Consider the following 252,098-nt stretch of genomic DNA (forward strand, 5'->3'; position numbering starts at 1 on the left):
CCTCTCGCGTCTAGACTATGCCAATGTGCTCCTTCTTGGTGCCAACAAATGTGAGTTAGCACGACTCCAACGCGTGCAGAACTCTGCGGCTAGAACTTTGGTCGGCCTTCCCCGCAGATGCTCAGCCAGAGCGACCATCAGAAAACTGCACTGGCTCCCTGTTGACTCCAGAATCAAGTTCAAGACCCTCATTATGACCTTCAAAATCCTCAAACTCAATACCCCCCCTCTGCTTCAACCCCTTCTCACTCCCTACGCGCCGTCACAGAACCTAAGATCTTCCAACCAAAACCTTCTATGCGTCCCACGCATAAAACTCTGCCGCATGGGCGGCCGCTCCTTTAGGTTCCTGGGAGCCAAGATGTGGAATGAACTACCACATCATATTCGCTCGATAGACAACTTATCAGCTTTCCGGAAAGCAGTGAAAACTTTTCTATTCCCTTGCCTGTAACCCTTCCTCTGTCCATGGACTCTCCACGCTTAGGATCTGATCTGGGTTCCAGCGCCGGGACGCCTCATTGCCGGGGCAGCTGTAGCGCTTTACCAAAACAATAAGATAAGATAAGATATATGTATTGGAATGTACTTGCCAACTCAAATACGGTGGCAGCACAAAACTTCAGGTTTTTAATAGAATTCTCCAACACCTGCGTGCGGTGGTAAACTCTGACCCCAATTATTCAGTGGCTCGTCACTTTAAGCATGTCCATGACAATAACCTTAATGATTTGAGTTACTTTGTAATTGGGTCTGTACCTAAGTCAGTTTGTGGGGGTAATAGAGAGAAACTACTGCGCCAGCTCGAATCTCATTTTATTTTGTTATTGGACACCAAGATGCCTAATGGTCCTAACACAGGGGAGGACCTGCCCAATTATTTATGAAGATTTTTTATGAATTATTCATGAATGTTTTATGTACTGTATATCTGGCGTCCCTTTAAATGTGATTTTGAATGTGATTCTTGCTCTGACGTTAATCCTATTACTTGAGATTTATCATTCCCCTCTTGAACTGTTTATCTGGAGAGATATGTTGAATTTATTTGAATTTTGCTTTGCCCCTGATTTGTACCTCCATCATTGTTGATAACTGATATTGAACTAGTTTACACTGCCAAATTTGCACTAGTCATAGGTTTACTGTGCACTTGCACTTTATTTGTATTTGACTAGGGCGTAATGCTGAGTTTACGGCCAATGTTATTATTTACATGATAATAGTTTTGCACATTCCAGCGATTTTTCACTTTTATGCACTTGCACTTTAGGTTTAGGCACTTATTGGAGAGCATGTAACAATAGTTAATTTAATACTTGTATACATCAAGGGACCCTCTAATATGCTCAACGACAATTTTATTCGGGATGGGTCATGTATACTATTTTTGTTTGATTCTGCAGAAACTTTTCAGTATTTATTACATGCTTTTAACCTGTCTTTTACAGTTTCTTTATTATACAGTTATCAGTCGTGGAATTACGTGTATCTTTTTAAGCACAGAATTTTTGAATTTACATCTGCATTATTGAGGATTGCCCATGTTAATATCAAGTCTTTTTACTATGGTCATTGCTCAGGGGCGTGATTAATCATGGATGTGTTCACAATAATTACGACAAAATTGGTCCAGCGCATCATGGAAAAGCGGTCGAAACGCATCAGGCTGGACACTTGTATTTGAACTATGGGATGCTGATTTGAATTTACTGCAATAAAGCACTGTTATTCACTGCAACGAACACGCTGTGGTCCATACCTGTCTTTCTCGCCGCACATGAGGTGAATCAGGAGTGTGGTTTCTTCATATATATATATATATATATATATATATATATATATATATATATATATATATATATATATATATATATGAGATTGACAAAGGCTTCATAGAAGCCGAAACGCGTCTCTTGTGTCTCGGGGTCGAGGGTGACCTGTTCTATTAAAAAGAAGTCGTATACTGACAACCTGATGTCCGTACCTTCTTCTGATGGAGTAGGTGGTAGGTTCATATATTTATATTACCTACTGGTGGTCGCCAGTAGGTAGATATAGTTAGGACCTATTTTCCATAGGAAATCCGCAACATTCTATTTGGAATACCTTTGGCGCCGATTGATGAATCTTCGCGAAATTTTCAAAACTTTTGTCCAGCTCCGGTCCGCTCCTATCCTGAAAGTTTCACGGTGATTCGTCAAGCGGGGGCCGAGAAAAAAGGGGGTCCCAATACGTGTTTTCCCCATGGAATTTCCCATAGGACCTTTAGCCGCAGCTACAGCTCGAACTGCTGAACGGAATTACACCAAATTTGGCAAAGAGGTAGTCCTTAGTTCAGAATCATGCCTTTTGCTTAAATGGTGTAAATCCGTTCAGTAGTTCCAGAGAAAATTACAGTTAAAAGTTCATATATATCTATGGCTTCGAAGGATCCGCGCACCCTCCCGATCACGAGCTGAATTGTAATTGGCTGCCAACACTCTGAATCAGGAAGTGTTGGCAGCCATCTTGTGCCTCGGTAGAACCGAGGCACAAGAAACCCCCAAAAAACTGTGCAAAACGCGAAAAGGGGGCTGGGTAGAAACACCCTGACCCCCTAGGCCTGCTCAGGGGGTCTCACAAGGACCCCCAAGGCCCAATTTTTTTTTTTTTTTAAACGGGAGGATGCGCGCTGGATGCGCACATCCTGCCGACAGGAAAAAAAATTCTATGCGGGGTCCTGCGCTAAATATGCTAATTTGCCCCCAGGGGGTGCCAAATCCCCCCCACACTGTCCCGGGGACCGCCACCCCCTGGGGCTCTAACATAATATAGGCGGGGGCTCACGGCCCACCTGCAGACCCGGGGACCGCCACCCCCTGGGGCTTCTTTAAAATGGGTGGGGGGCTCTCAGGCCCCTCAGCCCCGGGGACTGCCACCCCCCGGGGCTTGAAAAGATTTGGTGTGGGGGGCTCTCGGGTCCCCGCAGCCACAGGGACCGTCACCCCTGGGGCAACTTCAAAATGCGGGAGGGGGCCGCGCGGCCAACCTCCTGGAGCCTTGTATAGGCCCTGGGGACCGCCACCCCCAAGGGCCGGCTCCTGCAGTGTCACGGGGTGCCCACCCTCGGGACACTGTAGTTTGCAATGACAGGGCGGGAGCCTTGCGGCTCCCACCCTGTCATTTCAAACTGCTTTGCTTCATTAAAGCAAGAGCAGGGAAACCTGCTCTCGCTTCAATGAAGCAAAGCAGATTGCTTTTCCACATGGGGAGCAGCATGTTAGCTGCTCCGCATGTGGAAAAGCAATGCCGGCTCCCGCAGGAGGCAGGGAGCCGGCTGGGACCATGGGGGATTGGGGACCCCCCACGGTCCCCAATGAGAGCCAGGCCCCGGGGGATGGGGTCCCCGGGGCCATAAGTGGTCCGGGAGGGGGGCCACGCGGCCACCCTCCCCATTAAGGATAAAAAAAAGAAAGAAATTGATGGCCGGCCCGGGGGGGGATGGGGTCCCCGGGGCCTCAAGTGGCCAGAGGACGGGGGCTATGCAGCCCCCCTTCATAAAATGTTTTAAAAGTTGGCCATGCCCCGGAGGATGGGGTCCCCGGGGCCCGGAATTGGCCCCTTCCCGTAAACATTTTAAAAAAAATTTAATTTGGGGGTGAGGCCCTGGAGAATGTGGTTCCCAGGGCCACAAAAACATAAAAGGAAGGGGGGCCACACAGCCCCCCTTTGAAAAAAAAAAGACGCAATCGTCCCTAGGCCCCGCCCCCTCACAAGCACACTCTGTGGCGCGTTTTACATTGGGGAATTAATTCCCCTACAATACTGGGGGTCCCTGGGGGCCAACTAGCTGGACCCCAGGGACCCTCAGGATTCAAAGGGACTTAATCCCCCAACTTAAAACGCGCCACGGGGTGCGTTTGCACAATGGTGAAGGTAGGGGGCAGGGCCTGAGGTGATATGTGTGCAAACACGCCCTGTGGCGCGTTTTAAGTTCCGGAATTAATTCTTCTTCAATCCTGAGGTCCCCTTTGGGCCAACTAGCCCACCAGGTACCTCCAGTAAGAGCAACGGAGCTGCGTTGCAGAGTGTTTAAAAAGGGACGTGGCCTCTTAACACCTCTCTGCAACCCAGCTCCCTGGCGCATACTGGAGGTACATGGCGGACTAGTTGGCCCCCAGGGGACCTCAGGATTGAAGTGGAATTAATTCCCCAACTTCAAACGCACCACATGGCGTGTTTGCACACATGCCACCTCAGGCACCGCCCCCTGCCTTCACCATTGTGCAAATATTACTCTAAAATCAGCCGAACTACGAATTCCGATTTACTCACCTGTTATCAGGAGAGAACCCAGTGCTGCATCTTTTAGCCCAGCACTGACCCTGAAATGTAACTCTAAGCGTACTTACCAGTAACTTGTATTTCCTGCCATAGGAATCCATTGTGTGGTTTACACCAGAAAAGTTTCTAATTGTCGATTTTTGAAACGTACAAATATTCCTCTAAAATCAGCCGAACTACGAATTCCGATTTACTCACCTGTTATCAGAAGAGCACCCAGTGCTGCATCTTTTAGCCCAGCACTGACCCTGAAAAGTAATTCTAAGCGTACTTACCAGTAACTTGTATTTCCTTCCATAGGAGTCCATTGTGTGGTTTTCAGCAGAAAAGTTTCAAAGTGTCTATTTTCACAAACTAAAAATATTCCTAAAAAATCGTCTGTATGACTTAAACACATTCTTTCAACTGTTTACAGGAGATTCACCAGTGCTGGATCCAGGATCCACCACTGAGTAAGAAAAAGTAAGGATAACATTACTTACCTGCTAAGTGAATTTTCTGCCATAAGATTACATTGGTGATTCTATGTGAAAAATTTCTGTGTCAACTTTTAAAATACAATAATATTCCTTTAAAATCACTACTGTAACCAAAATGCTTTTACTCAACTGTTTACAGGAGATGTCCAAGGACTGAATCTAGGATCCAGTCCTGTGGTTAGAAAAGTAATCCATAAAGTAACTAATTGCAGTTGACTAGAAATTCACATTGAGCTCAATGTTGCATTGTGTTTGAAATTGTGTTGCCCATTGCAACAACTGTAACTATTGTACTTAAAAGTCTATTGCCTATTTGCAAAGTATTTAAACTAAAGTAATTCATTCTGAGAAAGTATATTTTGTATTCTAATGTATAATGTAATTATAATGTAATTAAAAAAATAAAATATCTAAAAATAAATAGTTTAAAAAATGTAGTAAATCAGTATCAAAAAAATCAGTATAACAATTAATACATTAAAAATTGTCATTTACAAAACCTTTGAAATTCACTGAAAAAACCATAGGTTTCAGGCCTGATATAGTTAGGAATTAGCATTTAAAAAACCTTTGAAATTCACTGAAAAAACCATAGGTTTCAGGCCTGATATAGTTAGGAATTAGCATTTAAAAAAACTTTGAAATTCACTGAAAAAACCATAGGTTTCAGGCCTGATATAGTTAGGAATTAGCATTTAAAAAACCTTAGAAATTCACTGAAAAAAACATATGTTTTAGGGGTGTTATAGTTAGCTGGACATTTCACTCGAACAAAACCATTGAAATTCCTCCGATATAGTTAGTTGTACTAACTACATCTTGCACGCCCACAATCCACTGCTGATGATGTCACATATTACATCATTCATGACATGGTCAGTGACATCAAGTGGGGGCTGAGAAAAAGGGACGGTCCAAAAACGCTTTTTCTCAATGTCAATTTCTATAGGAAACTTTAGAGACGGCTACAGCCCGAACTGCTGAAAGGAATTACACCAAATTTGGTGCAGAAAGCACTCTTTTTGTTACATGGTGTAACTCCGTTCAGTAGTTCCTGAGAAATTTAAAGATTTCTCAGATTTACAACTGTGGCCGCGGTGGATCCGCGAACCCTCCCAATTTCGTGCTTAAGATCTGATTGGCTGCCAACACTTCAAAACAGGAAACGTTGGCAGCCATCTTGTGACTCAGTTGAACCCAGTCACAAGAAAAAAGTTTAAAAAACAAGAAACGGGGGCAGGGTAGAAACTCCCTAACTCCCTAGGCATGTACAGGGGTCCCACTGGGACCCCCAGTGCCAAATAAAAGCATTTTTAAAAAACATTTTTGGCAGGGTTCGCTGTGGATAGTGGATACATGAATCCGGCAGAAAAGTAACAACAAAAATGAAGTGGGGGCTCCCGCGTTTCATTTCCTTTAGGTCCCCGGGTGGGCCTGGTCCTGGGAGCAATACCTAATTAAAATGTGGGGGCCCGCATGGGCCCATACAGCCCCGGGGACCTCAACCTCCCCAGAGCTAATACTTTGAAGTGCGAGGGCCACGCCGCCTCCCACAGCCCCGTGGAAAATCCACCTCCCCGGGGTTATTTTGAATTAAAATGCATGGGGGCCTCAAACCCCCATGCAGCCTCAGAGACCGCCACCTACCCGGGGCTAATTCACTAAAATGCAGGGGGCCATTTGTTCAAAGTGTGGCACTTTGCTTTTTATCTCTAGCTGCATCTTAGCAGGTCTCCAGGGGTAAAAAGCCATATTGGCTCCCGCAGGAGATGGCCATGCCCCAGAGGATGGGGTCCCCGGGGCCGAAAATGGCCCGGGAGGTGAGCCACTGTGCCCCCCTTCTATTTATTTAAGGAATGGCAGGGCCCAGGGGGATGGTGTTCCCGGGGCCAAAATTAGGCTGAGGAGGGGGCAACACGGCCCCCCTCCCTTGAACCAATTTTTTTAAAAGTAAAAGACACAGCCTGGCCCTGGGGAATGGGGTCTCCAGGGCCAAAAATGGCCCAGGAGGGGTGCAAGCAATGTGACAGGTTACATATATAATTCACCAGATGGTTCTAAAACTGTACATATTCCTCACTAAAACATATACATACGTGTGTTTCTGGATGAGAACAACAATACTCCCTGGATGATTGGATGAGTGCATAGATAGCGCCTAGGTATTCCCTCAGAATATAGGTAGTGCCTGCATGATTCCCTGAGTATGTAGAAACTACGTCAGTGGTTCCATATTTGCATAATTAGTGCCTGTGCATAAACATGATTATATTGCTACTATCTGGGTGATTGGATAAATGCATAGGTGTTTCCTATGTAGTTCAATGAGTACATAATTAGAGCCTTCATGATTGGAAGAGTGCATGTGTAGTGCCTGGGTGATGGAATACTGCGTACATTGTACGTGAGTGATTAGATAAGTGCCTGTGTAAAGCTGGGGTGACTGTAAAGTATCTCCAGTGCTCTTAGATTCATGACAGTTGTGACTATATCTGTAACTCATTGGTTAACTCCTTCTGTCAGTATCAAACTGTCTGTTTTAGTGTATCTATCTTTTCTAAAGACCCATGTGTCTCAAACGTCTAGATATCACACTTCATATAAAATTGGATACATGCCTCACAAACAAGCATACATTGCTCTATTACTCAGCATGCACATGCATCAGTAAGTTTCTAAATCTGAAAACTTAACAAATCTCATCTTTTCAAAGGCACAAAACCTTTCCTTAATGGCATACTTACATCATTTCTCAAATTTATTTTGTGTTTTTAAAACATATATTAAGCATTTCTCAAAGAAAAGTTATATGACAAATGAAGGTAGCACAAAAACTCTCAACAGACATTCCGCACTATAAACTGTTCTCAATTTTAAACAGTTTATGTTTAAAGAAATGCACCAGCCTCAACAACCAGCCTCAACACCTACATAAAATGTTCATTAGCCTTAAAGAACATAGATTACCATGTAAACATATATGTGATTCCATAATACAAAAAACATGTCTCACCATCCAAGCATATGCAAACTGGTCATATAAGTAAAAACCACATTGACAAACCCTTCCTAATGTATTACTACTTTATAATACATATACAGACACAGAACATCTTATCTTATATTTGTGACTACACCAATCTTGTTTAATAATGCGACTAAAAGTACTACTAAAAGTACTACAACCGCCAGAATGCAAATAACATTGATGTATCTATTCTGCTCATTCTTAGCTTTAAATGTATTTCTCATTGTAACTTTCAACAATACTATCTGCTATTTTTCTATACAATGCACAGTGATATAATAATGAGCCACTAATTCATTTTCCTCTTACTTCCCAAAACAGTTTGTACTAAAATCTTTAAAACATACCCCGTGATAGATACTGTTCTCTCATATATTTTTTCATATCACTTTTTGAAAAATAAAACTCCCATTTACATCTTCTTTTCTAATGTACATGTTTTGAATAATTGAAAAGTTATATACATACCAGTGAATTGAGTTTGTAGATTATATTGTTGTTTTAGCCCTTTTGGGATAGTTTTGACTAACCCTGGGCATAGAGGGCGTAGTGGGGCTACGTGGAGCATCGCGTAGTGTGGCCAAATCTACGCACACTCGCACGCTCCGCGTAGCCCCACTACTCGCCGCCCGCCTCCCGCCCGCCCTCATTTTGAAATAAGTCAAACTATGTTAAAAATAAGATAAAATGCCTTACCTGCAGTGCGGCGTCCCGGGGCTCCCTCTTCCTCGTTGACGGCAACTTCTTTTTACAAATGCGCATGCGGGGATGCCCGCGCATGCGCATTTCTCGCGAGAAAGGCGCATGCGCGGGCATCCGTGCGCCCACGTTACGCAGTTCGCTGAATTTTTCCATTTCTACCGTACGCGCACGCTACGCGTACTCCGCGATTTTTCGCAAAAAAATTAACGGAGATTTTGGCCCTTGGGGGTCCTTCTGGGACCCCCTGACAAAGGCTAGGGGGTCAGGAACTGTCCACCCTGCCCCCTTTTCACGTTCTCCACCTTTGTTTTTCACCCCCTCAGACTGCGAGAGACTAAATGGCAGCCGACACTTCCTGATTTCGACTGATTCGAATGTTTACAGTCATGTAACCACCAATCAGAATTAAGCTCGTGCACGGCAGCGTGCGCGTACGGTAAGCTTACCGTACGCGCACGGAGCGCGCTTATAGATATATATATTGATTTAAATGCTATTTTCTCAGGAAATACTGAACAGATTTACACCAGACCTGCAAAAGGTACATCCCTGACCTGAGGACTACCTCTCTGCCAAATTTCAAGTAATTCTGTTCAGCCGTTCGGGCTGTAGCTTGGACTAAAGGTCCTATGGAAAAATGCATGGGGAAAACGCGTTTTGGGACCCCCCCTTTTTCTCAGCCCCTGCTTGACGAATCCCCCCGAGACTTTCAGAGAAGGAGCGGAGCGGAGCGGAGCGCCCCACCTATTTTGAAAATTTCGCGAGGATTTGTCAATCGGCGCCAAAGTTATTCCAAATAGAATGTTGCGGATTTCCTATGGAAACACGATCCTAACTATAACTATCTACTGGCGACCGCCAGTCGATAATATATATATATATATATATATAGATAAATATCACATTAAATTATATTCTGATGTTGATGTTTGTGTTTAGTGAGCTGATCAGAAAACCTTTTGAATCGATTTAGTAAAGAGTCAATTGGGCTGACCTGTTGTTCCATAAAACCTAAAAACAGAACTCATTTGTATACCATATTGCGGTCAAACATATTTGGTGATGAAATATATTTTTGGGCAGCTATGAAATTAACCCAGCATATTCCAGAACCTTCTCTCACACAAAGCCCCATTATCAATGCTTGAAATGGAAAAATAGAAGTGCAGGCACCCTACATCAGAGTACATACTTGCTTCTTAGAAGTGCCGGTACTCTCCGATTAAAAGTATTGCTCTTCTGTTAAAAAGTGCAGGTACTCTGCTTCTCAAAATAAAGAAGCACAGTTACTCAGCACCTGACAGTACCAGCTCACTTAAAGAACTTCCAATTATTAATCACCCGAATACACATCACCAAAGCATCTCTTGCTGAACTCATGACATAACACAGGCAATAACAAAGTATCTATTTTAACTTTACTAAGCATAACCAGTAGTATATTGTAGTGTAGTTCCTATTTCCCTAATAGGCTCTGTGCATTGGAATAATATAACCTATAGATTTGGCATAGGACTGAGGTCAGTATGCCCCTATTGAGTATATTAAACTTAATTAATTTATACCAGCTAACTCAAAGGCCACTAGAAACTCCTTGTAAACAAGAAGGGAGTAGTTTCTGGCAACCGCATAAACATGACAACTTTGTTTCCCTTTAGAATCGGAACACTCTCACAATCCTGGAAACAACAGATAACAGTTTCACTCAGCTAATCCTGCATGCTTAGTTTCTTCAGAGTGTACACAGAAAGAATAGACGGGAGTTTCAATAAAAGGATTTATTGAACAGTCTTGTTTCTCGTGTAAGAGATATGAGCGGTTATAATCACAAGACAGTATGCAAGATATATTATGTACAGCGTAAGCAGTAGAAAGAAATAATACTGCGCTAGCATTATCTTTTAGCTATGACACATATATTCATATACATAAATAACATAGGCTAAAAATGCGAGAACTCATAAGATGCTTCTCTAACTAGTGCTACCCCAGTGTACCTAACCTAAGTGTAGTACTATGTAAGAAATAGGTGCTGTATTCTATACGATATTATTCTATAGTTTAGTATAGTATGCCAAGAGTCCCTCTAGGTTCAAGTCAGCTCCATACCTTGAGAATGAGAGAGGTGGGAATCTCTTTCCGGGTCTCGAACTCTAACACCCCGTGAAGGGAGTTAGAACACTGAAAGCTTGATTCTCTGTGAGCAGGGATTACAGCGTCTCTTGTCAGTGCGTCAGGCTCCTCTAAAGTCGAGGTCTCCTCTTACTTGCTTGGGCAAGGGAAGGTATATTTATACCTGGTAGGTGCCTGGGAATGTTAGCATTGACGTAAAGTCGGGCAGAGGAAGACGTCAGGTATGAACCCATTGGCCGCAGCGCCCCATTATGTTACTTTTTTCAGCAGGTGTGGGATGTAAGCCCTGCCTATGGATTACTTAACTTTTTCTCCCTGAAAATGACTGGGATGAAGCCAATGAAGGTAATATAATCATATGGCTTCCCTCTTGCCTGCAGGCCCAACAGTGCCGGCAGTGTGCGCATTCACGGATGTTGGTGCTTCTAGGCTAGGAGATCACCACTGCGAGGGTGATTAAAATACTCTGGGAGAGGTGTCAGAATCAAAGTACACCTTTTAGTAGATGCTAATGGAGACCGCTTTGATTTCAAATACAAAGGAGAGATTCACCATCGAACATTATACACAAATTGCAGACTTCTATCACTGGCTGAGGGGGGGAGAGGCCAGGGACTCAGGCCAGAAGACAGATCTGTAAGTCTGAGATACCAACCCCAGGAGCAGGATGCAGGACTTGTTGTTTCTCACTACTCGTGATAGCATGGAGTCTGGAGAAGCACCACAGACAGGTGGCAGTGGATCAAGAGTGAAGTCTCACCACCACAGTTATGGGGAAATAGTCGTAATGGTTTAAGAAGAGGTATGAGTGTGTGAGGATAGTAATAAGGAGTGTGGGGGGAAGCAGAACTCTGGGGACTCCACACTGCAGACTAGTGCATGATGATATGAATGAATGAAGGACAGATAAATGCCAACTAAGCAATCATCACAAAATACTGCCAGTTTGTTCTCAGTTAGCCCTGTAGTGCCAGTTGGTGACCTAGCACGGGGGGTGAGATGCAGTCAAAGTGGTCAACCAATGCAGAGAACCATGGGAAGAATACTGTCCTGGTCGTTCTACAGATGCAGATCACAAAAAATACATATGATGCAGAAATAGAGCTCTTGTTGAGCCTGAAGCCAATCGGAGGATCATCCATTTATTTGACAGATTGCACAAATGATTGCAATTGTGATGTCACCACCTCCTGTAAAAGTTTTGTCATATAACGACCATTTGAAATTGGCCTAAATTGTCAATATATCTTTGAGGTCAAACAAGGTGGGTGCACTTTGTATAGATTCACATCACAATAAAGTTGCACACAGCAATTCACAGAAGCTTCTAACAGGGTGCGGAAGTGTTAGGCGCTTCATGCTCCCTCTTGGATGTGAAAGTGCCCCCTCTCTCCTCTCATATCCCTTTTAATTCCCCAATACTTGTTTTTAGTCCAGACAAGAGGTAAAAGTAAAGTAACAAGCATGCAAATAAAAGCTGATCTCCTGTAACCCCTGATTTTTTCACAAGCCTCATAACGGCATGACATGCGCTGAGAGCGATGTAACAAAAAGAGGAGTCTCTTGATTTCAGAGCCCAGCATGTCGCCTTATTCCTTCCTTGCTCTGCTTTGGTGTCCCTCCATAGCCCCGGTCACACGGATGGTAAAAAGAAAGGAACGCACCTGTGGAATCTGTGTGTCAAATAACATATTTTGCAAAGTAGTGACATCATTAGAACGGAATTATTTTGATCAATTGTTAAGTTAAAAATAGGGACAGCTGAGAATTGACTCAAAGTAACATTATCAATGCAAAGTGAAACCTCCGAGCATACATTTGAATAAAGAGCAAACACACACAGAAAATCGATAATGGCAGTCTTTCTGTTATTTGAAACGATTTAGGGCACAGGTAAATGTCAGACTATATTAATTGTCACAGTGTTCGCCCCACTTTGCCCAAGTCTTTTTCTTAAGGCTATCCATGTAGATCATTTAAATTTTAATTTGGCTGGTGGGCTGGGGCCACATTCACTGTTAGGTCATTGTCTCGGGGTACAATTAAGTTTAATTTATTTTCACTTCATCGTCAGGAGATGAAAGTGCGGTCACCAGCACCCCTGTGTGGTTGTTGGGAGACTGGGCTGCTATGGTAAAAACATGATTGAAATGTAATGCAATTATAGAATTTTTGCGCAACTTTTTGCGGCACCCCTGGCTAGTTCTGACAGCGCACCGGGGTGCCGCGGCACACACATTGGGAACCACTGCCTTAAGGAATAGTGGTTCATGCATAGTAAATGAGTTCTTGGAGAAATCAATAATCCTGGGCTAGGGAAAATTTGGATAGCATGGCTAATGCCTAAATAAGGACTGGGATCTTATGCCTATATAAGGGCAATACGAATTGTGCCTATATAAGGACATGCTTCATGAAAACCTATATATGGACACCTAAAGCGTAATACAACACCCACTCCACTTTTTCGTTCTAAGCATATATTGGAAATAAATGCAATAGGAATGAATAGAAATATATACATATGACGAGATGGTTGACAAGTATTCAAAAAATCAAAGCCATTTAATAACATGGTACTAAATGAAATTGTGGTAAATAAGGTGACAATGTGTCCCTGGAAGTATTCAAAGAAGTCCGTTCTATATGAATATTTCTACTGTAAGCAGATTGATTTGCCATGTATTTTCAAATTTAGAAAAAAATCAATTTTAGGAAGAGTTCCAAGTTCTGTTTTGAAAATATGGAGGCCAGATTCATTGCCTTCCTGGTACACTGTGAGCCGAATCAAAGTCAGTGTATGGGTCTGGTGAAAACATGAAATCATCTACTCTTGTAGACAAAAGATCGTCTACCGATGTCGGTGATAGTTGGAACACATCGTTTAGAAGGTTAACTGCACAGAGATGTGAAGCATCGCCTTCAGCATGGGATGCCGCAGCAATCTTCTCGTCCATTACCTGTATGCCTGAGTGTTGATCCATCTCGTACCTCAGCAGCAGCAGGAAGCGTCTGTGAGATCTCAACGAATGCCGTCATCTGGATTGGTAGCCTCTGGGGACAACACAGAGCATGGGCCGTTATCGGGTCCAGCAGAGTATCGATATCCGTTGGCATGACTGATGGGAGTGTTAGACATATGTCTAGCATGCATTCTTCACCGCAAAGCAGGCAGCGTAGAACAGGTAAGATGCAATCTTGCCAGATTGCTCTAAATGACAGAAACCATGTTGTATTAAGTTCCCGTAGATGAGGTATGCCCAAAAGTTGCACTATGCGCTCACGGCACTTCCGTTCTAGGAGAGCTTTCTCCAAGTTGCTGGGAGTGACGCCGGTGGATCGGCTTGCCATAGGGTAGCAGTAGGAATAGAAACAGTATTCCTGCAATGAGTGCTAGAACTAATGGCAGACCACCACCCCCGAATGCACGAAGTTTGGAATGATTCCGAGGGCTGCCTGAAAAGGTGTTAACAGTCCTGAACATATGTTCTTAAATACATGTACAACCCCGCTCGTACCGGACATGTTTAAGATACGTCCCAACATTTCTACGAAATTTGTAGGGCAGTTTGTACGAATTAGAGCCTGTATCTCAGCCGAAGTCCTTGCAATTTGTAGATCATAGGTTTCTTTGGCCGAGGTCAAAGGCACGGTCTGTTGCAAAAGCATGTCTTTCATTCTGCTTTAAGAATCAAAACGTATAAAAGAAACATTCAATGAAGGCCATAGAGGCGACTCCCTGACTGTGTCTATTGGGGGGAACAATACTTGCATACAACTAGTAACCCTGGAGCTAACCGTTACCAGATATGGGATTCCTGGCAACATGCCACAGCAACATTCAACATGAGGTAACTCCCGTTACAAAGTTGGCCAAACGGTGGATTAATCACAGCAGCTGGTGCACCCTGTAGGTGGCAGGACAAGTTTGCCACAGAACCATTACAAGCCCTGTGTAAAGAAATGTCCTGACATATGAGAGATCCGCTCAGTGAATTTTCACAGTGTGTACCGCTTAGAAACACTTCACGATCCCCACTCCAACATCTGTATTCGTAAGGTAAATCCCAGGATGTCTTAATGTATTTTTTACCCAACCTTTCATATTTGCCTGCTTGCATTTGTTTGAGGCAATACTGAAAATGAAAAGTAGTGACAGCCAGAGTTATTTTGCCATGGATAAGCCATTCTGTAGTTGGTTTTTCTGCTACCGTAAATGGTAATTTTTCCAGTTTTTCAATGCTCAGCACTGTATACTTTGCTCCCCTTTGTGCCATTTCAATCTGTTTATCTGTGAGATTGTGTTCAGAAAACAGAGACGACGTGTTGATAAAATGCCAAGGCACATAGGCTGCACGCAAGGATTGCAGCGTCCAGCCTAATAACATAATAGAACGTAACTGAGATTGGCCTTGTTGTAACATGACTAAATCTTGTTCCATTATGTCAATAGCAGAGGATACAATGTTGTCCAGTGAATATATTCTAGATGATAAAGTTGTTAACCCATTGTCGCCACAGTGAGAGATTTCTCTAAGTGAATACAATCAAGCTCACGTATTCTTTCTGCGGCATCTGCCTGTGAAACCTTCTATATATCATTATAAGCAGCATAAATGCAGGCATATATGAAACGTTTTTGACGCGGTTTTCTTGGTCCTAGCAAGAAATCCCTAAGGTCTGCATCTTCTTTAAGTAAAGATAAGTGTTGTTTCACATCTTCGAGTGTAGATCTTTGTAGCCAGTCGAGGCACAATTTTCCTACACTGTATGTTGTTACTACCCCCGGATGCTGTCGTTGAACATAACATGGGTCTGGCCTATGGATAGTAAAACCCTGTATTCTATTCAGGAATCTTTCTTGACAGATGTTTGTGTCTGTGGGCCAGAGCAACCCTTTTTCCCAATCAGGATCTGATCTGTTGGTTTGTAGTATTGTGTCTACTGTGACCGCTCCCTGTGTAGTGTCATAACTTGCAGGTGTTGGTACATAAGGTGGGTTCATGTGTATGATCTTGGCTAATCCAAGGCAAGATGTTTGTTGTACAGTGTCATTCAAAAGCGTTATTTGCTGAGGGATGATACAGGATCTAAACAAAGCTTCTATTCCCTGCACTTGCCAATTGTTAGAACCCCAGACAGATTTTGTGTTGATTGTGTCTTTCCAAAAGTCAAATCCTTGTCTAGACAGTTGGGCAATAAAGGCTGCAGAATAAATCTGTTTGTATTAGTTAACATATTTTTTTGTCCTGTTGTGTTCACATTCTTATAGAAAAATGTTTCTGGATCAGATATATTGTACCCTGAAAAATATGGAAACTTATTTGCAAACCTTTTTGAACTACCCTTTGGTGGTGTAGGACAATGTTCACATTGGTTAACCCCTTGCATGCCCGCCCCTTTCCCCGCCCAGTGCCGCGCTTTTTATTAGCGGGCGGAGTTCATGACGAGCTGGACTCGTCATGGGCACAGCGCCACCGCAGCCCATGACGAGTCCAGCTCGTCATGGGCACTGAAGGGGTTAAACTTAAATACATTTCTAGGTGTTGCAGATCTATGCAAGAAATGATGACCATAGTGGTTGTAACAAAAAAGCTGTTCGTAGTCTGATGAACCCTCTAAGTTCTCATTGTTAGAGAACGCAGCAGACCTTTTTAGATCAGACATCATGTTATTAACAGTCTCAAAGTCCCAATCATCAGAATAGGTACTGGAGGTAATAAAGTCACTTAATGAAATTTTAAATAAATGTGGAATCTTCAGAAGTTCCGTCAGGCCGAGTATGTCAAAATCGTTTTTTTTCCAAACTATACCATCCTGTATAGGAAAGGCGGTGATGTTCACTGCTGACAAATCTATTGCTTCACAAGGGCAAGATTGGTGTGGTTTTAAAACTAAGTTCACATTTTTACTTTCAGTGTCCATACGAATGTATCTGCCATTTATAAGCATGCTAAGAATCATTACCAAAGCTAGCCAAAGCAGAAAGAAAATATTACAGAAATAATCCATAGTTCAATTCATGGTGAAACCAGAAAAGTGTCTGTCAGAAATTGAAAAATTTATTGTACTTGTTGTTTGAAAGTTTTTAGTGCTGGCGTCGTTTCAGGCTCACTTGGATCCTCAGAAAACGTATCAAAGTTAATGAAGCAGCCAGAAGCAGTTCGGTCAATTGTTGGAATTGCATGAGGATTTGTTGAAATCGCTGGAACAAGTTGATCACGTGTTACGTTGGTGTAGACAGGTGTATCTGGACAAACTGTTACTTGAGTTTCAAGAAGGATGAGTTCCATAGCATTGTTGCTTAGTCCTTCGTCTCTTACTGCTGAATTCTCGATGGTTATGAGTCTTTCAGTCTGAACCTCTTGGATAGTAGCGAGAGGAGGGCGTCTGCTACTAAGTCGGAGTCCACGAGGCCTACTATTTAGTATTAGCCACATAGTGTGGTTTGATGAGGTCGTTTGATACAAATCTTTTCTCTTTTTTTCCAGCAAGGGGCGGCAGAAGTACTGTTCTTCTTCCGTGGATGGCTAGGACAGTTACTGGATGTCTGTAAGAAGGTCCAAATTCCTTCTTGTCCGCAATCTTCTCTCTGACCAGATCCCCAACTTTTGGGATCCAGACAGGCCTTGCTGGGATAGCAGGTTTTTTTCCCAGCGGTGGTTGGCTTCAGGAACACATTGCTTTGTTTTGATCTTAGTTAATTTAGATCCTGTAAAACAGCCAAACGATCTTTGATATCAAAGGGTTTATTTTCCACCACTGTGCCTTTACATTCGAGATCAGGAACACACATTCTTGTCCCAAATAGGACCTCATATGGAGGGACCCCCCCTAGAGAACTTCTTGGCAAATTATTTAATGAGTGTTGGACCCCATAAAGATGTTTGACACACCCATCACCCAAACCTAATACTCTAGCTGTTATCGACTGCTTTATGTCCCGGTTTTTCCTTTACACAACAGAGTTTCCCTCAGGATGAAACAGAGAGGAGTACCGCAATGCAAACTGGCCATGGCTTCTTTGTAAGCCCAAGAACTAAACGCAGGGCCCTGGTCAGAATGTAGTGTGCCAATTGTGTATGTGCCGATAAAGACTCGCAAATCTTTTATAACAGTTTGAGCGTCAGCCAAGCGCTGAGGTCACATCCATAGGAACCTTGAGTTAATGTTTCTGGGATGCATTTGTCATAACGGACGCCTGCGCGTAGATAGTCTAATGCTGTCTAACAATGGTGTCTGTACTGGGCAGGCTACTTCGCAGTCTGGTGTCTGATGGCGTTCTGCATTACGCTGTCTATTGCAGTCTCTGCAGTCATTGATGAAGATGTGAATCAGTGTATTCATTCCAGGCCACCAGTACAACTCTTTTAATGTTAATATTGTTTTAGAGATTCCCTGATGTGACAGACGCTCCCCCAGATGTGCTTCATAAATCAAATCTGCTCTACGTTCCATATTTGGAATTACCCAATCCCCCACTCCAGGGATTCGAGCAAAAGGAACGTTGTTCGCATCAATTACATAAGAGTACTTGAGTGGAAATTTATTAGGTAACGCTGCACCACTGTCTTTGCTTGAAACATTGACAGTCAACAATATCTCACTGTCTATTCTCGTTTTTGAACGAGTGATCGCAGCTAAGGAAGTCGTTTGTACAGACCCCTTTGCGGCTTCATCTTCCAATGAATTCCCTGCAACGTGAATGCCTTCACGTTGATGACTCAGCGTGTGTATCACGTGAGCTTTTGTTGGTTCGTTTCTCAACTGAACTACTTGTTCCTAAAGCGTTTTATGCTTTATTGTGCCACCTTTTGCATCTTTGAATCCATTTTGAAGCCAATTTTGTAAAGATTCACTATATGACTGGACACAGTAAAAGGGGTCGCACACTATAAGTGTGGGGAATTCACGATCTGTATTTTCAAGTGCCAGTTTGAATGCTTGTAGTTCAGCTCGCTGAGCTGTACAATCTCCTAGAGATTGAGTTTTTGTGACCATTGGTCTGAAGATACCATCGCGCATGCGACCTTTAACGATTGCGCACGCTGCACTGTAAGCTTGCTTACTCCCTGTAGTGGGTTGTGCTGATCCGTCAGTATAAATTAGAAAAATTCGTACTGATCGAGAGGCAGAATTTCAGTGGGCAGAGGACATTCATGTTCATATTGCAGGAACGCTTGTGTTTTAAAATCAGGATCAAAAACATATTTAACATCTGTTGTAGCAAGAGAATTAATCCATTGTATCCATCTAGGATGTAAAGCTTTTGCATTCAGAATGCTCGTTTTTGTGACCGCCTCTAAGGCTGGTACTGAAGTCACGACAATAATGCTTTTCCCCTGAGCTAGTGCTTTTTCTTTTGCTACAGCGGTTTGAACTGCTGTCAGTATCTTTTCTGTTGAAGTGAAGCACATTTCTGCTTGTGTATGCAAATGTGATTTGTATGCTATTGGTATTTTTTCACCCTCATTAAATGTAAAATAGGTGACTCCGCATTGACACGAAATTATTCGGATCACTAAATTGCGTTTATTTAAATGATTTGTTGCTAACATGTTAGCTTGGAGTGAACGCAGGATTTCTGTGTGTTCCTGTGTCCAATGTTTTGTTGAAAAATCATGTTTGATTAATTCGTAGAGAGGTTTAACTCTTTCTGCGTAATTTAGAATGTAAGTTCTTCCAAAATTTAGGAAAGCCAAGATGGATTGTACATTTTTCAGTATTTTTTGGAGGTTGGAGCAGCGCACACTTTTCTAAAAAGTTAGCTGCCAGGCTCTTGCCTTCACCTGAAAGCTCACATCGTAGGAAAAGGACATTGAGATGGGCAATTCTGGATTGTTTAAAGTTGAATTTATACCCCTCAGAGGCGAAGCCCAGTATAATGTTATTCACCCAGTTCAAGTGCCTATCTAGGTCATCATCTGTCAGATAGATGTCATCGACATATGACAATGCCTCGTTATCGTAAATTTGTAGTAACTCTGTTACCCTTGCTGAGAATAACCCCAGGCTGTTTTTGAACCCTTGTGGGAGTCTACAAAATTGACGCTGGGTCCCCATTATTGAGAAATCTGTTAAGTACCTGCTTTCAGGTGCTATGTTTTGACAAAAGAAACCATTTGAAATGTCCAATGTGGTTTCATATTTTTTACGCACAATGTTAATCATTAATGCTGTACTATGTTCATTTTGCACTGCAAATGTTTTGAAACACATGTTCAAGTGTCTGGAATCCAAAACTAGACAATATGTATTGTCTGGTTTGGATACAGGAAACAAAGGATTGTTCATTGAGGAGGTGCATGTTTCAATCGCCCCTTGGTAGTCAAGTTGATCTAAGATCTCCCTGACTTGTTTGCTTTATTGGGTACTGCCTTTGTGCAGTAGGTTGATTTTTTAGCTGTATTTTGTGGTGAGGTGAGTCCTCAGCCCATCCTACATGATTTGTATATTGCTGGGGCCTGGGCTACTGCCCATTTCCTGGCATAAGTATATTTTAGGTGAATTGGAATATGGTTGGAGAAGGCTGGCATAATGATGTCCTCGCCATGTGGGCACTCCCTAACACATTTTGGTGGCCAGTCCTGTTCTGCTAGAAGTATTTCATAACCCCATGGAAGTTTCTCCCAAAAGAGTGCTTTCCCTTTTCTTGGTATGTCTCCTTCCATTCGGAGTGTTATTTCATATAACTTTTGTGGAGTACTAACCCTGGTGTCTACAGTCTCTACTGTGATGTACTCATTCATGTCCACTATCTCCAGAAGTTCCTTTAGGTTCTGGTGAGCTATTGTTACTTCTGCTGTACTGTCCAGCATTGCCTGAGCCCATTCTCTGTTCTTGAGCTGTGTTCTCAGTATTCTCTGCATGTCTGATCTTCAGACCTGCTATCGTCTTTGGACTTCACGCGTTCTTCTTTGTGATCTGACCGTCTTCGTCTTTCTGATGTCTGTGACGATATCTGAAAGGTACGAGAGGAACGTGTATCAGTATCTTGATACCTGTCAGATTTTCTTAAAGTATCCCTATTCCTGAGGTTATACCTCCTTTCAGAGGGCTCCTTTTGAGGAGACCTACCTTAGGATTGAGAACGTTTCTCTTTTGAATTTTGTTTATTATTTCCCCACTTCTTTTTAGAAGATGTAGGATTTTGAATATTAGAGTCCTTCTCAGGACCTTCAGACAGTTTTGGCTTCAAAGGTTTTCCACCCAAACTGTCTCTGCCTAATTCTGCATAAGATTTTTCTATTATTCTGGGTAGTTCATGTTGATGTTCTGTTGCATCAAATTCCCTTAAGTGTTGGCGGATCGCCACTGATGCTGCCTCCCCTTTAACATTAGATAATATTATTGTTGAGACCTGGTCGAAGTTTTTCAGTAATTTCATACCTAAATTCAGATCATGCTCTGCCCTGTATTCGTTTTGAATTTGTTTCAGGACATCTGGTATTACTGCAATTGACAGAACACCACGTGTTTTAGTATAGATGGCAGCACAGACTGTGCCCCAAGTGGTGCAGTCTGCCAGTTGTGATGTGATCCCCATTGGTGAACAGATTGTTAGAATTCTGTGTTTCTCATAAGGGCTAGTATTAGGAAATGCTTCGATTTGAGTAATTTTTTTAGCTATCCAGAATGGAATTTGTTCACGTTTTATGGGCATTTTACCCATGACTGCGTGTAAAGTCTGTGTAGTAATTTTTAGTGTATACCCTTGCTGAGGGGTTTGATTTGGAATGGTTATTGGTGGTTGGACTGTGAATGTCTGCATGACATATTGGGCTAATTGTCTATATATTTGTATTAACTCTTGTAGTTGAGTAAGTAATTCCTCGTCTGACATCTTTTCGATGTCAGAATGAGGTGTGCAGCCGGGTAAAATCGGCCATGTTGCTCCTGGTCTACATAGTGGACCAAGCCTGGTAATGTTTTTGTGATGTTTTAGGGCGCCTTTAAACCAGAGATTATGCTCCTGGTATGTGAGTGGAATTTTAATATCCTCTAAAGGAATATATTCCTCAGGTGGTTCATCTTCTTTAAAGAAGTAAAATACTTTTGTTACTGGATTTGATTCTGGGAATACAATCCATGAATAGAATACCTCTGTCTGAAAAGATTTGTGTGTCTCTATCATGCAAACTGCTCTACCACCTCTTGGTGTTAGGCCGTGTTTTATACGTTTTAGAGTGATGGCTTTCCTTAAGTTTGGAGGGATGTTTAGAACACCCTCATCGGTTTCATTTAAACCTGTAAAATTTTAAAGCTGTTACGACTGGATCAGTCTCAGCATTATCCCCGTTCTGGAACATTGTTTTTGAAAAATGAAGAACAAGTTTCAAGGAAACAAAGATAAGTTGCACAATATATTGGAACACTGTATCCTTCAACGTTGAACAAACCAAACAGCCAATATATAGGATTTTTGTCCTATTCAGCTGTGGTGGATACTTAACCGTACCCACTCCAGACGTCTTATGGAGTGTGTGAGTAGGGGTCTCTGAGAAAAGCCCGACTGAGTAACTCAGTATCTAGCATCAAATTAGTGCCTTACCAAACGTTTTGGCGCCAGGTAGTGTTGTTCCTATTTCCCTAATAGGCTCTGCTCATTGGAATATTATACCCTATAGATATGGCATAGAACTGAGGTCAATATGCCCCTATCGAGTAGATTAAACTTTAATTAATTTGTACCAGCTAACTCAGAGGCCACTAGAAACTCCTGGTAAACAAGAAGGGAGTAGTTTCTGGCAACCGCATAAACATGACAACTTTGTTTCCCTTTAGAATCGGAACACACTCAGAATCGTGGACACAACAGATAAGTTTCACTCAGCTAATCGTGCATGCTTAGTTTCTTCAGAGTTTACACAGAAAGAATAGATGGGCGTTTCAGTAAAAGCAATTATTGAACAGTCTTGTTTCTCGTGTAAGAGATATGAGCTGTTATAATCAAAAGACAGTATGCAAGATATATTATGTACAGCGTAAGCAGTAGAAAGAAATAATACTGCACTAGCATTATCTTTTAGCTATGACACATATATTCATATACATAAATAACATAGGCTAAAAATGCGAGTACTCATAAGATGCTTCTCTAACTAGTTCTAACCCAGTGTACCTATCCTAAGTGTAGTACTATGTAAGAAGTAGGTGTTGTATTCTATAGGATGTTATTCTATAGTTTAGTATAGTATACCAAGAGTCCCTCTAGGTTCTAGTCAGCTCCATACCTTGAGTACGAGAGAGGTGGGAATCTCTTTCAAGGTCTCGAACTCTAACACCCCGCGAAGGGAGTCAGAACACTGGAAGCTGGATTCTCTGTGAGCAGTCATGACAGCGTCTCTTGTCAGTGCGTCAGGCCGGGACACGGGCTCCTCTAAAGTCGAGGTCTCCTCCTCCTTGCTTGGGCAAGGGAAGGTATATTTATACCTGGTAGGTGCCTGGGAATGTTAGCATTGACGTAAAGTCGGGCAAAGGAAGATGTCAGGAATGAACCCTTAAGGAATAGCGGTTCATGCATAATAAATGAGTTCTTGGAGAAATCAATAATCCTGGGCTAGGGAAACTCCCAAGAGCTTAAGGGTCTGGTTTCTAAGAACTTGTTGTGACGTTGGGGTGGACGGATGTAGGTGACCATGCCTGTATTTGGATAGCCTGGCTAATGCCTAAATAAGGACTGGGATCTTATGCCTATATAAGGGCAATGCGAATGGAGTCTTGTCCGTAATGCCGCCTTATTCTTCCTAGTCTCTTGCTATATCATGGGGCCCACCTTTTTTTCTCAAAGTAGTTTACTATAGTTCTTTCCTGTTTTTAGGTCTGTTTTCACAGCACAGATGTCAAACTGTCCTATTGTTACCAGTAATCTTACCGGAGGCTTTGGGTCTACCTCAATCAACGATTGGCTTTTTTCAACCAGCCTCTTTCGAGCATTGGCTTGTGGTGCTGCCATTCATGACTTGGCTCTGCGAAGTGATGTATTTCTCTCTTACTAAATGCTTCTGTCTTTTTCACTGTGTCTTTCCAACTACAAAGGACCACTTGACCTGAACTGAAAGAGAGCCTGTTTTATCACCACAGCTTTTCAATGCTTGTACCTCATGTGTATGTTCTAAATGTGTCTTACTTTAATTTTCTACTGTTGCATTTCCATGGAATGGAGAAATATCATGTGTATGGCCCTGGGCAGCATACACCCCTGCCTCAAATACACCATAGCAAGCTGTAGCTTTCTCACAGCTGGCTCAGCACACACAATAATCATATACATGTGATGAATGCACTTTTGTGACTCAGATTGAGTCCCAGAGGCAGGCTCTGTTGTCTATCGAGCCACCACTTGTGTGCCCTCTTTGTCAAGTTTGACTACTGCTAGTTTGTCGGGCAATAGATGACTGACAGTGATGACAGCTATACCATTTATAATGGCACTGTAGGTCTTTTATCTCTCCATGCCAATCATAGTCAACTACTGGCCTGACACTTTTTTTAAAAATAGTCTGCAAATCCCCTGTAACTGGGTCCTTTAGCCATCTATGTGGGACATGTAGCAGTTTCAGCTCTCATCCTGTCGCGCCTAGACTACTGTAATAGTTTGTACCTCAATTTGAAAAAGAAACACCTGTACAGACTGCAGATGGTGCAAAACGCAGCAGCGAGACTGTTGACAGGCACGCCTAAGCATGCCTCAGTCAGAGAAGGAATGAGGAAACTTCATTGGCTCCTGATACACAGACGTTCTCAATTCAAGGCCTTGTGTACGGTTTTTAAGGCATTGAAAGGCACTGGCCCAGAGTTTTTGAGGGCTTGTTTCAAGCCATATGTGCCAGGGAAGGCATTGCGCTCCATGGAGGGCAATTTAGTGGTGGTGCCCAGGACAAAAAAGGCCAGCTGGGGAGGAAAGCTGTTCTCCTATGGTGCGGCCACCGCATGGAACTGTCTGCCAGCACACATTAGGAAGGCGGAGGAACTTCTCTCTTTCAGGAGGGGATTGAAGACCTGGTTGTTCAGGGATTAGACACTCGCTCTCCAGGGATGCTCAGTTTGTCAGCGCCAGGACACCCTCGGGTATAAGTGCGCTTTATAAGCTCCTAATAATAATAATATTAATAATGTTGCATGTCACATAAGTGCACCAGTTGGTATGTGTAGAGAATTCTTATATGGAGTATGTATGACATAGCCACAATTACTTTTTTTTGCAAATGTTGTATTCAAGTGGTAACTGAGATGGAGAATTGGACAGAGAGCTCAGACTGCAGATGTGAATCGCTGAGCCGTCCCAAAAGATATTTGTGGTGATGTCAATACTTACACATTCCACATTCCAGAACTGCCCCTCTGGAATGTGGAATGTGGTGTGAGGTTTGAGGTCGAGTTATGTTCTCATTTTGTCAGTTTCTGCTGAACTTCAGACACTGTGGCCAGGTACGTCTCCTGTCTCATCATTGTGACCGTGTCACCATAATTTGTTGACGATTTGGCCACAGTGAAGAAGCCACGCACTTCTGTCGCAGTGCAGCTCATATTCCTGGCAGAACATGATCCTTTTGGAAACGTCATGGAGAAAGAAAACAAAACTTACAGGCCAGTGTTTGTTTGCTCGTTATGCCCTTTTTGTGACTTGCAGTGAAACTTCCCGCGAGTTTGAAATCGAGGATTTAGGTGTGTGTACTCGGCGGCGAGTGGAACGTACCCAAATTTCAATCGGGAGGCGCGACATTTATGCTCATCCGCTTCACGCGCCATAGACTACAACCATTTCAGATAGTGAGTGTCCCCTCTTCCACGTGCCTCCTTATTGCACGAGCGCTCACCCGGTCAGACGAGCCACTCATGCACCTGGCTGCTCAGGCAGCATTCCATCATGTCATCTTCACTCTGTTCCTTTGTCGGTTGTCGTCATGAAGGGAGAGGAGAGCAGGCGCATGGAGAACTCCAGCGTCAGAGAACTCCAGCGTCATCACGTTCTCCCTCTACTAACGTCAGCGGCCATATTGGATCGGGTTCGGCAGTATCTTCACATTTTCCTCTTCAGCAGCAGTACTGGTTTGGGTTCACCAATGTCTTCATGTCCTCACTCGTCTTACGAAAGGTTGGCAGTCATTCTGGATTGTTTCGGGATTGGCAGTCTCTCCCTGGCATACATGCTGACTCACCGATGAGTTCCTCTTCCAAACCCAGCTCGCCAGTGGTCAAAGCTTCTGTGAAACGCACACATTGAGGTGCGTAACACCTTGAGGGTTTTACGGGTCTGTGATGCGCACACATTTGCTGCGTTTCACTGTGTGCATGAAGGGCATCCGTGACATGCACACGCAAACAAATCAACTTTGGAAGCTGAGAATTGCGATTCCGTGATGAACACGTGAATTCCAGTTTTTTCTTGTTCAAGGTACTTGCGAATTTGTGCATCATCTGTGATTCACCGACAAATGGAGTATGATTTGTCCAGACTAGTAATTTTGGTTTATTGCGGTTCTTGTGTAACTCTACTTAAGTGCAAACTCATTATTCCATTTTGGTTTTTCTGGTGTTCTATCCCTCATGGCCTCCTTGCAGAATGTCAATGCTCCTCCCCCTGTTCTCCAATCCCCTGGTGATCCACCCATCCATTGGAGGAATTGGTACAGGGATTTCACAAAGTACCTGGGAGCCATTGGGGGCAATAGGTACCTCCCAGAACGTAAAAGATTCTTATTGGAACACAATCTGGGGTTTGAGGGTCAGTCCACTTATGAGCATTTGCCACCATTCCAATTACAGCAGGATGATGATGAGTTGGATGACTATGAGTTGGCTGTAAAAAAAAATAGAAAAACTATTCGATGTTCAACCTAGTTTGATAAACAGGCACAAATTCTTCACTAGGGAGCAATTGCAGGATGAGTCCATTGACAAATATGTAGCAGTTTTACGTATGTTAGCTGCAGAGTGTGAGTTTGAGAACTTTACGTCTCAACTTATCCTTGATCAGATAGTGGTACGTTGCTGGTATAAAAAGGTTCAAGAGAAACTACTCACTATGAGAAATCCCACTTTAACAGAAACCATTGACGTAGTGAAAAGCATTGAAGTATCACGCAAGGCTTGCAAGGAAGTAGCGTGTAGGGAATCTAGTGGTGTGTCTGTTGTGAATGATGATAGCAGTACCAAGCAAAATGTCTATTCCAAGGAGACCACTAAGAGGAAAGAATCCAAAGGGGGTTCTTCAGCCAGAAAAACATTTGTTTAAGGTGTGGATATTCTAATCATGGTCCAAATGGTCAACCATGTCCAGCTAAGAATGTTAAATGCAGGATCTGTGGCACAATTGGCCATTTTGCCAAAGTTTGTCAGTCCTCCAAGGATAAGGTCAACGCTACACCGGATGGTGAATTGTATGACAGCTCTGAAGAAGAACAGATCAAGGGGAGAGATTTAGTGCTAGTTGTCCAGGGTGGTGAGTCAAACTGCGTTGATCCTTATGAAGACATCAGGGTTGATGGCAAGGTGTTGAGACTGCCTATTGATTCTGGTGCAAGGATGACAATGGTGACTGATGAATTGTTCCAGGAGGTTTTGGGTACCCGGGAATTACTCCAGCCAGACAGGAATTCTGTGACTTATGATGGCAAGAAGATTGAACTGTCTGGGTATTCTAAGTGTCATTTGAGGTTTAAAACCTGCACACTTTTTGGCAAAGTGTACGTTGCCAAGAAAGGCTTGAACATTCTTGGTTGGTACCATCAGGGTCTTTTCAGGATGGTGCTTAGGCCTGCGAGGAAGGTTCAGGTTTCCTTGGTCACCAATGGTGTCCCCACTGATAGGGACTCTGATGCAACTGATCCTAGCACCAAGTTGACTGGTTTGTTTGGTTAAGTCTTCAGTGACAAGTTTGGTAAGATTGAAGGATTCAAGCAGAGGATCAAGGTCCAAAGTGATGTCACCCCAGTCAAGTACAAATTAAGAAATGTACCATTCAGTGTTCGTGATGAGTTAGCTGACATACTCAAACAAATGTGTGCGGATGGTGTGATTGAACCGATTGAGTCCTCCTTGTGGTTATCTCCTTTGGTCATTGCCAGGAAAAAGAATGGCCAATTGAGAGTCTGCATAGACCTTAGGATGCTTAACAGTGCCATTTGGGTAGATTCCCATTCCCTACCCTGCATTGATGACATCATCAGCACTTATGCAGGGGCCAAGTTTTTTTTCAAAGATTGATCTGGCGTCTGCCTGTCTTCACGTCACTTCACAACTTTCGTGTCGCCAGTGGGCACATATCAATTCAATAGGATGCCTTTCGGTTTGGCATCAGCGGCTTCCGTTCTCCAGAGTGTGCTTGAGAATGTTTTAAAAGGGATTGTGACACTCCAGGAGGATGTACTTGTTGCTGGTGAAGATATTGCCAGTCATGATAGACGCATGCATGCTGTGTTAGAGAGTCTGAAAAAGTTCGGGATTGTCGCCAACCTCAGAAAATTGGAATTCACTAACAAAAACATTGAGTATTTGGGACACATAATCTCTGAGATGGACGTAAAGCCAAGCCCTGGACTGGTTGAAGCAATCACTAACGCATCTACTTCCAAGAGTAAGAAACATGTGGCGTTGTTCCTAGGACTCTGTGAATTCTACTCAAATTTCATTAAAACTTTTCAGCAAACATTGTCCATTTAAGAGAACTGTTAAAGAAGAACAAAACATTTGAACTGGGGGATTCATTCTAGAATGAGTTTCAGGCTTTGAAGAACGACATTGACTCAGCTAGTGTTCTAGCACCATTTGACTCCTCCAAAGAGTGCATTATCACTGTAGATGCCAGCAACAACGGCTTAGGTGCCACTATTCCTTAGCTGAAGGGCTCATCTGAATTGACTGTTGGGTTTGCATCCAGATCTTTGAGAGTAAACAAAAAAGTATTCTCGGTCATTGAAAAAGAGCTTTTGGGCTGTTGTTGGGTGGTAGAACGCTTCAAATGTTTCATTTGAGGGAGAAAGTTTACTCTCAGGACTGACCACAAACCTTTAGTCAGCATTCTTGGAGGCACTGTCATTAAAGATCATACACCCAGGTTAGCTCGGTTAAGCTTGAAACTTTGTAGTATAACTTCAGTGAAGAATACATCACAGGTGGGAAGAACACGAGGGCGGACTATCTGTCTCGTTCTCCTCTTAGCATATCTGATTATCCCGTTAATGTGGATGAAGACAATTAAGAGTGTTTAATTGCTAGTATTGATGTTTGTCATGATACCTCTTTCACAGAACAGGAGTGGGTTGATAAATCTGCAAAAGATGAGGAACTTGAATGCATCAGGAAATGTGTTATGGGGGGTTGGCCCAAGGAGAAAGCTTTGCCCTATTGTTTGCAGGCTTACTTTAAGGTTGCTGACAAACTTTCCATCGAGAAAAAAGGGATGCTGGTACGTGGTGACAAGTTTGTGCCCCCAGTTGGTCTGAGAGATAGAATCATCCTGTGTGGTCACGAGGGACACTTAGGTCAGACCATCACCAAGAGGAAGATCAGAGACAGTTATTGGTGGGCTGGCATGGATGATGCTATCACAGCCAGCGTTTGCGCTTGTGTCATGTGTGCCAACAGCGATAAAGGCCACAAAACTGAAGCCGTCCCTCTCCAACCCGTCAGTGTGTGGTCCAAACTGGCAATTGACTTCATGGTCCTTTCAGTACATTGCCACGCAAATTCAAATTTGTTGTTGTAGTTGTAGACTACTACAGCAAATGGTGGGAGGTGAAGTTTGTGGAGAAACCCAACACCGCTGGTGTTGTTAAATTTCTCAGAAATCTATTTTTAAGAGAAGGGTGTGCGAAAGAGATTGTCTCTGACAATGGAGTCCAGTTGGTATTGAAGAAAATGAAGGATTTTCCGGACAGCAATGCCATAAGACACAAACGCATTGCTTTGTATCACCCCCAGGCCTATGGACTCATAGAAAAAATTAACTGCACGCTGGTGGAATGCATACAGTGGGCTTTGCAAAACAAGGTGGAGTTGTGCCAAGCTGTGGAGGACATGTTGTGGTCACACAGGTCTTGTCCCAATGCTATTTCTGGTCTGTCTCTGTTTGAAATCATGCTGGCATGTGCCTGCCTCTAGAGTATATCCTGAACGGTTGAGGGAGTTTCAAGCTAAAAGTGATCGGATGATGTGTGTAGTTAAGATTGTGAGACCCACAGTTGAGAAGTTTCAAGCCAAAATGAAAAGTCAGTATGATGCAGTGTACAGGGTCCAACTGAATAGGTCAGATTTTCTTATAGACGATGGGGTGTGCTTGAAAGATCCTACTCATGTTGCTAAATGGAGGTCAAAATTCAGAGCACCCGTGGTAGTGGAAGGTGTCACGAGGAATGGTGAAACAAGGGCAGAGTGGTGAAGATGAATTAAGACAATTCTTTGCCAGCACCCACAGAACCTGCTGTTTCCTCTGGTGATAAGGTTGATGTCAGGTTTTCCTGTGGTGTTGCTCATCTTCCCAAACAGAGGCATAGTGGTCGCACTATTACCAAGCCCATCAGGTTTTGTGATTAACCTTTTTCATCCTTAGCTTGCCTGGTGGATTCAACTGCTTGGATTAATCGGATTCTGTATTCTTTCTATGTGCTTATGTTGGTATTAAGTTTCATTTGCTTACCACTTAGTTCTTTTTTTTATTATTATTTTTCATTCTTTATGCTACTGTATTTTTATTGCTTCTTTCTGTACCATGTGCAAGGAAGGGAGTATTGTGGTGATATAATTTCTTACACATTCCACATTCCAGAACTTCCCTTTGGAATGTGGAATGTGGTGTGGGGTTTCAGGTCGAGTTATATTCTACTCTTGTCAGTTGCTGCTGGACTACGGATGCTGTGGCCAATAGACTCAAGACTTGAACACGATACGTCTCCTGTCTCATCATTGTGACCGTGTCACCACAATACACAAGTTGACAGGTAGCTAGGTGCGGAAGATTTGATTGCCTTTGTGCCCTTGTTTTGGGTTTCTTCTGCTTGGAGACTTCCAGCTCCAACCCAACATCCTGCTCACACCTTCTGAAAAGATCTTACCTGAACCAATCAGAGTGCAGTAAGCCAAAGGGCAAAAATGCCCAGAACCATATTCAGCATTGAACTATTGAAATCCCCAACTCCTGTCTGCCACTTAAGTAAAAAGACTGCCAGAAGGAGCTTCATAGACCCTGCTTTAAAGGAGAGAGCTAACCAGCTGCTCAGAAGGGGCACTGAAGGTGTCCTTAAAAAAGGAACATGCTACAAGAAGGAGTACTTGAAGGAGCCAATGTAGGACAAGCCGAAGATGTCCACTGCCGCATAAGGGAAGGATCTGCATGGCTCAGCAACAGTGATCTTACAGACCTCAAAGTGCATCCACAGTTGGAGGTAAAACTAGTGCCCCCCGGATGGAGGGTAAGAAATAACGTGTCCCCTACAAACACAGTTTTTCATTTAAATTAGCAAAATGTGCTTTTTTTGCATACTTTCAAAACAATACAAGATAATGGATTTGTATATTATTGTTCAAATGTTTTGGGATTCACTGTGTATTTAATGATATTTTCATGTATAGTGTGAGGCACTGTAAGCTTGGGAAATTCACTTTTTAACATTGGTAGATGATGAAGTCACTAAATTATTTATATGATGATGTCCTGTGTGCTCAACACTTGATTTACCTAGCATAATGCTTGATGACCTAAATATTCAATTTTGATTGCACCTCCATTAGTATTAGCTATGATGGTAGCAGTTCCGCTGGATGTGTAGCATACACAATTGGATGTATTGCTTTATTGGCCATAATTAGTTGCATTGTTTTGTGCAAGGAAGTATGTGTTAAGAAAAGTGTGCATCAGACAACTAAGAGCCTGATCTAGAGTTTGGGGGATGGTACTCCATCAGTCAGTGTGGCCGAAGACAATATGTCCGTCGCCCTCACAGACTACTGTTTGGCAAATTCAGAGATCAGCGTTGGCCTAGCAGTGATCTCTGTACCATGACAGAAACTGCGGCCATGGCTGTTCCTGTCAAGGTACAAAAAGTTTGGTGGACGTCCATTGTCAGTTTTTACGGCCATCCATCAAACAATGTTTCTGTTTTTAAAAAACAAGGTTCTAAAGTGGGGGTTTGTTGGTGAAAAAGAACAACACTAATAACCCCCCCATATTCAGGGAGGTTTTACCCTGGATGTGGGGATCATTATTTGCTTATTTTTCTGTCACTCACTGCCAGGTTTTTAGTCAGAAATAAGGACATAACACAGTCCAACCTAAACAGAATGGGGCGATGCATTAGCACACTAAACTGTTGCCTTGATGCAACATTAAACACGGTCACCGCCTCACAAGGCTCATTAGACACCACGCCCGTCGAATGAAGTTACCAAAATCCAAGCAAGTAGAAGGCAGGGAACTCAACTGCTGGAAGTCAATAATTGCAGATATAAAACAATACAAACAATTGAAGCATACTCCATCCATAGCCCAGCAAATGCAAAATCAGGTACGGCAGAGCCCTGTAGGGTCAATAAAAGCAGAGGGCGTGCTAACCAGGGTGATACATCAGAGCAGGTCCCTAACTCATACAAATATGACAACACATACAACCTGGACTCAACCCAAAATAAGTCTCATACTCAACTGGCTCACTCTACCAAACTTCCTTCTCAGGAGCAACTTAAATTCTGAGCTGCAAGATATCGTGAAGTCACACATTGTCAAGCCACACATTATGACCATCAAAACCAATGGCTGTGATCAAAGGATCTACATAAATGCTCTGAGCATCCAAGGAGTAAACCAGCTACCTCAAATTTTGGACAATCGCAGATAGCTCAACATGCACAGCAATACCTAAAAAAAGGGCTGACACTACAAAAGCAAATTTGATATAGCTTAATCCCCAAACATCACTGTGCCACCAAACCCACCAATAGTAGAACATTAAACTAGAGTTCTAAAACCCTCTTCCATCCTGAAAAACACCCCCATCAGTGGAGCATGCATAGTAAAATCCAGTTTAGACCAGCATACATCACTTAAGGGCAAAAGGATATCCTCAACAGAAGAATAATAATGACGTTACTAATATAAATCCCCGAGCTGAAAAACATAACATCTGCAGATTTACAATCAGTGGAATTCTTGGCAAATGACAACACCATACAATTAGAACTTACCCTAACAACTAGGGATTCAAAGGGCACAGTGACATCAATCCAAACCCTCACCAAAATCTTTGAAAAATGGGGAATAACACTAAAGAGACACCAGGTGTCAGGATACCCGTTCCCCTTGTCACAGTGAGAGAGAGTTCAGTCCCCCACAGAATCCCCTGTTCAATCGGTCTTGCAACGCACATGAAGTAATTCATTGACGGAATAGCAGGGTTGACATATAAGGATCAGCCTAGTAAGCCAACATGCACACAGTGTAAGTGGATCCCCTCAGTCTTAAGCACCTATAGGAATCCTTGAATTCCCCATTTGAAAGAAACAGGATCGGAGCATACACGCCTGCACCTTTTATTGTGGAACATAGCTGGAGCCAAATATTTGCTCCAAGATGGCTCCCCTCAGAACTGGAAAAAGTTTGATATCATCGATCTACAAGAAACCTGGGCAATGGCAGACTTCCCAGTAGAAGGTTTTACACATTACTAAATCAAGACCATAAAATCACAATGTAATCAAAAACCGAAAGTAGCCCTACCAGTTTACATATCACTCAGATGAGATATTACTACGGATGATTTACATCACATAGACCCAGGCTTCCAAATAATCACACTTAGTAAATGGGCCAAAGACAAAAGACCCCCGTTTCTTTTACTCAATGTCTACTTCATCCAAACTCAGCCAAGACAAAATACTCTTAGAAACAATACCCTCAACAATGGTCAGTTATATGCAAGCTAATCCAATATGGGTTATAATACTGATGGGGGGTTTTAATTCAAATGTAATCTACTCTCCAGACGATGATGACATGCTAAACGTTGAGCACATTTTGTAATGTTCCGACTCCATCAAGTTCAACAGTCAAAGGTCGAGATTTCAATGGGGAAACATTTGTGGCAACTCTGGAATTTCTTGGAAGGAGGGTCCTGAATGGAAGGATCGCAGATGATATTTGTCTGAACTACACCCATCACAGCCCAAATTCTAGATGAATCATTGACTTTACATTTGCTTCTCTGCCGCTAATTGCATTGATTCAGCAGTATTCGATCAGATATGCAATAGACAGTGACTATTCATACCAGACGAATTTGCTGGGATTAGGTCCTCAAACTCACACCCTTGCTCCAGCAATAATAGGTGCGATGAACTCAACTAACCTAAAGCAATTGGAATGGATTAACAAATCAATAGCAGATCTTGCATCCCTGGCTAACAGCCTAATCGCTCACAGCAACAGCAACAGGAAAAATCATATAGAAGCATGGACAAATGTTTGTGCTGATTGGTTGACACAAGTCACTCCAGCGATATCAGGTCCATCAACTTTGCAAAAATCGACAGCATACCCCTGCCAAATGTGCTGCACCAAGAGGAGAATGAAAGAAAATTACCAGACAACTGAAAATAGCCACTAGGCAGTCTCCCCTATGGGAACATCTGAAACTGCTAAAGAAAGAATACAAAAAGCAATTCTGGGACAAAAAGAAAGCCAGTAAGGACGCATTTTGGAAATTACTAATATTTAACGCAAGGCAGTCTAATCCAAGGAAATTCTGGGAGACAATAAACAGCTCAACCGACCAGCAAAGGTGATAAATAAATCAAACATACCAGAGAAATTATGGGCAGCCTACCTCACCAACTTATTTGCTATAAATCAATGTGCCCCTGGTGCCAATTACTGCAAAAACAATCAACATGGCAAGAGGCAAGATACCATCAATCCATTGACAAGCTATGATGTCAAGTCCAATGGCAGGATAGAAGCAGGAAAGGACTCTGACTAAACTCGACGAAGGCAACTTTTATTCACCAGCCCAAGTTAAAAAATAAGTCCGCATTACTGGACGCCGATATGGAGAGCCAGGGCCAAACGGTCTATAACAGCCATGTTTAAATTATACACTCAGTTCTGGTCAATTATGTTAGCTACTTTATATAAAGAGGTTCAAATAACTGATATTGTACCAGAGAGTTGGCATAGCTCCATCATAAAGCTGGTCTTCAAAGAAAGTGGCAGGGCCAACCTAGCCAGCTTTAGGCTTACAGCCGTCCTTGACTATCAAGCTAAACACTTCACTTACCTCATACTAGTTATCCCAATTGACTGGTCAAAGTGAAACAACTTGATTCTGCTAAACCAGACAGGCTTTAGGAAAGGCCTAGGCACATTGACAAACATTCTAGCAACCACCTTTTTAATTGACCAATGTAAGTAATCTAAGAAGAAATTACATATTTTCTTCATAATTATTTAAAGCAGCCTTCAACTGTGTTAACCGGGTGCTAATATGGAACAAGCTAAGGAACTGGGGACTCCCTGATAAGCTGCTACGAGCAATACAACAGCTCTATTTAGAAATCTATATCCAAGTAAAAATTAGAGACGACACACCAGAATATCAAAGAAGATCTCAATGTATCAAGGACTCAAGTAGGGATGTGTTCTAGTTCCCCAAGTTTTAACCTTTTCATGGCAGATCTATGACCAGCCTTGGACCAGGAAAACTCCCATCCCTCCCCAGCTGGGTCCCCTCTGCCTCAAAAACCTGTTGTATGCAGCTGACCTCATGCTTTTTAGCGCAACAAAAGTGGGTTCACAAAGATGAGTTTTTGTCTTGCCATCCTATGTTGGATCTAACTACCTCAGGGTATACACTACAAAAACAAAAACTATGTCGGTCAGTGATCGACCGGGGAAGATAGCTACGATTCTTCTAGATTATATCCTCCTGGAGGTGGTAAGCAACTATAAATACTTGAGGTTGTACCTGGACTCAAGAGGAAACTTCTTCCATCAGGAACAATACATATATATACTGAAGAAAGGGAACACCGTAATTCATGCCTTTAGCATTAGCAAAGAAATGGGATGGTCCTTTGTTTCAGCCACTGCTAGCAGTCATTTCTGCCAAACTACTTCCAACCATCACATATGCAAGTGTGGCAATGAGAGGGCAGGATGTGGCAGTACTGGACACATTGCAGACTAATGCCTTTAGCAAGTGTTCTCCTTGCCTCCGTGTTCATCGCTGGCACAAATCCGGCTTGAGTTTGTTCCCACAAAAAAAAGATCTGGCTAGAAGGTCCACAACAATAAAAAGCTGGTATAAGATATGGCAAACACAAGAGGCCATACTTAATAGCTTGCTAGGGTCAGCTATGCAAAGTGACTCACAATCAGCATACCACAAATGTTTGAATGATTCCATTAGACAGTTGCAACTAACTGAACTATGGGGCATGAGTGTTCCTTTCAAAAGGGCGACGAATAGAGCTGTGAAGTTTCAATCATGCCTAGAAGATAAAACAAAATTCAGCTCTTGATCACATGTCTGGATGGTGATTAAAAACTATAATGCCCTGACACCAGCAGCTTACCCAGCTACTTCCTCACCTTCTCATAAAGCACAGTCTTGTGATCCTGCGTTTTGGAAAAATACGAACATGGAAATACACTGGTCCTGCAGAATATAGACTCTGTAAAGCAAAAGAGGAAGATTTTATCCATCTGTTCTGCATTTGTCCTAACCTGTGCAAGCTTTGTTAATTAATATTAAAGAGAAGCTTTAACAAGAGAGGCATGCGCACCAGTAGGGAAGCAATAATTGTGAGCCTCAACCCAAGGGACCCGCAGATAAACGTAAACTTGTGAGATTTCTGTCAGTGGCTCCAATTGATTAACCCTAATCCAAATTTCACCAAAAGTAAACAGTGTCATCGGGGAAGGGCTGGATATCTGTAAAACGAGCAAGTCCATAGGTTTGCAATTTTGCAAACTGAACATTTGCTAAAATGCAGATTTGTGCCGGTTTTTAGACTTTTAGCTCGGTTTGAAAAGTCACTTTACCAGCAAAGCCATAGTTCAATGTTTACAACGCACACTCAAACTTTGTTCCTTAACCTAACCCCAATTTTATAAAAATTAAATTATGTTGTTATTTCTGCAATATAATTATGTTTTAATTGCGACTTTTTAATGGTTTTAATTAACTGAATTAATAAAGATTAAGACTAATTCTCAAATCTCTATGGGCTAATCTATATTCACTCGAGAAATTACACTGATTATTACATGAACGATTCTTTAAAAGTTTAGCTTTTTATATTTTTATGACAGTTTCAAAAATTCTAATTCCTTACCTACCTGACTAATGAATTAGGTTAAATGTGGATTTCGCTTTTAATCCTTATCCATTCTACATTTCAGAAGGTTTAATTTCTTTTAATCTAATCTTTAATCTCAAATTCGTTTTCAAAAGTTAAAAGCCCAAAATGTATGCCTCTCTATAAAGTCCTAATTCTACTGGGTTAAAACCTCTACGGGACAAAATTATATTAGGGGTATTATCTAATAAAAGTGTTATTGTCAGTACTTCTGTCTCCTGCTTCTCATATACTCTGCTGTCATTGTTTCTTGGGATGCCCCCTGCCCCTTCTTTGATTGTTCCTCCCTCTCTTTCTGTCTGTTTTCTAAAAAACAGCAGGAAGTTATTATTAGAAGAGGATTTGTTTCGAAACCCTCTCTCCTTCGTTCTTCATCGTCTTCTGAATCAGTAGTGGAAAATGAAGTATCCAAAAAGGTTACATATTTTTTATCCTGTTCTGTTTACAATGGCTACGTACGCATTGCCATAATTGCTCATGGTTTTGCCTCTCCCATGGTAATCATTCCTTAAAAAGGATATACATTCTCAGGATTTAATTTACCTGTATCTATTTTAATTTTAGACTCTTTGGGGCCGATTCACAGAACTAATCTGAGATGAAATCCTAAACTTACTACTTTTGGTATTCACAGAAGGCATTTAGTAGTAGTAAAGTTAGGACTCCTAATTTTACTACTACTAAATGCCTTCTGTGAATACCAAAAGTAGTAAGTTTAGGATTGTATCCCAGTTTAGTAGTAGTAAAGTTAGGAGTCCTAACTTTACTACTACTAAATGCCTTCAGTGAATACCAAAAGAAGTAAGTTTAGGATTTTATCTCAGATAAATTCTGTGAATCGGCCCCTATATTTCTCAACTTCTAGATTCTTTTGATCTAGCTTCTTTTTAGCATCAACCAAGGCTCTGCTCTCATTTGATGCCTTTTCTATTTCTTCATTTTCCCTTATTTCAATGATTATCATGTTTTGTGCTGTCTTAATAACTACCTGTATCTATCCCTACTGCACCTATTTGCAATAATGGCCCATGTCTGTTTGATTTTTTGATTTGCCACAAACAAACAGGGTTCAGTTTCCCCCACTTTTCATTATTGTTGGGGATTACTATTTCCTTATTCGTCATTGATGATTGTTTTTTCCCAACTATATTTTAATAGGTATTGGGTAACATAAAATGTGGACCTTTCACATTGAACATGGGATGAGTGTAACTTCCGGCATCGAAAAAAACACAAAGCATTACATCAGAGAATTGACTAGGGCATTCTGTTAGATGAGATTAACAAAGTCTCGCATTTGACACAAACGCATTATCATCCACAACAGGAATAATAAGGAAAAAGAAGCAAAGCAGAGAAAGGAAGAAATGAAAAGATTAAAGTGGTACAGTAGAATCCATCACATCTGCCAAGATTACTCAAGGCCCCACACTGATAGACATCATGGAATGTGTGAGTAATCTCATTACATAGTACACAATAAGTAAAATGCCCACAGTTTACCGAATGGCTTAACATAGGGGATTACAGTGAGGGGATCAGCCCTATATTATAGAATTAGGGGGGGAGATCGCAGAATCTGCAGGGAAGCTTGAATCGCACACTTTAAATATATACAGAAGAATGGGCGTATGGCCCAGGCCCAGTGTAGGTCGGTCCTGGCGACTAATATATATCTGAAACAGAGCCCCAGCTTTTTTAACTTTCGGCATTTTATCTTTCAATATAGTAGTAAGCTTTTCCATGGCATAGATAAACTAAATCCTGATCATCCATGCGCTAGTGGAAGGGGATTGAGGTGATTTCCAAAAGTGATCCAGAGCCAAAGGGGATGCTACCAGTGAGAGGGTTATCAATTTCCCACTCAGAATGATCCATGGGTACTCCGATTCCTCATCCTGTGTCACCCAATATTGGAGGTAGGGGATCCTGTGGCAAATGTAGATCAGTAATAAATTTTACTGTATCAATTAGCTCCGCCCAATAGGTCTGAATAATGTCACATCTCCACCACATATGAATCATACATTTTCCTGTGTTACATATCCAGCAATTTGAGGAGGTGTCAAACATCGCTCCCAAGTGGGCAGGGTTTACATACCAATACATATTAATTTTGTAACCATTCTCTTTGTATTGAGAGAAAATCAATACTTTGGTCACCCTCTCCCAAATAGAGCCAAGAGGTATCATGTACTCTCCGACCCAATACAGTAAATCACTTAATAGCGTAGGGGAGCTTGGCAGTGGTGGATGAGCTCAGCCTACCATGGTATTGTTGAGTGATCCCTTATCTTGTCTCATGTTGAGCCAAAATTCTATCAGCGTCAGATCTCATACTTTGACCTGTCTGTAATCCCCCGATGTTAGCCACGAACCAATTGGGCGTATTGAAAGAGGTTATGTCACAGAGTTGGCGATTTCCTGACCATTGTATCCAATAGAATAACCTTTCCATCTGCAAGCATGTCTTTTAAAGTGGCTCTGGTGAATAGAAACCAGGAGTGAAAGCTCCTGTCCATGATTTCTGGAGGGAAGTCAGAATTAAGATGGACGTCATCGTGGATGTGTATGTAATGATATCCCCTCCATGGACAGCTGTATTCTGATGTATCAGTGTCATCTGGGTGTTAATCAACAATGCTCCATTCTCAAGGAGAGCTATGGAATGATATACAGCGGCTTAGAGGAGAAGGCAGCTTCCATTTCTACCCACAATTTGAGGTTAGATAACATTACCAGGTCCATCAATGGATGCTGTTGAGCTGCTCAGACATATCTCTATTAGGGGAAGGCCCAAACCCCCCCCCCTCAAATTTCCCCTGATACAGGACTTTTTTTAGATATACAAGGGGATTTGCCCTTCCAAGTGAAAGCCAACAACTTTTCCTGAACATAATAATAATAATAATAATAATACACATTTGTAAAGCGCGAACAATCACCCGTAAGGGTCTCTAGGCGCTGGGGGCCGTTGGGAAGTTTAAGCAAGCTACCGCCCAGAGTCACATGGTGCTGGGCTAATCTGCCGCCGGGGATCAAACCGTGATCCCCAAATTCCGGAGTCAGTTGCCCTGGCCGCGGCGCCACACCTCTTCCCTACATGAACAGTCCACAAGGGAACAGTAGTGGTAGTGTCTGCACTGCATATAATAGGTAGTAAGTTCATTTCGGTGAAATGTATCCTTCCAGGCTAAGATATTTCCAGTCCCACCATCGATAGAGATCTTTCAGGAAAACATCAATCACAGGGGGGATATTGGCACTGAGCTGCTTTCAGTGGGAGGCTGTAAGCTTAATGTCTAGATAGTCTATATCTTCCATTGACACCTGAATATTGGATCCCTGAACTGTACTCATCCACTTCTGTAGCTGAGGAATGCTCATCGCCACAGATTTAGTGTAATTAATTTTAAAACTGGACATCCTGGAGAATTGTTCTATTTCATGAATGAGCACTGTAAGTGAGCATTTAGGATTAGTAAGAAAGCACAGAATATCATCCACAAATAAGGTTATTTTGTATGTTGTGTTGTTGACTGTCAGGCCCTCTATTGATGGATTAGCAATACTTTTTTGAAACAGGTTCTAGTCCCACTGCAAATATGCTAGGCAAAAGGGGGCAACCTTGTCATGTACGTCTCCCCAAGCATAAATGTTCATTACTATGATTATTGTGAATCATACGCTTGGTGGAGGGCTGTCAAAGTTTTGCTTTGATAAATCGCTTACTTCGAGGGCCGAAGCCTGTTTTGTCACATTGTGCCAATCCAGTCGATTGAATCCCTTTTGAGCATCAAGAGAGAGAAGCATCTGGTTATTAGACTGTTTGGCTAACTGGCCTAAATTTAAAGACAGATAATTGTTGTTCCATGCCTGTCACTCAATTATAAAACTGGACTGCACCAGGTGGAGTTTAAATGGCCAGATCCCTCACAGTCAAATGAGAATTATTTCAGTATAAAGTTTTGCACCAATGTTTAACCTATAAAAACCACAGAGTTCCTAGTCTTTATTAGGTTTGAGTAATAAAACTGTTTCAGATTCCATCATGGATTGAGTTATCTCACCTATATCTTGAAAATAAACAGTTTGGCTAGTGGTTCAGCTACCAGATCCGGAAATTATTTGTAAAAGGCAATCATGAAGCCATCTGGCCCTGGGACCTTATTACTTGTAAGTGTCTTTATCTCTGCCAACACTTCCTGCGGTGTTATTGGATCCTCCAGAGCCTATAGCATAGGTGACAGAATAGTATTACATGTTATTTCCTACAAATCTGAAGTAGGTTTTGTGGTATAAAACGCAAGGAAATAGTAACGAAACACCATTAGAATGTCTTCTGTGTCTGTATATCTGTATATTGTTGCCTTGGCGAGTTGTTATGACGTGGATGTTATTCCTGTTTTGGTGCAATTTTATTTTATAGGCCAAAAGTCTATCAGCCTAATCCCTGTTCTCATGATATTGTTATTTTATTCGCAACATACCTTTGGCAGATTCCACCAAAATAATATGTTCAAATTCACCCCTTGTTTATTGGAGCTCCCTTTAAGTTTTAGGTGAGCCTGTTTTCTGGGATTTCTATTTTAAGGATACTGCTTCTCCAATACTTCTTTGCACTCTATTCTATTCATTCTGAAAGAGGAAGTTATCTGAAATAGGAGTTAATCTTGCATGACTGTTTGGCGGCATCCCACTTAGTCGAAAGAGACGTAGAAGCCTCATTATTCTCCTGTAAATAGTGGTTAACTGTTTCCGTTATTTCACGCTGGACCACTGGCTCCCTAAACCCCACCTCATGCATATGTAATTGCTTACAGGTAGTCACTCTAGATGTTGCAGTAAAATATTGAATCAATACTGGGCATGATCAGAAAGAACCTGTGTCCCTATGTGGCTCTGGAGGAACCGTCCTATGTGTGTGTTTTGTGTGCAAAACATATCAATATTGGATGAGGACCTATCAGTGAAGAATAATGTAAAGTCCTTGACTTGGGTGGTGCGCCCTCCACACATCTGTAATATCAAGATCCCTAATACCCTCTAATAAGGGAGTTTCTGTACCAGTTCCTCCATATCTTGTAAGAGAGCAATCCATTGTGAAATTGAGGATCTCATTAAAATCTCCTCCTAGAAGTAGGATTCCTTCTGTGGGCCAATATTTCATAGAGGTCTGTATAGAACTGAGATTTCTGTTCTCTTGGACTATATAAAAAAGCCAAGGTGACCTGAATTTGCTCCAGGAATCCCTCAAGTGTCAGAATCTAACCTTCTCTCTCCATATGGGTACATATCATACAGAACTTCAACCCTCTTTGAAAGAAAATTGTCACATTGAGTCTTCTTGAGGCCTGGTTAGTGGTATTGTAAAGCATATGAAGGGAATTAGAGTCTAGGAATATCTTCCTGCCTCAGGTGGGTTTGTTGCAGGAAGACTAATGTTAACTCCTTGAAATGTAGCTATTTCAACAATGTTTTGGGTTTCAACTGTGAATTTAGAATTTGCGCATTAAAAGTTAATATGCCAATAAACGTTAAGCTATATGCGTATGAGGTGCTATGTAAAAATCATGTACAGATGGATTGCATCGCACCTTTCAAGTCACCCTACACTCATTTGTCTCGACCACCCGGCGGCTAAAACGGGGCGTGCCATAGGGCTCAACTCTGAGCATGACCCTCTATAACTTGTATATGCGCCCGTTGGCGGACCTTATGGAAAGCCACGGCGTGCAGACGGGGTCACATGGGGATGACACACAACTGATTCTTACTCTGGCCCAGGACACCGGCCAAGCGGCAGAGGATTTTAAACCATGTCTAGTTGACTTAACTAATTGGATGGAGAGCATCTGTCTGAGATTAAATGCTAGTAAAACCGACATTCTAGGGATAGGGAAGTAACCATCTATTTGGTCCTTGATCAGGTGGCCCAGGGAGCTGGGTCCACCACCTTCCCCCGACCACAAAGCTAAAAATCTTGGCGTTTGGTTTGACTCTACCTTGTCTTTCTCGGACCAAATATCCACTCTCACAGTTACCTGTTCTGGGATCCTGAAAATGATCAGGAATATCCTTGGGTATATTCCGGTTTGCGTGAAAAAAATGGCAGTCCAGTCCTTTGTGGTATCAAGATTGGATTCATCAGGAGGACCCGCCACTTATCACACCAATGGTTCTCAAACCCTGGGATTTCCTGAAAAGATATATAAAACAAAATCAGTTACTAGCCCATGACGCTTTAAATTATGCACCACATATGTATTCTCTCTACAGTTAAAATAAGTGGTAGACTTAACAAAGATGCCGCCCTCGGGAGTAGAGGTGGGTGAGTCTGTCTTCAGTGTTTGGGAACTCACCAGGTGATGTGTATTGGTGATTTTGCTCACGCTCCAATTGAGATCGGACTAGTATAAATGTGGGTCTCTCGCACGGTGTCTCTCAGCGACTTCCTGTGGGAGAGACCATGAGTTTGAGGCACGTAAATTGAGGACGGATACGTCGACAAGAGATGGTGAGTGATGAGATGAGAGTTTGGGGTAAATTGTATTGGTGATAGTTCAAATATAAGTAAATGGAGAATGCTTCTCTGTACTTGTGTAGAAGTGGATACCTTGGTGATCTGCAAATAGTATTCATTGCTTGTCGCTCTGGGGGTTTTGCCCTGGGGGCTGATGTAGAAGACTTTCTCGATATTCGCAAGGAGGGCTTGAATTAATGGTCCTTTTTTCCGACTCTGTACTTAAATATGTTTCAAATTAGTAAGTCATATCCTCTCTCTCGACAGTGATATAACGAATAGTTTGAAGGACGGGATATTAATTCATGGTCGTGATGGGGGCACAAGCAGATCCTGACCTGCCGTGAGGGGAACGGCACCAGGCATAAGGCGCTAAGTAAACCGGGACGACTTTTCGCGCCTGGAGGCGCACGCCAGCCAGTGCCAGCGGACTATCACTCCCAGCAGCCCCGGAGGGGGCGTGGCTCATCATCCCGCGCCCGGAGGCACCATAAGATCACTGAGCGCCGAGCGCTCCTGGGGCACAAACAGATCCTGACCTGCCGTGAGGGGAACGGCACCAGGCATAAGGCGCTAAGTAAACCGGGACGACTTTTCGCGCCCGGAGGCGCACGCCAGCCAGTGCCAGCGGACTATCACTCCCAGCAGCCCCAGAGGGGGCGTGGCTCATCATCCCGCGCCCAGAGGCGCCATAAGATCACTGAGCGCCGAGCGCTCCTGGGGGCACAAGCAGATCCTGACCTGCGGTGAGGGGAACGGCACCAGGCATAAGGCGCTAAGTAAACCGGGACGACTTTTCACGCCCGGAGGCGCACGCCAGCCAGTGCCAGCGGACTATCACTCCCAGCAGCCCCGGAGGGGGCGTGGCTCATCATCCCGCGCCCGGAGGCACCATAAGATCACTGAGCGCCGAGCGCTCCTGGGGGCACAAGCAGATCCTGACCTGCCGTGAGGGGAACGGCACCAGGCATAAGGCGCTAAGTAAACCGGGACGACTTTTCGCGCCCGGAGGCGCACGCCAGCCAGTGCCAGCGGACTATCACTCCCAGCAGCCCCGGAGGGGGCGTGGCTCATCATCCCGCGCCCGGAGGCACCATAAGATCACTGAGCGCCGAGCGCTCCTGGGGGCACAAGCAGATCCTGACCTGCCGTGAGGGGAACGGCACCAGGCATAAGGCGCCAAGTAAACCGGGACGCCTTTTCGCGCCCGGAGGCGCACGCCAGCCAGTGCCAGCGGACTATCACTCCCAGCAGCCCCGGAGGGGGCGTGGCTCATCATCCCGCGCCCGGAGGCGCCATAAGATCACTGAGCGCCGAGCGCTCCTGGGGGCACAAGCAGATCCTGACCTGCCGTGAGGGGAACGGCACCAGGCATAAGGCGCTAAGTAAACCGGGACGACTTTTCACGCCCGGAGGCGCACGCCAGCCAGTGCCAGCGGACTATCACTCCCAGCAGCCCCGGAGGGGGCGTGGCTCATCATCCCGCGCCCGGAGGCGCCATAAGAACACTGAGCGCCGAGCGCTCCTGGGGGCACAAGCAGATCCTGACCTGCCGTGAGGGGAACGGCACCAGGCATAAGGTGCTAAGTAAACCGGGACGACTTTTCGCGCCCGGAGGCGCACGCCAGCCAGTGCCAGCGGACTATCACTCCCAGCAGCCCCGGAGGGGGCGTGGCTCATCATCCCGCGCCCGGAGGCGTCATAAGATCACTGAGAGCCTCCCGCCTCGCGGGACGCGCGCGGGCGGCGCCGGACTAAGGGCGGACAGTCTGTGACAGTCCGGGACTGTCTGAGGCTGGGCTGGGCCATACCCTTTGACATTTCGTATCGGATTACCAGGACTTTGAAGACTTCTCCTCTGGTAAATTGTTCCCCTGTCATATTGCTTCAGTAGTGCTACATACACCCTAGCCATTCTACTGCATTTGAAAAAATAGCGCTTGTTTCTACTATTCATAGCGGGGTCAGGTCCTCTCGATAACTATTTAGTGAAAATGGTAAACAAAATAAATAGCGAACGAAGGGCTTCTCTGGGAAGGGATAGTCCCCTAAAAACTACTCAAGTTCCTCAGATACCTGTAGAGAGTCCGCTGGAACATGGTACCTGCGACCCGGCCTCTATACCCGTTTCCACGGTCACAGCCCAGGTCCACATGGATTTTTTAGCACCAGACATACACATAGCGAGTGAAAATATCGACAAAGCCATCCCTGTCGCTAGACCACTTAGAAACTGTAGGAAGCAGCAAAGTAAAAGGGGGGGAAGAATTCCAAAAAAAGGGTCGACATCACTGAACAAGTACAGGTCAATTTAGATGAGCCCCCAAACATACGAGCTGATGGTGATGCTGTAAACAGCCTACTACATCCTGATCAATTTTCCCAACTACTTTGCTCCCTAGAGGTTATATTAGAAGCCAAATTAGAACAGTTTGTGCAACCTCTAGTTAGGAAACTTGATATTGTGGCCGCCGAGGTTAAGAGGCTAGGAGGATTGCTAACAAAACATTTACAATTGGTCGATAGCAACAAACAGAAGGTTATGGGCTTAGCTGGGCAAGAGAATGTAGTTAGAGCAGAATACCAACAACAAACACCTCAGCCCCCAAATATTAATACTCCAGTTATATCAATCACACCAGCGCCCACTTTTGCACTAAATGCAGCTATCCCAGTAACAACGGGGTCTGTTTCGGCATCTTAAAGCCATGTGGAAAGGAAAAGTAGACCTATAAATTTACCACCAGCTTGTACCCCCTATGTTGTGATTCTAACAAATGTACCGCCCCAGGATAGTCACTCAGATCAAACGCATAAGGAATCGCATGACTCCCTTAAGCATAAAACTGTTTCCTGGTTAAACAGGAAGTGTGGATTCCCGACAACTTTTGCCAGTGATATTTTAAGCACTAGACGAGTGAACTGGATTGGGACTTCTAAAAAATCCTGTATAGGAGAATGTATAATAGTCAACTTTAGATACCCACAACATGTGGCTACCGTCTTGTTGAGGGCAGCTTCTTTGGCACACGACGAAAACAGTATCCAGGCGCGTCCCCTTGGTTTCTTTTATAACCACCCCCCCAGAGAGCTCTCACATAGCACAAAATCGAGACCTTATACCCCAGTGACGGCATTGACGCCGTTTTTCCACCAGGGTTTAGGAGGGGAAAATCACTTTAATTATGGGCCTAATATCCCCACACGCAACAGATTTGAGGTATTTTCTTCTCTGGATATGTGTGACTGACGAGAGGCTAGCGAGGGAACTGGGGATGAGTCTTGCCTCGGTTTGGTACCTCAGGAAGTAGACCAATTGCCTACGAATCCCCTTGGTATTAATTGTAGTCAAGCGACTCATGGTAACTCTAAGGGGGCAACGATTAAGATGTTAACTTGGATTGTGACGGGTCTACGATCCAAGAGAGATAATACCTCTTGGTTAAGTTTCTTGAAACAATATGACATTATGGCATTTCAAGAGACTTGGGAAATAGACTGTGATTTTTGGTTGGATGGTTTTACGTCTTATTTTGTCTCAGCTTTAAAATCAGTGTCTGGGAGGGATATAGGGGGCTTAGTGGTCTTGGTTTCGGTGAAATTAAGAGGGACAGTTACCAGGATAATTTGTTCATCCAATAATTTTCTTATCCTGGAATTTAAACTTTCCAATAATACGAAACTAATTCTGGTGAATTGTTATAACTCCCAGCAAGGGGACTCGCCGAATGTAAATCTGCTGTGGTTGTCGAATTTTTTAAACACTTACACTTTAAAGCAAACCACTTTTTGCCAATACATTCTGTTAGGCGATTTTAATGTGCACTTATGTAGTCATAATTGTTTGTTAATTGATATTGATGGGCCAGACTTTACATCCCCGCAACACTTTGAGCACTCAAGTAAGGGGGAATCATTGGAGAAACTCTTATCTAACAATGAGTTGTATGACCCAGGCTTCTTCGATCAAAGGTCACGTGTTCCCACCTTTACAAGCAGGGATAGTGAAACAATAATTGACTACATATTTCTTTCTTCTGGCCTTTTAAAATACGTAGTTTTTTATAATGCTATACCGTAATTTTTTAGCGACCATAATCCAGTGGCAATTGAATTGGTAGATGGTTTCTCCTTTTTTAAACACATCCACCCATCACATGGTGGATGTTGAAGTGAAGGAAAAAGATCAGGGGAGGAGGCTAAACTGGAGCAAGGTAATTCCAGAGGAGTTTCTTAACACCATTACTTTAAAGGCGGCTTTAGATTTGGAAATATGTGGAGACCAACATTCTACGGGGAAGCAAGTAATATCCTCGTATGAAGCTATTTGCTCCAAAGTGGCAAAAGAACTCACTACTAAAAGCAGACCAGTCACTAATAGTTTAGTAACGGGCTGGTTTGACCATAAATGCACTAAATCTCATAATCTCCTCAAAAAAGCTCTCCAGGCGCGCCCGAGGAATAAAATTCTGGTGACACAGCTTAGACGAGATTATAAAAAAATGGTGCAGGATAGGAAAAAAGAAATCAAATGTAATGCCTGGGTTGAACTTATGGACAAAGCTACATTAAAAGACAGTGCAAAATTTTGGGCAATCATTAACACGCCCCTTTTTTCTAATATTAAAAATAACATGTTGGAAACTAATATCGCAGAGGAGGATTGGCTGAGCCATTTTGAAAATATATATGGCAGCCACCTCGAATTAGAAATTTTCGTGGGACAAGCCATAAAATCCACCACCATGCCAGTGAAGTTTCATATAGGGGAGGTTATTAAAGCAATTGAAGATTCTGCAGGGAGGAAGGCCCCAGGACCAGATGGAGTCCCTACCAATATGTATAAGGCCAATCCATTGTATTGTGCCGACATATTGACAAATGTATTTAACACCTCGGCTTGTGTAGGATTCCCTAAATCGTGGTCCCGGTCGATTATTATCCCGGTGTTTAAGAAAGGCCAAAGGGCAGACCCTAGATGTTATAGGCCCATATCCCTGCTGGATTCCTCTATAAAAATTCTGGGGAAGGTTATCCTAGCAAGGATAACGGGGTGGGCCTCTGACAATAACATACTGTCAGATGCCCAATATGGCTTTAGAGCGGGGCGGAGTACGGAGGACCAATGTCTGAATCTCCACCTAATAATAGCCAAATACACCAAAGCGGCCAGGGGCTCCATTTATTTGGGTTTTATGGATTTGTCCACAGCTTTTGACCTAGTTAATAGGTCAAAGCTGTGGACAATGCTCCTGGAAATGGGACTTGATCGGTCCCTTGTGTATTTCCTGGCCGAGCTCCATAAAGACCTGAATGCCTCCATCAGGATGACGACCGAGGGGAAATGTACGTCCAGCTTTAAGTCTAGTAGAGGGGTACGACAGGGATGTATATTAGCCCCCATGCTGTTTACACTATATATAAACGCCCTGGAGCAAAATCTGTTGGCAGCGACGCCGGACATACCGCGTATGGGAGGTACCCCGATTCCGGTCCTCCTATACGCGGATGACGCTGTCCTTTTGGCCAGGACCCCCCTGGCTTTGCAAAGATTGTTGGATTCGTTTGGGGACTTCATGAAAAGCCTGGACCTGGTAGTTAACAACGGCAAATCACATGTTATGTCGTTGGGCCCTGCAAAAAATAAAGTTAAGACCTTCTTCTGTGGTGATGAAGAAATCTCAAGAGTGAAGGTATTCACCTACTTGGGAGTAGTTTTCGATGATAAAAGTTCTTGGTCCCCCCAGCTCTTACTAAAGGCAAATTCCGCAAGAAATTCTTCAGCGGCAGTACTAGGCTTTGCCAAAAGGCTGGGAGGAAAGCCGGTTGAGGCAATATTAACAATTTATAAAGCATAGACCATTTCTATCGTAAGGTACGGGGCGACAATTTGGGGTTACATTAAACATGATATGATCCAAACGGAAGAAAATAAATTCTTGCGCTCTCTTCTTGGCCTTCCACATTCAACCGCTTCCTATTCAGTACATCTGGAACTTGGGATTGGTTACATAGCAGATATAATTAAACTAGCCCCAATACTGCTATGGATCAAAATATGGTTAAATCCGAATCTCTCCCTTAATCATAAAATCCTAAAGGACTGCATTAGGTTAGACAATAGGAACAAAATTCAGTGGTTGTCTAACATAGAAATGTTAGCCGCATACATGGGGAGACCAGACATTTTTTCTAACCCAGAATCCCTATGTAAGGCTGACGTGGGTAAAATCTAACTTCATTAAATTAAGGGAGGCCGAGCGGGAGGGAGTAGAACTCGGTAAATCTTCTGTCAGGGGGCATGTTTTGGTAACCCTGTCCCCAGGAATGTCATTATATCTGACAATAGTATCCAATCCTTTCCATAGATGGCTGTTGACCAAATTCCGGTTTAACCAAATACATATGGTCCTATGGGATGTGGAGGGTTGGAGTAGACCTGAAGATGTTGCCCCTTGTAAGTGCGACGACTTCTCTCCTCAAGACACCACGCACTTTATGTTTTTTTGTTCACTTTATAAACATGCCAGGAAAAGGTTTATTATCCCATTGTTAAAAAGTATGAACTTTATTCAGTGCAAGCCAGCCCTAATGTTTTTACACTTGGTAGAGTCTCCATTAATTATGTTCTGTGTTGCCAGCTTTCTTGCAGCGTCTGTTAGAGAGAGGAGGGTCAGACAAAAAACTGTACAAGACACTGATCCCCTCAATTAACAGACAATGAATTTGTATTAACTGCTTAAGTTGGCTATGGTCGATTATGAATTTTCATTGTTATTGAATAGTTTTTACCTGTATAATAGCTATTTATAAGATTTTTAATATTTTTGTATATGCATAGCATACTTTTATGATTTTAATTAATCGAATAAAGTGGTTTTTGACTTGGTCGTGATGTGCAAAAAAGGTTGACCATTGACATTTACGAGAGAAGAATCTTACTGTGATTTCAGAAAGGAATATACTATAAAGGTACTTGAGTCCACCCCTTTCCCTTTCTTTGTGACAACTATGATAGGGATTCCCCTAGAACTAACCATAAGTGCTAACTCAAAAAATAAAAGTTCCCCATGCAGGCTTACGGAGTGCATGCGTAGCTGACTAGCGGATGGGCAGTGGTTTACCCCATATATTTGAGGAGCAAAAAGAAGGTTGTCACTCGCTGGTAAGAAAATCTTTTTTGAATATAAGCTAAGTCCAGGGATAATGGAGGAAAGTTTAGTTAATAATAGCTAACAATAACTTATAGCTTCCTATCGCTTTACTTTGTCAGGACACAGGCATATTCCTACGTATGGTACTATTGTGGTTGCTGTCTTACACAATATTAGGATTTATTTTATTCCAGTACTATTCTGTAAATCTTGGTAGGGTGAAACTAGATTACTTATGCTGTATCTTTGAATAGTTTATATATGTAGTATATTCCTACTTGGAAATGATAGCTGAATAGGCTGTTTTGCTACTCACCAGATTATTCTCTCTTATCTTTGTCTTGTTTCTAGTAAGGGTTGGATAATTATGAAAAGAGCACTGTCACATATGCTTTGATCACCAATGCCTATACCCTTGAATGGGATATGGTGACACTTGTGTAGTCAATCACTTTTATATGTCTGTAAATGTTGGTAAACTGGTTCAATCAGTATCTTTTAATCTCAGGTAGTCATGGGCTAGTAACTGATTTTGTTTTATATATTATTTCAGGAAATCCCAGGGTTTGAGAACCATTGGTGTGATAAGTGGCGGGTCCTGATGTAGGTGGCTTCTACGTTTCTTTATGCCACGAAACACGTTGACCAAATTCTCTTTAGATCCTACTATTTTAGTAGTAGCCCTTTTTAGGGTCACAGAGACTGTAACCAACTGAATGTGTTAACTGGGATAGCTATACAGAGTTGTGTATGGGATGTGGATGTAATGTGGATGTATGAATGAGTAGTATGCGTGGTTTTTGTTCTCTACCTGGGGTTGTTTAGGAAAATAATTTTGTAGTAGAGACTTTTTGTAGATAATACAAATATATAATTTTGACAATTTTGCAAATGAACAATGATAAAAAGAACAATATCAAAACAAAATAAAGAAAAGTAAAGAAATAAGTTGGATTTGTACTTGAATTCCTTGTTCAATAGCCCATGCTTTGTAAAAAAGTCGTTTGAAAGTATCAGTAATAATATATAGGTCATGAGGGAGTATTATTCTTTAGATTGTTTATTGTTCTTGCCCCTCTTCTCCCTGACCTTTCGAAAAGTAAATTGTGCAGAGGGGGTCCCAATATTCTTTGCATTGGAAGTTCTCTTAGGTTCCTGGCAGCCAAACAGTGGAACCTACTTCTTCTGCATCTCAGACTTGAGCCCTCTGAAGCAGCCTTCAGAAACCTGGCTGTTTAGGAGAAGTTTAAATCAATAGTAGTGTCAGTCCAGTCACCTTCTCCCCCTTTAGTTCCTTTCGGTATTCAGTGCGGGGACACTCCGAAATGAAGTAACCAGGCACTCTACAAACTGATAACTAACTAACTAACTAAATTGCAATTAGTTTCAGTGGCCCACCGCCACCCACCACCCCACAACGGCACACAACATGTGACAGACCTTGCACAGCATCCTGTGCAACAAATAATTTGGCAGAAAAACAAAAGCTCAACTGCCTAGCTCCAACTACTGTAAAAAAAGGTAATAAACAATATGGGGAAAAATGCTGTGTTCCAAAGTAGTGGGGAAGCACAGAGCATATTTCTGAGGTTGAGACAGCCCATCACTCTCCTGAAAAGAAGAGCAACATTACATAAATTACAACCTCTAGAACAACCCTATTTTAAGTCAGTTTCCTTCCTCGGGTGTACTGTGCTAGAAGAAATAGGTGAGGAAACAATTGTGGTGAGAACTCCAATGTTCAACGCTACTGAAAGGAGTTACTTTGTCCAACCCGAGAGGGTGACAAGTGCATCAGTGTCTATGCTGTCCATGGTTTTGAGGAGGGTCATCATAGATCACTTGAAGTTGATGGACCAATTTGTGGGTTGTCCAACATAGTGGACACAGTTCATAAGGTCAAGATGCCAGTCCTCTCCCCCCAGGTGATGCCATAATCATCGTGCTCAGTCCTCGTTAGATTGGTGTTAGACCTGGCACATTGGTGTGAGTTACCCTTCCATTTTTCGTTGTGCCTCATGAATGTTTTTGCTGGTGTTAGCTGCTCAGGGCACTGTGCCACTGCTGTCGAGTAAGCAAGGAGGTAAATCCCTGGAAAACACACTCATACCAATGTACTATTAATTCTTGTGCACTCCTTACATGACATCATATGTCACTCTCCACTGGCTCAAGCAAACGTCTTCCAAGCAAAAGTGCAATACAAATTGAAATGCAATGCATACACTTATTCTCAGTTAAAATAATTTTTTTTACTGTTCTTAAAATTTCGAGAAAATTTCGAAAAAGTACATTATTAGTAATACATAAAAAAGTTTTCTACATTTAATACATAGCAATGTCCTTCAATCAAATTCCTAAACAAACATAGATGCAAAACCTATTGTGACCCTACTAGCTACAGGCAATCCATATATCCTGTTTTAAACTATGTTAGATCCCAAAGCTTAATAAATTCTATCTAGTACTTTTCAGTGGGGAAAATTTTCCTTATCATCTAAAAAGTCCTTTGCTGTAAGGGATTCAAAAAATGCAGGGGCGTCAACGCGTTTCGGTGGTTTATAAGCTTTAAAAGCTTCACCACCTTCCTCAGGACAGATTATGGTACCAGGTCACAAATCTTCTTGTGGTACAGGTCGTATCGAGAGGGACATCCGTAATGTGTCCATTTTCGAGTGAAGATTAGTCCTATCCTATATCTTCACAAAGTTTTGTTCCTTTTCTTAAAGAATTGTTTATAAATCCAGACTGTATCTCTTTCTTCTTTATCTTATATCGTGCTGACACTGTCCCCGTTCGTTAATTCTGGTAGTGTCTTCGCATCAGCCGTATATTTTAATGGGTCACGTATATAGAGAAATTGCTCAACAAGATATATCTTCTTTAAAATATAATGGGCAAGGGTGATGTAACCCGCACTGCTTTCCTTCCCTTACAGATTTCTGATGTATCTGTCCAGGTTTTACTCGGCAGTCTTATTACTTTAGCGGCATTTTTCTCCCTCCCCTCGCTTTCGGTACCGGAAAATTAACGAACCCCATTACCCTGACTAGAGGAGGAGGTCCCTATTTGTCACAAGTGCATACCTGTGCCAACTAGAGACCCCCAAGTCTAACAATTGGCCACTGGCCTGAGGCCAGACCTTCTGGCTACATTGGCTTCTTGATAATCTCTGCTATTGGATTCACCATGGCTTCTCCCTCTTCGCTGTTCACTGCAAGTCCTCCTAGGAGGCAGTGTCTGTAGGTTTGTGTATAGACAAGATAATTTCAGCTTCTTCTAAAGTATAGAGTGTGTGACTTTTTGGTGGAGGGAGTAAAGTAAATGGAAGGGGGAACCCTAATGGTATGGTATTAGTGTTCTCTGAGGTAGGTCATAAGGCTTTTGAATTATTTCCATTTAAAAAAAAGTACAGTAGGAGATATTCTGAAGAATCAAAATGTTATCTCTGTCAAACTATCTTATCCATTTTGTTGGATGTGAGAAAGATCTTCTCTTTTTGACGGAAGACGTGTACTTGGACTGGGATTTCCAATAATCTGTATCTGTTCTGTAGTTTTTCATTGTGTACAGAAGCATTTTCAGTTAGCTCTTGTCTTTCAAATCTCCTTTCAACATCTAACATTTGTGCCTTCAGGTATTCATAATGTAACTCTATCCCTCTTAGCTTTTGCATGTTACAGATTTGTTTCATGAATTTCTTTTGTTTATTCTGTGTTTTCCTGTACTGTTTTTCAAATCTGATGAAGTGTTTTATAACACCACCGAGACCTAATGGGTGTCCTGGTTTGGACTTTTTCAGGTAGAGAGAAGAGTATTACTTCAATTTTCTTCTTTGAATGTACTTACATGTTTATAGGGCTGTTGGGTTATCTGGTTGTACCCTTCTTCATTTCTATCTTGTACAAATGGCCAGAGCATCTTGAATTTTTGTTAATTCAGTTACATTTGGCACACTGTTGGCAGTCGTGATCACAGAGTTCTGATGTAAAATTAGCAATTTTGCTTTGAAATGCTATCTGAATTTCCTTCAGTTCAACATCCCCTCTTCACTATGAAAGCCATTGTGGTTGCAATCTTTAGGGCTTTCCTGGCTTTACAATTCTCTCTGTAGGCTTGGCATTATCATTGTTACCTTCCTCTCGGGCACCTTTGCACACCCTACCATACTTAATTTCCTATTAGGATCTTTGATACAGTGGCACATTATGCCTTGACATTAGCAGGCTTTATGGGGCTGTTCTGTGCTGCCTCCTACTGGTCACCTTCTGGATTACCTGGTTGTATTTGTTTTGCCTAACCCTCTGCAAGCAACATCCACATCATGGAAGAAAAATGTGTTTTTGAAAGCTTATTTATTTCTGGAAGTCATTTATTTACCTTCTAGAGTCTTACATGTTTCCTTCTCTGTGTTATAGTTCCAGTGGTGGCTGGTGCATTTTAAAAGTGGTGAGGCAGAAAGCTGTGAGCTGAATATAAAGTGTGAGCTAGCTGGAATCAGACATGGGTCAGGGGTGCAGGGGGGGGTTATCTCCTAGTAAGATTGTTTGAATAAAAATAGGTGTAAATGATGCATTTTCAGTACATCCTTCAAGAAAGCTTGCTACCATTTTTAGGTCTCGCCCACGCAGTGCGCATGCGCTGAATTGGCGAAAAGACCTTTAGCAATGGTTTCGGCTGTTCAGCCAAAAACGTGCACGCTTTCCATTGCCTTCAATGGCAACGTGTGCATGTGTGGTGATTCAATTGCGGGAGCGAGCGGCGCCATATGGTAGCAATTATCGCTCCCGCAAGTGAATCGTGCAGGCCCCCCTCCTCCCCCCTGCTGCCGCGCGAGGCCCTGCTGTTCTTTTCATCTCATGCTCACAGATGTGCTTTGGGGGGTTTGAACTCACGTGTGTTCCTTTGTCTTTCAGTCTGACTGCGGTCGGACCTTTTTTCCTGTTCCCTCTCCCTGTCGCTCCAGTCTTCCCTTTCATGTCTCTCTGCCCCCCGTCGTTATTTGCATATATTTACCTTTGTGAATCTATTCCTTAATTTTTCCGTCCCAGGACCACAGTGGCTTTGCGTGAATTTTATTTTACGCCCACGGGGCAGCGAGCGCCTTGAAGAGGGGGAGAGACGCCAAGTGAAGCGCAGGGAAGGCTGCTGGGGGACATTACGGTTTCTTCCCGGTTCTTCTGCGTTATTGTTTTGTGCATTTAGCTGTGTTATTTTACCTAGAAAATCCACAAGAATTTCACCATTGCATTCGTGTTCCCTCACTTCTGACAGACACAGCAAAATTGATCTCTACAGATTTTCCCAGAAAAAGCGCAGGATTACAGGCGCATGCGTCTCGCTGCTCTGAAACTACTTGACGTGTCGCATGCTCCCAGCCAGTGCACTGTGATAATTACAGTTTGTAGGAGTTTCAGTAACTTTCAAGAAAGGAAGCGTCCCACCGGTTGGCTCGGCTGTTTGCATTCCTGGACTTGTGCGTCATGGTGGCAAGAAGTAACAGGTACGAGCACGTCCATTCGAGCGCTCGGAAGAGTCATCACTCCCGGAGGAGCTTTAACGAGGCAAGGAGAATTCCTGCGAAAGTTACCACACCATTCCGGCGAATGCAGTTCAAGATAGTTTCAGTAACTCACAATCAGGGCTTTAAGTGTGCCGGGTCCTGCCGGTGCCCATCACTGGCAATTCTAACAAGCATTTGCAATGCAATAAGTCTCGCAGTTGAGAGTTTGAGCTATTGGCATTGTAAATGGCAGTGCCTTTTATTTACGTGTTGCTTTTTAAAACAGACAAAGGCATTGTCATTTACAATAGCTTAAACTCTCGCAAATGCGAGACCTATTGCATTGCAAATGCTTGTTAAAGATGCAAATGGTCTCACAAACAAAAACTTACCACACTCCCTGCACTCATTCAGACACATTACTCCACCCTACAATCAGACACATCACCCAGTTCACCCTGCAGTTACAGACTCATATTGCTTCACTGGTCCTACACTCAAACATTCAAACTGGTCACCCAGCACCCACATAGGCAAACCCCTCACCCAGCACTCATACAGCATCCCCACTACCAGAGTGGAATCTCATCACTCATACAGGCACATTTCTCACCCTGCACTCATAGGCATGCCGCTCACCCTGACTTATACGGGCTCACCCTGCACAAATACAAGCACACCTCTAACCCTGCACTCATACAGGGACACCGCTAACCCTGCACTCATACAGGCACACCGCTAACCCTGCACTCATACAGGCACACCAATCACCAAGTGTACTCTCATAATTCACCCTGCACTCATACAGGCACACTGATCATCCTGCAGCAATACAGGCACACCCCTCACCCTGCACTCACACAGGCAAACCACTCACCCTGCATTCATACAAGCACACCAGTCACTAAATGGACTCACATAGCTCACCCTGCACTCATACAGGCACAGTGCTCACACTGCACTCATACAGGCACAGTCAGTGCTTAATTTGAGCCAGTGGTTTCTGGTGCTTAGCATCGGCACTTATTTTTTAGGGCCGGGTCTACACGGATATGGTTTTGTGCGTAAAAAATGTAAATTTGGAGGCGCCCCTGCCTGCCTTCAACTGCCCTGGTGAAGTCCCTGCCTCAAGCATAACAAACAGCAATAATAGTAGCGTTAGTGCTCGATCAATGACAATTGAAAAATGGATTATCCCAGCTCCATCTGTTCCTCCTTGGTGCTGAATCGTATTTCCTCTCGAGGAGCCTGACCAATACAGATCAGACGAGTGTCACCGCCATCCCATATTTCGCAGCTGCAGCAGCGCAAATCAGTCGAGACATCTCAATCAGCAAGCAGGGTGTGTCGCGATGACTCGAGCAACAGCAGACCTCTCATCAAAACCGAAAGTCAAAGTAAGTAATCATTTCATTTTAACATGCGCTAGTAGTACTGTAGTGTGAAGCAAGTATGTTGTTTTAATGGCTGCAGTATGTGACTGGAAAAGTGAACATCTCATTTGCTGAGCATTGTCTTTATGTAAATGGCCTGCTGTACAATCCCAATTGCCTGGCTTGCCGAGTAATATACAGATGCCAGTAGCACAGACAAGAGTTTATTATGGTCCTATCACCTCCGCACGGTAGAGCAGCAAACACGGAGAGCGTACGCCTCATTGGATGTACGTAAAAAGCATTCTTTCACCAGAGTGCCAATGTAAGCTTTTAGCGTTATTTCCGCATCCTCAATATACTAAGGTTTTTTTATTTTAGATACTTTAAGTTTCCCCAAAAAGGTCATGATTTTAGTTCCCACATTTGGGCTCATTTTATCAAGAACAGCGTTAAAATTATCGCCGCTTTAGCTGAAAGAGGATTAAGTTCAAAGACACCCAGAAGACACAGACTCAGGATTGGGAAGACTTTGTAGACTGTGCTACAAAGGCTCTGGAAGGTTGGGTACATGACAGCAAGATGCCTGACTATTTAGGATTGTACCATTTGATTATGAGGGAGCAGATCCTTAATAATTGTCAAAAACAGCTTTTACACCAGTACCTGGTGGACTCAGATCTGACTTCTCCCCAAGAATTGGGAAAGAAGGTAGATAAATGGGTCAGAACCAGGGTGAAACCAAAGAATCAGGGTGGTGACCAGAAGAAAGATTCTTCCTAGAACCAAGAGAAAGGTGGGGATAAATCAAAAGATAAATTCACCAGAGGGCCCCAAACGTCCTCTTCTGGGGGTGTGTCCTAAACCCCTTCCTCCCCTGAAAAGAAACCTTTTTGCTTTGTTTGTAAAAAGCAAGGCCACTGGAAGAATGATCCCAATTGTCTAAAGGTCAGCAATAAGGAAAATATTCCTCCAAGCACTAATACCACTCCTCCTGGTACCACAAGTAGTAATCTCCCAGGTGGTAATAGTGCCCCTAAAGATTTAGGTGGGTTTTCTTGGGGAACTGAGGTGGGCCCTAGCTTAGCAAGGTCCCCCTCACAGGACTCATTAGTCTGTGATGGTGACATGGGATTTGCCACTTTTACTGTCAGTCTCAATTCTTTGGGCAAGTACAGACAGGAGCCTCTGACCACTGGTCAGAAAGCTGTGGCCTATAGGGACACAGAAGCTAGTGTCACCATGGTGACAGGGAACTTAGTACCCCCCTGCAGCTTTCACCTGAGTTTAAGTACCAGGTGATCAACATTGATGGGATCAAGGCAAATCATCCCATGGCCATAGTAAATCTCAGCTGGGGAGGGGTCACTGGCCCAAAGAGAGTGGCAGTGTCTCCAAACTTGCCCGTAGATTGCCTCTTGGGCAATGATTTAGAAACTTCAGCCTGGGCTGAAGTTGAACACCAGGCCCATTTAAGAATGTTAGGCCTCCATGAGAAAGCTGGTGGGATCCTTAGAGCCTCAGTCCAACCCCAGGGTAATTGTGGAGTAGTGGAGCCTGAAAGAATGGCCCCCTGTACTCCACCAGAGAGCAGAAGGATTGAAGAAAAGTCTTTGTCTCCCCAGAGGTGAGCAGTCTAAATATCGAGTTTTAAATTTCGAACTACAAGTATATCGAGTTGTAAATATCGTAGGTAAAGAATATCGAAGTCAAGAATATCGATGGACAGAATATCGACCCCAAGGTAAGTATTATCGAAGTTAATAATATCGAAGTAATTAATATAGATGTAAGTAATATCGTAATCAAAAATTTCGATGTCAAGAATATCGATATTTTATTAGTGTAATGTATTTTAATATGTATTTTGTTTGTATGTTAAAGACTATTGTAATGTATTTTAATACATTTAAAAATAAATGTTTAGAGATTAATAATTATGTAAAATATAATTTAGCGTTTTAGTATCAGAGCGGGTTGTGGGTTTATAGGGGAATAGGGTGGGAAGTAATTTAATTATAATTAATTAATTATTATGTATTGTTTAATTGGTATTTATGATTAATTAATTGTTAGTTAATTACTAATTGTTAATTAAATATATTAATTGATTAATTAATTGTTAATTAATTATTAATTGTAAATTAATTTTATGAATTGGTTAATTATATAAGTTATAATTAGTTTAATATTAATATTTTTTTATTGGTATTGTTAATTAATTAATTGTTAATTACTAATTAATTGGTGATTTAATTTTATTAAGTGATTAATTGATTATTAAATTAATTATGTGAATTTTTATGTGTAGTGGGTTGTGGGTTTATAGGGGAATAGGGTGGGATGTAATTAAATTCAAATAATTACTGATAATTTTTATGTATTTGTAATTAATAATAATTAATTGTTAATTAATTATTAATTGGTATTTAATTGTTATTAGTACGTTAAATATAGTAAATATAAATAATTTATTATTCCATGTTATTTGTTGTTATTGCTAATTAATGTATTGTTAATTAATAATTAATTTGTGAATAATTGTAATTTGGTAGTTAATATGTATAAATTTGTAAATAATAAGTATATTAATTATAAAGAATGTATTATGAATTGTAAATAATAGATAAACTGATATTTAAATGTATTGTGTATTTTGTATGTGTAGTGTGTTGTGTGTTAAAGAGGGAATAGTGTGGGATGTAATTTAAAGTTATGTATATAAATATTTATTTTAAATAATTGGTATTTAATAATACATATTTTGTAAATTAATTATTAATATGCTATTTTTTTTATAACTAATTATTTAATTGGTTATTATGTTTATAGAATCCCTATGCTATCCAGTGCTTTCCCAACTGTTTTACTATCTGGAGTTGGAATAGTAATTTTTAACCCTACGCTATCCAGCGCTTTCCCTACTGTTTCACTTACTGGAGTGGGAATAGTAATTTGTACCCCTACGCTATTCAGCGTTTTCACTACTGTTGCACTCTCTGGAGTGGGAATAGTAATTTTTACTCCTATGCTATCCAACGCTTTCCCTTCTGTTGGACTCACTGGAGTGGGAATAGTAATTTTTACCCTTACGCTATCCAACGCTTTCCCTACTATTGCACTCTCTGGAGTTGGAATAGTAATTTTTACCCCTACGCTATCCAACGCTTTCCCTACTGTTGCACTCTTTGGAGTTGGAATAGTAATTTTTACCCCTACGCTATCCAGCGCTTTCCCTACTGTCTCACTTACTGGAGTGGGAATAGTAATTTGTACCCCTACGCTATCCAACGCTTTCCCTACTGTTGCACTCTCTGGAGTTGGAATAGTAATTTTTACCCCTACGCTATCCAGCGCTTTTCCTACTGTTGCACTCTCTGGAGTTGGAATAGTAATTTTTACCCTTACGCTATCCAGCGCTTTCCCTACTGTTTCACTTACTGGAGTGGGAATAGTAATTTTTACCCCTACGCTATCCAGCGCTTTTCCTACTGTTTCACTTACTGGAGTGGGAATAGTAATGTGTACCCCTACGCTATCCAGCGTTTTCACTACTGTTGCACTCTCTGGAGTGGGAATAGTAATTTTTACCCCTACGCTATCCAACGCTTTCCCTACTGTTGGACTCACTGGAGTGGGAATAGTAATTTTTACTCCTACGCTATCCAACGTTTTCCCTACTATTGCACTCTCTGGAGTTGAAATAGTAATTCTTTTCCCTACGCTATCCAACACTTTCCCTACTGTTGCACTCTCTGGAGTGGGAATAGTAATTTTTACCCTTACGCTATCCAACGCTTTCCCTACTATTGCACTCTCTGGAGTTGGAATAGTAATTTTTACCCCTACGCTATCCAACGCTTTCCCTACTGTTGCACTCTTTGGAGTTGGAATAGTAATTTTTACCCCTACGCTATCCAGCGCTTTCCCTACTGTTTCACTTACTGGAGTGGGAATAGTAATTTGTACCCCTACGCTATCCAACGCTTTCCCTACTGTTGCACTCTCTGGAGTTGGAATAGTAATTTTTACCCCTACGCTATCCAACGCTTTCCCTACTGTTGCACTCTTTGGAGTTGGAATAGTAATTTTTACCCCTACGCTATCCAACGCTTTCCCTACTGTTGCACTCTTTGGAGTTGGAATAGTAATTTTTACCCCTACGCTATCCAGCGCTTTACCTACTGTTTCACTTACTGGAGTGGGAATAGTAATTTGTACCCCTACGCTATCCAACGCTTTCCCTACTGTTGCACTCTCTGGAGTTGGAATAGTAATTTTTACCCCTACGCTATCCAGCGCTTTTCCTACTGTTGCACTCTCTGGAGTTGGAATAGTAATTATTTTCCCTACGCTATCCAACACTTTCCCTACTGTTGCACTCTCTGGAGTGGGAATAGTAATTTTTACCCTTACGCTATCCAACGCTTTCCCTACTATTGCACTCTCTGGAGTTGGAATAGTAATTTTTACCCCTACGCTATCCAACGCTTTCCCTACTGTTTCACTTACTGGAGTGGGAATAGTAATTTTTACCCCTACGCTATCCAGCGCTTTACCTACTGTTTCACTTACTGGAGTGGGAATAGTAATTTGTACCCCTACGCTATCCAACGCTTTCCCTACTGTTGCACTCTCTGGAGTTGGAATAGTAATTTTTACCTTTACGCTATCCAACACTTTCCCTACTATTGCACTCTCTGGAGTTGGAATAGTAATTTTAACCCTACGCTATCCAACGCTTTTCCTACTGTTGCACTCTCTGGAGTTGGAATAGTAATTTTTACCTTTACGCTATCCAACGCTTTCCCTACTATTACACTCTCTGGAGTTGGAATAGTAATTTTAACCCTACGCTATCCAACGCTTTCCCTACTGTTGCACTCTTTGGAGTTGGAATAGTAATTTTTACCCCTACGGTATCCAACATTTTACTTTCTGTTGTTTTTGTTGGAGTTGGACTAGTCGTTTTATTGTGTCTGATATTTCATATGTTTTGTATTATTTTTGCTATTGTAATATATCATTAATAATACAAATTATTCACATTAAAAATATTGATTATTATTTGCTCTATATAATTATTAAATATTTATTAATGTTATTATTTTATGTGTATAGATGTATTGGTAATTTTTAAAAACATTTAATAATTTATACGTTACAGAAATTATTAGTAAAATTAATTATTAAGTAAGTATATATATTATATATTATATGTATATGTTTAATTAAAGTTTTATTAAATTATATATATTAATTATACATTTTAAATATTATACAATATATTTAATTATGTTTATTTAATTTCTAAGTATAATTTGGTTTATTTTACATATATTTTTGAAGTAAAAAAAAAACGATATTTTTAATAACGATATTTTTGACATCGATATTTAATTTTCGATATTTTTGTACTTACCATGTTGTAGATAGGATGTCGATATTCTTGACATCGATATTTTTGTTGCGATATATTTGTAGGTCGATTTTCTGTCTGTCGAAATTATGTCATACAACCCTCCCCAGACTATAGGTAAGGTTCAGCTTCCTCAGGGAACTGATCTACCCCTTGTGGAAGAACTGCCCCAGAGGTGGCCCGGCCTGTCCTGCCAACCAACTGATGGCAGGGGACCCTTCCAAGGTGTTACCCAGTCTGGAGCAGGTATCCTGCCCCTCTCTATCCTGCCTCAGTCAGCCTACGGCTGCAGTGGTCAGAGGTGTCAGTGGACCCCTAAGGGCCCACTGTCCAGAGGAACCCCCCATCACAAGATTAGGGACACCTAGTCTAGTAGTACCAGCCAGGTGAGTAATCCTTAGCACCCTGAGGATCCCTTTTACCCTTGGGTAGTGACGTCCCCCAGATGGACTCTGGTGGGCAAAGGAAAACCTAGAACCACCTGGTTCCAAACCTTCCTTGGTCCTCCAGTATTCCAACCAAAGGGACCCGACCCCCAGCTGTAGACAGCCAGTGGTTGACCCTTAGAGCCAGATACAACTCAGTCATGGAAAGAAAGGCCTCCATGGTGACCAGTGCTCTTAGGAAGCTGAGACCAACTTTATTAGGGCCTCACTTCTCTACTCAGATGCCCCTCCCGCATTTTACTTTGCCAAATCACACTACAGGTAGTAACCCCAAATCTTGGAGAAAACCCAATACCCTTAATGGTAGGGACTACTTAGTGGACCATAAGTTAGGGGGTATCCATGCCAGTGCAGGATCTTCCTCATATGGCCACTTAGTCAATAAAGTCTCAGCTGGGCAAGGTTAGCCTTATCTCCTTTCATTGGCGGGGGGGGATGTAGGAAGGTAGGATCTGACTGCATGGTTACCCCCACTTTTTTCCTAGTGTTTTGCTGGTTTTGACTAGTCTGGCTGGGATTTTTCCAGGACCCCAGTCTATCTCTCTAGATTGGATACTGGGGTACCCTTATCAGTCCCTAGCATATGATACACCATGTACCCAGGGCATAGGTACCCGAGAGGCCTCCCCTGGGCTGAAGCATGTATTATAACACCCATGAGAGGCCATTCAAAATGACACAACAGGTAAGCCTGTGTAAGCTACTGCTTGCACAACTTACTTAGATATAGGTTCCCTATATCTATCTATGGCAGGCCTTATCAATCCTGAAGGCAGGGTGCTGGGTTTTACGTGGGAGGGTTCCCCTGCATGAGCAGAGCCCCTCTGCAGCCTTCGAAAAACACAAAAGACCTGGTCATTAATAGGCTCCTCATCTGGAGGTTAAACGTATAGACTGTAGAAGGGGTTCCGTCACACTTTTCCCTTTACCACTCCTCACTTTCAATCGAGGTAGTGTCCTCACACTTTACTGCCTAAATTATCTGTAATGACTAAAAAAAAATTCTTACTTGACAGTCACCGTGTCTTCATCCCAAATATATAGGGATGTATACCACGTCAAAACCAGGTTCCAACAATCTATATGTGAACCTAGAACCGTAATTACTGTGAAAAAAAGACAAGATGGCACCTCACGTGCGCACCACCAATAGAGCTTGCTGATTGGTACTCACCAGCTATGCCCACTCATATCATCATTGGTAACCATCTTGCCGAAATAAATGTGTGTCCCCAAAAAAGTGCAAAAATTATACCAAATGTGGTGTTTGAAAGAACAAGACCCTGTGACTTTAAAATTGAAGTAAGTGTGACAATCACCAACTTTATTAATTATATGTGCACTTATTCAAATTAAAAAATGTCTGCCTAATAGCAAACCTTTGTGCCGACATGTTTCATTGCCAATCTCAATTATAGGCAATTTCGTCAGGGTTGAAGGGTCTTTAAATCACCAATCAAGGACACTGGTATCTTTACACATGTGACTGTCAAGTATAAATAAAAACAGCATCAAGTCACTTCACCAACCTCATCATTCTCAAGAAGTAAAATGCTGATACACTTCACTACACATTCTGAAACTGGTCATTACAATGTGGGGGCTAAATCAATCGCACCAGTCCTCCACTTCGTCACCCTGAGGACAACTCCAAACGTGAGCCCCTCGTCTCGGTGGGTACGCTACTGTCATACAGACAGGACAGTTACATTTCTCCTTCATGTTTGTGCCTCATTAGATATACTGACATCCGCCGATAAATGTCTATGACCGTTACCTGAACCACATTACTGGTAACTTCAAACATTACACCTTTTAACGCCACAAGGTCTTATTTCCAAAATTGAGCACTCGTCATTCAATCCACTCACTCAAAATCCCCACTTACTGACTTTGGAAATGAAGCGCTTAGCGTCTTACCGCCTCCTTTACACCATAGCGCGTTCAATCATCCCTCGCTCACGGCGTACTGATTTCCTGGTCTAAAAATATTGCCGATGTCGTCATTCCATCACGTGACCCTCCTTTCTTTATGGCGGCCATATTGGAATTGTCCCGTATTCTTAGATCTCATTGAAAAAAAGCCAATTTGTGTGAACAACTCTTCTTTAACCACACCCTTTCATTGAGGGGCTTTTTCCATATTTAAAATTGAGGCGCTTAGCATCTTTCCGCCTCCTTTACACTGTAGCGTGTTCAATCATACCTCGCTAACGGCGTACTGATTTTCTACTCTAAAAGTATTGCCCATGTCGTCCTCCCATCATGTGACCCTCTTCTCTCTATGGCGGCCATCATGGATTGGTATACTATTCTTAATTCTCCTTAAAAATAGCCAGTATTATGAGTAACTCTTCTTTACCCACGCTATTTCCTTGAGGGGCTTTTTCTAAATTACCAACGAATACCTCAAAACAACACGAGCCTTATTATTTCATACCGGCCATTATGTTTAAAAACTGCCATATTTTACAGACGAACATATTTTACACGAGCCCGGAGGGTTCACAACCAACTCATAAGGTCTCCTTTACTCATAATCTTGACCCACTATACTCAATGCCTCAGATTGCATAGGCTCGTGTTGTTTTGAGGTATTCGTTGGAATTATAGAAAAAGCCCCTCAAGGAAATAGCGTGGGTAAAGAAGAGTTACCCATAATACTGGCTATTTTGAAGGCAGCACAATAGGCATCCTGTCACAGGGAGGTGTGACCACCTCCCAGACAGGATTTAGTGTATTGTGGCTGGGTGGGTATACTTCTAAAGTGCCTGAAAGTGTGCACAAGGGGCACACTTGGCATCCCTGTGCATAGTCCAGTTCAAACCAGTCCTGGGAGCCATTGGCTCCTGTTCGGGGGCAAAACTGGACAAATGACAGGGAAGTATCCTCCCCACTGTCCTGACTTTCCCCTGGGAGGGTCCTCTGAATCTGTCCAACCTTCTCCCGTAGGTACTTAAGGGCTTACCTGGGTGTAGGACCCTAGATTCGACGTGGACAAGATTCTGAACAAGAAACCAGTGATCTTCGACCGTCTGGACACTCTGGTCTTCGCTGGGCTTCAACTGGGCTCAACTTCGTCTCCCTCTCCATCCAAAGCATCGTCTGTGCCCATGCACCATACAGGTTCCGTGCATGACCTGTGGAGCATCAAGGACAACTGAAATTATCTCCCTTGGGGAGAAGGAGTCACTCCCCTGCATTCTCAGGCACCATAATGCAACTGACCAGTCTGCTGATCCTGAGCTCCTGTGGACTACAAAGGGTCCAGCAACACAGGAGGTGGGTTTCTACATTCCTTGAGGTCAAGCTGCCCTCTCACCAAGTCTGAGGCCAATATCCTCCGCGGGGACCGCATATCCCGAACCCCTGTGCACCGCATACTTTTGCAAGTGCATATGCTTGTTGGTGTTGGGCTACAAACATTTTGTACAAAGGACTTTGGCCTCCTCGCACTCTGTGCCCTGCAAGCTGTTAGTTTGTGAAACTGCTAGAGGTCCCCTTGCGACACCTGTGCTTCAGGCCTGTGGGTCCAATTGAGAGACAACACTGCTTTTCTTGGGCCCCAGGCCTGCCCTAACTCCCCTTGCTGTGGCAAGTCCCCTGGTCCATATGGCGAAATGGTACGAGCTCGGAGGAACTGTAGTGAAGAGGAACAATTTGCACGGACCATAAATGACATTAAAAAAAACTTTAAAGATTGAGGCTATGATGATATCTGTCTTGAAAAGGCAGAGAAAAGGGCGAGAGCATTAGATAGAAAACAGACTTTGATTGCGAACCCTGGTAAATCCAAGAAAAATAAGAAAGGTTTGGAGCCTAACAATAATCTGTTATTTATCACACAGTACAACCAACATAGCAATCACTGGACAGATTTACAAGCCCCTTGCGCCACTTTTGCGTCACTTTTCCCATGTTAAAAGTGACGTAAAAGTGGCGCAGGGGGCTTGTAAATCTGCCCTCACATCTTTAACGTGTTGAGGAAGAACCGGTCAATACTAAGTACAGACACAACCTTGTCAGATATCATCCCATGCAAACCGAAGGTGGTGTATTGTAAGGGCAACACTGTCAAGCAAATGCTGTGTCCAAGTTATGTAAGAAAAAAGGATACAGATTGGATAGACAGAACATGGCTACCAATAAAACCAAATGGTTTCTATGTCTGTGGCAACTGCTCAGTATGTTGCTTGGGCAAGAACAAAACCGTAGATTTTATGTACAACACCAATAAAACCTACCGGATTATGTCATTCATTAATTGCAATACTACACATAATATTTATGCTATTGGCTGTGCCTGTGGAAAAATCTACATAGGAAGTAGCATATGGGGTCTCAAAGTTAAGATACAGGAGCATGTACGTGCAATAAAAAATCTTGATGAAAGGTATCCAGTTGCAATTCGCATAAAACATGAGCACCCAGACAAAAGAGATATTTGGATTCATGCCATAGAACATCTTGTTACTAGTGAGAGAGGTGGTAACAGGGAAGTCCTTTTACGTCAGAAAGAGGCAAGATGGATATGTAAATTGCGATCAACACAACAGGATTGAATAGTAATTCGGAAATGCACTTCTTTTTGTAAAGTGGCTTTTACATTATGTATATCTTAGAAATATGGATGATGGATAATTATAAAATGCTGTATACAATGCTGAGTTCATGGAATGTTATCGATTTCTATTGATTGCACCATCTTTCAGCAATTTGAAAATGCATTCCCTTTGTTAAGTGGCTTTTACATCATATATTTTGAACATTTACATCATGTATATGTTACAGTCAAAGTGTGAAATCCCGCATTCTATAGAATGCCTAGGTAATGTATAAAATGCCTGAAAATGCCTGAAAATCGATCGTCAAAGTATGAAATGATTGATATTTTATACATTGCCTAGGCATTGTATACTTTGCCGGATTGTCTGCCGGCAAAGTATATAATACGCCTAATCCCGCCATTTTATTCCCGCCCGGCAATGTGTGAAATCCGGCATTCTATAGAATGGCTAGATTATGTATAGAATGCCTGAAAATCGAATGTCAAAGTATGATTTATACATTGCCTAGGCATTGTATACATTGCCGGATCGTCTGCCGGCAAAGTATATAATAGACCTAATCCCAGAGACAGCACAAGTTATCAGCAAGCGAGGGGCAGAGACAGCATAAGTTATCAGCAAGGGAGGGGCAGAGACAGCACAAGTTCCCAGCAAGCGAGGGGCAGAGACAGCACAAGTTGCCAGCAAGCGAGGGGCAGAGACAGCACAAGTAACCCGGCAAAGAGCAGGTGGCAGCCGTGCGGTGGTGTGGGGAGCGACCTGCCTGCAAGCAGGGTCAGAGGTTGTGTATAGCATCCGGCTGAGGTTCCACAGACGCTCTGCCATCATCCTTTCCCGTGGTTCTTGTATCACCATGTCGGAAGGGAGTGTAGTGCCAAGACAGGAATCACGCAATGCTGACATGCAACGACGGTTCTGCAATGAATTATCTCAAGTAAGAGCCAATGCTGCTAAAAACTGTGTTTTCCTAACCGAAACCAGTTACCAAAAGTTAGTGGACGATGTGAAAAAGGCTAAGACGACCATTAAAAAGGAACCACGGGACTATTGGCTGGTGAAACACTATGACGTAATGATGGTCGAGAATACGACTAAGTTGATCTATCCTGTTAAAGAAGGTACGAATGCTATTCAGTTTTACGTCGCAGACTCCGAGTTATTTGACGTACTCCATAAGGCCCATTTGGCTATTGGTCATGGAGGACGGGACAGGATGTTGAAAGAACTTTCACCCAAGTATAAGAACATTACCCGTCATGATATTGAGCTGAACATTCACCTTTGTGAGCCTTACCAGAAGAAGCAAAAAGGTGTTAAAAAAGGTGTTGTGGTCAAGCCAATGTTTTTTTCTGAATTCAACTGCCGTTGTCAGGTCGATCTCATCGATTTTCAGTCCCTTCCTGACAGAGAGTACAAGTTTATAATGGTGTACCAAGATCATCTCACTAAGTTTGTAGTTCTCAGGGCTCTGAAATCAAAGAGAGCGGAAGAAGTAGCCTACAAGCTCGTCGACATATTTACGTTGCTTGGTGCTCCAACGATTGTACAGTCCGATAACGGCAGGGAATTTGCAAACAATGTGATAAGCAGCCTAAAGGAGTATTGGCCCACCTTGTAGATCGTCCATGGTAAGCCACGCCACTCACAAAGTCAGGGGAGCGTCGAAAGAGCTAATCAGGACATTGAAAATATGCTGTGTGCTTGGATGCAAGATGAAAAAACTAGCTGCGGGAGTGAGGGATTGCGGTTCGTCCAACTTATGAAGACTAGAGCTTTTCATTCTGGGATTAAGAGGTCGCCATACGAAACTCTGTTCGGCTGCAAAGCTAGAGTGGGTCTCTCGACGTCGTCCCTGCCTGACGACGTTTTACAAGACGTAGAGACTGAGGAAGAGCTCGACAAAATAATAGAAAGCGTACAAACAACACAACAGCAGGAAGAAAGACGAGAAAAATGAATGAATCAATCAATCAATAAATGCTTTATTCGACTTTAGAAATGATTAAATCATAAAAGCACAGAATACAATAAGAACAGATCATTTAAAAGTTACATTAAAAATATCTTAATAAATACAGCTAGTCCAATTATACATAATTTTGCAGCATAAGGGTTAGCTCCAATACAGTACACATTATCCAATAATTTAAAAAAAAGAAATGCCGGGCGACATTGCTGCCAACCTCCCTGCTTTAAAATAGGCTTAATCCATCTAGCTCTTTCTTTAACATAAAATGTACAGAAGAGAACAACGTACATTGTAGTTTGTGAAGCAACGTTGTCACAAGGACAAAGGCCGAGTTTCCTGGACCAGTCATTTACAGCAGGAAAAGAAACCAAGCGGTGGAAACAATCAAATCTGAGCCTTGTCAATATATATCTATCAAATTCCTGTAGACAGCATACTAAATAGAGCTGAATATAATTACTAGACAGACTCAATTGATGCTGGATCACAGAATTTTTACTTATCTCTACCGTTCATCTAAGGGACTCAAAATGATTTAAGCATAAGGATTTAAGCTCCTTTCTCGATAAAGTGCTCATAGTGTCTGGGTTAGAGTAAAAATCAGGTCTACATAAGTCATGCGATAAATTACTTATATAGTTTAACCAAGGGATTTTTTTGGCCTGATCTAATCCCATGGAATCTTTTATGATCTCACAATTTAGGCCTAAACTAGGAGAGGTCCAGACTCTGTGCCAAAGTAAAATTGGTTGGATTTTAATCAGGTCGGAGATATGGGAAATTCCCAGTTCATTATGACAATTAAAAATGGAAGAACTCCGAGGAACGGCTAAAATGAACCTTAAAAAAGCGTTTTCAACCACTTGGATAGATGAAGCGTCATGAAAACCCCAAATCCCCGCCCCATATGTGGCAATGCTAATGCATTTTGCTTGGTAAATTTTCAATAATATTCCCGGAGGCCTTTTCCCCATTTTTCTTGAAAAAAGCATCAATGCCGTGGTAGACCTTTTAAACAAAAGCGTCTTTTTCTTAACCGCTGGTCCCCAAGAACCCAAATCCTCCAGTAAAATTCCGAGATAACAAAACGTTTTAGTTGATTCAATTCTGCCGTCCTCCGTGGCTAAGCTTCTACACTTATTCTTCCCCTTCTCACAAGACATCACAAAAGTCTTTGTAACATTTATTTTTAGGCCCCTGTTATTCATAAAGTCAATATAAGTTAACAGGGCCCTCTGTAGGCCGAGCTGGGTTCTGGCCATTAGCACAGCATCATCCGCATAGAGAAGGGAGACAATCTGCTGGTTCTTTATTTTCGGTGAATCATTCACCCTGGCCACCAATTCCTCCTCCAATGCGTTGGCATATAATGAGAAGAGGAACGGGGCCAATACGCAACCTTGCCTTTCACCCTTCTCCACGGGGAATGTTTTAGTGCACTCTCCCTTTAATCCATACCTTACTTTGGCTGAAGCCCCCTGGTATAGTTGTCTCAGGAATTGCACTAAGGGGGGGGTCGACTTTTAGATCCTCTAAAATACTCCATAACCTACTATGATCTACACAATCAAAAGCGACAGTAAGATCTACAAATACCACAAATATATTCCCTGCCTTGGCTTGGGTATATTTCCCCTGTATCAGGGAAAAATTTAAAACCTGTTCAATAGTGCCCATCCCCTCCCTGAACCCATATTGGACCCGGCTCAAGATATTATTGTCCTCAGCCCACTGCTGAAGTCTATTTAAGATAACCCTTCCTGCGATTTTCATGAAAGAATCTAAGAGAGAGATAGGACGATAACACGCTGGGTTTTCCCGGTCCCCCTTTTTGAAAACTGGTATTATCACAGACTCCGACCAGGATTTAATAAACCCCATAGCACAACAGGCATTTAAAACTTGGGTTAACAATGGAGATCAAAGCTCTGTTGTACTTTTATATAAATCAATCGGGATCCCGTCGGGGCCTGGAGCCTTGCCTCTTTTGCTCTCATTTATTGCCATCAACACTTCATCATGTGAAAATTGAATCTCAATAGGCATGAAATCGATAAAATTACCAGGTAAAAAAGGTTCCCGAGATAAAATTATTTCCTCATTACTCTTATTTCCGTACACTTTAGAAAATAAATTTACCCATGAATGCTCATCGATCGCTATCTCAACTCGTGCTTCCTCTTTTTATGGCAAAAAATGGTGCCTTAACTGCCTGCCAAAAATAAAAACAATCTCTACGTAAGGAAGCCTCATATAAGTTATTCCAGGCTAGATTTGTAATTTCTTTCTTACGATTACTCCTAGCCAAGTTATAGGCCTTCCTACAGGCTCTAATTTCCTCCTGATCCCTCTCTGATTTATGAAGGGCAGCCTTTAACAAGGAATATGTCTTAGGGCACTTGTTATCAAACCACCCCGGATCTTTGTTGGGTGCGGCCCCTATCGGGCGATTAAGCAAATTCTGTATCACCGCGGTAACTTCAGAAAATGCATACAGGATGTCCCTATGAGATGTCCCTTCTTGCAGGCAATCAGTAATGGGAATTAGAGCCTTTGTTATAATCTTTATATTCAATGCTTCTGGGTCCTTCCTGCCCCAACTCAGGGAGAAACCATTTTGGCGGGCCAGTACAACGTCTTGAGTCCAAGCCAAACTTTCCTTAACCGAAGATGTACTCTTAATTGGAAGTAGGATGTTTATACTTAACGGCAAATGGTCACTCAGTCCATTTGGATGAGTACAAAATTGATCAAACCAGTTAACATAACGATTTGGAATAACAATAAAATCTATCAGGGAATTAAATCCACGACCAATGAACGTGGGACTAAACTCCACTGGGGGTGAGCACAATGTGTTAGCAAAACCTAAATCAAAGGTTGCCATCATTTCATTAAAACTTTCTCCTCTATCTGAGTGGACAAAGTGGGCTACATGGGCATTATAACCTGTATCAATATGCCCAAACCCACATTCAGGTTGTCGGCAAATGCTAGTATTAAAGTCCCCACCCCAAATCATAATCACATCCTTTCCTCTAGGAACAACCAAATTAGTAAAAAAATCCAGGAGGCTTTTTTGTATACCTACAAAGTTACCCTTGTCAATATTGTTATAAAAATTAATAATCACTACCTCAATTTGCGTGGAGAGGTAGATATTGACGATTTGATAATAAGGGGTCGACTTTAATGTTCTTATCTTCTGGACCTTCATCATATTTGAAATATAAATACAAATCCCCCCTTTATGCCTACCATGTACTGAACGCAGAGCAGGAATATGATATGTTTTAAAACCATCAATATGCAGTGCGTCCAATAACCAAGCCTCCTGTACACAAAGAATGTCAAAATTGTTGATAAAATCTAGCCATAATTGATTATCCACCTTAGATTATAAACCGGATATATTCCAGAAAACCACTCTAACATTTCCTTTATCAGAATCAGTTAGAGGGACAGATTCCTGCTCGTCATTTCCCTGTCTTTGGTGTCTCTCCAACTGCGGGTCAATAACGAGACTGTTTGCTAGTTCTATAGAAGGTATTACTTCAGCAGTATCACTGTCCTTAATAGAATCATTTAAACCATTTTTTAAACGGCCTGCTAAGGGCGAAACAATTAAGTCTTGCTGACCCATTATGCTATTAGAGCTTATAGAATCATAGGACTTAGAGGTCAGGGAAATTTCTATAACACCCCTGCTCAAAATATCGTTTATACCTTTAGGCAGTTCCACGGAAATTGCTGGGGAACTTAGCCTAGTTTGAACATTAGGTGCCCAGTCCAGTCGTGGGTAATAATTGTTAATAGGAACCGTAAGTCAATCCACCTCCTCCAAGGTATCTAAAGGACCAAACCTATTAGAAACCTCTAGATTATACAAAAAGGTTCCTATTGGATAAGGATGATCCAAGTGTGGTGGGATGATTTTCAAACATTCTTGGGCGATAAAAGTAGCCTAAAGGGAGAACGTAAATGCCCTCGGCCATGAGATTATTTGTCGCGGTTCTGGTTAGAATTTCGTGAACTAAGGAAGGGGATCCCAAAGAAAGAACGACGCAATCCCCTTTAAACTTTTTACTGCTGTCACCCATCCACGGAACTCGTCTCACCATTTTAAATGCGGAGAACATCTCCTGTGTCAGTCCTATTTTAGCACCCAAACAATGAATAACTTTATTCCTCAGGGAGATCCAGGATTCTTGCTCACCCTCGGGTAACAGTGGAACGTTTGCCAAAATCACAGTGTAAGGGACCGCGGCTGGTGGGAGATTTAAACTATGAGCGATTATATGAGGCTCTTGATTAGATCGCATGCAAGTGTCTTGAAAGGAGCTAATGTCAGATTGAATCAAATCATCCCTCCTTTCTTTTCTGTCAGTGACACTCCCTCCCCCACTCGCTTTTGCTACCCTATGCAAATGACCACTAGGAACTGGCTTCCCGATAGTTCTAATACTAGGGGGTCTATTGGTATCCCCCATCACTTTGCTTTGATTACTACAATCAATAGGACTGACTGGTAAAGCTTTCCTTATGCTTTTTTCTACACCTTTTCCCTCACTATTCTCTGATGGTATAATAATCCTTTCGTTTAGTTGCCCTGTGATGGATACCAAACCTATCTCAATTTTCTCCAGTCTCCGTGCTAGAGTATCAATAGATTCCTTAATCAATATAGTTAAATCAGTTAGTATATTCATAATTCCTGAGACATTATTGCCAGATTGGCCTTTACTTTTACTTTTATTACTAGGACAGATGTTTCGATCTCTTGCTTTGATTATAGTAGGGGTATCCAGTCCCTGGGTCAGCCCAAATTTAGTTATTAAAGTATTAGTAGCGGTAGGTGATGCCGCCTTATGAATGAAGGGGAAAGTACTGTTCGACATAACTTTTTTCTTTGAGATACAAGCCCTTTTTGGTGGCGGCAATGAGGTTATATCTGTATCAGTTAACGAGATCTCATTACTACCAGTCTGGACGCATCCATTCTGTAAGTCCAAAGTTGGAGCATAAGGATTTATTTCCCCCCCAGGCGATGTATGTTTAAGGGGGACTGGTAAATCTTTATGCAAAGTCTCTTCTACGTTACATATTTGTTTTTCTAGAGCGCCTACAGCCCCCGTCAGATATTTCATTAATGACATACTGGGCTCTTTTGCCTTAGGACGTTTTTCAGTCACAAGTATATTCTGGAGTTTTCGTTTGCCCATGACGGAAGCAACAAGACATTCCCAACAGTGCTAGCCCCACACGCAGTGTATCATACATAGTATATCGCTACAGGGTTAATCAGCCTCCACAATGATGCCAAGTTTGCAATACCCACAATGTCAAATGCAGCTCCAATAGTCCATTCAAACAAGGGACATAGCCCAGCCCAGCCTCTTGCGGCCACTGAAGGCCAAGGACGGGCCTGCCCTTGGCCCGGGCTTTGCCCGGGCGAGCCCACGCGCGTCCCGTGCCGCGGGATGCCCTTCGATGATTTATGAGCCGGATGCCGCGCTGAAGGTGCGCGGTTCCTCGCGCATCCACAAGGGCCCCCTGGGAAGTGTAGTTCTTTTAGCGGCAAGGTCCGATCCCTCGTAGGTGCAGCCACTCCCGGCTACAGGGCTGGGCAGAACAGTGTTTCAGGAGGTAAAAAAGACAAATAGAATGACCGGGCGTCCCGCGCCACGGCATGCCCTTCGATGACTTATGCGCCGGATGGCGCGCTGAAGGTGCGCGGTTCCTCGCGCATCCACAAGGGCCCCCTGGGAAGTGTAGCTCTTTTAGCGGCAAGGTCCGATCCCTCGTAGGTGCAGTCACTCCCGGCTACAGGGACTAGCACTCTCCCTCGACAAACACAGCCCCCCTCTCTCAGCAAGCAGATCACCGACGAGATGAATCAGTGCAAGAGGCAGAGCTCCCTGCAGAAGACATAGCTGAGAATGTAATCCATGATGGAGGAAACCAAAACAGTGATGAAGCCATGGTTATCGAAGAGCCTTCCATTTCCGTGGTTACCGAAAATACTTCTTCTTCTGCTATCTGTTGCGTCTGCTTAAAAGAAACCAGCGGTGCTCATACATGTCGAAAGTGTGGCCGAAACATTCATGCCATATGTGGACATTCTCCTAAAGACGATGACGGCGACGAAGTAGAAGGTTATGGGGTTAGCATTCTGTGCAATGTTTGCTTCAATATTGAGAAAGCTATCCAAAGTAAAATGGAATCGAAATCGAACCTTGAGATTCAGGCCAAAAAAATGAAAAGGGATTCTGGCAAAAAAATTCCTCCTGTGCCTTTGGGTGCCACTGTGCGAGTTCCGATTCCCGACGTCGACAAAGGGCGGGGTGACTCACGCAATCTCTTGGCAGTTGTTATGAACGTGACAGAAGATGGCTTTTACCGACTTGGAACTGCACAAGGAATCTTGAAGCAACTCTACGCCAGATCACAATTCACCGTATGTGCAAAGAACTTAATGAGAATTAAAGACGTTCCTGACCACGAAATACCTCTCCGATCTGCAGCTACTTCTCAGTCCACAGGAAGCGGCCAAAGATTCGTCAGGTGTATGTGCAAGACGAAATGCCAAAATATGAGGGGCCTTTGTGTGAAAAAGAAAATTAAGTGCAATTCAAAATGTCACTCTAGCCTTCCCTGCTGCAACAAGTAGGTCATGCCAGTTCTGCTTTGTGTTTCACCGGAAACAATATTCTGTTCGCATTCTTCTTTAAATCGTGAAATGTATGTACAAGATCAAAGTGCCAAAATAGAAGGTGTTTTTGTGCTGCAACAAGTAGGTTATGCCAGTTCTGCTTTGTGTTTTACCGGTAATAATATTCTGTTCGCATTCTTCTTTAAATCGTGAAATTTATGTACAAGATCAAAGTGCCAAAATATAAGTTGTTTTTGTGTGAAGAATAAAAGTGAGTACAATTCCACGTGTTAGTCCGGCCTTTCTTAGTGTGACAAGTACTTCAATCTCAGTTCTGCTTTCATTGTTTTCCGGTAAGAATATCCTGTGCTTTATTTTGTAGTTTTGTACTTTCAGCTTCAAATGCGTATTAATTATTAATATCATGTTGTGCCCTTTTAACACTTTGCGTAAATGGAACTGGTCATTCTGTATAATGCCTAGGAATCTCATCTTGTGCCCTTTCAACACTTTGCGTAAATGGTACTGGTCATTCTGTATAATGCCTAGGAATTGTATAGAATGCCTAGGAAAAGTATGTAACATTTTCACCAAAAACGTATATTTCCTAGTTTGCCTCTAAACCATCAGGCATTCTATACATTACCTAGGCATTCTATACAATACCGGAATTTCACACTTTGCCGAATGCCTAGGAATCTCATCTTGTGGCCTTTTAACACTTCGCATAAATGATACTGTTCATTCTGTATAATGCCTAGGAATTGTATAGAATGCCTAGGAAAAGAATGTAACATTTTCACAAAAAACGTATATTTGATAGTTTGCCGAAAACCATCTGGCCTTCTATACATTACCTAGGCATTCTATACAATACCGGGATTTCACACTTTGACTGTAACATATATACTAGAAATATGGATGATGGATATTTGTGAAATGCTATATACAATGTTGAGTTTATGGAATAATATTGATTTCTATTGATTGCATCATCTTTCAAGGGATAATAATTATTATTGTAACTAAATTTGTCCATCTGTCATCTAATTAAAATAGGATTGTATTATTTTGAAACTTACATTGTATCTATTATAAGATCCCTTTATAAGGGACGCCCCGTTGTGAAAAACGATGCATGTATTTTATTGCGCATGCGCAATTATAATGGAGAAGCCAACACAGACATTGTATTTTCCTTGCCTTTGCCCAAATGTTCGAATGTCAGATTAAACTATGAATGACGTGCGAATGTGTTGCATACGACTAAAAAATAATAGTAAGATTGAGTTAAGTATTACAATGGTTTACTAAGATTTTATCACTGCAATATGGCCGCCATTTTCGAACTTTTGCAAGTTACGACCCGATGTGAAAATAGAGACATGAACTCTATTGCGCAGGCGCAATTACAATGGAGAAGCCAATACTGATATTAAATTATTTTTGGACTTGCTCAAACGGCCGAATGTTAGATTAAATTAAGAAGGACATGCGAAATGAGATTCGCTGTATGAGACTAATATATAATAGTATGATCAAGTTAAGTATTACAATACCCTATATAGATTTTACCTTTATAAGATGGCCGCCATCACGAACTATTATAGAAACAAGTGCGCATGCTTGAAAAGGGAGAGAAGATTTAAAAACCGAGTCTCGGATGGGACTCGGCTTGACAGTCGAAAGAAGTGGAAGGAGTTCTGTATGCCAGCAATACGCTGCGGAAGGTGCGCATAGCCAACACAGAAATGGGACCTCGCAATAAGTAATTTTGTCTAACGTATCATGGCCTGTACGTGCACATTGTCCTTAATGTTTTGAATCTCAAACAAATGGGATATATGCATCAAGAGCATAACATTACCCTTGGGCATCTATAGTGGTGGGAAGCTGAAATATGAGTTTAGATCCCCCATGCTAGAAATTGTGGCATATATAAACGTTTTTAAACGCAGTTTCGACAATAATCGACTAATAATTGCGTTTTGTTTGGAGGAAAGGTGGACTTTGTCTGTGATGAGGGATTATATCTTTCTTATACATACTACAGCATTGGGACGCCAATGCATGTTTAAGACGCTCTTTCTTTAAGATGCTTTTTTACGGTGCTCCGACAATAATGCACTAATTATCGCGCATTGTATATAGGAAGGGAGTGGATTGTGTCTGAGTTGAGGGATTAGATCCTTCCTATATATACTGTAGCATTGGGATGCAAATGCATGTTTACAACGCTCTTCCTGCTTAGATTTTATACACCTTAACATATGATGAAATAATATGTTGATACGTAACTGCTAACTATGGTGGCCAGAAAAAAGAAAAAGTGCTTTTTGTCTTAGTGCAAAATAGCTTTATATGTCATGAAATCAAATATGGACATATAATGTAAGATCCTGCACAATTAAAGGAGTCTCAATGCGTGAAATATCGCGTATTACTTACAGAATGGGTGGACGGTGTGCGCTCTGAGAAGCCTGAATATTACCATATATCTGGAAGTATTGGGATGCCCAATCATGTTATATAACATATATAGGTGTTGGCTGGTTCCGGGTTGGTGGTGGTTCCTGAACGCGAACGTGTTAGAGCTTCAAGAATGAGAATACCTGTAGCAGGGAGTTGCACTACGTGTGCATGAACCCTACCTAAGACTCGTGACATAGCAGACAATCAGCGGTGGACCACTGGTGCAATCAACTACTCCTATATGCGGTGTTCCTACCTGGCTGGAGACGAGGGGAGATTCTGCCGGAGTGTTTTCCGGACTGCTGCTGTCTGTTTCCCTCCTGCTCCCGCCATTTCCAACGCGGACGCTGCACGGAGGGGGACTACCATCCCCAGGATCCCTAGCGGCGCCACGGGAAGCGGAACCCGAACACGCCCACTGCTCTTTCGCGCCGGGAGGCGCTTGAAAAACACTGCGACCCACTGACAGAGCGGGCGGTGTTCCTACCTGGCTGGAGACGAGGGGAGATTCTGCCGGAGTGTTTTCCGGACTGCTGCTGTCTGTTTCCCTCCTGCTCCCGCCATTTCCAATGCGGACGCTGCACGGAGGGGGACTACCATCCCCAGGATCCCTAGCGGCGCCACGGGAAGCGGAACCCGAACACGCCCACTGCTCTTTCGCGCCGGGAGGCGCTTGAAAAACACTGCGACCCACTGACAGAGCGGGCGGTGTTCCTACCTGGCTGGAGACGAGGGGAGATTCTGCCGGAGTGTTTTCCGGACTGCTGCTGTCTGTTTCCCTCCTGCTCCCGCCATTTCCAACGCGGACGCTGCACGGAGGGGGACTACCATCCCCAGGATCCCTAGCGGCGCTACGGGAAGCGGAACCCGAACACGCCCACTGCTCTTTCGCGCCGGGAGGCGCTTGAAAAACACTGCGACCCACCGCCTCGCGGGCGGCGCCGGGACAAGGGCGGGACCGTCTGTGGCCGTCCGGGGCCGCAGGAGGCCGGGCTGGGCCGCCCCTCTAAGCTTTCCTCCTCGGATCAGTAGTGTTTGATTTCTTTTGGTTATTTCATTTTATTCTTTATAGTCAGTCATTCTTTTTGGATTAGAGTGTCTTCCTTTTACTGTTGGTTTTTACTGATTTGTCCCATAAGTTTTCATTGCTTGTGTTGTGGACACTCTAGATTCATGGGGAAGCACTCCAAACCTACAGCTAGTCGTCCGATGACCAGACAGCTAGCGAACTCTGCTTCTCAGATCCCTAGTCTTACAGCAATAGACAAGATGCTGCAAAAGACAATCGGGGTGGTGGCTTCAGCCATTGAAAATACAGAAAAACGGCTGTCGATTACACCGGCATTCAATATGGCCCCCCCTCTTGATGGACTGTCTGATTTTTCTTCATACCAGGTGGATCCTGATGCTATGTCTTCTATGCTGCCCTCATTTACACAACTACCGTGCGCTCAGGCCCAAATAGATGAGCCAGCTCTAGTGGAAGAAGGGTTATCAACATCTTCCTTTGTGTCTATTGTGGCCCCTACAAAACAGGTTAAGACAAGGAAAAAACAAAAAAAACAAAAACTGAGAAAAAGGAGACTCTTATCAGCCCCTGTTCCAGATAGCTCTCCCTTTTCGGCCCCGATCCACCATCACCCCCCTACTTCTATCCCTCCGACCTGGGCGACCACCCTATTAATTGAGCTCCAGTCACACATAGACCAATCTCTAAACCTTCTGGCTAAATCCCTGTCATCTAAAATGGACAGGTTGGTTTCCTTAGTTAACTCCAAAGGATTTGGGAAGATGCAGCCTACCCAGGACCCTAAGGTCAATTCGGGCAGTTCGGAGGGTGCTAGTTCCAAAGTAAATCTAACTAATTCTATCCCCCAAACTGAGTCACCTTTATCCCTGATGCAGGTGCACACGGATCTGGGCCAGCCCTCTATGGTACATACAACTGCCCCTTCTCACAACGCTGGTCCTCATTTGCCCCTGACTGTGCCCCGAGTCCCTATCGTCGTTTCAACACATGAGCAGCCTACTCACTGCAGGGACTTAGTTTCTCGGATTACAGACGGGGTCGGTTCCCGCCTACCTGAGGGGGGGGACCGACCCCTCCGGAGCTTGGAGGATCCTCATCTTCTGGTCCAGCTTCCCCCGGAGGCAGCCCCTTATGTGATCGTCCTTACAGGAGTTCCTTCGGTTATGAATGGAAGGGGGGAATCCTATCTTGAACTAAAAAATAAAGTCATCCACTGGCTGTCTAAAAATAGACCACTAAAGGGAGTAGGGAGAGGGGAGATCCTGCATGTTCGGAGGGTTAACTGGCTAGGGACCCGCTCAAAAGACATAGGGGGGGACTGCGTCCTGATTAATTTTAGGGACCCCAGAGTAGTAGATCACATTTTGATGCAGGGAGGGCACTATAGAAGGGGTGCTATTGAGGCTTTTCATTTGGGGTACTTCTATTCCATTTCCAACACTTTGGTCTCAGCTGATTTACCTTATTTCCACCAGGCCCCACACAATTTGCACTTTAACATCCCGGTTGAAAACCGTTATGGTGCACTAAATGCGGTGGATTGACCACTACATTCGAGTCCTTGTAAGGGAGAGCTTATGCCCGTGGGGGGGAGCCAGGATGAGGATGTTTATGATACATGGACGTTGGTGCCCCTGGTTGCCCCGGGAGTGGTGAGTGGCCCTGGGCCCCCCTCTCCATCGTCTCTGTCCCCCAGCGCTCTGGTGGGTTCTCTAGAGCCGAACCCCCCTGTGCATTCAGCTTCCCACAGCCCCCCCTTTCCCATCCCTCCGGTTGACAGCTCACTCTGTATACCTCACCGGAAACCATTAGTTGGGTCCTGGAACGTGGCCGGTTTAGAGTCCAAACTCTCTGATCCCGAGTGGGGAGAGTTAATGGACAAATATGACATCTGTATATTTCAAGAAACCTGGCTGCGGTCTATACCACGGAGGGTGGGATATGCATCTTTTGCAGCCCCAGCAGTTCAGGGGTTCCGAGGGAGACCCTCAGGGGGGTTAGTTGTTTGGGTTGCATCTCACCTGGGGTGCTCAGTAAAGTCATTGGATTCAAAGTCCCCTGATATTCTATGTCTCCTACTATCCTTTCCCGCTAGCTACTCACTAGCAGTTATAAATGTGTACTTGCGCCCACAGCCGGTCCAGTTAGGTTTGTCGATTCTGGGCGCCCTGGAAAATGTTCTACACTCTCTACCACAGGCGTCCCATAAACTAATTGGAGCCGATTTTAATTGCCACTTCGAACCCCTTCCAGGGATCCCTTCCCCCTCCTGTGAGGTGGACGAAATCTATCTAATCCCTGATCTTATTTCCCACCCGGCTAAACGTCTCTCCCCCCTTGCCCTTGAGATTAATAGGCTTACCATTGCACACTCCTTGCGGGCCTGCAATGGCAGACTCTGCCCGGACGTCCCGGGGTCCTTCACCTTTAACAGAGCTGGGAGCTGTTCGTCAATCGATTATGTTTTGGTGAACGTAGAATTCTGGGGCCATTTGGCCTCTTTTTCTATCATCCCACGGGCCGACAGCGATCACAACCTACTGTCTCTGGAATTGATTAACAATCTAGGTGGTAGTGAATCTTCTAGGCCCCAATCTCCATTTCAAAGTGAGAATTTGGTCCTAGTGGCAGGTGGCAGACGGATTAGGTGGGAAAGGGTGGCGTCTGATGATCTAAAGCTGGCTGATGTATATAGTGCCGTGACCTGCTCCCTGGAAGCAGTTTTCCATCTTCTGAGTCCCGCTGGGCTTATTCCGCAGTCTTGTTTTTCCGAACTCCAGACTATCCATACGGATTTTCTAGGTAGTTTGGCCAGTTTTTTCTATAATCCCACGGCCTCAAAATCAAGGCCTCTTAGGCCCGAGCGCTGGTTCAATGGTACCTGCAGGCGGGCTAAGTCTGCCCTGCTAGTAGAATTAAAAGAGGGTACCTTGTCCAGTATTCGGGCAGCCAGGGCCACCTACAAAGACCTGATCAGGGAAGCTAAAGCCGAGTGGGAGGATCTAAGGTGGCAAAATTTACTCCAAGCTCTAGCAGACCGTGACTCGAGGGCGTTTTGGAATATTGTTCGTTCGGGCTCGGTAGCCAGTACCCCAGCACTACTTCCTAATCTTAGTGAGGAGGTCTGGCTCGCCCATTTCCAACCCCTCTTCTCGGCCTGTAACCCTCTGGTTAGTAACGATGTAGGCCTCACCCAGATTGATACTGCAATGGACTTGCTGAGCCAGGCAGAAATTGAGTCTAGCCTCTTTTCCATCCCAGAGATTGAATTGGCCCTCAATTCCCTTTCGGCAGGGAAAGCTCCGGGGCTCGACAAGATCCCCGGTGATCTCTACCGAAGTGATGTAAAAATTTGGGCACCTTATATATGTGTATATTTTAATGCTATTTTGCAGGGCCTTAGAATCCCGGACACTTGGTTGGGTGCAGAAATTATTCCCATCCACAAAAAATCTTCCCCACTGGACCCAGCCAACTACCGCCCCATAAGCCTGATTGATGTAATTCAGAAGCTGTTTGCTCGAGTCCTATTATCCAGACTGCAGTTCTGGATGGAGGATCAACATGTTCTAACCTCCCTACAGGCGGGGTTCCGAGCTAAGGTTTCTACCATTGATCAACTATTTAGATTACTTTTGATCTATTGGAAAACAGTCAGCATGGGCGCCGGTAATTTGTATCTGATCTTTGTGGACCTTCGGTCCGCTTTTGATATGGTGCAAAGGGAAAAACTCTGGGCCATTTTGCTAGAGATGGGTGCCCCCCCCTATCTTTGCCACCTATTCAAACGACTCCACCTAGGCACCTATGCAAGGGTGAGATATGGGAGAGATGGGGAACTTTCAAGGCCATTTCCGGTAGAGAAGGGTGTGAGGCAGGGCTGTGTCCTGGCCCCCACCCTTTTCTCCCTCTTTATCAATGGGCTGATAGAGTTTCTTTTGCGCTCCGCTAACCTGGACTCCCCTGTTTTGGCGGGTCGTAAGGTCCCGGCCCTGATGTTCGCTGATGATACGCTTTTGCTATCTCAATCTTACATGGGCATTCAGCGTACATTAGAGGCCTTCTGCTCTTTTTGCAAAATCAGGGATCTGGAATTGAACCTCTCTAAGACCAAATTTATGGTGTTTGGTTCTAATTCGCGTAATTGCCCCCACCCCAAACTGGGTGAGGTTGAGCTGGATAGGGTTGCCACGTTTGACTATTTGGGGGTGACCCTCAACGACAAAATGAATTGGGGTTCCCATTTGGCAAAGGCAAAATTGAGACTAGCCCAATCAGTGGGGGGTATCCTGAAGGTGTTTAACAACTCTTCGTGTAAACCTCTGGGCCCCCCGCTGGAAATTTATAAATCACAAGCCAGAGGAGGAGCACTTTATGGTGCTGAATTATGGGGATACTCCACCCCCGCCTCCCTCTCATCTATTGAGAATTCCTTTATCAGGAGTTTGCTGAAATTACCTGTCAGCACCCCATTAATCCCTCTGAGATGGGATTTAGGTTTGATTCCCATAGAAGAGATTGCCCTGAATCGTCCTCTTCAGTTCTGGAGGCGTCTTTGGTCAACGCCCGAGCTGGAAAGCTATAGGCTCGATCTCGGTGACATTTTGGCAAGGGGTAATTCGGATAAGATCCCCTGGCTTGCCCACATAAAGAACCTTTGCAACCTAATTGGGATGGGGAATCTATGGTCTGCCCCGGAAGTGTCCTGCTGTACACTTTCGAAGAACTCATTGAGGGAGGTTCTGAAATCTTTTAGGAAGGGTATTTTACTCCAGTCCTCCCTGGGTAGGCTCACTGACACTTTTTTGGATATTAAGTGTAGTCCCCAATTTGAAGTCTTCTTAGACGTGATCCAACCTCCCCTGGCTAAGAAACTCTACATACAGCTTAGACACGGTTCCCTTCCACTGAGAGATTTTACCTATAGATGGTCTAACGTTGTAAACCCCGTTAGTTCTTGCCCCCTATGCTCTGATACCCGCGAATCAGAGTTGCATGTTGTTCTCTTTTGCCCCTTATATACTATTGCACGGAAAAAATGGATTATCCAGCTATGCAAGTCTAGGGGCCTTAGGGACTACAAGGAGGTGCTTAGAATTTTGAAATATGACACCACCCCTTTGGTAGTGTTTGCAATGGCCAAATTCCTCCTCTCAATGTGGTTTGTTAGGTCTAAATTTTTGTCTCTTGCTACCCAGCCCCCTGATTCAGCACTACATATATCATCATCTTAGTTCTTTGAGGTATATGTGTATATCATTGGCCCTGGATCAATCTTAACTTTTCTCCCGTTTCGCGGAATAGTTCTTGTTTTTATTGTGCTTGTCCTATTGAACTGTTTTAATGTTTTAATCGATCTCACTCTATTCACTGTGATTTAATCATGTTTTTTAAAGTATTTATGTATTTATGTCTTTTTATGGTATTTTACCGAAATAAAAGTTTTGACTGACTATGTTATATAAATATAATTTAGCACTTTATTATATATGGTGCTTATTATAAAATAAAATAATAAAATAATATAAAATAATAAATAGTAGGAAGAAAAATTTAGATATCAAAAACTATTTTTGCCCATGATAACGTATATTATACTGGTTACTGAAGGTTATATCATGGGAATTGGTGGTTTGGGTACTGTGTTTATGAATACTATAAGTAACATGTACCATTATTGATATAATCTTATGTTTTATCCTGTTGCCACTTAGGTCAACATTGACAAATATACAGTTTTAAAGGAACATGCCATACAATACCAGCTTTATCCAGGATCTACCATAAATAACATACAGGTATGTCCTTTGACACAAGGTTGCGTGTATGCGCTTAAGCATACCTTATGTATAGCCAGAGAGATTTGTTTAGATATCACATGTTCTGAAGTGATATTCTATTATTCTAATATTTTTTTAGAAAGAGCACCTTAAGTCTACCCACCCTGAGAAGAGAGAATAATCTTATAGCGTAACGGAATACTGAAGAGGTAAATATGAAGTGTCAACAATATCAGATTAGACTCTTATGCTGATCCCTTGAATGATGTTGTAACAAATGTTAGTTTAGGACTACATAAAGTGTTTATTTATGCATGTTGATCTCCCAATGAAGTTGCATGAAATGTTATGTTTTGGACCTTTTTGAATCTCACCCTTTAGGCTTTCCTCTATAGCAAAAATACCTGTTTATAAAGGAATGTTACAATATAGCTTTTAATCTCAATAACTAGACAGTATCAAAACACAGTTACTGTCCAAACTATTATATTCAAGGATGATGGACCTATTGCTAATGTCCATATCATAAAAGATAGGTTATAGAATAATGTCTATACATGGCTCATGACCTTGCATTAATGTCTGATTAGGTACATTGTATAATACAAAACAAGCTGATGCTTTTTAACCCCTTCCATGCCCATGACGGAACGGTTCCGTCATGAGCATCGGTTGCGCTGTGCTCATGACGGAACCGTTCCGTCATGGCCCCGCCCGCGCTCGAACCCTTCAGCACCGCGGGGGAATTCCCGCAGCGCTGAAGGGGTTAAAATGTATTAGTGTAAATATGTAAATAGACTTTTGAATATGTGTGCAAAGAATATGGTTTTGAATATTGTGTATTCTGTCCATTTTTGTAGCCCTGAAGAAGTCCTTTAATAGGAAGAAACGTGTTGGCTACTTGTGAAGAAAAAGCATAAAGAATAAAGAAACGTGTGAATAACGGATCAAACCAATCTTGTAAAGTTTTGATGTGAAGTTCATTTTCACATATTGAAAAACTATGGGGTCTTGTTTCTCTTGATCTTCACACCATATGTAAATAATCTCCCGAGACAATAATAAGTGTGGTTATATATCCAAGACCTCATTTGTAAATCATTTGCTCCTTCAGACTCCAAAGGGTCCAGCAACACAGGAGGTGAGTTTCTACGTTCCTTGAGGTCGAGCTGCCCTCTCACCAAGTCTGAGGCCAATATCCTTCATGGGGACCGCATAACCTGAACCCCTGTGCACCGCATACTTTTGCAAGTGCATATGCTTGTTGGTGTTTCCCTAACAAGTACATTGGGCTACAAACATTTTGTACAAAGGACTTTGGCCTCCTCACACTCTGTGCTCTACAAGCTGTTACTTTGTGAAACTGCTAGAGCTTCCCTTGTGACACCTGTGCCTCAGGCCTGTGGGTCCAATTGAGAGACTACACTGCTTTCCTTGGGCTCCTCTTGTTGCTCCAGGCCTGCCCTGACTCCCCGTGCTGTGGCAAGTCCCCTAGTCCTTTCTGGGCCAGACCGTAACCTTCTTTGATCTTCTTTGTGCGTTGCCGCTGCCAAGGCTTGTTGGCGCTCCCGCCGGACACCGCCAACTCATCACTCGACATCCTTTGTGGGAAAGCTCATATCCAGCTCCTGGTTGTCCTTGATGTCACCTGGTCCCTGCAGCTGTAGAGTCAAGGTCTCCATCAACACACCTGAAGCACTCGACAACGGTGTACATTTGACTACCGAGCCCTTGGTCACTCCTAAGTGACCCAGACTCTGTCCCCTCTGCTTTCAGGTTCCTTCCATCAAGAATCCACCTGTGGGTTCCACCGGACACTTTCTTCTTTACAGCAGTGGCATTTCTTTGAAGACTCCCATTGAGATCGACTTTGGTTTCTGACGCCACTTCTGCCCAATGCACCCTGCTCCCCTGGGATAGGTAACTCTGGTACTTCGGTATCCACGGGTGGAGTGGCTCTACAACTTTCTAGGTTCCAAAGGGTTTCTTCATAATCCACTTAGAAGGGTCCTTAAACTTTAAAACTGCAACCGCGACTCTCCCATTGAATTGTATGTAGCACGCGGTCGTGTTCTCACACTGCACCCGTCCTCCGTGCGGTCCCTACTTACTCACCTTGGGTGGCACCTTGGGTGATTCTACATCCTCTAGACACTGTCCTGACTCGAGTTGTGGTACTTATACCACTATTTTAGTATATGGTTTGGTCTACCCCTGGAGCCCACTGTGTATTAGTGCTACTTACGATTGTTACTGTGCTACAGTATTGTGGGCTTTGTGTTTATCTGCATGTAGCAGATACTGTGAGGTACGAAGAGTGTGTTATAATAATAAATACATATTTTTATAACTACTGTTTGGTTCTCCTTTCATTTAACCAATACAATAAGGTTGCATTCTGGTCAAACCAGCTGCTTAACATTCCTTCAAGACTAAGCCTGAAGGCTGCTCTCAGCAGCTACCACTTGGATAGGTTTCTAAGGTTACCTTTCACCTCCTAAATGACCATAGGGTTGTTTGGACTGGTGTAAGGTGCCCACTTTAATTAGTGGACATCATATACCAGGCCAACTTCTCGCACGTTAGTACTGTAGTGAGAAGCACGTATGTTGTTTAATGGTTGAGGTACATGCTCGGAAAAGTACACTTCTCATTTGTTGCCCACGTTTATTTTTATGTAAATGACCTGCCATACAATTCCAATTACTGGGATACCCAAGTAATATTAATGTGTCTGCGACAAATTGATTAAGCGGGTGGGGCCAGTGGAAGAAGTGGGTGGAGCCGGGGGAAGTGGGTGTGGCCTCCTACAAAAATCTGAGCACCTGGACTTAATATTTTACAAATTGTACTCACCCTTTACTCATACAGGTACACAGCACACCCTGCGCTCATATAGGCACACCACTCACCCTGCACTCATACACGCCCACTCACCCTGCACTCATACAGTCACACCCCTCACCCTGCACTCATATGGGCACACCACTCACCCTGCACTCATACAGCCACACCACTCACCCTGCACTCATACATAAAGGTAACAGAAAGGCTTAAAGCACACACAGGAACCATAAAAACGTAGATATACATAGTCACACATTAAGTCTATTAGAACATTGGAATGTTGGTAGTTCCATTGAAAACAATGGAGTGCTCCGGGCTTATAATGGCTGGTATAAGCTCGGAGCTCCAACATTCCAATGTTTCTTTGTTCACAGCTCTGGCTGTGAACAAATGCTTCAGGGAGTCCTCGCGCTCCCTGAAGGCTTTGTTTTATTTGTTGGAACATTCTGCCCTCTAGTGGCAGAATGTTCTAATAGCCTTATAGTCCTTCGTAGCAGGGCTATACTGGCAATTAAAGTCCTGCTGCTTTGTTAAAGTCCCTCGCCTTCGGCTCGGGCCTTTAACACTGCAGCGGGCCTTTAATAGCCGGTATAGCCCGCTACGATGAGCTATTAGGCTATATTAAAAACCTTTAGAGAAATAACTTATTTCTGAAGACCAGAACTTTTAATGTTTAATCAATTAATGCACTGAGAGGCAAACAAGGAACCCTCTCTGTTCCTCTTCCAGCAGCTGTAATTAATCTGCCTGGCCTGTCTTCATTGCAGTGTGCGATAAAGACAGGAAGCAGGTTTGGACACTTCTTGGGGCTGTTGCTGCCTTTAAAGTGTCTGTACTGAGTAATTATGCAGTTGAAATATACACACTTGACACAAGAGAGTAGGCATTTTTGTTAACTGCAAAAGGGTGACTTGTGTGACTTCCTTCATTGAAATGTAAGTGAAACGCCTGAGGTGAAATTGCATATCCCATATTATAATGCAAACTTCTCTTTCAATGTCCAGGGACGCCAAGTGCCTTGTTAGACCAACTTCTGATGACATCGCCACATCAAAGTTACAAACAGCAACGCACCATTTACAGCATTAATACATTGCAAAATTCCACACCCACCATCCTAACAAAATAATACTGCCTTGTGCCACCAGGGCGAGTAAACTCTCACCCATCATAACACATGCAAAGCATCCTCCACTTTCACAGTGCTTAAAAAACTGGCTTCGGGTTACATGCAGCATGAAACTAAGCACCAACTTAGGCTTTCATTAAACCAACTCTGTGGGGTTTATTTTTGTTTACTCTTAGTGGGGCAACTTCCACTTCACCCCTTAACCCCTTCCATGCTGCGCAAATTCCGCCGCTGTGCTGACGGAATCTTGCGCGGGCGTGGTCATGACGGAACGGTTCCGTCATGAGCACAGCTCAACCGTGGCTCATGACGGAACCGTTCCGTCATGAGCACCGAAGGGGTTAAAAGCAGCCGCCCCTCTATAGTTCCCTAGAAAGAGGCGGAGCCAGACTATATCATCATCCCCAATCCAAAATGGTGAGGGTAGAGGATTGATTGGCTCCTTCCCAATCCTGCATGTTTCCTGTACTTCCTGTGTTTTCACTTCATGTTTTCTGGGATCTTCCACGTACCATAGTTCTCCAAGAAGAGGCGGAGCTCTACTATATCATTATTTATAACTCAAGATGTGGTTGGATCAGTGGATTCTTATGACTGTTTTCCAACCCAAGATTGCTCCTGTGTTTTTTGTGATGTCACTTTCTGCCTGTTTAGTATCAGACGCTTCTGAATTCAGGGTTAAACAATAATGGGGTAACCCTGTGTCCCTCAGATCCTGGGTATATGTAAATGAACAAGAAACGGTTCTGTCTGGTAGAAGGTAGGTTACTTAGTGGTGCACTGAATGCCCTAATTGAAATTGGATAGCAACCTTCTCGCAAACGCCTGGAAAGTAGAACACTTATTTACTTACTCACCCTAGAGGGGCCGGACAGTGTCCTGGCTGAGGCGGGGGACCACTGGAGGTAGGCTCCATGTTGACCCCAGCGATGATTGCTCTAAAGGAAAGGAGCAGGATTAAAACCTATATTGTTCAGAAGTTGGACCAATATTGGTCCAACTTCTGAACAATATAGGTTTTAATCCTGCAATCATCGCTTGGGTCTACATTGAGCCTACCTCCAGTGGTCCCCCGCCTCAGCCAGGACACTGTCCGGCCCCTCTAGGGTGAGTAAGACCGCCCTTTAACTCACTCTGCATCTCTTTAGCCTGGTAGCAACCTCAATAGTTTAAACGTGCCTGTTTTGTTAATTTTTTAGGCTGTCACCGTCCCCCCCGATTTCCCCTCTGTCCTGATGAAGACCCTGTGTGACTTCTGAATGGGGAAAGCAAAACACACAAGATGATGGACGGAATGTTGCACATTGGCAAAACATTCACCCCCAGTCACAGATCTGGGTTTAATCCATCGTTATTTTGCTCACCACGCCACCCCAGTTCAGACATGGCCATATGCAAATCAGTCTTGACCCTGTGCCTCATGGGAACAGTCCAGCCCGAACTGCCAAGCCATGTCTTCCCTGGACCGGAATCAAGCATCCTATGACCGGTTTCGGGGTTTCACCCCTCTTCAGCCAGGATAGCTTGACTCCAGTGGCGTAGTGAGCACGGGATCCACGTCTGGGCATACCCTTCCCACATAGGGCGAACAGCAAAACACACAACATGATGGACGGAATATTGCACATTGGCAACACATTCACCCCCAGTCACAGGTCTGGGTTTAATCCATCGTTATTTTGCTCACCACGCAACCCCAGTTCAGACATGGCCATATGCAAATCGGTCTTGACCCTGTGCCTCATGAGAACAGTCCAGCGCGAACTGCCAAGCCATGTCTTCCCTGGACCGGAATCAAGCATCCTAGGACCGGTTTCGGGGTTTCACCCCTCTTCAGCCAGGATAGCTTGACTCCAGTAGTGTAGTGAGCACAAGACCCACGTCTGGGCATACCCTTCCCACATAGGGCAAACAGCAAAACACAAAAGATAATGGACGGAATGTTGCACATTGGCAAAACATTCACCCCCAGTCACAGATCTGGGTTTAATCCATCGTAGATCTGTGACTGGGGGTGAATGTTTGACAATGTTCAACATTCCGTCCATCATATTTTTGTGTTGCACTTCCGAATGGGGCACACTACGGGTTGAAACGTCGACGATAACTCAAGGCCCAGACTGACCAAGACTCTACACATAGCAAAAGAATATTATCAGTGAAAAGAGTCATTGGTATTACATAATTATCTGGCCTATCCCTCACATGTATATAAAACCTTAACCAATTTGTATATATTGTACACTCCTTGAGCACTGAGCACCTATGTCACATGATCACCTTTTTATGTAAATATTTACTTTATGTTGACAGCCTCCTACCACTGTAACTGTGATTATCTATGAATGAATCATTTCTGATAAACAGAAACAGTACAAAGTATCCAGATTTCTGTTTCAAATTCTTTATTAAATAAGTGTTCTACTTTTCAGGCGTTTGAGATAAGGTTGCTATCCAATTTAAATTAGGGCATTCAGTGCACCACTAAGTAACCGACCTTCTACCCGACAGAACCGTTTCTGCTTCTGAATTCAGGGCAAGTTTTACAGCAATGAAGCTGAACATATTTTTGTAGCTTTCTTCCCCTCTTGATTTGTTTCCCCGAAGATTTTCTTTGGATTCAAGAATCTTCTGCAAGACTCTACTGCAAGTCTCAGTCTTAGGGTAGATGTGCCCTGATACTCATCTCCAAATTTATTTTTCATCTGCCTCTGGAGATGTTATCCCTTCAAGGTTTTCCTCCCTTCTGACCTTTCTTCAGGACAGCTGCATGGCATGCGTTATTTGCGCTGCATAGGTGGTACCATGACTACAGGAAGGAGTTGGCTAAAGTCAGACAAGACATGTTATGGTAGTGGCTCCTCTTTGGGATTCATTTTAAGGTCATCTGCGCTTGTGTTTAAAGATATTAAAATGTTTCCTTCCCATGTAATAATGCCAAGGTCAAAGTCTACTTCAGGGGTGTTGTTTACCACATAGTGCCTGGTGGTATTTTATGATCACTGAAGCTTTTCTTCATGTAGCGCAAGGTCTGTGGGTGTTACAGGGAGGACACCTCTCCCCTGGAGCCATCATCATCATGGATCTTCCCCGTCATCAGACTTTTGTGCACACAGGTCAAAAAATGATCTTGTTTACTTGAATTGGTGGTGTTTACAACCAAGAAAACGTTTTCTTCGTGCGACAGTGCAGCCACTGGTGGATCGCACTATGTGCCAGTGTGCAGGTTTGATGCTATGGTTGGATGGAGTGAAGTACTATGGTGGTGTTGGGACAGATAACTTACAAAGTGGAGCTCAGATTGGGGTCATGGTCATCTTGATTAAGCCATTGTTGTTGTGACACAAGAGTCCATTGGTAAAACGTCGGACACCAGCAGGCCTGGGTGCCTGCACATGCCTGGGCCACATAGTGCAGTGTGGGTGATATTCAAAATCAGCATTTTTCATTACCTTTCAAAATGCATGTTTCCAACGCTGAAGACCCATTACTGACATTGAAGAAGTAAAACTGTCAAGTCTTTGGAATGGGTTGAGTAACATAGGACGTGTCTTAAATATACACTGATTTAGTTTGTTCTGCATGAAATTCAAAGGGTGTTTATGTGAATAGAGACCTTTGAAAAATTTGGAAACATGGTCAGTTTGATTTAATGTATTCAATATTGAAAATAGCGTATGAATTAGAGTCTGATAATATATATTTTTCAATTGTAAAACAGTTATTTAACCTTATGCTTTACGTTTATATTCACGAATGTTATTCACGAATTATTAGGAGTCTAAAATATCAGATTTTTCTGTTTGGAAATCCAGAAAATGCTCCTTTCACATAGCACTACAATTTTTTTCTCTTTGTGTAATATCTTAGAAAAAACTTAAAAGGCCTAATTTCCCCCGGTTCATTTGAATTTGAAAAGACAGTAAATCTGAGTCATGTGTGTCCCGATTCTGTCTTTTACTATATTTCAAGTAGCTGATGCCATAAACCAAAACAGCATGCTGGGTGATTTTTCGATGCAAGGCATTTTGTAAGACTGCTTTTAGAAAACTACGGGGCATATTAACAAGCCAGGCGATAAAATTATCGCCGCTTTAGCGGCAGAAAACTGCCGCTAAAGCGGCGATAATGGGCTTGATAATATGCTCTATGGAATTCCAATTGAAGCCCATGTTAGACGTCCTTCACATTTAACATGGGTTTCAATTGGAATTCCATAGGGCATATTATCAAGCCCATTATCGCCGCTTTAGCGGCAGTTTTCTGCCGCTAAAGCGGCGATAATTTTATCGCCTGGCTTGTTAATATGCCCCTACAAATCTATCCCGTCTAAATTTGTATCAAGATAAATATGCTAAGAATATTTCTGTGATCAATCCATTTAGTATCTGAATGTATTAAATTGACACCACTGTGTTATTTTTTTTAAAAAACACTATTTATTCAATATTGTAATACCGAACAAACAAATAGCAGCAGGTATAACATTGGAAACGTACACATCTTACAGGGACTTCCCGGACATTAGCATAGCATTGCTCACGAGATAAGTATCTGAAAACATTATTCAGACACAGCGAAACAATACAAACCATGACTATTCCTATAGGGACTATTACTGGTCTACGAATCCGAGTCAGTACCTTCACCACTCAAATGAGGGGTCACAAAGCGCTCACACAGTGCCACCAAAGCGTCCAAATCATCCTGAAGCTTCTCATCTTTTCTAGTATGCCTCATTTGCAGTTCCTCCCCCATTGACCACTCTGCCACATCCCTTTCCCGGAGGTCCACTGAGGAGCCCCTCGGCCCCATACAAGAGATGGTTACCCTCCTCCTGGCTACATCATGGCATGATGCAAGAACTTGTAGGGCGTTTCGTGCAGCCAGAGGAACTGTGGTGTAAGGTCATCCTGCAGAGCGTGGTAAGCACAAGTCTAGCCACCACTACAGTCCAATAAGCCTTCCTCTGCGGACAACCCCAGGCCAAATGCAGAAAGTCCGCTCCAACACCTCCACAATGAGGACACCCATCAGTGCGATCTGGAGATATACGGCTCAAAGCTAGGGGGGTCATGTAGGTGTGGTGAAGAAAATTTTTAAAAAATTATCAACTTAAATCTAGCATTTATCATCAGAATTGATAGGACCTAGGCACTCACTGGAAAGTCACACAAAATCTCAACTAGTCTGGTCTCTCAATCCGGTGCTCTGAAAAGGGAAAGATTCACCCAACACCCCCAACTCGCCCAACTTCAGTCCAAGGATTGACAAGCAAATCATATGACTTTAAGGTACATGCTACACAGTTCACAAAATAGCACAATATAAAATCATAAACATTAATGTCTTTTTTTATGGTTTATTTTCGGCCAGTTGGCCACTTCTTTTCGTTTTCCTATGGTATATACATACGACTTCATTAGGGCTGTCTCGCTAAAAGGTTGTTCAAAATCATTTCTCTACTTCCAGTTGAAACTCCGTCCTTGAATACCCCATTTTTGTATTCACAGTTCCAACCAACAGTGCGTTTACCCTGACAGTATACACTCTTCAGTACGATTCTACATTATACGGAAATCAACGTGGAAATGCCAAAACCGGAGCACGCTTGCTTGGGTGATTTCCAGTGAGGACTCTCCCATTTTTTAAAAAAGATTTTCTAATGTAGGGACGTTAATATAGAAGCGTACTGAAGAGTGTATGCTGTCGGTATTTTAATAAACGTGTGATAATGGTTGGAACGGTGAATAACGATTAACGAAACGGGTTACTCTGGGTCGGAGTTTCAACCGGAAGTAGAGGAACGGCTTTGAACAACTTTTTAGTGAGACAACCCTGATGAAGTCCTAGGGATATACCTTAAGACCACGAAACACGTGTTGGCTAAAAAGTTTGTTCATGCAAAAAAATGTAAGGGGGCCCACTAGAGCTACCTTGCCTCCCTAGCCCTTTTTGGGGGTTCTGAGAGGGACCCCCACTTGGGCTAATGTATATATAAAACAAGCATTGAAAATGCAATAGGTCTCACCCTCGTTTGAGTTAAAAAGTTAAAGCAATTCTGTTTGTAATTAGGTGGCGTTTTAGCTTTGCTTTTATTAGTGTCTTTCAAACTTTCATGTACATCACATGCATATGTATGCATATATGTATATGTATATGTATGCATGCATTTATATTTGTATTTATATAGATATGCAGATGTATATATATGTTTATATATGTATGTATGTATATATATACATACATATAAATGCATATATATATATATATATATATATATATATATATATATATATATATATATATATATATGTGCATATGTGTGCCCGTAGAGAGTTAGAGGTAGAGAGGTAGAGATGTAGAGGTAGAGAGTAGTTGAGAGAGAGGCAGAGAGAGAGGTCAAGCAAGAGGTAGTGCAAGAGGTAGAGGTAGAGAGGTAGATAGTGGAGAGGTAGAGAGTAGAGAGGTAGAGAGTAGAGAGGAAGAGAGTAGAGAGGTAGAGGTAGAGAGGTAGAGAGTAGAGAGGTAGAGGGTAGAGAGGTAGAGAGTAGAGAGGTAGAAAGGTATAGAGGTAGAGAGAGAGGTAGAAGTACAGAGTAGAGAGTAGTAGAGAGAGAGGCAGAGAGAGAGGTAGAGCGAGAGGTAGCCTGAGAGGTAGAGAGAGGTAGATAGTAGAGAGTGAGTAGTAGAGAGTGAGTAGTAGAGAGTAGAGAGTGAGTAGTAGAGAGTAGAGAGTGAGTAGTAGAGAGTAGAGTGAGTAGTAGAGAGTAGTAGAGAGTGAGTAGTAGAGAGTGAGTAGTAGAGAGTAGAGTGAGTAGTAGAGAGTGAGTAGTAGAGAGTGAGTAGTAGAGAGTGAGTAGAGAGTGAGTAGTAGAGTGAGTAGTAGATAGTGAGTAGTAGAGAGTAGTAATAGAGATAATAGTAGAGAGTGAGCTGTAGAGAGTGAGTAGTAGAGAATGAGTAGAGAGTAGAGTAGTAGAGAGTAGTAGAGAGTGAGTAGTAGAGAGTAGTAGAGAGTGAGTAGTAGAGAGTGATTAGTAGAGAGTAGAGAGTAGTAGAGGGTGAGTAGTAGAGAGTGAGTAGTAGAGAGTGAGTAGAGAGTAGTAGAGAGTGAGCAGTAGAGTAGTAGAGAGTGAGTAGTAGAGAGCGATTAGTAGAGTAGAGTAGTAGAGAGTGAGTAGTAGAGAGTGAATAGTGGAGTAGTAGAGAGTAGCATAGAGTAAGTAGTAGAGAGTAGTAGAGAGTGAGTAGTAGAGAGTGAGTAGTAGAGAGTGAGTAGAGAGTAGAGTAGTAGAGAGTAGTAGAGAGTGAGTAGTAGAGAGTAGTAGAGAGTGAGTAGTAGAGAGTGATTAGTAGAGAGTAGTAGAGAGTGAGTAGTAGAGAGTGGGTAGTAGAGAATGCATAGTAGAGAGTGAGTAGAGCGTAAGTAGAGAGTAGTAGAGAGTAGTAGAGAGTGAGTAGTAGAGAGTAGGAGAGAGTGAGTAGTAGAGAGTGAGCAGTAGAGAGTAGTAGAGAAAGAGTAGAGTAGTAGAGAGTGAGTAGTAGAGAGTGAGTAGTAGAGAGTAGTAGAATGGGTAGTAGAGAGTAGTACAGAGTGAGTAGTAGAGAGTGAGTCGAGTGAGTAGAGTAGTAGAGAGTAGTAGAGAGTGAGTTGTAGAGAGTAGTAGAGTGAGTAGAGAGTGAGTAGTAGAGAGTGTGTAGAGAGTAGTAGAGAGTAGTAGAGAGTAGTAGAGAGTGAGTAGTAGAGAGTAGGAGAGAGTGAGTAGTACAGAGTGAGTGGTAGAGAGTAGTAGAGAATGAGTAGAGTAGAATAGTAGAGAGTGAGTAGTAGAGAGTGAGTTGTAGAGAGTAGTAGAGTGAGTAGTAGAGAGTAGTACAGAGTGAGTAGTAGAGAGTGAGTAGAGAGTGAGTAGAGAGTAGTAGAGAGTGAGTCATAGAGAGTAGTAGATTGAGTAGAGAGTAGAGTAGTAGAGAGTAGTAGAGAGTGAATAGTAGAGAGTAGTAGAGAGTGAGTAGTAGAGAGTGTGCACGTGCATACTCCAGTTTTGTTGTATGTCGCTTATGTATGTGTAGTATTATAGCAAATATAAATCGTAACAGCCAGAGATGTTTCTTTTAAGTGACTGAAGAAGGTCTTTGATGTCTGTGCCAAAGCATCTGTTTATCCCGTTGTGTTAACCATGGGGTAAAACATTAATCTTAAAATGACTCATGGTAAATAGGCCCATGTCCGTAGGGGCTATTTTCACGTTTATACTGTTCATAAACAATAGAATTTGAATGTAACGGTTATATATCTAAATCTGTTCTATATCTAAATGCTGATCTGAAACAATCTCCTCAGAAAAAGGTGCACAGGTGTGTGAAAGCGCAGCCCTCTCAGACTTCGAGGCAACTTGGAGGGGAAGGTGAAAATGTTTTCTTATTCAGGTTTTTGAGGGGCTTGCTGGTATAACGTCTCTATACACAGCTTAGATAGCGATTGCTGAACCTTAAACTCCGAATTGGTGTTTAAAGTGCGAAATTCCATTTGTTTTGTATTTTTTTCAAGGCCTTTTCCCCTGTTAAATTCCATCAGATTAGACATGCTGAAATCTGCCAGGGTAAAACATCTGGAGTGGGATCATCATCGCACAGCTATGCACTACAATCCCTGCGCAAACTCCTGATCGCAGAATTAAACCTGAGTTCGTCATCAGGGCATTAATCCTGGCATTTAAATAATGTCTAAGCCCTTCCAATTCAGATCGATGACAGAAATGAGGTCCAGAAAGGTAGAGTTAACGGCAGAGGATCACGCCATGTGGACAAGTGAGGTGAGGGGAGGAATATAGTAAAACCGAGGTCAATCCAGAGCAATCAAGTCACTGGACCATGTCAGATCCCAAGTCGGGACTCTCTGCACTTTTGTCATAAAAGAAGACTTTTTCGAAACGCCAATCTCTCGTGTGTACTGAGGTTTTATTTAACTGTGCTGATTTAACACCTCCTACTCTGGCTCAGCTGTGTCCTATATGGTACATGTAAATCCACTGATTTCTTTCTTAAACTATGCCCAAATGAAGACATGTGCGACATGTTAATCCTGGCATTTAAATAGTGTCTATGCCCTTCCAATTCAGATCTTCCGTGGCACTAACATGGCAGAGAGGGGGCCTGTGGCATCAGGCGGCAACACGCAGCTACAGACAAAGAGACACAGGGGTCGCAGTGTGTGACCATCCCACGCACAGACATCACAACTCAGATATTGACACCAACTCACACACACGCACTGGCATCATCTCACACCAGCACACTAGCACACACATACACACTCAGTGAGAGAACACACTGACACACACAGGCGCCACTTCTCTCACGAACACCACAGACCAGAGACACATACATTGACACCAGCACACATATACACACTCAATGAGAGAACACACTGACACACACACAGGCGCCACTTCTCACACGAACACCAGAGACACATACATTAACGCCAACACAAACATGCTCTCTATCTCACACACGCACTCAAACACACCCTGGCAGAAAAATAGATTGGCCAGGCAGCCGCTGTAAACAAGCAGCTGTGTCTCAGAGAGACAGACGGAAAGGGAAACAAATAGTGCTTCCCCAGTAAATAAAGGCACTAGTGTAACGCCACGGGTAAAAGATCCAATCCCGTAGGGCGTGGATAAAAGGAGACAGGGTGGCAAAAATAAGGGAGTGACATGCCTGCAGTGCAATCATTGCACTGCCTTTGGCATAATTCGTGATGCAAAACATCGCGCACAAATCAAAAGTTAAGGCGGAGCTGGGACGAGGCTTCTGGAATTGTATTGATTCCAAGAAGCCTCGTATGACGAGGCAGCGCATGCGCTGCCTATGTCAGGCCGAGACCTAAAAACTGGCATGAGGAGACAAAGAGAACAGAAATAACAATATGCACAGAAAAGGTACAATCTAAAAATTTCTAATCTGAAAAACATACTCCTGTTGTGCTAAACATAAATATTGACAACACCAGTACAAAAACACACATAACCTGTGATGTTTATGTAAAAAGAGGCCTGGTGCGTACCACGTAATTACTGATTACGGATTAATGTAGGGCATCATAATTAGTATAAAAAAGGGGGCCATTAACTCTGTTGTGCTCCAATGCATGGTCATAGTGTGCATCACAAATTCAACCTTACTGGTGCACAATTTCTATATTCTAAATTACACACAGAAAAACCCCACAAAAAACATAAAAACAACGTAAACACATGGAGAGTACCGGGTGGATACTCTGAATATGGGCAAGCCAATGTGGGACACATCCACCCTATTCCCTGGGGTGAAAGTCTTGACCCAAAAGCAGAAAGAGTGCATACCTTGAATAATATACAGATGGTAGATGGTCCAATGATTGGGTGTCAGGATTAATAAGCAAGTACAAGTCAACTGTAGAATGCACTATTACCCCAGTGCTCCATGTGTGGGAACCAGTATCTATTATATTAAGAACTGCGGATGTACCATGATGGGGCTCCCAAGTAAGGGCCCGGCATCAATACCTGAATAGCAAGAAAAGAAAGGTAATTAGGAATCATGTGTGGAGACACACAGCAACGGAAGAATAGATTAGATGAGACAAGGGGCATAATATAGTATGCCTCAGGTATGGTCTATATACAACGGACATAGGACGCGCAGTCAAAAAGAAGAAGGGTAAGTAATAAGTTTACAGGCGTCTAGGCACAGGCCCATGTTGAAAGAAAAACGACTGCACACATGCATGACAAATAGGGTACATACGGGCCTGGCAGCAGCCAAACTGGTACTAATAATAATCCAATGTTGCAATTCCATGCATACGTCAAGAAAAACAAGATGAAATGCGCCAATGTGGAAAAACGCTGAGTGGATGGTGGCGTAAAGAAAAAGACAGTACACCGGTGTTCTTCCCCCTATATCTTGCCTGAGCTCATGCAACTTTTCAAATAAACAAAGCGAGCAACACAAATCATGAAATATGGAGCGCACTTGGAATAGCATAGAACGTGCATGGGTCACAGAGGGACATGAAACAAGTAATTGTGTGACAGACATAGCGATTATAAAAAAGAGTATAATGCGCCCAAACCAAAGCAGACATCAAAATTGGATATTTAGAAAGAATGGCAGATAAACCAGGTACAGTATGGCCAAACAATTGTGAGCAAGTATGGGCTCACGGTGGAGAAGGGAGGCAAGCGAACGTAAGTGTAATGCGCCCCAAACTGAAGCAAGCATGAGAATGCGGTATGTGGAAAGTGGTAGCGGATGAAATAAGTACAATGCGTCCTGACAGTATATTTGTGGGAGCTATAATGAGAGTATATAGAGAGATGGGAGATGCACAAGGACTACCGTGTGCCTCCATGCCCACAACTTATAACAAGCGAGTTCCTCGCGCTAAAAGGAGGCAGCAGGGGGAGGGGCGAGAGGAGGGGGTGAGTGAAAGCTTTCACTTGCGAGAGCGAGCAGCGCCAGGAGCCAAAATTGCTACCATATGGCGCCGCGCGCTCCCGCAAGTGAATCTCCACACGTGCCCGCGTTACCATTGAAGGCAATGGAACGCGTGCAGGTTTTTGGCTGAAAAGCCAAAGCGATTGCAAAAGGTCTTTTTCCCTATGCAGCTCATGCGCACTGCGTAGGCGAGACCTAAATATGTAATACCACGATCCTGTGGGATTCTGGCTGGGCTCCTGCAGGACTAACGCATTTTAAGAAAAATGCCAAAAGGCCGACCAGCGTTTTCTATTTTATAAATGTGAAACCCAGGGTGGGACAGGCCAGGGGGTCATCATATTAAATTTTGGGGAGAGGGCTTTGAGAGGGGCCCCTTCCATGAGACACTATTGGGCCCTAGGAACCTTATCCTGGGAGCATGATTTGGTAACAAAAAGGAAGGGGGAGGGCTACCCCCCTCCTCAACCCTGTAAAGGCCTCTGGGACACTGTCTCCTTGGGATGGCTCACTAGCTGTTTCTCAGGGAGGCCACCCCTGAGTCACATCTTCTCCCATTTGGCAGGCCTGGTGAGAGCTTTAAAAATGTGTTTCCCAGCCCGCCCTCCCATGGGCAGGGAATCTCAGATTTCTCCCACCCAGAGGAAGCAAGCACAAACAGCTGCTCCAAGAGGCTGGGAGCAACACTATCTCACAATATCTCCTGAATGAGTGCATACTATGCTTTCCCACAGCTCCCACCTGTGTGTGGTGTGGGTGCTGCGGATGGGCAAGGGACACCCATGTAAGGCCCCAGGGACTGGGGTCCATGATGCTGTAAAAGGTGAAGGGAGGGGCTACATGTCCCCTCCACTTAATTTTAAAAGAAAGGTCCTGGTGGAGGACCCCCAGAGCGGGATGTGGCTCTGGAGGGGGAGCCGTGTGCCCCATTCTCCCCTAAAAAGAAAATAGTGCCCTTCGTGACTCAGGAAGGGGGCCACACATCCCCTCCCCTTAATGAAAAAGTACAACCCCTTGGAGTGGTGTCGCTGGGTTCTGCAAATGCATGGGGAGCAGGGCCAAATGCTCTCCTCCCCTTATAAAAATTACATAAGGATGTCCGAGGTGGCATCGGGACAGCCAAAATATATTCCAGAAAAGAAAAATAAATGAGCTGCAGGATCCACTCATTTATTATTCCCTGTTCTTTGTAGAAGTGCCCCATAATGTCCTAGGGCATTGTAATACACCATATCTTTATGCTTTTGGTGCCCTAGAAGAGGCAGGGGCAACACAGAGCATTTTATTAATGTTGTGTGGAGATGCAGGAACTGAAGCAGCCCTCAGCAACATAAAAAAACCTGTAAATCTTGTGGGTCATTACATCCATGACCCCAGGAGAACGTACCATACTTTTTAAAATAGCTTGAACTCTGTGATTTTCAGCTGGAGTGCAAGCCCCTCTTGTGGTTGTTATGGTTGTATTATGTGGGCTGAAAATGATAAAAGAAAGACTCAGAGACATGTTGGTTTTTTTTGTCAAACATATTTTGATTAGATTTGTACAAAGAACAGCAATACGTCAATGCTATCAAGTCACCCCTCGCAGGGGGAACGCTGACTTCAACAAGACTGTGAGAAGCGAAGAACACATAACGTTCCTTATTGACCCAACCCTAATAGCGCTGGCTAGCTGAAAAAGGGTTACAGTTTCTTACATGTACAGAGTGTGTGTGAACTTTTTAACAACAGTCAGTGATAGCTAACATATCATCGTGCGGCCCATCTTTCTTTTGTGATGGAAAGCATACTAAGGCCCTCATTCGGAGGAAGCCACTTGGATAGCTTACACACATGCAAGAATAATCCCCAACAAGGGGGTAACAAAAACAAAAAATAAGGAGAATCTCTCCCCCCTTCCCTCCCCCCTCCCCAACAATGGTGGCGGCGGTGATCAAACAATAATTCTGACTAAGGGCACGTATGTCATTTTATAATTGAAAAAGATGAAGAGCTCTAATGGATGAGGGGCATACAGCAGATGGTAGACCCCGGGAGAGGAAGGTGACTAGGGGGCCACATTTGAATTCAAAGTTCCTAAAATCGACCCGGAAGACGTCTGACATTCTTTCCAGACTGAGTCATTTCCATAATCGGGAGTGCCAAAGGGAAATCACCGGCGCCTTCTTTCTTTTCCAGGCGGCTGCCAGGGTCACCTTCGCCGCTCCTATACACAGCCACGTAATTTTCTTGTCTGCTCGGGTCTGGTGTTCTAGCGCAGGGTCTCGAAGTCCCAGAAGGACCCCTGCCATGGTGGTCGGGACAGGGTATCCTAGCATATCTTTAATGTGCGCAAGTATTTCTTCCCAGAAGGTGTGGATAGTCGGACAGTCCCCCCAAATGTGTTGGAAATCTCCCAGCAATCCGCATCCTCTCCAGCATCTGTCAGAGGTAGCGGGAAATATTTGCTTAAGCCTAGAGGGATGGAGGTACCAGTCCATCATATCATAGTCTTAAAATGGGCCTCCCGTAGTTCAGAGGAATGATTGAGTTGTGTAATATCTGTCCATAGGTGTTCCCATTCAACGGCAGAGATACCCCGTTGTAGGATTTCTTCCCACATCGTCATATAACGTGGTCTCGGGGAAAGTGTAGTGGTGAGAAGAAAGTTGTATATAAATGAAATCGTCCCCCTCATACTTGTGGTCTTAGTGAGGAAGGCTTCAAACTTCGCGTAAGAGCCCAATGCATCAATTGGGTGTAATGGTATCGCTCCGTATCTCCTACGCCATAATCTCACTGGCAGTTAGTGAAGGTGAGGGGGTCCGAGTTGTGAAAAAGGTGAGTCAAAGCTAGGCAACCTCCTTCCCTCCAAGCATCGAAAGGTCCCTCCTGAATACCCGGTGGGAATGCTGGGTTAAAATGGAGTTGCGTGAATGGTGAAGGGAAAGAAGTCCATCTGTCGTCTCCCGCCACCGTGTCCCATACTTTCAGTGTGGTGCATGTGGGTGTCGCAATGTAAGCATTCTTGGATCTATCATTTTTAGAGCGCCAGGCCAGATCCTAGATAGTCCTCCCAGTCACACTGCGGTCCATATGGAGCCAATGTTTGTTGGGTTCCCTTTTTGACCATTCAACCAAAACTCTTAACTGTGCTGCTTTATAGTATAGCTGAATGTCTGGGAGGCCTACTCCACCCTCTGCCGCAGCAGTCAGAAGGAAAAACGGGCACGTCCCCCTTGACAAATGAAATGCAGGATCATAGTTTTAACTCGGCGGAAGAAGTCTCTCTCCAGTTCTATGGGCAGGGCCTGGAATAGATATAGGAGCTTAGGAAGGAGTGTCATTTTCACTGCATGTATCCGTCCGAGCCATGATAAGAAGAGGGGTTTCCACTTTGTGAGTTCCATCTGGATACGAGTGAGAATGGAAGGAAAATTAGCCGCGTAGAGCCTTTCTACCTTCGGTGTCAACTGGACTCCCAGATATTGTATGTATGTATGGAGGAGGAGGCCCATGGGAGGGGGCTAAGATGTTGAAGCCTGCGTATTTCCGCCTGTGGTAATGTGAGGTTGAGAATATAGGATTGACTAAAATTTATTTTAAAGCCTGTGACTGATTTGTAATGTTCAAGCTCCTTCTGCAAAGCTGGGAGAGATGTGGCCGGTTCAGATAGAGACAGGAGAACATCGTCCGGGAATAGGGACATTTTATAGGGTTCCCCAGTGAATGGTATTCGCTGTATAATACGATTAGCTCTAATTGCCATTGCCAGGCGCTCAATGCTAAGCGCAAAGAGCAGGGGCGAGAGGGGACACCTCTGCCTAGTGCCGCTAGAATGGAAGAAGGAGGATGAGCGTACCCCGTTGACCACCACTCTAGAGCGTGGTTGCAGGTAATTAGCTCGAATCATGGTTAGAAATTTAGAGGAGAAGCTGAATGCCTTAAGGGTGTGAAACAGGAACGGCCAATCGACCCCATCAAAGGCTTTCTCCGCGTCCAGGCCCACCAAAAGAGCGGGTATTTGACGTCTGCTGGCCTTCTCAATGAGGTGGATAATTCTACAGGTGTTATCGTGAGTTTGGCGGCCTTTAATGAACCCAGATTGATCAGGGTGTATGAGGTCAGGCATGAGGTTGTTCAGTCGTTTGGCTATATTGGAGAAATACAATTCAGCGTCTAAGTTTAGTAGCGCGATAGGGCGATATGAGGCGCAGTGTTGGGGATCTTTCCCGGGTTTCGGGATCACCGAGATCATGGCCTCGGTCATGGATGCAGTGGACTCGCCATCCTCGGCCATCTTATTGTAGAGCCGCGTGAGATAAGGGCAGATGTCAGGGGCAAAGGTCTTGTAGAAAAGAGCAGAATACCCATCCGGGCATGGGGCTTTGTGGGGTTTAAGGGCTTTAATAGCAAGAATGACGTCTTCCTGAGTAATGGGCATGGAAAGTAACTCATTCCATTCATTGGAGACCTGAGGTAGGGGCGTCCGAATCCAAGTCGTCTCTAGAGCAAAGAGCTTCATAAAATGAGCCAAATATTTCGGCTTTATCTTCATACCTGTGTGTAACCTCCTCGGATGAACCCTGAGTATTCCCTCTCCCGTTTATCTCTTAGTTGCCTAGCTAAGTGTTTACCGATTTTGTTACCCTGGGAGTAAGATAAGTGGCGGAGTTTAAGGAGTGTGAACTGTGCTCTGTTGTTGTAAATAGCACAAAGCTTGCCGCGGAGAGCTGTCAAATTGCGAAGAGTTTGCCGAGTGGGATTCAGTTTGTGGGTGTTTTCGACAGAGGTCAGTTCCTGCTCTAATTGCTCCCTTTCTCTAGCGCGCTGCGCATTCAGTGATGAGTTAAGGGCAACACATTTCCCCCGAAAGACTGCTTTGAATGCGTCCCAGGTGGTAAACTCCGACGTATCTTCTGGCTTGTTGACTTCGAAGAATTCTGTAATGGTTTCTCTGAGTTTAGCACAAGATTCTTAATCTCGCGTCAGGGCAGCCGGAAAGTACCACCTGGGAGTAGTCAGAGCATCCTCCCTCCAGGACAAGCAGACAGAGACCATGCTATGGTCGGACATTGAGAGAGGGAATATCTTGGCTTCCTGAAGGCCACCCAGCAGAGACTGACTGATAAAAATATAATCCAACCTGGAGTAAGTACGATGCACATGCGAATAGAAGGTATTGTCTCGGGTGAGGGGATAGAGAGTACGCCATGTATCTACCAAACCCAGGTCTTGGATTCGCTGTTGGATATCAGTTGAAAAGGAACCCTATTCTGATTGCTGTGAGTGCGTGCTGTCTAGTTCCTTTTGCCATGTCAAGTTAAAATCGCCCCTGAGGATTATCTGTCCCTCCACAAAATCCAGCAATTTCCCCAGTAATGTGTGTAGGAATGGTGTCTGCCCAGAGTTGGGCGCGTATGTCGCTACAAAGGTACAAGTTTTCCCTCTCAAACGTCCTTTCACCATAATCCATCGGCCATCTTTGTCGCCAAGAACATCTAGGGGTTGAAATTGTACAGAAGAGCGAAACAAAAGAGCCACTTCTCTATGCTTTGTGAGAGCCGAAGATCTATAGATTAATGGATATTGTTTGTGTCTAAGGTGTGTATCTTCAGCACTAGCTAGGTGTGTCTCCTGTAACACCACTACATCCAAATGATGATCTATAATATACTTCCATACCTTTTGGCATTTTTGAGGGGAGTTAAGATCTTTGACGTTCCAGGATCCAATGATGAGCGACATACTATCAATGGGAAATATATCTACTCTTTAAAAGCCCCTCTATTCCAAGCATGTGTCTCGTCCCCTCCAATCCCGTGGGAAGCTTGTGTTGCCCATTCATAACTACTGTGGTTGCAAAGATGTCAGAAGATTCATTAGAGCTACAGGTTAAAAAGCCGCCACCATGGCCCACCCCACTCCCCCCCCCCAGTCCCCAACACAGAAAAAACAAACATAAATGGAAATGCGTTTCCAAGAATTGCTAACAGCGTTCCGTTGGGAGTGCAGAACCCCCACGGATACCAAGGGGGACAACGGGTCCGAGGTCCCCGTCCACGCCCACCCCAGCACCAAGCACCTATGAAAAAATACTTGACATCTTCTAAATGCGACTGAAAAACAGTAACTAGTACAGGACCCTCTTGTAAAAAGGTTACATACAGATCGCATAGAAAGCAGACTAAAGCAAGATGCACACCATAAAGAAGCCTCAAGCCCTTATGGTACCAGCGGACATCCTAGAGCAGTAGTAAAAACAAGGTAAAGGCACTGTTCTTACATATGAAGGGAAGGCAGACCATGGGAGCTCCAATCCTCCCCCGGACAACGGGGGCCTCAGAAGTAAAGTCATAGGAAAGTCTTGGTGGTAAAAATTCTTGCATAGTAGCCATGGGTCAACTGTTGGCCTTGCACTCCCGACTGCGACAGGAAGAAAGGATTCGTGGTATTCCGGGACCCCTTTCAAGTGCAGAGGTTAAACAGTCTAACGTCTCAGAAGCGGGCCTCAGAAGCTCAGCGGCGGCCCCTACGTGTACCCATTGACCACCCAAAGGCTGATGGTGGCCCACGAGAATGGTCTCCATTGTTATCTTGTGCAGGATTGGGGTCGTCGATTGGGAGGCCCAAAAGCTCAAGCCCTTCCTTCAGATCAGTGATATGGCGGCGTTTGTTTTTAAAATCGAAACTGAGTCCGAATGGAAATGTTCATCTGTATCTAATGTTATCCTCCCGCAGTTTGGTAGTAAACAGCTGTCTCTGTGCCAGAGTTGCCGGTGCCAGATCTTGGTAAATAGAGCATGGGTGATTCTGGAAGGAGATGGAACTCTTTGTCCTGGCAGCCTACAGTACCGCCTCCTTCACTGCGAAAGAATGGAACTTCGCCAGGATGTCGCGCTGCTTTTTCTTCTCACCAGGCTGTAGGTTACCCACGCGGTGTACCCTGTCCAGCTTAATTTTAAGGGTCTGTGGGACCATGATTTCTGCAAACAGCCCCTCTACAAAGGCCGCCAGGTCAGGCCCCTCCAAACCCTCTTCCAGGTCTCTAATACGTATGTTCTCCCTCTGTGTCCTATTTTCAAGATCCTCCGCCTTGAGCAGAGACTGGTGGAGCTGGTCCCGAAGGAGGAGTACACCTTCCCGCAGATCAGTAGTTATCTTCTCTTGTTCTTGGGAGTTCGGCTCCAGGTCGAGGACTCTGGTGCCCACGGAGTCTATGTCTTGTTGGAGGGAAGTCAGTCATTCCGTTAGATCCGTCTTTAGCTGATCTATAGAGGATTTGATGTGCTGGCTCAGGTCATTGCGAAGTTCAGCCTTAAAGTCCTTGAACATAGCCGTTAAATCTGCCTTCGTGATCGCCATGGCTGTGGTTTCCGGATCTCCCCTCAGCGTCTGGCGTTTGTCAGGAGGGACGAAAAAATCTGACACCTTACCCGTCTGCTTGCTCGTCGTCTTCTTCAGCGGCATATGGCGTGGACCAGGCCGGCCCTGAGAAGCTAGCAGAGATGACGATGCTGATTATGCCCCAGGTTACAGGCGGTCAAGCGGGGCGAGTCAGACAGAGAGGCAGCCGGGCCACCAGACATAGCAACTGCGAGAGGTATGTAATCCCCTGACTAGGAACTTACTGCTGGGGACATGCCTGGTCTGGTTATTATCAGAATCACTATGCACAAGTGCGACAGGCAAGGAACCCCTGCTGCAAGGAAGTAAAATCCAGAACATGCTAAGTCGGATTGCAGTGGGGTGAAAATTCACCCAAGGTGTTTAGTGCAGATCAGGTCTGGACTGTGAAGCTATGGCGTCTTGAAGAGACATGGGGCACAAAAGCTAGAAGCCACCTCCGGAGCTCAGCACCACCTCGAGACCGGTGTCACCACTATCAGGTAGGCCCGGAGGGGATCCGGTGACGTTCTGCGAGGTCCCAGGGCAGCCCAGCGATGTCTTCAGCCCCAGAGCCCCAGCTGGAGGAAGGTGGCAGTGTGGAGAGTCAGGGGCAGCCTGTAGTGCAGGATGGCAGTGAGTGCTGAGCTAAGGCGATCCAAAGAAGGTGCCAATCGTCAGCTGCATGTCGCCGCCGGCCACCATTTTAGAGTCAGGCAGGCGCGGGAGGGGTATCTCGGTGAGGGCTGCCACCAGTACACAACCACCAACGGGGCCCCCGTGGCACGGCAAAGCCAGCGGCAGCCACCACAAATCAGAGGAGTGCAGTCGTCAGACGTACCTCCTGGAGGGGATCTCCATCAGCGGCGCACTCGGTAAGGGTCCGTTCGCCATTTTACACGCCGCTGCCCTCTCCCTCACTTCACAGATTGCCGCCGCTCCCGTGGCCTCAAAAATGATCCGGGCAGCTCCGCAGATGCCCTCCGCTCTCCACTTCAGGAGGGGAGCATAGGTGTCGCAAAGAGAGCTCTACAAACGCTCAGAGCCAGGCACGGGGCAGCGTGTGGACCGGGAGCCGAGGTGGTCTTCGTCCGATCGGCCATCTTGCCCGGCCACGCCCCCCATGTTGGTTTTTTTAAAAAGAAAAAACATGTCTGGAATATTTCTTTTAATCATAAAGAAAGACTCAGAGACGTTGCTTTTTTATTCACACTTTATAAAACATTTTTATAGTGATTACTATTAATAAACAGCATTGTGTGAGTTACTAAAGTATACAGTTCATTAAAAATATAGGTGGCTTTTGGAGGAAGATGATAGATCTGCTATATATGTATTGATATGCTTACCCCTTGATAAAGCCAATACGCCCACTTTTTATATTTTGATGTTGCGGCTTCGACAAAGTCAGTACGTCTGGCTGAGTGGGAGTTTGTAAGGGGCTTGGATGCAGCTCTTGGACACAGGCCAGGCCCTGCACCCAACCTTACAGTGCACACAGCCTCCCTTATTATAAATAATGAAGACACATAAATATAAATATGAATATTATGTTTTACAAAGAAGCCTACCTCACTACCATAAACCAGCACATACTACACTGACAAGCAATACACCAAAATAACATTCACTAGCAAAGATGAGCCTCACTAACACCAAACCTTTACAAAATATGTGTAAAATAGTCACAACTGAAGGAAAGACCAGCAGCAAGAAACCAGAACAACAAGCTCTACGAACTGCCCAAGATAAAAAAGAAAGACAACAAAAATCAAAGATAATATAAAAACATGGCAGAAATAAGAACATTAAAAAAGAGATCTGCATTCCATAGGAAGTAATGTAATTAGAAAATGTTTTTTATTTATTAATGTTTATACTTGCCCAGGGTACACCACAACAAACGTGGAGGAGTATCCTGTCCCCCAAACACGAAATCAGGCCCTTATACTATGGTAATTTCCAGTTTAATGGAAATCAATGGATTACTGGACCTTTAAAAGAGAAACATATTTATATAAAACTAGAAAAATAGCAGTAAATTAGGTATCTTTTCATGATTGTAAAATTTATCTGAACTGGCCTATGTGGCAAATTTCTATTCTTTATTTCAAAGTAATAACAACTGGTAATCTGTAATCTGAGACATCACAAGACTCCTCTGAAGGCACAGAGATCTCCTCAGGGCCAGCAGAGATCTCAAAATATAGCTGTTGTTAGTCCAGCCAGGGTGACAGGCGAAAGACCCCTACCACCTTTATGGGCGCCAGATGCCTGTCAAAGTCTAAATCAGGCCCTAAATCATGACTCTGTTGCGAACTCAAGACATAATCATATTTCCTCTTTCAGAGGCTTCATCCCAAATACAATAGACTACTGGCCAACAGGTGAACAAGTGAGTTAGGACACAGCTCTGTACTTAAATTATCAACACCAAGCATTGTAATACAGATTCAGTTTATACAGTTCGTTTGTGGAGTAATAAGATCTCTGTTGTAGTTTCTGTTTCAGCGTCTTTAGTTTGGTGTCAGGATCCATTTTCCTTTCTGATGAACAATATTGTAGGGACTACCAAAAGTTAATAATGTCGCCAATTTCTATTTTCAAATCCACTCTGCATTTGTCACATAAAAATCATCTTGACTATAGTAATAGAAAGTTGTCTGATGTGGTCAATATTATTGAACAGAGAGAATCCTTCATTTACAATTCCTCCCCTGAGGGCTTTCCTAAGCCATTAGTTCAGTTGAACATATTGTCAGTGTTCTGATCCATCCACCTGACAGGAAAGGATTATCTCTTCCTATTAATGTAGGGTTCCTTCAACCCATACTTGGTAGAGTATGATGATTTTTGCTTTATTCCATTAGTTCCAATTAAGAAATTTACCATACAGTTGAAGACTGTTGTTGTTTTAGGTTAAGGCTTCAGAATGGAGATCCAAATTAAACATCATTGTTCTTACCAAATTATGAATTAAAAGTGTTTTTTCAGATTAACTCTAAGAGTGTGAGGGGGAGATGGGTAGCAGGAGTACTTACTACAGGAAATGCTCCCATAACAAGTGGAGCTATCAGGGCTTCCATGTAGCCTGAGGGGAAAAGGAGTAGTAGAAACAGAGAGCATACTGACAAGTGGAAACATAGGGACAGAAGACATCGTAGGGCATGGGACAGGAAGTGACAATAAAAGAAAATCACTTTGAATTGTTTTTAATTTTAGCACACAGCAGAAGGAAAGAGGACCCGAGTTTAAAGAAACAGCATATAGAGAGAAGGAGACTCCCGAGATTCAAGTCATACGAACATGTAGGTAGAGTTGGTGGTTCAACCAAAACCTAAGAATACGAGAATTTGACACACCCATTAAAATCTGAAGACTCAGTAGGTAAAACGGAGAAGACTCTGGGTGAAGTGAAATTCACCTATATCCATCGATTCTGCTATGGTTCAGAACACTGGCTAACAAGGTAGGTGGTGGAAGAAGGGGAAAAAAACATGGGTGTGGAAGCATTATGAATTGGGCACAGGTGATTGATTATTCCCCCCTAAATATTTCTGGCACACAAGAGGTTGTGAGAATGTCTGTTAAGGGTTCCCAAGGAAAAAGGTACCTAAGACACACTAGGAAAAAGAAAAACAGAATACACACATTAACCATGTTTGTCTGGAGAGGGAAGAAAGGAAAAAGAAGAAGAGACAGAGAATATAGGGCATGAACTATCACCACAAGAGCACTAAACAATTGCGGAATGCATAAATGACAGAAATGGAGTCAAGTTTAATTTATTTTACTCCGCCCCTTTGTTTTCTCTGAAGGACCTGTATATGCAAGGAGCCCAAGTACCTGGCTGAAGACCTGTAAAGCAAGGGAGACATGGAGTCAAGAAGAAAGTAATAAGAAACAGAACTGTGAGAAATTTGATTTGGTAGTCTGCCGAAGCTGTGAAAAAAGCCTATAATCTTGAGTTTAAATAGTACATAGCTAAAACCAGCCCTACCCAAATAATTTTCTCAGAGCTTTCCGACTTTTTCTATGACAAAATATCACTATTTTTATCATTCTTTATTCTGGTCTCTTCTATAGAAGAGACTCATGAAAATGTAGCTCTCTCACTTAAGTATTGGTCCAATTTCATAACTTTAATGGAGGAAGATGTTCAATTACACTTAATTCTGGATCATCACTTCACCCATGTACTCCTAAGTTTTTTAAAGCACTAGTATACATTTTCTCCAGCAATAAACTTGGTTTATAATAATTTATTATTCAAAGGGTCGGTTCCTACTTGTAAAACTGCACTTTTCGACCCGCTCTTAAAGAAAGACAGGCTTGATTCCGATGCTTCTGCTAATTATTGCCCCATCTCACTGTTACTATTTTTACCAAGATCTTAGAAAGATATATAAATACTCACTTATCATGTTTTATCGAAGAAATAATATACTTAATTATTATCAGTCTGCTTTTAGACCCACTCTTAGATCTGAGACTGTGCTTACAGCGATCTCAAAGGATATTCATATTGTTCTGAATGAGGGGGATTCAGCAGCTCTCATCCTTCTTGATTTGTCGGCTGTATTTGACATGGTCGCATATGATAATCTGCCGAAAAAGCTCAGTGCCATTGGCAGTCAGGGCAACATTTTAAAGTGGTTTGAATCCTTTTTGCAGAATCGAACACAGGCAGTGCATCTGGCATCCTATCATTCCAACTACAAAAGTCAATGTTTACTGTGGGGTTCTGCAAGGATCTGCACCTGGCCCCACTATTTTTAATATCTATGTTGCTGCTCTAGCTACTCTGATAGCCTCTTTTGGGTTTCAGTTATATGGGTACGTGGAAGATACCAAAATAATAATTAGAATGAAAGGAAACCCGATCAACCTAAAAAAACAATTGTAAAATGGTCTCGTACAAGCGGCTACCTGGATGAATGACAATTCTCTCCAACTGAATTTGCATCATACAGAAATATTATTGTTTGTTAATACTTATTGTGGGTCCCCGCATTGGTGGCCTCAGTCATTAGGATTGTGACCAGAACAAACAACTGCTGATGGGGGCGTGGCCAGGGTTTGAATGCAGGCGGACGTGTGAGCCTGCTGCTCCGCCGAGGCCCGGCCGAAAATCCTGAAATAGGAGCTGAAAGCGGCACCCCGAAACAGCGTGCGCCGGACCGTAGAGCTGGCCGTGTGAAGAGGAGCACTTTGCTACGAAACAAAGGGTTGCTGAAAGTGGCGGAGCGGGAGACAGCCGAGGGCTGCGACGCGCCACAAACGGAAGACAAGATGGTGGCTGCGAAACTATCCGGAGCCTGATCAGGCGGTCGCTGTTCCGCGCTGCTGCCGGAGAGGTGCACTGAGGCCGGAGAGGAGCACGAGGAGCACCGGAGCAGAGGAGTGCTGCAACGAAATAGAGAGGTGATAACTGAGCGATGGCGGGAGCCGAGAGGAGCCCGGGAGTGGGGCGCGAATCAGAGACGGCGATCGCGAGGCGGGTGGAGGCGGCGGTTCGAGATCCGGAGCTGGACGACGGAGTCGATTGAGGAGGTCAGAGCTATGTGCGGAGAGCTGGCTTAGAGAGATACCAACCCAGCATGGTCTGCAGACGGAGCGGAGGCACCTGACGGCCCACTGCGGAAGGCTTCTCCCTCCCCCCCTGGTCCTGAAAGACGGCGCGAAAGTTTGCAGGGGGAGGCGGGTGCGGTTGTTGGCTGACGAGCGGCAGCAGTGGAGAGGAGACCACGACTAAAGATAACGTGGAGGGGAGCCTCAGCTTGCACTGCATTACACTGAGGAATGGGGAGGATCCTTTACGGCGCCAGGTGCCCGGATCGGCGCCCGGTCCTGAGAGCACGGAACTAGCATTGGCGGAATGCTGAGGTTCTGATGGACCCTGAGACGCTCGACAGGGTGAGATGACAAGCTGATACCCGAGCCTCGACAACCCAGAGGCCCAGAGCAGCAAACTTTTTGTGATCAGAGCAGAGAGAAGGGCTGGGCCGGAACGCTGAGTCGTGAAGAGGGAATGAGCCTGGGCGCGGTCCTGCTACGGCGCTAGGAGGGGAAACGAGCTGCTCGAGCAGCGATTGTACCGGTCAAAAGAAGGGGGTCTTGGGAAGGATTGCTAAGGCGGAGCGCGCGATAGCGCTAGAGACTACAACTAACTCCAGGAGAGAGCGTGAGGGCCCATCACGGGTAGGCCAGAGATCTGTTAACTCGTGCTAGCGGTGGAGACGAGGTACCGCGACGGGGGTCCTAAGAACATGATGGGGAAACTCCGACACAAGCAGGGCGGAGGGCAGGCGACCCGAGACACGGAGGCGAGCTCAGCGGCGGAGCAGGCAAGACAGTCGACGCCAACTGATTGCCTCCCGCAACAGCAAGTAGATCAGATCTTGCAAGCCATAACAACCACGCGAGAAGCGTTGCAGGCGGACATAGCACAGGTAACACAGAGTCTGGGATTATTAAGAGCGGATCACAGCAAGCTGGCGGACAGAGTGAAAACAGCTGAAACAGCACTGGAAGGTATGGAACCGACAACTAAGGCGTTAACAGCCCAGATGAAAGAAGTGCAGAGTCGGCTACAGACGCTGGAACAGAGGGCGGAAGATGCTGAAGGGAGAAATAGGCGAAGCAACATTCACGTGGTGGGTTTGCCGGAAGGAGTTGAGGGAAAGAGTATGCTGGAGTACTTAGAAACCTGGTTGAAAGCTGAAGTAGCACCGGAGGGCCTGACCCCCTTCTACGCGCTGGGAAGGGCGCTTAGAACCGGCGAGACCACTGGCGCCGTGGCGCCCACCCAGACCGGTGATTGCTAAGTTGCTGCATTATAAGGACAGAGACTGGCTACTGGCCCAGGCGCACAAGAAGGAACCGTATAAAGTGGACAATGCTTCTGTAACAATATTCCCGGATTATACATGGGAAGTGCAGCGAAAAAGGGCATCCTATCTGGCGGTCAAAAAGGCGCTGCGAGAAGAGGGACTGCAGTATGCCCTAATGTATCCGGCGAACTTAAAAATCCTGGTTGATAATAAGTCCTACTTCCACAGCAATCCTGCATGGGACTGGCTGGAGCGTTATAGGGCAGGAGCGGATCAGCCAACTCACGAAGGAAGGGTGATCCCAACACGGCCTAAACCCAGACGAATTCCAAAGTATCGGAAACGACAACTGGGATCCCCATGACCGACATCGCGACGAGTGGAAACGGAAAGATCGGCAGCGATAGAGGCGGTAGTGGCGCTATCCAGGATGGAGGTGGACTCGCAGAGCAACAAAGGGGGCTCGGAGTTGGGCACAGACGGATCGGACTAGGAAGCGTCAAGGGCGGACAGTGTGCGGCTGCCACATGTGACAGCGAGGACGGCTGATGAGCTGGTGGACTTAGATTAGTTCACCCTGAACATTTGAGGCGGCCTCCTGCTGAACTGGTCTGTATACTGCTGGATGGGGAAGATGTAGCTAGCTAAAGGTTGGGGCTCGGCGGGTGCGGGGCGAACTGGGCCTCTTTGGACCTTTGTGCCTACCCCCAGTGTCATAGGGTGTTGGAGATTCCTTGGGGGTCTGAACACTCTGGTTACTTCATTAGTTTGGATGGGTGTTCAAGTTGGGGCATCTGTCCTGGGGAGGGGGAGTTGGGGTGTGTTTAGTTTTGTTCATGGGTATCAGAGGGGAACCAGTGTGCTCCAGGTAGAGTGGCGGATTGAAGGGGATAGGAGATAAGATAACGGCCTCCATCCCTGTATTTAGGTGCATAACCTGGAATGTACGGGGGCTCCACACTATGACCAGGTGACATCAGGTGCATGCCTATCTGGTACGCAGGGGAGTGCAGGTTGCTCTCTTACAAGAGACGCATCTTACGATGGACGAGGGAAAGGCGCTTCAGCGCAGATGGCGAGGGCAGGTATATTATACTACCTACTCGGCGTACGCAAGAGGTGCGCTGGTGTGGATTAGGGCGGGGGTGCCATTCCAACTGCTGCACAAGATGATCGATCCTGAGGGGTGCTACGTTCTGCTGGTGGGGCGCCTGAATGGGGTAGATGTCATGATAGGGAGTATATACGCCCCAAATGTTGAACAAGGAAGTTTCTTTGACCACCTGTCTGGGGCCATAGCTGCGCACGCGCCGAGCTCGATGGTTCTAGGGGGTGATTTCAACTCGGTGTTAGATGTGACCATAGATAGGTCTCACCCGCCACTGCCTGAGTCGGCGAGTGTGAGATTAGCGGCTAAGAGGCGAAGATGGCAATCAAATTGGAATCTAGTAGATATATGGCGGGAACAGCACCAGCTAGAGCGAGATTATTCTTATTATTCGGGTCTGCATGATTTGCATGTTAGGTTGGATGCGATGCTGGGCACTTCTGATGTCTGTGTGAAAGTGCAGCACAGTGAATACTTGGCCAAAACATTCTCAGACCATAACCACCTGCTGATCCACTTGGGATGGCACAGAGAGCGGGTGTTGATTCCAACTTGGCGGCCGAGCCCTGAAATGCTGGAAGACCCAGTGTTCAGGGACGAGCTCCAGCAGGGGATCCTCCGTTAATTTAATGAAAATGAAAATACAGCGACAACACTGGCGGCAGAATGGGAGGCATTCAAGACTGTGGTCCGAGGGATGTGTATCTCTAAGAAGGTGGGGGTACGGAAAATCCTGCTTGATGATATCCAGAGAGCGGACGAGCGGTTGCGAGAAGCAGAGAAGCATAGTCACACAGTGGGGAGGGATCAAACGGAGGTGGCAGGAGCGAGGGAGGAGGTAGTGCGGCAAGTTGAAAGCCTCAGGGCGTTTGATTATAAAGCATATAGAGTGCGAATGCATGATGAGGGGGACAAAACGGGGAGGTTATTAGCGCGGCTTGTCGCCCCTGATAATGGAGGAGCGCCAATCCTGGGGATCCGTACTCAGGCAGCAACAATGGAATATACCCAACGGGGAATCAATGACATGTTCGCGAGCTACTATGCCACGTTGTATAGTAGCCAGGGGGCGGCTGATGTCGAAGAAATGGAGAGTTATTTTGCTGGGTTGGTGTGGCCCCAACTAGAAGAGGAACAATCACTAGCATTGGGGCAAGAGATATCGTTAGGGGAAATCAGGTCAGCAATTAAGCACATGGCCCGAAATAAGACTCCGGGAGTGGACAGGCTACCAATTGAGTTCTATGCCACATTTGTGGATGTACTGGCCCCCCGGCTGCAAGCGCTGTATAAACAGGCCTGGATGGCGGGAGCGCTGCCAACCACTACTCAGGAGGCTATTATAATTCCCATTCTAAAGCCGGGCAAAGACCCGGCTGACCTAGCTGCGTATAGGCCACTCTCAATGTTAACAGTGGATTATAAAATATTAAGTAGGATACTTGCGACGCGCCTGCTCCCTTATATGGCCTCCTTAGTGCACAGTGATCAGGGGGGGTTCATCCCCAAACGGAATACGGCCGGCAATATCAGACGTCTCCTGCGGGTTTTAGAGGAACACCGAGACACTACAACGGGAGCGGGGGTATTGGCGATAGATGTCGAAAAGGCATTTGACAGCCTGGAATGGTCTTTTTTACATTATGCGATGGGGAAAATGGGATTAGGAGACGACTATGCGAGATGGACACGGATCCTCTATAATGGGGCCACGGCTAGAGTGCGAACGGGCACAACAATTTCTCGGGCATACAATATAGAAAGAGGGACGAGACAGGGCTGCTCTCTCTCCCCGCTGCTATTTGCAATAGCAATTGAACCGTTAGCTATGCTGGCACGCACGGGAAAGCAGTACCGGGGCCTAGTGCTACAGGGGGATGTGCAATACATTTCGCTGTATGCAGACGACCTCTTAATGTTCTTGGAGGACACTGGAGAGGCTCTAACAAAGGCGAAACACCTGTTGACCGGCTATGGAATAGATCGGGGCTGCGGATCAATTGGTCGAAGACTTGCCTATTCCCAGCGAAACCGAACCTACCGGCTCTGACCCAGGTGCAAGGGATCCGATGGGAGGCACAGTGCCTGCCATACTTGGGAGTCCTCATTTATCATACACAAGACGGGCTCCTGGAAGGTAACATTAGTCGGGCAATCCGTGGAGTTAAAGGGAGTATGGAGTTCTGGACTGCCTTGAAGATGTCGGTGTCAGGAAGGGTGGCTTTGCTAAAAATTGTAGTGTTGCCGAGACTGTTATATCTCTTTAGGACTCTCCCAATATGGATACCTGGGGCGGTGTTCAAGCAGTTGAAAGCAATGGTGGGAGATTTCCTGTGGGGCACTGGTAGGAGACGGGTTGCCCTAGACACAATGATGCGCCCCAGAGCGGCCGGGGGTTGGGCGGTGCCCGACTTTGAAAGGTACTATCTGGCGGCCCAGCTCCAATGGCTCACGCAGGCAGTGGCGGCGACGTTTAGAGGGCCCTACCCAGGCAATAACTGCTGGATACCGAGACATGTGCTCTCCTATATCCTGTTGGGGCAGAGACTGCGTAGAGATACTATCACGAATGAGGAGAGAACATTGCAACGTTGCTGGATCAGGAGTCACAAAAAACTTAGAGTGGAGTGCCCCTACGCACCTGAACTCCCGAAAGGGGCGTGTACAGCGTTACCCCATGGGGGAGACTGGTCTGCATTGGGGGATTGGGAGGATAAAGGAATATTTATGGTGGGCGACCTCTATGACGACGGTGCCTTAGTGCTGTTCTCGAGTTTACGAGATAGATATGATCTGCCGCGGGGACGCTACTTATTGCACGCGGCACTGGTAGCGGCGATCCAGTGCAGGTGGAAGATGGGGCTATCAGAACCAAAGACGTTGTTAATTTGCCAATATGTAGCTATGGCGGCCGGCACGTTCAAGGCTGTCACGTGCCTTAATAGGAGAATGGAACAGGAAGGAAGGCAGACGATGGATAGACTAAAGGAGAAGTGGGAGCAGGACTTGGGGAGGGACATTCCGGACACTACTTGGCCCAAGCTAGTGGAAAGAGCATGGAAAAGCACGAGGAACGCTAGGTTTCAGCTAATACAATTTTATGTGCTACATAGGGCATATATGACCCCGAAGCATATTAAACAGTTCTTTAGAGTAGAAAAGGCTGACTGCCCTAGATGTGGGACGGAGGAGGCGAACTTTCGCCATATGCTATGGTCCTGCCCGAATCTGACACTATATTGGGGAGACGTAATTACGGCACTGGAGTTGGCAACGGAGCGAACACATAACAAGGACATGGGGGTGAGTTTGTTACATCGGTTTCCGCATACCAAACGCAATAAAGTGACCAGCAAATTTATAGACTTGGGACTGATATTAGCTAAAAGGGAGATAACCAGCCATTGGAAGCATAGCCAGGGCCCTAGAGTGCAGAGATGGAAACACAAATTCCTTAAGTGGGCTGCGAGTGAAAGTGTGATTAAGCTACGGCTGGCGCATAGGTACCAGAAAGAGACGATGTTGGAAGTGGCGCGTGCATGGGAGGCGCTAGTTGAAGCACTGCGCAGGGCTGACAGGGACCTAGACGATGAACCTGACCCATCACTGGACCGAGGATCACGGGGAGCACCGGAGGGAACGCGGGGACTAGAAGCGCAGTAGGAAGAGAAAGTGCCAGATAACATAGGAGCACACTGGAGGGGGGGTAGGGGTGGGAAGGGGTAGTAGTTCTGTTGTTGGGGGGGGGTTCAGGAATGCAGCTATTAGCAGGTAATAACTGTTGGGAGACTACGGGACACCGTAAATAGCTGCCTGGATAATAAAGTGTACGCGTATGTTTGAGAAGAGTAACAACTGAGCACATCAGGGGCAGAGAGCAATTAATAACTATGCACTGTATGCAACATATATGGATGTTAAGATGACGATTGTAAAAATGAAACTAATAAAAAAGTTTTACAAAAAAACAACTGCTGATTGCAACCTAGGGGTTGTATTTGACTCCAAATTGTCTTCTAAATCTCAAGTGAAGAAAGACACCATTAACTGCTTTTTAATTATGAAGAAACTAAAAAAAGATTCTTCCTTTATTCTGCAGCAGACTAGGTGGCTTTTGATTCAAGCCCTGGTCCTAAGCAGACTGGACTATTGTAATGCCTTGTATGTTGGTTTTCCAAAGTATTTGATTCAAAAATTGCAGCTGCTAGACAGACTATTAATCGGGGTACATTTGATAAAATTTCTATCCACCTTAGGAAAATTCATTGGCTCCCTGTCCAGGTAAGAAGTGAATTTAAGGCCCTGTGTCTCTTTCCAAAAGCTTTGTGCTAATTACATCTCCAATGTGTTAAACAAATATATACTCCTCTTAGAACTCTATGTTCAGGCTCTCTTAATCTTCTTGTTGGGCCCAAATTTTGGAAGTTTAGATTTGGAGGCAGTGCCTTCTCGGTGGTCACTGCACAGGCGTGGGACAAACTGTCTATCATGCTATGAATGGAGCCAAATCATTTAACATTAAGGAAAGCACTAAAAACACTTTTGTTGAAATAATTTAGACAGACCTTCAGATTTTACCTTCTTTAGCACCAGGACACTTTTAGGTAATCACGTGCTCAATAAATTATCATTAATAATAATAATAATAACACTAAGACAAACATCCTGTTAATTTCAAAGGAATGTAATAAAACGTCTTTTTAGATCAATGAAGGAAGTTGAGACAGTGTCTGTTGGCTAAATAGCTGGTGAGGGATTTCATCACCTATGACAATAAAGAGATACAGCATTTCAATAAAACAAGCATTGGAAAATCCACTAGGTCTCACATTAGCAAGCCTGTCTTTTTTATGTATTTATTTGCCAACACGTGCAATAGGCATTTTTCGGTTTAATAGTGATAAAAGTACAAAAACACAGTCTAAAGATTTCATGCACATGTTTTCACCCCAAAAAACAAATTACACATAGCAAAAATAATAAAAAAGACATGACATGAAAGCAGAGATTGGCTCACCAGCCTTCGCATTTATATAGACAACTTCGTAGATGGATGTACTGATGTGGAAAAACAAAATGCTGTGACTCTAAGTGAAGAAAGCCAATGGCTCCTCTCCTGTTGTGCCCCTCATCGGTCGTGGTGCCCAGCGGCCAGGACATGGACGAAGCTGAACAGGGAGAGATGCCGGCTATGGTAACTGAAGATTGGCAGTGGCCACGTAGATGAGTGGCACCCGAGGTTGCTGGCCTCTGAGGAGGAGAAGTAGAATAGGGTGCGTCAGCAGGAGAGGTTGGTCCCTTTCCACCCCGTGCCCGCATGATCAACAAAGCCCAGGGCAGCCTGGTGACAACACCAGGGGGCACTTCTCCTCCCCCCCAGAACCAGCCTCAGAAGCTGACCAACGTAGAGAAGGCCTAGTTAAGGCCCACAAGCCTTGAGGGACTCGCAGCAAACGTACGGGGGATTCTGCCTCCGAAAGGCAGAAGACAGCACTGGTGACGGGACCGACCACCCTCAATCCCCCTCCATCTCACCATCAAGCCAGAAGGGTGCAGTGACGCTGGTGTAAAAAACAGGGCAGACAAAGGCAGGCCACCAAGGGCTCTGGAGCACTTTCCGCACTCGACCAGCACTGCCCTGAGCTCTCCTCCCACTGTTCTTACCGCTAGTTGAGGGGCCCAGAGATCCTGAGGAAGCAGCTAGGCCACAAGAGACGTAGGCCACATGGGCCGGGCCCCTGGCAGAGACCCACAGGTGAGAGGGAACTCCGATTATGCCAGAGAACCTAGCACATCTAATGGCAATCCAATCCTCCAGGGAGGTTCTGGAAGGGAGAATTGGGGAGGTGTGTTCTGAAGACTTTCTGCTCTGACAAGACCTACAGAACGTATTTGAGAGGGTCAGGACAGCAGAAAACAGAATCTCAGAGGTGCAGGACACATCTCAGGGGATTCGAAAAAGAAGTGACAGAGCTCAGTGCCACAATGAAGGAAATGGTCTGGTGAGTGGCAGATGCGGAAAATCGATCAAGGAGAAAAACATGCGTTTTGTTAGCTTTCCGGAGGGGGTTGAGGGGTCGCACATGGGTGTTTTTCTAGAAAAATGTCTGAGAGCCTCCCTCCCTCCAGAACAATTTTCATCCTGTTTTGTCATAGAGTGGGCCCACAGGGTGCTGAGCACAAAATCTCCTCCAGGGACACGACCACAGCCTGTTATCACACGTTTCTCCACTTTCCATAATAGGGATATGACACTGTGGAAAGTGCGCCATATGGGAGAGGTCTGTCATAAAAATTCAAAAATTGTGGTGTTCCCACACTATACCTGTGAGGTTCAGAACCAGAGATGCACCTTTATCTCAGTCAAAACAAAGTCATGGACCCTCCAACTGCAATATATGTTGTTATTCCCAACAAAGCTTAAGGTCCTCTATTAAGGTAAGGCAGTCTTCTTTCATTCACCTGAGGAGCACTGTACCTGGCTGGGGGAGAGCCCGTCCCAGAGTACGGGTGGATGGGGTGGGTGAGCCCGAGTGCCTCCTTTTATGGAGGGGGCGAACCCATGGCCCAAAGATCAGGGATGAGAAGTCAGAGCCGCGCCTTGGGGTGGAGGTGCACAGGGACCCCACTGCTGGCCCAAAGACAGGGACAGAGGTCTGGAATCTCATCAGAACCCTGGGTGAAATGAATATGGCACCCAAAAAGAACAAGCACGATAGAACGCAGAGGGTTGCCACTTCCGACATTTCAGAGAGGAATTAGTCATCGGACTCTTGAGAACACCACCCATTGGCTGTGGATATTGCCAACTTGGAACAGGACCGTATGGGCAGGAAATACCTTGAGCTAGGTGTGCACTTGGGACAGGATGGCCTAGGCAGTTGTACTGAGCTATCGAGCTTACGACGGCTCTGCGGGAAATGACCTAATTTTCAGCCCCCCTTCGAGACTCTCAGTTTCAACTCAGAGCATGTTTTCCTTTTCTTTCATCTTTAGTTTTGTATTTGGTTCCTGTATCTATTTTGGGTTTTTCGAGTTAAGGCGGGTGGTGGGCTACAAACCTCTCATATTCTCTTCGTGCAAGGTTTGGATAAGGTATTGTGGTTCAGTGCAATGGGAAGTCACAAGGGGCAGGGAGGGAAGCTGTGGTTGTGGGGGGATATATTATGTGTTATCATTGTTTGATTTGTTGATTACGAAACTACACAAATACAAATTCAACTTAACTGGCATATAGACCAACACTCAGACCCTTATTATCACATCTTATAGTATGGCACAGCCCTCTTAGTTAGACGACTTTCCCCTCATGATATTGCCTGAAACATCAATGGCCTTGGTAATAAAATCAAACAGGGCCTAGCTATGCAACATATTAAACAGTTACAGCCTGAGGTGGTTCTCTTTCAAGAGACACATCTACAAGGGATGCACTGCAGATTCTTTGGAAGGGGGGCCTACACCACACTGGCACATGCAGGATTTACCTGTGGGGCCCGAGGGGTGGCTATATTAGTGAGGAAAAATCACCCCTTTCGAGTAACCAAAACCTGAGTAGATCCCAATGGTAGATATGTGGGTGTGCATGGCCATCTGGGACGGACTGAGAGGACCCTGTTAAGCACATATGCCCCACCCCACCCCGACTGCAAGTGTGCACCCTGGCCCAAAAAGCGATCTCCTTCTAGAGTCTACCTCCATACTACATGTTGTAGGCAGGGACTTTAATGAGGTCATGACCACAGACCTCGACCGTCCTGGGACTCAGACAGCTCCCCTCCACGCAATGGCGCTAGCCTAGTTTGCGGACAGAATGGACTTGTTTGACATGTGGTGAAATTTACATTCTTCTGACAGGATCTGCTCTTATTTTTCAGGAGCCTACAGGGTCTACTCGAGGCTGGATTATGTCTTCGAGACGAGGGGAGAAGTCGGGGGAGTGCAGACCGCTCACCCCTACTAGTCCAAATGGGATGATTCAGAGGTCGGAGGGCCAAGAGGTGGAAGTTAAACGTATAGGATCTGAAGGACCGAGAGGTAGCAAAGGGTCTGTGGGTGGACACTGAATTATGCTTCATCAAAAATGACCAGTCAGTGGCTTCTAAAATTTTACTGTGGGAGTTGTCTAAGACCATGCTTCATGATAGAGCTCAGAATCTAATTGCGCAGAACAATACAAGGTAAGTAGCAGAGCTCAGGGAGTTAGAAAACCTAATCTAACAACTCGAGGGGTCACTGGGATTAGCCACTGATCCCCTTGTTCTAAGGCTGATAGCAACATGGCAGGTGGAGTATAGGGATCTGGCAAAGGAAAGGGCCAAACAACAGATGATGGCCCCATTGCACCACCTAGACAAAACAGGAGGAGACAAGGCAGGTAAACTCCTGGCATGGCTGAATTGATAGGAGTCAAAAGATCACTGGGTGAATAATATTATTGGGTCAACTGCTACAAAGATGCTTTAATTGTCAATGAGTTTGCTCACTATTATGAACAGTTCTATAGGGCTAGACGGATTCATGACTCCAACGCCATAGCAAATTATTTGGCTTCGATCCCCACCCCGGTGATGGATACAGAAGTGTGAGAGTTAGTGGAGGATGATTACACTCTGAATGAGAAGCAGGCCACCATAGCCAAACTGAGACCGTGGAAAACTCCAGGGTCCAGATGCATCTCGGCCACGTTCTATAAGCGATATGCAAACCTGCTAGGACCCCAACTGCTAAATCTGTTCTAAAAGGTAAAGGAGGCAGGGGAACTCCCTTAGACCTTCAGAGGGCTACCATTATAGTACTCCCACAGAAGGGAAACCCAGAGATTGGTGCAACTGTTTTCGCACGATCTCCTTACTCAATGTTGAAACAGAACTACTGGCTACTATCCTGGCTACAGTCTCCTGCAGCTTATTAGAACCTTACTACACCACGACCACTTGGGATTCATGCCCGTCAGGTCAACCTGCCTCATCCTACGAAGCACACATAATTGGCTGACGACAGTTCAGGCCCATTGGACACCACATGTGTTCTTCCCCCCTGGACATAGAAAAGGCATTTGACACAGTCCTCTGGCCTTTTCTGCTGAAATTTGGTTTTGGCCTCAATTTAGGAATGGGTGGCAGTGTGGTACTGAAACCCTGTGGCGAAGGTAAAGGTTAATAAAAAGATGTCCACTGAATTCCCAATAGGTAGAGGAAACAGACAGGGATGTCTCCTATCCCCGCTTTTTTTAAACTCATTGTATGATCTTTTGCATGTGAGATGAGATTACACCCCAAAGTGGGAGGGTTCAGAATCTCATCCACTGACGAGACAGATTAGAAAATATACCTGTATGCTGACTATGTACTTCAATAAATAACAGACCCAGCAACTATTCTCCTGGTCCTCTTCCAGATATTAGGGGAATATGGGGCCCACTCAGAATACTGGATTAATTGGGACAAATCAGTGCTCTATACCACACATGGTTCACAAGAGCACTGCTGCTGCTACAGGGTCTCCAAGTGGCCGAAGATGGTTTTAAGTACTCAGGAATTTTTGTGACATCACAAAAGGAACTCTGCTCTAGCTGTAACCTTGTATGGGTGTTGCCAGACTCTCAAGCTGACATCGGCAGATGGAGGGGCTCCTCCTCTCCTTGATGGTGCGAGAAGCACTCTTTAAAATGATTGCGCTTCCTAAGTTATTATATGTGCTCCAAAACACATACTACCCTTTTTCCTAGATAGTGTTCACCAAGATTAAAGGGGAGTTGAGGCCTCGGCTTTAGGATGGAGACCATCTTAGAATCTCACTTTGGACGTTACGGCATTCTCCTTACAATGAAGGGCTAGTGCTCCCTGATATTGAGGTGTTCTACTGGGTGGCCCACTTGATTAATATTAATAATTGGATTTATGACCCATGAGCCCACCCGACATTCAGACTTCAACACGCTATGTTAGAGCAGAGATCGCAATAACACTACCTGTATGGAGAAGGGAACCAAAAGACTGCTGAAGGCAACACAGGTTACCTTGGCAGCTTGGGGTATGGCCACGAAGATATTGAGTTGGGCCAATAAGGTCACCATGGAGATGCCCCTCGGCTGAAAGAGGTAGCAAAACTGCAGGGATTTGAGGCATGGGACACTATGGGTATGTCTACAGTCAGAAATATCCTTGAGGCAGGAAACATTATGCCCTTCTCCTTTGCCCAACAGGAATACCATTTACAACCAACTCAATTTTTAAAATATGCTAGATTCACCTCATCAGAGAGAGATGAAGATGGGATATGGGTGATTTTGAGGGCATTGATAGTGAGACTGCATTGATGAACCCATGTGAGGTTACTATTAAGTCACTCCTATGCCTGATAGAATTAGAAATACCTCACAGCAGCAGCAGTAGCAGCAGCTGACGGCAGCAGATTACATAACATGGGTAGGGCATCCGCACAGAATTGTTTGCCATGTGTTCAGGCAGTAGGTTCCTTCATGCACACACTGTGGTACTACCCTCATATAGAAATTTACTGGAGAGCAATTTTCCAAGAACTCTCAGAAATACTGGAGGTTTCGCTCTGACTCGACCCAAAATATGTCTTGATGGAGATCCCAAATGACATTGATGTTCCACACTTCAAGCTCTTGTTTAGTGCCCTATGCCAGGTGGTGCCCTAGCAGGACATAGAGTGCCAGAGGTGCCCTCCATACATGACTGGATACAGGGGATGGACCTCTATAAGGCAGCTGAAAAAGTGCCCTACCGCCGCAGAGACTGCCCCCATAAGGTTTACAAGATCTGGGGACTGTGAAGGACCTACTACGGGCTTGAGTTTACAGAAACTTGTTCCGGTGCAACACCTGGTCCAATTGCTGGACAGGCCCAATCTGAGTGAGGGGTGAATTTCCATGATTCCTATGTGCTGTTCTATATCCACCTTTAGTCTTTGTGCCTTGATGCGTGGATTGTGCATTTTACAAATGACACTGTGTATCTGCAATGAGTATTGTCTGAAAATTGCAGCTGTTGGGCATGACTGTATTGCCTTCACTGGTTGTTTGTATGAAACAAAAATAAAAACAAATAAAAAAAGACAATTTAAATGATTTTGATTGAGATTCATTGTAGGTAAAGGTGCCTTGAAAGTCTGACAATGATTCAGTCCTCCTGGGCTTACTCTTAACAGCCATGTAAATAAGTATATTGTATGTGTGTATGTTTGTGGGTGCAGAACAGGAATATCGACAAAGAAATATCGTGGGACATAAATATCGCTGCTAAAATATCGTTGGGAAGAAATATCGACAACAAAAATATAGTTGACAGGAATATCGACTGACAGGTAAGTAATATCGATTACAAAAATATCGACGTCTTGAATATAATTTACAAAAATATAGTTGACAAAAATATCGAATTATTAATAATGTTATGTATTTCAGTGTTTTTAATGGGAATTGTTTGTCATTTTATTATATGTTTTAAAATGTTACTATTTACTAATTTATTTTAAGTTTAATTCTGCTTTTTTAGTTCCGTAGCGGGTTGTGGGTTTATAGGGGAATAGGGTGGGAAGTAATTTAATAATATAGATTTAATTAATTATTTATAGTAGTTAATAATTTTTTTTCAATTGAATTTTGCGTTTTTAGTTCTGTAGTGGATTGTGGGTTTATAGGGAATAGGGTGGGAAGTAATTTAATTATATAAAATGTATTGAATAATTAATATGTATAATTGTGAAATTATAGAGTTAAATATGTTAATTGATTAATTAATAATTGTTTGATAATTAGTTGTTAATTAATTTCAATTAATCAATTAATAAATAATGATGTTTATTGTTTAATTAATTTTAGGTGTAAGTTGTGGTGTTTATACTTGTAAATGGTGTGAAAGGTGGTAAGTAATTATTTTTTTATTGATTAATTAATAAATATTTATAAATGAATTTCCATTCATTTATTAGTAATTATTAAATTTAATTGTGTAATGAATTGTAGGTGGGTGTTGTGGATATTATAGTGTTAATTAATGTGTAATTAATGATTTTGTAGTATCTTTGCTAATAATAAGATATTTAAATTTATATATTAACTATGTTAATATTGGAAATTAAATGTAATAAAAATGTTGATTGTTTTGTTTTTTATTGTCGTGGGATCCAGCGCTTTCCCTACTGCTGCACTCACTGGAGTTGGAATAGTAATTTTTACCCCTACGCTATCCAGCGCTTTCCCTACTGTTGCACTCACTGGAGTGGGAATAGTCATTTTTACTCCTCCGCTATCCAGCGTTTTCTCTACTGTTGCACTCACTGGAATGGGAATAGTAATTTTTACCCCTAAGCTATCCAACGCTTTCCCTACTGTTGCACTCACTGGAGTGGGAATAGTAATTTTTACCCCTACGCTATCCAATGCTTTCCCTACTGTTGCACTCACTGGAGTGTGAATAGCAATTTTTACCCCTACGCTATCCAGCACTCTCCCTACTGTTGCACTCACTGGAGTGGGAATAATATTTTTTACCCCTACGCTTTCCCTACTGTTGCACTCACTGGAGTGGGAATAGTAATTGTTACCCCTATGCTATCCTGCGCTTTCCCTACTGTTGCACTCACTGGAGTGGAAATAGTAATTTGTACCCCTCCGCTATCCAATGCTTTCCTTACTGTTGCACTCACTGGAGTGGGAATAGTAATTTTTACCCCTACGCTAGCCAACGCTTTCCCTACTGTTGCACTCACTGGAGTGGGAATAGTAATTGTTACCCCTATGCTATCCAGCGCTTTCCCTACTGTTGCACCCACTGGAGTGGAAATAGTAATTTGCACCCCTCCGCTATCCAATGCTTTCCCTACTGTCGCACTTACTGGAGTGGGATTAGTAATTTTTACCCCTACGCTATCCAGCGCTTTCCCTACTGTTGCACTCACTGGAGTGGAATAGTTATTTTTACCCCTACGCTATCCAGCGCTTTCCCTACTGTTGCACTCACTGGAGTGGGAATAGTCATTTTTACCCCTGCGCTATCCAATGCTTTCCCTAGTGTTGCATTCACTGGAGTGGGAATAGTAATTTTTACCCCTACGCTATCCAACGCTTTCCATACTGTTGAACTCACTGGAGTGGGAATAGTAATTTTTAACCCCTCGCTATCCAACGTTTTCACTACTAATGTGTTTATTTTGTTATTAAATGTATGTTTTTTTTAGTGGTTTAATGTGTTAATTAAATATAGAATATTTTATTTAATTTTAAATTATTTATATATGTGTATATTTTATTTATATATAATTTAAAAAGTTTATAATTTAAAGAAAGATAATAGTTAATAAAATTAATTTAAGTAAATATATGTATATGTACACATTTTATGTGTTTATATTTATTAAATTAAGTTGATTAGTTATAATTAGTTAAAATATATATTAAATTTAATTAATTTTGTTAATAATATTAATATTATTTCATTAATTTTATTTACGTTATGTAATTTTTTTAAGTCGATATTTTTTACTTCTATATTTGTTACATTGATATTGTTGTGTCAATAGTATTGTACTTACCTGTTTATGTATAGGAACTCGAAATATTTGTTATTTATATTTTCACCTCGATATTTTTTTAATCGATATTTTTACTATCGATATTTTAACACGGAACCCCTATGTATCCATGTTTTTATGTTATATGTTTGTCTGTAGTATTTGTATAAGGAGAACCTAGCCAAAAATGCAGCAGGGTATTGTAAGAGGTCAATGAGTGACAGAAGAGGTAGCTGGTTATTGCTTTGTGATGCATTGCTCTTTACAGAGGTATGTCTTCAACTCTTTTCTCAATTGGCGCATCGTTGGGGCAGTCCTTATCGATACAGGGATGCTGTTGTAGATCTTGGGTGCACTGATGGAAAAGACTTGCTGCTTTGTTTTTTTTCGTTTACACTTCTCAATCTCCAGTCTGATGGTGGCTTGACTGTTGTAGTGCTGAGAGTCGCCAGTGATGGCCAGCTTGTCTGCTAGTTAAGCGGGTGTGCTGTTCATGATGGCGCTGAAAGTGATTAAACTGGTTTTGAAGACGGTGCAGGCTAGCAAGGAGAGCCAGTAGAGTTCCAATAGCAGTACTGAAATCGCTTTCTGGAAGAAACTGTTTTACTTTCTTAAGAAAAGTGATTTTGTGTTAAAAATATGTTCCTAGAGGGAATCCAACAGTGGCATTTGGTGAAAGTTGGGGTTCTGAGCCGTCGAGGTTCATGTCATGAAGCCAGGTTTGCAATATTTCATTCTTTTTGTTTTGGTAAATAACAGGAATTCTGTCCTGGTAAGGTGCAGAAATTTAGCAGTTTTTATGTTAGGGGCAAGAGATTGGACTAGGACAGACGGTTCACCTATTGTATATTGCAACATCATACTCCTTTCGTGACAGACATGCACCAGCTTTGACATTCTCACTTTAAAAGCAGTGAACGCCAAACTGAATTTGTTGACTTCCATTGCAGGGGCTTGATGTGTGATTGATGATGGCAACTGCTGCCACATCTCTCTTCTTTCATGCGTTTGCAAACAGCTATAAGCACACAGTGTGCAGGTGACTGCGCCTGCCACAATTCACTTCCAGGAACTTGTTCTTGCTTTTCTCAGCCATACAGGGTCACCAGCAATAACTGGTTGATATGTGAAGCAGATGGCAAAGTTGGCAGTTCATCAGTTTACACATTTATATTTAACCCAAAAGAGTGTGCTCCTGCATTTGTGATCGCACAAAGCCGTCCCCAGACATCTTGATTGCATTTTATAAAATGTGCCAGCTTTCTGGGATTTGGCAACTAATACTCACTTCCAGCCAAATCTTCTTCTACTTCATTATAGTATTCTCCTCTTCCTTTTGAGTACGTTGCCTGAGGGGGTTTTATTAGTGTGTCATTTCTGCAGTTGCAGAGTCACAGTTTTGTGATTCTCTTATCACATCTTCCATCTTTTACAAAACACTAATGCTTGTATTATTAATAAAGTGGTTAGTGTGCAATCACCTGAATTAATTAATTGATCAAAATGTATTTCATGTCTTTTTTTAAATTTGAATATTATTTCTCTTTCCACAATAAGTTAAAACAATAGGGCAAAAACAGTTTACATCATTAGGGGCACAGGCCTAGCGTTTCTGATATATATTCAGACATGTAAATGTCACATGTTATTGAATGATCCTGTCTTTTCAAGTGACATTTGCTGCAGCAACAGTGCATTCAGCTATGTTTTCAGTTTGTTCTGCTTTGGGTGTTTTTTCAGATCTTAACACAATCCAACCATGTCTATGGATTTTCTTTCCCCTAAAGAATGATTGCTCTTTTATCCAGTAGGAACCAGACTTTCTGCTAAACCTGGGCAGAATTTGAATTACGCCCGAGTAATCAGAGCCATTTTGGTAATTTCGTGTTACTCTTTAATGCAGAATTTCTGATAATGACACGATTACTCCTGCTGGGGTAATTAAGAGTAATTTGGGGGGAATCCTATCACCAGAGCACATTTCGTGAGGGGCCACTCATGCTCACTAGTCACATGCTGCTGCATTTAGCACTATATTTTAGTGCAAAATGCATCCTCATGTCCATTTTGGATATAATGGTGCATTTTGTGCAAAGAAAGTCGCACTAGATGCTGGGAGAAGGTTAGCAGAAAATCCTAACCCAATAGCCCATTTATTTTGCTATTCTTGTTCTGTAGCATTTAGTGCTATTTCTTAGACCAAAATCTATCCTCATTTTCATTTGGGACGCAAGGGGGCATTTTTATAGTAAGAAACAGTGCTGAGCACAGAATTACTCTTCTCTCGTTTACCCTACATGTATTTACGCAAGTTGCGCCCACCCCTTCTTTCTGGGTGTGGGGATTATTTAGAACCTGACAGAGTGGTTGAAATGTGACATAATTGTCCTTCTAGATATTGTTAGTGTTTCGCTACTTCACTACATTGGCTACAATAAATTAGTATAGATATAAATCAAGATTGGGGGAGACAGATGTCAAGAAACAGAGGACTAGGCCTCCTGTGCATACTGTTACAAACAAAAACAGTCCGTCTGTGCATGTTCACACTATTTTTCCATTCTTCTTTTCATGTTAGAAAACAAAAGGTTTTCTTGAAATAACCCTCACCCACTACGATTTCCCTTGGTGGCATGCTTCATTATAGGGTTCTTCCCGTCCCGCTGTGGAACGGGGTGTGCTGCAACCAACGGAAACATGGGAACACTTTTTGTCATATACTATGAAGAGTTGAGTGGTATAAGAGTGGGAGGGTCTTATCTAGAGTTAAAAATACCTGGCTAAGTAGCAACAAATGTTTTATTCAGACCTCTTGTTGGTATGGTTAAACAAGCATTTGCAATGCAATAGGTCTCGCCCTTGTGAGGAGTTTGAGCTATTGGCGTTGTAAATGACAATGCCTTTGATTTATGTTTTAAAAACCAAAACATAAATAAAAGGTATTGTTATTTAGAATGTCAATAGCTCAAAGTTGCGTAAATAGTGCTTGTTTTTACTGCAAATGGTGTGTAATTATGTGGATTGTAATGGCATCGTTTGGGGGAAATTTGCGTACCGTGAAATACCAGAAATTATGCAAATGAAGCCAGCCTGGTTCAAATTTCACCCAACCCTAGACAAGGGCTGGTTGAGGGACCATATAGTCTGTGGGCATGTAAGAAGTGCCAGGTAGTGCCGTCGTTTTGCCAACTAAACTTCATTTAACGTGTATAGTGTAAATATCTTTAAACGGTGTTTCCAACAAGCACACATAATGAAGAATAATTTTTTTTTTCAGGTTAAGTTTGAATCGAACTTACCTCATTCAATGCAGCGTTATTCCCAGTAGTGGTCATTTTGATGCAGTGTCAACAAAGTAGCGATGCATGGATGTGGGAGCTTCTCAATAGCAACTGCACAACACCAAAGTGACAAGAAGCGCTGCCGTTTTTACTAAGCTCTGTACAAGAACAGTCAGACTCAATGCAACTAGTTTGCCATCTTCTCTCTGAGACTAGAGCCCCAGAGATGAAATGGCAAAGGGTGTGCAGCTGTCTGGAGTGAACATTAAAAAAAAGAGGGGGGCCAAGGAGCTATTAAAGGTCCAGTGTCCATGCTCCAATTGACTATATTCATTAACACAAGGGGGCACTGTTCCTATATGCGGGGTGCAAAAAGTCACCCACGCATGAGGGTGCAAATAGTCACCCGTGCAATGAAAAAAAGTGAAGAGATAGAAAGAAAGAGAGAAGATATCCTAGGTAAGGGGGCCCATAAGTGAAGTAGAACAACCACTTGTTGTCCTCTTTTGCCCTCACACACCCCAAGAGGTGTCATGCTTCATCATCGGGCTGTTGCTCCTCGTGGGGCCGGCGCTGCAATTCCCCACAGGTCCCCCGAAGGGTCTCTTTATCGGAGATCTTTTTAAGGCCTGCTGGATGGTGCATGTGGGTGTGTGGGGTATGGGTCCAAATGAGGGTGATAAAGGTGCGTGCAAGGTAGTGAAAAAGTTAATAAAGGGTAGGCATGCAGCAATTGTATGGATTGCAAATCCTTGGCAGATGAACTGCTAATTAAAAACTTGCCCCAGAGGCACACTATGTCCGGGTGTCAAGAGGTCATAGGTCGACATGTTTCGCGCCTTCGTCGCCTTAAGGGTCATTGGCGCTTCTTCAGGACCAGAGCAATGATATAAAAAGGTGCACGTGATAAAAATTATTACTAAACCCTCTAAATCAAAAAAGGGCGAGGCAGTAACCTGTATACCTATAGTATGGTAACAGCTGCATGATGAAAAGAGCGCTCCTGATGAAAAACTAGGAAAAAGGACAGATAAAAGCAAATAGGAGCATCAGTAACAACTTGATGCCTCATAACGTGCCACATCTGTATTCGCATCAATAATAAACGCAATAAGCAAAGAACAGGCACAGGAGGCATATAAGTACATTCAATGGGGCAGTGGCCCAGTGCGGGATTGCTGATACACCATGCCATATGATATATAGATATTGGTACCACTCGTAACCCTCCTAGTTGGGAATTATGCCCAACAATGGCAACAGCTGATAAAATCATACGAATGTTGCATCGCCTATTGACGGTACCGTGGGGTAATTAATTAAAAAGTGCTTACCTCATAATGTTATGAGGGTACCTCCACCAGCGAGAGCAAGGAATGCCCGCACATTACTGGGCTGTAAAAACAATGGAAATAGACACAAGGATGCAGGAGCAGAAACAAGGCACAGGATGTGCTGAGCAATCGCTCACCATGTCCGACTCTCTGCCGCAGGAATCTACTTACTATTTCTCCGGGGTGCTGCCTCCTCTACACCTACCCCTTCCAAGTATCTGCCGGGAGTAAAAAAGTGGCAGCAAATCATGGTGAGGGAGAAGAGCAGGTAAGAGAATATCACAGATGGTCAATACTATAAAAGACCAACCAGATGAAAGCAAGGGAAATTCCTTTAATTTGAACTAGTGCTCTCACACACCCAGCAAGCTAGGTGTCATGCTTCATCATAGGAGCACTGCCCCTCGTCAAGTCGGCGCTGCAATCCTTGACGGGCTCCCGAAATCGGGGCTCTTTGTCGGGGATCTTTTGTTCCTGCCGAGGGTGCTTGGGGGTGAGGGGCCTAGTGAGAGAAGATGTAGCAGAAAAAGTGAAATTTAAAACGGGTCAGTTGGTCCTACTACAACTTTATTCCAAAGGTCAACTACCCTATTAAAAATGTGTAGAGTGGCTAAATGCTAGGAATAAGGTATCTAGGCAAGAGCTCTACTCTATGTGATCAACATGTTTCTTGCCGCTGGAGTCAGGAGGATCAGGGCAATTCATCAGGATCAAAATACTACTGTCTACAAAATTATTTGTGGTAAGGTGATTACTACATACCACTTCTTAAGGTTTGTTCCTGTTGGGGAAAAAAGAGACTTTTTATAACAAATAAAATTAGATATTCATACTGTACATAGCTATTGATATAGTGTCAAGAGTGATCACCGTGCTCGGGCGTGCAACACGCAGTATCATTGTCTAGTGGTGATTCGAACGCCATTCGGGAGTGCGGGGTAGGCAGGACGAATTAATATCCAAGGAATGGAAGGAATTTCTATGAAAAGAAAAGAGGGACTCACCTACAATGGTTGCTACTATTGTTAGCAACGGTGCTGGCGGTTAAAAAGGAACCCAGTTGGGTCCTAAAGGAGGGGACAAGAAGTTGCCCGAACACCATTAGTTTCTGTGTGTTGAAAGAAATATAAAACACACCATCTATATTAAAAAGAGAGAGCCACCAATTGAGAGGTGTAAATACGAAAAGGCAGCCAGGCAGAGCCTCAGTTACCAAGCCCCGACCCGATCCATCCGGTGCGGACACAAGGTCGAGTCAGGTGGTGTTGGCCTCGGTACAACGAGTCCGTAAGAATAGACCCGGAGGGCTCCGGTAGACAATGGGCTAATGTGGCTCCTCGAGTATAGCAGGGCAATACAATTAGGACAATAAAATCTGTACTCACCGACGTGAATGCACGTTCAGGAAAGCGACCTACCCAAACCGCCAGGAACCGGGGTGGTAGGTTCCGACGGGGAGTGTGAGAAGATATGCATCAATTCCGGGTACGTCATCGCGTGTGTGGCGCGTCATGACGAGGCGCGTACGGGGAAATGCAATCAAATGATTGGTCCCAGGTCAACGGGAGCGTGATCGTTGCTAAGTAACCCAGTGATGTTCTCTCTGGGCCAATTGAAGTGCCTCGCTATAGAGTTGTGAGGTGTAAAAATATAGTATGCTGCCCGCCTTAGTGTGACGTGTTAATTAAAAGAGCAAGTGTCTACTCACAGGTATAGTGAAGCGTCGTTGTTACTAAGTGACTACATGGCGTCGTCTCTCGGACTGATGATGTCTCTCGATGATGGTGTGGCCATGCGTATAGCAATATGTAACGCTACTGGCTCAAGGTTAAGAGGACGCGAGACCAGAGTAATGTTTACGATGGGAGTACACATAAACGGGAATGGGGCGTTTCAACGGTGATAATCATGCACTATAAAATGCCTCAGGTCAATGCATCACTCCCGAATGGCGTCAGATGTGAAACACAATATGTACTTGTGAGATTCATGACAGTCGTATATCGATCATGACAGTGGTGGCTCATTATAAATGACATAGGGTTAGCACTTAGCTTGAGGGCCAGAGCTCAGAATGGAATAGGTTCAGGCAAGTGGAGTATACAGTTCCCAGTTACGATAATGTGCTCCAGGGTATGTCATCATTGAGGCCGTCGATATGACTAGAAAGTCTATGTACCCATCTTTGTTCGAGTCTAAATAGGGAGGATTTGGATATCTGGGCATGGGATTCTAATATGACCCAATGTAGTGAGTCAGAAGTATGTTGTGTCTCCATGAAATGTCTGTACAGTTTTGTCGTTGTTCGTTGGCAACGTATGTTGCTCCTGTGTTCAGTTATGCGAGTTTTAACTGGACGCATGGTCATCCCTATGTACTGTAACTCACAGGGGCAAGTAATCAGATAAATACACTGTTTAGTGTTACAGTTCGTGTGTTTTAGTATGTTCCACTTGAAATTAGGTCTTAACGCAATTTCTTTAGTGGCTGTTGTAAATTTACACACTGTACACGTACCGCAGGGAAAGTGTCCTTTGACCGGTGGGAGGCCCCACAAAGTGGTTTGTGATGGGGTAGTGTGCTTTCTTGGTCTCGTTTGGATCAAGATGTCTCTCAGGTTACTGGTTCTGGTATAGGCAAACCTGGGTGTAGGTATCTGCAGGTCGCCAGTGTTTAGAATGCCCCAATGTTTCAAGATGATCTTTTTGGTGGACGTGGAATTGGGTGTAAACGAAGTTACACACGTGATGATGTCCTCAGGTTGTTTATGATGTACTTCTAATAGTGCCTCCCTTGGACAATTTAAGGCTCTCTTCATTGAGTCAGTTATCACCTTCTGTGGGTAGCCTCTAGTCTTAAGGTTGTGAGCTAAAGAGGAGGCTTCTAGTTTGTAGTCATTCGTGGAGGTACAATTGCGCCTGATACGTAGGAATTGTCCCACGGGAAGGTTATCTTTTAGCGCTCTGGGGTGATGGCTCTGGTACAGGAGAAGGCTATTACGATCTGTGGATTTTTTATAGAGGCTTGTAGACAGTTGTTCGCCTGATAGTTTAATATTCAGATCGAGGAAGGCAATGTGTGTGTCTGAAATGGTATGAGAGAATTTCAAAAATGGATTTTGTTGATTAATCCACTGAACAAATCTGTTGCAAGTGTCGATGGGGCCATGCCAAAAAATCAAAATATCATCAATAAACCTCTTCCAAAAAATAAGGTGTTGTTGGAACGGGTTGTGTGCAGTGTTGATGACTTCTTTCTCAAATGTTGCCATATAGAGGCAGGCTAGGCTCGGCGCAAAAGTGCTGCCCATCGATGTGCCTTGGCATTGATGGTATAATTGCCCATTATACTCGAAGAAGTTCTCAGTTAGGGCTAGGGACGCACACTCCATGATGAATGTAACTGGTGTAGGTGAATTCCACTCTAATGCGTTCAAAGCTGCTTCAACAACTGTCAGTGTATCTCCTTGAGGAATGTTAGTATATAACGCCTCAACGTCAAGTGTGATGAGGAGGTCGATACAGGATGAATCTTCTATAGAGTCTATGATTCTTAGGACGTCAGTAGTATCCCTGATGAAGGACGGGATATCTCTCACTAAAGGCTGTAGGAAATGGTCTACGAATTTGGAAAGTGGTTCCAGAATCGAGCCGATCCCCGACACTATTGGGCACCCAGGGACCGGTGTCGTGCCTTTGTGTATCTTAGGTAGAGTGTAAAAGTAGGGCGTCCTTGGCTCTGTGGCAATCAGAAAATCTGCCTCTTTTTTGTTAATCCACCCATTGGTTAATGCCTCGTTAACTAACATATAAATAGTGTTAGATAGGCGAGGGGTGGGATCAGTGGCAATGGGGGCATAGTAACGGTTGTTATTCAGTTGTCGTTTACATTCCCCATCATAATCAACAATTGACTGTATGACAGTCGCCCCGCCTTTATCGGCTTGTTTAATGATTATTGAATCATCTCTTGCGAGAGCATTAGCTGTTTCTGTCTCAGATTTTGACAAATTGTAAAACGGTCTAGGGGACGGTAATGATGCCAGATCTTTAAGAACTGCCTTCTCAAAGGTTAGAACCTAGACCGGGGTCATCCCGTTATGAGGAGTGAAGGTGGATGGTTTGCTTAGTCCGGAACCATCCACAGGTGTGGGTGGTTCATTCATAAAGTAAGACCGTAGTCTTATCTTGCGAAAAAGTTTTTGGACCTCGCAGACATCCCTGAATTTATCCACTTTAGGTGTAGGTACAAAACCTAGTCCTTTTTGTAATATTGATATCTCAGGGTCCGTGAGGACACGTGACGATAAATTTACAACTAATTTCTTTTGTTCAATGTTTTGCTCCTCGTGTCCATCCCAGTGGGGGGTTGGTCTTGCCAATGAACCTGTTTCCGTGCGTTCCTTCTGTTTCGACCTCTTCCTCTGCCCCATCCTCTGTCTAAAAAAGTGGGCGGAGGACCGTTGTTAAAGAACTGGGGAGGTCCCTGGGGAAATGGTTGGTATTGCCAATAGGGGGGTGGCTGAGGCGGTCCTTGAAACATGGGAGGACCGTGAAAGGCTGGTACATTGTAGTTATAATTGGCGCGTGGGTTGCGGCGACCACTAAGACTGCCCCAACTCCCCGTGCTGGAATTACTGTCGGCAGAACTTCTTCTGTCGGAATTTTCATCAGAAGAGTAACTGTTCTTAACCGATGTATAGTCAGCCTTTAAATAGGGATATACCTTTTCTTTATCGAATTTATCGATGTCTCTTTGCAATTTTGTGATCTTTTGTTTCATGAGGTATTCTTTGTTATCGGTAATCTCAGCGTTGATCTCAGCGAGTTTGTTCTTGTAAACTGTAATCTGAATGGTGGATTTCAATGCGCCTTCCGCAATCTGTATCCTAATGAGGAGAGCATCTGCTAGGCGTTTCGCTGTGTTAATGATGAGGACCAGCAGGTCTCTGGTGCATTTCCATGCGATGAGCGACCATTCCTTTTTGAAGGTGGCATCGTCCAAGAATAGTCTGGGGAAATTATTAACAATCAGCCCTGCAGGGGCGATATTGGCACGTAAATATTCTGTCATCAGGGCGCCATGGAGTGTAATCTTCAACCACTCCCTTTTTAATAGTGTCAGTGAGGTCCAGTCATCTGACTGGGAACCTGATGCGGCATTACCATCGTGGCCTAGAAGTGAGGGTGTTCTTTCCAGTATGTCAGACACTACTTCGTCCCCGAAGCTGAGTCCTTGATTATCCATAGGGGAAAAAGGGGTTGGGGGAGGGGATAGCAGGAGTCAATAGTTGACCCAGGTGTGGTCCAGACTGGCTAGAAATTGCTAGACCGCTGGTATCCTTTATCGAAGCCCCACGGGAAGACCCGTGCACAATCTTATATCAAAGGTAGGGACTAGGGGTGTTGTTATTTAGAGAGGTCCAGTGTACATACCCCATGTGACTAGTAACAAAGAAGGGTACAAAGTTCCTCATGTACAGTGACGGAGAAGAGCAGGTAAGAGAATATCACAGATGGTCAATACTATAAAAGACCAACCAGATGAAAGAAAGGGAAATTCCTTTAATTTGAACTAGTGCTCTCACACACCCAGCAAGCTAGGTGTCATGCTTCATCATATGAGCACTGCCCCTCGTCAAGTCGGCGCTGCAATCCTTGACGGGCTCCCGAAATCGGGGCTCTTTGTCGGGGATCTTTTGTTCCTGCCGAGGGTGCTTGGGGGTGAGGGGCCTAGTGAGAGAAGATGTAGCAGAAAAAGTGAAATTTAAAACGGGTCAGTTGGTCCTACTACAACTTTATTCCAAAGGTCAACTACCCTATTAAAAATGTGTAGAGTGGCTAAATGCTAGGAATAAGGTATCTAGGCAAGAGCTCTACTCTATGTGATCAACATGTTTCTTGCCGCTGGAGTCAGGAGGATCAGGGCAATTCATCAGGATCAAAATACTACTGTCTACAAAATTATTTGTGGTAAGGTGATTACTACATACCACTTCTTAAGGTTTGTTCCTGTTGGGGAAAAAAGAGACTTTTTATAACAAATAAAATTAGATATTCATACTGTACATAGCTATTGATATAGTGTCAAGAGTGATCACCGTGCTCGGGCGTGCAACACGCAGTATCATTGTCTAGTGGTGATTCGAACGCCATTCGGGAGTGCGGGGCAGGCAGGACGAATTAATATCCAAGGAATGGAAGGAATTTCTATGAAAAGAAAAGAGGGACTCACCTACAATGGTTGCTACTATTTCCCTTGCTTTCATCTGGTTGGTCTTTTATAGTATTGACCATCTGTGATATTCTCTTACCTGCTCTTCTCCGTCACTGTACATGAGGAACTTTGTACCCTTCTTTGTTACTAGTCACATGGGGTATGTACACTGGACCTCTCTAAATAACAACACCCCTAGTCCCTACCTTTGATATAAGCAAATCATGGTGCTAATAAGGTAATGAGGTCAGGTGTGGGCGTTTACAATTTCCGGATTGTCCTCACAAATTAACATGGAGTGTGCATGCGCATAGGCACTCCCGGCAGATACTTGGAAGGGGTAGGTGTAGAGGAGGCAGCACCCCGGAGAAATACCCAGTAATGTGCAGGCATTCCTTGCTCTCGCCGGTGGAGGTACCCTCATAACATTATGAGGTTTTCATCAGGAGCGCTCTTTTCATCATGCAGCTGTTACCATACTATAGGTATACAGGTTACTGCCTCGCCCTTTTTTGAGTTAGAGGGTTTAGTAATAATTTTTATCACGTGCACCTTTTTATATCATTGCTCTGGTCCTGAAGAAGCGCCAATGACCCTTAAGGCGACGAAGGCGCGAAACATGTCGACCTATGACCTCTTGACACCCGGACATAGTGTGCCTCTGGGGCAAGTTTTTAATTAGCAGTTCATCTGCCAAGGGTTTGCAATCCATACAATTGCTGCATGCCTACCCTTTATTAACTTTTTCACTACCTTGCACGCACCTTTATCACCCTCATTTGGACCCATACCCCACACACCCACATGCACCATCCGGCAGGCCTTAAAAAGATCTCCGATAAAGAGACCCTTCGGGGGACCCGTGGGGAATTGCAGCGCCGGCCCCACGAGGAGCAACAGCCCGATGATGAAGCATGACACCTCTTGGGGTGTGTGAGGGCAACAGAGGACAACAAGTGGTTGTTCTACTTCACTTATGGGCCCCCTTACCTAGGATATCTTCTCTCTTTCTTTCTATCTCTTCACTTTTTTTCATTGCACGGGTGACTATTTGCACCCTCATGCGTGGGTGACTTTTTGCACCCCGCATATAGGAACAGTGCCCCCTTGTGTTAACAAATATAGTCAACTGGAGAATGGACAATGGACCTTTAATAGGTCCTTGGCCCCCCTCTTTTTTGTAATGTTCAATTATGCACGGCGGTTCAGCCGAGGGCCAGTAGTATGACTGCTTTCCCTTTTTCCTTTCCACAGGCACACGAGGCATTGCTACCCAATTTTGGGGTCTTGTTTTTATTTTTCAGAATGAAGATTCAACCTATATAACCCCTCCCTCCCCCCTTTTTTTGAATATGATATTGAGAAGATAGTTGTCTTGAGGGTATGCAAGGGTTACTACCCCCAGACACCTCTCAAACCCCCCCTACGGTCTTAATCTTATAAGACTTGGTTGGTTCATTAACCAGGAATAGACACTAGCTACACAGCCCTTCTTCTTGCTCTGTTTAGTACGGGGTTGTCCCGTATCGACAATGTGGGAGCGGCGTCCTTGCGGCAGAATATTTAGCGCGAGTTAGCAGGGCAATGGATTGCCGACACTTTGATTTGTGGGCATTTCTGTGAACTCTATGGCAGTATCAAATTTCACCCACTCTAGTATGCGGTTAGCCATTAAGCCTTTGCGCATGCTCTGGAGAGATCTTCTCCATAACGCACATGCGCCGCTTATCCCTGCCTATGCGCATGCACGCTCCATGTTAATTTGTGAGGACAACCCGGAAATTGTAAACGCCCACACCTGACCTCATTACCTTATTAGCACCATGATTTGCTGCCACTTTTTTACTCCCGGCAGATACTTGGAAGGGGTAGGTGTAGAGGAGGCAGCACCCCGGAGAAATAGTAAGTAGATTCCTGCGGCAGAGGGTCGGACATGGTGAGCGATTGCTCAGCACATCCTGTGCCTTGTTTCTGCTCCTGCATCCTTGTGTCTATTTCCATTGTTTTTACAGCCCAGTAATGTGCGGGCATTCCTTGCTCTCGCCGGTGGAGGTACCCTCATAACATTATGAGGTAAGCACTTTTTAATTAATTACCCCACGGTACCGTCAATAGGCGATGCAACATTCGTATCATTTTATCAGCTGTTGCCACTGTTGGGCATAATTCCCATCTAGGAGGGTTACGAGTGGTACCAATATCTATATATCATATGGCATGGTGTATCAGCAATCCCGCACTGGGCCACTGTTCCATTGAATGTACTTATATGCCTCCTGTGCCTGTTCTTTGCTTATTGCGTTTATTATTGATGCGAATACAGATGTGGCACGTTATGAGGCATCAAGTTGTTACTGATGCTCTTATTTGCTTTTATCTGACCTTTTTCCTAGGTTTTCATCAGGAGCGCTCTTTTCATCATGCAGCTGTTACCATACTATAGGTATACAGGTTACTGCCTCGCCCTTTTTTGATTTAGAGGGTTTAGTAATAATTTTTATCACGTGCACCTTTTTATATCATTGCTCAGGTCCTGAAGAAGCGCCAATGACCCTTAAGGCGACGAAGGCGCGAAACATGTCGACCTATGACCTCTTGACACCCGGACATAGTGTGCCTCTGGGGCAAGTTTTTAATTAGCAGTTCATCTGCCAAGGGTTTGCAATCCATACAATTGCTGCATGCCTACCCTTTATTAACTTTTTCACTACCTTGCACGCACCTTTATCACCCTCATTTGGACCCATACCCCACACATCCACATGCACCATCCGGCAGGCCTTAAAAAGATCTCCGATAAAGAGATCCTTCGGGGGACCCGTGGGGAATTGCAGTGCCGGCCCCACGAGGAGCAACAGCCCGATGGTGAAGCATGACACCTCTTGGGGTGTGTGAGGGCAACAGAGGACAACAAGTGGTTGTTCTACTTCACTTATGGGCCCCCTTACCTAGGATATCTTCTCTCTTTCTTTCTATCTCTTCACTTTTTTTCATTGCACAGGTGACTATTTGCACCCTCATGCGTGGGTGACTTTTTGCACCCTGCATATAGGAACAGTGCCCACTTGTGTTAACGAATACAGCTGTCTGAAGTGACATGTACTGTCGCGATTAAAGCCTGTAGGGAGGGCCTGTCCCCGAATCAGAGAGGGCCAACACCGGGCTGGCTCTCCCGCGCGTAGCCTCTCTCCCACTCTCTTGGCTTCTCGCGCTTTGAGGCGAGCCACAGAGACTGCTATTTGTAAATCATTTTTAATTGTCATATTAAACAGCCAGGGTGCCATAATGGGAGAGCTGGTGCTGTTGTGAGACCTGACACAGCCATCATCCATGGATCAGCACTCGGGATAATGGTAGGCGAGGTGGGCTCACGCAGCCGGCAGTGGCGGGGACATGGAGGGAGGCGAGGAGTGTGGCAGAGGGCAAAAAGACAGGGCGAGGGGGAGAGGAAAAGGCAGAAATGAGGGAGTGTGGGATGTCTGGAAAGGAGGAGAGAGGTGTTTGGGATTTTAAAGCCAGTGTTAGACAGGGTGATGGTGGGGGTGGGATTGGGGGGTGAGAGAGATCTAGGGAGTAGAGAGAACAAGAATTGGCCGCGCGGCCGCGAAAGTGATCGCGGGCTGTAAGGGTGCCCGCGAGCAATTTACTTAATGAGCCATGACGAGTGTGATGTACTACTTTGTCCCCTTAACTGTGGATTTACATAGGTGATTTAGATTTAATTTAGTTTCTTCTATTCATGGAATAGCATGTTTCTAAGATGAAATTACAATTATATTGTTTTTTTTAATATTGTGTAGAATGAAATAACAAACTTGTGAAAAATTCTTTCAATAAAGAAAGAGTTATTTTTACATTACTGGCAAGGTAAATCATTTTGGAATTCATTGTTTACAGACTGGGGCATAGTGAAGCGAATGAGTACGCATGAATGAGGATAAGTTAATTAGATAATTAGATAAGAATCCCAAAGGAAATAGCCTATTGTTATCTGTCTCAACCCAGTTTCCTTTGTTGTTTTTGAAGGGCCTCTCTCTTTTTTGTTTGAATTCTTGTTGGTCCACCCATTCTCAGTAGGGAAGTGTTAGCTCTTTCTTCGTGGGTGAGTCTTGCCTATCCCAATGTGCTTGGACCCCCAGAGCTAACATTGTGTTCCTTGCATAAGAGATCCAGCCTATTTTGCTGCCAGTGTCTAATCGTATCACCACGGTAAGGGCCTTGGCATAGGGATGGAGCTCTGAGGTTCGTCTAATGTGGGCCGCAAAGAGGAGCGGGCGCAGCCGTGCTAAATCGCCGATAGATTGCCTGCCCATGTTGAGCATTAGAGGAGTGAGGGGGGTTGATTGGGGCAACATCACCAGATCTCTGAAATACTTATTCTCAGATCTGCAAAGATCGTGAGCCTTTTCCGGTCCCCATAACTCTAAACCATACAATGCTGCTCTTACTGCTTTGGTGTCATAAACCTGGAGGGCTGGGGCTACCGGTCTACTGTGTGAAGGGTGATGTTCCCTCCCAAGTGCACCCACTACTCGTTTGTGTCCCAACAACATCTTTGGTAGGTGGGGCTTCCAAGACATTTTTTCAGAGTGTCAGACTCCAAGATAATGGAAGATGTCCACCTTTTCTAGGGGTATCCCACCTAGCCTCTGCTCCTGGGGAGGGGTGCTCCTGTAGAACTTGGGAGGGTTGAAAGCCATAAATTCAGTTTTTAGAGTGTTAATAACCAGCCCCCGGTCGTCACAGTAGATATGGAACCTGTTGAGCAATTGCTGCAGCCCTGCTGGTGTCTTAGATACCATCAGGGTATTATCAGAGAATAAAAGAGTCGGTACCTTATCACCCCCCAGGGTTTGCATATCTGCAGGGGCTGCTTGAATGAAGCTTACCACCCTGTTCATATAAAGAGACAATAAAGTGGGGGCCAAGACGAATCTGCCTAAATCTCCTATTGACTTGGATGCCCTGTGTCAGTTGTCCCTGCACCCCCATCTAACCTATGCATAGTTTCCTTCGTGTAATCGAACCAGCAGGTTTAAGATGAATGGGGAAATACCCATGTCCCCAAAAGACTACCACAATTTGTTCCTAGGAACCAGATCAAAGGCAGTCTTAAGATCGATGAACGCCAGGTAAAGACTGCCCTTGCCAATCACTACCACCTTCCAATAGATAAGTGGTAGACGGAGCACCTGGTCAATAGTTCCCGTCTTGGGTCTAAAACAGACCTGGTACTGGGAAAGAATGACATCATCTCCCCATAGCTGGATCCTCTGCAGTAGGACTCTGCCAAAGACCTTCTGCAGAGTATCAATCAAACTAATGGACCTATCATTTGAGGGATCCTCTCTAGCGCCTTTTTTATAGATCGGAACCACCTCTGCATCTTTCCAGGACCCAGGAACAGGAGCCCTGCTGGCTATGGCATTTGCCAAAAGGAGGATGTAACATGCCCAGTTCGGGGTATCTGCAAGAAATAGTTCACCCGGCAGGCCATCTGGTCCTGCTGCTTTGGAGGGCACAACTTTGCCTATTGCAGCCTCTATCTCTGCCTGGTCCAAAAGCTTGTCGTCACTATAGGGTCAAGGGGGAGCCACAAGCTCCAAGGGTGGCATGGTCTCTGGTGTTGAGTAATGGCCTGTGGGAAATAGTACATGTGCTACGCATTTCAGTGCACAAACTGATCTTCTCTGTGTGCATTGACTGAACATGTGTTGTTCGGGTTTCTTGCTGATCAGTTTCACTTACTCACTGGCTGAAAAACTGATGGGAAAACATGCAATAAATCTGGGCTCAATATACGTTTTTTCAATTGATGCATCATGAATTGTGTTTTTGTCTGTTCACCCAATATGTGGCTTTCTTTGCTAAATATCTTTCATTTCAGGGCTGGACAGGCCTTTTATTCCGCTGGACATTTCCTCGGTGGGCAGGAACCCTTGGAGGCCTGTTTGAAAGCCCAGCTCTCCGAGGTTAATTCCAGCAGCCACTGGGAGCCCTCAAGAATGAGAGAAAGTCAGTGAGGGAAAGCGATCGTAGAGAAGGAGAGAGAGAGAGGGAATGGCTGAATGGAAGAGACAGATTGCATGAGGAGTCAAAGGGCTGGTTTGAGCATTTTTTTCCAGGGCTTCTTTTGGTTCCCCAGTCCAGCCCTGTTTTCTTTGTGTCGTGTTCGTTGACATACCTAGATCCAGTCACTCTGATCATAATTTGATGATGACCCTGTTGTTTCCTTTTTCTAGTTTATGTTGTTCTGTGAGGTTAAGTGTAAAACTAACTCATTTCCTACATTCATGCTTTTAAGACACCTAGGTCTTTAATGATCTGCTACTATTAATAATGAAGAGCATTTGTGAATTGACGTACAGTTTCTGGTAATTCCAAGATCCTGCAATTGTGCAGGTCCATCTGATTCAGAAGATATCGGACCTGGAGATAGGAAGATTCAAGGCTCGCCGTCATCACCTATGAACAGTGGACATACAAAAAAAGGAAAACCTCTGGGTAACAACCACTCTGTCTCCTCTATGAAAATAATATTCATCCCATGGTACTCTTCAAGGGGTACTCAAGATATCTTGAATCATGGTAATATTTTGAAACTGTTGAACTCAATCCCAGAGTTTAGGGATCTATCTTCGGATGATTTAGATTCGGTCCAATTTAAACAAGATCCTAATAATCCCACTAAAGATGTGTCCTGTACAACCTGGCATTATGAAGAGACTACTAATACATTTTTTGAAAATGGTCCACAATTTGAGAAATGGGGCATCGATATGCGGAAATGCGACGACAATCAATATCCAACTTTATTAATTCCGAAGCAAGTGTCAAAGAGCCCTGCTTCGATAAATGCTACGACAATCGAAATATCCAGAGGCCATACCAGGGTTTTAAAAGAAGCCATAGGCCCTATATTTAATCTGGCTTTGTCTTCCGGGATCAAAGTCACAAGCTGCAACTCGGGCTCACAAGTCTGTGAGGAGCTTAAAAAAAAAACAGTACTTAGGAGCCCATTACGATGACATACTTAAAAGCTCTCTGACCACCATGGATGCACGATAAACCCCCCTGCATGACCTGCGGCAATCCCGTCGGTCAAATCACGATGGAATGTGCGCTAAATCAGACAGCAGCGGACGGATGCCACAAAAGACCATCCACCACGGACGGAAAAGCTCCAAATCTGACCGCGGCGGATGGGGAAAGCTGTTCAAAGGCTCAAAAAGGCCGCTCCTGCCGCAGCATGACTGCACGGCCAATTACGATGAAAATGCGGAGCTGGCAGACCGAGCACTGCGTCCGACCACCACGCAGGCACATAGGCCAATTAAATGGAGGATGGAACCAACCCCAAAACAACGCCTGAAATGTACCTGTAACTCCTGCTGCTCTTAATTACAACACACACGCCACAATGATACACACCAACTTCCTCCTGGTAAAGAAAGCCATGCACAGCATGGAAGAGACATCTGGAGGCCATCACCTAAGTGGACACACCCAAAGATCAAAGTAGAAAACCAACCCCATCCTGGACCAGCATCCTTTGCACACCCCAAGCCGAGACAGTGAGACAGGACACCATTGACTCACACCGCACAACGCACATACACATATCACCATCCACACAACACTACTCTCATCCACACACCACGCATATCTCCATCACTACCTTGCACCCTGCACCCCTCATTCATTTGCACCATGCACTAAAGAAAATGCCCAAACTCACCGACTCAGAGTTGAAAGTAATGGCAGACGAGACAATCAGGGTCAAACCACATTTGTATGGGCACCTGGTCCAACACACCCCACTCGCGCGCAAGAATCAGATGTGGGCAAGGATCCACAGCAAAGTCAATGCCGTAGGGACCACCCTACGCACTGTGCTTGACTTCTGGAAGTGGTGGGGCGACCTCAAGGGCCGGTTCATGCACCGGGCCCAGAAGAACCACACGGCAGCCCAGAGACCTGGTGTCGGCCCTCCAATTCCACCACTAACCTCCACTGAATGGGATGAGAAGGTGCCTGCCATAATGCATCCAGAGAGTCCCACAGGAATCGAGGAGGGACTGGGGGCTGGTAAGTGCCAACAAAATTATCACATCACACTACAAAGTACCGTTGTGCACAACATGTGAGCCCCAATAGCCCGCCCACCTCAAACCCATGTGGACCCCCACATCCCGCACTGGGTAGCCAACGCTGGAAACCCCCATAAGTGTACAGGCGGTGCACATACAGCTAACACCATCGAGAGCCACATGATTCACAGTGTCACTGATGAAGTCACATGCACCTGCAATGCAGAATACAAGAACGCAATCCCAAAAAGCCAATGTACAAGTCCCATTGCCTCAAAGCAGAAAGACTCGGGTCAACACAACAAATGCATGGGAACTCTGTCAGCCCTCACAAACCACAGGAGGTAAGCACAAAAAGCACAACACAAATCATGATGTTGCAGCATAGTAGTCAGAAACACATTGAAAAGACACAGATGTCCAAGCATTAACTGAATTGGATGAGCAACAAGTTAGTACGAGAGGAAATGTCCTCGGAAACACAACAATCGGTACACATGAAATTGGCCCTTTAGCCATGTCACATGGCCAACGAGCAATGTAGGTACCCAGAGCCTCAAGTGGGATGAACAAACTGGGGGGTCTCTCAAAGGGTCCTGGCCAATGTAATTAAGGGCATGGCCCAAAAACCTCAGACACAAATCTGGGCTCCGCATATTGGGCTACCCGACTAGCACTTTGCAGTCACTACCAATGCAGCCAGATAAATGATACAACAAGTAACATGAAACCTACCACACTCCGGACTACTGGCCTTGGCAAATTTTTTCAGTTGCATGAGACAAAGAAGCTGCAACTATGACCTACATCTAACATCGGAAAGTCTTCCACTTAAAGACCTGATGACACCACAAGGATGATGCTGCTCATGAGTCTCCAAAGAAGTGAATTCCAGCGACAAAATGAATCCACAAAGGATTTCACCTCCCCACAACCCTCACCTGGCATGACGTCATGCCGTAATAACTCCACGAGTGAGAAGTGAGGAGTGTGACCATGTTTATTTATTTATTTCACTTGTAAAGCGCACAAATCACCCCATAAGGGTATCTCAGCGCTAGGACCACATAAGCGAAATAAGGAGATTGGATTAGAAGAATGAAGTCTTCAGCAATTTCCTAAAGGTCAGGTAGTCAGTGCATTGACGCAGGCAGATGGGGAGATCGTTCCAAAGGCGTGGGCCAAGGTGATAGAAGGCCTTGCCACCTTGGCGAGACCTTTTAAAGCGTGGAACTAAAATCAGGGCTTTATCTCCTGATCTGAGAGGTCTAAGGGGCACATAGTTCACAAATTTGTCATTGAGATAACTGGGACCTAATCTATATACTGCTTTGTAGGCCATACAGCATACTTTGAAATTAATCCTTTTGCATATGGGTAGCCAATGCAGTTCCTTCAGCAAAGGGAGGGAGGCTGTTCTTGGGGGGGCATTGGTCACCAAGCGAGCCGCGGTGTTTTGGACAACCTGTTGAAAATTGAAATAGCGGTATGAGTAAGCATTCACTAAAGACATGAATTCTCCTCCCAGAGCAAGTTTCTTCCTTTATGTTGACTAAAGCTAGGACTCCATTTTGTATTATCATGCCTCCACGTGCGTAGCACGAGAAGAGTCCTACCTTTGTGTTAGTTGCTCTTGTAATCTGCCTAGTAACAGTCTATAAATAGCTCCTTTGTCCGTCTGACGCATGCCCAGACTTGACCACATCTGTTATCAGTTAGTCCTTACTTGACCATGTTTTCGCGGGCTCAAGGAGTGTGTCAACTCCGCCCACATATTGATTCTGTATTGAAAATGTCCATAAAAGGCAATATTCCTTGCTTCATGTTGTATCCACCCACTTATGAGCTCCTCTGTTGTGTATAAAAGGGGACCGTGTACGCAAGTTCTGTGTGCTACTCTATGCAATACTGAAGGGTGTTGTATGGATTGTAGGACCACCCTTAAGGGTTAATAAACTTTGTCTTTGTACTTTGCAGTTTCCGTGCCAACTTCCTTATAGATTCCATTTGCAGGAGAGCGAACCCTTGTGTCCTGCTGGCCTAGCTGGGGCCTGTATTCATCAATTGGCGCCCGTCACGTGGGGCTCATCGACGACTCGGATGCTCGAAGGACTGGTCGTGACGAAGGTGAGGAATTTGGCCGGGGATGTGATCACTGCCAGAGGCACTATAGTCCTGGCATCCCGAGGTTTTCTTCCTTCCCTTCCGAGCTGACCATCTGGGTGGCGCCGGTCCTCGACTGAGACCTCTTCTGTCGGTCCTGCCGTGACAGCCGTTTGGGCGAATTTTGGAGCTTGGCAGTTGGAATCTGGACACTCTTGATTGGTAAGAACCGCTGTACGGTACTTGCTCCGAGTTTTTGAAGCCTGGTTTGGCTATTTGAGTTTGATTTGTGATGACCGGTCATATCTTGTATTGGTTATTGTGAGAATATATGCGTTGCAACACATATAGGCAGGTAATGTGGAGATATTTCTCCGGAGCTGTGTAACTTTGAACGGCACAACGTTTAAGTGCCATTTTTGATAATACTGCATATTTTGCATTATTTATGAGCATGCCTGCTTTTAGCACACTCCGTAAATGGTGCTGCTGCTTTGGAAACCGGTTAAACCTCGAGGAATCTGCTCCAGCTCCCCCAGAGAGGACTCCTAATAGGGATATGTATGTGAAGCATGGTCTTTCCTCTATAATGTACAGCACAGTGTGGAGGAAATACACCAGAAAGGATCCTGAGTTACGATGGCCTTTGTATGGGTCGTTTGATATGCGTAAGATTGAGTATGTGGAACAGTGTATGTGTAAACGGCGTGCTCGTCAAGATATGTTTGAGTGTGTCCGGTTATGGGTGAAGGAAGTGCGTGAGCGAGAGAAACGTGAGAAAGCGCTGCTTGATAAAGAGCAACGGAAGAACGATCATGTACGAGCACAGGAAGCGAAGCGACGGGAGGAAAGAGAACAGACGGAGAGGCAAGAGAAAGAGCGCAGGTTGCAAGTCTCGGGTCAATATGCTGTTCGTCAACCGCTTTATCCTGTCCTTAATAATTCTGACGATGATTTTTATTTATTAGATCGCTCTCCGCCCCCTTATGTTGGCGCGTCTGCACCGAGGTCACAGGATTCTGGATCGGCTTCGGATAAGGTAGACACGCGGTCCATGTTATCGGTTGACCGAATGGGTGAGCTTCGGCAAGTTTCTTTTCGTGCACTCAAGGGCAAGTTATCCCTTGCTGAGTTGTTAAATTCTTGGGAGAAGTGGCAGGATAGAGAGAAGTTGTATTTTTTGGGCCACTTTTCTGATGAAGTGATTACTGTCTTCCGGAAATATTCCAACGTTTTTGAGCCTGATGATGTGGTATTAGATGCTAAAGCATTGCGTAATGGTGTTTTTTCTCCCTCTAAGGCGCCTGATGCGGTTCGACGGCTGTTTGCATTACGGGATGCGGCGAGTGACCTTAAAGAGAGGGCGCGCCAAAAAGCAGAGGAGGAAAAGCAGTCGGATTCGCGTACCGGTGATGGCCACTCACCCACCTCCCACTCAGATAAGAGCGAACTAGTGCATGCTAAACCAATGCGAGAGGCGGCACCCTTGTATGTTCCCCCTAAGGGAGCGGGAACTAGTGCGGACATTACCTCCGCTGATGCTAAGGGATATTTTGTGTACAATTGGGTTTATACTCCTTGGCATAGGGCTGATGTTATGGCATTAAAAAATGCATTGCCTGATCCCCGCAAGAATCCAGCGGCTTTTTACGAAGAAGTCGAGGGGGCCTTGAATTCTTGCACTATGACCTTAGCAGATGTAGATCTGTTCTTTGGGCTTATTTTACCACCGGATATGTGGCGATCCATGCGGAAGGTGGACGATGTTGTCGCTTTTAAGGCTCGGTGGTCGGAGCTTGAAGATGAGGATAGGGAGAGGAAGCCCGCGCAGAAACCACCTCAGATTATCTTAGATCTCCCTGCTGCTATTCTGATTAAGTTGAAAACAATCATTCCCCCTAAAAAAATTGACTGGAACATGTTAGCCTCGTGTAAGCAGAAAGTCGATGAATCAGTTGCAGATTTCTTTACGCGCTTTGAGGAGACGTTTCATGATTTTAGTGGTCAGTCACTTACGGATGATACGGGTCGACACCTCTTTGCTGATAAATATGTGGCGAATTTATTACCGGCAATAGCAGCCCGCCTAAAAGCGAGTGAAAGTTCTTGGTCCACCGCGTCCCCGACAGCCCTCCTGACTATAGCTCAGTATTATGAGCGTCAGGAGCAAGAAGCGAAGGGGCAGGAGGAGAAGAAATCGAAAGATTTAAAAACGAAGGTGATGTTAGCGCAAGTGTATGGTCCGCCCCGTCGGGGTGTCAATAGAGGAAGGGGAGGATTTTATGGTCCTCCCTCGGGCCGATCTGATTTGAATAGGAATCAATGTGCATATTGTAAACAATCGGGACACTGGGCCAGAGATTGCCCGGCGTTGTATGCTTCGCGTCAGGGACATAATCAGGGTGGCCCGAGAGGTAGAGGGGGTTCCTCGCATTTTAGAGGGAATTCTAACGATCACGCTTGTTTTGACCCTGCCGGGCAGCAACGAGATAGACCTAATGTCTTTGATCGACAAAACCAGTATCGAGTGTCAGGGACTGACCGCTCTGGGTACCATGATTCACAGCATGCATAGGAATGCGTTGGATGGGGGTTAGAATCAGTTGAGGTGCCGGTTGATCAGAAGGGTCCTTATGTATCAGCGGAGGTTTTGGGTTCTACTGATCAGTTCCTAATAAATACAGGAGCGACTCGTAGTGCGCTGTCTAAACAATTGGTTCCGAGGGCTCCCCCATCTGGCTTAATGGTTACATCGGTAGGGTTTGACGGTACACTCTCCCGAAGCCCTCTTTCTCGACCCCTCACATTTCAGGTTGATTCTTTTTCTGCACCCTGTCCGTTTTTGCTTGCCCCGAACACGCCGGACAACATTATGGGTCTTGATATGCTAAAGCACTTCAGAGCTACGATCTGCTGCTCCCCTGCTGGAGTGCGGGTGATATTAAATGATAATTACCCTCGGTCTGAACGGATGTGTGTGGTTGCAGAGGATGCTGTGTTAGCGACCCTCCCTCGTACTTTGTGGGCCACTTCGGATACCGACGTGGGACAGATGGTGATTCCGCCTGTTCACATTAGTGTCCAGGAGGGGGCGGTGTTACCACGCCTTCCGCAGTATCGTATTTCCCAGGAGGGGGAGGAGGCTCTTATACAGATTGTGCAGGATTTGATTAAGGTGGGAGTAGTGGAGGAAGTTCCCTACAACGTCTGTAATAGTCCGATTCTACCCATTTTGAAAAAGGATACGGATGCCAAAGTTTATCAGTTTATAATTGATTTGAGAGAAGTAAACAAGATCGTGATACCTCAGTATCCAGTGGTTTCTGATATCACGACTTTGCTTACTTTGGTCCCGCCTACGGCGACGACGTTTTCAGTCATTGATTTGAAAAATGCTTTCTTTTCGATTCCTATTCATCCCGATAGCCGATACCTTTTTGGTTTCACTCTGAATAATAGGTCTTATCGATTTTGTAGAGTTCCTCAGGGCTACACAGAAAACCCTAGCATTTACAGTCAAGCTTTGAAAAGACAATTGGACTCCTTTGTTCTGCCCGAGGGTGTCGCCCTCATTCAATATGTCGATGACATCTTGTTGGCGGCGGACACTCCGGAGTTGTGTGAGAAGAGTACGTTATCCTTGCTTTCCTTTTTGGCATCCCACAATCACAAAGTATCTCGGAAGAAATTGCAGTTCTGTAGACCAAAGGTGACTTATCTGGGTCACCTTTTGTCTAAGGAGGGGCGTGCACTCACACGAGATCGTATCCAAGTAATTTTGGACACGCCAGCGCCTTCCACGCAGAAGGACGTGCGTGCATTTTTGGGTCTTGTTTCTTTTTGTAGGCAATGGATATTAGGGTTCTCACACATAGCCAAGCCATTATTAGCCCTTTTGACAAAAGACACACCTATTCCGCTTCCTTGGTCAAATGAGTGTGACGCTGCTTTCCAGCAATTACGACAGGCCCTTTGTTCAGCACCAGTGTTAGGGACCCCTGATTATACAAAACCTTTTTCGCTGTATGTGCATGAGAAAGATGGATGTGCATTATCAGTTTTAGTGCAGATGCACGGCGACAAGCAGCGCCCTTGTGCATATTTTTCGGCTGTACTTGATCCTGTTGCCCGAGCATTGCCTGGTTGTTTTCGCTCGGTTGCGGCGACAGCTGTGTCAATACGCCAAATAGAGGGAATTGTGTTATCTCATAAGCTGTTGGTATTAGTCCCCCACGCTGTTGATGCCCTGCTTAATCAGAAAAAGACGCAGCATTTGACCAGTGCCCGTTTAACGGGATATGAGCTGACGCTTTTGGCTCCTCATATTACGTTAAAGAGGTGTGTAACGTTAAATCCGGCCACATTGTTGCCGTTCCCCGAGACTCAGTCTAAAGCACGGAAAGCACATGATTGTATTCTTGTGACTGAGGAACAAACAAAGGGTCGTATTGATCTCCAGGATATGCCCTTTCCAGATGTAGATGGAGAACTGTGGGTGGACGGATCATGCCTGAAGCTACCAGATGGTACGACTTCAGCAGCGTATGCAATTACCACATTGCAAACAATAGTGGAGACAGCACGCATACCACAGAAATCAGCTCAAGCAGCGGAACTGATAGCATTAACACGAGCATGTGAGCTCAGTACAGGATTGTGTGTGAATATTTATACAGATAGCCGTTATGCCTTCGGAGTAGCGCACGATTTCGGCCTGCTCTGGAAGGAGAGAGGGTTTCTAACGTTGCATGGAGTACAAATAATGCATGGAGAGTTAGTTCACAACCTTTTAACTGCATTGACATATCCGAGGAAAATTGCTATCATTAAATGTAGTGCCCATAAGAAAGTAGTTGATAAAGTTGGAGAAGGGAATGCGTTAGCAGACCGGGTGGCACGGGAGACTGCGATGCAGCCCGGTGCTACTGCCATGTATGTAGTGAAGTCGCAGGTAGAAAGATGGCACGACGCGAAGGGAGAAGTGCGGGAAATACAGAGGACCGCTTCTGATAAAGAACGGGAGCAATGGTCCAGTGAGGGAGAATTGGATGATGAGGGTTGTTGGAGAAATAAGCAGATGGATAGATGGAAGTTACCCACAGCTTTTGTACAACCTATGGTTCAGATGGCACATGGGCTAGCACATGTTGGAGCTTCCGCAATTGTAAAATTGCTTACCCAAGTCTGGGAGCATCCAGAGATTGCTAGCATGGCAAAGAGGGTGGTGCAGACCTGTATGATTTGCCTGAGGTACAACCCAGGAAAGGGTACTCGAACTCCAGCAGGAGGATTTGCGACACCTACTGCACCCTTTGAGGTTTTGCAGATGGATTACATCCAGCTTGAGCGCTGTAACAATTTGAAGTATGTTCTAGTAGTGGTATGTGCCTTTAGTAAAAGGGTTGAGGCATACCCTACGAAAGACAATACTGCAATGACTACCGCCAAGATGCTATTGAAGGAGTTCTTCCCTCGATATGGCGTTTGTAGACTGCTGTGGAGTGATAACGGACCCCACTTTATAGCGGATGTTATAAAGTATGTTCTGAAGGGTCTGGGCATCACCCAGAAGTTTCACGCAGTGTTTCACCCTCAGTCTGCAGGACTAGTCGAGAAGTATAATGGTACACTGAAGCTCAAGATCGCTAAAATCCAAGCTTCATCGTCTTTGACTTGGCCAGATGCTTTACCGCTGGCATTATTGTCAATTAGATCGATACCGCACTCTCGAACTGGTCTTACACCGTACGAGATTGTTTTTGGACGCCCAATGAATATTTGGGGTCTGCCAAGACCTAAGGCTGTGTATGGTGTACCTTGTGTAATGATGAATGATTATCTGGCGCAGTTAACGGATAACTTGGTTTCTATTCATCAACAGGTCCGGGAGGCGCTCCCTGATTGGTCCACCAGCAAAGGTCACAGTCTCCGGCCTGGAGACTATGTTATGGTGAAGATTTTTGAAAGGATGAACAGCTTGGAGCCGAGATGGGTTGGTCCTGAGCAGGTCCTACTTGCAACAAGGACGGCTGTGCGGGTTTCCAACAGAAAGAATTGGATCCATTCCCTGCACTGTCGCAAAGTACCGCCCGGATTGGTGGAGCCTGCTGTATTGACCGACCATCGAGAAATTCTGACTGCAGAGAAAGACCGTGCTGGGGAACCGAACGATGCTGAGGAGCTCTTTCCGGACCAAGCGACTCCTGGAGGAAAGCGATATCATCTCAGGCCAAGGAAGTGAATTCTTCAGTATCAGGACACGTTGTCAGAACGGCCCTTGGGTTAGTGAAACGGAGAGCCAATGAGGCAAGGGGGGGGGGATCAGCCCTGCATTAGTGTAGCGACACCCGTCTTGGCCCGCTGGTGAAGAAATCGACCGCTGCCTAAGGGGAAGAGTTCTGACAACCTTTTAGTTTCAGGAAGATATTGATTTTTTTTATTCTGACATGGAGAAAAAGAAAATCCTTTGTGCATCAGGTTTTATGTTTACAGTAGCTATTGTTGGGATAACCACATGGTTTGTGGAGGATGTGACTCCTGCTCGAAAGTTACTTGTGTTGACTACTCCAGTGCCTGAGGAGCACTACTTTTATACACTACCGTATCAAGAGTTGAAGCATCGTCAGTCTTATTTGAATAACACTTTCATCCAGATGTTGCATCACACCCATGTTGCCACCAATGCTACGAACTGTTGGATATGTGGCATGATGCCAGCTCACCAGAAGAAAGGAGGAACTCCGTTCATACCCCTTCCTTTCTCTCATAATGGCTCCTGTAGAGCATGGTACACTTTGCTTTTTGCCACCCGGAAACCTACAGTGGGACGGTTACTCTTCAGACTTAATAGGGAATGTCATCAGGATAAAGATGGATATCCGCAAGCGAATGGGACAATTTGGGAATGGGAAGAGTATCGACCAGACAATGAATCGATTCCCTATATTTTCACGAACACCAGAGACACTGTGGGGAAAGACCGATTTGTGATTCAAGTGGCACAAGCTCAAGCGGACCTGTGTGTCCAGAGTGTAGGTTATATTCCTGTTGGTGTTAGTGATTGCATCACTATTTTAAATATCGACGGGTTGAATAACAGTACCTTCTTAGCATCCCATAATACATATTTCGTATGTGAAAATAAAGGTTATTACCGTTTGCCAGCCGGTTGGTCTGGGGTATGTTATGTGGCATTTCTATTGCCTCCTGTATTCTTGGCACCTGCATCTTATCATAAGGATTTGAAGTTGTTAAATAATGTGACTGTAAATAGGTATAAACGTACTCTATCGATTGATGACGTGGATCAGACTGACACTAGTCTGCAGCAGTATATTGATTTTAATTTAGGATTGTTTTTCTTTGTTGGAGCTGCCCTAAATAGTAGGAAAGTTCGAAGGTTAACAAGAGTGGTAGAGGCTGTGACAAATCAAACCGCTGCTGCTCTTGGGAATCTTACGGAAGAATTACAGATTACTAGAATTATTGCATTGCAGAATCGTATGGTGTTAGATGTTATGTTAGCTGACCGAGGTGGAGCTTGTAAAATTATCGGAAGTAGTTGTTGCGTGTTTATTCCTGACCACCCACCATCAGTTTATAATGCCATTAATAAATTGCATAAAATTGCAGCTGAAATCCATTCAGAGAATGGTACTTGGACCTTTTCTGGATGGTTTTGGGCGTTGATCACCACATGGGGGTGGAAGGTCCTAACTGGTCTCTGTATCATTGTAGCAATTCTGTTTTCCTGTTGCATTTGTATTCAATGTGGCCCCTTACTCTGTTCCCTATGTGTGTCACTCTGCATTCCTGATAAGAAAGCTATTGCCAATGTCACCCACGAGAAACATCTGACTAAAGAAATAGAGGAAATGATGAAAATTGATATATACGATGATTATCCTAACAAACCGGATGTCTTCAGTAAATGCTGAAAGGGTCGTCTGTTGAAAATTGAAATAGCGGTATGAGTAAGCATTCACTAAAGACATGAATTCTCCTCCCAGAGCAAGTTTCTTCCTTTATGTTGACTAAAGCTAGGACTCCATTTTGTATTATCATGCCTCCACGTGCGTAGCACGAGAAGAGTCCTACCTTCGTGTTAGTTGCTCTTGTAATCTGCCTAGTAACAGTCTATAAATAGCTCCTTTGTCCGTCTGACGCATGCCCAGACTTGACCACATCTGTTATCAGTTAGTCCTTACTTGACCATGTTTTCGCGGGCTCAAGGAGTGTGTCAACTCCGCCCACATATTGATTCTGTATTGAAAATGTCCATAAAAGGCAATATTCCTTGCTTCATGTTGTATCCACCCACTTATGAGCCCCTCTGTTGTGTATAAAAGGGGACCGTGTACGCAAGTTCTGTGTGCTACTCTATGCAATACTGAAGGGTGTTGTATGGATTGTAGGACCACCCTTAAGGGTTAATAAACTTTGTCTTTGTACTTTGCAGTTTCCGTGCCAACTTCCGTATAGATTCCATTTGCAGGAGAGCGAACCCTTGTGTCCTGCTGGCCTAGCTGGGGCCTGTATTCATCAAACCTGTAGTCTGTTTATGTCTTTTTCGTTGGCTGAGATCAATAGCGGGTTACAGTAGTCTAAACGGCTTAAGATCAAAGCCTGAATAAGGGTTTTTCTTGAAGATAGTGGAAGGAAAAGGAAGACTCTTCTGAGCATGCTAAGAGTGTGGAAGCAGGCTCCGATGGTAGTCGAGACATGGTCTCTCAGGGTAAGTTTTTGGTCCAGTCGGACCCCAAGATTTTTCACCACTAGGGGGTGGGGCCTAGTTCCTCTGGCCACCATCTAGGCGACCACCTGACATTGGCATCACCAAATAGCATTATCTCGGACTTGGTGGCGTCCAATTTTCTCAACAGCCTCGCCAGGGGAGCAACGTAAACGTTGAACAGGGTTGGACTTAAACAGGATCCCTGGGGACTCCTTTTGTGACTTTGGTGGTACTGGAGAGGTATGGGCTTAGGTTGACGGTCTGTGTTCTGTCTGATAGGAAGTTGGTTAGCCATTTCAGTGCTTTCCCTGTAATGCCTATTTCACCCAATCTTCTGAGTAAAATTTGGTGGGATTTGGTGTTGAATGCTGCAGAAAGGTCAAGCAGCACTAAAAGCACCGCCTGACCCTTATCCAGTAGCATCCTGATGTTGTCCGTCACTGCTACTAAGGTAGACTCAGTGCTGTATCTGGGGCGAAATCCAGATTGTGAGGAATCTAGGCTGTTAGTGGATTCAATGTATTTGGAAAGATGTGTGTTAATATGTTTTTCTAATATTTTAGTGTGAAGAGGAAGAAGCGAGATAGGTCGATAATTTGTAACGTCTTCCGGTGAGATTTTAAGATTCTTTTTAATCTGGAGTATCTGTGCAGCTTTCCATTCGGGAGGGAGAGCTCCTTCCTTCAGAGAGCTATTGAGAATATTGCAGATGGGGTCTGCAAGTTGTTTGGACAAGGTGGTAGTTAGTTTAGCCGGTATCAGGTCTAACGGGGACCCTGATTTAATGCTTTTTAAGAGAGCTTCTGTGTCTTCTGTGGTAAGTAGAGGAAAATTTTCTAATGAGTTGGTGACTGGTGGGATGTGTGGGGGATTGATTCCTGATTTAGGTTGGGGATTAGTGGTTGAAGTGATTTTGTTATAGATTGAATCTATTTTCTGTGTGAAATGGCTAGCGATATTATCGCATAACGTTTGGGATGGGACAGGTGCCGAGTCACAGGCCAAAGGGTTGGTGAAGGATTTTAGAATCTGATAAAGGCATTTTTGAGAGCTCCCAGCTTGTTCGAGAGAGGCTGCGATGTGGGTTTTCCTCGCATTTTTTAGATTGCGGTGGTAGTGGTTGAGGGCCACTTTGAATTTTGCTCTATCTGAGGGGTTTTGAGAGCGGCGTCAGTGGCGTTCGAGTCTCCTGCAAGAGCCTTTTTCTAGCTGCAGGGGACTCGAGTACCATAGGGCCTGGCGCTGTTTGATGATAAAGCGACATTGTTTCAGAGGTGCTAAACTATCTAAAGTAGCAAGTAGGCTAGCATTAAAGGAGGCTAGGTGTTTCTCAACCTTATCTGTTTCTGCGTGATGAGGTGGGCAAAAAGCACCTTCAAAGTGAGTTGGAGTGATTAAGTTCCACTTTCTATAGATTTTATTGGGGTAGCATTTGAGAGCGGGGTGAGCTTTGTGGGTGTTGATCCGAAATTCGACCATGGACAGACCAGGTCAGAGGAGTTGAAGCAACGTAGGATATGTCGGACAAATTAGTTAGAATGATGTCTAATGTGTGCCCTGCCTGGTGGGTAGGAACCTTATTTATTACAGTCAGGTTGAGTGCGGCCAGTTCGGACAAAATAGATGAGGCTTCCGGGTTGTCTAGAATTTCACTATGTACATTGAAGTCTCCGAGGAGAAGGAAATTTCTGAAGGAAATAACATGTGGGGAGATAAGTTCAATAAGCTATGACGTGGTGTATGTTAGTGGTCCAGGTGGGCGATATACTAAGTCTCCTTTCCAGCTGATGTTGTGGTGTATATTCATACTAAAGAACATTATCTCCAACTGATCGTTACTTATTTGGTCGCAGATGGAAATAGTAGTAGAGTTTTTATAGACTATGGCTATTCCTCCCCCCATCCTGTGTGGTCTGTCTAGTTTTAGTATATGGTAGTCCTCAGGAGAGCTATTGCTATGTATGGATTGGAGTGAGGTTTAGTCCAAGTCTCTGTTAGGAATCCTACCTGGGGATTGTTAGAGGACAGCAGGTCCCATATATTAGCCGCATGTTTGGGGAGAGACCTTACATTGGCCAGGAAACAGTTCCAGTCCTTGCTGGATTTTGTCCTGGCAGAATGCCCAATTATTGTGGGATAAGAAGCAGCATCTGAATTCTGTTTTGGCTTGGTATTAGCTCTCATGGTGAGAGCTGGGGAGGTTTGGTATTTACATTTCCTGCAGGAGAATGAACCCATTACTTCCGTAGGGATGGGGCAGATATTAGTGGGTATCTCTGTGTTTGTATTAGTGTTTCTGATCGTCCTCAGCTCTTTACTAGTGTAAGTAAGAGATCCCCTCCCCTGTTTAGGCTGAGAATGGGCAGAACCGGCAAGGGTTCCTGCTCCTGGCGATGACCAGGCGCGGACGGGCGCAGGCAGGCTTGCCTTTGGCGTGCCTTCGGCGCACCCGGTGCGCGTCTGCTGCGCGTCTGACTAGGCATACGTTTTTATAGAGTGAGAGCTAGGCTGCTAACCTTCCGAGGAGGTAGAAGGGAAGTGGTCAAAATTCACTTCCAGTTTAAGGCGCCTCCCTCCAGACAATCGGAACCATCCGTGCTGGACCGGGGAGAATACCGGGTGAGTGTTTGATCAATCGTGGGTGGAACAAAATGTGCCAAAAGCAAATTAAAATACTTCTAAAAACATCAGAGCCCTTTACCAGGTGCTCTCGAAAAAGTAATGCAGAGTAAATAAACTTTAAAATAGCAGCAAATGAAGTAACAGGGAGCCCTTTACCAGGCGCTCCAGTCAGTGCATAGATCGATTACCTTAGTCAGCTTAAGCGCGTCCCATGAGCATTTCGATGTGCCTGCTGTCAATGCATTCCAGCTGAAAGAACGTACCGCCTGTGGCAGGGCAGAAAGCAGAGTACGAAAGAGACTCGTACCGAGCCCACTCAAAAAAATGACGGTGCCCAGCACTGGTAAGAACCAGCCCACTGAAAGCCCTGTATGTACCTCAACATCATGTGCAACTGATGACATGCTGACATGAATGCCTAGTAAAGTCAAGGCAAAAATGATGTCACCTCAATTCAAATGTGCCAAACATGAACATCTAAGTTGTGCTGTGTGCAGAACATGCTGACAAAATGACCTTACTCCAAAAGGTGACTCGATAGCAACAGCAAGCGACCGTGCCATGGACGAGCCCAGCCAGCCCTCCCCGCCCTGGAAGGTAAAGCCTCGGATGCAGAGTCCCTGGTCCGTTCAGGTGAGGAGGACTGACAAGGCCCCTCCTGCGTGCACAGGCCAGGCATTACGGAAATGGGAACAGTTGTCCTTTTTATGCCAATGTACTGCTAACTCCCCCATAAGTGATTGTGGATAGTCATTTGTGGCCTCACATTCTCACAGCGAAAGCATACTTCAATGAGTGTGCATACACAATGAGCCTCTGTGTAGACAAGTAGTCGCATCCACACCAGCCCAAAGACCTTCGGATACTAGGTGTCTTGACCTTCCCGCTCGATTCAGTCAGTGCTGAACACGGCTCACCCACTATTTCTGCGGTGAACTGACACACAGAGTATTGATAGCGTCTGATACTGAAGACCATTGCACACTTTTTATCAGACTTGTGGGCTCTGGCCTTGTCCCTTCCTTCCATGCTTTTCCGGAAGTACCACTGGGTGTCAGTCTTCCAATTTGCGCACTACATTTCGTGGTTTCTGACCATTACTTGGGCTGTACAGCTGAGCGCTGGTTCTGAGATTGCTATCACACCATGTCTGACCATCCAGTAGGCCAGGTCGAGCTGGTCAGTTGCAACTGTACCGTGCCAGCATGCAGCTATTTTTTGGATGTGTCCCACTGGCTGTGCTGGGCATCAGTTATAAACTAACGTTCCGCTATGCCTATTTCACCTGCGTGCAACCCGTCTTTTCCTGCAGAAGATGTCTGTTTGAGTGGGCCACGGATGTCTGCCTTTCAAACACATCTCTTGCTAACCTGGATCATGAGCTGTGGGTGACTCCTTTGTTGGTCCACTTGCAAGACTGCTTTGGTGAGACACGTTTATGGGATATCTTTCAATGTGTCAGGCAGGATGACAGCTGCGCCTGTGCGTTTGCACAATGGCTCCTGTGCCATGCCTACATCGAATCTCTCCCAGGTGCGATGGGATGCTCCTTGCAGCCTCGTGGTGCGAGGAGCACAACTGTTCCTTCATACTGCTGGATTGGATGGCGGTCCTCTTCGCTGAAGATGAACTGGATCGTCACTTGGAACTGATTGCCTTCGAAGCTGCAATGCCTTCTTAGATTCGTAACTACTTTACAGCAACAGGAACTGTTGGTGACTAATTCAATCATTGTTTCCCTTTCTTCACGCCTCCTGTCAAGATTTGGCATCCAGCTCTCTGACTCTGGCCCTGTCTGCATTGGCTTGGACTCTGGGGTGCTCTGTGATTTATTGCGCTTGGTACCACAGACCAGGGCCAGTGGAGGCTGTCATCTGACCGTCGTGGACATTGTCATCTGGCATGAGCCCGACTTCCATTATGCAGCTGTAGCGCACGAAGAAGACATGGCGTTGTTGTTTTGCAAGTACCCAGGGCTCGGGTCGGGGATACACGCAGGTACACGGTGCCCCCCTCTTTGCATGGGTTTGACGCCATCCCCCCTGCCAGGAGGTTGGTCCCCACAGGGATATGCTCAACTTGTCCCGGTGTACCGTCTAGATGCCGGGAAACGTTCAGCTGCACCTGCACGTTGTCTGCTGTCCATTCCCAGCAGCAGCGTGCATGCAGCGAGTGTGCCTTTTTTCACCTCCAGCCGGGCCTGAGTAAAGGGACCATCCAGCCTCCTTTTGTTTGTACATGCTGACTGGGGTCCGCCTTGAACCTTACATTTGAATGTAGATGCCACAGACGGGAATATGTGCACAGAGCTTGCCATCTCTACACAGGTACTTAAGGGAGGCATGCTTTTGCCTTTCTTCTGTCCCTGTATATCAATGCAGACACTGTAAGACTGTCAGATGGATTAGTCTCTCCCAGTATTTGCACAAATCATGTTAGTCTCACTATTTTACTTCTTTCAAACCGCTACATCATGGCGTTGTGAGGTCATTTGCATTTTGTCTTACTTGGTCAGTCCCCCATTTCCTTTTTTAGGACTTGTGCCCTGCAAGTACCTTAGTACACGTCTGTCACATGAGAGGTGTCTGCCGAGCTTGTTCACTGCGCGGTCCAGGAGTGCTGTCTGAACAGTCTGTCTGTGGTGGGAGAACCCTGTCCCTAGTCATTCTGGTCTGTTCAGGCCATGGCACCCCAAATCAACAAGGTCTCACAGCTGCTAGAGGACACGGATCCCCTTTGATTGACAGGGGAATGAGGGCCAGATGCCCCATACTTGGAGGGTCTTCCATCCAGTGATGAGTGCGACTCAGCCACTGTGGTGTAATCTCACCATGTATAGGCTGGGTAATGGGTTCTGCTGACAAAGGCCATAGACCAGGGACATTCCATACAACTCCTTCCTGCAAGGGGTGGGGGTATATGCTCATGGTTTGACATCCAGAGGGGTTACACCAAGGATGTCAGGTCTAACACATGTCTCTCCCAGCTGAAAGTGGGGAAAACTACCCAACCCCTTGGGAGTTGTCTTTACTAAGGCAAAAGAACCTGGAGAGAGCATCAGCATTGGTGTTGTCTGTTCCAGGACAGTGTTCCACCATAAAATCCATTCACTGTCGGGATATGGACCACCTCAGCATTTTGGGAATCTCATCCCTCATCTACATTAGACATCTGAGGGGTCTGTGGTCTGTCTGAATCTGGAAGTGAGAACCAAACAGGTATGGCCTCAGCTTCTTAAATGCTGGGACCACTGCAAATGCTTCCCTTTTTATTACAAACCACGTCTGTTCCTGGGGAAGTAACCTCCTATTGACGAAGGCTAAAGGTTGATCCAGGCTGTCTTCATTTTGCTGTGAGAGCACATCCCTTATGCCATGCTCTGAGGCAAGAGTCTAGACAATGAAAAGTCAGGGGTCATGAGCATGGGTGCTGTCCACATGGCTTCATCAGAGTGTCAAACATGTCCTTGCATGCCTCTGTCTAGATCACCTTACATGGCTGTTTCTTGGAAGTGAGCTCTGTAAAGTGTGCAAAAATGGCACTTTGACACATCTCCTGTAGTAACCTGTGAGCCTTCTTAGGCTTTAAGAAGGCTCTCCCTCTGCCTGGGCCTTGAGGAGTTCCCAAGCCAGAATGGTCCAATATTGGCCTGAAGGGTCTGCACCTTCCCTCCTCCCACTTGGTGGTCCTAGTAAACCACTGAATCTTGCCCTATTTTCCACTTGCTGGCCTTCCTAGTCAGACCTGCCCCCTGCAAAGCCTGGAGCAACTCCATGAGATGGCACAAATTGTCTTCCCAGCTAGACCTGAAGACTACAATGTCATCTAAATAGGAGGCATTGAAGTGCTCCAAGCCAGTCAGGACCTGGTTGACCAGCCTCTGGAAGGCGGCAGGGGGTTTCTTCAACCCAAAGGGCATTACACAGAACTGGGAGTTCTCTTCTGGGGTAGAGAACACAGAACTCTCTTTAGTCCCCTCAATTAAGGAAATCTGCTAGTACCCAGACGTTAAGTCAAATGTACTAAGGAACTTGGCAGCTCCCAACTGACCTATGAACTCATCAGCTCTGGGGATGGGGTGTATGTCAGTCTTAGTAACCACATTGAGCCCACGGTAATCTACACAGAAGGATGTATGTCGTTACAACGCACACTTTTACAACGCATGCACTTACAACGCATTTTTTACAACGCAACATCCACTACAACGCATTCCATTACATCGCAGGACACTACAACGCATTTTTAAAAACTACCTTTACAACGCATTCCATTACATCGCATACTACCTTTACAACGCATACCATTACAACGCATAATATTACATTGCATTTAAGGTAAGTATTGGATAGTATAGGGGTAAAAATTACTAATCTTACTCCAGGGGGTGCAACAGTAGAGTAATTGTTGGATAATATAGGGGTAAAAATTACTATTCTTACTCCAGGGGGTGCAACAGTAGGGTAAGTGTTGGATAGTATAGGGGTAAAAATTACTATTCTAACTCCAGGGGGTGCAACAGTAGGGTAAGTGTTGGATAGTATAGGGGTAAACATTACTATTCTAACTCCAGGGGGTGCAATAGTAGGGTAAGTGTTGGATAGTATAGGGGTAAAAATTACTATTCTAACTTCAGGGGGTGCAACAGTAGGGTAAGTGTTGGATAGTATAGGGGTAAAAATTACTATTCTAACTCCAGGGGGTGCAACAGTAGGGTAAGTGTTGGATAGTATAGGGGTAAAAATTACTATTCTAACTCCAGGGGGTGCAACAGTAGGGTAAGTGTTGGATAGTAGGGGTAAAAATTACTATTCTAACTCCATGGGGTGCAACAGTAGGGTAAGTGTTGGATAGTATAGGGATAAAAATTACTATTCTAACTCCAGGGGGTGCAACAGTAGGGTAAGTGTTGGATAGTATAGGGGTAAAAATTACTATTCTAACTCCAGGGGGTGCAACAGTAGGGTAAGTGTTGGATAGTGTAGGGGTTTTAATGTAAGATTATGCGTTGTAATGGTTTGCGTTGTAAAGGTAGTATGCGATGTAATGGAATGCGTTGTAAAGGTAGTTTTTAAAAATGCGTTGTAGTGTCCTGCGATGTAATGGAATGCGTTGTAGTGGATGTTGCGTTGTAAAAAATGCGTTGTAAGTGTAGTGCGTTGTAAAAGTTGCGTTGTAAAGGTTGTATACCACACAGAAGCTAAGTTCAGGAGTGGCACCCGATCAACCTTGGGGACCACCACCACTGGGCTTGACCAAGGGCTGTTTCAGGGCTCAATGAGCCATAACTCCATCATCTTGGATACCTCCTCCTTAATACTGGCCCTCTCCTTATCAGGCAATCTATACATTTTGCTTTTCACAGGTGTTCTATTCCCATTGTCAATATCATGGGTACACCAGTTAGTAAGTCCTGAGATAATGGAGAATAAAGAGGCAAACTGCCTCAACAACTAGCGGAAATTTTTCTGTTGATGTAATGTAAGAGAGAGGCTGACACCCTCCAGTGTCCCATCCTGCTCCTTGGATGAAAGGAAGTCAGGTAGAGGTTCACTCTCCTTTTCCATCCCATCATCTGTGACCAGGCTCATGAGGCTAAAAGAGGGCTTTGAGCCAATTGACGTGCAAAACCCTTAAAGTGTTCATGGGAGTTTTGTGGTCCCCCAGTTAGGTGATATCACTCTTAGCTCTTTTATCTCATAGGGCCCTGACCAATGGTCTTGCAGGGCACTGTGTTCTACAGGCTCCATCACCCACAAGTTTAGGCCAGGCTGAATCTCGACCAGGGTGGCCTTCTGGTAGTACCACTGTTCCATGACCTTCTAGTTGGCTTCTAGGTTTGCCTTAGCTTGTTTCCAGAAGCACTTCATCTGGGTATAGAGTGCAAACATGTAGCTGACCACATCCTGGGGGGCCTTCCTGGGAGTTTGCTCAAACCTCTCCTTCACCAGACTGAGAGGTCCTCGCACTGGGTGACCACAGAGAAGCTCAAAAGGGCTAAAGGCTTCTGGAGCACAAACAACATTCATGGCAAGAGGACGCCCCACTTCTGCCTTCAGGGTTCTGACAGGCCCATGATCATGCCTTTGAGGGTCTTGCTCTCAAGAAGCCCATTGGTTTTTGGGTGTAAGGAGTGGAGAACTTGTAGGTTACCCCACATTTCTTCCACATTGCCTTCATGTACGCTGACACGAAGTTGGTAACACTTTCTGACACCACCTCCTTGGTGAACACCACATGGGTAAATATCCCCATCAGTGTCCGTGTCACTGTGGGCACAGTCACCGTCTTTGGAGGGATTGCCTCTGGGTACCAAGCAGAATGGTGCATCAAGAACAGGATGAACCTGTTGCGCATGTTTGTCTTGGGTTTCAGAGTTCCAACAATGTCAATTCCAAGCCTTTCAAAGGGGGTGCCAGCGACACAAACAGACTGGAGGGGAGCCTTGCGGCGACTTCCTGACTTGCCGCTGGACTGACAGGTAGAACAGGACCTGCAGAAAGCATCTGACATTCTCCTCATCTGGGGCAAATAAAAGTGGGTGACAATACATGGGTTGCCCCATGCTCAGGAATGGTAGGCATGCTATACAGGAGACCATTCTCCCAATAAATCAGGAAAGGTGTCGCTAGTTGCATGGGCCTCGCCTTAGGCCCTCCAGAGTAGAACACACAATTTGCACTTCACAGAACTCCTCCATGGTGGGACCACCTTCCTGCTGCCAGTTGCCAAGCTAAGGTAGGTTCACCTGGCCAGCAACATCCTCCCCTGTAGGCTCTGGGGTGTCCCCCTCAGGTTCAGCCTAATCACGGACCATGAAAGTTTCAGGAGCAGGTTTCCCATACCCCCTGGCCTTCCTCTTTTTGGCAGGCACCTGGGCTATTCTTCAAGGCTCCAGGTCCTTATCAGTACCTGTTCTGGTGGCCATGGACTGTGTGGTAGGGTACACCCACCCTAACATCTTTAAGTGTGACCTGAGCTCCACCCCCTTCTAGATGATGTACTCCATATTATTGCCAAGCTGAGAATCCATAAGCATGGACGGACTCACAGCTACTCTTAAGGAACCTAAGACTGGACCACTCAAAAGGAATCAGAGCCAATGGCAGTGAATCTCATGGTTGTCAGCTGCAGCAAATTGGTGAAATACATTAAGGGCTACCTGCTTTGAAGTCACCAGATAACATCTGACAGTTGTCATGCTGTCTCCATTGTCTCTCAGAGCCTCTGCCTATTGATCGTGACCCACTGCCTGTGTTCTCTAGTATTACTACACATATGGGTTCTCTGCACTATCTCTCTGTCACCCAGGGGCACCTGGGTTACCTCTCCACTTTCCCCACCACTAGCAGAGACAATCTCATCCCCGAGTGCTACTCTAGCCAGCCCCAGGGACTGTCCACCAGTGGGGGGCTATGTCCACTTTGGACACTTGCCATTCTCTTTGAAGTGCCCCTCCTGTTGCCAATTATAACACTTGAGGGGTGCCTTCCCTGATGGCTTGCTGTCAGCAAACCACTTTGTTTTATTTTTGTCTCCCTCCTCCTATTTATGGTGGGAAGCCTGTCTCCCTTTTGGTGAATCCCCCCATATAGCTTCTAGAGTACTCTGGTGCTGTGGTCAGTGGGCTTACTGTCAATCAGGTTTAAGCGCAGATCTGCAAAACAAACCTGAACATGTGCTCTTTTGCAATCACATAGTACATCCCCATGTAATCCTTTACTTCACTGCCCTCCATTCAACCATCCAGTGCCTTGCAAAAGTATTCCACACAATTCACCTAGGTCTCTTGGGCCAGTTTCTGACTGTCCCTAAACTTCTGACGGCACTTCCCTGGTGTAAGGCCATACTTCCTGACAAGGACTTCCTAGAGAGGGATACTTCATACTGTCTCCCTTCTCTAGGGTGTCCCTCCATTTGCTAGGAATGTGCTTCCACAGACTGGCCCCTCAGTCCTCCTCAGGGATCCGGTGGATCTGTAAACCAATCTCATAAGCTTCAAACCAATTATCAATGTTGCCCCCCCAACAAAGTCAGGCACAGGGCCTTTAGTAAAATGGGCCCTCTTGTCTCCAGAGGGCACTGCAGAAATGCTGCCACCATCACTGCTGGGCTCTGCCTGCATGGCCTTGAGATTTAGCTCCTTCAGAATCATTTTGTGAGCAAGTAACAACTTTTCTTTCAGGGCGCTCTCAGCCTCCTTCTTCTCTATGGCCAGTTTCCTTTTCTCCATTCTAAATTGGGCCATCTGCAGCATTAATTCCCTCTCCTCCCTCCGTTCTGCCAGCTCCTCTGGGCACAGGCTGGGGGAAGACACACTGCTCCCTAGCAGGGGGCACAACTTCAGGGGGTTAGTCATCGCCTCGTTCTTCCACCGCAAGATCGCCGACATACACAACAGCTTCAGCACTCAGACCACACACACAACCACCGAACCCGCGCACCCAACCGCCACCCTCTGCGCCTGGACCCCGGTCAGCACCGAAGACGCCGCCCGCACAATGAGCACCATCCACTCCGGCTCCCCTACAGACCCATGCCCACACCACATCTTCAACAAAGCGGACTCCATCATCGCACCCCAACTCCGGGACGTCATCAACAGCTCCTTCACATCTGCCACCTTCCCGGAGAGCTGGAAACACACCGAGATCAGCGCCCTCCTGTAAAAAACCCACCGCGGACCCCACGGACTTCAAGAACTTCCGACCCATCTCGCTCCTCCCTTTTCCTGCCAAAGTCATTGAGAAGACGGTCAACAAACAACTCTCCGGCTTCCTTGAGACAAACGGATCCCTCGACCCGTCACAGTCCGGTTTCCGAGCAAACCACAGCACCGAGACCACCCTCATCGCAGCTACCGACAACATCAGGTCAATGCTCGACAACGGGGAAACCACCGCCCTCATCCTCCTGGATCTCTCAGCAGCCTTCGACACGGTATGCCACCAAACCCTGATACAACGCCTCAGCGTCACCGGAATCCAAGGCGCGGCCCTGGAGCGGATCATCTCGTTCCTCGCCGGAAGAAGGCAGAGAGTCAGCCTCCCCCCGTTCCTGTCCGCGGCTACCGAAGTCATCTGCGGCGTCCCACAAGGATCCTCGCTCAGCCCCACCCTCTTTAACATCTACATGAGCTCCCTCGCAACCATCGCACACAAACACAACCTCAACATCATCTCCTACGCCGACAACACACAGCTGATCCTCTCCCTCACCAACGACCCAAACACCGCCAGAACCAGCCTTCAGGAAGGGATGAGAGACGTCGCGGAATGGATGAAGCTCAGCCGTCTGAAACTGAACTCAGACAAAACGGAAGTCCTCATCCTGGGCTCCTCACCCTCTGCCTGGGACGACTCCTGGTGGCCACCCGCCCTGGGCACCGCCCCCAAACCCACAGACCACGCACGCAACCTGGGCTTCATCCTGGACTCCTGGCTCACGATGACCAAGCAAGTCAACGCCGTCTCAGCATCCTGCTTCAACACCCTGCGCATGCTCCGAAAAATCTTCCGATGGATCCCCACCGCAACCAGGAAGACGGTCACCCAGGCCCTTGTCACCAGCCGCCTGGACTACGGAAACACCCTCTACGCCGGAACCACAGCCAAGCTCCAGAAAAGACTACAGCGCATACAGAACGCCTCGGCAAGACTCATCCTGGACATCCCCCGCCACAGCCACATCTCTGCCCATCTGAAAGTTCTGCTCTGGCTCCCCTTCAGCAAAAGAATCACATTCCGACTCCTCATCCACGCACACAAGGCTCTCCACAACGCGGGCCCCAGGTACCTCAGCAACTGACTCGCATTCTACACACCAACCCGCCAGCTCCGCTCCGCCAGCCTCGCCCGCGCCACCATCCCACGAATTCGCAAAGCCTCCCCCAGCGCTTTGAGACCCTTATGGGTGAGTAGCGCGCTCTACAAATTCCTTGATTGATTGATTGATTGATCCCCAACAGCTGCAGGTGGTACAACAGGAAGATCCTCTCCAAGCCCTTCCATCGCATTATCCTCTCCAGTGGCTTCAACCAATGAGTGATGGGCTTCCACCCAGGCCCTCAGCGCCTTTCCGAGTTCCACCATCCTGGTGGTGCTGTTAGCTGGAAGTCCCCTCCCCTTGCAGAATTGTTTGAGAAGGCCACCGTGTAGGCATCCCTGTTGGCCAGCTCAAACTCCTTTCTTTCAAGTGTAGTCTTAAGAACAACAGTCAGCGATAAAATTAAATTTAGATAAAGCAAAAAGCCAATTAGGGAGAATTCAAATTGGTCTCAGATATAGGATGGTAGTGTAGACTAAATCACTGTATGGCACTGCTCAAACACAAGTCAATGTGAGAAATTGGTTTGTTGGTTGAACGGGGTATGAGCCAAGGTCAAGCAGCAAACACAGTCCTTGTCAGGGTGAGGCACAAGCCAACCCTAAATTAAGCTGTGGTCAACCCTTTAGTAACTTGGCAGAGAGCAATCAGACTTAACATAGAAGCAATATGTAAGATATTTGTACAACATTTCAAACAGTAATAACGTGAAAACACCACACAAAAAGAAACCCACACCAAGTTAGAAAAGCAAACTTTCTTTAATAAATTAAACAGGACTGTAATGGCAAAAATTCAATCAGTAGAACCAGAGATATTCAATTTTAAAGATTTTAGTGAAAATAGGGCAAAAAGCATTAAGCGCCAACCATGGGTATTTGGTCTCGCCAGACAGTGACAAAGTAGCAAGTTCAGGCAAACCGCAACCGAGCCCGGGTCAGGTACAGGGACTCAGTTAAGCCCTCTGAACAGAGTACCTTAAATCCTGGTTTGCGGAGCGTTGTGAGGATTTGTGTCAAAGATGTGTCAAGACTGTGATGCGCGTACAGGGGTGGCACCACTTGGCAGGGCTGACTCACAGATTCCAGAGTCCAGGTGCAGGTGCAAGGTTTTTCTGTCTCTGAGGCTTCAGATCAGGAGGCCAGTCAACTAGGTCTTGTAGTCACTCTGTGCTTTGGGTTCAAGATATGCAGGTCCAGTCCTTTTCAACCAGGCAAGAGGGCAGAAGGTCAGCACAGGAGGGCAGCAGTTCCTTTAGAGCAGCAGTCCAGCAGAGTGTCAGTCCTTTCAGCATCACACCAGTCCTTCTTCCCGGCAGAGTAACCAAAGGTCCAGGTGTATACTGAAGAATATGTATCTGAGGGCCAGTATTTATACCCAGTTGTGCCTTTGAAGTGTGGGGAAGCTTCTAGAGGCTTGCATTTGAAGTGCACAGGTACCCTGCCTTCCTGGCACTGGCTCCGGACTAAGTACAGGAGGTATGCAGCCCCTTGTTTGGAGATACGACACAGCCAATTCAAGTGTAATTGTGCTGGGCCCAATTCCTCCCTCCCATCCTGCCAGTAATGGCCTATCCAGTCATACCTAAGCTCACCATTGTATTTGGCTGTCTAGGAGGAATCCACAAAGCCCTACTGTCACCCACACCCTGTCACGTGACTCAGAGAATGGCTGCAGGCACCAAATGGCAAAGGCAAAAAATGGCAACTTTCTAAAATTGAATCAAAACTAATGAGGACAGCTGTAGTGCACTCTATGTGTTCAAAGTATCAATTTAAACATCATATTCATGACAATACTAAAGTTGGTGTGCTCGCTTTGAGGTGGTTCCACCTAACCACCAATTCAAAAGAAGCAAATAAACCAGGACCCAGTGGTTCTGGACAAAGTAAGCACTACCATATAAACTCAAACATGAGTATTTACAATCTGATCATATTTTAGTCAGAACAGTAGCAACCCTAGTTACATTTAAAACAATGTGGAATCCTATATTTAAAAAAAGCCAGTGATGATGAAAACAATAGTAACCAATGTTGTCCAATCCTTCTTTATTCAGAGGAGAGTTCATCAAAAGGTAAAGGAATTTCAAATTGAAGATTTCAAATGCTTGATTTGTCAAAACAAGATTATTCCCAATGCATTTCGGGTGTTCTAAGCACCCTTCGTCAGGGGAAATCTACAATAAATGAGTACAAACATATGTTGTAAAGAAATATGTGTGGACATGACTGTTTCATTCAAAACATGTTATGTTAAAGCGGCCTTACAATTGTCGGGAGAAAAGCATTTAGATAAATGAACATATTGACATAAGATTCACGAAATGAGCACCAGATGCTGTAGCCAGACACACCGGATAGTTGTGTTGTGGGTGAAAACGTGAAGAAAATTAAGAGCTAAGAGCAAACCCGTGGTGAAGAGGGACAGGTGACGGCCATTATCAAAAAAGTAAACAGTGATTGCAAAATGCGTGGGAGTGATGGAAAGAGAAAGAAGAGGCGCGTCAATTAAATGCGTCAACCGGATGTGTTGACGTTACCTTGGGATTGTGGTCAAGCTGTTAATCAATGATGAATTACCCAATGGTACGATCAGCAATCTCGCGCTGTCATGGGTTTTGTCTAGTTATCCCAATAACTGTGAAGTAACATTAATTACCTTAGTTACTCACATGCTAAGTGCAGTGTAAAAGTACACCGATTTTAATACGAAGAAGGTGTATTTCTCACCTGTATCTGTATCAAACAACAGGTATCTTGTTTGGGGCTTGACAGCAGGTAACGACCGCAGTGTTTTCATCATCACTGGCTTTTTTTAAATATAGGATTCCACATTGTTTTAAATGTAACTAGGGTTGCTACTGTTCTGACTAAAATATGATCAGATTGTACATACTCATGTTTGAGTTTATATGGTAGTGCCAACTTTCTAAAATTGGCACTTTCAGAATTACAAGTTAAAATCTGACTTCACCATAAATTAAGATTTTATATTGCGGTTCCAGAGGCACCAAACATGATTGTAAAATGTAATAAAGTAGTTTTCACTACCAGGACATGTAAAACTTAGAAGTACATGTCCACCTTTTTAAATAAATTGCACCCTACCCTCTGAGCTATCCAGGGCCTACCTTTGAGGTGACTTATATGTATTGAAAAGGAAGGCTTGGGCCTGGCAAAAGGTTTATTTTTCCAGGCTGACGTGGCAGTTTAAGACCATACACATAGACTCTGCAATGGCACATATAGTGTCACTCTGCTAGGAACTTATAAGTAATTTAAATATGGCAATTGGATATAAGCCAATCTAACATGTTTTAAAGGGCGAGCACAAACACTTCAGCATTGGGTAGCAGTGGTAAACAAGTGCAGAGTTCTATGGCTAGCAAAAACAGAGTCAGCAAAAACAGGAGGTCTGAAGGCAAAAAGTTAGGGGGAAAACTATGCCAAGGATGCCAAGTCTAACAGATAGGCAACTGAGGTAGCATGGTGGGTAAAAGAATGATGGATTGGAATGCTACTCTGAATGATTGCCAGTGGTATGACTTAATGCAAGCATTCCTCCCATCACCTATTGTGTGTTTGATGTACTGCCCTAAGTGGCAAGGGTATGCCCTGACATGGGTGCTGTGCTCACTGTGCCACTGAAATCAAGATGGACCCGCCGGAAGAGCCCTATTCAAGGTGAAACTGGTCATGGGTTTCTGTGTTCTAGTTCAGGAAGGACCTGGCTTGGTAGTTCGGGCTGGACTGTTCTTATAGGATATGGTGAAGACTGATTTGCATATGGCTTAGTCAGAATTGAGATGCCATTGTGGGCAAAAGAACAATGGGTTGAAATGAAGTGATAGCCAGCGGTTTGGCTTAATGCAAGCATTCCTCCCACCACTTATTGTGTTTTTGATGTACTGCTCTAAGTGGCAAGGGTATGCCCAGACATGGGTGCTGTGCTCACTGTGCTACTGAAATCAAGGTTGACCCGCCGGAAGAGTCCTATTCAAGGCGAAACTGGTCATGGGTTTCTGTACCTGCACAGCTTATCAAAGGAAATAGTTAACACCAGAACCCTTGCTTACTAAAATAATCTGTGCAATTTCATGTAACAAAATGCCTGTCAACAGTGATACAGTGAAATAACACTCCACCTTTAATGAGTTGTTGATGGTGGCCTATGATTGTCATAATAAATAAGTCTGGCCTGTTTCTTTTATTGCAATTTTCACAAACAAATCAGACCCAATGGCATCTGCTATATAATTCCCTAATGAATCAATCAAGCCTATAGTCTTTGTCATTTGTTCAGAATCATAATCAACTCAGGCCTATATTTTCCTACAAAGTAATGAGATAATAATATTAGAAATATGTAAAAAATTACAATTGGGGTAATGTCAAAATCCCTAGGAAGTTTTCCACCAATCACCCTGTCATTGCATTTTGGGAAGAAGAAGAAGTCTCAGGAAACATTTGTATTTGGGCAGCAGAGAAAAATGGAAGTTCAGTTGGCAGCACTGGAATTCCAAGATGTCTGCCAACTCACGTCTTTCAACAGCGCACTAGTTGTTATTCCAATCATGATTGGAATGTGAAGTGCGCACTGGTTCTAAACTGTGCACTTCACCTGAAACGTTTTCCAGAGTAGGAGGTTTCCGTGGTGTCTCCGGCAGTTAGAGTATTTCAGGGTAGGAAGCGCCAAGGTCATCATCAGAAGTTGCTTCAGTTTATTTGGAGAATAGCTTATTTCCAGATAAATGCTATTGCGCATGTTCTGAGAATTCTAATAGTGTCTCGCTATTGAGCAAGTCTTCAATAGAGTACAATTACAGAGTTCTAAAGCAAATTATATCCTTGTCTGCCAAACGTGTGTGTGTGTTCGGCAGACCCTCTCCTGACAAAAGTTTGCTCACGAATAAACTTATTCAGTCAAATTCGTGTTCGCGTCTGACTAAAGAGAATCGAGAGCAGTCATTTCTTTACTAAATTCTAAATTCTGACAAGCTAAGTAAGTCATTTAAAAGAAATAACAGAGCAATTATTCAAATCTAATACTAGGAACAATTAATAAAAGAAAAAGAAGAATAAGATACTTACTATCCATCGGTTCCCGAAGGCTCAGCTGATTCAGTCTCCAGCCTTCTTCAGTCACGCAAGTACTTCCTCTGAAAGTAAAAGACATAGAATATTTTAAAGCATAATTTAGAAAGGCAAATGTACATATTTAAAAAGAAGTGATATTAAGAATCTTCAACAAATAAGAAGAGGAGCTTTGCCAAAAATAATTTGGGGTAAAAATAAAATGTATTAAACTATAATATATAGTGACAATATTTAAGACAACAAAGTGTTTATTACCTACTGGCGGTCGCCTGTAGGTAGTTATAGTTAGGAGCTAGTTTCCATAGGAAAAATCGTTTTTTGTTTTCCCAATAACTTTGGTGACGGTTCATGAATCTTCGCTAAATTTTCAAAACTAGTGGGGCGCTCCGGTCAGCTCCTGTCTTCAAAGTTTTGGGGAGATTCGGCAAGCTGTTGCCGAGAAAAAAGGGGGGTCCAAAAACGTGTTTTCTCCATGTTATTTCACATAGGAAACTTTAGACACGACTATAGTCCGAACTGCTGAACGGAATTACACCAATTTTGGCAAAAAGGTAGCCCTCGGTTCAGAAAGAGACCTTTTTTTTAAATGGTGTACATCCGTTCAGTAGTTCCTGAGAAATTCAAAAAATAGAAGTGAAAAAATCAATTTCCCATAGGAAACTTTAGACACGGTTACAGCAGAAACTGCTGAACGGAATTACACCAAATTAGGCAAAAAGGTAGGTCTTGGTTCAGAAAGAGCCCTTTTTTTTAAATGGTGTAAATCCTTTCAGTAGTTGCTGAGAAAATGTAAAAATAAAAGTTTTGATATCTTTGGCCGCGGTGGATCCGCTCACCCTCCCAACCACGAGCTTTATGCTAATTGGCTGTCAACACTCCAAACCAGGAAGTGTTGGCTGCCATCTTGTGCCTCGGTAACCGAGGCACAAGAAAACAGAAAAACTAGCGCACAAAACAAGAAAAGGGGGCAGGGTAGAAACACCCTGATCCCCCAGGCCTGCTTAGGGGGTCCCACAAGGCCCCCAGGGCCAAAAAAAAGCATTCTTTTTTTTTTTGTTTTTTTAAACGGCGAGATTTGCAGAGGATCCGCAGATCCGGTCGCGAAAATTTAAAAAAACGCGCTTCTTTATTAATTCGCCCCCGGGTGGGCCAAGTCCCGGGGGCATGCCAAAAAATAATTAATTAATCATATGGGGGGCACATTCTACACAGATGCTCAGGTTGCAGTGTTATGGCTTACAATGATGTCAGTGGCATATTCTGGGGTCCCTCGGTCACCAATGACATCAACAAGGCCGGTTCCCCGGGAGGGGGGCTGGCTCCGCCCCATAACATGCCCTCACCGCCAGTAACATCTTCAGAAAATGTCTGCCCCTCCGGTTCTTTTCACTCAAAGCCCCGAACTCTGCTAGTGTTGGGGCCTTTATTTACCCTCTTGCCCCTACGACGTGTTTATGGACTCTGCTTTTAGCCCCCAACCCCTCCCCTCACTTTCACCCAGCCATTCAGATCTCTCCCTCCGACATAAACCCTGGTCCCACCTCCGAGGATGTCCCCAATGCACCATCGCTTCCTTGCCCTGGCACTGCGGGAGGTCCTTCTGCTGCCATTGTTAACTAGAGATCGGATCACAGCGCCGGCACTGGGCTGCAACACTGTGATTCTCGTCAAACGCATCTGTGCCTACAGTAGTGAAATGCGAGACGATAAATGTGGAATTCAAATGTGACAAAGGTTGCACAAGACACGGCGCCATCTTCTACGCTCCGAGCCCTCGAGGCGCTGTCCTCAAGACGCTGCCCTCAGGGGTTCCCTCCGCCCTACACATGCAGAGCCCCACGGGCCCTTCTCCCTTCGCCCCTCTCGGTCTATAACATGAAATTACCTTTTAAACGGCTTGAGCCCATAAGCAGGAGGTCTGGCAGCACCTGTCATAAAGTGACATATCTGTCGTGAGACGTCATATAGCGACAGGAGGCCGGCCTCTCACTTGGGAAATATCGAAAACTCATTCGGAAACCTCCCTAAAATGTTCGCCTCTGCTTTTTGCAGAACTTTCATCCCTTTTGATAAAGCCTGAAATATTTCAGAGCACTAATAGTTTTATTCTCTGCAACCAGTTAACATAACAATTAAATGTGAGTAGTAGGTGAGCAGCCCTGCTCTGTGAATGGTTCCACGACCCCGGTGCTTTGAGGACAGCGCAAAGCTACCACATGTGGGAGAGAAAAACAACAAAAACTAAACGAATCCAAAAGAAAAAAACCTGCAACCAGCAAAAAAAACTACCCAAAACAAAACCTACAAAACACTACACGAAAGAAAAACAAAAACAAGGCAATGGAAACAAAAACAGCACAAACTCTACGCAAAATCAACATAAAAATGCCACAAAACCAAAACTCCAAGACATAGCCAGACCAAAACGGGCAGAAAAGCAGCTGTTTTCTACGAACTCTACAACATAGAACTCCAGGGTCCGATCCCCACCAATTGTCCGGGGCTGGAAGGGTCAAGGGTGGTCGTAAATCTGTGTTCATTAATACCACGTGCAGTCATTCACAGACTCGAGTGTCTCGTCCGTAGCCGAGTTAAAGGGTATGTGATTATCAACATCACAGCATGGGGGACAGAGCACATGAGAGTGTTGTGAGCATCACACGAGACTGCTGTGAACAGCACACTAGACTGTAGTGAGCAGCACACGAGACTGCTGTGAACAGCACACAAGACTGTAGTGAGCAGTCTCGTGTGCTGCTCACTACAGTCGTGTGCTGTTCACAGCAGTCTCATGTGCTGATCACAACACTCTTGTGCTATTCACAGCAGTCCCGTGTGCAGTTCGCAGCAGTCTTGTGTGCTGCTTTGAACAGCACACAAGACTGTTGTGAACAGCACAGAGGATGTAGTAAACAGCACAGAGTGTGTAGTGTTGTGAACAGCACAGGATGGGGTGGGGTGGGGGGAGCAGAAGGGGGAAGCCTGATGTAGCGCTTAAAAGTTTGAAAATTGTAGGGGTGCGTTATATTCACTGTTAGCTGGCACCCGCATATAATCAAATGTGTACTCAGGTATTTTATGTGCAATGTATTACGAATTGTATAACCTATATCGATTTTAATAGGAGTGTTAGCTATGTATAAGCATCTTATGTATATATTGAAGCAATGCATAGAGCCTAGTCCTTTTGAACAATGTGATGTTAAACGTGTAGATTAGAATTCGTGTCTGTAGACTGTTTAGTTTGACCACACATGAAAGAAAGACGTAAATGTCAATACTGTGATTTAAACCTGCTTGTGTAACCGAAGTAGTGGCCAGAATTCGCATATATCGTTGAGGCGAAAGGCCTGGTATTTTCTTATGTTAGCCAAGGGCAATAGGCCAAAAAGGATTTATTCCAGTAGAGGTTTTAGGCTGTAGTAAATTGCAACTTAAAAGATGTGAAGAATGTCTGCTTTGCATGATCTCACCCCAGGTGCAAGGACAGTTGCTCGTTAGTAGAGAAGCTCTTTGTTCACAAATTGACTTATGTAGTAAAAGCCAGACATGGGAGTGTATTGGAATGTGCCAATCGTAACTCCTAGTGCGGATGGCGTCTGGGACTCAAGGCCAAGCGATGGACGATGGAACTGGACAGCGCTCTGTGGAAATTTACTGAAAGACGACCCCGCAGAAGAGGAGGCGCAAAGGGCGTGTTCTGGGATTTGGGGTTCTGTATTAGGGACAGCGCCCCGAGGGTGGAGGCAGATCAGAGCAGCCCAGAGCAGAGGAAGGCTAGGCGAAGGGATAGAGGGGGCAACTTAGACCAAGCTCTCGAAGTGAAGACTTCTTAGGAAGTTTCACTCTGACACCTTTTACTCGATGAGGGTCTCAAGGGATTGCTAAGTAGGGATGTCATCTAGTGCAGAGTAGGGACAGAGATGGTATGGTTCAGTGTCCCTAGTATCGACATTTGCTTGGTGGTGTTCTACCTCATGCTTTTAGAGATTGTACTCTTAGTTATTTTTAGCCGTATGCGGATTCTCCGTAGAGTAGCTTTTGTGTTAGTGCCTATGTACTTGTTGTGCCTCGTATTGAGGACTTTGTATCTGCAAATCTTTATGCTGATAATAAAAACCAGAGAGCCAAGAGATTAAGTCTCGAGTCCTTGATTATAGCAAATTGCGGACAGTAATTTTGATAATTGTGTTTTTCCCTCCATGCTATTGGGCAAGTAAAAAGGTTCATCTGACCAGAGTGGGTTCCAGTAGATAATTGCGAGATACTAAAATGGGCCGGAGCAGTTGGTAGCAAACGAGGATGGTTTCTTTCTGATAGCGAGGGAAGATTAGATAAGGATAAGTGACCCTTGAGGCCCAAGAGACGATAAGTGATGCTGAATCATCAGATGGCGAGCAGCAGACGGCAGCAGATGAGCATCGACGGCGAGTAGCGGTGCGGCAGAAAGCAGCAGTTCCAGGAGTGAGTATGAACATAATGAGATGTTGTAGATTGCGGTGTTGATTTGTTGTGTGATGTCTTGCGGAGTTGTTGTGTATGTCGTGTGATTGTGAGATCAGGCTGTGAGCGCGCGCAGCCCGGGAATTGTGGTGTAGAAGACACCTGAGATAGATTTTGTTGACCACCCAAAGGAGATCGTGAGGTACCATCGATCACCTGGACCGAGATAGGGGGAGCGAATGCGTGTGTGTATGGCAACTTAACGCTGGTCGTGGGTTGTGGTGTGCAGATCGGAGTGTTAGTAACCTATCAGAGGCGATCTGTCTGGCCGGACGGGGGCAGACGGGCGCCAATCGAGGTCAACAAAGTCGAGAGACTGTGGACGAACAGTCAGAGGCTGTGGACGGACAGCCAGAGAAGTAACTTAATTGGTTATTTCAGTGTGTGAATGGGACGTGAGTAAGCGTGAAACGAGTTTGGAGAAGGGAACTGCTGCGAGCGAAGGAAGGTGACGTCAGAGAGTGTCGCACTGTGATAGGCCGGTTGGTGTGAGTCGCGCTGTTATTGGAGGATTCGAGGACAAGAAGTAAATAGAGCGCGAGATCGAATTTGCTCATTATGAAGTGCCTTAGGGCTTTGCGAGAGCTGTGTAGAGGCGATAAGCATGTGGTTGTTCGTGGGGGAGAAGAAGCCCCTCCCGAGGATACCCCGGCACATTACATGGCACAGAATGTGGGGTTACATACTATAGTTTGGATTGAGAATTGGCACAAGATGACACAAGGCGAAGGGGAACTAGCTTTCCCGAGGTATGGCTCATTTAGACTAGCGGTGCTGTACCAACTGAAGACGGTGATGGGGTCCTTAAGACCCTTGCCAAGACCAGCACAGTTCGAAGCATTACATGCGTGGATTAGAGCAGCGCATGATAAGGAAAAGGGAAGAAGTCAGGAGAGGATGAGGAAGTCGATTAGGGCATTTCAGGATGCCAAGTGGGACGCAGCGGAGAAAAGATGGAGAGTGCAGACAATTGAGGAAGCGAAATTGTATCCCGCGCTAATGGAGGAGACGGGGATAAGGCATGGGAAAGCACAGAAAGAGGAAGATAGTGATTCCGATGATGGGGTATTGCAAAGATTGCTAGACGAGAGACCACCCCCTTATAATCCAGATGAAGCGGATGATAGGTGGGGTGAGAGGGGAGAAACTAGAAGGGTAACAATCCAGCCTGAGACCCGAGTGGAAGGGTTGGTTTCGTTTGAAACCGCGAGTTCACAGGGTCAGTCTGAGGCTAGTGGGAGGATTGAAAGAGAGATGAGGTTACCGGATGCCTTGAGGGTACCGGTCACCATTGGACCGATTGTGTCAATATACAGTCCGGAATCAGAGGAAAGAGAGAGGTCTGAACGAGTGACAGAAAGAACGAGGAGAGAAAGCGGGGAAAGTGAGTTGGAAGGGGCAACGGCCCGACCTCCAAGCCCTGTACAATGGAGTACACCATTAGCAGCGGTGTCAGACACATCTAGGGGCGAAGAGGACGAGAGACCGGTGAGGCCGAGGACTCTGATGGAGTCGAGATCAGATTTAGGGTCATGGGTACCGCCAAAGAAGCAAATGAGCTGGAATATGGGCAAAGCGGGGACAACCCCAGTTGCCTTTACGAGCCATTCTGCTCCCATAGAACCACCAGAAGAAAGGAGAGAGCAGGAACCGGAATGCGAGTATGATGAGGGACGTGGAGCAAGTTGTCAGGTGTTGAAAGGGGCCTTGAAGGCAGGAATGATAGATGTAGTAAGACTTAAAGCAGAGGCGGATGAAATAATATATGGGAACCTACCTCTTGAGAGAGTAGTGACATATACTCCAGATGAATTGCTTTTTGTAGCAAAAGATGTGACTCGTAAAGCACGAGCGGCACATGAGAAACTGGCGGGTTTGGCTAGAGAATATGGGGTGGATCTATCCAAGACTAGAGCATTACAAGGGAACCATAGGATGCATTGTACTGAGCGGGAATTGGAAGAGAAAAGAGTTGTTGGTCTAAGGTCACATACTAAGGAACTGATTGTAGCCATGAGAATATGGCTGATGCTTGACAAATGGCAAGAGAAATGGGCTAGGAAAAGGAATTCTAGGGGAGCGAAAGGAGGGAGCTCTGAAGGAGATTTGCAGGAGGTAAAGATCCTTCCCTTGAGAGAGGTGGCGAATGGAGGATATGTGCATGTACCATGGAGCAGGGGGGATTTGGCATCATTTACGAATGATTTTCCCAGGCTCAGGGAGAAGCCTGCAGAGTGGTACAAGCAAGTTGAGCGTTTCGTTAAAATTTCGAAGGTGTTGTGGATAGATCTGAACACCTTATTCGATATCGTGGTTCCGGGAGATCTGTGGAACGCATGTAAAATTGCTGTTGATTGGCCGGACTATGAGCCTGATAGGAACATAGTTACAAATGGTCCGTCGCCCGTGGTAATGAGGTTGTACGATAAGGTAATTACCTGGTTGAAATCGAAGGTTTCACCCCAAGACATCGATTGGGTGAAGATAGACAGGACAGTGCAGGAGCCAAAGGAGACAGTACATGAATTTTATGAGAGACTTTTGAAGGCTTTTAAGCAGTACAGTGGCCTAGATGAGCTGGAAACGAAGGACATGGGACAGTTTGTGTCTAAGTTCGTGCTGGGTTTGAAGCCCGAGGTTAGTCTCATGATACAGCAGCATTTGATTTGTTGGCAGAATAAGCCTGTGGATGAGATCTTGCGGTACGCCAGGTACTGCACGGATGAGATTGAGTCAAAGCACAAGAAGATGAAGGATAACCTATTGCTCATTCAGATGCAAGCTGCTCAGGGACCGCCGAATGGGGGTCCAGTGGTGCGGAGACAGGGAAACTACCAGACAGGGAATCAGAACGCGCAGGGGCAGGGAAGGCCGAGGCCCGTTGACCCTAGGACAGGCATAGATGTAGCGATCTTGAAGAAGACGACTGCTTGTCACCAGTGTCACCAGGTGGGACATTGGAGGCGCGAGTGTCCCTTGAACCCCTATAATCAGCCGCAGATGGAGGGAGGAATGGGTCAGGTCCCTGGGGCGGAGCAGGTACAGACGGTGACTGTACCGAGAATGATGCAAGGGGGGACCGGCGTCTCGCAGGTGCAGGTTCCCCAGCCACCCAGGATGCAGAACATACAGCAGGGAGCTCGGACTTATTTGCAGATGCCCATGTTCGAAGTGGGAGAGGAGAGGGATGCAGATTTGCTGGCGCAGTTAAGTTTAGGTCAGGATGATGATTGCATACTTAGGGCCATTCTAGAGGTAGATCAGAGAGGACCCTTTGTGGAAGCAGAACTCGATGGACGCCCTACTACCTTTTTGGTAGATACGGGGGCTACCAGGTCAACTATAAGATCAGCAGTAGTTCCGGGGGTAGCCCTTTCTGGGGAATGCATACAAGTGGTTGGAGTGGCGAATAAGAGGCTAGTTAGCCCCTTGACAGAACCGATTCCAGTCAGGATAGGCAACTTTAGGGATCGACATCAGTTCGTGGTGTGCGATTCTAGCCCTGTTTGTTTGCTGGGAAGAGATTTGTTGTGTAAGCTCAATTGCACGATCTACTGTACCCCGAAAGGAGTAGAGGTACAGACAAGGGATGATGACGCGACCTTTAAGGTTGCAAATCAGCGGGTGTGCGTCGAAATGTACCCAGCTTTGACAGTGGAGGAGCTTCCACAGGATTTGAGGGAGTCAGTGTCGTCTGACGTGTGGGATTTAAGCGGAGAGGAGATCGGTTTAGTCAGGGGAGTGGAACCAGTGAAAATACAGGTTAAACCGAATGCAGAATTCCCAAGAACACCTCAGTATAAACTATCGCCTGAAACAGTTGCAGGGATTAAACCTGTGATTGAGTCTATGATTAGGCAGGGAATACTGGTGGAGATCATGGGTAGTCCATGTAACTCACCCATTATGGGATTGCAGAAACCAAGTGGGAAGTTCAGGATAGTGCAAGACCTGCGGAAAATAAACGACATAGTTGTTCCATGTTGTCCAGTGGTACCGAATCCATCTGTGATACTGTTCCAGATCCCCTGCGAAGCTGGATGGTTCACAGTGATTGACTTGTGTCAGGCGTTCTTTTCGATTCCCCTACATGAAGAGAGTAGATTTCTTTTTGCATTTAGGCTAGAGAATCGTATATTAACATGGTGTCGTATCCCACAGGGGTATACGGAGAGCCCGTCAATTTTTAATCAGCTCTTAAAGAAGAATCTTGAAGGTCTTGTGTTGCCGAAAAACTCTGTTTTGGTGCAATACATTGACGACCTGCTTGTCGCGTCAGAGACGGAAGACGCTTGCAGGGTCGATACCATTGCGTTGTTGAATTTCCTGGGAGAGAACGGTCACAAGGTGTCTCCAAACAAGCTGCAATACTGTTTACCTGAGGTACAGTATTTGGGGCACAGAATTGAGAAGGGTAAAAGGAAAGTGTCTCCAGATCGCATTGATGCGATTCTGAGGATGCCAGTTCCCTCGACACAGAGGGAAGTTAGAATGTTTTTGGGAATGGTGGGCTATTGCCGCCAGTGGATCCCAAACTTTTCCTTTGAAGCGAAGCCTTTACAGCGGCTGACGCGAAAAGATGTAAGTGATCCGGTACCATGGGACGACGACTGTTTGAAATCATTTCTGAGGCTGAGAGAAGCCTTATGTAGCGCTCCTGCGTTGGGAATGCCGGATTACAACAAGGCATTTGCATTATTCTGCTGCGAAAGAGAAGGTTGCGCATTAGCAGTGTTAACCCAGAATCATGGAGGTGTCCGTAGACCAGTTGCCTATTTCTCAGCTACTTTAGATCCAGTAGCTTCTGCGTTGCCCGGATGTCTCAGATCCGTTGCGGCAACAGGTGTCAGCATCGAGAGATGTGAGAGCATTGTGATGGGTCATCCTCTTACGGTACATGTGCCACACTCTGTTGAATTGTTGATGACTAGGACTAAAACACAGCACCTCACGAATAATAGGCTGACTCGTTATGAGCAAGTTATCCTTGCAGCCGATAATGTGACATTGAAGAGGTGTGCTGTTTTAAATCCTGCTACATTGTTACCTGTTCCAATTATAGATGAGAATGAAGATTGTGAGGACCATGATTGTCTCGACGTTACGGAACTATGCACCAAACCGAGACCTGACATTGTCGATGAACCGCTCCCAGTGTCAGATGAGATTTTCTTTGTGGACGGTTCATGTTTAAGAGACAGTGTCGGTCGATTGAGAGCAGCGTTTGCTGTATGCACCATCACGGGTGTGGTTGAAGCCGCTTGTTTAGAAGGAGTACACTCCGCGCAGGTGGCTGAGCTCATTGCCTTGACTCGTGCCTGTTTGGCAGCCGACAAGATCCGTGTAACTATTTACACGGACAGCCAGTATGGGTTTGGTGTGGTTCATGACTTCGGACAGCTATGGTCCCAGAGAGGGTTTATGACGTCTTCAGGTTCTCCTATAAGAAATGGTGAACATGTACGGAAACTGTTAAAAGCATTGCAAGGTCCTGATGAAATTGCTGTTGTTAAATGCGCTGCCCACACAAAGGGAAATGATTTCGTCTCGTTGGGAAACAACTACGCTGATGAAGTAGCTCGATTTTGTGCAGAACAGGGATGCAACTTCACCGAGACCCACGTCGAGGAAACTGGGGAGGAGGTGGTGTACGGTCAGATGTTAGCAATGGCAGACTCATGGGAGGAACTGAAACAGCTTCAGGAAGGGGTCTCGGATCAGGAACGTGACAGTTGGATACGAGCGGGATGTGAGAAGGGAGATGTGGATATATGGGTTTCGAATGATGGACGAGCGGTGTTGCCGGAAAGTTTGTTGAATCCCATGGCGAGGTTGATACATCGTGCTGTACATCTGGGTAGGGATGCCATGATGAGAGTGTTTCGTCAGACTTGGTACAACCCGAAGTTTCGTGCAGTGGCTGAAACTGTGTGCCAGAGGTGTGTTACTTGTCAACAGATGAATGTGGGGAAAAGAACCGCTGTGACGTTGAGCCACATAGGGAGGTCAGGGGGACCTTTCAATAGGATGCAGTTGGATTTTGTCGAAATGCCGAAGTGTAATGGGTTGAGGTACATATTAGTGATAGTATGTGTCTTTTCCAGGTGGGTGGAGGCATACCCTACACGTAGATGTGACACGCTCACGGTAGCAAAACTACTATTGAGAGAACTCATTCCAAGGTACGGGTTCCCGACGTCCTTTGAATCGGACAGAGGAACTCATTTCCACAGCGAAGTTATGAAGTTGCTTTGTGCTGCTTTGAATATAGACCAGAAGTTACACTGTAGCTATAGACCAGAAGCTTCAGGGATAGTGGAGCAGGTGAATGGAACTCTGAAGGCTCGGATGGCGAAAGTGTGTTCGTCTACGTCTTTGAAATGGCCTGATGCATTACCTTTGGTCCTTATGAGCCTCCGAAGTGTGCCTGATAGAAGGACTGGGTTGTCACCCCATGAAATCCTCATGGGAAGAGCGATGCGTTTGCCTGCAATACCTGCTACTGCTCTGATAAATATCACTGATGATATGATCCTGGACTATTGTAAAGGCCTTGCTGACGTGGTCCGTTCTGTGTCTCAGCAGGTGCAGACAGCAACGGTTCCAGCTGCGAGTGACCGGTGCCACGACTTGGACCCAGGCGATTGGGTCCTAGTCCGAAAGCACGTGAGGAAGAGTTGTTTGGATGCTAGGTGGCGCGGCCCTTTCCAAGTGATTCTTGTCACGAACACAGCCGTCAAGTGTGGAGGTTTACCGAACTGGGTGCATGCTTCTCATACCCGTAGAGTTCCGGCACCCTTGGAAGATACAGCCCCTCTCGAGAACAAAGATCCCAGTGAGCCGACAGAGCCTTCTGAGAGGGCCAGTCAAGCTGTAAGGGTTGCTGGAGCGGCTGATGGTGCACTGAATCGAGCTGGGGAGGAACGTGAAAGAAGTACTGACCCAGAAACCGGCGAAAGAGCAAGAGGTGCAGTGGGTAGTACAGAATCAAGTTCTGCCGAAGAAGAGGAGGTCAGTGCACAGGGTATTGAAGAGAAGACCGGAGGTGTTACCGAAGCAGAAAGGGTTTGGCCCGCAAGACAGAACCGGGTAAACCTGAGGTTGGCTCCGGACACAGACCTTGCACCAGTTTCGGAGGAACCAGAAGAAGAATCAGGAGACGAGGAGAATCCTCAAGGTGTGAGAAGGTCAAAGAGAACGAGGGTGCCAAGTCGGAAGTACGCTTCACCCGAGTGGGCATATCAAGTGACTGATGCCAGGGTTACCGAGCACGGGAAGGTTGAGGTCGATGACATTGGTCAACAGTGTCCCGCTCCAGAGGGTGGAAGTGTTGCTGAAGGTTCCGGGACTGGAGATCGAAGGAATTTTGACGATTCATATTCCAAGTCCGCCATTCCTGAGTGTCATTCGAGGTATGATCTTGGACAATTTGGAGTTCCCGACGTTCACGACTGTGCCAGACCCACAAGAACTGATCATTCTTAAGCTCGAAATATTGCAGGGAGTCCTGGAACTGTTGGGACCAGCGCTTATGTTAGATTGATTTGAGAAGGTTGCAAGCAGAGAAGAAGATAACCTAGATCCGAGCGGAAGAAGAACAAAATTAGGGATTTTTCCGTTATAGAACGAAGAAAAGTTAGGGAGGTTTGCCTAAAGTTCACGAAAGAGACACTGATGAGAAGGAGACTTACCCTTTCAGAGACTGTATTGGACACTGAGTACATTCCGAAGATGGCAGATCCTGCAAACCCACATCGTAGGGCTAAAATGATAGTAGGCACATTGGTAGGAGTTGTGATAATCACCATATTTGCGGTAGTGATAAGTACATACATGGTGGCTCACAGGCAAGAGGGGAAGGTTCAGGGAGCACCCACACCTATTACCCCAGGGCAGAGAGGTGTCAGTATCAGAGAACAGGAAATATCGAAGTTGAGGGATGATCGCAGACTCCACATGGATTTGTCGAAGGGTGATTTTAAGCTTAACGCGTATGCAAGGTTGCTGTATGAGTATGTTGATGCGATGGATGTGAAGGATTGCTATGTGTGTATGCAGTTGCCTGCTTCAGTGGATGAGGGTATCAAGTATCATCATCTCCCATTGACATATGGGATTTCTTGTAGTTTATTACTCAGTTTATTTTATGACAGGAGACAGTTCGAGTATTTCTTTTCAAATTTTGACACGATACTTCCTGAAGTTCCAGCAATCAAGCATTTGAACAAATATGATTCTAGCAAGAAAGAGGACAGACTCCTAAAGTATTTTAGACCGACTATGAAGTTGGATACGGCGCATGCTCACAGGAATAACCTGACATGTGCGTTATCTGAGATAGAAAAGAAATTCATAGACCAGGTAGAGGACAGGTACAGACAGTTGACCCAGACACGACACACTGGAGATAGCCCAGTAGATTGGACGGACGAGGAGAGAGCTCATAGATCCAAGGGAAGTTATGGACCAATAGCGTTAGATGAGGTACAGAGAGGGAATTTGTGTATTGGACGGCCTCAATCCGATACGGATAAGGTCGCAGTAGGACATAGCACTTGTTCTCAGACCTTCACAGTGGAAGCTTCTGCTAAGAATTTTATGGTAGGTCCAATAGAGGTAATTCCGACAGTATATTATGTATGTGGGAAGAATGCTTATGTCAGGCTACCTGCGAATTGGTATGGCATATGCTATTTGGCCATTATATTCCCGAAGATCTATCACACCGAGGACTTGGAGTTGTTAGAAACGAAGCGACAGTCTAGGAAACGTAGGGCTACAAACGCCGGTGCAGTGATTGGGGACATATACGGAGCAATGATACCTAGTATGGGTGTGGTGTTGAATGATGTGAAAATCAGGAGGTTGGCGACTGTGGTTGATGAGTTGTCTATGAACACGGCGAGATCTTTGTTGTTGGTGGCTGGAGAGATGTTGTCGATACGGAATATGGTTATGCAGAATCGCCTTGCTTTAGACGTATTATTAGCCAAAGAGGGCGGAGTCTGCAAATTATTGAAGGTTCAGGAATGCTGCACATATATTCCAGACAACACGAAGGAGATAGGGAAGTACATAGACAACATCACGACTATTCACAAGGAGATTATGGATTTGACGGAGGAGAATGTGTGGGAGAAGATTGGATTAGGATTTGGAAGAGTGGGAACTTGGTTTGCGAATTTGGGAAGAGGATTTCTGGGATCAGTGTTGAAGCCGATTATCATTGCTGTGGTTTGCGTGATTTGTTTGTGGGGATGCGTGAAGGCATGGAAGTGGTATCAAGGAGGCAAGGTTGAAAGGGCTCTTAAGGCAAACGAGAAAAGGATGGCGAAGCTCCAGGAGCAGCAATATGAGAGTCTTAAGAGACTGGAGGGAGTTCGACATGGCAAGGTTATGACTAGCGCGGTCTAAATCAGTTCTAAAGAAGAGAAATGTAATGGTGTGATGACGGATGTCATCAAAGGGGGGAACTGATGTAGCGCTTAAAAGTTTGAAAATTGTAGGGGTGCGTTATATTCACTGTTAGCTGGCACCCGCATATAATCAAATGTGTACTCAGGTATTTTATGTGCAATGTATTACGAATTGTATAACCTATATCGATTTTAATAGAAGTGTTAGCTATGTATAAGCATCTTATGTATATATTGAAGCAATGCATAGAGCCTAGTCCTTTTGAACAATGTGATGTTAAACGTGTAGATTAGAATTCGTGTCTGTAGACTGTTTAGTTTGACCACACATGAAAGAAAGACGTAAATGTCAATACTGTGATTTAAACCTGCTTGTGTAACCGAAGTAGTGGCCAGAATTCGCATATATCATTGAGGCGAAAGGCCTGGTATTTTCTTATGTTAGCCAAGGGCAATAGGCCAAAAAGGATTTATTCCAGTAGAGGTTTTAGGCTGTAGTAAATTGCAACTTAAAAGATGTGAAGAATGTCTGCTTTGCATGATCTCACCCCAGGTGCAAGGACAGTTGCTCGTTAGTAGAGAAGCTCTTTGTTCACAAATTGACTTATGTAGTAAAAGCCAGACATGGGAGTGTATCGGAATGTGCCAATCGTAACTCCTAGTGCGGATGGCGTCTGGGACTCAAGGCCAAGCGATGGACGATGGAACTGGACAGCGCTCTGTGGAAATTTACTGAAAGACGACCCCGCAGAAGAGGAGGCGCAAAGGGCGTGTTCTGGGATTTGGGGTTCTGTATTAGGGACAGCGCCCCGAGGGTGGAGGCAGATCAGAGCAGCCCAGAGCAGAGGAAGGCTAGGCGAAGGGATAGAGGGGGCAACTTAGACCAAGCTCTCGAAGTGAAGACTTCTTAGGAAGTTTCACTCTGACACCTTTTACTCGATGAGGGTCTCAAGGGATTGCTAAGTAGGGATGTCATCTAGTGCAGAGTAGGGACAGAGATGGTATGGTTCAGTGTCCCTAGTATCGACATTTGCTTGGTGGTGTTCTACCTCATGCTTTTAGAGATTGTACTCTTAGTTATTTTTAGCCGTATGCGGATTCTCCGTAGAGTAGCTTTTGTGTTAGTGCCTATGTACTTGTTGTGCCTCGTATTGAGGACTTTGTATCTGCAAATCTTTATGCTGATAATAAAAACCAGAGAGCCAAGAGATTAAGTCTCGAGTCCTTGATTATAGCAAATTGCGGACAGTAATTTTGATAATTGTGTTTTTCCCTCCATGCTATTGGGCAAGTAAAAAGGTTCATCTGACCAGAGTGGGTTCCAGAAGATAATTGCGAGATACTAAAATGGGCCGGAGCAAGCCCCATCGGTGCAAACCATCCTTTCGGCTCTTCTGCTCCGACCTGACAATGCACAGAGGTCCCTGGTGCTGCGGTGGATGCAAATTGTGCTGCGGGGCCTTTAAACTGCGAGCTAAGTCATTCCAAACTTTCCTTGTCTGCAAATCTCTCTTGCGCCAGCAGTGGGTTCTAAAAGTGGAGACATTATTAAACTGTTTTTAACAAAAATCCAGCCAAGTTTCAACATGTGAATACCCACCCTATGTACCAATTGTAAGGCCTGGTTTTAGTTGCATTATTCACCATAATAAACGGTACCAGAGATCTATTCTCAGAAGGGATCTACTACCTGGATCTCTGTTAAACCGCATCAAATATTTTGAACCTAAAAATATAAAATTTCCAAACTCTAAAAGAAGGAAAACACAGGCGGTGGTGCCTTAAAACAATGCCAATCTGTAATTCAGATTTAAAGGGTGTTCTGAGTGAGCACCGCAGCTCTGAACACGATATCACAAAAGTGTCCGGTCACCCAAGTTACGGCTTTCAAAACTGCCCCGGTGTTTGTGTATGGTGTTTCAAAACTACCCTAGTGTGTGTGTGTTTCAAAACTGCCCCAGTGTGTGTTTCTAAACTGCCCCGGTGTGTGTGTGTTTTTCAAAACTGCCCTAGTGTTTGTGTGTGGTGTTTCAAAACTACCCTAGTGTGTGTGTGTGTTTCAAAACTGCCCCAGTGTGTGTGTGTTTCTAAACTGCCCCGGTGTGTGTGTGTTTCAAAACTACCCCAGGTAGTACCCATGCAGTCCAGCAATCACTCTGTCACTCTCCGTCCACTTCTCCAATCATCTAGCCAGTACTGTGTCCTTATCTAATTACTGCGCCAAAACCCAAGCACTTATAAATTCACCATGCTGTCAACTTGCAGCACTCTAAGTATCCAGTCACTATCCATGTACTTGTACAATGACTCAGGCATTAACACATGCAGTGCTACAATCAAATGTGCGCTATCCATGCAGTCCTCTAACCACCTCCACACTACTGATTCACTCCTCCAATTACCCAGGTAGTACCCATGCAGTCCAGCAACCACACTGTCACTCTCCGTGCACTCCTCCAATCATCCAGCCTGTTCCATGTCCTTATCTAATCACTGCGCCAAAACCCAAGCACTTATAAATTCACCATGCACTCTCCTTGCAGTACTCTCTTCATCCAGTCAGTACCCATGTACTTATGCAATGACCCAGGCACTAACACATGCACTGCTACAAACCCCTGTGCACTACCCATGCAGACCTCTAACCACCTACTCAGTACTGATTCACTCCTGAAATTACCCAGGTAGTACCCAAGCAGTCCAGCCATCGCCCTGTCACTACCCATGCACTCCTCCAATCACCCAGCCAGCACCATGTACTTATCCAATCACTCTGCCAAAATCCAAGCACTTACAAAATCACCATGCACTCTCCTTGTAGTGCTCTAATCAACCAGTCACTACTCATGTACTCATGCAATGACCCAGGCATTGACTCATGGCAAATACAGAGGAGGTCATGCTAATCACAGGGGTACCCCAATGCATAGTGTTCCCTAGTGTATGTAGGTGTTTTCACTGTATTATAAGTGTCTTTTAGCATAGCACTGGCTCTAGGCCTGGTTAGTCACAGTCAGTTACCACCAGTGCCCGTCAGCAAAATGTGGGGGCACAGGAGGACTTTCTGCTCCTCTGTTGGTTCTTTCTGCACATCTCTTGCTTCTTCCTGCACTTTTCCTCATCTTTGTAGACTTCTGTTGCTTCTTTTTGCATCTCTTTTGCTTCTTTCTGTGCGTTTTTTCTTCTTTCTTCACATGTCCTACCTCCTAGGCATAATTAGAAACTAGCATTTAAAAAACCTTTGAAATTCTCTTAAAAAACCATAGGTTTCAGGCACGTTATAGTTAGAAATTAGCATTTAAAAAACCTTTGAAATTCTCTGAAAAAAACATTGGTTTCAGGCTTGTTATAGTTAATTAGCATTTAAAAAACCTTTGAAATTCACTGAAAAAACCATAGGTTTCAGGCACGTTATAGTTAGAAATTATCATTTAAAAAACCTTAGAAATTCACTGAAAAAACCATAGGTTTTAGGGAAAGTTATAGTTAGTTGGACATTTCACTCCTACAAAACCATAGAAATTCTCCTGTTATAGTTAGTTCAGCTAACTATAACTCGCGCCCCCGCATTGCACTGCTGATGACGTCACATATTACATCACTCATGACATGGTCAGTGACATCAATGATGACATTACTGATGAAATCTCAAATGACATCACTGATGACATCACTGATGATATCATCCAGTGACTGTGTGTTTCTGTAAAGTTTAAATATGTTTATTATATATAGGGAAAGGCGTATTGAAGAATTAGTGGGTGTATAAGTGTCTGAATGGATGATTTAGTAGGTGCGTGACTGACTCTATCAGTGAGTGATTAAACTTATCTTACTGAATGCATGGGTTAGTGAGTAAACTGTGTGAATGTTTGTATCCGTCTGTCTGTTGGTATGTAAGTGGCTGCATGGGTTTGCGAATAGCTATATGAGTGTCTATATGAGTTATTGATTGGTTGTCTGAGTATCTGTATGGGTGCCTGAGTGTTTGTGTGGGTGGGGTGTGAGTTACTCTGTGCATAGATGTGTGAGTGGGTGATTGACTGGGTGCATGGTTTCAAGAGTGCATCTGTGATGGACTGTATGGGTGGGTGAGTGTGTGTATGGGTGTGTTAGTGAGTGAATGTATATCTCAGTGGTACATGTGTGAGTAACTACATATGTGAAAGGCAGTATATATGTGTGTTGGAGTATATAAATGGCTATAAGTGAGAATGGCTGTATGGATAAGTGTGTACTTGTTTTAGTGATTGTATAAGAGAATAAGAATGTGCTAGTATTTGTATGAGTAAGTGAGCTGGTGTGTGTATAACTGTTTAGGTGAGTAAATGGCAGTGTGATTAATTATTTGCATGACTGACTAGGTGTGTGAGTACCTCTATGGATGAGTTGTGGTGTGTGAGTGTCTATATAGGTGTATGAGTGCATATGATAGTCCCGTACTGAGTGACCATAAGTATGACCATAAGTATGAGTGACTGTACGGGTGAGTGAGTAGATGTGTGTGTAAACCTAAGAATCAGTGAGTGCGTATGTAATCATTGGTGTTGGAGTGTCTATGGTTTTGAGAATGGCAGTTTGTAATTTAGAGTGGGTGTATCAAAGGTTATATTAGGGTGTGAGAAGATGCATCAAATTATCACATGGATGATGTCATCGGTGATGTCATCAGTGATGTCATCAGTGATGTCATCAGTGATGTCACTGACCATGTCATGAGTGATGTAATATGTGACATCATCAGCAGTGCATTGCAGTGGCGCGAGTTATAGTTAGCTGAATTAACTATAACGGGGGAATTTCTATGGTTTTGTAGGAGTGAAATGTCCAACTAACTATAACTTTCCCTAAAACCTATGGTTTTTTCAGTGAATACAGATATATATGTGTGTGCTCCATTTACAGTTTTCAACTTAACTCCACCAAGGACGGGGCCAGAATATTGTCAATTGAACAGAAGATGGAGAAACACACACGAGGCCCATAGAAGTGAAAACACCATATCTTGGCTGTCTCTACCCTCCCCCATCCCCTTTCCCCCCTTGGGCCATGTCTGCATAAGGTATAATCAAGTTATTGCAGAGGTGTCCTAGGAGGGGGATTTGGAACTATCGTTGTTCTGCTCCTGTGTAATCCAGTAACACTCATAGTCTCCTGATAGTGTGAAGTGCCCACGTGGTAAATTACACCAGAGCAGAATGGCGGAAGGTATTGACCTAAAAAATGTAAATGCAATTTTGGGGAGTATTCAGAAGGAACCAGAGGCTGTAAGGGAAGAAAACAAAACCTTGAAATTGGAGATAATGACTTCTAGAAGAGAAACTTCGGAACTAGCCAATAGGATGGGTGAGATAGTTTCTGGGGGAGTGTTTAAAACTCAAACTTTAGAGGACACTAGACCTACAACTATTTCAATGTCGTTCACTACCACCCAAGTCGCTCCCTCACTATCACCAGCAATTCCATTACCCCCCCCCCCGAGCTTTTTAGTGGAGACCCTCAAAAAACCCAAATTTCCTTTACTCAATGTTCTCTCCATTTCAGGTGTCACCCAACAATTTCTCCCTATGCACAGGGCCAGGTGTACGACAGATTTTTGCATGCGTAAATGGGTTTTAGACACGTTTACGCATGCAAAAAACATGTGGCCCATGTACCAACCCTATTTTGCGAGTCGCTAATTAAATAGCGACTCGCAAAATAAGGTTAGCGATTTGCTATTAGGAAGGGGCATTCCGAGGGTGTCCCGTCCTAATAGTGAGTCTGAACCCTATGTTTTGCGACCGCAATTGCGGTTGCAAAACACTCGCAGTTTACCACCCTCTTCAAGAGAGTGGTAAACCATTTACAAAGGGGAAGGGGTCCCCAGGGGACCCCTTCTCCTTTTTGAATGGGCGCGCAAAATTTTTTTTCAGAGCCGGCAGTGGTCCCTAGGACCACTAACTGCCCTTAAAAAATGAAACAAAAATGTTTCATTTTTTTTCTTTAAATGCATCCCGTTTTCCTTTAAGGAAAACGGGCTGCATTTTTAAACAAAAATTGCTTTATTTAAAAGCAGTCCCAGACATGGAGGTCTACTGACCCCAGCAGCCTACCATCCCTGGGAGTGCAAGCCATTTCCAATGGGGTCGCTAATTGCAACAGTCTCATTAATATGCATGAGGCATGCAATTCGCGACCCCATTGGGAATCGCAAACAGTGTCTCAGAAACTGTTGTACATTGGCAATTGCGACTCGCAATTTGGCGCAATTTGCGAGTCGCAATTGCCAATGGTCATACATCTCGCCTAGAATCTTGTGTTGCCTTTATTTTGTCATATCTCAGTGGGGATCAATCAATCAATAAATCAATCAATCATGTAACTTGTAAAGTGCACTACATACCCGGGTGGGTTTCAAGGTGCTGGGGGGGGGGGGAAGAAGTTACTGGTCGAAGAGCCAGGTCTTGACTTGTCTCCTGAAGGTCAGCAGGTCTTCGGTTTGATGTAGGTGGAGGGAGAGGGTGTTCCAGGTCTTGGCGGCGCGATGGAAGAAGGATCTGCCCCTGGAAGTAGTTCTCCGGATACGTGGGACCGTGGCCAGGGCGTGGTCAGCGGAGCGGAGTTTCCTGTTGGGTACGTAGAAGGAGAGTCGACTGTTGAGATAGGCTGGACCGGTTTTGTGGAGTGCCTTGTGTGCGTGGATCAGGAGCTTGAAGGAGATTCTTTTGTCGACGGGGAGCCAGTGCAGGTTCCTCAGGTGAGGGGTGATGTGGTCGCGGCGTGGGACATCGAGGATCAGGCGTGCAGAGACATTCCGGATTCTCTGTAATCTGCTGATGAGCTTGGACGAGGTTCCGGCGTAGAGGGCGTTTCCGTAGTCGAGCCTGCTGCTGACCAGGGCTTGGGTGACTGTTTTCCTCGTGTTTGTCGGGATCCATCTGAATATCTTGTGGAGCATGCGGAGGGTGTTGAAACAGGTGGAGGAGACTGCGTTGACTTGTTTGGTCATGAAGAGTTTCGAGTCGAGGATGACTCCCAGGTTGCGTGCGTGGTCGGTGGGGGCCGGGGGGGACCCCAGTGACATGGGACACCAAGAGTCGTCCCATGCGGAGGGGTTGGACCCGATGATGAGGATTTCCGTCTTGTCTGTGTTCACTTTGAGGCAGCTGTCCTCCATCCAGTCGGCGACGGCCTTCATTCCCTGGTGGAGGTTGGATTTGGTGGTGAGGGAGTCCTTGGTGAGGGAGAGGATCAGCTGAGTGTCGTCGGCGTGGGAGATTATGTTGAGGTCGTGTTGTCGGGCGATGCGTGCTAGTAGTGCCATGTAGACGTTGAACAGCGTCGGGCTGAGCGAGGATCCCTGTGGGACGCCGCAGATGATCTTGAAGGCCTCAGAGCGGAACGGGGGGAGGCAGACTCTCTGAGTTCTGCCGGAGAGGAAGGAGGTGGTCCAGTCCAGGGCCTTGTTTCGGATCCCTGCGTCGTGGAGGCGCGTGCGTGGTGTGCGGTGGCAGACGGTGTCAAAGGCGGCGGAGAGGTCTAGGAGGATGAGGGCCGCCGTCTTGCCGTTGTCTACCAGGATCCTGATGCTGTCTGTGGCGGGGATGAGGGCGGTTGCTGCGGAATCCTGATTGTAATGGGTCTAGGATGTTGTTGTCTTCGCGGTGTCACGTGAGCTGGGTGTTTACTATCTTCTCGATGACCTTAGCTGGGAAGGGGAGCAAGGAGATGGGCCAGACGTTTTTGAGGTCGCTCGGGTCTGCTTTGGGTTTCTTCAGTAGGGCGTTGATCTTTGCGTGCTTCCAGTTCTCAGGGAAGGTGGCGGTCTCAAAGGAGAGGTTGATGATTTTGTGCAGGTGGGGTGCGATGGACTTGCTGGCTTTGTTGAAGATGTGGTGTGGGAGGGGGTCGGAAGGGGAACCGGAGTGGATAGATCCCATGGTCTTGATTGTGTCCTCGATGCTCACGTTGGCCCAGGTTGTCAGGGTTTCGTGGGTGGTGGGGTGCGGTGGGTTCGGTGCAGTGTGGTCGGCAGGGGTCATCCGGGGTCTGAAGCTGTCGTGGATGTCGGTGATTTTCCGGTGAAAGAAGGTGGCGAGTGAGTCGCACAGGGCTTGTGATGGTGGGATGTCGTTGGCAGCTGGGGTGGAGAGTTCCTTCACGATGGTGAAGAGCTCCTTGCTGTTGTGTGCGTTGTTGTCAAGGCGGTCTGTGAAGGAGGTCCTTTTGGCGGTCTGATGAGGTGGTGGTGGTTGCAGATGGCGTCTTTGTAGGCAGTGTGGCTGTCTGGCGTCTTGTTCCTGTTCCGTGTGTTTTCCAGTTTCCGGCAGGTGCGTTTGGAGTCGAGGAGTTCCGGGGTGAACCAGCTGACTCTTCTGCTGGTGCCTCTGTTGGTGGGGTTTTTCAGCGGCACGATGGTGTTGGCGCAGTCGTTCATCCAGCGTTCGAGGGAGAGCGCACCATCATCCGGGTTGGTGGGATTCGTTGGAGGGTTGAGTGCGAGGCTTGCCTGTAGTTGTTCTTCAGTGATTTTGCCCCAGCGGCGGCGGGGGGTCTGTAGGGTGCGGTGGTGTGTGAGTGGTTTTCGGAAGGAGAAATGGATGCAGTGGTGGTCAGTCCAGGTGAGTTCGGAGGCGTGGCTGAAGGTGACGTGGGTGCTTGAGGAGAAGATTGCGTCAAGTGTGGGTCGGCGTTGTGACGAGCTGTTTGAGTCCGAGGTTGGCGAGATTGTCAATCACGGTGGAGGAGTTGCTGTCGTTGTTGTTCTCCAGGTGATAGTTCAGGTCTCCAAGGAGGATGTAGTTGGTGGAGGTCAGTGCGTGTGAGCTGATGAGGTCGGCGATGGAGTTGCAGAATTGAGCCCGGGGTCCTGGTGGTCTGTAGACGAGGGTGCCTCTTAGGGTGGTCTTGGGGTCCGTGTGGATCTGGAAGTACATGTGTTCGGCGGTGCTGAGGGTGTCGTTGGTGTTTGTAGAGATCTTGATGGTGTTTTTGTGGACGATGGCGATACCTCCTCCGGCTCTGTTTACGCGGTCTCTGCAGGTGATCTTGTACCCGTCTGGGATGGCTAGGGCGTTGGTTTCGTTCATCCAGGTTTCGGTCAGGAAGGCGACGTCCGGAGATGTAGTGTCGACTAGGTCCCAGAGTTGGACGGCGTGTTTGTGTGCGGAGCGAGTGTTGATCAGGATGCATCTGAGCTGGTTGGTTTCTGTTGTGGTGGGTGTCTTGGCGCTTTCGTGGCAGGAGAAGTTGCAGTTCCAGCAGGTGAAGGGGCCGTGGGTGCGCCTCGGGGCGACCTTGCAGCAGGTGTGGGTCCTTCCTGGGTTGAGAGCGATGAGGGCCTTGGCGTCGTAGCAGAGGCGGTGGTCCTCGTGGCTGGCGCGGGGGCCAGGGGTTCTGGCACTGGGCGCAGTCCAGGCGCGGACGGGCACAGACGGGCTTGCCTTTGGGGGAGGTGGGGAGGGAGGAGCAGCTGGGAGGCGGGAGGCGAGGGACGGGAGTGGCGAATGGGTGCGAAGGGGGCAGGCCCGCAGGGGATGCAGCGGCAGGGACGGGGAACAGGAGACCGGCGAGGTGGTACAGAAGATAAACGGGGCACAAAACAGGGTCACAGGCACAAATTAAACACGTGGACGGCGAGGTGGTACAGAAATAAAAAAGGGGGCACAGAAGCAGAGTGGCGAGCGAGGGGCAGGGGGCACACACAGTCACAGGCACAAGATCAGGGTCACAGCGGCAAAAAGCAAAGGAACAGCACAAGGGAAATGGCACAGAGCAGAGCGGCGAGCGGGGGGCAGGGGGCACGGCCAGTTACAGGCACAAATCAGGGTCACAGAGGCAAAAAGGCAAAGAGACAGCACAAGGGAAATGAAATGAAACGAACCTGAGGCCACCACTGGCCACCAGGGATGAGGTGTAGGTGGAAGCCTGCGAGTGGTGGAGGGCCTCGACTTCTCCGGCGGCAGCAGCGACAGCGGGGGTGCAGGCGGAGCTGCAGCGGGGGGAGCGACCTACCAGAAGGTCAAGGGTCGCTCGCCTCACCGCGCAGCGGCCCCCATATATGGGGAGGTGGGGAGGGAGGAGCAGCTGGGAGGCGGGAGGCGAGGGACGGGAGTGGCGAATGGGCGCGGAGGGGGCGGGGCCGCAGGGGAGGCAGCGGCAGGGATGGGGAACAGGAGACCGGCGAGGTGGTACAGAAGATAAACGGGGGGACAAAACAGGGTCACAGGCACAAATTAAACACGTGGACGGCGAGGTGGTACAGAAATAAAAAAGGGGGTACAGAAGCGGAGTGGCGAGCGAGGGGCAGGGGGCACGGGCAGTTACAGGCACAAATCAGGGTCATAGAGGCAAAAAGGCAAAGAGACAGCACAAGGGAAATGAAATGAAACGAACCTACGGCCACCACTGGCCACCAGGGATGAGGCGCAGGTGGAAGCCTGCGGGTGGTGGAGGGCCTCGACTTCTCTGGCGGCAGCGGCGACAGCGGGGGTGCAGGCGGAGCTGCAGCGGGGGGGAGCGACCTACCAGAGGGTCAAGGGTCGCAGTGTCGTGGTCAATGCCGTTGGTGGCAAAGGATGATCCAATATTTTTACAACCTAGATCAATTCAAAAAGGAGTTTCTCTGAATATTTGACAGAAGAAAGGCATTGCAAGGAACAGATAATGAATTATTAGAACTAAAGCAAGGAAATAGAGAGCTAGTTGCTTACCTGGCCCAGTTCAACAAACTGGCGGTGGAAACGGAATGGCCAGAAAATAAAAGAGCTGTGGTCTTCTATGGAGGTTTAAAAGCTGAATTAAAGAATCCACTAGCACAAATTCCTAATCGTCCAACAGAGAGTTTGGCATTGGTGGACTTAGTCTTAGAAATAGACTTTCGTCAAAACGAGAGACGAGGTGAGAAGAAAAGAGAATTTAGATCAAATGTGCCATGTTTCGATAAAATTAAATCAGATTCATCTAAACCTATGGAAAGTACATCGGGTGGGTCAGAACCTATGCAAATAGGCACAATAAGAGGCCCATTAACCAAAGAAGTGAAAAAGAAAAGACGGCAAAACAAATTGTGTCTCTATTGTGGAGGAAGCAGACTCTTTGTGAAGATATGTCCTAAAAAACCCAAGATACCGTTAAAGGAAAACTTGCAGCACCACCAGTAAGCGGAGTTGGATTGGTGTGTGCAAAAGAGAAAACAATTCCAACAAATCACTGTTAGACCTGGCACCATTGGCGTGGGTCTCCCTTCCATTTTGTTGCTGTGCCTCATACTTTTTTCTGGTGTAAGATGCTTAGGGCACTGTGCCACTGCTGTCCAGTGCCACAGTGCGAGTGTAAATTGTTGTATGAATTAGTGATTCCCTGATTGGGTATATTTGATTCACTGTCAAACCCTAGTACAGTGCATGAGAGGTACCCGGGGCATGTGAGTCAAATGCTGCTGGTGGGCTTGCAGCACTGGTTGTGCCACCCACAGAAGCAGCGTGCAAACGTGTGTCTCAGGTCTGCCATCGCAGAGCCTGCGTGCAGTCTCGCACTGCCATGACGACTGGGTAAGTGCACCCACTTACCAGTCCCTAAACCTTCCCTTTGCTTCAGATCAGTCACCCCTATGGTAGGCCCAAGGGCAGGGTGCATTGTAAGTATAAGGTAGGACAAGCCCTGATGTGTGTGGCATGCCCTAATAGTGAATTACAGCCATTTTCGTTTTTCACTATTGTAAGGCTACCTGTTCTCCATAGGCCAGAATGGGCAGTTTTGATTATTACATCTTATAATCCTAACTGACTCAGGGAACATGGTAGAAATTCGAGTTTAGTATGCCTGAACTCAGAATGATAAAATACATCTTTTAGTAAAGTTGGTTTTAACATTCTGTGTTTGAAAATACCACTTTTAGAAAGTAGGTATTTTCTTGCTTAACTGTCCAAGCCTGCCTCTGCTAGGTTGTGTATTGCTTGTCTGGAGTTTGAGTGACAGGGGCTGGGGAAATTCCAGGAGACAGGGTGAGGCAGCCAGGGCTGACTAGTGAGATCTCCATGCAGATGGGTGGGAGGAGTTGCACCTGGGACCTGAATAGGGCTATGCCTTCCCTCCACAATGCTGGCTCCACCCCCTGTGGAGCGTCTGATGTCTCTGCCCTGCTCTCTGAAAGGAAAGAAGGAGTCATGTACACAAAGTGCTCCAGAACTGGTTTGGACTGGGCAAAGGCCTCTCTGCCCTCATAGGAAAAAGGATTTTGGGGTATAAGTATTGGGACCCTGATCCCAAGAATTTAGATCACTTTTGGGAAGACAAGAAGACACCTCTGCTGAGGAAGGAACCCGCGAAGACTGAAGGAGAGGCTATCCCCACCTGGTTGCTGTTTTGGGGAATTGGCCTGCAGTGGTTGACTTACTGCCTAAGAGAGGGAGGAGAACTGTGTGTGTGTACCCTCATCAACTTGTGCAAAGCTCTCCAAGGGCTTGGAAGAGAGCTTGCCCCTGACCGAAGTCTCAGGACCAGTAGACTTCACCAGCCTTTGTGGATTGCTGCTGGAAACGCTCTTTCGGTGGCTACAGAGGCAGGGAGCCGTGACCGACTCTCACGACCGGCCCGGTGTCCTGTAGGCACCGCATCGAACAACGCAAGCCCTGTGCTCTCCGACGCCATCCTTATGCCGTCACTGAGCCCGTTGCCTTCACCGTAACCAGTGGACACAGCGACGTGCAACGCCTCGCTACACCAAATCGAACTGGTCTGACCGACACGATCACTGTTGCTGACTTCGAGTCCCTTGAACGCATTGGAGCTGGGCACCGCTCGCACCCTTCGTGACGCACCGCCCAACTCGTACCGCTCCTCTGGACTGATCGACGCCAGCTCCCGCAATCCGGGTCTGTCGCTGCACCGCAAGCTGCAAGCACCGCATCGAAACACCGTCTCGCCCTGCAACGTACGCCTCGGACCCACCGACTCTGTCAACGGGCCGTTGCCTGCACCACATCGAGGGATAACGTGTCCTGCAACGCTTTCTTTTCTGCACCGCGACGAACGCCTCAAGTAAAAGGTACTGTGACTGAGTCTGTCGACATTTGAGTGGGCCCGGACGGACGCGGTCTGCTGGATTTGTTAGACTCTGTGTTAATTCAGCAACGCTGTAGCCGGATAGGGCTACCGACTCGCACAGAACTTTGATTTAAGCCTTTTTAACAAGAACTCTTGATTTCTAATAGTATTGTGGATTATTTTTGTCGTTTATGGTCTTGTGGTAACTCTATATAAAAGATACTTATTTTTGATAAATATACAACCTGTGTGGTGTCCATTTGTAGTGTTGTTACTTGATTACTGCATGTGTTCACAAATGCTTTACACACTGCCTCTGAGATAAGCCTGTCTGCTTGTGCCAAGCTACCAAGGAGGTGAGCAGGGGTTATTTTAGGAGTGTTCCCCCTTACCCTGACTAGAGGAGAGGGCCCCTATTTGTCACAAGTACCTACCTGTGCCAACTAGAGACCCCCAATTCTAACATTGGTAGCAGCGGTGGGATCCTGGGCTTGCATTTGTGACTCATATACAGTGATTGGTGAACACTACTTAGTGAGGGCAGACCATAACGCAACCACATACTTCTAATACTTGTTTTTACCAGGGATCTCCAATTTTGCAAAGTAATGCCTCGTTCAACCACCATGGAAACGGCAGCATCCATTGCATCTGTTGACTGTGATTGGGAGAAAGAGAAAATAGAAAGCTACACCAACAAGCAGCTCAGGAGCTTCTGCAAAAAGTTTAAAATTTCCATGACCGGACTCTCCAGGAAGGAGCAGTTCCAAAAGGCGCTGAGGGCCTGGGTCGAGGCAAGGAATGCCCCTGAAAATGAGAATGAGGATGAGGATGCAGAGCGGTCCAGAAGGGAGGGGTGCAACCTCCCCGATGGGTAGCAGTGTTTCTGCCCGAGGCCTGTCCCCAGAAGAGTTGGCAGACAGGAAAGAAAACAGGATGCATGAAATGGAAATGGCCAAGCTCAAATTGAATGGGCAACTGGAGTTAGAAAGTAAGAAATTGGCTCTAGAGGAAAAAAGATTGCAGTTTGAACATGACAAGGTTTTGAGAGAGTTGGATTTAAAGGCCGGGAGCTTAGAGATTACTCCCTCTGGTGGCAGCACACCGTCAGTGCCTGTGTAAGCTAGAGCATATATTTCCATGGATGTGGTAAAAGAGTTTTTTTTTAAATGATGACATAGGGCAGTGGTTCAAGGCCTATGAAGTAGCCATGTCTTCCCACCGGGTCCCTGAGAAGGATTGGGGAGCGGGGTTGTGGGGGAGGTTCCTTAGTGAGGGGCGGGACACCCTGCTAGATTTACCCTCTGAAGTATATAATTCCTACAGCCACATGAAAGATGCCTTAATGTCCAGGTATGGTTTAACTCCTGAGTTATATAGCCAGAGGTTCAGGAGCTGTAGGAAGATAGAGAACAGTACCTGGGTTGAATATGTCACTTTTTTCTGCAGAGCATTAGATGGTTGGGTGAAGGGTAGCAAAGTTGATGATTTTCAGGGACTTCTTGATTTGATTGCATGGGAGCACTTGTCAAGTAACTGTTTTCCTGAGCTACGCCTGCACCTGATTGATAGTAGGCCGACTAATTCTAGAGAGCTTGCTGAAGAGGGGGACCGCTGGGTCAGTACCAGGGTCCACAAGGGTCACGTGGGAGACTCAGCCAAGGGTGGGCAGGGTCCCCAGCAGAAGAGTGGGGGGAACAAGGGCAAACAAAGGGAGCTACAAAGAAGGCCCCAATGTAATCCCCAAGGGAACAAAGGGAAAGGTTCTCAGCCTCCCCCACAGAAACCACCAGGGTGCCCGACAGGTCCACCTGTTCAAAGGGGACCCCTGAAATGCTACAAATGTGGAGACCTGGGTCATTTTGCGAATGATTCCAAATGTCGCCTGTTTGGAAAACCAGCACCCACTGGTGCAGGCCCTCGGCAGATGTCTAGTGGAGCCCTGGGTGAGGAGATGGGTGCCCAAGGTGGATGGGGTCCTGCAGAGATGTCCCTTGTCTCATTAGGAGACTGTGATATGGTCCCCAGGACCCAGCTGCCTGATAACACTAAAAAATACAGGCAGTTGGTGACCATCAATGGCCATAGAGTGGAGGCTCTTAGAGATACAGAAGCCAGTGTGACAGCTGCCAAGTGTCACCTGGTGTCTCAAGAGCAGGTTGTCCCTGGAGCATTCTACCCCGTTGTTGCTTCTGACAACACAGAGAGTCACTGCAAAGTGGCTTAGGTTCCCTTTGAGTGGAGGGGGGGGGGGTCTCTGGTACTCTTCAGGTAGCTGTGAGGCCCGCCATGCCTGTTGACTGTTTGTTAGGGAATGACTTGGAGAGCTCCCCTTGGGCGAAGGTGGAGCAAAGTGCTCATTTTTAAATGTTGGGTTTGCCTGACTTGGCGTGTGTGGCCACCCGGTCCATGGCAGCGAGTAAATGTACTCAAGAGGTCCTGGAACCCGAGAGGGGGGCCCAGGAGCCTGCCTTGCAGAGAAGAGGGAGGGGGTGCGGGAAACCAGCCCCCGATGTTCCCACGGTCCAGGAGGGAGCAGACCCTGAGGGGGATGCCCTGGAACCTACAGGGGAACAGGTAGCTGAACTGAGGGAGCTGCCCGAGCTGACCCATTGGCAGCAGGAAGGAGGACCCTCCAGGGAGGAATTCTGCCAGGAGCAGAAAGAATGCCCTACTTTCATGGGTTTGTGGCAACAGGCTGCAGACCAGGCAGCAGGTGATCAGTCTGGGTCACATTGGATTTACTGGGAGAACGACCTCCTGTATTCAGAGCCTAAGGTTGCTGAGCCTGGGTCAGCCCGTGTGCTGGTGGTACCCCAGCGCTTCAGAGCCTTCCTACTGGGGCTGGCTCATGATGTTCCATTGGCAGGACATTTGGGGCAGGACAAGACCTTTGAGAGGGTTGTCACCCACTTTGATTAACCCCAAACACGTAGGAGTTCAGACACTAACTGCAGGACATGTCAGACTTGCCAGGCAAGTGGAAAGAGTGGGAGGAAGCAAAAGGCTCCTCCACAGCCATTCCCTGTAGTCAGCACCCACTTTGAACGGGTGGGTATTGACCCAAGACAGCCATGGGCAACAGGTTCATCCTGGTCTTGGTGGACCATGCCACCCGGTACCCGGAAGCCATAACTCTGAGGACAGTGACGGCCCCCGTGGTGGGATGAGGACTGATAGGAATTTTCTCCAGAGTGGGATTCCCTCGAGGTGGTGTCTGACCGGGGGACCAACTTCATTTCCAAGTAAATGAAGTCCCTGTTCCAGAAGTGTGGGGTAACTTACAAGTTCACCACTCCTTACCACCCCCAAGGAAATGGGCTGGTTGAAAGGTTCAACCGAACCCTTAAAGGCATGATAATGGGTCTTGAGGAACCTATGAGGCGTAAGTGGGACGTCCTCTTACCATGCCTGCTCTTTGCTTACCGTTAGGTGCCACAGAAATCACTAGGGTCCAGCCCCTTTGAGCTTCTCTAGGAACACTCAGTGAGAGGACCTCTAAGTCTGGTCAAAGAAGGCTGGGAGCAATCTCCCAGGAAACCTCCCCAGGATGTATATAGCTACATGCTGGCCTTTAGGAACCAGACTAGGCGATTCAGGCAACTCGCTGAGGCGAATCTGGAAGCCAGCCAGAAGGAGATGAAGCGGTGGTATGACCAGAATGCCACTCTGGTTCAGCTTCAACCTGGTCAGAAGGTGTGGGTCATGGCCCCAGTGGAGCCCTGTATGCTCCAGGATAAGTGGACCGGCCCCTTTGAAGTTGTGGAGTGCAAAAGTCCAGTTACCTACTTGGTGGACTTGCGGTCTCCCAGGAACCCCTTGAAAGTCCTGCATGTCAACCGCCTTAAGCCCCACCTGGAGAGGCCCCAGGTGGTCATGCTCCTAGCTACAGATGCTGGAATGGAAGAGGAGACCGAGCCCCTTCCTGACCTCCTGTCAGCGAAAGAGCAAGATGGGTCAGTGGATGGTGTCAACCTCTCTTCCATCCTGACCCCTGAGCAACAGAATGACTGCCGCTAGTTGCTGGGACAGTTTTCTGATCTGTTCTCCCTGGTTCCCGGTGTCACAGATTGGTGTGTCCATGATGTGGACACTGGGGACAGTACAACTGTGAAGCACAAAACGTACAGGGTGACTGACAGGGTGAGAGCTTGCATCAAGGAGGAGGTCTCCAAGATGCTGGCGTTAGGGGTGATTGAGTCCTCTAACAGTCCTTGGGCCAGCCCAGTGGTCTTGGTCCCAAAGGCTGTCGCACCGGGTGCCACACCAGTACTCCGGTTCTGTATGGACTACCGAGGGCTCAATTCAGTCACCAGGACTGACGCGCACCCCATCCCCAGAGCTGATGAGCTCGTAGATCGGCTAGGGGCTGAAAGGTACCTCAGCACGTTTGACTTAACGTCTGGGTACTGGCAGATCGCCTTGACTGATGGGGCAAGAGAGAGGTCAGCCTTCTCCACACCAGATGGGCACTACCAGTTCCGGGTAATGCCCTTTGGGATGAAGAATGCTCCTGCCACCTTCCAGAGGTTGGTCAACCAGGTGTTGGCTGGACTGGACTCATTCAGTGCCGCCTACCTGGACGACATCGCAGTGTTCAGTGCCAGTTTTGAAGAACATCTGTGCCACCTCTGGGAAGTGTTGATGGTGCTGCGGAGGGCAGGCCTCACGATCAAGGCGAGTAAATGCCAGATCGGGCAGGGTTCCGTGGTGTACTTGGGACATCAGGTTGGGAGCGGCCAGGTGGCGCCCCTACAGCCCAAGATTGAAACCATCCTGGCTTGGGAACCCCCCAAAACCCAGACAGAGGTGAGAGCCTTTTTAGGACTCACAGGTTACTATAGGAGGTTTGTCAAGGGGTATGGCAACATTGTTGCACCCTTGACTGAGCTGACTTCCAGGAAGCAGCCCAAGAAGGTGATTTGGACTGACACCTGTCAGAAAGCTTTTGAGGCCCTGAAAACTGCTATGTGCACGGCGCCCGTGCTCCTGGCAAAACTTCTCCAAAGAGTTCGTAGTACAAACAGACGCTTCAGAGCATGGTGTTGGGGCTGTTCTGTCACAGATAAATGAGGAGGGCCTAGATCAACCAGTAGCCTGCATCAGTAGGAGGTTACTTCCATTGGAACAGAGGTGGAGTGCTATTGAGCGTGAGGCTTTTGCTGTGGTCTGGGCACTGAAGAAGTTGAGGCCATACCTGTTTGGGACTCACTTCCAGGTTCAGACAGACCACAGGCCCCTCAGATGGTTGATGCAGATGAGGGGTGTGAATCCAAAGCTGTTAAGGTGGTCCATTTCCCTACAGGGGATGGATTTCACGGTGGAACATCTCCCTGGTACAGAACAGGCCAATGCTGATGGTCTGTCCAGATTTTTCCGCCTTAGTGATGAGAACTCCCAGGAGGTAGGGTAGTTCTCCCCACATTTCAGCTGGAGGGGACACGTGTTAGACCTGGCACCATTGGCGTGGGTCTCCCTTCCATTTTGTTGCTGTGCCTCATACGTTTTTCTGGTGTAAGATGCTTAGGGCACTGTGCCACTGCTGTCCAGTGCCACAGTGCGAGTGCTCCCTATGGTAAATTGTTGTATGAATGAGTGATTCCATGATTGGGTATATTTGATTCACTGTCAGACCCTAGTTCAGTGCACAAGAGGTGCCCGGGGCTTGTAAGTCAAATGCTGCTTGTGGGCTTGCAGCACTGGTTGTGCCACCCACAGAAGCAGCCTGTAAACATGTGCCTCAGGTCTGCCATCACAGAGCCTGCGTGCAGTCTGGCACTGCCATGACGACTGGGTAAGTGCACCCACTTACCAGTCCCTAAACCTTCCCTTTGCTTCATATCAGTCACCCCTATGGTAGGCCCAAGGGCAGGGTGCATTGTAAGTATAAGGTAGGACAAGCCATGATGTCTGTGGCATGTCCTAATTGTGAATTACAGCCATTTTTGTTTTTCACTATTGTAAGGCTACCAGTTCTCCATAGGCCAGAATGGGCAGTTTTGATTATTACATCTAATAAGCCTAACTGACTCAGGGAACATGGTAGAAATTCGAGTTTAGTATGCCTGAACTCAGAATAATAAAATACATATTTTAGTAAAGTTGGTTTTAACATTCTGTGTTTGAAAATACCACTTTTAAAAAGTAGGTATTTTCTTGCTTAACTGTCCAAGCCTGCCTCTGCTAGGTTGTGTATTGCTTGTATGGAGTTTGAGTAACAGGGGCTGGGGAAATTCCAGGAGACAGGGTGAGACAGCCAGGGCTGAATAGAGAGATCTCCATGCAGATGGGTGGGAGGAGTTGCACCTGGGACCTGAATAGGGCTATGCCTTCCCTCCACAATGCTGGCTCCACCCCCTGTGGAGCGTCTGATGTCTCTGCCCTGCTCTCTGAAAGGAAAGAAGGAGTCATGTACACAAAGTGCTCCAGAACTGGTTTCGACTGGGCAAAGGCACCTCTGCCCTCAGAGGACAAAGGATTTTGGGGTATAAGTATTGGTACCCTGATCCCAAGAATTTAGATCACTTTTGGGAAGACAAGAAGAAACCTCTGCTGAGGAAGGAACCCACGAAGACTGAAGGAGAGGTTATCCCCACCTGGTTGCTGTTTTGGGGAATTGGCCTGCAGTGGTTGCCTTACTGCCTAAGAGAGGGAGGAGAACTGTGTGTGTACCCTCACCAACTTGTGCAAAGATCTCCAAGGGTTTGCAAGAGAGCTTGCCCCCTGACCGAAGTTTCAGGAACAGTAGACTTCACCAGCCTTTGTGGATTGCTGCTGGAAACGCTGTTTCAGTGGCTACAGAGGCAGGGAGCTGGGACCGACTCTCACGACCAGCCTGGTGTCCTGTAGGTACCGCATCGAACAACGTCCATATCGAACAACGCAAGCCCTGTGCTCACCGACGCCGTCCTGACGGCGTCACCGAGCCGTTTCCTGCACCGTAACCTGTGGACACCACAACGTGCAGCGCCTCGCTACACCAAATCGAACTGGTCTGACCGACACGATCACTGTTGCTGACTTCAAGTCCCGTGAACGCATCGGAGTTGGGCACGCTCGCACCCTTCGCGACGCACCGCCTGACTCGTACCGCTGTCTGGACTGATCGACCCCAGCTCCCGCAAGCCGGCTCTGTCGCCGCACCGCAAGCTGCAAGCACCGCATCGAAGCACCGTCTCGCCCTGCAACGTATGCCTCGGACCCATCGACTCCATCAACGGGCCGTTGCCTGCACCGCATTGAGGGACAACACGTCCTGCAGCGCTTTCTTTTCTGCACCGCGACGAACGCCTCAAGTAAAAGGTACTGTGACTGAGTCTGTCGACATTTGAGTGGGCCCGGACCGACGTGGTCCGCTGGATTTGTTAGACTCTGTGTTATTTCAGCAATGCTGTAGCCGGACAGGGCTACCGACTCGCACAGAAACTTGATTTAAGCCTTTTTAACAAGAACTCTTGATTTCTAATAGTATTGTGGATTATTTTTGTCGTTTATGGTCTTGTGGTAACTCTATATAAAAGATACTTATTTTTATAAATATACAACCTGTGTGGTGTCCATTTGTAGTGTTGTCACTTGATTACTGTATGTGTTCACAAATGCTTTACACACTGCCTTTGAGATAAGCCTGTCTGCTCATGCCAAGCTACCAAGGGGGTGAGCAGGGGTTATTTTAGGAGTGTACCTCTTACCCTGACTAGAGGAGAGGGCCCCTATTTGTAACAAGTACCTACCTGTGCCAACTAGAGACCCCCAATTCTAACAATCACCACCTAGCTAATACCTTACCAGTATCATCCCCTCATCTGATCCTGTCCATGACCTTGAAATTTCGAGATATTGTCATGAAGGAAATTTCGGTCATGATAGACTCTGGGGCCATGGGGAGCTTTTGTGATCAAAATGTTGCCAAGTTTATTGGTTTAATGGCCAAAGGAAAAGAAGGAAGCGAAGCAGTCTGAGCGGTAGATGGTACCAATCTAGCATCAGGACCCACAACCAGCCATACTGAACCAGTACGACTATTAACCTCAGAGGGACACCAGGAAATTCTGCAGTTTAATCTGATCAATGCCCCACAATTTCAACTTATTCTAGGACTCTCCTGGCTAACAGAACGCAATCTCACTATAAACTGGAATACAAGAACAATTGAATTGTATTCAGATTATTGCAAAGAAAATTGCTTCACTCAAAAAGACTCCCGACGAGATTGGAACGCAGCGACCAATCTTTGTGAGAATGGAGTCTCAGCCTGTGTAATACAAAGTAATGAAATTCAAAAGGAATATGAGGACTATGCAGATGTATTTAATGAAGTGAAAGCTGAAAGGCTTCCTCCTCATAGATCCTATGACTGCAAGATAGAATTCGAGCCAGGAGTGAACTTACCATGCAGTCGGATTTATGCCCTGACCGTAAAAGAGAACCAACATCTGAAGGATTATCATAAGAGATATTTGGACAACAGGTTCATCAGACCATCCCAATCTCCAGTTTCTTAACTACTCTTCTTCAAGCCAAAGAAAGGAGGAGAGTTGAGAACGTGCATTGACTACAGGGCAATCAATAAAATTACCATCAAAAACCGTTATACCTTGCCTACCGTTATACATTGCCTCTCATCTCCGTGCTCCTAGATCAAGTGAAGGGAGCGAAGATTTACACAATTGGAACTTAGAGGGGCATATCATTTGATTAGACTGTGGAAGGGTGATGAATGGAAAACGGCATTTAGAACCAATTATGGTTTATTTGTAAGGGTGGGCGTAGTTTTCGCGAAGCTACGCAAAGTGAAGTTCGCACTACGCGAGCTTCGCGTAGCACTTCGCGAACTGCGTAGTAACATGTTCGCACTGTGCAAGATGTTGTTTTCAATGATTGCACAGTGCGGACAAGCAACCGGCACTGTGCAATCATTGAAAATGGCATCTTGCACAGTGCGAGCTGTAGTTTTCTGCTGCTCGAGTAGATTTTTACTCGAGCTTCAGCTTTCTCAACGCGAACTGGTAGTTTCTCATCGCAAGCGGTCGCGAGCATACGCGACCACTCGCAATGAGAAACCTGACCTCCTCGCGTTGGGAATCTCGCCGGGAGGTTTATTTTCCATGCTCGCGATCGCCAACTTGCAGTTGCTGATCGCGAACAAGGAAAAAGTCTCGCCGGGATGTCATTTTGCTTGCTCGCGGTCGCCGACTTGACGTTGAGGACCGCGAGCAAGCAAAAAATGACCGCAGCACTACGCAACACTACGCTACGCGTGTTCGCACTGTGCTACGTGCAGTTCGCGTAGTGCGAAGTAGCGCGAACTTCGCAAACTACGCGAGCGTAGCGTAGTGCTTCGCCCAGGCCTATTTATTTGAATACCAGATGATGCCATATGGTCTCTGCAATCCCCCCGCTGCATTCCAGCATTTTATAAACGATGTGCTGGGCAAATTTATTTTAAGTGTGCAATTGTGTACATTGACGATATCTTGATCTATTCAGATACCGAAGAGGAATATCAAAGGCAAGTGAGGTCAGTTTTACAATGGTTCAGGGAAAACACCTTGTATGCAAAACTTGAGAAATGCTTGTTCAATGTCACTACAGTGGAATTTTTGGGATTCGTCCTCTCTCCTTCTGGTATCACTATGGATGAACAAAGGATTAAGGCAGTCACAGAGTGGAAATCGCCCACCACAGTAAAAGAAATGCATACGTTTTTTGAGAAATTTACATGAATACATGAGTTTTCTCAAAAAGTCATACCTCTTACCAAACTGTTGAAAAAAGGAATACCCTTTGAATGGTCTGAAGAAGCGGAAGAAGCCTTTAACTCTTTAAAGATGAGTTTCATTACAGATACAGTCCTTCTTTATGAAGATTCGTCTGAGCCTTTCTATCTGCAGACTGATGCTTCTGAGCTAGCCATTGGAGGGGTCCTTTCTCAAAGGCAAAAGGAAACAGGACAATTGCATCCAGTAGTTTATCGTTCTCGGAAATTAAATCCAACGGAGGTCAACTATACCATCACGGACAAGGAACTCTTGGCCATAAAAGATGCCTTCAAGGAGTGGAGGCAATATTTAATCGGTGCGAGGCATACAGTGTCTGAGTTTCCAGATCATTGGAATTTAAAATTTCTAAAATTGGCACGAACCTTAACTCTTCGACAACTCAGATGGTCCTTATACTTCTCAGATTATGATTTTGTCATAACCTACAGACCTGGAGCCAAGAATGGAAAAGCAGATGCCCTATCCAGGCTAGACACTGAAAATCCAAAAAGATCAATTGAAGATCAGAAAATACCTCAAGAAAATTTAGTGGAGCAATCTCTGAGGAGACCTTTGAAAAACAAACTCGACAGTCTTTGAAGGGTGATGAATTGAGAGAATGGGCTAATGGAAAACCAAGGAGAGAGATCCGAGTTGGATTACCTTACCTGGATGAAGCCTTATATGTACCCTCAAAGGATTTGCAGACACAAGTAATGTACGAATGCTATGACAGTCCTTTAGCTGGATATAAAGGAATACAAAAGACAGAGGATCTGAACAAAAGGAGGTTTTGGTGGCAGTCTTTCCTTGCGCCTTCGTGTTTGGCGCCGGTCGCCATCTTGGAGGTGGCAAGTAGCGAGTGTGCCACTTGTTTGAGCGCTCTAGCGCTCACTAGGACCACAGGTGAGCCCTACTTAAGGTGAGCTTGGCAGTAGCTCGACCTTGGAGAAGGTAATAGCACGCACGCGCGCTATGCTGTTGGAATTGTTATCTACAGCGCTGCTTCTGTTTTAAAAATACCGTTTTCTGTATTTTGTTTGTTTTTAATTGTGTTTGCCCTTGCTTTTAGTCTACCTTTGAGCCCACATACCTGCACCTTAAATTGGGCCCCTCACCGCGCTTTTTGCGGATCAGTTGCTTCTTTCCTTGCGCCTTCGTGTTTGGCGCCGGTCGCCATCTTGGAGGTGGTAAGTAGCGAGTGTGCCACTTGTTTGAGCGCTCTAGCGCTCACTAGGACCACAGGTGAGCCCTACTTAATGCTCGCCTTCTGCGCGCAGCGGTGACGCGCAGCGGTAGCGCCGGACTCGCGCCGGAGTCAAGCCAGAGTCCTGCCCGTCTGCGCCCGTCAGCGTCCCGGAGGCGTTCGGAGCGGCGGGTAGGATTCAAAACACCAGGGATGTCTCACTTTGGTAAACCAGTGCTGCATTATTCCCCTGGGGAACTGCGCTCCTTTGATACCCTGGCCTCAGGTTGCTGTACGGTCTTTCCCGGACGCCATCGAGGGAAATTCTGTTGCCCTGGATGTGGCTGGCGTCCTAACCGCGATCAGTTATTACGTCCCAACAATAATATCCTCAATGTTGGTTATCGCTGCATGCTATTAAACACCAGGTCAGCATGTAAACATGCGCAAGACATATTTGAGCTTCTAGATACAGTGAAGCCACTATGTCTTATGCTTACTGAGACGTGGTGGGGTGAATTCTCCAACCCAGATGTCGCTATGGCAATCCCGCCTGATTATAACATCTTCAGGAAGGATAGAGCCAAGGGGAGGGGTGGTGGAGTGGCATTGGTGGTTAAGAAAGGCACGCCCTGTGCGATCCTGCCAGGGAAAGACATCCGTGGCTCGGAGACTCTCGCTTTTTCTATCACTCTGTCGCCACATCAATTTGTTAAGGGATTACTTGTGTATAGACCACCTGGTGCACCCGGTACGTTCTTGGAAGATCTGGACTCCGTGTTGCTAGGGCTGGCCCTGAAAGCGGAACACTGCATCGTGGCAGGAGATTTTAACTTTCGGTTGGATGATCCGTCTGACCCTGCCGCTATTAAACTTTCTGAGGCTATGGCCCAGTTGGGACTGATTCCTCATTTGCAGGAGCCTACGCACGAGAAGGGGCACACTCTTGATCAGGTGTTCTCGTCTTCCCCTCTGGAGGGGGTTGAGATTATACCAGTACTATGGTCAGACCACTTGCTTGCCAAATTTACGATCAAAGGCATAGTCAAACCGGTGGCTGCCTTGGCACAGCAACGGGGTCGTGCCCATAGGGCATATCATCGTGTGACCCCAGAGATGCTGGCCCAGGCTGCTGTGGATTATCCATGTTCCCTCTCTGGCGATCTGGATAGGGACTTGGAGACCCTGCAAGCTTGGCTCCTAGACAGGCTGAATGATCTTGCCCCGATTCTGACATCCCGCCTGACACCGAAACGGGTCTCTGCGCCTTGGTTTACCACAGCACTGTCGGCTACGCGGCAGCAGTGTAAGGTGGTCGAGAGAGCTTGGCGGGCGCAATATGATACTGCAGCCAAGCTGACCTATAAAACGGTGGTCAAGGCCTATCACCGGGACATTCGCCTGGAAAAAAAAGCTTATCTAGCCAGGAGAATAGATGCGGCTCCTAACTCCTGCAAGGAGATTTTCTCCATTGTGAGAGAATTTATTTCCCCACGGTCTAATATCTCGGATGAAAAACCGTCTGGTACCTGGGCTTCGGACCTTGCTGATTTTTTTACGAGCAAGATCCAACGCATACAGGCTTCTTTTTCATCGCCTGGGCCCATGGGCCAGACTAATCCGGAGACCACTTCATCCCCGCGGGCTGGGCCTGGTGTGAAGCTGAGTGTGTTTCCTCCGCTCTCTGCCCCCGACTCTTTAGCGCTAATGGGAAATCTTAAATCGGGTTCGCCTCTCGACCCATGCCCTGCTAAATTTTTAGCGAAAGTTGCGGAGGTGATCAATCCACTGGCAAACCCGCTGTTAAATCTTTCGCTGAGTCTGGGAGTGGTCCCGGACGCCTGGAAGCAGGCGATGGTGATTCAATTTCTCAAAAAGCCAGGCCTAGACCCGAAGGCCCCGGTCAATTATAGGCCTATCTCTCTGCTGCCGGCTCTCACGAAGATTTTGGAAAAGCACGTTCAGGTTGTGCTTTCCAATTTTCTTGAGACCAATGAGATCTTGCATGACACCCAGTCAGGTTTTCGCTCCCATCTCAGCACAGAGACGGCGCTCCTTGAGGTCTCAGAAACCATTAAAGGGGTTCTGGACTCGGGGGGCAAAGCCATGCTGGTGATGTTGGACTTGTCGGCGGCGTTCGACACCGTCCCCCACGATGGCCTCCTCGCAAGACTCTCTGAGATAGGTCTGCGGGGGACGGTGTTCGGCTGGTTTGCCTCCTTTCTAGCCGGCCGCCGGCAAACGGTCTGGGCCTCGCCAGACTCCGCCGTGATGCCGCCTCTGGGAGTCGGGGTCCCACAGGGCTCTATTTTGAGCCCGACCCTATTTAACATCTTTATGACTCCGTTGGCGGCATTGGTGGAGTCGTATGGGGCCCGGATCGTATCCTATGCCGACGACACCCAGCTCCTCTTCTCATGTAAGAGAGGAGGAGACTTTAACGGGGAGAGCATCCGGGACTGCCTTGGGGCTGTTTTTCAATGGTTCCAACTGAACAGCCTCAAGTGCAATTCCGATAAGTCAGAGGTACTCTTCTTTGGGTGCGACACAGAGCCAGACTGGCAGGCCTGGTGGCCAATTAGTATGTTTCCCCCGTCTTGTTCCTCCCAAGTAGCCAAGAATCTGGGAGTCAAGATGGATAAGGGGCTAACATTGAAATCCCAGATCCTGGGGGTGTCGGGCACTTGCTTCGGCATCCTTAGGATGCTGCGGAGGTTCCTTCCCCTGCTGTCTGAGGAGCATAGGAAGCTGACAGTGCAGGCTTTGATCGGGTCCAGGTTGGATTATTCTAACATTCTTTACCTGGGCCTGCCGGAGTATTTGCTGCAGCGGCTCCAAGTGGTGCAGAACGCTGCCGCGAGAGCTATCTTCGGATTAAATAGACGGGCCAGTGTATCGGGCCTATTGAAAATTCTGCATTGGCTCCCGATCCGGAAACGGATCGTGTTCAAGGCTCTGACTCTAGCCTACAAAGCTCTCCACGCGGTGAGAGCAAAGTATCTGCAAAATAGACTGGTCATCTATCAGCCGACCAGGTCTTTGAGGTCGGAATCCCTGTTTCTGGCGGTTGTTCCGCGTGTAAAGAGAGCTCGCCTGGGAGGCCGCTCTTTTGGACTTCTGGCGCCACAGTTGTGGAACTCTCTACCACTCACTCTGCGGGGAGCTACCAGCCTACTGGCCTTCAGAAAAGGCCTTAAAACCTGGCTGTTTACCCAGTAGCCTGTTTTTTTCTTGGATGTATTTGTCTGGCTTTTGGTCCTTTTGTCTTTTTAACGTCGTTATGTTATTGTGTTGCAGTCCTCCTTCTCCAAAAGCGCCGGGACACTCTTTTTGAGTAGCCGTGCGCTATACAAAAGAATAAATAACATAACATAACATAACATGAATTGAGATATGAGACATACAGCAATATATAATTGGCTGCGAGATCTGTGCTCGGGGAAAATCTGAACGGCAAGCTCCCAAAGGGTTATTACAACCACTACCCATACCCCCGTACCCTTGACACACCGTTTCTTTAGATCTAATAGTTGATGTCCCTTCAAGTCAAGGTTACAATACAATCTTAGTTTGGGTAGACACCTTCACTAAAATGACGCACTTCATGGCCTTAAAAGGAATCCCCACAGCAAAACAATTGACACAACTATTTAATCAACACATAATTTGAATTCATGCAATCCCTAAGATCATAGTTATGTATAGGGGCTCCCAGTTTGTATCCAAATTTTGGAGAGCCCAGTAGTTTACATATAGAAACCCGATATTCAACTAGTTTCCACCCGGACTGAGAGAACCAATCAAGATTTGGAACAATATCTCCGGCTCTTTTTATTGGACATAGAAGGTGACTGGCCAGAGTACTTGTGGACAGCAGAATTTGCTCATAATAGTGCTAAGAGTGTGTCTACAGGTTTCACCCTTTTACATGAATTATGGTCAACACCCAAATTCTCTGATCGAGTGTAAAGAAGTAGAAGTACCTGCAGTAAAAGATGTTACCCAATACATAACTAAGGTCCATCAATCAGCCAAACAAAATCTGACACTAGCCAAAGACCATTATAAACATTTTGCTGATAACATGAGACAAAAGAAACCTAACCTCCAAGTAGGTGATCAGGTTTGGTTGAGAAAAAAAAAATTGAAGGGTGACCGCAAATTCCAAACATGCTTTGTGGGACCATGTCCCATTAGGAAGATGATCAATCCAGTAACTTTTTGGTAGACACTTCCTGAACACTTAGAGATTCACCCAGTCTTCCATGTCTCTTTGTTAAAGAATGTTCCACCAGAGTTGAGACTATCTACTCCTCCTGAACCTCTAGAAGTAGGAGGAAATGAGTGTAAAGTTAAGAGAATTCTGGATTAAAAAAAGGTTAGAGGCGAGCTACACTATCTAATAGACTGGAAGGATTTTGGACCAGATGAAAGATCTTGGCAAAAACATTTTGACGTTCTTGCTCCATATCTAATCACAACTTTTCACATGAAATGTCAAACAAAACCACGATTTGAGGAAACCTCCTTGAGAGGGGGTACTGTCAGAATCCCTAGCAAGATTTCCACCAATCACCCTGTCATTGGAAGCATTTTGGGGGGAAGAAGAAGAAGTCTCAGGAAACATTTGTATTTGGGCGGCAGAGGAAAATGGAGGTTTATTTGGCAGCACTGGGATTCCAAGATGTCTGCCAACTCACCTCTTTCAACAGCGCACTAGTTGTTATTCCAATCATGATTGGAATGTAAAGCGTGCACTGGTTCTAAACCGCGCACTTCACCTGATGAGATTCCCGGAGTAGGAGGTTTCCGTGGTGTCTCTGGCTGTTAGAGTATTTCAGGATAGGAAGCTTTGAGGTCGTCGTCAGAAGTTGCTTTGGTTTATTTTGAGAATAGCTTATTTCCAGGTAAATGCTATTGCGCATGTTCTGAGAGTTCTAATAGTGTCTCGCTATTGAGCACGTCTTCAATAGAGTACAATTGCAGAGTTCTAAAGCTAATTATATTCTTGTCTGCCAAACGCGCATGAGCGTTCGGTACACCCTCTCCTGACAGGTGAAAAGGTTACTCGCGAATAAACTCTGATTCAGTCAAACGCGTGTTCGCATCTGACTGAAGAGAATCGAGAAGAGTCATTTCTTTACTAAATTCTGAGAAGCTAAGTAAGTCATTTTAAAGAAATAACAAAACAATGATTCAAATCTAATACTAGGAGCAATTTATAAAAGAAAAATAATAAGATACTTATCAACGATTGGTTGCGGAAGGCTCAGCTGATTCAGTCTCCAGTCTTCTTCAGTCAGCAAGTACTTCCTCTGGAAGTAAAAGACATAGAATATTTTAAAGCATAACTTAAAATGGCAAATGTACATATTTAAAAAGAAGTGATACTAAGAGTCAACAAATTATAAGAGGAGCTTTGCCAAGAATAATTTGGGGTAAAAATAAAATGCATTAAACTATAATATATAATGACATTATATAAAACAACAAAGTGTTTATACAAATATATAGATATATGCGTATGCTCAGACCTGTTATTGCATTTACAGTTTTCAACTTAACTCCACCAAGGAAGGGGCCAGAATATTGTCAATTGAACAGAAGACGGAGTAACACACACGAGGCCCATAGAAGTGAAAACACCATATCTTGGCAGTCTCTTCTCTGTCCCCATCCCCTTTCCTCCTTGGGCCATGTCTGCATAAGGTATAATCAAGCTATAGCAGAGGTGTCCTAGGAGGGGGTTTGGAACTATTGTCATTCTGCTCCTATGTAATCCAGTAACACTCATAGTCTCCTGACTGGTAAACATATACAACCCCTCCTAACAGGACCTATGGAGGATTCTCACAGTACAAATCTTCTACCAAATGGGTTTTATCAGAAAGTTAACCAGAACCACACCATTTACCTGTTCTATTAATCTATGATAATTGATGTAAAACAATACCTGTCTACAGGTGTCAACATTGTGCAATAACAAATAATCCTTTTGAAAGTCTTATTGGCTTCAACATACTAATAACAATAAATAAATCAGGCCTACTACTTCTGGCATAATTGTTCATAGTAAACCGATTAAAGCTATGACATCTAAAGTAACTAGTAGCAATGAACCAATCAGGCCTACGGCCTTTTTCATTGACATTTTGCCAAAACTAAATCAGCCCTCCTGTAATACACATAATCTACCAACTATCAGCAAACAGTCCTAAAATTACAAACATACACATAATAACAGTTAACTGAACAACATGCAATCCCTCTGATACGGCCAAACAACCCTTATCACACTACAAATTTTCAGCACCAACTTTTTACAGAAGAGGTATCCAGCATAAACTGTGTCTACTATGGTAATCCGTGTGATTCCACATAACATAATACTGGTTAAATGCTTATTGCTTTCATTAAATGCAGTTCACATTTCATTGGTCAGACCTATCACCTTTGTTATAACATTTTGTGACAAACATATCATAACTATGACATCTGACATCATTTCGCAGAAAGAACCAGTTAGGCTTAGAGCCTTTATTGTTAGCTTGTCACCATAACCAACTCAGGCCCACTCAAATTTGCAAATCCTTTCCGACAAGACAACCTTTAGCAATCATGTCATACATCATAAGCAAACAAAAAAAAATACAGTTGTCAAAAGAATATTCAACTCTTCCTAAGAGGGTAACAAGGATAATCAAATTTCAAATCTTGTACCTGCAGGGTTTATCAGAGGGGAAACCAAAATGGTAAACAAATACAAAAACTTTTGCTACTACAATAATCTGTGGGAATACATGTAATATAATAACTGCCTGCAGGCTTTATGCAGTGTAATAACAATTCCTCCCTAAAGATTTACTGCTTTTAGCACTATCTTTATAATAAATAAGTCAGGGCTTATTGGGTTTGTCATATGTTTTCGTAATAAACAGATTAGATTTACGGCCTCCTACATAACTTTAAGCAATGAACCAATATAGGCCTAGAGATTTTATCGCTGGTTTGTCACCATAACCAATCAAGCCTACTGAGTTCTGCATTCTACATAAGCTTTCTCACAAGGCAAGTAGCATATGCAGTCATAAAATAACAAATATGTGCCATATTACAGTTGGGAAAACAATATTCACCTCTTCCTAAAATGACATAACAAGGATTTTACCCTTCTGAGGTTTGTCACAGAGGGTACGCACCACCAAAACACTTGACTACTACGGTAATCTGTCAGATTTTCTGTAGCAAAATACCAGTATACAAGCTTTTAAACAAAAACAGTGTAATTACAATCCGCCTATAAAGGTCTATCGGCTTTTACATATAGTTTTCACAGTAATTAAGTGTACTGCCTTTGACATAAAGTTTCATAATGAACAGATCAGGCCAATAGCTTTGATCAATGACTTGTCACCATAACTAACTTAGTCCTGTTTTATGAACATGATTTTTCCCACAATGCAAAAGGTGCAATAGAAACATTTTTTTCCAGTAGTGGAAGCACACAACTTCTGCCCAACCAAAATCTGTGTTCAAGAGAATCAACATCTTGATGGAGCCATACTCCTCTCTCAATAGTAATTCTCAAACCTCTGTTTTTATTTGTCACATGAGGTCTACAGGAACTTAGTGTCCAAGCCAGACCCAAAAATGCAGACAAACACAAAACTTAATGAAAGACAAGATAGGAAGAGGGAAGGAAGAGAAATACAGAACAAGAAGGAGGAGAGCAACCTTGACTAGGAAAAGTGAAATGCAAATTATAATGTACATATTGTACTCGTGTAACCACAAGTCTTCAATGTCTCGAAAACATCCACAAATTTCCATAAAGTGTTCTGGAATGATGCATTACTGTGACATTACCTCACACACATTAGGAGGCAAATCTTCAAATGACTGTTTCTGTTAAGACTTACACCTAGAATTATTGTGATCGCAGTGGAGAGAGCAACGCGATTGAAATAATTTTGACTAGGGTTCACACACACATATTCCATCAAAAACCCCATATCAAAATACCACTACTCTTTTGTAGGCCAAAAAAATAATAGCCACAAACACACACAGACCAGGAAACCCCCCTGCATATATTGTCAGAGCATCTTGGTGATTGCTTACCCAGCAGTTATTTGAGTTGCTGCGAAAGATGAACAATCGATATTAGTTAGATCAAGTACACCTCATACCATGATCAAGTTCTACCTTTTCCATCAGGTGGCAGTTTGAGCAATCATCCATGTTACAAAAGGGAAGAGTGTGAATATTGTAATGGTCTGCATGAAAAGCTGTAGAAGTTCTTGGCAACCTGCCACATGCTTGTTCAATGTGTGCATTGATGCATACATGTTCTAGCCTGCAAATGTTAATGGTCACAGGAGAGCACAACAATCAATAGTCGGCCAAAGAACAACCAAGTGGAAGTGCATTACCAAAAAATAAATGTCTGAGTACAATGATACAAGTACCCATCTAATACTATAATACAATGAAATTACTGAAGTCGTTGACTCTAAACTAGTTCAGCCAGCCCCCCTCCCACCAGTGCTGCGTCAAACTACCAGTTTAGCTTAATTTCCACAAGGGTCTGATGCAGTTCCATTGAAGAAAGGAATATGTGAGCTCAAGCAAAGAAGGGGACAGATCTAAGTATCAACTGGCAACCATAAATTGCAACTAAATCTGTTGGTGTGCAGCGCTTTTAAGTAAGAAGTGCATTTCCAAGAAGTCCTCCATATGAGCAGTGTAAGGGCTGCTGGGGATATGCAGTTGCTTCTGTTGTCCACCATACACAAGCTGGCCCGGAACAAGATAAACATCTGGGGCCAGGCCTACGGAAATAGCCACACAGACCACCCACAACTGCTGCAGCATTCTAGAGCATGACAACAGCTGTATTTTGTGGCATAATATGGCGGTGGAGGCACCTTACATGTTAAAGAAACTGGTCATGGATCCCATCATAATGAAGGATGATACAGTGCCATATTTCTTTAGCAAGTAATCAATGGTCAGCACCACATGTGTATAAGAATGTATTTTTAGGTCGAGCCTGGGCAGTGCATGCTCTGATCTGCGAAACATGCTGTATTGAGGTGGGAAATTGAAGCTCCACCCACTCTCCGCCCATATTTTTTCATTGGCTTGTGTCATTGTCCACCGTAAACTGTGGCTGGTCATTGGTCAAAAGGGTTAGAAGTCCCTCCTTAGTACCTCCTTGTATCATTTTGTAACCTCCCATGGTGACACCCCCGTTACGTGTGTTATTTCTAGATAGGCTTTAATTACAGCCTCCGAGGCAGAACACGCTCTCTCTTAACACTTACACGCTCTCTCCTAACGCTTTTAAAATAAATATATGGCACACATTTGCAATACAATAGGTCACGCATTTGCGAGAGTTTAAGCTATTGACATGGTAAATGACAATGCCTTTTATTTATCTGCTTTAAAAACAACACATAAATAAAAGGCATTGTAATTTACAATGCCAATAGCTCAAACTCTCATAAATGCGAGACCTATTGCATTGCAAATGCTTGTTTTAATTAATATAAGTACTTCTGTAGTGTAGTGCGTAACTCACCAAATAGGTAGCAGAGCACTTCACACTGAGCATCACAGAAATACAAATAAACATAAAACGAGGCAAATCGAATTCAAAAGCACAGAGACCCTCAATATGTTAATTAATATAGATCATTATAGATCCAGCAATTGAAGCAAGTTAAAAATATAGATTTTCAGGAATGTGGTGTAGTAAGGGAAAAGGATTTGGAGCCTTTCTAACATCCTCTTGAATAAAATTCCCCAATCTATGTGCAAACCTGACTGAAAGTGTTTTCACGCATAGTAAATTTTTCTCTGATCATTATGGAATGTGTACATCTAAGAACCGATCTTGCACCTTGATCTGCCCGCTTTTCCTAATAATCCTTCCATGTGGTATACCAATTATAACCCGCATTAACAAGAGCCGACCTTACGCTCTTTCCTCTCCTCCCCAATACCAATCCCACAACCAACCTTCCCCTGCACACCTCGCAGTCTCACGACTTGCTCGAGCCTATACAGGGAACCATACCAGACATTGTCTACAAGGGCACTACTGTTCAAGAGAGACTTTCAACTTTTTGCTTTACTTTTGACATACAAATTGTGTATCTGCTTAGTCCTACAACCTTTAGGAATCAAGCGCTATGCAAATCCCACCGGGTTCTGTTGATGCCTGGGGATCATACTGATTAGGGTGAGTACCTGATAATGTTTCTGCTGCATCACTGTATTCTATAGGGGCTTATAGTCACATTAGCTCACTATGGAAACCCACCACTTGTTTTTCATTATTTTAATCCTCTAACGTAATAACGTTCACTTCACATGTTTTTTGATTAGAAGTCAGAGTCACCATTAGAACGTGCCTATGCTTATTGTACCATCTCAACCTGAATGATATCTATATGTTTTTGTCTCCTCCAATAGGTAGATCCAGGTACTATAACCATTTTACACTACTATCGTGAGTAGATAATTCCACTACACAACTTAGGTGTAGATAGTTATTATTGTTTAGGTCCTGAAGAATCACGAGGATAACAATCCTAGAGCGAGAAACATGTTGACCCACACTGAGTGAAACGAGGAATTACACTACACGAGACATTACACTCGGGTTAGTGCCTTGTTTTATGTTCTTTATTTTTTAATTAGGGCAGGAGACCCCCAGAATAAAACTTGCTTACTTCGGCACTCCCATCCCTATTTTAATCTATTTCACTATTCTACACAATTCTGCCCCTATACCCGCACTTCACCATACGGCATTTGGATAAAAAGATCTCCGACAAAGAGCCCCTATTATAGGGAGCCCGTCGGGTATTGCACCGCCGACCCGACGAGGAGCAGCCCAGATGATGAAGCATGACACCTGCAAGGGTGTGTGAGGGCATTATTATCCGAAATATGGATTCCCCACACGGACCCCAATCCTCGGGGTACTTGGGATTCCTGTCTTCTCTGACTCTGTACTTCCGTACAGTTTTATAAGAGAGGAACGGCATAACTTCCTTTTGTTTAACATCCACTTGCAATGTTCAGTTTATCTTTCAGATACGCTGTTTGACTGGAGTGTAGAGAGCATTGTATGTGGTGCATCCAGTCTAAAATGCAATCATGGCTGGAAAGGCAAATCAAGGCTTTCCCTGTATGATGTGGCCAGACTAATATACACCTAACATCAATCTACGGTTGCTTTGACAATGGAATACAATGATGTCAAGGAAATATATAGGGACCAGAGTGGCATGCCTGCAGTCAATGAGCAATAGGATGAAGGCTTGTCCTACCAACATAAAGTCCTTACGTGATATGTGAGGTATGCTTAGCGGAATGGGTGCCGCGTGCTTCCAGGGTCTCTTTGTGTGCCTAAAGAAAGGTATATGGTAATATAGAAAAACTGGTGTTCAAAAATTAACCACTCCACACTCTAGTTGGTTAAGACAAGACGAGTGCATCAAACCCAACAGCCATTGCTGCCATTTATGGTGGCAGTGGCAGAAGGAGGGGCTGTGGAGCATGAGCCAAAATACTGAATACGTTTGACCAGCCCAAGCCAAGCAGACTATATTTTGGGATAATTTTTTACTACAAAATGGAAGCAAATATTTAAAGTTCCCCAGCAAAGAGAGCACAATTTACAACATCTAAAGACTCTTCCATAGACGAGAGTCACATTATAATTTTTTCTATACTTTGCCAAAAAGGAGATACATCTCAAATGTTTGTAGGCATCTCTAACAAAAGAAAGACCCTTTTACAAGCTTTCTATGCTATCTCACAGGCAAGATACCCATTTTTACATTTCCACAGCTTTCCCTCAGAGGATAGTCACATTTACATGTGTTAATGTGATTAAGAGGTGCAAACACAAATATGGAAGCAAATGCATAATGTATGGACTCCCAGCTCTGTGCTGCAGTTCCTTGCTCCCAAAATACTTAGAGTAAAGTGTCTTTACTGGTACTCAGTGACACATAGTGGTCAACCGAGAACCACATTCAGTGAATAAATGTGCCCACCTCAAAACTTTGTCGAGGAATCAGTTTGACATTGGGTAGTTCTCCCTGTTATGTAAAGGGTTAGATTCATTTTACATGGTCTTTTGTAAGAATGTTGCAGTAATAGAGACTTAGCGCCAATTTAGATAGATGTAACCTCTTTTACACCTGTTGTCTGCTAATTTCTGAAGCCCAAGAGCACCACCAACAACCATTAACAAATAGCTGGAGTTAATATCCATCACAACATCTGTTCGTTTTATGCCTGTTTGCATCTTGTAATTGGTGTAATGATGCAACTATACACAAATTTATTTGCAACTTAGAAATATTTTAAATGAACTTTTTATCATTTGAACCCATTCCTCTATTACATGAATTGGAGGTGGTGGCTAATGACGTGTTGTCAAATTCAATCCATCCAATAGACATAAGTCACACCACACCCATATTACTGTACTCACATTTTGGGCAAGAGATGCTACAACTGATCAGATCGAGACTGTATCCACAAAATGAATGCAGTGCAGAGGACTCAAGGTGATCCATGCCACGACGTTCTTAAAATGCTCATGTAAATGAGAGTTTGTCCTTGAAGCGGGACAGGCAGATGAAGATGACACACATCAGAGACCATTCTGTGCCAGGAACAAGCAACCAAGACCATAAGGCCGGATGAAAGACTTCGACTGGGGTTTTCTCTTTTAATTATAAGCTCTCATCTTTCCATATTGCATTAGTGGACTTCAGATATAGCCCTTGGTGTGGATGCTGGCATCAGTAAAACAGTGTGTAGTATCCTCAGGTCATGTTTATATGTTCCCTTTCATTCTGTACCTAGCTGCTCAGCCAGTGTGAGTGTTCCATGTAGAATGTTGGTGTGAGTGACATGAGTGGAATGCTTGGGTGCCTGGTGTGTGGCTGTGTCAGTTAGAAGATGGGCTGAGCAGCTAGGAGGCTGCTCCTGGTGGGGCTTGTTCTAGCTTGCTGTAACTTCTACTTATGGACTTAATAAACTACATAAAATCATCTTGGCTATGTCTACTTCATCACCTGAACATGCAGGCCAACCCACTACATTTTTGGCGACGATCTGGAGCTCATCTCACACTAAAGGTAGTTGGATGCCAACTAAGGATGTGGAGTACAGCAGGACTACGTGGAGGAAAGGACCTACTACATTTACTAACAAAGAGTAACACGTATCAAGAAACTCAAGGAAAAGAAACCAGTCAAGCAAGAAACCAGTCAAGCACGCCTCACAGCCCCACCAGTGTCTACTACACCAGACAGCCCAGCCCAGGCGTCCTGTGCCTTGATCTCTGTGCCTACAACATCTTTAAAATTATTTTCAAGGCTGCCTACATCTTGCATGAGATCCTACGTCACAACAGACGTCGACAGTGCCACAGCAAACAGCTACAGTGCATGAAGAACCTGTTTTGAAAGAGATGGCATTTCAAGAAGTTTTTTTTAATCTATATCTGTGTTCAAGTTCAAGACTTTCCTAAAAGTGGGTGCTGAAGAGTGTTTTCTACTCAGTGTGCCTTCCTGTCAGTCCAGGTGTGCCACTCTCCACAGCTTTGCGTTGCTTGCTACTTCTGGTACAAGCAAAATGCTGAGGTCTTTACAATGTGCTTTATGGATTTTCTTTTGCAGTGCTCAAGGATATATTTTTTTTAAGACATCGGAAATTGTTTTGGCAGTGCCTCTGTCAACGTCGGATATGAAGTAAGCCTATAACTTCACTTCGCCGGGAGTATATTAATCTAATCTCTACAAGTGTCTATGCGAGGACTGCCCATCTTGGTTAGCTGTTGCGAGACATTTTGTAAGTATACATTTTAATGAATTTGCCCAGGGACACCTTTTGACTATTGGCAGTTCAACCGCCGTGCTTTTATTAAAAAATGAGGCGCGTGTTGCTGCCTGTGCGCGCTCTTACCTCTTCTTTGTCAGGATATGGGCCAGCCATTGTTATCTCTGTGAAATTAAATTTACTGCATCCTTGTGCGCACACGGATGCCGTGAACCACTCGGTGCTGGCGTGCTTAGCGTGCCGCCATCTTTGGATTGGTCACTCAGATAGGCTAGATGTTATGGCATGCAGTTTGCTCTTCCTGTATTCCTGCCAACCACGGTCTGTTCGTGAAACAATGCTAGCGAATGCAACAGTCATCAGGACCAGAATTGACTTCATTTGCAGTCTCTTCATTTGGGATGTGTTTTTCGTTGGTCCTGAACACTCTGAGGACACTGAACTATTTTCCCGGCTCATATGGTGAGTTCCATTTTTAGTACGAACTCTGGAGCACTTCTATCTTCAATGGAATTTGTTTCTGCTGCAATGTACTATCTTGTTGAAAGTCTCCTGGAACTGATTCATCTCTACACAGTACTGATCGGAGCTTAGGAATGCCTGTCAATCATTTTTACAGGTGACAGGCACACCTGTGATGTTTCAAATACCAAGTTTACGGTGTATATTTTTTTTGTTTTGAAACAGATTTGTGTCATTCAATTGATCTTGCTGGAACATGCAATTTGGTTATTCCATTTCTTTTTGATGGGTGTACTCACTCTTACGTGAGGGTGGTTGTCTGTTCTACAATGTTAGTTGTCACATGTTTATTTTTCAGATATTGTATCCCTCTCTAAGGGATGGGAGTGGGTCCTATTCCCATGTCTCTATTTAATGCATGTTCCTGTTTGTTTCAGAAGTTTTATCCCTGTCATTGGGATGGGAGTGGGTTTTAGTCCCACATCTCTTTTCCACGTTTTTGTAACTGTTTAAAGGGGTCTTTCCCTTTGTTACTTTTGGTATGGGTTTTAGCCCCATTTCCAAGTCATTGGTTCTCGTACCATGTTGGACATATAGTTCTTTATACGTCATACCTTACACTTCTTGGGTTTGATGTACATCCTTTCTTGTGGATGTGTGTTTTGGGTGTCAGTCCCATTTACACGTTTAACGTCATTTACGTCGTCATGTGTGTGTGTAAGTCACCTTGTGCTTCACCTTGACGTTATGTGTGCATGTGCCACACTGTGCTGTTTTTGCTGCAAAGGTTCTTGGGTGTCAGTCCCATGTAACGTTTTATGCTTCACTTGGGTGTTAGTCCCTTGCAACACTACCTGTTACGCTGCTCCTGTTTTGGGTCAGTGTCCCTTACATGAGGGGTGGCGTTTGGGCCACAGTCTCCTTTGCTGAGGAGTATCTTTTTTTTGGGTGTTGTCCATCCATTGTGTGGAGTCTTGGGGTTCGTTTCTCCCTTTACTCTTTTCACGTGTGTTTTGCTCACTTGTTATGTGAGTTCTTCTTAAGCTATTTAACTTTTCTTTGTTCACTATTAAAGGAGGAGGATGGTGTTAGTGTGTGTTTATATACTTTCATCCTTCTTCCCTCCTTTGCTTTTCTGTTTTCCCTCTCGTGGTGTGGTTTTACCATTCATCCCAGGGTTTATGGACTATTTACATCTTTTGTACATTTCTGTGTATAGTTGTTTTAGTTTGGGTCTTATTAATTTTCAGTGTAAATGTGAGAGGATGTGTAGTATCCTCAGGTCATGTTAATATGTTCCCTTTCATGATGTACCTAGCTGCTCAGCCAGTGTGAGTGTTCCATGTAGAATGTTGGTGTGAGTGACATGAGTGGAATGCTTGGGTGCCTGGTGTGTGAGTGTGTCAGTTGGAAGATGGGTTGAGCAGCAAGGAGGCTGCTCCTGGTGGGGCTTGTTCTAGCTTGCTGTAACTTCTACTTATGGACTTAATAAACTACATAAAATCATCTTGGCTACGTCTACTTCATCACCTGAACATGTGGGGTCAGCCCACTACACAGTGTCTATGCCCAGTGAATCTTAATGATGATTCTGGTATACAGGAATGCATCCCACACAATTTCCACTGACTGAAATTAATTCAAGCATTCCTCCCATCACATTGTTGCAGTAAGTGCCATATATGTGATAGGTATTTCCAGTCATGAGACCCAGGCTGGCTGTGCCATAAGACAGAAGCTCTGCTTCACTTATGAGCCCTAAGCAGGCCAAAACTGGTCTAGATGTGCTTGTGTTGCTTTTTGGATGAGACCTGACCTGGCAGTTTGGGCTAGACTCTTCCTATTGAAGAGGGACCAAGACTGATTTGCATATTGCAGGTCTCTGTCTGGAGTGGAACAGTGGGAAAAAAACAATGGACAGAAGTGCGACCTCAAGCGATCACCAGTGCGTGAGATTAATGCAAGCATTCCTTCTATCATTCTGGTATTTGTTGTTAACCACTGAGTCTGGGAACTCCCCCTTAATCACTAGCACATGCTGAGGGGCTACCTTCTAACACTCTGTCAAATCAAACTCCTGGTCTTAATGTATAGGTCCAAAAGTTGTCATATTCATCCCCACTAGAGTATCACTTGAGGTCCTGCAACACTTGCCTTATTTTTCTGATGTCAAGAAGGACAGGACATTATGACATACCTGTCTCCTGCTGGTTCCATTTAAATCGTGTTAAAAAAACATATTCTAACAAAACTAAGGCACAGCATCACCCACCTTAAATGAACGTGAACTTTACAATAAAAGCTGAACACTACACTCAAAGCTCATCTAAAAAACAGGGGGCCCGATTCACAGAACTAACTTAAGACAAAATCCTAAACTTACTACCATTTTGGTATTCACAGACTGCACTTACTACTTTTGGTATTCACAGAATGGATTTACGACTACTAACTTTATGCCCGCTCTCGGGCCGGAAAGTCCGGCCCGGAGGCAGAGCTTCTGGCCCGGAGGCGGAGCTTCCAGCCCAGAGGCGGGGCTTCTGGGCCGGAAGCTCCGCCTCCGGCCATGGCTAAATCTCCACCACTGGCCGGAATCCCCACCTCCGGGCCAGAAGCTCCGCCTCCGGGCCGGAAGCCCCGCCTCTGGGCCGGAAGCTCCGCCTCCGGGCCGGAAGCTCCGCCTCTGGGCCGGAATTTCCGGCCCGAGTGCGGACGTAAAGTTAGTAGTCGTAAATCCATTCTGTGAATACCAAAAGTAGTAAGTGCATTCAGTGAATACCAAAAGTAGTAAGTGCATTCTGTGAATACCAAAAGTAGTAAGTTTAGGATTTTGTCTTAAGTTAATTCTGTGAATCGGGCCCAGAATGACCATCATGAAAATGTAAAAGGATGTCATATATACTACTGCAAAAAGAACTATTGATAGACAGAATGCAGAACAATGTCATACATTCACCCCCAGTCAAGAGATCTTGGTTAAATCCATCATTCTTTTGCTCACCATGCCACCCCAGTTTAGACCTGGGCATATGCAAATCAGCCTTGACCCTGTGCCTCATGGGAACAGTCCAGCCCGAACTGCCAAGCCAGGTCCTCCCTGGACTGGAAACAAGCATCCTAGGACCGGTTTTGGGGTTTCACCCCTCTTCAGCCAGGATAGCTTGATTCCATATACTACTGATACTGTATACAGCAGGCCCGGCTCCAGGAATTTTTATTTGGATGGGTCGATGGTGCATTTGGGTTGGCCACTGTGGGCCCAATATGTCACTTCTTGTGGTAGCCTACAAGCCCTTGATTACATCATATCTACTTGCAAACAGTCACCATGATACAATAGAACAATTCTGTGTGTATACAGAGCATGTGGAGAGTTATTTGAAAATAAGAGCAATGTCTGGACCTAAGTGCAAACCCTCAATTGCCAACAGGCCAGGCTTCAACACAAGTACTTCCAGGCCCGATTATCCAGTTTTCTCCCATCCCTCTTCTGTGCACCTTACCTCACAGCTGACCCTGGGCCCCAGCCCCATACCAGCCACCATCCAGCTCCACTTTCATTATTCCCATAAAAAACATTAGTACTATCACCTTCAAACTTAAAACATTGAATATAGCAGTAAATATAATTAGCAGGCACTTTATAACATGTTCCAAAGTTGCCCTAATGACCTAACTGTTAATTAAATAAAAACAGAAAGGCCATGACATGGCCGGCTTTAGTGCTAGTGTGAAAGTCGTTTTTAGCGCCCCACCAATGACCTCTTTGTCCGCAGATACCATTGCTACCACCCTCCAACAGTGCCCCTCATCTCTCCGTAGCCTCTCCCCCTTGACCTCCTCCTCGGATTCCCTCACTGCCACCCTCCAACAGTTCCTTTCATCTCTCGGTAGCCTCTCCCCCTTGACCTCCTCCTCGGATTCCCTCACTGCCACCCTCCAACAGTTCCTTTCATCTCTCGGTAGCCTCTCCCCCATTGACCTCCTCCTCGGATTCCCTCACTACCACCCTACAACAGTGCCCCTCATCTCTCCGTAGCTCCCCCTACCACTCATGACCACCTCAGACTCCCTCTCTACCACCCTCCACCAGCTCCCCTCATCTCTCTGTAGCCTCTTTCTCATATGCATTTCATTTGTTGCATAGCGCTACTCATATCAGTGTAGGGCGTCACTGTACTTCAACATCACGCACACATTATACAGAGACAATGAATCATACAAGTATGCAAATCAGTCTATAGGGAATGTCACATAAGCCAATGAGGATTACAAGGTGTAGGAATCACATGTCATCCATAATGGTGGGCAGTATATTATAAGAGGGTTTGGGCTAGGGAAGCACAAACTCAGGATATAAAGCATACCCCAGTGGTTGGGGGTTGGCTTTACAAATATAAATGTATGTCTGCCCAAACTCTTTTTGGAAAAATTAAAATAATGAAAGATTGGGGAAGTTCTAACTATATAGCAACACAAAACAAAGTGAAGTTCTAACTATACTATTCATGTTTGTATGCGGCCCTTTGATGACAGTTCATAGGTCACTGTCCTATGTTAGGAGTATAACTTCTGAACTGCAAGTAACACAAGAATCTCTGTGACAAAGGCAGTAACCCACTGAGCTATCCACCTAAAGTACAGTTTATCTGCATTTCAAAACTACCAACAAACGATTGCTATCCAGCAGGATCATTAATCACCAGTTATCTGGACATTTTTATTGTGGTCTTGCATCCCTGATAAAAAAATAATGATTTAAATGAAGCTTACCAAAGTATGTGCCTTGCTGGGCCTGTGCAGATTGTAAAAATAAGAACAATTAGTAACGCGTTCTCTTACCTACTGGGATAGTCATTCATTCCAAAACTTTATTCGATTGTTTAAAAACAGTCATAAAAGTACATGCCATCAATAATAAAGGTCGCTGTAAAAAAGCATACATCCGGTTCGTCAAGTGCAAAAAGAAGGCTCATCGCAGATCTGACATTAAACACTGAATATTTTTTAAAGAGGGGTTTAAGATAGGCAATTCGGAGATATAAATACAGGGGGCAAAGAAGCTATTTTCCTCCACCTGGAGGTCTCCATGGCGACAATGACCCCAAACCCCTGATCCATAGAGGGCCACAGAAACACATCTAAGGCGGTAAATGTGCAACATATCACATGGACGCCGGCTTCCTAATTTTGAGGCAAATTTAAAAACACCAGAAATGGCTTTGCCCATCTTGGCCTTAACGTTACGAATCTCCTGTGCCAACATGCCATTACTACTAAAAGTGATGCCTAAATAGCAAAATGTATCCACCACTTGTATCTTTTGGTCCCAAACTGGAAAGATCTCAGGTTTTTTATTTTCTTGCCACAAGCCATAATAAACGTCTTGGAGTTGTTGATTTTTAATTTCCTCCCCTGGATAAAACTGAAAAAACTATCCATTAGTCTCTGCAGACCCACTGGAGTTCTAGATAATAAAACAGTATCGTCTGCGTAGAGCAATACACGAATGGCTTGGCCCTCGGCTTGAGGTGCATCAGCGGAGACCAATCTCAATTCTGAATCCATGTCATTAATAAAAAGAGAAAAGAGCAGTGGGGCAAGGACGCAGCCTTGTCTGATACCAGATTTGACCTCGATATCATCAGTGCATTCACCCGCTTGGCCATAACGAATCCTGGCCGATAGTTTACTATATAATCTGGCCAGAAAATAAATAATTGCGGGTGGGGCGCCCATGTTTAATAACGTGGTCCACAGAAGGGCATGGTTCACCAAATCAAAAGCGCTGGACAAATCAGCAAAGCAGAGGAATAAGGAGCCCTGTTTGGCTCGGGTGTATTTACCAATAATAAGATCCAAATTAACACACTGCTCAACAGTACCAAGGCCCCCACGGAACCCAAATTGGGAGTCAGCCAGGATACCATTGACCTCTGCCCATTCCTCCAGACGCTGTAAAAGCACCCTACTCATTATTTTTAGGGAGGAATCCAGAAGGGAGATAGGGCGGTAGTTCTTTGGCTCGCTCCTAACGCCCTTCTTGTAGATTGGTATAATGATTGATTCACCCCATGTAAGAGGGGTGCTTACCATAACTGCCGCATTAAAAACTTTGGCCAAAAGGGGGCCCCACAAAAAAGTGTCAGCCTTGTAGAGGTCTATCGGCACCCCATCAGGCCCTGGGGCCTTTCCTCCCTTGCTGGTTTGGATGGCAGTAACTACCTCATCAGTTGTAATATTTAGGGGAAGGTTTGGACCAAGGGCTGCTGCTCTATGACACAAACTAAATTCCCCCCATGGATTAAAAATGCTATTATAAAACACAACCCAGTTTTCTTCACTAACCTGGGCTGACAATACTGGGTAAGCCTCCCTCTGATGCAGAAAAGGACTATTCACAGTGCTCCAGAAGAGTTTGCTGTCCCGCAATTCTGCTGCTTTGGAAAAATTATCCCAGGCTTCCTCCCGTAATTCGTGCTTCCTACGGGACAACTGGTCCTTGTAGTTTGCTCTGAGGGATTTAACAACACACTTGTCCCTGGGGTGATTGCATAGGGCTTTCTTTAGTTTCTGCAAGGACTTCGTACAGGCCCTGTCAAACCATCCCACGTTAGCCCTGGGCCTGTTGGGGGCAGTAAGTATTTTTTTAGTTATGGCATTGATTTCCTCGAAGTCAACAATAATGTTTGCCGCACTTGTATTATCATCTAAACAGCGCTGCAGCTCAGGGAGACTTACAGCCACAATTTTTTACATCAATTTCTCAGAGTTGTCACTGCGCCATTTTATTGTACATCCATTAGGCCTATGAGGGATTAATTCAGCAACTGTCCTACGGGCAACTTGGACCTTCCTCCCCCAAATCAAGGTGGTAAAAGTAATTCCGTTATGATCACTAAGGGATAGGTCTACAATTTGCGGGACAGAACAGAGAGAGCTGATGTTCTCCGAAACCAACAGGTGGTCAATAACAGAGGCTGAGTTCCTCCCTACGAAAGTTGGAATCGGGTTGCCCTCCCTATCATTAGCGGGCACATGGACGAGTAGGTCCAATCTTAACAATAAGGCGTTTAGTGATTCTCCGTAAGGTGTATGTACGAAATGTGCCCGGACGGCCCCTTGGTCCCCATCAAACCCGCTGGCATTAGAGAAAGAGGAAGTACATGTGGGAATATTAAAATCACCCCCCCAGATAATAACAAATGGAACCGGGTTAGCCCTACATAGATTATCAACTTCAGTTGCAAGTTCATTGACTACAAATGAGCTCGAGGAATCAAACATGTTGTTATAATAGTTAATCAGCAGGACATCACGGCCCCCACTTTGCTGCAGCCAAAGGACCTGTGAATGGGATCCTACAATGGTGTGAGATTTAACTTGGACCGGGAAGCTTACAGACAAAAGGATCACAAGACCGCCTTTGGCCCTACCCATAGTTGATGCCTGCGCCGGGCAGTTAAAAGAGACAAAACCATCAAAGAAAATCTCTTCTATGGACCAGGTCTCTTGGAGGCAGAGTATATCCTGGCCGTTAACAATCTCCCTCCACCCTAAGGCCTCCTCCTTTTTACGCCAGCCTGCAATATTCCAACTCAAGATTTTAAACCCTGCACCATAAACCACCGCATCAGATCCAAGGATATCCCCCACGGGACTACTGAGGGGTGTCAAATCCTTAGTGGCCGCCAAGCTACTAAGTTGGCTGGCGCACACGGAGGGAAATTGGGGCTGATTGTTTTGCCATAGCCGAGCACCAGCCGTTGGCAGATACTCCGCATGGGCCAATTCTGGCTGATCGATACTTCCTATTAAAGCTTTTACACTCAGGGGAGTACTCCCCTCCCCAGGAGATGGCTGTGTTACCTGGGGTAGTCAGTCAACTGCATCAAGGCAGCTAAAACGGTTATAATCACAAAACGTGGCTCTGGGTGGCATAGGGCCTGAAATGCCATGATATCTCCTATTTCTGCCCCTATAGTTGACCCTAATCCACTCATTACTGCCACTCCCATAGGGCATCGGGGATGGGGGGGTAAAAGAAAGAAAGCGGCAGGGTCTGAATAGTGGAGTCAAAAGACCTATTAAAACCGGCACAAATATGGTGAACTGTTCTGGGGTCCCTAAAATTAATTGTTATACAGTCCCCATTTATAGTTTTTGCCAGCTTTCCCACCCAAGGTACCCTTCTTAGCATTATGATCTCGCTAGACAGCTGGGGTGGCAGGGGTCTGTTCCAATTAAGCCATTTGACAACCTTGCTTTTAAGTGAGGTAAATGATTCATCTTCCCCTTCTTCTAGGGCTGGGACACCCGCCAAGACCACCATAAAGCGGTTAGCTTCAGGGGGAAAGTCCGGGAATCGGGGTTTAACAGCCCTGGTATCTTTCACTGACGTTGGAGGTACACTATTACCCCTGTCTGTAACTGTAACCCCCGGGTTAACATTACCTCTGTCACCTGCCAGGGAACAGGCCGGCGACTGCCTAGGAGGTACCAAGGGAAGAGGGTTAGAGCCCGGTAGTCCAGGCAAACTACAGCTGGGGATAGGCAAACTACTAGCTGAGGGGGGGAAAGCACCCTCGGAAATAATTGTACTGGGAATATTGGCAGGAATAGGTCTTACTACTAAAGTGGACGTTGCTCTCTCAATGTTAGCCAATCTAGTTTCAATCTGTTCCAATTTGACCTCTAAGGGGTATAATATAGATTTAAATAGCGCTCCCAGGTTTTCAAGGGTCAATGCAGTACCATGCTGGCCTGGGATATGGGTAACGGGAGGGGGCAAAGTCAGGTCTACCAATCCACTACCTAAATCTTGTAGCCCTGCAGCAGGCCCGCCTGGTTTGATAGTACTACTATTATACCTGGGATAGTCAAACTTTGTGTGACAGCCTGGTCTGATAAGCAGCTGCAGGGGTCAGGAAAGGTTAATCAGAATAAACAAACTTCTTTTTTCCAGTGTTGAAATATAAAAGGAAATATCCACGCAGCAGGACGGTAGGCAAAAGTTATTCGGTGCCAAATAAAGATATTGTCCGCTTGCCATGACCCTATTGTACCTGCAGGACATAGCCCACCTTTCTAAAAGGAGTTATGTGATTGGGTCTGGGCTTTTTCTCACATCCATCCCCAATCACGTAACTCCCAGAACAGGGAGAAAAACAACGGGGCATATCAACAAGGGCTTTATCTCTGCTTTTTTGGCTTTAAAAGCCAAAAAAGCAGAGATAAAACTAGCACCCTATCAACAACAGGGTGCTAACACGCAAATTTGCATGTTAGCACCCTTTTACTCTACGCTTCCCCTTGCATCTCTAATGAGATGCAAAGGGGGCGTTCCAGAGTAAAATAATAGGAGAAATGTCGCTAAGCGACATTTCTCCTATTATCAAGAATGTCGCTAACCCTGTTAGAGACAAAAAAAGCAGCGCTAACCGCGGTTAACGCTGCTTTTTTACGTCTGCTAATTTTCAGACTTAGCCATGATATCCTATGGAAGGAGGATATCATGGCTAAGTTTGCTTGTCCCTATCAACAAGGTAACGTGTGATTATCGCTGGGTTTCCAGCGATAATCTCACGTTAGCCTGTTAGCGTGTAGATTTTTATCGCTATCGAGATAAGCGTTGCTAATAGCACGCTATCTCAGCGATAAAAATTCACGCTAGCCGGCGATAATTATCCTCACGCTAATAGCGCTGAGCGATAATTATCGCCGTTTTTTGTTGATATGCCCCAACGTTCGGAGGAACATTTTAAATTATAGTCCCCATTTTCTATTGGCCTTCAGGTCCTCACTGCGAGGGCCAAGGGTCATGTTTGGGTGGGCCTGGCACATTTTTGGGTGGGCCTGGCCCACCCGGCCCACCCTCTAGAACCGGGCCTGGTATACAGTCTACATCACTTCATAAAAATAATGTCCTGATCAGTGCAATGCGGTATCCTTGAGGTAGGAGTGTTCTTTCAATCGGTTGACATTCAATAGTTTGCTCTTGTTATTGAATGGCATTAATAGGCTTTATGGAAGCACATACAATGATAAAGCTATATATTTTTTTTTAATGCTCTTACTTTTCATGGTCCATATATAATGAGTCCAGCAACTTCTTTGTATTCAAAATCCACGTGGACTCTATCTCTATAACTACAAGCAAAGGCGTCTGAATGCAAAAGAATGAATATGCTTTTGCACACACTGTCACCCTCATTTATACTTGATCGCACATTGCAGTCTTTGTCACCATTGTGCTCTCACGCGGAGTTAACGATTCCGCATGAGCGCACAACGGTTTACAGTCATATTGAAAGAAAACCGCATCTAAACTGAAAGATGCGGTCTCCTGTCGTTTTTTTTTCCTCCTTACATTGGCGTGTAGAGCTGTGGAAATTCGCATGCATGGGCGCGTGTGTATCTATTTAGTATGTCTTCGTGCGTGGAATGAGAAAGCATGGCCACGCTTCTTTAATCACCTTCACGCCTCCCATGATGCATTTTTTGCGGTTGGAAGGACCATACAACAATGCGCATAATAGTATTCAGTTGCTTAATGCCAGCAGCGCTTGTGGCATTAAAGAAGCATTGCGCATGCGTGCATTTCACGGGCACCTGTCATCCAAACTAAACATCTGTTTCTGCACCTGTCACCTGCTTTGGTCCAGGTGAGTCGTACATGTGTATACATGAAGTGGAATAACATACGTAGTGAATGTTACATGTTATTCCTCCCCAGGGCCTGTGCAAGCAAGGATACTGCCTCCGTCCACATTTAGTTGAAAGACAACAGTAGTTGCATGCACGTAGTCCCTTCAACCACTGGGTCCCAGTGTCACTCCACCTGCTGCACCATTGGTGGCTATACCCCGCCCTGACCTCTATTCTCGGGCCATTTGCCTGACCATGCAATTCTCACTACCATTCTTCACTTTTATTTTGTTTTAATTTCCGTGCACCATCCCTCCCTTACATATGTACATTTTCCAGCGCATTCCTCCCACCTCTCGTCCCTAGTATGCTGTTCGGTAGCAAAAGAACACGTGCACTCTTCCAACGCTGAAAGACCGAAACTGTTGGAACGATAAGCAAGTTAGACACCGTTACGTAGTATTTATTGATCCAGCATGATTTTCACCGACGATTCAAATGCGTCGAAATATTGACGGTGTAACCCCCACGCCTCACTGCTCACAGCCAAGGCCAGGAGGAGGACACATTAATAATGATTTTGAGGGCAGGAGAGGTGAAAAGCGAGAAGCGTCCAGAGGTGATACAGTATTGTGAATAAATTACTTAAGTACGTGGTTAATGAACTTCTACAATCATGCAAGGAGAAAGGTAGGCAGTGGCGTAGCTAGGGTGGGGCGGTGGGGGCAGTCCGTCCCTGGCGGCACTATTTTGGGGGGGGGACAAAGGCATGCAGATAAGGCTCTGCTGGCTTTCGTGGACGTTCGGAGACGGGCAGAGAAGGAATAGGACTCGGGCAATGTCCTCTTCTTTTTTGTGCTGGCAGCTGTCCCCCCCTCTCTTCCTATTATTCCCTCTTTTTCTGTCTTGCTCCTCACTTACTGAAAACCGTGACTTGAAGAAACGGTTCACAACCTCTCTTTCCTTCTCTCATTTAGTTGCTTCATTGTGAAATGGATCCAAAAAAGAAAAACACTCTTGTGGGAAATGCCCTTTTTCTGTCATTTTTCTATTCCAAAGTGCAGCGGGATGGAGAGAAATAGAAGGTTTTAAATATGAAAAATAAATACGTAACTAAATAAAGCAAGACAGATGGTTGCAAAGTGGCCAGATTGGTTTTATTTACATCCAAATACATGAGCCTCACTTTACAGAGTTTGCCAGTGAAGCACTACTTTTGTTTTCTCGTCTTTCTTTGAACAGCATTGTTGTTCCCAGGTCGGAAAGTGCACCATTCCTGGAGGGACTATTTTGGGGGGGGACAAAGGCATGCAGATAAGGCTCTGCTGGCTTTCGTGGACGTTCGGAGACGGGCAGAGAAGGAATAGGACTCGGCAATGTCCTCTTCTTTTTTGTGCTGGCAGCTGTCCCCCCCTCTCTTCCTATTATTTCCTCTTTTTCTGTCTTGCTCCTCACTTACTGAAAACCGTGACTTGAAGAAATGGTTCACAACCTCTCTTTCTTTCTTTCATTTAGTTGCTTCCCTGTGAAATGGATCCAAAAACAGAAAAACACTCTTGTGGGAAATGCCCTTTTTCTGTCATTTTTCTATTCCAAAGTGCAGCGGGATGGAGAGAAATAGAAGGTTTTAAATATGAAAAATAAATACGTAAATAAATAAAGCAAGACAGATGGTTGCAAAGTGGCCAGATTGGTTTTATTTACATCCAAATACATGAGCCTCACTTTACAGAGTCTGCCAGTGAAGCGCTACTTTTGTTTTCTCGTCTTTCTTTGAACAGCATTGTTGTTCCCAGGACAAAATGTGTACCATGGCTCTGTGTTTATGGATGTGGTCTTTTTAAACCATACTGCTTACGTTTTGTAAGGATATAAGCAATGGACATTGAAACGGTTCCCTTCAGGGCCCTCTAGTCATGTCCTTAACTTTTCAGGTAAAACCACTCGCTGATTTCTGAATAGTGAGTGAGAGATCGTTAAGGTAACCATGTTGTTTCTGCTTACATTTCACATGCTTTACTTAATCTTGCATTCTCTATGAGTGTTTGCTTTTACTTTTTTTTTTAGGCAGCATATTACTCTTATCAAGTGCATAATTTGAATTGAGCCACATCCAAGTGTTTATTGTGGGCACAATTAGGTTGTAGCTGAAGGCAGTGCGAGTTTCTCTCAGTATGGTGTTCAGTGGGGGAGAGGATGTGGCACTATGGCCAGAGCTGTCGAATTTGGAACTGGGGAACCGGGTTCAGCCTTCATGACCAGTCCACCAGACCACTCTACTGAGGGAGCATATTCCCATGCTAGACCTTGGAACGGCCCCACTAGACCTTAGAAGGTAACTATTAGCAGCGATACTACGTGTCTCTCGGACCTCTTTCAAGTGCTCGCCATCCTTTTACCCCAGCAACCCCCACTCCCCAGGGGCGGCAATCTGAGGGATAGCCCCGGGCGCCACAAGCTCTAGCTACGCCTCTGAAGGTAGGGGTGTGCAAGGAAGAAATGTTATTTATTAATAGCTGGTATCCTAGTCAGCGTGGAATATGCACACGCCTGATTACATTTAATACGAAAAGACATCAAGATTATATAACTTCTTGACATTTTCCGCTACAAAATACACTTTTCCATTTTGAACCAATCAGCTCAGAGCTGCCCATTTGCAGAAGCGGACCCACAACTCCGTGGAAGCCAACCCAGCCTCCATAAATCGATGGAAAGGGAATACTTGTGTGGAACAACTGCGGTGACAAGATCCGACTTTTCAACATACACTAACACACTTTTTCAGCAATATTTCATCATTTTCTAGTTCAAAAAGACTACGCTTATGGGCAGTGGCCAACAAGGTATGAAAATGAGGGAAAAATGCGAATCCAATCCGCATTATTCGAAATCACATCTTTTCCTCCTAATCACCGTGTGTTTTGCACAAAGTAGGGAGGTATAAATAGGCTGTTTGTGCTCTGTGTCATATACTTGTTACAGCCACACACGCACACACAGAGCAAAGACTGTTAGTGCTACGCAATCTGATTGTGCATAACATACCGAATCCTATGGAGTTGGAGGTTGAAAGAGCTATCTTGAATAATTCGAACCCTTTAGCTCTACTCACAACCAACTGCAAACAACTCACCAGCTCCAAAACATACTGAAAACACCAACAATACCTTATTAAAAATAGGTAGGAAACTACCTTCACGGATAAAACTCTCTGACCTAGCCTCTCTCTGGCAGAACCCGAATATCACTTACAAAGGCCAGACACAAGACTTCCTTTCAAGCTTGGATCAATGGGTATCACATCTCAGGAGGGGCGACAACATGGCTGTAGTGTCGGGCCTCGGGCCCACATGTTGCAAATAAAGGACACAGACACCTGGTGATGTAGTACAGCAACTGGCCATGAGCACGTGCACCCGGGCCCTTTTATTGGTGGGGCCACGTCACTCGTGACACCCGTGATGGATGGGTGGGGAAGCAAGTGTGTCCAGCCCTCAAGGGAGTGGCTGGGAATACAGCTGCCTGCTGAACACTAGAGCGTGTACTGCAGGACACTACATTCCTCCCCAACTTTATTGAAGAATAACAACAGTTAGTCCAACCTGTGGGGACAATCAAACAGTCAACTAAACACCACAGGGTCCATCAGTCTTACTAGTCAGGTGGCTGGAAGACGTCAGACATGGGCTGGTGACTCTGCCTGCAGCAGGATCATCTCCGCGGGCACTCGTAGTTAAACATGAGGAGTACAGGACACGACCGCTGGCTTGGAGACGTCCGATGCATACCGTCAGCTCACTCATGATGACATTTTTTACAGTCCTACGTGGCTCCACTCTGCTAATGTCGAGGATGGTCTGTGGTGAGTTCTAACAGTTCATACAATGGGATGCGTAATGAGCATGGATGGAGTCCATGGTGAGAGTTCACGGAGGTGTTGCCTGATAGATTGTCCCTGTTGAACCGCTTGGCTGTAACCGATAACCTGTCGGTGGGGCAATGTCTCTTCTCACTCTCCCGCCTGGGATGGAGCGTTGTCGGGGTTGCTATGGGACCGCAGGAGGGCTGCGCTGGGGCCACTTGCGTGCCGACTGGGGGCCGCTGCAGGACCACCAAGGAGCCGTTACTTAGTCGCACGCACAACCCTCGAGGGTGGATGAGTCTTGGCCAAGACATGCTCTCACTGCCGCGGTTCAGGTGTAGGCCAGGTTCGCAGGTAGCCGCTGGTTTCTTTTGTCGGCTGGTGTGGTAACGGTGTAGGACTCCAGTCCATCGGTACTCTGGGAGAGGTGTTGCTTAATGCATGTTCTGAGGGCTGGCGTGGTGGCAGTTGCCAGCCATATGGTGAGTAGGAATAACAGGTGGTGGTGACTTGCTGGGAGAGTTGGATGTCAGGAGTTACTTAGCAGCCATGTGTCTCCGCCTTGCTGAGGTTGATCTTCAGTGGCGGCAGTTGTGCTTGGACCTCAAGGCGGTGCTGTTGAGTTGCCTGCTTCTGCCTTCGTTCTGGCGTGCTTGTCGGGACTGGTCACTTCGTGTGACGTGCTCCTTGCTTGCTGTGCGACGTGACGTCCAGCCACGTGTTGCCTGTTGTTGGAGCACATGTTGCTGTGGTGGCCTGCCAAGTGGGGTGTGCAACTCCTCTCTTGTCTGTCTTAGGGCCACTGCCGACTCCATCTTGAGGCGGTGTGAGGAAGGATACTCGGTGCTGATCTTCAACTATGGTATCTGCAGTTAGAAGCAGGGATGCCATTTGACTTAGACTGCCGACATTCGGGGATCGACGGTCGTCTGGGAAAGCGTTGGGGAGAGACGCGGGTTGCGCTTGCTGCGGTGTATGTTTGGTTCTCCTGTGGGGCTGTGTCCAGGGACGTCGGTCTGCCTTGGTGGCTGTCTGGTGTGTCTGGGTGGTGCTCTTGGCTTGCTGTGCGAGTCCTCGGTCTTCTCCTCTTGTTGGTCTTTTCAGCGCACCTGTGTTCATCCGGTTCTTCGGGGTGACAGAGCTGTCACTCTTTTTCCATCGAGGGCGTTGTGCTTGGACCTCAAGGCGGTGCTGTCGAGGCGCCTGCTTCTGCCTTTGTTCCGGAGTGCTTGTCGGGACTGGTCACTTTGTGTGATGTGCTCCTTGCTTGCTGTGCGACGTGACGTCCGGCCACGTGTTGCCTGTTGTTGGAGTACATGTTGCTGTGCAGCCTGCCAAGTGGAGTGTGCGACTCCTCTCTTGCCTGTCTTAGGGCCACTGCCGACTCCATCTTGAGGCAGTGCGAGGGAGGACACTCTGTGCTGTCTTCAGCCCACTGCGGGGCTTTGCCGGTGCAGTAGAGATGTGGTTGCTCTTTGTGCTGTTTTCAGCAGTGCTTCTTTGTAGAGATGTCTCCATCTCCCGGGCACCTGCCTGTGCTGTCAGATTCGCTGGCGCAGCCTTCTGCGCATCTCTGACTTAGTGCGCGCCATCTTCTTCTTGGTCATTCTCTTCTGGCACTTGGTGTGCCTGTGTTGTGGCTTGCGGCTGTGCCTGTACGCCAGTAGGAGCGAGTGATGCAATCTCCTCTCCGGCAGTGGCGTTGGGCAGCCTCTTGTGGTGCGCGTTCCGCACCAGACTTTCTTGCGCTGTTGGTGTGGATGGGTACCTTGTGACATTGCTGTCTGTTCGGTTTGCTGCTTTGGGGCCTGTCAGACTGACTGGCACCACTTGTCAGTGTTCAGGGGTTTCCGGGTTTCGCTGGTGGCGAATGAAACGATGCCCTGCTGGGGTGTATGGTTTCTCTTCTCTTGGTCCTGGCTGCTGTGTCTGTTCTGCTACTAGTGCATCTTGCGGCAGTATTGTGTCCACAGTAGCGCTATTGCTGCAGTGAGTGTCGCCATCTGGCTCGAACGGCCAGTCTGTGACCTGGGGTGTCTTGGACTTCTTGGGGTCTTTGGGTGGGCATGGAAGCATCTGCGCTGCCGCTGACTACTTCACCTGTGTCGCTGTGGCTCCTTTGGCTGTGCAGGGCATTCTGCTGATCCTTGGTAGATTTCCTCTTGCTGCTAGCGTTGTGCATGCTGTGTGGAGGTGCTGTGTCATGCACCACCCCTAGGGGCACTGTGGCTACTGTTCAGGTGCTGGGTCGGCTGGCTGCCACTGCGAAGCCATGCGGGGGTGATGATGCAGGAGTGGTGCCGTGCGCAGTGTTGGTGGGCCCCAGTCCTCGTAGGATGCTCTCCACTGTCTGTCTTTGGCCACTGTGTGGGAGCTGGGAACACTGTGTGGTTCACTTTGGGCTAGGGTGACGTGGGCTGCACCCCCTACCTGTGTGGGGGTCTTTGGCATTCCACCCACCCCAGCCTCGCTTCTGGTACTGGGGTCCACTGGTTTCGGCGGCTCTGTGGATGTGTGGGTCTGTCCCTTCCTGTTATGCTAGGTTTACCAGTCTGCTGATTCTTTGCACTGCAGGCTGTTCCTTCCTCGTGTGCTTGGTTGGTGTCGCTGCAGTACCACTCGTGGTCGCTAGGTGGCAGTGCAGTGCTTCAGTCTCCGGGGCCCGGCAGTCCATTCTGGACACTGCAGGCTTCTTCTCCGCCTGGAGACTCAAGACGATGCAGGCGCTCCTCATGTGGGGCGCGGCAGCCTTTCACATGCTGCCGGCCATGCTGTCCCAGGGGCATCGTGGAGGCAGGTGTTGGGACATTGCCTGCATTGTGAGTGGTGCGAGGGAAGGTAAGAAAGTTTCCCCTCTTTCTCTGAAACTGGGAGCTCTTGCGGGGAACACTGACCAGTGCAGCACTATTTGTGTGGCAGGCATTTGGCCACTAGATGGCTCACATCCTCCTAACGTGGCAGCCGTTCTCACGTTGCCTGCCGGGCCACCCCTGTGGGCCTCATGGAGGCAGGCGTGGCGGTACTTCATGTGGATTTCCGCTGGTGGCAAGGTGGGTGCTCCCTTCCTTTTCCTCTTGTAGTAGGCAGGTGTGGGCAGCCTGCTGGAGGGTTGCTGACAGGGAAGGATGTATGGTGGGAGGCCGCCGTCCAGTAGATTCACGCAGTGCCTTGCATATGGCCCGCTATTGCGCCGCGGGCGGTACTTGCTGGACTGTGATGGGGCGCTGATATGCCGATATGGGCTTTCCTCGAGGCTGGTGCAACCAGGCGACTTGCTTCTCCCTGCTGCTCACCCAGCTGATACCACTCAGTGCTTCTCGGCTACATCTGACACGGGCTGCAGCCACTCCTTTTCTGTTGCTGGGGCTAGCTGAACATGCCGCGCAGAGAGCTGTGCCTTCGGGCGCTTCGTCCGCTTCACTGTGGCTGCACCTTCATAGCCTCCTCCGCAGCGGTGGACACATGCGAAGGGGCGGCTGCTGGGCGGAAGTGAGCGTGGCAGCGGGCGCATTGCTGGCATTGTGGGGCACCCGCTCTCTTTGGGATCGCGTGTCCTCTCTTCCACTTCTGACGCAAGTGGGGATGAGGCACGGCCAATCTCCGGTCGGTGCCACTTGGATGCGGAGATCGGTGTCGTGCCCGATCTCTTCTGCAGTCACGGGTGGCCGTAGACAGCTCGGTGGGGGGTGCTGCCTACCAGGCTCATTTCCTCCCCCACGAGGGACGATGAAGTGCCGAGCAGCAGGCATGCGAGGTTAGCTACCCGCCTCGTCGCCAGTGTAGTGTCGGGCCTGAGGCCCACATGTTGCAAATAAAGGTACACAGACACCAGGTGATATAGTACAGTGACAGGCCATGAGCACGTGCCCCCGGGCCCTTTTATTGGCGGGGCCACGTCACTCGTGATACCCGTGATGGATGGGTGGGGGTTCAAGTGTGTCCAGCCCTCAAGGGAGTGGCTGGGAATACAGCTGCCTGCTAAACACCAGAGCGTCTCCTGCAGGACACAACAATGGCCTTACAAAACTACCCCCTGGAAACCACAACACAGACCCATGTGGAAGACCTTAGATAACTACTTTGCTAGCAACAAACCTTATTCATCCCTTACACGCTCTAAGGTAGGAGACATACGTTTTGAATGAAACATGTGTCCTTATATCGTATCCTTCACTTATGGTCCTACTGCTATATCCTCACCCAGACATATGAACATTTCACTTATTCTGATGCTGAGCATGTATACAGCTCTTGTACTCTGACAGCCTTCTCCAAGTGACTGTATGATTCCTTATCACCCTCGTATTATTTGTCCCTCCTTCAATTACTTTGTCTCTCTTGTTCCTCATATGTTTGTTTTTGAAAATGAATAAAGATAATTTAGAAATGAAAAAAAAGAAAGTCTTCAGATAGGTTAGGTTACCCTACCACTTCATGTAAAATAAATTCATGTTAACACAGAGACCGCCTTGCCTGTGGAACCCTGAACCATTCTATTTTTAATGAGATCTTTACACTTGAAAACCTGGGCTTTAAAAGATATCTTGGATTTAAAACCTAAACAAAAATATATTCCTTTCAATGTGAGAAAAGAAAAACTCTCACGTCACTGAAAATGAATCATTCAATAGCTACAAGAACATCAGATAAGGAGGTGGGGCTTGTACAAGTAATGACAAAAATCAACACCGAGGTCAATTTGTCAACCAAGACCACTAATATTTATATTAATATATATCAACCAAACCCATCATTATTCCAAACCTAAATCAGACCAGCTGTCCTTCCTCCGAACCCTTACTCATGATGCAACATTGCAAGCACATCTAGGTGGAATTCATAGTAAAAATGAACACTACTTTCTTAACACCAAGTGCACTAGGACACTCACTGTATATACACTTCCCAAAGAAAACTACTAGAGGCTCTCCAGGAATATCTGCCATCTCTGGATGTGGTTCAGCTTTAGAACCTCTTAGTAAATACAAATACATTGTTATCAAGAATGTTGTCTGTACAACCTATGCACGAGTCAGTACCCATCTGATTGAAGTAATAGACAGCTTCAACTTTGAACCCCAGTATGATATCCTACCCACCCAGTGCCCCCAGAAAGAGGCCCGCCATTAATTACAGAGACTCTAAATGAGACTCATCTTAGTTCCAACTAAGGTTATTACAGTCTTATCCAAGATCATCCTGACCAAACAAATGAAAGGTACCTCTATGATAGTCAGTCTTACACTCAACCAGGCTAAAGTAGTCTAGACCAGCTTCATTTTTTTTTTAACTTTTTTTTTATTTTGTAGTTTCAGCGAGGCAACGTTACATTATTACAGAGAAAAGAAAAAAAAACAACAATAAAACAGATAGACTAGGCACCCTCACTGTACCCAATTTCTTATTGGTTCCCATAATGACGCCCCCAATTTTTTCTTTGACAAACCTTTCAATTTATACAATGCTAATTCCATATTATAAATTGATATGATCTTAGCCCTCCAATTGGCAAAAGACGGGGGGTCCGGATCCAGCCACTGTGACGTTATACATGACCTCAAAACCGACATACAGATAAACTTAAAGCCCCTATATGGTGTCACTCGCCTACCCACATCTGAATCAAATTCTATACCAAACAAAACCAAAGTTGCTGTTATAGACATCGGAATTCCTAAAGATTGCAACATAAAACACTTAATATCAACCAATAGTGGCTGAAGTGCAGGGCATGAGAAAAACATATGTATTGAATCTGCCGCATAAAGGCCACATCTTGAACATTTGACCCCCCTCCCCGCCTTCCATTTCGCAATTTTTGCAGGCGTATAATACAAATTAAACAAAGCCATGTATGCCTGACTCTTAAGGTTACCAGAAAGCAAAATGGAGTCGGCTATTTGCATCACCAACTGTAAATTCATGTTAGTTACCGATAGCTTCCCCTCCCATATGGCTTCCTGTCTAGCCATATCATCAGGTAGGATCGTCATAAATTCCAAATATATTGGCCCTATTTTTGAATTTCCTTTCATTAAATCCAGAATTCGAAACTGTCGAAGTTGGCATCTACCCCCCAAGACTGCACCCTGGAGGAAACTTCTCAACTGCAGGTATTTAAAAAAATCAGCATTACCAACCCTAAATCTTCCTTGTAATGCTGAGAATGGTACTATCTCTCCCTGCTCCGCCAAATCCCCAATTAATTTTATACCATTCTGTGCCCACCTCCGCATAATTGAATCCTGAAATCTGCAGGTAGTATAGCAGTAGATTCCAACGGAGTATACCATATAATACTGGGGATATGAAATTGCTTACACAGCCTCCTCCAGACTAAATGTGCTGACTGAATAATCTTGAACCTAGTCTTCTTGTAATAACTAGGCTCCAAGATGATTTTTAACAGTAGCCCTTGCGGCGAATCCCCCAGACACCATTCATATATTGACGGTGAGAAAGCAGGATCCAAAATCGCCATCTTACCACAGACCAATACCCCCATAAATTGAAGTAGCGCAGCACAGTAATATAAATAAAAATTTGGTAGAGCCAGGCCCCCCCGTTCACTTGGCAGATAGAGCCATTTAATTGCTCTTCTAGACCGACGATAGCCCCACATAAATCGGGAACACAGTCGTTCGATTTTAGTAAATATAGATTTCAGGAAAGAAATTGGGATAGCCCGAAACAGATATAAGAACTTCGGGAAAACTGACATTTTGAGTACGTTACCCCTTCCATATAGGGACAAGTGTAGCCGATTTATATGTTCCAGGGTTTTATTAACAGATACAAGCATTGGTTCCACATTGATTTTTGGAATATTTTGAATTTGGGGTGAGATGATTATACCTAAATAGGTTGCCTCTGTAACTACCTCCAGCCCTGGTGGTAATCCAAATTCTGAATGCAACACTTGTGTTTTCCCTAGATTTAATTTGTAACCAGAAACTTCCCCAAACTTTTTAGTAATAGCCTCAATTCTCTGCAACGCCTTATCCATATCTGTCGACACAACTGCCAAGTCATCAGCATAAGCTAACACTTTGGCTGAGTAAGACTGTGCAATTACTTGTCTAATGTCCATATCTCCTTCCAATCTAGAGATAAGCGGGTCAATAAATAGAGCAAAGAGAAGAGGAGAACAGGGGCACCCCTGCCGGGTACATCTGTTTATCGAAAACCTCTGCGACTCTTCTCCCGACAGCCGAACTATTGCACCCGGGGTATTATACATTGACTGTATAGCCCGTACAAAGCCATTAGGGAAAGACTTCCACCTCATTACTGCCCATAAATACTCCCAGGAGACCCTGTCGAACGCCTTTTCGGCATCCAACAGGGCCACCCCTACCGGAACAGTCATCGCCTGGGCCCAGTCAAATATAGAAATGACTCGTCTGATATGGTCCGTGGTCCCCCTCCCAGCGATAAACCCATGTTGGTGTAATGACACCAATGGGGTAATAACTCCCCCCAATCTCTTTGCCAAGCATTTCGAATAAATTTTATTATCCACATTAATTAAAGAAATTGGTCGATATGAAGATAGCTCATAAGGATCCTTGCCCTTTTTTTAAATACCACTATTACTGTATGAGACCAGGAAGCTGGGGGAGCCCCATCAAATGCCCCTTGAAAAACTAGAGTCATTATCCCCTCTAGGATTTTGCAAAATTTAACATAAAACTCTAGAGGAATCATATCCGGGCCCATCGCCTTCCCTAAGGCTAGTGATAGCATAGCAATTTTAATCTCCTCCCAGGAGATGGGTTCCGAAAGTTTATCTTTATCCAGCTCATCTAACCCCACACACGTCATTTCATC

General features: G+C 45.2%; 1 long non-coding RNA gene across 1 annotated transcript; it reads right to left on the reverse strand.

Annotated features, from left to right (window-relative positions):
- Positions 1 to 36,296: 36,296 nt before the first annotated feature.
- Positions 36,297 to 177,629, reverse strand: LOC146856989 (uncharacterized). Its single transcript, XR_014979521.1, has 3 exons — positions 177,519 to 177,629; positions 43,062 to 43,216; positions 36,297 to 36,330 (listed from the first exon to the last, which is right to left on the reverse strand). It is a non-coding gene; the product is annotated as an uncharacterized LOC146856989 (long non-coding RNA).
- Between the last annotated feature and the right edge of the window lie 74,469 nt (positions 177,630 to 252,098).

The sequence above is a fragment of the Triturus cristatus genome, chromosome 3_2 (assembly GCF_964204655.1).
Source record: "Triturus cristatus chromosome 3_2, aTriCri1.1, whole genome shotgun sequence".
NCBI lineage: Eukaryota > Metazoa > Chordata > Amphibia > Caudata > Salamandridae > Triturus > Triturus cristatus.